This window comes from Xiphophorus maculatus, chromosome 20, assembly GCF_002775205.1.
Source record: "Xiphophorus maculatus strain JP 163 A chromosome 20, X_maculatus-5.0-male, whole genome shotgun sequence".
NCBI lineage: Eukaryota > Metazoa > Chordata > Actinopteri > Cyprinodontiformes > Poeciliidae > Xiphophorus > Xiphophorus maculatus.
Window position 1 is genome coordinate 27,816,114 of NC_036462.1, and position 257,740 is coordinate 28,073,853.

At 40.7% G+C, this 257,740-nt stretch overlaps 9 protein-coding genes and 7 non-coding genes across 26 annotated transcripts; 7 read left to right on the forward strand and 9 right to left on the reverse strand.

Moving 5' to 3' along the window:
* Positions 1-244: 244 nt before the first annotated feature.
* Positions 245-13,642, reverse strand: LOC102229331 (inter-alpha-trypsin inhibitor heavy chain H3-like). 2 transcript variants are annotated; one of them, XM_005800651.3, is made up of 22 exons: positions 13,498-13,642; positions 13,282-13,311; positions 12,911-12,934; positions 10,485-10,639; positions 9,904-10,008; positions 9,623-9,785; positions 9,421-9,531; positions 9,188-9,316; positions 8,978-9,094; positions 7,509-7,677; positions 7,287-7,412; positions 6,144-6,325; positions 5,861-6,046; positions 5,629-5,768; positions 4,632-4,792; positions 4,424-4,459; positions 4,259-4,327; positions 2,667-2,780; positions 2,380-2,581; positions 1,812-1,984; positions 1,223-1,334; positions 245-1,152 (listed from the first exon to the last, which is right to left on the reverse strand). In XM_005800651.3, the coding sequence occupies exons 1-22, from the start codon at positions 13,606-13,608 to the stop codon at positions 1,014-1,016; spliced, it is 2,754 nt and encodes a 917-aa protein (XP_005800708.2). In that variant the 5' UTR covers positions 13,609-13,642; the 3' UTR covers positions 245-1,013. The 2 variants fall into 2 exon arrangements, with proteins under 2 accessions (XP_005800708.2, XP_023180683.1); XM_023324915.1 differs by lacking the exon at positions 13,282-13,311.
* Positions 13,643-16,857: 3,215 nt separating this feature from the next.
* LOC102229593 (store-operated calcium entry regulator STIMATE-like) lies at positions 16,858-30,191 on the reverse strand. 2 transcript variants are annotated; one of them, XM_005800652.3, is made up of 11 exons: positions 30,031-30,191; positions 29,278-29,686; positions 26,933-26,981; positions 26,760-26,855; positions 26,523-26,644; positions 26,177-26,289; positions 25,688-25,765; positions 25,458-25,601; positions 21,815-21,922; positions 17,748-17,871; positions 16,858-17,175 (listed from the first exon to the last, which is right to left on the reverse strand). In XM_005800652.3, the coding sequence occupies exons 2-11, from the start codon at positions 29,474-29,476 to the stop codon at positions 17,060-17,062; spliced, it is 1,149 nt and encodes a 382-aa protein (XP_005800709.1). In that variant the 5' UTR covers positions 29,477-29,686; positions 30,031-30,191; the 3' UTR covers positions 16,858-17,059. The 2 variants fall into 2 exon arrangements, with proteins under 2 accessions (XP_005800709.1, XP_023181080.1); XM_023325312.1 differs by lacking the exons at positions 21,815-21,922; positions 25,458-25,601; positions 25,688-25,765; ... (4 more) ...; positions 29,278-29,686; positions 30,031-30,191 and adding an exon at positions 17,955-18,065.
* On the forward strand, positions 17,328-17,399 carry trnae-cuc. Its single transcript has one exon. It is a non-coding gene; the product is annotated as a tRNA-Glu (tRNA).
* On the reverse strand, positions 24,505-24,577 carry trnar-acg. The gene has a single exon. It is a non-coding gene; the product is annotated as a tRNA-Arg (tRNA).
* On the reverse strand, positions 24,919-24,991 carry trnar-acg. Its single transcript has one exon. It is a non-coding gene; the product is annotated as a tRNA-Arg (tRNA).
* A 1,279-nt stretch (positions 30,192-31,470) lies between the features above and the next one.
* On the reverse strand, positions 31,471-56,916 carry sfmbt1 (Scm like with four mbt domains 1). Of its 4 annotated transcripts, XM_014469369.2 has the most exons (21): positions 56,771-56,916; positions 48,832-48,962; positions 48,645-48,739; positions 47,711-47,954; positions 46,455-46,543; positions 45,165-45,417; positions 42,245-42,342; positions 42,010-42,111; positions 41,474-41,633; positions 41,286-41,368; positions 38,986-39,112; positions 37,681-37,794; positions 37,501-37,543; positions 37,354-37,424; positions 37,115-37,254; positions 36,183-36,292; positions 35,613-35,788; positions 34,224-34,402; positions 33,917-34,141; positions 33,040-33,168; positions 31,471-32,901 (listed from the first exon to the last, which is right to left on the reverse strand). In XM_014469369.2, the coding sequence occupies exons 1-21, from the start codon at positions 56,914-56,916 to the stop codon at positions 32,761-32,763; spliced, it is 2,856 nt and encodes a 951-aa protein (XP_014324855.1). In that variant the 3' UTR covers positions 31,471-32,760. The 4 variants fall into 4 exon arrangements, with proteins under 4 accessions (XP_014324855.1, XP_023181371.1, XP_023181369.1 ...); XM_023325603.1 differs by lacking the exon at positions 56,771-56,916 and having other exon boundaries at positions 37,354-37,421; positions 37,501-37,540; positions 48,832-48,944; XM_023325601.1 differs by lacking the exon at positions 56,771-56,916 and having other exon boundaries at positions 37,501-37,540; positions 48,832-48,944.
* A 3,473-nt stretch (positions 56,917-60,389) lies between these two features.
* Positions 60,390-81,276, reverse strand: LOC102229853 (protein kinase C delta type-like). The gene is made up of 17 exons (XM_014469367.2): positions 81,119-81,276; positions 68,671-68,801; positions 68,310-68,582; positions 66,461-66,623; positions 65,723-65,754; positions 65,520-65,605; positions 65,170-65,299; positions 64,964-65,064; positions 64,797-64,872; positions 64,502-64,647; positions 64,224-64,397; positions 63,396-63,487; positions 63,246-63,308; positions 63,027-63,165; positions 62,660-62,848; positions 62,439-62,567; positions 60,390-61,839 (listed from the first exon to the last, which is right to left on the reverse strand). Exons 2-17 carry the CDS (start codon positions 68,777-68,779, stop codon positions 61,681-61,683), a joined length of 2,061 nt encoding a protein of 686 aa, XP_014324853.1. The 5' UTR covers positions 68,780-68,801; positions 81,119-81,276; the 3' UTR covers positions 60,390-61,680.
* trnae-cuc lies at positions 67,989-68,060 on the forward strand. Its single transcript has one exon. It is a non-coding gene; the product is annotated as a tRNA-Glu (tRNA).
* Positions 81,277-87,501: 6,225 nt separating the features above from the next.
* On the reverse strand, positions 87,502-129,360 carry LOC102236149 (FYVE, RhoGEF and PH domain-containing protein 5-like). Of its 2 annotated transcripts, none has more exons than XM_023324791.1 (21): positions 129,102-129,360; positions 122,550-125,292; positions 114,384-114,501; positions 111,888-111,946; positions 111,493-111,523; positions 107,267-107,418; positions 106,404-106,560; positions 100,215-100,305; positions 98,807-98,857; positions 98,614-98,672; positions 97,994-98,065; positions 97,837-97,905; positions 94,285-94,368; positions 94,106-94,185; positions 93,237-93,333; positions 92,857-92,994; positions 91,885-91,987; positions 91,673-91,809; positions 90,883-90,984; positions 90,314-90,468; positions 87,502-88,890 (listed from the first exon to the last, which is right to left on the reverse strand). In XM_023324791.1, exons 1-21 carry the CDS (start codon positions 129,109-129,111, stop codon positions 88,854-88,856), a joined length of 4,545 nt encoding a protein of 1,514 aa, XP_023180559.1. In that variant the 5' UTR covers positions 129,112-129,360; the 3' UTR covers positions 87,502-88,853. The 2 variants fall into 2 exon arrangements, with proteins under 2 accessions (XP_023180559.1, XP_023180558.1); XM_023324790.1 differs by having other exon boundaries at positions 90,856-90,984.
* Positions 129,361-157,418: 28,058 nt separating this feature from the next.
* Positions 157,419-163,976, forward strand: uba3 (ubiquitin like modifier activating enzyme 3). 3 transcript variants are annotated; one of them, XM_005800654.3, is made up of 18 exons: positions 157,432-157,454; positions 157,566-157,604; positions 158,749-158,869; positions 158,962-159,042; positions 159,126-159,208; positions 159,299-159,379; positions 159,578-159,621; positions 161,016-161,080; positions 161,190-161,345; positions 161,441-161,543; positions 161,647-161,760; positions 162,051-162,104; positions 162,717-162,753; positions 162,837-162,918; positions 163,004-163,104; positions 163,208-163,271; positions 163,359-163,413; positions 163,521-163,976. In XM_005800654.3, exons 1-18 carry the CDS (start codon positions 157,435-157,437, stop codon positions 163,607-163,609), a joined length of 1,389 nt encoding a protein of 462 aa, XP_005800711.1. In that variant the 5' UTR covers positions 157,432-157,434; the 3' UTR covers positions 163,610-163,976. The 3 variants fall into 3 exon arrangements, with proteins under 3 accessions (XP_005800712.1, XP_005800711.1, XP_023209256.1); XM_005800655.3 differs by lacking the exon at positions 157,566-157,604 and having other exon boundaries at positions 157,419-157,454; positions 163,521-163,975; XM_023353488.1 differs by lacking the exon at positions 157,432-157,454 and having other exon boundaries at positions 157,470-157,614; positions 163,521-163,975.
* A 770-nt stretch (positions 163,977-164,746) lies between these two features.
* tmf1 (TATA element modulatory factor 1) lies at positions 164,747-176,535 on the forward strand. The gene is made up of 17 exons (XM_005800656.2): positions 164,747-165,334; positions 165,418-166,772; positions 168,140-168,243; positions 168,370-168,496; positions 168,591-168,696; positions 168,916-169,058; positions 170,099-170,265; positions 171,018-171,174; positions 172,725-172,817; positions 172,930-173,086; positions 173,189-173,381; positions 174,650-174,719; positions 174,797-174,889; positions 174,975-175,097; positions 175,205-175,357; positions 175,602-175,727; positions 175,843-176,535. The coding sequence occupies exons 1-17, from the start codon at positions 165,199-165,201 to the stop codon at positions 175,981-175,983; spliced, it is 3,444 nt and encodes a 1,147-aa protein (XP_005800713.1). The 5' UTR covers positions 164,747-165,198; the 3' UTR covers positions 175,984-176,535.
* Positions 174,365-174,437, forward strand: trnar-acg. The gene has a single exon. It is a non-coding gene; the product is annotated as a tRNA-Arg (tRNA).
* A 260-nt stretch (positions 176,536-176,795) lies between the features above and the next one.
* Positions 176,796-194,495, forward strand: eogt (EGF domain specific O-linked N-acetylglucosamine transferase). 2 transcript variants are annotated; one of them, XM_023353512.1, is made up of 16 exons: positions 176,796-176,869; positions 178,368-178,622; positions 179,539-179,639; positions 179,796-179,904; positions 180,155-180,249; positions 180,324-180,428; positions 183,641-183,747; positions 183,994-184,097; positions 184,676-184,768; positions 185,564-185,635; positions 186,659-186,745; positions 189,028-189,096; positions 189,336-189,397; positions 190,658-190,777; positions 191,156-191,258; positions 192,612-194,495. In XM_023353512.1, the coding sequence occupies exons 2-16, from the start codon at positions 178,419-178,421 to the stop codon at positions 192,756-192,758; spliced, it is 1,578 nt and encodes a 525-aa protein (XP_023209280.1). In that variant the 5' UTR covers positions 176,796-176,869; positions 178,368-178,418; the 3' UTR covers positions 192,759-194,495. The 2 variants fall into 2 exon arrangements, with proteins under 2 accessions (XP_023209280.1, XP_005800735.3); XM_005800678.3 differs by lacking the exon at positions 176,796-176,869 and having other exon boundaries at positions 178,304-178,622.
* Positions 182,358-182,429, reverse strand: trnae-cuc. The gene has a single exon. It is a non-coding gene; the product is annotated as a tRNA-Glu (tRNA).
* Positions 182,889-182,961, reverse strand: trnar-acg. The gene has a single exon. It is a non-coding gene; the product is annotated as a tRNA-Arg (tRNA).
* Positions 194,496-214,833: 20,338 nt separating the features above from the next.
* fam19a4 (family with sequence similarity 19 member A4, C-C motif chemokine like) lies at positions 214,834-247,532 on the forward strand. Of its 2 annotated transcripts, none has more exons than XM_023324672.1 (5): positions 214,834-214,914; positions 215,858-215,973; positions 227,708-227,863; positions 243,022-243,146; positions 247,448-247,532. In XM_023324672.1, the coding sequence occupies exons 2-5, from the start codon at positions 215,859-215,861 to the stop codon at positions 247,457-247,459; spliced, it is 408 nt and encodes a 135-aa protein (XP_023180440.1). In that variant the 5' UTR covers positions 214,834-214,914; position 215,858; the 3' UTR covers positions 247,460-247,532. The 2 variants fall into 2 exon arrangements, with proteins under 2 accessions (XP_023180440.1, XP_023180439.1); XM_023324671.1 differs by having other exon boundaries at positions 214,901-214,961.
* The last annotated feature ends 10,208 nt before the right edge of the window (positions 247,533-257,740 follow it).

The window sequence follows — 257,740 nt, forward strand, 5'->3', positions numbered from 1 at the left end:
AGACAAGAATAACAGAGTAAGTGACGATAAGGGACAGTCTAGAAATGTTTACAACTACAAATGAGGTTTTAATTTTATTCATTCATCTTCATACATAAAGTCTCTTTTTGTTTCTAACCTACACAGTTCACTTAGGAACCTACAAGAAGTTTCCATAAAGCAAATCTTTCCCACCATTTTTTATTTTTTTTTTGTGGAACATGCAATCCGCATTACTTGTCTAAATGAACCAAATAACAACAAAACAATTAGAATGTGGTTTATTGCAGTGTAGTGATTTATTTTAAACAAATAACATGTCATCCTTGCATCCCGAACCTCGCCATAATGTGATCAGAGTTATTTCGGTTTAATCGAGGGTCATAATCTTTCCTTAAACGCCAGATGTGAGGATCTAACCACAGTAAATGGAAATGTGGGGCAGATGTATAAATTCTCTAGAAAATGTAAAACAACCCAATGAAATTATATGCGAGATCTGAGAACCTGTGTGAGTATTTATCTCCGTAAGTCATCAGAAATGTCAGAAATAAACCGATACACTATGATTGAAGACATGGGTGTGACATGCTTTGTTTCTGTTTACGAAATGGACTTTGTAGGCGATGATGATATGGCAACATGTAGATGTAAAATGAGGTTAACAAATTGGCAAAGAGGCAAACTGACCCATAATGCACATTATGAAATGTGCTGTTTTCTTAACATTTTTTGTTGTTGTCTGTTTTACTAATCTGATTATTTGAACAGCAGAATAAAAAACAAAGTCTAAAATTCATTCAGTTTAAAGTACTGAATTTGTCCACAACAGGGGAAATAACCCAAACCCTGGGTTCATATTTAACCTAGCAGTGTTTTAAAAAAGTTCTTCTAATCCTAGATATTTGCCACAATATCGGGGGAAAAAAAGACAGTTCTGTTTTCTGCAAGAGTGTTAAGCCGAATTTCCTCATTGATTTAATAAACTTGATTTTGATCGTATTTAGTAGTGCACAAGAAGGCACTACTTGCTTTCAGACCGTAGTGAAAAGGCTCGACACAACGTAGTCTGCCGCCGCGCCGTCGATGAGGCCCGATCCGTTGTTGTGGATGAACCAACAGGGAACGTTTTCACCGTTCTTCACGTCTCTTCTGAAGTCCCTCTGCCAGCCTCTGTGCGGAACCAGGAGAACAGGTCGGGATTCAGACATTTACCACAACCAGCTCCACTCTCTCGACTTACCTGGTCACATTGAGCTGGTGTCCTTTTGCAAACATGGTGGCGTCTGGCTTCTCTGGAGATTCCCCGGGACGTAAATCTGTCACCTCGTACTCAATCCCGTGGTAAAACTGACCTGAAGGACAGTTTACAGCAGGCACATTTATTTTTTCAAACAACACAAGGTAAGGAAATTTAAATCTGGTCAATTTTTCCTGGTTCTAATCTTGTCAGAAACTGAATTTTGGGTTTTCATTATATGTATGCAGTAATCAAACTTAACAAATTAACGTGTAAACTGTGTGAGTATAATAAATTATTAGAATATAGGAGTTTTACTTTTTCAGTTGAATTACTGAAATACATCTACTTGTCATTAACTTTTTAGTTTATGGAAATGTACCTGTGCGCATGCAGGAAGTCATTTATGCTTTGCTGCATTTATATCTGTGCCAGATCCACACAAATATATCTTGCTTCATTGTGCATTCTTGTGTTTAAATGTTTTACTAAACCGGGTTAATATGAAAAACACTGAATTTAAATAGTAGTGCCCTTCAGGAAGTGTAAAAACGCACACATACACACACACAAAAAATACATCATGTTGCACCTAGCAAGCCATGAACAGAAGGGGACAGAAGGTGGGTGTCCAGGGTGTAGAAACCGAGGTAGTCCCGGTGGTAGGGGTGCTTCTTCCACACTTTGTGGAGCAGGATCACAAACTTAACGGAGCGCTTTAGCGTTACAGTCAGGCTGCCATCTTTAGTAACCACAACATCCACGCTGAAACACAACATAACAAAGACTGTCACAATCGACCTAATTTGAAGGACACTTTTAACGTTTTCCTTCAGCACAACGGTTTTCATTTTGATGGGAAACAAAAAAACATAATAAAATGGGGGGTGGGGGTTTACAGCAGAAACAGTAGGTTGCTTAAAGAATTAACATCCCCGTTTTTGCCTGGATTAACCCAACTGGACCTCCTTCAACGCGAGTCTCATGGGAGGAAACAAACAAACTATTAGGTAGACATGGGTGACGAAAAACAGATTTTGGTGGAACTATAGTTTTTGTTTAAAACATGGAACTAAACACGAGTTGCTGTAAAGTCAGCAGTTGAAGGAACTCAGCGTACTCTGAGTTCCAGGTATAAAACGTAAACTGCTCCAACTCACTTGGGTCCTTTGAGAGAGGCTGTATCTGTCCACAGCAGCTTGGCGTCTTTACCGTCCTGCGAAACTGAAATATACTGAGTGGTCACCTGCAGGCTGACGCCCAAAGTCCGGTGGACGATGCCGAAACGCCAAAAATAGGTGTTAATTTTCCCATCAGGAGGAATCTTCTTGTCTCCTATGATCTGACCGTTGACAAAAACACCTGAGGAGAGATGATGGGAATCAGTGCAGAAAGGATGGAAAGGTTGAACTTCAGAGGGCGAACTGTTTGAAACTGGTTTGCCGACCTGCTTCTGGGTCACGGACCAGATTAAAAATGGTTCCTGGTACGTTGTTGATGTTGAAGCACAGAGAGTCGTTTCTCCCAGGAAGCTCTATAATGAAGTGGGGATCTCCATCCACTGCAGCACAGACAGTGGCAGTAACAATTAAAAAACGATGGCTCTCGGAGTGAGAGCTCGGGATTTTTTAAACTTGGTTCTGTCGTTAATATCTCCAGTTACTATAAATCCGGATTCGCTTATCCTAGCAGCTAAAGCTAACAGACGATAGGAGAGAAAGACCGAGATCAAAACAAACTCCTGCTGCTTTTAAACTCCCAACGTTTCCATTGGTTAGCTACGTCCACTGACGCCGATGTCGACAGAAGTGCACCAACGGTGAAAATTAAATGTATAAATTAAACGACTGTAGTATTCTAGTTTGTGACAACATTTTATTTTATAATAGTTGCTCTGGATGGAAACACTTTACTGGTACCGGTCCTAATATGAGTTTCATACGTGAAGATCCTTGGGGGCGCACCATTCCCCACGTGTATTCATAATTTATTTAGTCTGTCATTTTCTGCTCTGAACAATTACTCAAATACTTTTATGCAGTAGGCACCTCTGCTTGGTGGTGTTTACTGTCAATCAACAACAGGTAAGGCAAGAGCTTTTCTGTGGTTTATTTGCCTCTTTTAGCTGGAGAGTCTTTTAGTTCTTCCATTAGTTACTCCCAAATATGAAGAAATATGAAGAAATTTCGCAAAGTAGGACTATTTCTGTCACTCTGACACTCTCTTAGAGTATTTCAGCTGCTGCCCATTACCGCGGTCACTCTTTTATGTACACCAATCCGAACTGAAGCACGTCTTTGTAAAAAAGCTAAAAGTTGTGTTTCTGTTTTTTTTTCTTTTCTTACTATTGAAGCAAATTTTAAACTGTTAAGTTTTGCCTTTGTGGTTGAAATTTTATACTCTTTGCTTAAGAACTAAAATAACATTTTGTAACTCTGGAGAAAACGCACAGTGGTCATTATCGTATGACAACAACAGACCATTAAAGCCACCAGCTTTATTCTGTTTGCTCCGCAACGATTATACAGATAAAATACTTTAAAAAAAAAAAAATTTAAATTAAAGTGTCATGAAAATGAAGGCGTGTCCATGAATGTTTATGACTGTTGTCATGAACCGCCTTTCGGTAAATAGTGACACTTTTAATTCAGGTTTACATTAAAAGTGTCAAGGTGTCAACTTAGCATTAAGTTCCATTCAATCTTACATTAAAAGTCAATTAAAAGAGTCAACTTTGCGTTAAAAGTGTCATTATTTACCAAATGGCACTTCATAACAACAGTCATAAACATTCATAAAGACTCCTTCATGTTCATAACATGTATTATGTCATGTTTATGACAGTGTCATGTCAGTCTTATGCACACCCCCTTAAAATAAAGTGTTACCTTAAATTTCTCTATCAGCAAGAAAACAAATATTTCAAACATGAAATCTAAGAAATTGCGACAAATCAACATTTGGACAAACCTTCTTATAGATTACAAAATAAATAAGCGATATAACCATCTTCATCCTTCTTTAATGAAATGTACTTACCTAAATACACTGGAGAAGACGCATACTGTACTGGGGCAGAGAAGAAATTTGATGCAAATCCTGAGTATGCTGTACATTGAAATACAAGTAAAAAAAACTAATTTAATAAATTATCGAAACCCAGTAGTTTTTTTTTCTTTTTCTTTTAGAAAATGATTGTCTCACCCATTGATTTCAGTCTTTCCGCTTGCTGTCTTTGCTCTGTGAAAAAAGACCAACAAGGGGCAACTTGACACATTTTGTATCAGAAAATCCAGTTAATGATGTTAATGATGCTTATTATCAATGCGTTTGCTCCTTTCAAACATGTAAGCTTAATTCTACGCCAAAAGCTTGACCGGGTAAATCGGAGGGGAGGAAAACTTTGTTTCACCCTCGGTCAGTTTGTCCGCGATGAGAGGGCTGTCTGTGCCGTCTTCTGTTTCAGGCTTGGTCACCACCATGGAGGTGAGAGGAGTGACAAAGCTGTACTGCAGAGACATTTCCAGGGCCTTGGCTGTGGCGTTGGCCTTTTCATCTGCTGCACCAGTCTTACTGTGATGAGGGGGAAAAAAACAAAACAAAACATATGTTGCCATCAACATTGGATTTTTATTTAGCAATGGCTGACAAATACAATTTAATCAGTACTGCTCAAGACACAACCAGCAAGGAAAACGAAGATTAAACACATCAACATCTTTTCTCAGCAAGTATACTTCTCATGAGAGGTGAAAACCGCATCGGGTGTCGGTTACAACTCAAGTAGCAGACACAAAGAAATGAGCCCAGAAATTAAGTTATGTCTATTAAGGTGGAATAGTGCGGTTCATTTGGATATTTAGCACCAAACTATGTTCATCTCTGGGGACACAGAAACCGTCTCCTTCCTGGATGGTGTGCTGGCTGAGAATTTCTGTTTATACTTGTGGGAATTTTTAGCTGAGAACGAGCCAGATGGTGGCGGTCTAAAGTTCTCTTCATGATTTCTTTTGACTTGAAACAACTCAAACACCCCAGTTCTTGGTGGTGCGACATCGTGACACTCAAATGTTGTGATCAAAAGCTTTCAAAAGCCAGACATCATCATCTGGGCGTTCCTCCCTTGCTGAAAGGCAGTTTTAGTAATCTCAATGTTTTGAAGAAAGTTATAATGAATCCCCCTTAATCCGTGTTTCGAAATCAAAGTACGAAACACGGGAAAAATTTACTTGGATAGTGTGGAAAAAAAAGCTCTTTTTAACCAGCACATGGAAATGTCTAGTTTCCCTCGTAATACGCTCAATTTAATTTGAACAGTTCCGACTACTTGGATTTTGACATTCGGAGCAGATTTTATGCCAAAAGGTCTCAAATTGATGCGTTCAGTATTTAATTGAGTCGCAACAGACCTTTTCTCCAGGAGCTGTTGGATGGTGAGGTAAGCCCACAGACGCTCGGTGAAATCCCCAAAGATGTAAGTCTCATCTGGATACATCACGTTCCAGTCCACAACGCCGGCCTGGCCTTGCACTTTGAAGTTATCTTCCAACTACACAGGAAGGAGAAAAGTTATTCTAAATGGGACAGATGAAGACCCGTCGAAACCCTTTGACATTTCTTTTTGTAGAGTTTATTTCTTACGCCCTGGCCAAGGACTTCCACCAGGAAGTTGTCCAGGTCGTTGTCCGTCAGCCGACCCGCCACCACAATCTCTGAGCCGTTGAACAACTGAGGGAAGTGAGAGGTGGTCACGTAGTCGACTGCATTGTCTGGATATACCAGGTCCACCTCTAACAGCAGGGGGCTGGCCACTTCTTCATAGAAATCCTGCAAACGATTGCAGTTGATTCCACTTTTGTATCGCACCCCAAAAACATCACATTCATTTCAGCCGAGCAGAACTCAAAGCGCTCAAACCGTTCACCTGGAGCTGCAGAGTAGCGTCCGAAGCTTCAAAGATCCTGCGAGCCACTCCTTTGTTCTCTTTGCTCATCACATCCAGGAAGTTGTAGTCCACGTCGTTTCCGAATCCGAGACAGAACAGAGACATGTTTCCCCCGATGGCAGAACGCACATTCTCCTGGATCTTTGGGATGTCAGGCTCTCCTTCGGATGCACACGCAAACAATGTTAGGATAAATACAAAGTACGTAAAAATAAAAATGTAAGATCTATCTCTCAATATGATGCCTAGTACAAGTATTCGAAGCCCTTTAAGCCATATTACAACCACAAGCTGTGTTGTGGTTTATTGGGATTTTATATGCTAGAGCAACTCAACAACTTGTATATACACATTGCTTTACAGGCTTAAGCCAACCTAGGTTGCTTCACACGCATATTAAAACACTCCAGATATAAAGATGTATATTCAATGTAAAACATTAGAAGAAAAAAGATAAAAAAATATATAAACAGGACCTACAAAGCAGGGAGAGTGAAGTTGGTCAACATTGATGCTGATATGGACGGAGCTACAGGGCGACCCCGGAAGAATTGATTGGAGAAAAAAAACTTGAGCCAAAGACTCTAAAGAGTTATGATGAAATGGTTTAAAACAAAGCGCATTTGTGTGTTGAAACGGCCCAGTCAAAGTAGATGTGGCATGACGAAAACTGCCACGCACTGACGGACTGGGTTGTTGATATTTTACAAGGAATTGAGAACGTTTTAGTTTCTAGATATGTAAAGGTTATTGAAACACGTCCAAAAAGACTTCCAGCTCTACTGGCACAGTGGCGACCAAAAGAGGGGGCTGAGAGGGGCCCGGGGCTCCCCTGGAAAAATTACTCACCTCTAGAGAATCATGCCCAGTTCATACAAAGGCACACAGAGTCATGTTCTTCAATCAAGACATAAATGTGAAACCCAATAAAGAAATCAATATATATTTGCATTTATTTGTAAAGATACATGCAAAACGGTATATTATTTCCTTCTATTTTATGCGTAAAATCTCAGTCTGTCACTTACAATTTCAAGCCAAATCAGATTATACAATGCAAATTTGTGAAAAACGTTTAAGAGATATAAACACTTCTGGAAGCCGCTGTATGGAAAGACTTACCAAAGTTTGGCATTCCATCAGTCAGTAAGATGATCATGTCGATGCTTCTCTCAGGGAGCCGGTTCGCCTGTCTATCTCTCTTCAGCATATTTATTCCATCCAGCATTGCCTGGTTAATATTAGTAGCTTGGCAAAATAAAACAAAATAAGCAAACTGTCAATTGTTTAACTCTGTAATAAAATTCAGGGAGTGTGACACATTAAACTTTTTGTTGTCTTGACCTCCATTGTCTTGGATTGACCTGGCGTAGTCCTTTGCTTCAGCCACGTTTTGTTTGGTCGCTTTGGTGAGAGACTCCTTCCAAGACAGAACGGCGGAGTCAAACTGGAGGAGAGCGAAGTGGTCCTCTTCATGGAGGTCCTCCAAAATGGCCACCAGTGCATCTCGAGTCTGCAAAAGTTCTGGGATCAAAACGTACCCCTGCCAGCAGCTTTCACAATCACAGTCGTGGTCATAAATATACATACCCTGACAGAATTTTGGATTTGTTTTCTTGGACATTTTTCAGAGACGACGTATGATAAAAACACAAACATTCTTTCTTGAATGGTCAGTAGTTAGGTGAAACAACCGTGTTTAGTCTTGTCAAATCAATAATGACACCAGAAACTACCCAAATGACCCTGATCAAACACCTTGTGATTTCTGGCCTTCAAAACATGCACATAAGTCGACACAAACGTCGCTACTAAAAGTAACCGTCCTCACATGCAATGTGTTTGGTTTAAATCATCATTTTCAGCAACAACTGCAAGAACGATTGTTTGAGATACGAATAAAAGCCCATAGATACCTTCAGCCGAAGCGCGCAACTCTGAGAAACAGTGGTGTGGCTGTGGAGCCGCTGGAAGAAAAATGGACCGCCTGGTTGAATCACCATAAGAAAGCCATTACTATGCAAATGCTACAAAGTATCCTTCTTACAAAGCACCAAGGAGTGATGAGACCAAACTTGAACTGTTTAACCAAGTGATGTATTTGGAGAGGAGTCAACAAGGCCTACGATGAACACCATTCCTACTGTGAAACACGGAGGTGGGTCACTGGTGTTTTGGGGATGTGTGAGCTACTACAGGGAACTTAATCATAACTGATCGCAGGACGAATGCAGTCTGTCATCAGGAAGTACTGGAAGAAGATTTTCACTCATCAGCCCCGGAAGCTGCGCGTGGGACGTGTTTGGACGTTCAAACATGACAACGTCTCAAAACACAAGGCCAAGTCGACCCGTCGTTGGCTACAGCAGAACAAAGTGAAGGTTCTGGAGTAGCTATCTCAGATGCCCTTGGAGAGATCTCAACACATTCACGCAAGACAAACCAAGAATATACATAAACCAGAGGCTTTGTACCATCTTCAAATTGAACCACCTTCACCACGTCATCTCAACATTCTTCCATCAAGCCGCAAACAATGTTTTGAATCGCTGAGAAGTAGTTCCTATATGATGAGCTCCGCAGTTCCACCAGGTGTTTGATAATTGCTGCTGCCGCTAGTCTTTGATAATGATGCAATACAACGTAAAGCTAAAAATAAGTTGACTTCATATAACGCTGCCCCTTTAAAGGGAGCGATGCACAGTAGCAGCAGCTGGTGTATGTGAGTTTCTGTTGTCATTATTATGCAAGAGGAACACAGCTGTTCGACAAATAAAATGGCTGCACCCACTATGTGTCTGAAGAGTTTTCACCTGTGCCATCTTTGTGCCCATCATCGACCCGCTCCTATCGATAATAAACACCACATTCTTAGGCACTCTGGGCAGGTCAGGGGGTGCAAAGAAGTGCACAAAGTAGCCGTTCACAATCTAGACGGAAACAGAGTCACAACTTGCACTTAATGGACGAATGCATGCAAGCCAACAAACAACATGAATCTGTGATTTGAGTTCATAGCGCACCTGAATGTCCCCGACTTTCTCCTGTCTGTTCACGTCATACTTAATGACGAAATCGCCGTCTATCAGCGTCCCATCGCAGCCTGGACACTTTCTCTGCTGCTCCACAGTTGGAGAGAAGGAGATGTGAGCCTGACGAGAAAAAGGACAAGTGAGACATCTGCGTTGAATGTTAAACAGGAAGGAAAAACGAAAGTCATTCAAAGAGTCAAAACGACAAGTGAAGAGTGAGGCACCTTCTTATCCAGGACTGTTTTCTCCACTAGGGGGAGCAGCTCGTTGGAGAGGAAAGTGGCGTGGGCGTCAACGTGAGATAGGCCCTGAGGCTCATAAATGTTGGTCGAAATCTGTTTCCGACACAGAGACACCGCTCATGACCACGTTCATCGAATCATAAGGAGGCAGCAGGAAGTGAAAATGAATCATCTGGCCACTCACCTGGAACTGCTCAACCACACTTTTGGGTTTGACTCGGATCAGAATCTCATACTGGCCCAGTTTTCTCTGAAGGAGCTCCTCGTAGGTCAGGATGAAAGTCACGTTGCTTTCAGCTGCAATGTTGACCGACACAGAAAACTTCTCCATCTTCCTCCCAGAAGCCCTGCAGTAAAAAAAACAACACACACAGGTATCTCGTTCTGCTCCCTACGCCAGGTCAGCAGGGGGCTTTAAAGAACGTCAGTTTTACAAGAAACTAGTTTGTGTCTCGGTCGACTCACTTGACCAATCCCGCCGTCTGTCCGGACGAGACGGCCTTCTCATATTGTTTCTTAGCTTTCTCCTTCTCCTTCACCTCCCCGACGTACACCTTCCCTTCAATCTCCCTGAGTAGCACAAACACAAAAGACAACGCAAAAAAATATGTATTGCTGTGCTTCACTGCAAAAACACAAAACCTTACCAAGTAATATTTATCTTCTTTCTAGTCTAAATATCTTACTGCATTTAAAATACGACAAATTATCTTACAAGTAACTTTTCAGGAAGACGTACGTAGGAGCTTGCTTCAAGTCAATGATTCCTTAATAGTGATGAAAAAGTGCTTGTTCTATTGACAGATTATTTCATTTATAACATGACATTTTCTCCATGTTGTAAGTGAGATAATCTTTCATTGGAACAAGTCCTTTTTCTTGACTATTAAGGAATGACCGGCTTAAAACAAGCTCCCACGTCTTGCCGAAAAATTGTCCGTAAGTGAGCATTGCCCTACTTAAAGTGTGCTAAGATATTTAGAATAGAAACTAACAAAATAAAAAAACTTAGCCTGAGAAAAAATGGAACCTGAAATCTAATTTACATGCTGAAATTTGTGATGAAGGCAGACTTTGGGAGCTCCACGTCGAAAAAGATTTCCTTTGACTCGTTGGCTTTGTTCAGGGCCACCGAGGTCATGACGGTGTGGGCGAAGCGGTTCGTCACGGTGCAGTCCACCGTCACGCTGAGCACTTCTACCTGTGAACGGGAGGCAAGGAACAAGGGAAACCTGTCATCCAAAAATTAAATGTAAGCATTCATATTGTCGACATTGAAATGATAAATTCTTTCTTTTGTTTGTTTGCCTGAGAAAGTATGTGCAAGAGAGTCTTTGAACTCGTTTTGTCACAAACTCCATTGGATTGCATTGGGAGTTGATGTGAAAAACACAAAACAGCACTAAACTAGGAAGTGGAAGGAAAGTAACGTGGCTTTCCACGTTTTCTACCAGAAAATCTGAAAAGTGTGGAGTGCTTATGTCTTCGGGCCGCCTTACACTGATACTTCTAAATTAAATCCAGCGTAATCCGTTATCTCAAGGATTCACACACTTCTTAAAATATTGTCCACTTTTTATATAATTAAAAAAATATTTAAACAAGCCAAGGTTGACAGGAAGTCACAAAAAGTCGCAATTTGGCACAGGTCATGCTCTGGTGATCCTGAACGCACCGTCCCCACAGTGATGCATGGTGGTGGAAGCATCATAATGTCGGACGCTTTTCTTGATGGGAGGATGGATGGAGCTAAGTTCAAGGCCGTCCCAGAAGAAAATCTAATAATGGAATGGTTTAACTCAAAGTGTAATCCATTGTGCTAGATTGGCCTAGTTCAAGTCCAGCCTGAAGCCGGCAGAAAATCTTAGGTAAGACTTAAAAGCACATTTGTAAACAGATGTTTTAGATCCAGTCTAACTCAACTTGGGCTATTTCACAAGGAAGAATGGCAAAAAAAAAATTGTCTTTATATCTGCAAAGCTGTAATGCCATGAAAAGGTTGTTTCAACAAACTCTAGAGGACTGAATGCGCGGACGCGCCACACGTTTCAGATTTTTATGAGTAAAATCACTGACAAATCATATATTCTTTTTGTTTCTCTTCTCTATTGTTGTGCAATAAATAAATAATCACCTGGAAGTCTGTGCGGAACGGTGAAAGAGTGAGGAAAAGTTCAGACAAATGAATGAATGCTTGTACAATGCACCTTGGTATTGACTAAAATGTCAAAGAGTGGCAGCTAGAGCTCGTCTTGTGTGCAAACAAAACTTGGCAAACAGTTTCACTAATCTTAAGTTGAGAAACACAGCAAGCGTTTGAAGGTTTTTACAACAACAAAAAAAAACTCATTTCAAATGACACAGCCGCAGTTTTTATCCTCTATGCGGATTAAGGACAAAGAACAAAAACAAAGTAAGTACCATATGATGCACAGCTTTCGGAAACAGGACTAATTATTACTAACTTGAGCCGACCTCTTACGTCCAGATGTCGTTTTTACACAAAGTGAGGTCAAACCGGCACCTTTCTGACACGCTCTGTTTGTCATGAGCTCATCTTTTAACGTAGTTATTTTGGACAGAAGATTGCTGCAACATTTTATACAATTTCCACGATGCAGATGCCAAACACAGGGCAGCTAGGAAACGGTGTTTAGGAGACATTACGTCACCTCTTACACCCTGGGAGTGTTGTTATGAGTCTGCATCTTCTCACTGAGAATAATGACGACGACTATCTCACTGGGTTTTTCCAAAAAATTAAATTATTTGCATTAGTTTTTGCCTTATCTTACATAAATATCTACTTTTGTTTAAAGTAGATATTTAAAAGGGGCCAAGGCTTTTAGAGAACACGTTCTTTCATACTAAATGTAAAAAATAAATCAATAAATACATTTTTTGTTTGTGGAGAGTATTGAAAAAGGTACCAGCTCTTTCTAAAATATTCATTTCCTTTTAATATTTTCCACATTTCTCATTTAACAGCCTAAAACTTGTAATGGATTTCAAGTGATAAGAAAGAAGCACAGAGTTGTGCAGTGGAGATAAAGTGATGCAGCTTGTTGATATTGTTTGTATGAGGCCTGAGATCTGAATAGTGTGGCATGCATTTGTGAGGTTAGTCACTCCCACTTTTTGGTCCAAAAACAAATCTTCTATTTCTTCACCATTTTTTATTTTATTTTTTATTATTACGCGTCTAAAACACGTTCTCTCCGTTCCTCTTCACAAAACAGCTCAAGCGAAATCGGTTTGGATGAAAAGCGTCTGTAGACTGTAGCGTCTCCAAACCATGCCACACACGTTCTGAATTTTGACTCTGATCTGGACTTTGACTGGGCCATCCCAACGCAAGAGCATCCCTTGATATTTCAAGCCTGGCACACATTGAAGTTTGAGGTTGCGACTTGAATAAATGCGGAAAAGTTAAAGGGTCTCCTTTTGTTGACAGAACACATAGTGAGCTTACCATTGCCTCGTTTGTGCTTCGTTTCTGCAGCAAAGAGAGCAAGCAAAAAAAGACAGGAAATTTATATTTAAACATTGCAAAATTGCAACAACAACCTTCCAGCTGAAATTCTTGTGTTAATTAGAGCAACAAAAAAATCATTTATTTCCCCTCCAAAAGAAACTTTAAATTCTGCATGCGTAAGAATAATTTGGTCATAGCCATGTTGATTAAATTACTGAAGCTTAAAGCTTAATATTATTATACCAACCAACATAAATTAAATTCTGCTCGCTTAAGTATGATTTGCTCAAATGAATTAAACCAATACATTATATTCACCAACATAAAAACTACGTTGTTTTTTTTTTTTAACAGTTTCAGCCAAGCACCTGAAGCATTTTGGTGGCTCCCGTCATTTCCTGTAACACAAATGTGTTGCCAAAACAATCAGAAGTGGAAAAAATGTGGGTGAGTCATACGCTACCACTTCAGCTTGTAAGATTATATATATATACAGCATATATATATGAAGACATAACGCAAACGTTGATGAAACTAATTCATCTACTAGCACCAATCAACTACAACTGGAAGTATACAGTTACCTCCGGAGCCTCATCGTCCTCGAAGATGACCAGCGCTCCAGATGTTGGGCTGGAGAGCCAGAGGCAGACGCAGCCCCACAGCAGCAGCCGGACACCGAACGGACCAGACATGACCGAACTCCCAACCAACACTGACTCGCTTCAGAGCTGAGGGGAGGGAGAAAAAGAAAAAGTCCTCTCTGCTCCGGTAGGAGGGACAGAGGGGGCGGGTGAGCTGGCCTTGACTGTTGACCAGAAGATCAGCTGGCTGAAGGCCTGGAGGTACAAACACGGTACTTATAAAGCTGGAAGAAGAAGAAGAAGAAGAAGAAGAAGAAGAAGAAGAAGAAGAAGAAGAAGAAGAAGAAGAAGAAGAAGAAGAAGAAGAAGAAGAAGAAGAAGAAGAAGAAGAAGAAGAAGAAGAAGAAGAAGAAGAAGAAGAAGAAGAAGAAGAAGAAGAAAAACGTGTGGATATCTGAATGCTTCCACTCAAACCCAACCTGTACCTACACTGACATTTGGCACACACAAAAAATGAAACCAGCTAGCAAGCTGTGGCTGAAAAATACAGAAGAAAAACAAAACGCGCACTAACAATTATGACTTTATTTAGTGTATGATATAAGTGTGTGAGGTAATTAACACATCCATGTCGTGCCACAGTGAGGAGTCTGTGCTGCAGCTCGGTTATCCCTGAAAAAACAAGGTGAGTGTGAGTGCCATGTTGAAATACTGTGTACTTTGCCCCACCGCGCCGTTTTATGTCTGCCACTAGAAATAAACATCAAATATTTAAGTCGAAAATATAATCATCACTCTGTGCAAATGACCACTTAAGACTTTTGATTATCGGTGTGCTTCTTGCACACCTGAAAAACATAACCAAACTGTTTCCTCGCCAATTCTCTCCAAAACAAGCTCTGTGTGACTTTGGAGCTGGAGCTCTGATTTTCTGGGAGCTGTGTGTGTGTGTATTTGACCTGGCAAAGTGCTCTCTGTTTTTCATCTGCTGAGTCAGCTTCAGGCCACGGTGCATCTCTGTTGACACTAGTTTCCCCAAATTCACTGAGCGGTGAATTTGGGGAAACTCACCCAAAAAACACGGCAGAAATAACAACTGCCGTGTTATTTCTGGGGGGTTTACGATTGAAGCAAAAATGAAACTAAAAAGGAAAAAAAAAATGAATACACTCCTGTGTTCCCCCTTCATCACCAGGAATCTCGTCACTGCTGTACATTCAAGTGCTACGGGCTAATTGCGAGGTGGCTTTCGGGAAAATGTTCCCTCCGCATTGGCAGTGTGTTGCGTGGCACACGCTGGAACAAGAAGGGCCTTTCTGCTCCGGAGCAGGCTCAGTTCACCATCCACCCAACACTCCCACTTACAGCAACATTACCTCAGATAGGCCCACTCGAAGCAAAAACAGACATTATCAACTCCTTTGGGTATTGCTACGGAGTCAAAGTGTGCCAGAGAAACTAGTTTGCTATCTAAATCCAACAGTGCTTGTTGCGTTGCTAAGTACGTGGAGTGTTTTTTCACTAGCGGAACAAGTCGGGCCGGGTGGGCGGGGCTAATGACCGGGCTCTTAAAACCCAAATAATGAAGCTCATGATAATTTAACTTTACAACATAGACAGGCCCGCAACAAGTTTCACCACCAGAGAGAGAGACTGTGTCATTCTGAAATCCATCTGACATGAAGTACAACAAACCAAGAGAACAACAGAAACATCAGGCTGCTGCTCACTAACGATGAAACAACACAAATTCAGTCCCTAAGCTCGGCGGCTGGGCTGATACAGTTTACAATCAGTCTACAGTTAACTCACACTTCGTGAATAAGGTCAGAGTTGCTACCTGTAACCAGTCCGGCTCCTTGCTGGCAGTTTTGGCGGGTCTGAATCGCTGGCAACAACAAAAAAAAAAAGTCCGGTTCAACACAAGACGAGGAACAAAATATGCGTCCAGTTTTTGGCTTTTCTTTGCTCTCTTTTTTTCCATCCTTTTCACGTTGCCGCTCCGTGGAGCTCCACTCGTGTTAACCGTAGAAATGCTCCAGCTAGTTTGCCACCTGTTGCCTAGTGACTGATGATGACGCTGGTGGACGGCTGGTAACAAGCTTTACCCAGAATACACTTGGAGACAATATGGAGGATCCGCTTGTAAATTTGTATGTCATAAAGTTAAATGTAAATAAAGCCAGTCATGTAGCACAACATTTTATTTAATATTTCACACCCACTACGTCACTAAAATCAGTCGGTCTTGTAAATTTTTTAGCAACCATGAGTCAACAATGACTGGGGCCCCATATTATATAATCTACTGGGCACCATACTGTATAATACTACTACATACACTGTACTCAACAGGTGAAGGCCTAATTTCTACAGATCTCATTAGACGCGATAAAGGCTTTGGGTGCCTCAAGTCATATTCTGCCCCTCCGGACCCCCCCGAAGCTCCGCCCCTGCTATAATGTAGTTTTTTTTTTTAATATCATCCTTCTTCTGCTTGAGGATGTCTGCGTAGTCTTATCATGAGGTTGGTCAATCTGCTCTAGCACAGACCTGTACGCTGTCATATAAACACCAGGGGAGACTATGAAGGTGTTTCTTCCCCACTCCACAGCTTATCAAATCTGCCCTCTTTGGTATTCAAGAACCACTTCTCTTTCCTTAACAACAGACAAATGGCGCCACAGAATCCTTGGTGCTTAACAACCAAAGATTCACATCTGTAGTCCAATCAAGCCTTTCCTTTCTGACCAGAACCTATGAAAGGAAGCCAGAATCCGCTGTTAGTCAGAGCAGACCTGACAGGATTGGTTTTCATGCTTAGGCGATAAGATAGTATGCAGAGAATATAAAGTTTCTGACAGCATAGTCCGGCAGCTAAATGGACACCTACGTGCAAAAAACCCCCAAAAAGCATTGGTTTTACCCATTTTTTTTTTTTTTTTTTTGCATTTATATTGGTTCAAAAAAACAAACTATGTCTTTAAACAAAACTGTTCAGTTGTGTTGTTCAAGTAACAGTTATTTCAAATTTAGAGAAAATTTTGAAAAATACGGAAGAGGATTAGGGTCACCGAAAAAAAAAAAAAGAATTCTGAGATTAAAGTCAGAATTTAATCTGATTTAAATTAAATTCTGTCTTTAATATTTCTGAAGTCAGACGACTCAGAATTCTGAGATTCTGACTTTAAAGTCAGAATTTAAAGTCAGAATTCTGAGATTAAAGTCAGAGATTAATTCTGACTTTAATCTCAGAATTCTTTTTTTTTTTTTTTTTTTTTTCGGTGGCCCTAATCCTCTTCCGTAGAAAAAGGACATACCAGTAACAAATGTTTTGGAAATGCAAACGTTTTCAAAACGTTTAAACACAGGAAAGAATATTTATTCGAACAGATGGGCAAATACAAAAAAGTACAACATAACAAACATATTAAAATACAATATCAGAGCAAAGCTGGCTTATTCGTCGCCCTTAAGCTTCACAAATATACACTTTACATTTACCACCGTCCAGTTAATGCCTGTGAAAGCGACATTTTTTAAATTTTTTTTACTTCGGTGACTATTTGCCGAACACACTGGCTGAAGGATCCTTGGGAGCAGCAGGCGGGGCAAGAACCGTCTCTGTGCCCGTCCTCATGCCGCTGAACACAGATGGAGCCACCTTCCCCATACGCTCTGAACACAGGAGAACAGACATTATTAAAAACAACCCAGCGACTGCCCACCGCAATTAAACAATATTACTTTCTATATGACTATAGAAAGTGAAAGTGTACGAGATGCTACTGTAACACTCATAATCGATGCAGTCACTCCGCTGCCATGGCTCCCTGGTGGTCTAGTGGTTAGGATTCGGCGCTCTCACCGCCGCGGCCCGGGTTCGATTCCCGGTCAGGGAACTACTTTTTTCATTTTACTTTTATTCCGATAAATGTATGTGGATATTCTTAATTGAACGACAGTAAGGCATACACAAATAATTAATCTATCTACAGTGTTTTATTTCCAGTTTTACACTTTTACAAGTTAATGTTTCATACCGCTAATTTCTCACTGCCTTGTCTTGATCTTTAAGCTCTACAGGCAAAAAAAAAAAAAAAAAACTCAAAACAAAACAAACATCTTACACTTCTTGGACCATTGCTTGTCTAAGAGAGGAATAGCCTTTTTTAGAAGTTTTTTTTTAAAAGACTGCACGTATTTCTTGATGTCAGAGTGAAACTCCGTTACTGAAAGACGGTACTTACCACACTCCACCATGACCTCATAGGTCTTACTTTTGACCTCGCCCTTCAGGCCCAGTTTACTGCGAGCTCCTTTCAAGTCCTCCTCCTTCATCGGTGGCCGCTTCTTCTTTTTCACCTCGCCTGACTAAATAGTGCAACAGCAAGATGTTGAGTTCTGTAGGGAAGCAAGAGCCTGCAAAAAAAATAAAAACATCTGATATAACCTACCTGTGACATGATTACTGCTTCAAGAGTTTGTTCTGATGAGCTGATTGTTGTTTTGCTCTGTGTGTGTGTGTGTGTGTGTGACTTCTTCGCTAGCAAGCCTGACATTATATATAGTCCCGGTCCTCACCCCGTGAGTCAGGCAGACCCTCCAAACATTGTTGTCAGTGTGTATTATTAGGAGTGACGTGACGGATGGTACAGCTGGAGCGGGTCTCCCAAAAGGCTCACAGGACGACAGCTGATTATTCAAGACGCGACTGGAACAGAAAAGAAAAAATCGAAGAGGATTCGCCGCCCAGGATCACCTCCTTGCTTCAGAGGAGGCAGGGATTCCCACAACTTGATCTAATCCACAATTAATTCCATTTTGGGTGTGGGACTTTTCACAAACTCCCACACCCAAGACGGTTAGGACAGGAACCAACAAAACGGGGGCTTAACTATTGAATAGTCTTAAGGAACAATTTCCCAGCTTTGAGATTACACTTACAGGCGGCGAGGATATAGTTCTACTAACGTTATTTCTACGTATGAAACAGGTTTTACTATGTGTAAAGATTGTGTAAGTCAAAGCTTATAAAGGAAAAAGAAAACAGTTAAAATAATATGAGTCATAACTCTGGTCAGTATTTTATGTTATAAAGGTGTCGCCCATACGATGGTGGGCAAACTGACTCACTGCTTGTTTTAAATTGCACACTTGATGGGGCAATGTAGCACAGAACAGAAAATGAGCACACACACATTCACATCGTCACCTTCCTAAAATAATGGCCTAAGTCATTTTTTGCCAAAAGTGATTTTTTTTGTTTTGTTTGGCCTCTATCATTTTTCAGCAATAGAAAGGGGGTGAAATATTTTTTTGTTTTGTTTACAAAAATTACTTTTAGCAAAAAAAAAAAAAAAAACATTTTCTTGAGGAAGGTGGTGATATGTCACATAGTTATGGATTAAATAAAGAATTTGAAATCATTACTTATATTTATATCCATTTGGTTTATGTAGAACGTAAAAGGCGAGGTTTCTCCTTAATTGGGCTTTTGCTTGGATAAAAATGTAAAATATAATAAATACTAAACATCAGCAGATCATACATAATGCCTACATCTCTCAACATGTATGCTGATGACTCACATCTTTATATCTTTTATTATTAGGTGACTTGGACTGGGGGGAAGAGAAAATCCCAAATGGTACAAATCTCATTGAAAACCTGAGAGAATAAATGTTAAAGTAGTAAAATCTAATATGGAGACACCAAATATATTTAGTTTTATAGTTAGTGGAGACTCTAAACCCCTATCAACACTCTATAGTTAGTGGTAACACAACCCTTTAATTCCCATTTACAGTCTCTTTAAGTTACAAATAACCGTGTTCATCTCAGTTGTACATTTAATATTTGGAAAAGGCTGGGGAGAGGCAAGAAGTAAGCTGGTCACATTTTACACCACCAGGAATAGAGATCAAAGTGCTTTTTGGTTATTAAACATAAAAACCTTGTTTATGACAATAATATAACAGACCAATGTCTTAAAGTAGAATAATAACTAAATTCACTGCCTTTATTTTCTCTATGATAAATCACTTGTCCTTTAATTGTCTAATGATTTAAGCTTTTAAAATATCGCGGGAGCTCTTTGTCCCGTATGAGAAGAGCTGCAGAGACACACCGACTGCTGCAAAAAGGCTTTCTGCCTTCAAATGTGCCACATGAAAAATGCTGAAAATCAATGAAAACATGACAAGCAAATCTTCACAGTTGATGTAACTTAGTTTACTGTTAATGAGAACCAGAGGTCATTTCATCGCACGCTTGAAGCTGTAGCTATATTTGGATATACACACCATCATTCACACACACACCCACCCACACAAAACACACCTTTCTCTCAGCTGTCCTGGTCCACAGTCATCATTTACAGTTTAGAGGTCAGAGTAAGTCACATTCTGAACATCAGAGCTCGCCAGGTGTTGCTTCATGCTTGAAGATCTGAAGCTCCGTTTGCAGGCAAAGAATAAATAAATAAAAAAGTACTAAAAAATACCAACAGGTGCAGGTCACTTCGCCTCCTTCGTCGTTTCGTACTTGTGCAGTTTTGTACACACCCACCCAAAAAAAAGAAGAAAGTTGCCATTAATTCGTACACGCAATACGAACACTTTGTATCTGCTTTATATATTTAGTCCAGTATGAGAAAGTATGGTTACACAACTTCAATACCTATGTAATGCCAGAAGGTTGCTCTTAGTTCAAAGTTTCTACACGTTTTTCCAAGAGAAAAATACAGACTCAAATTTCCAGAATTCAATCCATTTAAAAATATCAAGTACAAAAGTTGACTATGGCAGGAACTAGAGAAAGCAGATTGATGAGAAGAAAGATGAACAGAAGGACATGAGGAAAGGGGGGAAAAAGGGATTCAGAATAAAGTTCAAAATTATCTAATGTTTCCCCCATATTCACTCTTTTTCCTCCCCCCCGATACTTATTATCCAGGTCTGGAAAATACAGAAACAAAACGGTGTACTTTCTCAGATTGTGTAAGAGCTATTTTTAACTGTTTGTTGAGAGGGTAATAAGCTGTCAATTTGCCCAAACAAAGATCAGAATGAACAGCAGCAAAAGAAAAGAGGACCTCAAACGCAATCCTGATATAATATAACTCTAACAATAATATGAAACCGTCTTAATAAACTCCACATCTTTAAAAATACCTGACAGCCACGAAGCAAACAAAAAACAAACAAACAAAAATCAAACCCTACTTGATGTGCCAACCGCATAAGTACGTGGGTGTAATACGCTTTGGAAGGGGCAAAGGGGCAAGGCGCGGGTCAGAAACGCGACTACGAATTGGTAAAGGAGGGAACTGACCTGCAGTCCGTACAAACAAACTCCACACACCAAAGGACAAAACAAAGACAAGGGAAAAAAACAAAGAAGAAGTTATGAACATGTGCAAAAGAAGGAGCTCCTCTGTAAAGTCTCTCTGCAGGAATGAAACACACTTTGGAGGCAAGCAGAGTCATCTTTTTGGCCTAAGAAAATGAAAATTGAAAAATCAAACCAACAAACAAAAATTCAAAAACACAAAGGAACAAAACTCGTAACAAATCCAAACAAATGAGAGTGCTTCATTAAATGTCTGACAGACTGAGTTGACACTAGAAAACTCTTCGCAGTCCTCGTTTGTTAAGATTCCATGAATTAACAAACTCCCTTTGACAAAAGCAAGATCACACAGAAGATGTACAGTGATTAAGTTTGTTACTGTGCTGGAAGGGAGAAAGAATGTTCACACCTTCACTCGCATGTATTGTTCATATACCGCAGGCCATGATGGTACTTCTACACAAAAGGACGAAGCTGAAGTGAAGGTCGCATCAGAGCTTCAAATATGTAAGGAACACGTTAAGGAAGGAAATGTAAGTGATATCACAGTTGGGTTAGTTTGCATATCTGTCTCTCGAGGCCACCAACTGAAATGATCCGAGACGCACAAGTCCAGTAAGGAATTTAGTGTCACTCGTCTCCCATTATGCAAATATTAGCACTTTGTTGATCCATCTACAAACACAACAGTTCTCTCAAAGTGCAAAGTCGACATGCAGCAATTATCCAAAGGTAAACCTGCGAAAAGAAAAAAGTGTATTTCGGCGTCCCAAGACAAAAACTTTTCCTTTTCTTTTTTTTGCGTACCAATCCTCTGGGAATGATCAGGGAAGGAAAATCCACGTACAGTGTCGTCTTTGAAGAGGACCAACAGCTGCTGTGGTTTGTGGAGGTAAAGGAATGTAGGTGGACTTGAGGAAAAAAGAAACGTTTTTAGACATAAAGGCGGCAGAGCTCATCAAACGGGAATCCCCATTCGAAGCTTTTTCTTTTTGACCGTCTTCAGACCGGCGAGTCGCCGGACATCGTCTTCATCCGACTCATCCATCTCATCGTCGGCTGAGAATAGGATCTGAGGAACATCAAGAAAAGGTAGGTTGGAAGAGTTTTAAGATAATTCCAAACCTGAATATACCGGACTGGGTTTCTTGTTGCAACCCTTATGGTGCGTTCACACCAAACGCAAACTTACACACGTCAAAAAACGTGTCCGACGCTTAAGGTTCGACGTGTGTGCACACGCACAACAAATGCGTTTTGAGCATCAGTGGCGTCTGGTTTACATTCAAAGTCTATGTGGAGGCGCGTCAGAATCGCTCTAGCTGTTGCTTTCCGTTGCCGACCTTTTTTCCAGCTCAAATTGCTCCAAATGGTTCAAATTGAGCTGGGCCCTCGATGCGCCTCCACGTAGACATTGAATGTAAACCAGACGCGCCTGATGCTCAAAACGCATTTGGTGTGAACGCACCACTAGAAAGTGAAAGATTGTGACCACTCAACCAATGCAGATGAGATTCTAAGCAGTTTTTCACAATGCTAACAGGGATTATTGCAACCTGTGGCTCTGGAGCTGCATTTAGTTCCTTAGAATGTGGCTTTTAATAATTTTGTCCAAAGATTTTAAGGAATCAAATAATATTTAAAAATGTGAAGGTAAATTTAAAAATGTTTAAAAAGACTTAACTTCAGCAGTTTTTCTAGGCATTTCCATGCAATATATGAATAACAGTTTCACAAGGAATGATGCTAGTGGTGTTTTGTTTTTGTCAATGGGTTGCAAACTATATACTTTTTGGTATGGTTTATGCAAAGAATATGCATTAACCTAAAAGACAAAGCTTTATTATAGAATTTGGATTTTTAAAATAAAGAACAAAACTTTTATTTTCGCTCATTTTGACTCATGTAGGTTTTAAAGCTCTAAAAATGTTTTGTTTATCTGGATTCAAGGCAAAAATGTCTCTTAGGTTTGGAGAGGTTGCTGACCCCAGGTCTAGCCTTTGGACATGGGTAAAAAGGTCACTGGTCATAAATTTCACCAAGCTGAGAGGGGCTGACAGCCAATTTTAAATCACAAAAAAAGAACGCAAAGAAAAACTAAGAACCAAAGCAGCAAAGGTAAAATAGATAACACTGCTGCTATCTAGTTGCTTTTGTTATCTGGTTTCAGTCTGATGAATTTGTTCCAACAACAGAAACAAGAGATGTGTAAAAGAGTTGGATTTATTTCTTCAGACAGCCCCCAAGTGGCAGAGTCATGTTATAACGTGTAGAAAGCATTCAGAGAGAACATGGCACCACCTAACCCAAACACATCTGCTAGAGACTATTACTATTATTACTATTAGGACAGAAAAACTACCAGTCTTCAACGTCTACAACAAGGGACAGCATAGGCTGTACTTCTTGAGGAAGTCTGTTGTTGAGATCGTCATCTTTTCTGCAGTCTGATGCTGCTGTTGGGGCAGCAGCATCAGATCCAGGGACCTAAAAAGCCTCGACAACCTGATACAGAAGCGCTGGTTCTGTTCTGGAGACGGCTTTTTTTGATTTTATGTAAAAATCAAGAAAATTATGAACAATCCTGAGCATCCTTTTCTTGAGACTGCCATAGAAAAACAGAGTGTCTTTGGTCAGAGCCCTCTTCAAATTTGCTTTAATACAGACTGCTACAGGAGATCCTCCCTGCCTATAACCATCACCGTCTACATCAACTCTTAAGAGCCTCGAATAATATGAGTCATAAAAACATTTAATTTCCCTTTGAGATCATTAAGTGTGTATAATTTTTGACATAAAACAGTGGTGATGCCAAAAATGTAAAACAATTATTTGAGTTGAGAGATCCCACATTAAACCTCAGTGCTGACTTCCACTACACTCACTGACTCACCGTCCCTGGTAATTCACAGGTTTGGATTTTGAGCCTTCATCCCTGTCCCCTGGGTTTGTTTATTAATCAAGAAAATGTCATTATGTTTTCATCTCATAAGCCTTATAGCAAATAAAAAATGTGCACACCCCAATAACAGTCATAATACTGACTAATCCCGTAATACTTGACTACTAAATCTCTGTAAGAGGCAATAAACTTATAAAATGGCTTGTAAATCAAATAGCCTTTTTTTTTCTTCAAATGCCTAAATATATATTTTGTACAGTTTTTAGAATTATCCTACTCAGTTGCACATTCCTTCAGCTGTATACAGCTGACCCAACATACTGGAGCTCTGCTTGGGTTGCTAGGTAACAGGGTTAGGGTTTCTATGTGAGGGGAAAGGCTTACATGGGGTTGCTAGGTAACAGCGCAGTCCCCACGAATGTGACTAAACAATTAGGAGATTTTTGAAACTACTAATTTTTCCAGACACCAAAAAACATGAACTTATTGCCAAGAAACAGCTGGTTGCTTTATTTTAAACACGTGGGCAGCTTTTAGAAGTAGTTAAGACCCAAATGAAAGCCACTGCCACTGCTGCTGTTAGAACTGAATTTCCCCACATTGGGAAAATAAAGAACATTTCTATTCCTTATACTATAAAGAGTTACTTGAACACAGTCCAACATTAAAGAGCCTTTTTTTTAGATGTTCATATTCAGAAGCACATTTTGCTACAATCCACCTGAATAACATGGTGGAAAAAGGAAAAGAGTCGAGCCAGCCAGGAGTCGAACCTAGAATCTTCTGATCCGTAGTCAGACGCGTTATCCATTGCGCCACTGGCCCATTGAGAGCAACTGAACCCCCACCTAGTCTAAAACAAACCACTAGTGAAGAACAGCTTTCTGGAAGTGAGTAATAAATCCCTTAATCAATCACTGAGTCTATAGCATCTCGCTCTTTCTCTCTATTAGCACATTTGAGGGCAGACTGGACTAAATACAGAAACAAAGGAAAATTTGAATATTCAAGTATTTGAAATTTCCTTTCAAATACCACAGCACAATGATAAAAATTATTTGGCCTTACAACCTCTACATTTCAACAGAATGTTTATAAGGTAAAGATGTTTTACATCTGTACAGATTACGGCTTAAATTACTAAAAATAGCAACAAGGAAAAGAATCGAGCCAGCCAGGAGTCGAACCTGGAATCTTCTGATCCGTAGTCAGACGCGTTATCCATTGCGCCACTGGCCCTCACAATACATACAGAGGAGTGCTTCCTTCACAGCTCAGCTGGGCCAGCCCATGACCCACCCCCCACATTTGCACTCAAAGTCTTGCTCCGACAACAGCAGCAGCACAGAGGCAAGGAAGTGAAAAAACCCAAAGCTGGGTTTTGTTTGTGCTGCTCCAGGCAAGTACTACTTTGTAAACCGAAACTGTTTTACAATAAAGTGAAAAAGGAGAGAACTGAAGAAAACAAATCACATGCAAAATCTGAAGTTTTTACAAGGCATGATCCAAACTCCACATTATGGCACAGTTAGCCACACCAAATCTATAAAGACCTTTCTATAATCTGCAGGGACTAAAAAAAAAAAAGCATAGTCAGGCAACCCTAAAACCTGAACTGTTTGAAGGATTTCTTGTAAATTGAAAAGGAGAGGTACTCTCCTTTTCAATTTAAGAGGTTGGTTATAACTTCCTATTTCAGTCTTACCTCTGATTCTGAGTCATCGTGAGAAAGTGCTCGTCTGTAGCGAACTTTGCTGTTCCCACGCGAGTCCTCTTCCCTCTCCTCAAGCTTTGCTTTTGTCCTGTGCTTCTTCATTAGGAAATTATCAACCACCCAAAACATGAGGGCCTAAACCAAACAATGTACCCAACAACAAAGTGTTACCTGCATGAACCGACTCAGGTTGTGTGACTTACAAGCATTGGCAGACTTACATTGACGAAGAATGGAACGATGAGCATGACAATGGCCAGCTCCAGGTCAGGATTCTCTATGGGATTAAGGAGAGCCAGCTGGGACACAAGCACACAATAAAACACATGGTCATAATGCTGCATAGAACCACCTCGCTGCGTCTCCAACATGGTTTATGTCAAACTGTTAACAGGGCTTTCTTTCTCTTTAAACAGGACAGATTTGCCAGAATTAAAATACTATTAAAGTGATTTCTGAAGACAATTGTTTGTACTGGAAATTATTTAGTGGAATCAAACTAAAAAGGGGGTGATTAAATAGTATGTGTCAAAAAATTTTGAACCCCATGAATTGTTTTCTTATTAATACACAATAATTCACTGCCTTGTGTTGGTTTATCACAAAAATCACAATGAAATAAAATTAAGCTTGTTGTCTCGTAAAAACATGACCCTATCAGGAAGGAAAAGGTGTGGAAAAAATAAAAGGTAATTTTTATTTTTTTTTACCTTCTTCCACTGGGGGATAAGTAGAAGCAACATCATGAGAACTTTCTCGAACATCACGATGAGGATGTACAGGATGCATTGGCCCAACCATGCAGTGCACTGCACTGGCTCTCCTACACAGATAAGAATGCAAACCATAACAAAATTAAAAGATTAAAACAGGAATTTTATTCATATTTAATTTAAAAAAGCGTGCGACAAGTCAGTGTTTACTTTCTGATGCATAAATTCTTTGGAAAGTTAAATTTAGTTTGAGAACGTAAGCGCCTACTGCCCTCTAGTGGACATAAGAGGCATAGAAAGACCCTTCTACTCAGACTGATAAACACATACATGTTGGCCTCACCATATTCTCCAAAACGTAGAGAATCCCACTGCCTCCATTCAACAACAGCACTGACAACCTTCACGCCTGCATATATGAGCAACATGCCCAGAGAGGCATCCAACAAGAAGTTAATGAGGTATCTGGAAAAGAAGACGAAGGAAGGGGAAACCTGTTAGAACCTTCTTGCCGAGTTAGAGGAGTAAAAATCATAAATCTTAAGATTCTTTGGAGATGCGGTGCCAGAAAAATACCCACAGCGAGCAGGGATCCTCCTCCGTAAGGTCTGACAAATACACGTTAGCAAAGTGGATGAAGAGCATCCCAATTGCTTGCTTTGAGGTGTCCAGGAACCTGAATGCAGATGGCTAAGTTAGTTCCAAGGTTCGCCCAAAAAAAAACATTAGCGTTGATCAGCTCACTTGACTTACCAAATCTTCCAGGGTCTCCTTTCATGTTTGGGCTCCCTGAAGCGTTTTACTGTAAAGAACAGAGCGCCACACAGATGGGGGTTATTTTTATTTTTTAAATCAACTATTATCAGCTTTTATGCTTTATGAACAGAAAGGGAGAAATATGTGTCTATCAGGTCACCAAAAAAAGGGAACATGGTTTATAATCATCTAGTTTCTGAAATCTTTAAAAAGGCATAAGCAAACAAAAAAAATATAATGCCTCATTATAGCCTTTGAACCCCATGAATTGTTTTCTTATTAATACACAATAATTCACTGCCTTGTGTTGGTTTATCACAAAAATCACAATGAAATAAAATTAAGCTTGTTGTCTTGTAAAAACATGACCCTAACATGTAGGAAAAGGTGTGGAAATAAACAGCAGCTGATGATGGAGAGACAAAACAAGATTATAATGTTTTAAAACAAATTAGGAGGGGGTTGTGCGAACAGGCTCGCTACCAATGGCAACGAGACATCCAACACAAGTCAAGCTCCTCTCTCTCTTCACAATAGTCACTTGTTTTGCAGAACTGTTTTGTTTGTCTCTGAGGACAAATAGTAAAAAAAAAAAAGTTGTAGATCACAAGCTGAATACAAAGTAGCAATCTCAAAAAAAGGTTTTGAAAATCTATAATCAGGGGTTAACAGTGTCTTTTTAGTGTGAAGAAACTGCAAACAATGACCTCGATTTGTGATGTCAACACTGACTTCAGACCAAACACAACCTGCAATGTGCAGCTGGGTGTGTTGTGAACGCAAGCAGAAGTCTAGACTTCTCCTTCTGCCAAAATCACCTGCCTCATGCACAACTGAAAACACACACAAAAAAACCCAGCTCATTCTTTTTTGTTGGTGAATTTAACAGATTGTATTTCTTCCAGTGTCAAGTTTAAGAATTGTGGAGCGAGAAAAATTAACAAAGTCCAAACCTTGTTAAAGAGAAAGAACAAAACACAGCTTTATTTTACGTCTGCACAGATGATGAGCTCAGAAGAGATCTAACTAGACAAAGGAATCGCCTCTCTACATATACTGTATACCGTCCTTCTCCCACAGACAGAGTGTCATCACCAACATTCCCAAGGAGCTAATCAGATTAATACACACACAGAGAAAAATGCAACCTTCAGTTAAAAATGGGTTTCACACAGAATATTCTGTGCCTAATAATAATCGCTCCGCCGTCGGTCTGGTCTTGTCCCTCCGCAAGGTATGAAAACTATTTACTTATCGCCTGTTGCTAAGCTTCTGACACACTGAGGCAAACTGTGAAGGCTAAAAAGAGAAACAATGACTCTGTAAGACTGAGTGAGACATAATAAACTAATTAAACATTGTAAGATTAATATTAAATAAACTTCTAATAAAAGTAAACACACTGGGAATAATTATTTTATTCCACAGAATTTATGCTAAATCATCAGAATACATAGAGTTGACAACAGCGAAGGGCATCTACGATCTCCAGATTCAACGTCTCTTCAATTCATGAAAAAACAGTTTTTAACGATGAGTTTCTGAAATAACCAATAACACATTTCAGAACAAATTCGGTACAAAAAAATAGCAGAGGAACTGTAATGTATAGTGAGGCGAGTACTGCACTATAAATTATTGTAATTCTACTTGATATAACTCATTATTTAAAGCTTTAAAAAAAAAAGGTAGCACTTCACTGAATCTAAAGAAAATTCTCATTATATTACTTTATGTTTTGTCACAATCTGGTCAGATGAGACTGACATTTAACTTGTTTTGGCCTACATGCAGTGACATGTTTTGCAGAAGTATAACACTGTACACGTCACCTTCACAGGTAATGTTATCTTAATGTTGCATTTTCCTTCTACTTTACAATTATGCACTACTTAGAGTTGGTCAACCACATAACATCCCAGTGAAATGCATAAAAATTCAACGTCAAGTGACAAAATCTAGGAGAAGGGAAGGTGCATATTTTTTCCTCAAGTCATGCTCTTGGTCCTAACAAGAATGTCCTTGAGCAAGGTGCCGAGATTTTGCCAGCTTCAACTTTTCTTGGCTTGCTCAGCATATTTGTAGTAAAATATGCCTCGATAAATGAAGAAAATTAGCGTTTACACAGGAACCATGAGTGAGGTGTAGTGTTATAGTGAAGGGGGGATGCTTTGATTTCGTTCGTGCGTCTCCTTTGGGGAGCCCGTGTTCATGCTGCCTGCCAGCTGAGATCAATACAGCATTGGGTTAATCCAGTGGTGCGACTGGATAAAGGCGGCTTCCTCCAGCAGCAGCCCGGTGTCAGATATCCGACACGCAGCAGCTTTTGGGATCATACTCACACATGAGCGTGCTGAAAGCCATCACGGCCAGGAGGCCCTGCAGGAAGATCCCGAAGGAGTCCATCAGGGCGCCGTTCTCGCAGCCCCGAGTATCCGCACCCGGGCCCGGGCTGGAGGACGCGTTGGCCACAGACACCGCGGGCAGAGCCGCGCCTCCCGGACCGGCTGCCAACGTGTCTCCTCCGCTCACAGCAGCCATTGCAGCAGAGTTATCCGGACCGCTCTACCCAATGAATTGACTCTCCCCACCGAGAGCCAGGTCTCTGCCCGGTAACTGTCAGCTGGCGGGTGTGTCAGGCTGGGCAGTCCTCGCTGAAAGACGGTCGCATCCTCTTCGAAGGCTCGCACTCATTCTCCTGCTCCGTACCGCTCGGCCATAGCTGCTCGGTCATTCGAGAGGTCAAGCTGTCTGAACAAAAAAAAAGTTGCAACATTAGAAAGCCATAACAGATGCTTTCCAAGGTCTGTGCAGGGCACAACATGTTTGTGTTCTCAACCTGCGTCGAAACGGACACTGGTGGCTAAATGTGTGCTATGTAGCTAATAAAACCCGGAGTTATAGCCCCTCTAACCCGAGTCACGTCGTAGGTCAGACAGCATTAAGAGGAAAAATAAATAAATAAATGAAAAATTTCCGCTCGGAGTCAAAAGCGGTTCCGCTACTGCTACTAGCACTTACAGCGTTAGCGTCTATCCACGCTATCCATTTAAGTGGAGCTAATGCTAAGCTAGCGAAGTTGAACTTTCTCTTACGTCAAACGCGGAACTTGTCCCGTCGCTCATGGCACTCAGAGGAGTCCGCGAAAAAGAGACTTTTAAAAATGGGAAATAATGGCTCGGACACGTCCAGCTGCCTCCCTGCCCAGCAGCGTCTGCTCCTGTTGACAGGCGGTGTCACGTGACCTGACCGTAGCCGCACGAACTGCATGCTGGGAAATGTGCCATAGCGCATGGCATGCTGGGTCATTTGTGTTGTGTTGTTTGTAGTAGGGCGTGAAGTGAGACTTACAGTTCAGTAAATAGTGAAATAAATAATTGTATATGTGTGATGACTAAAATAAACACGAACCTCTGGATGACCAAACAAATAAAAGTTAATTTAAAAAAAAAAAAAAAAAAATATATATATATATATATATATATATATATATATATATATATATATATATATATATATATATATATATATATATATATACAAAATCTATAATGAATGAAAAGTGGAAATTAATAAATATTTCATACACGTTCAAAGCATAATATGATGTATGTATATGTATGTATATCATGTGTATGTTTTGATTATTTGAAGCATCTTTACTGTTGTGCGCATCATATATTTTTCTATTTATACACAATATCTATATCTCTTGCTATAATCCCTTATAGTCCATACATACATAGTCTTGTACATCCGTAAATAAATATTTATATCTCGTAGAGCACTTCTGGATAGATGCAAACTACATCTCGTTGCTTGTACTTGTGACAGTGCAATGACAATAAAGTTGAATTCTATTCTATTCTATTCTGCTCTATCAAACATGGGAACACCAAACAGAAGTGATTTTTTTATTGTATAGGAATCAAAATATTCATATTATATTAGCAGGTTTTTTTTGGGAGGGGGGGGAGGTTTTAGGAAACGGTCAAAATATGCAGAAATTTAGTATGATTTATTTTTGTAAATTAAATTGACTGTAGGAGGCGCTGTTGCTTCTGTTGTGGTAACAGATATTTTCCTCTCCCATCACATAAACATGGATGAGTAAGAAAATAAACGCCAATTTTGATAGGTTTTGATTATTACTTTTTTTTTTTTTATCATTGTATGTTTTTAAAAATAGTTTTTGCTACCATAGTGATGTCATGCATTTCAAAAATAATGGCTACAAATACATGTACATATTGTTTTTTAATCTATTCCTTTAAATTTAATGTATTTATACTTTGTCTAATTCCTTTGTTAGCGCATGCAGACTTGATCAATAAAGCTGATTCTGACATATTGTTGGAGAAGCAGGTGTGGGGAGCGTCAGAATGAGAGAAAAATCTGCCAATTTTTCCTGTCTCTTCACAGCTGAGTTTTGACATTTATTATTTTAAATAAGGTTTTATCACTTAACTGCTTCAAAAAAGGTCTTGCCAAAACCGCAAAAGCCCAAACAGCAAAGAAGTGAAATGACCACAGACTACCCGGGCTCATCGATCTTTATTGCAGTATTTCATTTTTTTACACAACACGCAAGTTTGTTCTGCTTTTCTGAGAACAGAGGAACCTACAAGCAAATTAAAGAATGGAGGGCATAAAGTGAAGTGTATACAAATTTAAACTACACAAAATGGCGAATTACAGAAGCATTTTCTGATGACCGTCGTATTGTAGAGCTGCCAATTGTTTGCTAAAAAAAAAAACTCTGATATGACAAGCTGCACCTACTTCCGAAACAAAATTATATTCCCCTCTTGTGAAGGCTGGAGGCCTGTTCTGTGCAAATATTCGGTATACTTTTGGACATTTACACATTGCTTACGCAGAATTCTTTTGTCCAAATCACCCTGTTTACTAAAAGATTGGATTATGTACACTATGTACAAACATGCACTGGGGTTACGTCGCCATTCAGTGCCTTGTTTCGCTTGTGCTTGCACTGCAGGACCCTCGGAGCAAACCGATCTACCGACTGTGTGGGAAGAACAAATTTGTTCTTCGTAGGAACAAAACCACCAACATTTTAACAATTTCATTATAAAAAAATAACTCATTATTTTCACCTTGAATGTCGTGTTTGGCTGTTAATTGGAAAGCCCGCACTTTGAAAGTGTTGCATCTTTTACTTACTTCAAAGGGATTTCAATGCATTTTGTTTTCCTTTGGAGCACCACCTGTAATCTCTCCGTTTAAAAGTGTTTTGAGAAAGAAGTTTTTTTTTTTTTTTTAATGGCTAACTCTTAAGCCTGTTGTATGCACAAAGAATATCGAACATTTTTATCAAAGAAGTCTTTGTAAGAAGAAGCAATCTCACCATAAAAACCAAGGATGGAACCAAAACACTCAGAAAGCAGAAGGTCAAGATAAAAAAATGCAAAATGGCTGCTTGGAGCTTGGCAGCAGGCCCTTGATAACTAATTGTCTAACTCCAACATCATTTTACGCTCCTCCGACTCAAAGCCTCTTTGCGTCATTAATGTGTCTCGCATTCTCTTCTTGAGTGTGTGAAATGTTTTGTTTCCCTCTTCGCTCTTCATGTCTGAAAATATCACTTTCTCACTTCGTAAGATCCAAGCTCATCTGAAAGAATGCGATTTATGCAACAATCCCCCCACTCCCCCCCAAAAAAGTCCAGTGTAAAAAAACAAAATAACAAAACATGACAAAGTGAAATAAAAAAAAATCTATTTTAAATAAAACTTCTTCCACATTTTTACAGGATTAATTCATAGAACAGGAAGCAGCCATGTCCCGTTAACTTTCCCCATGGACTACGTGGCGAACTGCTGATAAAATGCCAGCTTGACTCTCTCGATGTGGTGGCACAGCTTTATGGCCGGTCCCAGCTTCAGGTCCATGCACTCCTGCACCGTCGGGAGGTTCAGCAGCAGGAGGGCCTGACCGTCTATCTCCTGCAAACACACATTTTCCACACGAGATGAAACTTCTGCGTCGTTTCTGATATCGCCTCTCTGAAGCTAAAATCCGACGTGAAGGCAATCGAAATGACTGCTACGGGCAACACGTGTTTCCCCACTTTTGTTTTATACCTGATCCAAGAAAATCCTCGCGAGAGGCGCGCAGTCAGTGGTCCGGATGAAGCGCACCACATCAGACACGCTCCACTCCAGCGGGCTCGTGTCCAGACACAGCTTCTGAGGAAGCTCCACCTTTGATGTCTGGAGAAACACAGGTAAGGCGAGTCAGGTCGAGATCTCGCACGACTGAGAAACGGCATCAGACATACACACTTTCTACATGAAACAGTCAGACTAGTTATCTGGAAACCTTTGAAAACGTGCCTTTCAAGTGGTAACTAGAGGTTGTTTTGTTTTGCTAACTTTAAAGTATGTGGGATACTGAAATAATGTTAATTTTTCTGAAAAAAGGAATGTGGCAAAGTTTGCCAAATATTTTTGCCCAGAAGAAAAACAGAGCAACAACAACTACCGATAACTATGTTCTCTCGAAAAAAACACACCTGCACCACAGGCTTCAGGAGAGAAAGACACTAGAGAGCGGAGTCGGGCCGCGGCGTCAGTCAGAGGAACAGTGAAATACAAGAGTCACAATTTGTCCTACTGTACTTCGTATTGATGATTATTTTACTGTAGTTATTTGTAAGAAAGCCTTCTATTTGTTTAAAAAATGCTTGGGCCTGAAAACAGGTTTTGTTCTTTGGTTCAATGTAGAGTATTTAATTATGCTGTATAATAATTGTAAAAAATTCACGGATTTCGCCCAACCACGGGTTCTCTTTGGAAAGCAACCCCCGCGAAAAACGAGGGTTCACTGTATCTCCTAAAATTCCAGCGTAGACACAGAAATGTCTTGTTTGTAACTTGGTGAGATCGCCACCCGTGTTTTCAACTTTTCAGATAACTTAGTACTGAAAGTAGACACATTTTTTATTTTTATTCTCATCACCTTCGGTGAAGGAGGATGGTTTTCGTCATCGGAGAAGGAAGGCGAGCGGGGTTTCCGCCGTCTCCGTAAGGGCCTGGATGTCGGCGGCGGGGAGGGCGACGGCGTGGCGGGCTGAGATTTCTCGACCGACTGCTCAGAGTCATCTTGGAGGTCATCCTGCATCTCAGAGCCGGTGTCCTCGCTCAGGGAGTCATCTTCATCCAAGTCTTCCTCTTCTCCACTGCCCTGTGGGCCGAGATGAGCACAAGTGCGTCGGGACAAACGTGTAATTATTCCCAGAACTGATGAAAATGCTCGCGTCCTTTACCTGTGGGGAGCCAGCAGGCGTGTTGTCCACCGACGCTGAGGAGCGCCTCTTCTTGTGGACGAAGAGCTGCTTCCTCCTCTTCCTCCTGCGGCCCCTCCTCTTTACTCCACCCTCCAAGTTGGTGTGACCCCCAGGTGGGCGGCCGACACGTTTGCTCTTCTTCTTCCCGCAGTAATATGCTGGTGAGAAGACAACATGGCAGCTCTGAAATGTTGCATTCTACATTGAGCGTGAAATGAATATATTACTGGGAGGGACGCAAATAAACATCATTCTATGACTTCTATTATTCCCCAAGGGAGCCAACAAACATTTGGGAAATCTGAAAGATATGCAAATTGATTGCATCAGCTTGTTCTCGCCAAAGCTGTGAGGCAGCTGCAGTTCATTTTGAGACATGTGACTCCAAACAAAGCTGTTCTGTACAAGCAGTGCAGCACATTACTGAAAACATCTTTCAAGTGTGGATACAAGGATAAGCTGTGCATGCTCGCCATTTTTCAAGATGGCTGCATTTTTTAATCCTTTTAAACCAACTGTTGTCATAAAATGCTAAAAGTTTTCATGGCTTGGATGAAGTCTCACACTAATCGACGACTGGAAGGAGATGGAGATGTGCGACAGACTAAGAGGCAGTCATCTTCATGGTTAGCGTTAGCTTTCACAAATGTTTTAAATGTGTTTAGCGATTTAGCATTAGCAGAGCTAAGATCCTGGCTTAGTGGTGGTTAGAGAACCTAGGGTTTTGGTTAGCTGTGCGGTAACGACCGCTAATGTTAGTGCGAGCATATATGCTCCATTGAAACTAATGTCGGCCATTTAAAAAAATGTCCACCAGAAAAAGAAAACACAAGTTCAAGAGAACATATCTGATTTCTACGGATTATAATGTTTAGGCTACGATTTGACACCAAACACATTCATTGGTGATTCTAGTGCAAAAATAATTTTTTTTGTTGGAAAAAAAAAAGTAAATAAAAAATAGAATTAGTAAATATGATTTACTACTGAGTAGTAAATCATTACAACTGAGTAAATCAGTTGAGTCTGATTTGACACCGAAAGATTCATTTGTGATAAATATTGGCAAATTTTCTTTGACAGCCGTGTCGGCGGCCATCTTGAATTTTTCAGTGGCTAATATTTTTTGGAGTTTTTACAAAAAACGGCAGCTTGTGAGAACATCTGTGCCGAGTTCGGTCCTTGTATCCACATATGGAAGATTTTGCTGAAATATTCAACTATCTGCTGCATAAATGTAAACAAAACTAATTCAGACATTTCTGCCTGATTTTTTCCCAACTTTTTAAATAAGCATCTCCAAAGCTCTGTAAAAGTGTTAAAATGTAAACATTATGAGATAAACCCTTTATGGTTATAAACACGTACTGTATTTGGTCTTGGTGAGGACAGAGCAGTTCTCTGAACAGTGCTCCAGAACCATGCGAGGTCCAAACAGGTTGGGGCAGCACTCCAGCTTGATGCAGGTCTTCCTGCAGAAGTCTGCCACACGATCGGCTGTGCGGACGATTTCCACGGTGGCCCGGTAGCTCTTCCCTTTGTACCTTATACGTAAAGAAAAATACTGGTAAAGAGACAAAACAGTGGTATTTCTTCCACAAATACAAAGATTGTATTGGTAAGGGGAAGGAGACTTCTTACTAAACAACAAATGAAGTGTGTCAGACCCTTTTTCAGACTTCTGCTTCGATTGAACCTGGTCAAAGTAAGCTACCTAGACGGGCAAGGTCACGCTAAAGTCCCCTAGGAGCGATTGGCGCAATAACAACTTCACAGAAGGAGCCTGAGCAGCAGCTCTATTGTGCTGAAAACACTTGTACTTGTGCTTAATCCACCGCAGGCCTTCAAACAGGCCAGCTGCGAACCCTTGTGCAATTTTAGGAAGTTTTCCGAGGAGCCGAATACGTCGAGCTGAGATTAAAGAGCGTTTCTTCTCACTTGGCTTTGAGTGTCTCTCCGTGGCCTTGCCAGCGGCTCTCCTGATCCAGCTGCAGCTCCCTCAGCACACGGCTCGGCTTGTAAGCGGAGTTTATCAGCAGGGTCAGCACCTAGATACAAAAGGAAACGGTTGGAGCACTTCAGATTCGCAGTATCTCAAAAGACCAATGTGTCGACTCATGATTGTTATCAAGAAGTCTTGTTGTTTGTGTGCCACCGACAGCCGCTCGACATTTCATGACAGAAATATTCCTTGACTTTAGTTGTACAAGACGAATGCTAGCTGAAGCATCCCAAATGAAAGGGACAGAACTGGCCTTCTGCTTTCTAGCATTTACAGTGTTAAGCATTTCTGCAAAGCATGCTTAACATCTACTAATCCACCTCCCACACAGACATCATTAGCTGTATCAGAAAACATTTTAGCAGGCGTCGGATGGGTGCTCGGCTCTCGCGTGTCGAGAAGGCGGTTGTGTTTCCCTTTTTCTCTCAAAAAGCGCTACAAAAACGGCAACTCAAGCAGCCGAGAAGTTCATTTCAGAGCACTTTCTTTGTCAAAAGCTGTGTGTCAAGTGGTGAGAGGCAACAGTTTTTTGTTTTTTTTCTTCTTTTCTGAACAAAAATAAAATCTAAATTTCGGAAAAGCAGGTTGTTTTGATGTGGGGTGAACTCTTGGTAGCAACTTTAATTTAATTAGAAATTCTAAATAATACGCTTGGCTGAACTGACCACATCGATCAATGTTGACGGACGCCAACGCAAAGCAGAGTCGTGAAGTGGGATTTTTAAAAAATGCCACATAAAACACTAATAAAAATATGATGAACTTTGTAGGTTTTAGGTGTCAAATTGTGAGAGAAGCTATGAACACTTTTGTGAGGCACTTTGTCTTCTATTTTGTGTGTTACTATAGGCTAGACTGCGTGGCTCACCTCTTTAAGAACAAGGACGCAGTTCCCCGGACCAATAAACTGAGGCAGCTCTGAGATGCGACCTTTGTTGAGGTACGGCCCGGAGAAGCAGCGATGGTTGAAATAGATCTTCGGACAGCAGTATTTACCGTTGCCCTGTCCTGTTCGCCGAGATCGCAGGTTAGTGACAAAACAACCACAGGCCACAGCCAGCCAGTCACTAAACCACAACATAGTTGGAAATCCTAAGACGTACTCACCCCCCGTCTCAGACTGACTGGCGATCTGCTGCTTGATGGCGTCAGGAGATGAAGACTTAGGGGGGGTCCTGCTGCAAAGCAGCAAAAACTCAGCAAGAAGTTGACCGACCAATCAATAATACACTTGTGCTTCACTCTGATACTCACTGCTTCTCTGGCTGCACCACGGCAATTTTTCTTTCTTTCTCTACTAAAAAGAAAATCCAGTAAAAACAAACAAAACGTTATTCAGCGGTCAGGACGAGTAAAAGTGGGCAGCAAGTCAGTGTTTTAACGTCAGTTCTTTAGTGACCAGGAGGATCCACTGTGAAGGCCGATGTTGTTTACCTGAGGGCTTGATGGGGTAGACCAGCGGGTAGCCGTTGGTCTCACACCAGCTGACGGGGAAAATGTCGAGCGAGTCCACGTGAACAATCAGCTCTGGCATCGGCTGCTTCAGACCTACAAGCCAAGAGCAGCGATGTTAGCGCGTCACTTCCTGCGACAAGTTTGCCGTGGTAACAAAACTGAAAGGTCAGGTCTGAGAATCCTAAAACGTTCTCCTTCACCGGGATCAGTCGGAAGTGATTTATTGCACCGAAAACATTTTCACATCGGGATACTTTTTTAAATTTTAGGTAACTAAAATAAAAGTTTGACTGTTGAAACATCAATAAAAGATTTTTTCATTGATTATCAGGAAGGGTATAAAATATTCTCGAGATGCTATTTTTAACAAAAATGTAAATATAATACATGAGGTGGTCTTTTGAGGAAAGCCTGCCTCATTTCATATCACCTTCTTGGTCAAATGAATATAATTTAAAATCTAAATCTGCCAGAGGGGTATGAATAATTCTGGACTTAACCAAAGTTTGATCAAAACTGAAGCTAATTCAGAGTAGTTTTCCAATTAAACAGGTCTATTCTGTGTTCTTTTATGAATTGTTTTTATTTCATTTAGAAACTTGTACCGTTCCTAAAGTACCTTTTATAAGATGTCAGGGAAAGTTCTCCAGTGAACAATAAACTGTTTACAATAAACTGAGTTTATTCAGCGTAGGAAGAGAAATCTGTGTAATCTGGTTGCATCTGGCTGCTACCCAACCATAATGCAGAAATCCATGGACCGTTTTCAGTAAAAAATAAAATAAGACAAAATGTGGGGAGCTCCAAAAAAACAAACAAAAGGCTTTAAAAGGGATTTCTGAATAATGCATAACATTTGGTTTCTTAACTGATTCTTCTTGGTATTTTTGATTTTTTCCTCACTGATTTTTTGAGGTTGTTATTTTTCTTGCTGAAAGAAATATTCACATTTGTGGAACTAACAAGGATTTTCAATATTTAATTAAATCAGATATTCAGTTTTAACTTTTATAGTACAGTGTTTATTAACTTTAACTGGTTGGCTTTTAGTCAAAAGAATAATGTTACATCGAAGTAAAAGTGCCTTTTTTTTCTCTTCTACGTTGAGTTATTTCAGGAGAATTAAATAATTAAAAACATTTAAATTCAAATTTTATTCATTGTTTTGTTTTCTAGTCTAATGTGCAGCATTGTTTACTGCACAGAGGAATAAAAGAAAAAAAACCCAAATCTTTATTTACCTTCCTCGAACAAACTGAACAGTTCCCCCCCCACCCATCTCACCTTCCAGGCTGAGCCAAAGGTATTGCCCTTTGACCCTGGTGACAGTCGCCACGTGAATGTTCTCGGGTGACAGTGGGTTGACGGCCTCTAGTTTCATGGCCTCTTTGAAGCTGTGCTCACCCTGCTCCTGTAAAGACCAGAGTAACAGAACAATTGGGGTTTAGCAGCTGACGCTGTAAAAACAAAACGGCGTTTCTTTACGCTGCCGGTCGCATGGATACGACCTCATTATCTCCGTTTTGTCCTTTCTGAATGTTTGTGAGGGAAGACAAAAGTTTGGGCTGGACAGCAAAACATTTTTACAGCAGATTTGTAAGCAGATTTAAAATAAATTCACATTTACTGAAGCAGCGTCACTGGTGGAAAAATGCTTGGTACGCGCAATCGTTTTGGCTTTATTAGTCGTCTTAATAAACAAAAGTTGAATGCAACAGAGGCTTCCTGTGTAAATATAATGTGCGAAAAGGAAAATTTCTTCTCACCAAGTCTCCATAACAACAATTAGATGCATAACAAGCAGTTGTTATGCAGGGCATCACAAATGTAGAGTTTGGCAACAAACTTTGTGGAAGTGAAATGAAACAGAAAAGCTCCTGTTCACACCATCAAATATGGCGGCTGATCTGTTATGCTGCAGGAAGGTTCCTCTTCCCAAAGCTCTTGGAGTCTTGTAAAATCAGTGAAAACCATTTTAAATACAAATATGGTTCACATTACCAAACTAATGATGTATCGTCATTGGTCGGTTAACAGGAAAATGGTCTGAAACATTTGGGCCAAATAAACACTCAAAGTCCTGCACAAATTTATTTTCTGAAAAGAGCCATTTTACAACAGAATTTATTCAAGATTTCCAACGCGGCTGAGCGATATTATGACTTCAAAATGAAATCTCAGACTGTTTTACCACTAGATCTGATTGTTTATGATTTCCTTCCCCCTCGCCTTCTTTTCTAAAAAGTGTTTTTTATTTCAATAATTCTTTTTGCGAGTTGTGTGACAGAGTATTAGGGCCAGTCTATAAGAATTTGTGTTTAATTAGGAGAATCTATTGATGATATTAGCAGAATAAAGACACAATTTCACCAGAAGAGGATCCTAAAATTGGAAGAAGAAAAAAGTTATTTCATTGACAAAAAAGATTAGACAAATTAATACTTTGCTATTTTTTGTGTAGGAGTTTTTCTAAAATTAGATTAGGACACTATTGCCCTAATCTTGGAAATATTAAGACTTTATTCTCATATTATTACCACTGTCTCCTTCTAACATTGGCTTTATTTTCATTAAAAAAAACAACCTTTGCCTGATCCTTATATATTGTCAGAGTTGACCTGAATTCAAAGTCCAAATAAAAAGAAACTGTAAAACAAGATGGCCGCCCTGGGCATGCAGACTCTCTTTACTACGGAAACCCAAGGATGGAAAAATAAAATCAAAAAATGTCATCTTCAAGAATGTGATTAATCGCTAAACGTTTCCAACAGAACAAGTCTAGACCTTGTTCTGTTGGATTAAACAAGCCATAGAGCCTTGAGCTATCAATCTAATAAACCGTTTACAATTCTCCTCTGTTGTCTTTGCCAAACATTGGGAACATTTTATGTAATATGCAAACAGCTTGTTTTCATTTGAATCTCAATGTTGCATCTCAATATTTCTTTCTTTTTATAGAAAGCTTTTCTTGTTTTCAATGCTGATTGACAGAAGGAGTGCCAGTAAATGTCAAAGCTAAGATTTGATTTTTGTTAGTTTTTAACAGCAAAAAAATTCTACTTAGGAAAAACAACCAGTTCATTATATGGCTTTTTAATTATCTGTATCAGGTTTCTTCACACGTCTGCAGTAGATAAACCAAACTACAACGGTATGTGGAACGGTGTTTCATATGTAATTACCAACAGGCAGCACTGGACTCTGCATCAAACCCATCTTTATGTAAAAGTATTGACACCCCGACTGGTGAAACTGCAGCTGCAAACTTTAAAAAGGCATGCCGTTGGTTTTTTTTTTAAATCTGTGTCCAGTACATACATTTACTTAAATTCAAATACAATAATCTTTTCGCCTCATTTGGTCATAATGATGAACAGCACTCAACTCCAGCTGGGTCTGAAGGATTTCATTTGCACACGCCCACTTAATCTTTTTAGGCCACATTTAGCACAGCCTTAACAAGACAAAAATAAACCCTTCACATACAAAAAAATAATAGATCATCACTCCACTTAATCACCATCTTTAGGTCAGTGGGAAGCACAGTTTTTACACGATGGGTCGCAAGACGGAAAACGACTCACAACGGGGAAGCAATGCTGAGGAGCGGCCTCGGCCTCGCACTGCTTCAGGTAGTCGGCCCAGTCAAAGTCAGAACCCTGGAAACCTGTTTGTGGGCAAGGAGAGACAAAGACAAGGAGGCAGGTGAGTTGAGCTGAGAGACGAAGGGAGGCAGTGGGGAGAATCTAGAGTGAGACGGTTAAGAGCAGACCTGGCGGGGGGCTGAGGGGCAGCCCGTTCTTCAGACTCCACTGTGCTGGGAATATCCCCGGACTGTCTCTGTGACAGAGGAAGGATCGTCCCGCGGCCTCCGACTCCTCTATTCCACAGAGGTCATCCATCGTCACCAGGAAGTACTTCTCATCAAACACCTGGTGAACAAAGAAGGACATGGAAAGTGCGTAAACTTATGAAACTTCAACCCAAAAACTGCCCGTGTGTGTCTGCGTCTGGTTAGTCTTTGGTTAAAACGAGCTTGTTCTTCATTCGGTAAAGTTACTCTTAGTGGGTAGAGTGCCCAGAAATTTTATTCAGGTGAGAGTAGTGATACTTCACAATAAAGTTACTCAAGCAAATGTAACTGAGTAAATGTAACTAGTTACTACTCGCCTCTGGTACCAACCAATGAACATTATGTGGACGACTGGAATTATGAATATAAATATATGTAGGTAATAATAAAGGCAATAAGAAACACAAACATCAGCGAGGACCTTGCTGCACAAGAGAAACGAGAGCTGCTGTTACCTTGGTGACAGTGGCAGGCCTGATGGAAATCGGTGCAGCCGGGTCAACAGCTTCTAGTTTCATCCCGTCTTTAAAACAATGATCTGCGACAGCGGGCTGATCCTGAACGAGACACCCAAAACACGCACTCCGTGTGAGTCCGTTTCAGAAGCTCGCATTCGAAGACGTGATCAAATTATCACTGCTGGACAAACAGATGCGTTTCGGTAAAAGCACACGGCGGCGCTGGCGTTACCTTAGCGAGCTCTGCCGTCAAAGCTTTGTCCGCGGGAAGGTTGCTAATCCTCTGCCTTACCTCCTCCCACTCCTCCTCGGTTCGCAGCGCCAGCAGCTCTGAAGTAAATAAATCCACAACAATCAGCTGCTGAAGTATAAGGTACAGGTATTGTTGCTTAATTATTAAAAAAAAAGGGTATTGTTGTACTGTGGTAATTAAACTTCCAGCGCTGTTTTGGCGGGGAAAAAACACAGTTTAAAAATACCAGTTAGAGGACAGTAAAAGTGTAGTTTGTCATAAGGCACAACTTAAGCTATTGTTTCTTTTTATAGTTTGTTGTAAACATTACAAAGTGAAATGCAGATCTGTTTGGCAGGTGCTGCCAGGACAAGCATAAAGACATGCTTGCATTGTTTTGGTGAGAAAGTGCTGCGTTTCAACTGATAAAGCAGTAAATTATGAATATGTATGAGATTATGAATGCGACTTGAAAGATTAGGTTCAGGAAAACCGACCAAGTGAAATATGTTTTCAAAAAGACTGGTGTAGATGAAACTCTGGAAATTTTTAGTTAGAAACTATTTTTGTTTTACGAGAATTAATAGGAAATGTAAGAGAACTAACTGGAACTAAATTAAAAAACTGGACGTGTTGTTGATATTATATTGACTATCGCACCAGATTAAATGTACTGCATAAAGTGAGGTAAATTTTGACGAGACTTGGGAAAGACATCATGGTGTTATTGCCGACATTCTTTACCGTAAAAATATCACATGGATGTTCGCTTATGACAAAGCAAAATGCTTGGATATGACACAACTTGCTTCAATTTCCAACCATTTCTAATTAATTGAATAAATTCCTGAACATTTCCAGAATTTGCCACAGTTTCTAAAAATGATTGCTGGCTCTTTGCAATCCTAATCTGTGATCAGGATTCCAGCAGTTATTTCATTTCCAGTGGCTAAAACTGAGATCATTCTGAGTGAGCAGCACATGCTGTTTATACTAGCGACAACATGTGCGTACTGTTGGCTCATCTACAGAGATGAAAGGGCTTTTAAATTCACAGAAGAACAACTTCTACTATTTTTGGAAAGGTGATACAAGGCAAAAGCTCTAGCTGGAGCACAGGGATGTTTTACAGCAACATGTATTGTTGTAATCGACAAGGGGTATATACTGGGGAAGTGGTGATTTTTTTTATTTATTTTTTTTACTAATGCAAGCTGTTTGAGAATGGTATTATGCCACTACCAGGACCCAGTCTGATACTTTGTTAAAATCAGTGCTATACTTGAAAACATAGAACTAGTTCAAACTCACTCACTAATGACATTTCTGACGTTGATGTCTCCGTTTGTATGGAAAACCGCAGAGCTGTTGTCAACAAAGTTTTAATCCACAGCAGTTTCTTTAAATGCTAGGCTCATGCTAGCATGTTTCCTCTCTGTTTTGATTGTTACATTCTTAAATACAGTTTTGTGCAGACACAACTTAGAAAACAGTGCGTTCTTTGCCTTCATAAACGTAGCACTTTGCATCCTAGATCACAACATTTAGCTAGCAGTGCTTAAGCTCCCTTTCAAACAGATTTTTCCTCCCACAGTAATAGCCTAGCAGCTAACCTGACACAACCTAGAGGCCAATCAGTCAATACTGGTTTTTGCTGTGATTGTGGTAATGATTGATTTTGGTTGTGAAACTGACATTGGGTAGAAAAAACTAAACTTTGTTAATTCAGCCAAGTCATGTGCCCGGCCATGAATGCACTTCTTTTTGCAAGCCAGAAAACTAAGAAAAACAACAGAAGGGCAAGATGATCACATGGCCACAATTTGAATATGTCTGAGCGGAGCATCAACAAAAGGTGTTAAAAATTCTTTATACTGTACTTTAATATAAAGGAAACTCATTTTAGACCACATTTTCCAGTCATTGACTAGCAAACAGGGTTTTTTTTAACCAAAATAATAGGAAACACTTGAGAATCATAAAGATTCCAGCTTCAGTCTGTCACAATGACTTAACTAATGCCAGCCTGCCTCATCCTTTTAGCTTTATACCTGGAGAATAACATGTTTTAAAGTCAGTAGATCACAGATTGTCTGTTGCTAATGTTTGATATTTCTGGATGAACCACAGCAAAAACAGATCCCAGCAATATTTTGTAAGCATCATCCCACCTCTATTTCTTAATACCCAGATAATAACAACTCTCCATTTTGCTTTGTAAACTGTAAACTTTGTTTGGCTACACAAAGGTTAGCCAAAACCTTGTTTTGTTTTATATATATAAATATATATATATATATATATATATATATATATAAAGAGAAAGAGAGCGAGAGAGAGAGGGAGAGAGAGATATCTATATATATATAGAGAGAGATATCTAGATATATAGCTCTATATAGATATATATATAGAGATAGATAGATATGAGCCTGCTTTTAGAGTTGCCCATTTAACACTGACATCCTTTCGATGAGTTTCACTTCTTCCTACTTTCTGTTTCTTGCTTCTGTAAGCAGTGTCCAAATGTAAAAAAAAAACCCAAACTACATTAGCAAAAAAGAAAAAGTAAGAAAAGGGCCTGGCATTAAAAATCAATAAGCCTTTTGCTGTGGTGGCAGTAGAAGAGAAACCAGCTGTGTCATCACGCACAGTATACAGCCATTAGGGCTCTTTATATTTTGCATACAAACAGGATTGTATTTACAGGCTGCAGACCTGAAAATTGCTCTAATCATGAATGGAAAACTAATTTCAGGCTCCACTGGGTCACTGTCCCTTTATTTTCTTGTTAGTACTGAAGAACAAACATGCTGAATGCAGTTAGTGATCAAACAATTTCTGTTACATTATTTTGTTTATATTTTCATATACATCCATGCCTTTTTCCGTGTAACTACAGAATTTGAGAGCCGCTAACCTGAAGGAGACCTCAGGGTGCAGCCCTGTTCTTTAGCCCAGCCGGGTGGGTGCAGGCGTGGGTGGAGGTAGAAGAGCCAGAGGGTCGCAGGCGTGTCCGGGAGGCCCTCGGTGCCCAGCAGGCGCAGCTTCAGCCTCCCCCCGACGTTCTCCTCCACCTCGGCGGCCCAGGCCGACCGCGGGTCCACGCCGTCCTGGAGCTCCACGTAGCAGCCGGCGGTCAGGAGCTCCACTGGGTCTCTGCCACGCTGAGGCTGAGGAGCGAGAGAGGTCGTGAATGCGGACGCACCCCTCGGCACGGAGAGAGAGAACGCGGCGTGTGTGACTAAGTGGCAGGACCGAAGCTCGGCCGCTGGAAGCTAACTAACAGCGGCGAAGGATTTCGCAGGTTGTTCATACTGCGAATGTGCTTTCAGCGTCTCGGCCTTAGTGGTGTAAACAAAGGCTCAGTTTGGCCTGTGGTTTACCAACTGCATTCGAGTTGCACATGCCGGACTTTATTAGATGCAAAATCTCATTTAGTTCAGGCTGAAGCTTTTGCCACACTGCAAAAACACAAAATATTACAGAGTATTTTTGGTCTAGTTTCTAGTGCAAATGCCTTAGCGCACCAGAAATAAGACAAAACTAATCTACAAGTAACTTTTCAGCAAGATATCGGAGCTTTAAGTCAACAATTCCTTAATATTAATGAAAAAGTACAAGTTATAAGTTAAACAGTCTGCCGGTGGGACAAGACTTTTTAACTTACAATATGAGAAAAATGTCTTGTTGCACTGGAAAATTTATTTCACTTATAACTAGTAGTTTTCCATCAATGTTAAGGAGAAATTGACTTGATAAAAGCTCCCGCTTCTCACTGAAAAGTTACTTGCAAGATAGTACACTAAGATATTTGCACTGGGAACTCTACCAAAAATACTTGGTAAGATTTTGTGTTTTTGCAGTGAGACAGGCATGCTCAGTGTGAAAGTTGCACCACCTATGAGTTTTCATACTGAAAGTAAAACAGAAAGTAAAACATCGTAGTTTTACTCTGAATCGGCTGCTCTGATCACCTGAGGCTATAAACCGTCAGCTTTTCTTCTTCTTCTCTCTAAATCAGTCAGTTATAAACACTGACGTCAACAGAGTGACAGCTTTTGTCTGACTTTATTGTGGGAACCTTGATATGCTTATTTAAATCTTACTGACTGCTAGTATGCTGTTTAAAGGAAACAAAGAGAAGCTTTAGGGATGTTAAAGCTAGGTTCCTTTAGGAGTGAGCAGATGTTGTGAAGCACCGCCTCACCATTTCCAGCAGACTGGCAGGCGCGCTGCACTCCTCAGCCAAGGCCTTCTCCAACAGAGCCTCCCACTCTGGATGTTTCTCACGCACACCTGCAGCAAAAGGTTCAGGTAAGCCACCGCAGGACCAGGAAGTCTTTAGGAACACACACTCTCTTTTTCAGCTTTCATTTTTCACTCATCCAACTCATCTAAAAAGAGTCAAAGCAAATGACTTATTACAATATTTACTGATTTAGGACTTGGCCTTCTTTTTTTTATTCTTCTTTCAAATAAAAATGGTAAAAAAAGATGAAGATACAACCATGTTTTGCAGCTTCTTGACATAAAAATGAACGCGGTGCTTTGCAGGCGTATTCACACCCTTTGGACTTTCCCACATTTTGTGTCATTACAAACAAAATGAGACAAAATGTCTCATAATGTCCAGCATCCTTTTGGGATTTTTAATGCGCTCCACCAACACGAAGAAGCATGTAATTGTGAAGGAGGAAAATGTTACATGGTTTTTATGTTTGTTTTTTGAAAGGACAGAACTAAAAGTATGGCAAAGATAGGAATTCTGCTCCTTTTACTCTGACATCCCTAAATAAAATACCAGGTCAGTTATTGCCCAGGTACTGGGGCTGGAACGATTAATCACGTTCATCGTAATAATATAATAGTCGCCAACTAACTTAGCAGTCGATTAATCGTTAAGTGAAGCATACAGACTCTAAAAAAAGGCCACTTACTGAAAGAGCAACACAGTCAGAGCAGCAATTAAACCCAAACTATACAAAAAAATATGCATTTCGCATTTGAGATAAAAAAGCATCTTTGTAAATATAACAAATGGCATAGTTCAAATTCTGTAAAAAGAAAAAAAAAAAATCTCCTATGTTTGACCAATTATTAATCGGTTAATCCATTTGCAATAATAAAATTGATCACTTATGATCCTTTTTCTTATTAATTATGCTCTACAATCTGTAGGTCTAACTTATAAATTCCAAACAAAGTACGTTGAGTTTGTGGCTGCAATACGTCGCAAAGGGAGAGGAATATTTCTTAAGGCAACTTTATGCTCTGAAAACAATACTAATAAAAATAAGGACTTTTTCTTTCATGCACCCTGGTCAGAAGGAACAGATCTAGCTAAAGACATCATAGTATTATGATGGCATTAATCTCATCTCTAACTACAGATATCGGAGTCTGACGCGCTGAAACTGTTTTTAGAACTTTTCCAGTCCGGATGAGTCAGAACCAACAGCTCACCCTCGGGGGGTCTCATGGTCTTGCCGTGCTGCCGGCACCAGCCCAGCGGGTGGAAGTCCGCTGTCATGATGTCGCACCAGAAGTCGGCGCGCCGGTCGTCCTGGTAGCCTTCGTAGCGCAGCAGCAGCAGCTGGCCGCACGTGGTGATGATGGCGGCCACCCAGTAGGGGCCGTCGGCCTCTGAGCGGACGCACACCTCCAGCTTCATGCCCGGGGTCAGACCCGTCTGGAGTCCCTGGTCCACCTGAGACATGACGAGGAACACTGGGTCAGGATCGTTTGAAATCAGCTGCAGTCTACTGGAGTTCATGCAAATGAAGTCAATAAAGGAACTTGAGGAGAGCTCCAATATAGGGCTGCAACTAATGATTATTTTAGTAATTGATTATTCTGATGATTAATTGATTAATTGCATTTTTAAAAATGGGCACATTCTACAGATTTTTCATTTAACCACTTAAGCCTTTTTTATACAATATTAGAAATGCAAGCAAAAAAAATCTAATAAACAATTCAATTATTTTTTTAAGTAAGAAAATACAGATTTTCTTACATAAACTGGTAGCATTCCTTTAGTGAATTTGAACCGGGTGAAGCTAAAACTATGAAGAGTTTTGGGTCAAATATTTTTACAGAAAAGGGTGTTTTCATATTGTACAGTTTAGGCTTAATAAATGCTCTAAATGTGTTGGGTTTTTTTCAGCACATAGCCTTTTTACTTGAGTACGTAGACCCCAATTACTCCAATTTCATTCAGAGATTCATTGCGATTAATCTGATTAATCATTTCAGCGCAACTTCAAAAAAACATCTGGTGAATTTTGAGTTCATCCCAGATACATTTGGGATCTGACTTATCATTTGAGTGACATTTTCATATTACAACACAGTTTAACTGAGCTAAAAAAGAAAAGACAAAAAACTTTTCACCTACATGTTTGAAGGCGTGATGGGGCACAGCCACGGCCTCCGTCTCCTCCAGGTAGTCGTCCCAGCTGAAGTCAGCCACATCCTGAGCACAGTCTCCATCTGGAACACACACACACACACACACACATTTATATTCATGCGCTCCTTTCCGGCGACTCACTTTAAGCAGCCGTTCATAGAGAAGGTCCTACCAGAGTCGGGTGTCTCCTGGCTCATCGTGGTGGCCCCCTCGAGGCTGAGGCTCGGAGCGCTGAGAGGGAGCAGATGAGAAGGATTGTTCTCCAGCGAGAGCGAGAGAATCAGACAAAACCGCTCCAAAGACCTAGCAAGAAAAGAGAGTGATAGATTTTCAGCCTGTTCGGTGTTCTCTTTTCTGCATTCTCCCTCTGCTTTCGCTGAACCAAATGATGACTGAAATTATTTTCCACAATAAGATCCGCGAGGCACCATTTCTGCACCAGGACAACAGACATGCCAAAACAATTTTGTAAGATGCAAAAGAAGTCCCACAAATCTCTTTCAGTAGTGAACGAGCTTCTTCTAGCTGGCTGCAATGACGGGGTGCTGTGGTGGCGCAGAGGTTGAGCACCACCCACAGGAGGAGGCCTTAGTCCTCAACGCGGCTGTCGCAGGTTCGATTCCCAGCCTGGTGATTCCCTCTCTCTCTTTACCCACTTTCCTGTCTTAGCACTTTCAACTAAACTAGAGCAAAAAAAAATGCAATGATGCATGCAATAATAAATCAATAAAAATAAATATCAATGTCAATAGATTAAAAAAAATCTGATAGATTCAATATATTGAATATTCACTGTACTCTGATCCAAAACCGCGCAGCATTCTGGGGGATGTAGGCAGAGGAAGAGCTCAACCTCTCATGGCTAGCTAAGCAAGCTAGGTGGCATCAACTAACTCACTCACTCTTTGTTTACCTAGCAACAACCTTTTGAGTAACTAGCGCAGCAGCGGTTTCAGGTTTCACCAGTGTTCCTCAAAACTCTGGAAGTAATGAGAGAAATGTCGGCATTTTTGGGACGGTCCAGTCAAAGTCCTGGCTTGAATGCAACAGAGAATCTACGGACGGAGCTAAAGAGTAGGGTGCTAGCAAGGAGGCTTTCCAAATAAAAAGATCTGAGCTCATAGGCATGGGCATTTATTGTATCTTTCATAGTGATGCATTTATTTTAAGGATCTTTAAATCCCTCCAAAATTGTCGGTGCTATTGGGATGGTAAGTTTTGCTATTGTATTCCACCATTTGTTCAATGACAGTATGAATAAACATAGACAAATCTCAAAATATCATTAAATGCTGTTACTGTGTGCAGCCTAGTGACACAAATCACATTGTTTCATGCGACTGGTGTCCTGTAGAAGCGCATTGGAAAGGGAGACGTTTCTCAAGAGCAGTGTTTGTGTTTGAATGCTGTGTCAGCCAGAGTTACCCACAAAAGAAGTAATAAATAGTTATTTTTTATCATTGCTGTGATACTGTCACAATAGTATCACAAAGTATTGCGATAAAACTTAAAGCTCATATCGCCCACCCATTGCTCGTCTCCAAAGATAAATCCTCAAAACACAAATGAAAACATGCAAAGAAGCTGCTCAGCAATTATTAGAAGTGTTTGAGAGCTGGATCTTTCCATTGACAATCAAGAATAAGAGTATAAATACTTCTTTGACATTCCAAGCTCTAGTAAAGCAAAACAGCAAGAGGTTAAATTAGTTTTTCGAAATTCTTTTAAAAGATGCGGGTCTCATTTCATATCAGAAACAAACTTCTGGATTGGATTAAAATAACGTTGGATACGGATGCCGAATGTTTTCCACCAAACCTCTGAGGCCTTCACAGAGCAACTGCTTTTAAACAGATTCAACTACACACAAACGGACTCTTATTCTATAAGAATGTCTAATAATAATGTGACTTCTGAAGCCTGTTTGTGGAACTGAATGTTATCGGAGTAAACATGCACATGCACGCCACACTTTTCAGGTTTACTTCCACTTTATAAGCAAGCAAAACAGAACAAAATACTCTATAGTTCGTGGTTTTAACATGACAAAATGTGAGAAAAAGTGGCATAAATACTAAGTACTTCACGGAGCCTGAGTTCTCCAAAATGGATTCCTACCGACAGTCAGCCAGAGCGACGTGCAGCGGCTGCTGGAGTTTCAGGCTCAAAACAAAGAGAATTTCTGCTGCCTTAATTTGCATCGGGGCACTTGTTTCAGAAAGTACAAAAACGAAGGAGTGCTGACTTTTGCTGAACAATGCTGCCAAATCTTAAGTCAGAACATTAATATTCCAAAAGCTTCTCTTCTTGCCCTGCACTTAGCACCTAAGTAGCATCCCAGATGGCTGGAAAATTTAATCTCGCAAAGGAGTCGCTTCCACTGGCGAATCTGATTTCTTTTCTTCTTTTTTTTTTCCAAAAATCTTAATTGGGAGCATCTTTTCAGACCGCCGTGGACGATTCAAACGGCGGCTTGACGTGAATGCGGATAGTTTTGACACACGGAGCTGACCCCAGGCCTGACTGTGAAAGGCAGATGAAATAAGTTAAAGCAACAAGAGGCGGCGGCGGTGGCGGCGTGAATGCGAAAGGAGGGACGGGGTGAGCGCTGGTTTCGGCCTCGGCTCCATTCAGCCGCGCTGTCAGCCTCGTCTTTGTCACATCTGACGTCTCTATTAAAACAGGGGCCGCCGCCGAGGGCCGACCCCCTCCCCGACCGCCGGACTGCCGCGGCGACCCCGGTGCTCCGCTGGGACCAGCGCCGCCTTTCACCCGCGACCCCGCACCAGACTTTCTCTGTCTCTTCACCCCCCCACACCCTCTAACTCTGACAAAAGACACACAGACCAGAGGTCCTCATTGTACTGGGAGGGGAGAGGTGTGTGGAGGGGTAAAAGAAGAGGGTAAAAAAAGAGCAGTTGAGAAAAAAAGTATAATTGCTTGCTTTATGATAAAAAAAAAGCCAAAATCTGCAACTGAAAAATTAAACAACAACAAAATCAACCCATTTCTAACATCCTGGGTCGTTTTAACTTTCCTATACAAGCAGGCCCATCTGCTAAAACACAAAATTGTACTAAGTATTTTTGGTCTAGTTTCTATATCTTATAGTTTTCTACATCTTAGTATAATTGAAATAACACAAAACAAACTTAAAAGAGACTTTTCAGGAAGAAATAGGAGCTTGTTTTTAGTCAATAATTCCTTAATATTGACGGAAAAGTACTAGTTATAAGTAGATCATAACATTAGAAAGAGATATGTCTTGTTTCACTTGCAAATTATTTCACTTATAACTAGCACTTTTCCATCAATTATTGTCTTTAAACAAACTGCAAAAATACAAACTCTTACCAAGTACTTCTTGGTCTAGGTTCTAGTGAAAAATATCTTAGTACACTTCAAATAAAATAAAAAACTAACTTACAAATAACTTTTCAGCAACACATAGGAGCTAGTTCTAAGTTAATAACCTGTTATTATTAATGAAGAAGTACCACTCATTTATAACAAGACATTTTTCACATGATATAAGTAAAATAACCTCCAAATGGATAAAGTACTTTTTAAAAACCATATTAAGGAACTATCGACTTAAATCAAGCTCCTACAAAGTTACTTGTAAGTTAGCACACGCGAAATAAGACAAAGCGAAGATATTCACACAAGAGACCATACCAAAAACAGTCGGTAAGGTTTTGTGTCATTAAGCCGAGGCTTTCTGCAGATGTTCGGCTGGTACAGGCAGACAGGAAGAAAAGCAACTTCCCCGTTTCTGCACGCAGCAGAGAGTGGTCTGCGTGGACCACAGCGAGCAAAGGTCCGCCTCGATCTCGCGCCAACCGGCACTCTGACTGAACCCGAAAGACGAGGGCTTCCAAATGTGCACACACACACTGACACGCGCCCAAAGCAGACAGGCACGAGGAGGCAACAGGAGATCCACGCCGCACATCCCCTTTACAAGCACTTTTACCGAATCACATCCTCATCAGCACTTAACAGTTCTAAAACAAATAAATAAATGCCTTTTTGAGCCTCCGACGTCCCCGACAGTATGAACGTGCTAAAACACAGAGGGACGAACTCCGCTTGGTGGCATCTGCAGCTCACCGGCGCTTGCTCTCCAACGTAAGTGGCGATCAGGCAGGGGAGAAACAAAAAGGGATTTTCTCCTGCAATCAGTGAAGCTGAAAAGTATTTCTTCAGTCTGTGTGAGACTCTGACAATATGAAAACGATCACAGAATTTATCGTTAAAAGCAAAATCAACTGTGTGTGTAGGAGTAACGTCACCTGATTGAATTTATTTAAAGAAAACTACCAATTGTTTCAACCTTTGCAAAGATGATATGTTGATTATTGACTGTAAAAGTTAATTATATCTAATTTATCAGTTGTGTTTTTTTATTTAAATTCACAAACTTGAGCCAAAAAATGCTTAGATTTTCTGGTTGTTTTTTTTTTTTTTTAAAAGTAACCATAAAGTATACATAATGGATATTAGCTGGTTTATTAGTAATTATTAGTAAAAACAGGAATAAAATTGTGTTCTTTTCGGATTCGATGCGGCAGAGCATCCTTTTGGAGAAATTGTAAGTTTTACTCATCGTTTATGCGACGCTCTGACTGCATGCAGAGTTTAAAAAGACTGCCGGGAACCTTCAAAACGTGCTTCTTGTCATCACTTTAATCACGATATTCAGAAAGAAAAAAAAAAAGCTAAAGAGTTATAGGTGCTTAGCTCTATGCATGCTCGTCTCCTACTCCTTGGTGCCCTCGTAAAACGTACTTTCGCGAAGTTTAACTCTTAAAAACTGAGCTCATCTACACATTTGCTTCTGCTGGCGGACAGAACGCGACGCTGACTGAGACCCGGCCTGTTCTGTGGAGATTAGACAAGATGCTAACAACGGGGAGGGAAGATCATTCAGATGGAGAGATTTGGAGGCTGCTCTGTAGCCGACTGAATCGCCACTGATAAAACAGCGCGCTTTAGTTCCAGAGCTCTTTATAAAAACTTAAAACACTCACCCAGATAAATCACTTCTTTCTTAAACAAACTGCTCTCTGCACTGCGGTCGACTGAAATGTAACGCAGCCTCGGACTGAGCGGGAGGGGAGACGGTAAGGTGTTGAATAAGTGAAGGCGAGTCCCTGCACTGCCGGAGAGGTTTTGGCATCAGTCCACTACAGGGCGAAGGCCTGGTTCGGCCAAAACAGGATAATAGCAGGACTCATCAACAGCGAGGATATGAAGAACGCAAGTCTGCTTCACCTGAAGTTTCTCTGTTTTTGTCCCAAATAATAATTTAGAAAGCATCGCGTTCACCCGAAATCAAAAACGTTAAATGGAAAAACGTAAGCTACTAACGGTGAATTTCCGGAGAGAAAGATGTTCTCTCTGGAAGGAAAAGGAAGAAAAACAGAGAGCAGGTTTAGTCCATGAAGCCTTGTAATTACCACCACAAAATGATCCGGCACTCAGAGACCTTCCTGTGACACGACAAAAATAAAAAGAGAGAGAAGAAAAGAAAGTTTGACTGGAACTAAATAGCAAAGTATTGGACACAAAAGAGCAGAAGTGAACGAACCAGTGCAGAAAAATCCCTTCAGCAGAGACTCACAGCCCTCATCTGCTTTTGTGTTTGTTGCATAGAAACAAGCCGCACGCTGCTATGATTTCAGAAAGGACGGAGCTCCAAGATTAAAAAAAGATTAAAAAAAACATCCTCAGAGTAGAATAGAAGGAAAAATGATTTTTCAATTTTTCAAAAAAACCCCAGTAGTCTTAAATCATCCTAATTGTTGATGTTGCGCAACATATTACAAACGATACACTTATAAATCTTTTTTTACGTCTTTGATATCATTTCATTCCATTCTGGACATGCAGTTATTGCGACAACAGAACAAACTAAATAAAAGTAAACAGATACTTGGTGTATTTGCTGTGTTCGCTGTAAAAAAACAAAATGTCTTAAAAATCTTACAATTTCAATGTTTTTTCCATCAAACCACTCTTGGAAATACCAGTTGTTGTTATTTTTCAGTTATACAGAGCATATCACCTGTGGATGAGCACTGCCAGTCAGCTGGCCTATAAAAAAAAACAACTTTAACATTGCTTAAAAGAAAGACAAATGTCATTTTTTGGAGAGAAAAAAAATAACAGAATATATGTGCGCTATTTTTACGCACTAACTCCACATCATAGAGTCAAAGTAGCAAATATAGTATTTTTATAGTATAGTTATTTTGGGCTAGTAATGTTATAATCTTTTAGCAGAACAATGAATGATTGTTGTTTCTCTTTTTTAATAGAAGAACATAATGCTATATATTTTTTTAAATGTCTCTTTGTCATGGTGATGACATACTGAAGATGTTCATATCGTGAGAATCTAACAGATACCTGTAGCTACTAGTTCACAGCATGGAAATGCTTTATATTCCAATGAACGTAGTAAATAATGTGATATTGAATATCATTTCTGGAAAGATGAGCTTCAAGTTTTAATTAGAGGAGCCATGATCAGGCTTTTTTTTTTTTTGGCCAATCCGGGTTTCCCTTTTCTTCCAGCTGTGACATGCAGAGTCCACGTTTCCCCCCCACTAACCCACTAGAAAAGATAAAAGAGAAGGGAACATGCAGCGGGTTCTTTGATGTGAGGTAGTAATTTGGAAACCCAACATAAAATGAAGGAACTACAACATTATGTCTACTTATGCATCAAAGCACGTCTTTTTCTGAAAAATTATATGACTTTTTATGAAGCTAAACAAAGCAGAGTAGCCAGGTAAACAACGGTGGTCGATGTGCTCAGATAGGCAACAATAGTGCGAGTTTTGATCCATTTAATCGATATGACAACAAAAAAAATATCGGATATTTTTTCAGTGTTCAGGTCCGATATTGATATCTGGCTAGTCGATTGGTGTTTTTCTAGTCGGAATGCGTTTGGTTTACTTTTTCTACAATATTTATTTTTCCAAAATCTAACTACACTAAACTTAAAAAAAACAAAACAAAAAAACCCCAAACCTGATCAATTATGGCTGACGTAGTTTTGGGATATTAGCAGCATATGGAGCTCACACTTTATACGGAAATTTTAATAACTTCAACTTCCCCCATTAACATGGACAACATGTAACGCAGCCTCTAAAAGTCACGAGCTGGCCCTGCTTACACCCACCATATCCATCCATCCTGCTACAACTTCAGATAAAAAAAAAAAAACACGATGGAGATGAATAAATTAAGAAGCATTTTTTTGTTGTTGCTGTTTTTGCTTCTCGTGCGTTCGCAGAGAAGCTGCTGCGGCACGTCAGTCGGAGCAGCGCGCTGCCAGCGGATCGCTCAAGTTGCACAATAGGGAAGTTAAGAGGCCACATGAATAATCGGTCGCTTTGAGTCAACGTGGAAAACGTCAACAGTTTTTGCTCGTGCAACGCATCCCCGCCGTTCACCAGCTCCCCAGAACAGTTCAGTTCATTTTGGCGATCGCCTCAGAGAAACGGATCGGATGAGGTCGTGCAACCTTCATTATGTAAGGCTTCGACGTTAGAAATACACGGAGTTCTTCAAGGCCAAACAAGTGGAAATTTCCACAGAATCTTTTAAGTGCTTTTAGCCTGACGATTGCAACGCTTGTTCGGACTAACCGCTGCATTTAGAAACACACACAGAGAGAGAGAGACAGAGAGGGAGAGAGATGGGGCCAAGAATGGCTTTTGCAGAGAGAGACTAACACACTGCGCTGACGCTCCAACTTTCACACTGGGCAAAACATGACACGTACTGGATTAAAATGCGAACCCGGTGAATTAGAAACCCCGACCCGAAGCGTGTCAGGGCCGTGCGGGACTCTTTGGACACATGGTGGGACCGACCGTGTCCGAGTCAAGTTACTGAACGTCACGGCTGGGGAGCATTATAGGAGCGAGCTCGGTGAGCAATAAGGGCGCTTACACTCGACCGAAGCCGACTCATCTTTTTGAGAGACGGGAAAAAAGGCGAACGCGCGCCCACTGCACCAAACACCGTTGGGGAAACGTGAAAAACAACACAGAGTACGTGAATATTTAGTCGCCAAATTCCCCGCTTACCGATAAGTAGTTTTTCCAAGTCGGTTTTTTAGATGCCGTTCCTCTCCGCCTGCTCGCTCTCGCAGCAGTGTTAATCCAGCGTGAGTGAAAAAGCCGGAGTACCGGGGGACCCTTTCAAAATAAGACGGCCGGCTCGCCACCGCCATAGACGTACAGCCCGTCGGCGCAGGTTTGACTTTGTCGCTCCGTGGAAACGATGAGTCAGTGCGGCGCCATGTTGTGAGTGGCACGTCGCCTTGGAAACCAACGCCGAGGCATGCGGAGAGCTGCTTGAAAGTGGAGGGGAAAAAAGCACAAACGTTGAATATCAGCAAACAATGATGAGCCATACGGTGAAAAATAATGTATTTTAGAGCTAATAATGGCGATATTTCAGACAAATCAATGCGTAGGTCTTCAAGTCAACGTGTACAATGCCCACTTTTTTTAAATTTACCTCTGAAAATACAACAAAATAAAAATATATAAAAATTAATAAATAAAATAATAGTAATTGTTCTAATTATTATTATTATTATTATTATTATTATTATTATTATTATTATTATTATTATTATTATTATTATTATTATTATTATTATTATGTCTATGCTGATGAAATTATCTTTTTGTCCCTGAACTATGTCATTTAATTTCCCTATTTAATTTTCCTCTGGGATGAAAATTATTAATATTTATAATTAAATTGCAGAAGTTATTTAAACACATTTGTGTGCTATTATTATTTTTGTTGTTCATCTACTACAACTATTCCCTCCTTTTTATTAGTGTCATCAGTAATACTAGTGCCTTCACAGGCTATCTCACACTTTTCAGAGTGTAAGAACATGAGACCTTTGGATGTTATTGGTCTCTAACTACAGATCAGAGTGACTCCAATTCAAATGTGTTAGAACTTATTTTTCAAACTACAACTACTTCTAGATGAAAATATTCTTGTAGATTAAATTATTCACAATGTCTGTGACAGACGTGCAATATGAACGTCATGTCTTATTTAACAGATGTGGTGTTTTATTGAGTAGCTAATGATGATTTTTAAAGAGTTATCAGTGACTCTCAGGTTTCAGCAAAAACGTTTTTCCCCATTTCTAGTTGGAAACATTAACATCAACCGAAACACAAAAGACGAAATGATGTATTTTACGTCACATTTTGCATTTTGTGTGTCCAAAGAAAATGCCTGTCTTCAACATGGCGGCGACGTTGACGCTCACGCGGCTTCTACTTCGTCCAAATCTGTGGCGCCAACCGTCGCCCAGGCAACAAGCGGGACCTTTACTGTGGAGGGTCGAGTCGCCGAACTTCCCTTAGCGTGACGCGCTTTTCCTTCACGACCTCGTTCCAATATGGCACAAGTGTCCACTGCGCATGTTCTGCCGCCTATATGCCTCTGAGCCTGGCTTCATCATCATCATCCCGACTTCCATCTTCACACACACACACACACACACGCACACACACACACACACACACACACACACACACACACACACACACACACACACACACACACACACACACACACACACACACAATAAAACATCTGACGAGCAGAGTGGAGACGAAAAATTATAACAAGCACACAAAATGAAAGAAAGATCCCGACATTTCCCGCTGACATTCATTTACAGTAACAGAAATGGTCGTCAGGGCAGGGTGTGCTTCTTTTCTTTTCTTTTTTTTTTTTTTTTTTTTAAATCCCCAGCGGAATTTGGACTTATAGTTGATGGTTCAGCTGAAATGAACTGCTCGCATTCAGGCTAATCGGCCCCACTTTCGATAAGTGTCGCATTGTTCCCGTCAAAAGCAACACACTTCGAGATAAAGAAGTCGGCAGAATGTTGTTAAAGATGAACGAGTTGCTTTGTTTTCCTTCCTTGGGGTTTGGGGGGGAAGCATGTGATATAAAGATGAGGGTGAGTTAGTACTTTTAATTAAATCACATCACAGCACATTGTGATCCCGCACAACACGCTGCTCACGGATGGAAAGTCGTATTTTTTTTTTTTTTTTTTTTTTTCGGAATAGAGGGCGGGAGAAACTGCTGGAAATATGCGCTGACAGTGTGAGTGCAGCGCTCAAAGTCCGTCCATTTATCACTGCAAACGCGCTTCCTCGACCAAATAAGTGCATTTTCTCCTCTGTGGAACCCGCTCCTATAGAACCTGAAACACATTTTGCAGCTCACTCGAACGATTAGTAAAGAAAGAAAGAAAGAAAGAAAGAAAAAAAAAGGCTTCTGCTGAAAAATAATCCTCCACAATAGACCAACCCTTCGCCTGTTATGACAAAAGGAGGAGAGAGAGAGAGAGAGAAAAAAGAAGAGAACCCAGCCGATAGGAATACACTCTGGTGGAATCAACCATGAAAATAAAACAAAGTGTCTCGTTTTAACTGCGAAGGTAGTGGAGGAGCAATGAATTCATCAAAGGGGAAGGAATTTATTTCCTAATTCATTTATTTGTTCAACAAAAGTAAAGGTGCTGCTGCTGCTGCGAAGCATTTTGGGAAAAAGGCGACACCAAATGAGAAGCTGCGGTTTTGTTTTTTTTTTTTTTTTGTTTTTTTGAGAGTAAACACATCATGCGTCTTTGTTTTTGACCGTGCCATTTCCTAATGAGGACAATCCATCACAATTGTACTTCCATTTTAATGCTACGGAAGGTTTTAAACCACATGTTTGCAGGGAGAAATGTCTTTTAAAAACGAACACCGCGGTTTGTGGATGCGCACACTTCTGGTTTTGTTGGACATCCCGCGGGAAACGGTGAGACACCGCCGGGGTCCAGACTGAGAGGACGAGGACGGGTCACACACGAGGCGTGCGCGACGCGAGCACGTTTCTCCCTCGTCTCCTTTGTGGCCGCTAGATGGCAGCCTCGGTTTTTTTTGTGTGTGTGTGTTTTCTTCAGTTGAGCTCTCAGGTTACAAATCATTAAAATTAGTTTAGTATGGAGTGAAAATAGTGTCAAAATAGTCTCGCGCTATGGAAAACATTTGAGCTGTGTTTTGTCGAACTGTTTTTTTGTTTGAATTTTTGTGAGGGAGAACAAAGACCTGAATCAGAAATGGATCAACAGAGTGAGAAATTACAGAGAATTGTTTTTTTTTATTACATTTTATCACATTGTAAAAGGGTAAACGTGATCACGTTCGCTTTATAGCATTTTCTCTATAACTTCCTTTCAGCATGTAAAATCACATAGATGTTTGTCACATATTTCTAAACCTCAACAGGGGGTGAGTCCCATTTAATTTCTCTATGTACAAATAACAAGACTAAATACAATGGCTATCAAAGGTTTACAAGATAAATCATGCCAGTGTTTATTCTTCATGTAATATGACATGTGCCCTGTTCAATTCAGTTGAAAAACAAACAAAACTGCTTCTAAAATACGTAAGTACACAATAACCTGTTTGTCTAAGTTTGCTCACCATCAAACTAAACTTTCCGTCATCAGGTGAGCCCACAGATTCATTCCCAGACATTCCAAAGCTAATTTTTCTTTCATAAAGTTGTGGATTTGGAGGACTGCTTGGACTCGCTGGGATCATGGATGACAAAACCCCTTTTCATCTTCCAACTTTTCAGCAAGCAATACACTGTTTTGAGTCAAAGCCGACTGGTGTGTGGAACTGTTCATGACTTGCATCAACCTCGGTTCATAGGTTCATAAGAACGCTGAATTTTACAAACTGGTTCCTCAAATACAAAATGTTTTCAGTTAAACAGATTTCAGTGTCGCGTTGAAGACGCCTCAAATCCAAAGCTAATCAAGTGCAACGTGGACAGTAGATGAGAAGGAATGTTCAATTTACAAGTATATTTATTCAGAATCATTTGTAAAAGATGGACATTTCAAAAGGACTCCATTGAAATCAAGCAGTAAACAGCCGAACACATGATTTGTTTAGACAGAGTTGCATCATTTCCCTGTTAAATCCCAGTATTTAAATATTGTAACATACATATGACATATTAAAGATCTGCTCTCACACAGAAATGCCACTTCTCTTATAAAACAACATTCTTTATTGCATAAGAACGTACAGGTGTGATATTAAACGCATGCCGCGCATTCTTCCACCGAGTTTCACGAGGACCCAGAGAACTTCACTTGTACTCTCCTTTATTTTGATATACAGCGTGATATTTTATGTCATACTCGTTTTACATAAAGACAGAATAAAATATTAAAAACAGAACAAAACATAAAGGGATAAGAGAGGAAAGCAATGACAGTAAAATGTTCATGGCATAAAGGCTTCAGTTCAGATCAAATTTAAACCGTCGACACAGTTACAGTACATTTCATCCCAAATGGGCTAAACCGGCTGCATCAACAAAACAGCAGTGGCAACAACCTGTAGCACCATTTTGCATCTAAAAACAACCAAGAAAAGCATCTCAAAAGTCCTTATAATCTCTAACCGGGTGCAAAAAGTGCTGCAACGAATGTGCTCTCCGCGTACATTCAACTCCCATAGTTTGCATGTGCAATGTCAGGTTTATACAGTGTCACTGTTTCATAAAATCAAAGTGTGAATCTTGTGCCTGCGTATTAAAGAGTTGTGATACGGTACACGGTGAATGAAGAAAACACGACTAACAAATGAAGACTAAACTGGCAACTGATTTGTACCCCTTAGCAGAAACAAAACTGGTCCACGAATCCTGAAGCTTCGCGCTCCGTTGGAAACCTGCGCCGTCTGACGGAGGAGACGAGACAACGCACACTTCCAGCAAACGTCGTTTTATCTCCTGATGTATCAGAGGAACCATAAAGCTTACAATCAGGCTCAAAAGTCACTTGACCCCTACACCACATGAAGATAAACAGAATAACATAAGAGCCTACTTCCGTGTACTGAGCTAACACTTTAGTTTCTGTGAGTTTTTTCTTCTATTTTCTTATCAGTTGTTCCATTTTGGGGTTGACGAAGGAAAAGTCTCTAAATGCAGTCTGGTCCATGGTTGCAAGGAGCTTCTTGTCGCAGTTGGTGAGGCGGGGTTTCTCGCTGAGGAAGTCCCGATCAAAGTTGCTGTAGTCGTTGGGAGATTTCTGTGGGCACAAAGGAACAAAAACAAAAGGAGCTCAATGAGTTTCACAACAGCCACTAATCGGGACAGATGCAGACGCAGCTGCAACGCCATTAATGAAGTTCAGTAAGTCAATTCAATAAGTGGAACCCATTATGTAGATCCACTCCTAAGTGGTATATTTCCATTAAGTTTCTCAAAAATCTAAAGTAACTTGAGACATTAAAAAATTATATTATAATTAATTTTAATTCCAGAAATGTCTTGGTCAGTGTTCCTTAGCAATTGGCCTGTAGCACTGCTGAGGTGTCAGGAAGCCTATGCTGCTTTAAATAACCCATGAACAATTGATACTTTTCCTTTTTTGTTGTTGTTTTGTCTGCACAATTGTTTCCTTCCACTCAACTTTTCATTAACATGCTTGCAGAATTATAGACTTCTTTAGTCATGGCCTTTTGTGGCCAGTGACTGTCTGCTGGACAACAGTGACAATGAACAGTTTATTCAGCAACTATTTTGTATTGAAAATACTTCTTTATTACTACGATATTCCAATTTCCAAGGAGCACATTTTGTTTCCTGTCTCCTGCTTTACTGTGCACTTCTAATATATTCCCATACCACTTTGGGCTTGTACGGCGGCTCCACTTGTCTGTTCTCCAGCGCCGACCAGTTGATTAACTGAAAGAAGCTGTGGGCTCTGATGTCGCCGACCACACCCAACCTGCGACTTGGCTCTCGCACAAACAACTGAAAAGAAGGACAGGAGGAAATACAACTGAATCCCAACCGACAGAAACGTAGAGTGTGCGATCCTACTCTTGACACTACTGATTATTCACCTGCTCAAGTAGGCTCCTTGACTCGTCGGTGATCCACTTGGGGTAGTTGGGGGCATCCAACCGGATGGATTCAAACAGCTCGTCCTCATTGTCACCGTGGAATGGCGACTGACCAATCAGCATCTCGTAGACGAGCACACCGAATGACCACCAGTCTACTGAGAAGGTGTACTTCTGTCCAACCAGGATCTATGAAAGAAGAGACAAGTGGAGTTGCGTCGCGTGCAGGTGCAATATTCATAAAGGCCACCAGGAGGCACACAAACATTTATTTATATAATAATACAAGTAAAAGAAGAGTAAGGTTTGGCATTTAAATGAAGTAACAGAATATATGAGGATATTTGTTGAGGAGACTCGGACTAACCTCGGGTGCGATGTAGTCCGGCGTCCCACAGAACGTTCCGGTTTTGTTCTCTGCGGAGATGTTCTCTTTGCACATGCCAAAATCTGCTATTTTGATGTGTCCAGAACTGTCCAGCATAACATTATCCAGCTTCAAATCTCTGTAGACAAACAGACACATGCACGTCAAATGAGACAGTTTTCTCAGGTTGATCGGAATGCCCCGGAACCAGAGTCCTACCTGTAGATGATTCCTTGTGCGTGAAGGAACTGAAGCCCTACGACGATCTCAGCAGCATAGAACCTACGGGGAAAATTCAAACCGTGTCACGTCGATCGAGACGGCTTTGCACCTGCAAACCTTTGCGTCACAGGTTGGGTGCGTACTCACGTAGCTCTGGTGAGATCGAAGCGGCCTTTCTCCTGAATGTGAAACATCAAGTCGCCTCCGTTGAGGAACTCCATCACGAAGAAGAGGTGCTCCTGTGAAAACGAGATATAACTGTCAGCTCACAAATGGGATGTGAAGAGCACAAGTGGAGGGCGTGTGGGGGGAGGGGAGGCGTTCAGATAACACAGGCTGGGTTTGTGTGGCGTTATCTAACGAACAGCTGGGAATTGTCATTCTCAGCAATAAAGCCTCAGTTTTGGGTTGGGCTTGGTTTTCTCATGCAGAGGAAACCAAACAAGAACGGATTATATAAAATTATGTTAATCTACTCATTATCATGTAAATAGAGGAATAGATATCTTAACCTGTTGAGGAAATAAAGTAAGTAGTAACTGCAACAAGTGCAGAGGGGTGCGTACGCATGTGGAAAGGATCGTTTTAATCGCACATCCCAGATGATTTGCACTTGACTCACCCTGGTGCTACAACAAGCGCCAAGACGGAGCGGGAAGACGTTAAGCATAAGCTAAAAAAATGGGAGACGTTTCACTGCTTACTTAGCTGGTTGTCTAAAAACGAAACGAAAGCTAAAATAATATGCTGCTTGTGGCTTTAATTAAAGTAAACTTTTAGGCCCCATCTACACTCTAATTTATTCCTCCTTAGTTTACCATGATGCAAGTAGAGAAACCTGTTTTACTAACAGAGATGTGCAATACCCTGCTACAGCATCGGCCCACAAGCACAAACTTTTAGAGAATTGTGCGTGTTGGACCAGCAGAAGGTAGTGCAAAATTGTGAAGTGGAAGGCAGCAGGAGTGTTCTTACTTTAGTCTGGAACGTGGAGTAGAGGTGAGTGAGGAAAGGATTGTTCCACGCAAGGCTCAGGACTCTTTTCTCCACCATGGTGCACTCAACGTCGTCGTCCATGAGCACCACATCCTTCTTCAGGGCTTTCACGGCAAAGTAGAGACCAGACCCCTTCAGCTCTGCCAGCATCACCTGTAGGTGTGGGACGTTCGGAGAAGCACGTAGCTTTAATAACCACCGGGCCGTCATGTTATCCCAGGATGAGGTTGTTTAAGGACGGACACAGCAGGGCATACCTTGCCAAAGCTACCTTTCCCCAGAACTTTATGGAGTATAAAGTTGTCCAATTTGAGATGGAGGAGCTGGGAGGTCGGGGCTGGGGTTGGGTCTTGGGCCGGGGTCGTGGCAGGCGGCGGCCTCACGCTCTTGGGTTTTTGGCCAGCTAAAAATACACATTTGGACACTTTGAGTACATGACTAAGTATGTAGATACCCACGCAAATTCCGATCAAAGCGTTGCAGTTCAAGAATATATTTCAAAGAATAAAACAAACGATACAAGGAAGATGAAAGTGGATGTTTAGCTCTTACCTTTAGGATCTGTAATTAAGCTCCTGTCTTCATAAATCCCAATATCTGGATCCTCTTCCTCCTGGGTGTCGTTTTTCTGCAGTGAACATTTTTTATTTGTCATTTTGGGTGAGCATCAACATGGATTTTTAAAAACAATCGAGTACAAAGCTCAACTCTCCACCCACCGTGGCAAACTGGGCCAGAACTTCTGCGAACAACTTCTGGTCGACTCCACACATATTGGCCACTTTCACCTGGCAGTAACTATGGACGTTCATGTTACACGCTGGACGGAGGACGAAGCGTGAGGTAGAAGTGAGGATGTTAGCACCACAGCAGAGTTAGAAGACAGATGTATACAAATGACAAAAAGGCGTTTTGTGGGATTCACCGTCGCATTTCAGGCCCTGTCTCACGAGACCCCACAGGAGGCTGCCGCAGTGCTCACAGAACGTGGGGCTCTTGTAGTTGTAGTACTTGAAGCGATGCGGCACGTTGACGTTGAAACGTTCGCTCTGGAACTGCGTGAACAGAGATTAGAACGCGTCAGCTGGCTGTAGGTAAACAGTCAAAATCAAACACACGTATTTTTATTGGTGTGACGAGTAGTGCAGATGAAGAATAATTTTCAAATCATTGCTGAAACCACAGCATGAAAAAAAAAGGAAAATATTGATGAGTCTCGCTGCCGTTGCCAGATCTGACGTTGACGCTTTGCTGCAAATCATTGACTCCGCTCACCATGGTATCAACGCTGTTTGCTGCTGTTCCAGTGCAGTTGTAGATGATTTTCTCAAAGCACTTCTTGTGGATGGCTGCATTGCATTCTGGGACAAACGACATGTAATGTTAAAGTTAGGAAGTGAGAAAAAAACGCCTGGCTTACAAATGTCCAGAGGGTAAAAACATGCAAACATGAGAGCATCAGCTTAGAAGCCACTTACGTTTGCACTTGTACCCCTGCTTGTTGAGACCCCTGTATGAAAGAGAAAAAAATAGATATAAATATTTTAATATTTCTGGACTGAAGTGCCTGAAATGACTGTCGCACTAGGATTTGTTTGTAGATCTCTACCTTATTGACACATTGAAAAATGTCTGTATGGAACGGTCTCCAAATGCGACAAACCCAATAAAGTGTGTGTTCGGTGGTTTTGCATTTATTACAGGCAAAACTGAAGATAAGGGATAATAAAACTGTGTTAAAACACAGGCTAGAAAAAACAACAGATTTCCTGTTGCTCTTTTCTAAGCAGATAAAAAATGTCTGTAGATGGATAGATAGAGGAGGAGCTTGACTCACATATTGGTGAAGCTCCATAAATGGAGGCCTAAAGCAGGGTTAAATTAAAAAATATACAGAGAGACATATACAAATCCCTAGTAATGAACCTGGTCTCCAGCTGTGCAGAGGGGAAAAAACCCCGCATGCTGCAGTTTCTCATAAATCTTTTCCCAAAAATATTAGGAAAGCATTTCGAATTTTCCCTCCTCTTAATAATTATGTGCGACTTTGTGCTGGTCGATCAAATTAAATCCCAATAAACTACACCGAGGTTTGTGGGCATGATATGATGAAATAAATATAAGAAGGTCACACAATCATGAGAAGTCCGCAAAGGAGCAGTCAGATGTTGCTGAAGTTACAACTGGTCTGCAACAGAGACTGGAAATGGTCTCACCAGAGGAACTCTCTGCAGACGGAGCAGAAGGTGGGCTGGCGGAAGAACGTGGCAATAAACTCGTGGTTTTTGATGCCGTGAATCTTTTGTTGCTTAACGGCTCCTCTCCTTCTGTTGAGAGTCATAACGCCTTCTGGAGGAGGAGCCTTCGTTGACGGCTTGCCTGCCACAGAGGGGGAAACGTAAATATATGCATTAAATCCCAAGATTAACACGTTCATTTTGTCAACCAGAACTGCTATCAATCCTTCCTTGTCCAACGTACAGAGCAGTGGTCAAGTTATTTCACCTTTCTTTAAGCTTTCACCATCTCACAGTTGTTACATCTTTCTAATGTGGGCATGACCTTGTAAATACTGAGCTGGGTTTGGAGGCTCAATGCTGACAAATGCTCTTCTAAATGAGCTGCTCAGTCAGTACAGCGGGGTCTTTCAGAGGAGACCGCGTAGAAGGTGTGGGAGAAGCAAACAAAGCAGACAAAAGCTGTGGAAGAGAAGAAGGGAAGGAGGGAGGATGGGAGGGGGGCTGACATAGGAACAATCTGAAAGAGAAGCAGTCTTACAAATGTCCTCTGGAAGAACAGAGTGACAAACTGAGAGATATAATCTAACTTTCTCTCTGTTGGAAGAGAAAGTTAGACTGGAAAATCAGGAAAAGAAATCCACTGAGCTGTTTAAGCATACGTAAATGAGCACTGGGATGATTTTTGGGGCACCCAGTGGAGTGGGTGGGTGGACACTGGTGGAGTGTGGGGCTTGTTCCTAAAAGAGGTCCAAACACTCAAATTGTACTCCCACAATACAAAACCAATTTAAAGGCATCTAGTTCTCACCATTTTGCATCTTTAATGTATAATTTTTTTTATTTTGGCACTGTCATCTTTTCAACTTGATGATTTTGATTTCTATGGGAAGTTTGTACACCACTATCTACAGCGTCAAGTGCTTTTCTGCCTTTAGTAAACCGTAAAATAAAGGTTACGGAAGGGAGATTTGATGTAGGAATAGAAATAGACTCAATTTTTTAACTTGATGTTCTATTTAAAACGGATCAAAGAACCTGCAACCCATTTTTTCTGGTATGTGTTATGCTCAGAATGACAAAAAAATAATAATTTGCGTTGGGAACGCAGGCCTAAAACACAGGCAATTAAAGGTAATGTAGCATAGAAAAATTACACATCATCCACTAACTTTAAAAGGATTAATATAAGAATGTGGAAAATCAAGAGTAATTTGATTTTTATTTAACCCAACAAGAATCTAACTCATTGAAAAAAATCTCTTTCTTGTACATATAGCTTTGCATAGCAATATGTATATGGATTTAATGGATTTAAGTATTATATATTCCTGAATACCTCGTGTTTCAAGAAAATAAGACAGCCTATTTGGTAGCACTTCCTCCAGTAGAGGTCAACATACAACACTAGAGTGAGAGGCAGTGGATCCACATGACCACAGGGTTTATGGGTGAGTGTAAGGTTACTGCAGCCCTCACACACACACACACACCCACACACATATCATCCCTGGTGGTCTAGTGGTTAGGATTCGGCGCTCTCACCGCCGCGGCCCGGGTTCGATTCCCGGTCAGGGAACATATTTTTTTTTAATGTTGTTTTTAGACCCTGTAGCCTAAAATGAATGTCATTCTAAAATCTCTTGTATTCTCTCCTGTTTAAAATGTATTGTGACAAACTAAGGAACTTGCATGATCTGAGTGTCTTGGGACTTTATAAGAAGTCCATGAAAACAAGCATGTAAAACACAGGAAACGTTATAGACAAATCAAGTTACTACAAATGCCAAATCAGACCAATTCAGAAGTTATGTTTTTTTTTTTTTACCTATATCTGTGTCCTCCAGGAAATGCTGTAAGGAGATCTGAATTCTCCCCGAAGGATGAAGCTCCACCCAGAATTCAGTTTGGTTTTTGTTTTTCAAGGCCTTGCAGCGCTCCGTCAGAGTAGACATTCCCAAAGTGACCTTAGCCAGAGGCTCGTCAGAGCTCTTCAAGAGGATCACTTCGATGACACGACCCTCATAGATATGAGCGTCAAAACTGGACTTCCACTGAAGATACATGGTGGGCTTCTTTTGTACCAAGGTCTTTCCTCGCTCTGTGGAAAAACAGGAAAATTACAGGAAAGTCACGCACGGGTGCAAATACTCAAAACTATAATTGCATGCACGTATATCTGGCCATACCTGTACTGACAGATTCTTTAATCCTGACGGCACAAGTCGGTGTGCCATCCACGGGGCCCAGAGCGCCCATGTCGTAACCCTGCAGGGTAAATCGTAGGAAGGGTGCCATGGTGACCGCTCACCCCGGACTCCTAGAGAAACAACAAACCGTCAATCAGGGCATGTCTTTATCTAACAGTTAAGCTCAAAATCATTGATACTCCAGGTAGATTTAACATTAATATCACAGTGGACCCTCAGTAAGTAGCTGAAAACACTAATAGTGCCCTATTTTAATAGTTAAAACACCAAGCACAGCTTAATATGCATTAATACACAAACTGGAAACCATCTTGGCATTTTCGCAGAAGCTAACATCCATGGTGCTCCTTATTTCTGCTCTTGTTGTCCAGCCAATAAGCGGCAAGAAAAATGAATGGCTACTTCGTAAACACCAGCCAATGACGTGTCAAGTGGCTTTCCGCCCAGGCAGCTTCTCAAGCTGCATTTTCTCTCATTTAAATGGGCTCTTAAAAAAAAAGTCATAAAAAATATATATTTCTTGGGCGCTCCTGGGCTACTGGTCCCGAATACTCTTTCTAAAGTCTGGCCATAAAAATGTGACAAAAGCTCGCAGGTTTCGTCTGAGAAAAATATATTAAATCAACGTTGTAGAACCAGTTACTGTATGAGACATGAGAAATATACTGAGACACTCTGTCTGTAAGGTAGCATTATTCTTTCTAATTAAGCCACCATTCATCCTTCATAAGATGATAATGTTCCCTTGTTCTCATGCTACATTTAACACCAATTGACTGATCAAGTACATGCTGTCATGAATGTGCACACCTCCCTCTTAGTAGACTAAAAAGTAATCCAGGTGCTATTTTAAGCCCTTGGCTGGACAGAGATCTTGTTTTGCTCCACTGAGGTGAACAAAATAATTAGTTGAACATTTTCTTTATTGCCTTTAAACAGCTTTGAGAGGTGATGGAAATTCCCACTTTGGCAGCTTCTACTGTTAACCACAATTGTCAGTGAAAAGAAAAACTCAAATCCAGTCACAAAGTACACATCTCAAGCAGCAGTGTGTCTTTTTATAATGTCCGGTGAATGAATAATAATAATAATAATAATAATAATAATAATAATAATAATAATAATAATAATAATAATAATAATAATAATAATAAAGACTCTGTAAAATCTAGAGCAGGTTTCTTACAGAAGCTGGCTTATGATCTGCAAGTTCAGCGAAACAACCGTGATGTATCAACAGCGGTCTCCAAGGTGTTCATTAAGTCTTAACCTCCTTTAAAAAAAGGTCCAGCATTACTCAGCAGCCAAACTATGCAGTACTGCTGCATGCAGGTTTTAAGCACCTGAAATATTCAGTTTATTGTTCATAGTTGGATCAGTAAGATGCTGATATAAAGTGGTTAAGAACTTGTTTTTCAGCCCCAGAGATGCCTTACTTAATACTTAAATACTTTCAAATTCTGCACAAACGGAAATGTGCTTTAGTAGCAATTAGTCTCTTTAACACAAAAAACGTGTTGTCAAAAATCATCCCCAGCCTCAGACCACTTACATCTGCATTTGTGCCTTGATTCCCCAGAGGGTGTGGAAAAACTGAGCAAATGTAATTGCACAAAGGAGTGTGGAGAGGAAAGGCCAAACGAGAAGCAAGAAAATCAACAAATCACTGGAGGGTAGACTAGGGCACATAAAAAAATCTGTTAAGCCAGCAAAAAAGACCCCAAAGACACACTGAAAATATGCAGCGATACTTCATAAAATTAGGTCGCAGCGTGTTGGAGAAATAAAACACTTGATATCATAGACAGAAAATGCTGGTAAGAGTATTGAGATTAGAAAAACATCTTGTCACGTGAGCTTTTGAGAGGTTTCCTTAAAATAATTTGCTGTGAGCAAAAGTTGTCAAAAAGAAAACAGTGGTTTTAGGCTAACAAAGAATGCTAATTGGCATTGCTATTAGCACTGTCTAAAGAAGTATCCACATTTTCTAGATTGTTCATCTGGCAACATTTTTGTTGCCCTACAGAGAGAAAAAAAAAAACACTGTCAGAGAGTCAAATGTTTTTGCCCACGGTGGGAAAACCATGATGGACTAACCATTAGCTGCCACCAACTACAAGCTACTTCACTGTTTTGCAGGCAATCTGAAATCTTTTGCTGTAAATTTACAATATACTTTGATCAAACCTGAACCGGATAATACAGAAAGATCCCTTAAAATTGTGTTAATTTATGACACCTTCATTTCATATATGTAGACATTTTGTAAACGTTTTACAAACGCCCTTAAAAAACATTTTTTATATGGACTCACTGAAGCTGTTCTGAATCGTACTACACTAATTATAGATTGTCATTTATTGAGGTTAAAACTCAACAATGTTTATCATCTTTGTTAACTTGATGCATCATTATACCTCTGGAATAAAGATTACATGAAATTATATTTATAGAATAACTATAGAAATATTATTATAGAATAATTTATATATAAATTTCAAGAACTGATATTGTTTTTGCTTTTTTTTTTTTTTTTAAAAATGGGCAAAGCTCATAATTTTCTTCTTATTGGCACAGAAATCAATTAGAAACAAGGCTGTACTCTTCCATGACAGGGACCGCATTAAAAACAACACAACTGTGGAGCCAAAAGTACATAGCTGTGTACAATAGGTAGATTAAAATCAAAGTCATGCACAGAAGATGCATCATAAACAAGTCCCGTAATTCACAGAGCTTGAGTTGTTGAAAAATGGCCCGTAGGAGGAAGAGGAGATCAAGCAGGTCTAACAGGCTTGGGAGCACAGCGCCAGCAGAGCAGCGGGCTTATCTTCGTTTTAGAAATCAAAATAAATAAATAGGCTGTTAAAAGACCACTAGACATGCTGATGTTTGTAAGATGAATCGTTTCGTTATAATGCGTCAATCTGGCAGAATAGAGTCTCCAGTGTGAATACATGGCATAATAACTTGTAATTTTCCCAGGCTGTTGCATAATTGATCACCGGTATGAAAATATGCTCCAGGTAAGAGCTGTGAGCCAGACAATTGTTGTCTAATCATGCTTGTCATCGCTCAGTTACTGGAACATACTTTTTTAAAAAAAAAATCTCTGAAGCGTGAACTGCACCTTTAATGTTTTGACAGGATGCTCACAGGTTTCAGTGAGTCAGCGCGAACCGTGTCAGGTCAGTGAAACTGACCCACTTCAACACAGTCATTTACAATATTGTCAATATCACCTGAACGTTTTCCTCCAATTACATGTGGAAAAACAAGATCACTTACTGCAGTGATTAAAGCCTGTTGACTCAACGCAAAGGTATCTCGGCACCAAGGGAAAAAAAACAATCTACATCTTACATGTTTTCCTTGTAGAGGTCTGACAAAGTGCATTCCCGGTTTATTGTGACGGATTAATGAGCAACTAAACAGCAACAGAGCGTTGATAAACACAAATGTCGAAACATGCGTCTGAAAACTGGCTGTGGTTAAAGGCATGCGTTATAGTTCATATTTGATCAGTTGATTTTTTTTTTTTGGCTATATGTGGGGGAGCCACACTACGCGACTGAGTTGGGGGGGAAAATCTGCAGCAGTTGGGGCCCAAAAATATGTCGGTGTGAGAGGAAGTGGAGAGGGGAACAAACTCTACACAAGTAGAGACAAACATGTTTGAATCTATTTTAGCCAGAACTGGACCCGGTCGGGTAGTGTGAACTAAAGTGCAAATGTGCAACGCTGACGACCAATGAAAAAGAGAGGCTGAAGTGTGCCTCAGGGTCGAGCTAACTTTTTGTTTTGAATTATTTGCAACCATAAGTGCAGGAAAGCAGTGGATATAAACCCAACAAGCAGAAAGAACAGAAGTTCTCAGCTGTTCAAGATAAAACCAGTAAGAAATGAACGGCACTATTGAAATAAATCAAACAGTTCACACATTGTAAAGATAACGGGACTTAAAATAACACATTTAGATTTCTAAATGAAATATTTCCCATACAGGATATTTATAATAAATCCACTATGTTTTGAGTGACTCACCCAAAACATGACATTGTTGTTTGTTCAGGTAAAACACTGGGTTTCCCACACCTGTGTATTATAGGCCTGGTGGGCCACCAGGCTTTACTTGCCTCCCCACCAGGCTGAGCGTTGTTTGTTTATTTTGAATAAGGTTTTTTGGATTGTTTTAATCTGGGTTTATAGATGACTCATTGAACTGGGTGTGCACCAGTTGGGCTGTCTCTGCGCCTGCATGTTGGCCTCACACAGTATTATCTCCAAATTATGATGCCTCCTCGTGTACCTCCAAATTATTGTTAAATAAAATTATTTATTGGTTCTAGTAGCCTTTATTTGATAGTGAATTGACAGAAATGTGGGTAATGAGAAAAGGGGGAAGAGATGCGGCAAAGGTCAACAGACCGGGAATCAAACCGGCAACGGCTGCGTCGAGGACTAAGGCCTCCTTATGTGGGCTGTGCTTAACCCATGCGCCACCACAGTACCCCAAATGTTAGCAAATTTTGACATTTTTAACACAAAAACACGGTGGGCTGCTAGTGGACTGCCATAGCGCTGCTACCACTCAGCAGGTCTTCTGGGGGAAAACCCTGGAACATTTAAAGTCCAAACTCAAGCCACCTCGCACCCACCAATAAATGCTCCAGGCTTTCACATTGTTAAATGCATTATATTTTATTCTGCATCTCTTTCATTTTAGAGGGAACAAGAATAACACGTTCGAAGTCTAAGAATACCTTCTGTAATTGCCAAGCAGTGGCACGTTTGTTCCTGTAAACTCTCACCATCTTGAGATAAGCGTATTTTTAAGTGTGCAATCCCAAGTACTTTAGTCGTGAACCTGAAACCAGTCTGTCAGTGTGAACACCTAGTTAGATCTGTGATGACTAAAACTGTCGATTTTATTCTCCTCCTGATACAGATCGATTACTAAAGAAGTTTCATTTCTCGATAACGTTAACATGACATTTATTTCCGTGCCATAAATACATTTAAATCTCACTGTGTTTAAAAAAAGCGTATTAAAACCTCACTACATTTAAAAAGAAATGTCACTCACTCCTGCTGCAAACCACTACTTTACCCTAACTGGTTTTTCTGCAGGACAGCTGTGAAATGCAACTTCACTATATTAAGAAAACTACAACAATATTCAAATGGCACAAACCCTAAACTGAACATCGCCGCATCAGTTATTGTTAAAACTATATCTGACAACACGTACAGCCAGAACTTTCAATAAAATGACATTTTGCTCAAACAGTGAGCTAATTACTGCTCTGTTTTATACCAACTTGTTTTAATCAACTTGCTGTATATTTGATCGTGTCTCCAGGTAATTGTGTTTTGACAAAAAATTTCTTCTTGCGTGAATTCTCCTTCGTCTGTTTTTCCTATTAAACGTGTTTTGACATGAACATATTGAAAATGTAATGAGAAATGTCTCGGCTGTGTTGTGTGCATCCTTCTTTCCAACACCAAGAGATGTTCGCCAGGGGAAAGCAGGTCACATGACAAACCTGAAGGAACCGTCTCTTTCCCTTTCAACGTCATTTGCAATAGTGAAACACGGCTATTATTGTGAGAGAAAACACCGTTTTGTTAGATTTTTTAAATGTGCACATAAGAGTTTTACAAGCGTTGAACACCAAAATAGGCTGTGATTGTTAAAAATTCACTCACTGATGCACGTCTGATAAAAATCCCAGTCGACAGCCGACATCAGGACTGGAGTTTTGCCAGGGACACGGATCAGATTAAAATGTCCTGATTGGGACATCTCTTAACTGTAACATCTGCCGCGTGTCCAGGACAAACAACTTTGCTTTTCTCCTTGTCTAACAAAGGATAAAGTACGTCAGGATGTTGCAAAGATTGGACAACATTGAGAAATTAAAACTCAGAAAAAAACAATCCTTTGAAGCCAATAAAAGTAAGTTATAAAGCATAAGATGTGCTTTATAAAAATTGCAACTCATCAAATGTTTTGTTTTTCTTAAATAGTACTTGAAACTCACTGAAAGAGGACAGCTATAAATGCAATTGAAAACATTTTTTGTTCTCTTTTGTCACAGGTTTCAGATGTTGAAGATGCCAGGAAGGTTCGGCTTGTTCCCACACGTACAGCAGGAAATATCTGAGATTCTAGGTAAAACCAAACGCTTTCTCTGATTGCACCTTCCCGGACAAGCAAACCCGTCTTTCCACATTGTGTTCCTTCTCCAGGGCCTTTAACAAAGCTGCCAAAAATAAACTAAAGACAGAAGCAGACCAGCCTGTTTGAAGGTTGATGGTGTAGAAGCTGAACGCATTAACCCAACGCCTCACCTGAGTCAGCACAAACACCGATCATTTAGTGCTTCCAGTAGTTTTGTTACTTCATCACTCAAATGAACAAGTTTTTATGCTGTATATTGGCCGTATTTCCAGACAAGCTTTAAGCAGGGCATTGCCATTCATGTGAAGGGGGAACGTTACAGATCACAGACGGAAAGCAGGAAGAGATTAGAAAAACCCACACAAACAAAATTTTACTTGTTAGATTATTATCTGACAATTTGGTGCGTAGTAGTTACTCATTTTACTTGCAGAAAACATCAAGAGTTTTTACAATTAAATGACTTTATATGTTCAAACAATGCGTTAAGTTGAACACGTCGCAAACAAATTGGAGCAAGATGTTTGAGGCGGAATAAAAAGTGGCATAATTAGGTTGACTGCTGAGATGCAGGTTTAACTTTATGTACCAATTTCTTTAACTAAGAAAAAATTGCAAAGAGTCCAAATGTTTTTCCAAAAGTCACAAACTTGTTATTAATCTAGTCTTTGGTTTTAAGACGTCATTCCTGGGGATGAAAGAAAAAGATTGTAATGTCTTCTGAGCCTACCAGATCTGAAACTAGAGATAAACACTGAAAGTGTCATTTCTTGTCCCTAAGCTAAAACAGATTTATTTTTTTTTTAGTTCAGTACAACAGGACAAGTGTGGACGCATGGACAGAGGCTGGACAGCAGAGACATTAATTAGCCAAGCAGAGCTTAGCATAAAATAAAAAATAAACACACCATCGCTTTGTCACTAACAGCTGGAAGTAAACAAGCGCCTGCTTTGTTTTTGTTTTGTTGTTGACCGTCGCCTTGACAACATGCCCAAAGTTTACCTGGACGTACTTGCTATACAAGCAGGTAACCTTCTTCCGCTTATGAAACAAACCCACTTGTCAGCTGTGAAACCTGAAGGCCGAGCTTCTGATGAGCGTCTGAGCACAAACTTCATGCTGTCATGAACGTATTGGAGACTACCGCCAACCGGCAGGGCAAGACAAGATCACGTTGCCATGACGAACTGGCGGATGGACATTAAGTTGAATTCAAATTCATTTTCACGATAATAAATATCTAAATATGCAAATAAGACCCATGGCAATGAAAATAAGAGGATTTCTTGACCAAAGCCTTAACCAGACCAAACTCAGTACAGTATGTGGTCACAACCTGCCAAATTAATACATTTGGTCTTTATGAAGAGAAACAGGGTGAATATTTTGTTAATTTTTGAAAATTCAAGGATTTTGAAGTGAGGATCAATGAAGCAGTTAATATCCTACCTGCTGTCAGTCACTAAGTTAGATGAATTGTTCAGTCGTCTGCATGTTTTTAGTGGGTGGTTAGCTACACAGAGGCAGACACTTATTTAAAGAGACAGTATCAGCAGAAGGTGCTGATATTTACTTTAAATCACTTTAGCCAGTGTGCCATTTTTGATTTACCCAACTTTCAAATCAAACAGCAACTATTTATGTGTTTTGTTCTCAGTATTTGTTTCACACAGGAAGACCGTGGTAGGGCTACGGCCTCCTACTCCATTTCCAATCATCAGCTTCTGTCTAAATGACCACCAATAGCAAACATGACAATGTTTTAACGTTTCATGAGACAGTTTTCACCTTAACCACCACAATGTCTTTGAGATCAGAGTTGGCTTTGTTTTAGTCGTGTTTCCTCTCAGCCTAAAGAATCAACTTACAGAGGATTCATAATAAATGAAGATGCCAAGCTAGGTTTATACTACAAATCATAATTAATTAATTTAACAAAATCTCACTTAAAAAATTCAGAACAGTCGCTAGAAGGGGCTTTCTATGCTTCTCCAGTGACATGATTTTTCTTTTTTTCATTCCTGGTCAAGTAAGTAAGGCCTTTTTACAAACATTTACCTCATTCTCAAATCTTTCTGAGATATTGTGCCGTATTAATGTCTGTCTTAACAGTTTGCCAGTCTACTTATGTGCACAAACAGGAACCAAACAAAGAAGTATTTAGTTAAAATTAGTAGTGACTGGCAAGAAGGTTGTTGTTTTTCCCCTAACAAAATGCTAATATCCAAACTGCACCAGATCACACATAGATAAACAGTGATCAGGTTATATTGGGATGCAAAACGACAGAGATAAGGAGATGCGTCTCTTGACAAACAGGGTCAAGAGGTTGCATCTCCTCCCCATTGCTCCCCTGCTTCTCCCACCGACTTCTGAAATCACGTCAGACCCGCTGCACCAACGAGGGAAGGATCCTGCCTCCGTGTCAGAGACGGAACATCCGCATTTGCTCTGCGTGCATTAAACAGGGGGTATCCATTTCTGCCTCGCTCACAGTTCACAAAGGCTTAGTTAAGCCTGACAAAACAGCCTCCGAGCCAGAGGAGTCAAACAGGATGCCAGGTCGTGAGGAGGAGCGGCTGCTTGGGACAAAGAGACGAGCAGCGACAAAAGCACAAAGGCATGTGATGAGCAAAGCCCTCAGCGCCCAGAACTGATTCTGCGAATAACTGAAACACAAGTGTGTGTGTTTGCTTGTACGTGCAATTAAGAGCAGATGTCTTATTAACAAGGTTTAGTAGAATATCGGGGCATTGCTTAGTTCTTGTTTTTAGTTATGCCTTGAAATGCTGAATATGATTTTTCTCAGGTAATACAGAAGTGCTAGCTTTAAATCCAAAAGTGAATGAGTGTTACACCATTGTCTATGTTTAGCCGTCAAAACATGCCTGTAATCTGAACTTTGTGATGATTACCGATCAGATTTGATAGTTTGAAAAACTAGTCGATTCTGACCTCTGGCTGACTGCCTGACGCGTAAACTGGAGATATCGGAGTAATCCCAGAATAAAAAATGTAAAACATATGCGACCTCTATAAATGAACATGTTTTCTGTTGCGGTTCTTTGAAAAGAACACAAAATTAATAAAAAATGGAAAGAAATCAGAGAAAACCTCATTTGTGCATACTTGAACAAGACTACCAGCTACATATGATGTCTCATTTCTCTCAAATGTAGCAGAACATGAGAGAAAAAAAGATAATTTGTAACAGTAACAAGCAACAGAAGCAGGGTAGTGTGGCTCAGGAGTAACACCAGTTACAGTTTAGGAGCTTGATCCCGGCCTGCATGTTGAAATGACCTTAGGCAAAATACTAAACCCCAATCTGCCTCTAGACCAGGGCTGCTCAATACATCGATCGCGATCAACCGGTCGATCGCGGGAAGGTTTTGAGTCGATCTCAGCAGTAGGTGACAAACTGAACGCTGCCAGGATGCTGAGACCAGAACTTCCTCTTCTGACAGGCTAATCAAAATATTCACTAAGATCCTAAACGTTTGTAGCTTCATTAAAGAATAATGAAATCAACAAAACGTGTTCAAATTAATATTCTCAGTAATTATTGTTTCAACAAGGTGTTGCGCAATTCAGTGCGTTTCGGTTCCATTAACAAAAAAAAAAATAAAGGCGACTCAAAGACAGACTGACTAGCAGAGCAGGAGTTTAAATTAGTCAATCAACCATTGCTGTGTTCAGGGAAGCGCTGATTAATAATCGAGAAATAAATATCAAGCCTGGAAACTTGATATCGTAACGGACTGAATGTTATGTTTTTAACGTAATCTCTGCTGGGCTTGTGGGGCGCAGGCGGTTGCCACGGCAACAGCTGTGCTTTAACTACAGAGAGAGAGTAAAAAGGTAGGAGTGGTTTTGAGTTGATCACCTGTTCGGGTTATTTTACCTTTGTTTACCTTTGCTGTGGCGCATTACAAACTTTGGACTAATTACCTCGTTCCTTTGTGAGTTTACGTCATTCACAACAAACATCAATTAGAACAAATATATTTCATTAAATTTTAACAAACAAATGGCTTCTACCGCTATAATTATGTGAAATTAAATTAATTATATCCCAACTTCAGAAGATTTGCCTTTACCTTTACAGAGCTCTTTGGTTCCTCCTATCAGTCTGTAGCTTCTCATATTGACGTTATCAAACCAAATGTCAGATCTACCATAACTGACTGACACCTGCTGGCCTCAGGTTTGCAACCAGCTTGTGACTGAGAAACCAGTAACCTCCTCCCAGTGTCAGAATCTCACCGAGGAAGAAACTGTGTTACAATTTTTATGTCTTTGTGTCATGAGGTAGATCTCAGCCGGCTGGTGAGAGAAAAAGTAAAACTTGATCTCAAAAGGTTTGGGCTCCCCTGGTCTAAGACATTCAGAGGCACTGCGCTTATTCTCACTGCCCATTATCAGAAAGCAATGTACGAATAGGTGTAATGCAGTCCGATCTCTAACTGAGGTGATTTCATTGCACTTGTACAAATACAAAACTCAGCTTTATTATTTCAAGGACATGACTACGTTCAGTGTTTCTTGTTAAATAGTTCACCATCCCTGCAACCACAGCCTGTCCTGTTTGCATGTGCTACCATCATGTGATCGGCACAGAAAAAGGCAGCTCCTCTCTGAGCAGGTGTCTCCGCTGTATCCTCCAAGCAAACCACAATGCCCCCAAGCCTGTATTGACACAGCAGTAACTGTGGGCGGATAATGTTACCTGTGCTCTAAAGCTGCGCTGCCTCGACAAAAAAAACCAAACAAAACAAAAACACAACTGCAGACTGGGTGACTCAAGACTTTTGCAACCAGTGGAGGGAACATTTCAAAACACGGTCATGCGCTCAGAGTCAGCGTGGGTCCGGTGCATCGGAAGATGTTGCGGTTTCAGAAGGTCGAACGAAGGCAGTTCCTTTAAAGCCTGTCACATTTTCTGAACGTGGCTTTTATTGACGGGATGTGTGCGCGTGCCGTTAAGGCAGGCACCTTTGATATCTCATAATTATAGACTTTAGTCTCAGCTGTGCACAACATAAACAGACCCATTGCCAGGTTGAAGCCACGGTAACCAGAGGCGGCCGGTTGTTGTTTTTCAGGTCAAGGACAAGGTAGGATAAAAATCAACAGGATCGGGAGAAGAAGAAAAAAACATAATACTAATAGACATAATAGTCCCTGAAATGAGGCTTTATGTCCAAACTTAACCAAATTACAGTCCTCTTGCTCTTCATTTTAGAAATAAAGAGTCGACATTTTAAAAGTTATTGAACAAAGGCATGGGCCGACTATCAGAGTCAAGTTTGAACTTTTAGGCTTTAAAGATTTAAAATCATCTAAGTGAGAAAGTATGAGGATGAGGTACAAGCACTAACTCTCACCCACCTGTTCCTGCACACTGCCCATCAGCTGACTGAATGAAAAAAAAAGGACTGCCACTCGTTTCATTCCCTCGCAAGCAGAAAATAACTAAACTCAATTATTTGGACATAAAACACATGCTGATCATCCTGGTTAAATAAAAACAACAATATTATTGTTATTATTATTATTATTAAGAAATGCTGTGCTTGTTTTTATAGAGAAGAAAATGTATACCTGGTTTTATGTGTCGTAATAATAATACAGCACAGCAATATATATGTAATAATAAATTATATGTGGTAATGCTACTGTTCTGTTTTGCATAAAAGTCTTTAGTCCGTGTTATGTTTGTTTTGTGTAAATACTGATGTTTTTTACCCAAATGAACGAGGTCGAGTCTATATACTGCTCAATCTAAAGAGGTTTATTTTATTTTTTTTAACCAAAATACAGTAATTTTTTTAAGGGGACTTTGTTTTATGAATTTTTTGTTTCAGCTCGAGTTCTTCATGTGAAACAACAGACAGCGCTACCAGGGAACACGACATCTCACCACAGAAACGTTTCACTTGGATGTCACATGATTTATCACAGTCTCTACTCGAAAGTTAACAAACCAGCACAGCGAGAAGAACCGAGATTGGAATAGTGCTCTCTCTCTCTCTCTCTCTCTTTGCCACGTTTTGTTTCGCTGTGAAGCAGAGAAATAACAATCTCTCAACAAAAAAAAAACTGTCCTACATAAACACGGGCATGTTGAAACCCGCTTTACAACGAGGAAGCACGCACAGGTGGATACTGGACTGTTGTCCCAATAATAAAAACACCGACTTTTAAGTCCCACTAAAGACGGAAAAAGTTCAATAACTCACCTCTCTCTTCTCAAACCGTGGACCGACTTTCTTGGTCTTGAATTTCTACCAAATTCAGACTTTTCCCGAAATCCCCCGCCTTATTTAGCCTGCTTGTGAGGAAGTGCCTCAAGTCGCTGCTGTCCTTTCAGGATCCTTTGCGGCTCTGACTGCCAGCTCGCGCCGCGGCTCATTAGGAAGGAGCGCGCGGCAGCGGCGCGTGACGTCAGCCAGGTGAATTCCCGAGACTCGAGACGCGCCGGCGGCGAGCACACGCAGTGCGCGGAAGGTCCGAGGCGGCGACACAAGTTCCCAGTTCGCTTGTCTTTGACGTGTGCCGGTCATTTCATTTCACGCCTCGGTGGGTTTCAGGTACTGTATGGAGTCACCTGCCACGAGATGTTTAACACCATTCCTGTACAACGTTTAGATAACCGATAAGTTATTAATAATCTATTTATGTTCTAAAGTAAGCAAATTAAGTTGTACAACGGAAATAAATTATATTTACCTTGGTGGATTTTGTATTATTTGGGTCTGATCAGTGGTAGCCAATTCAACTGGCTCAAGTCGTGGTCAGAGCCACAGGAAGTCCCACCACAAATAATATTTTTAGAAAAAGTTTTTCTTTTTACCATCTCCAAAATTAAAGCACGGTGGACCTCTAAAATTTATTATTCAGCATATCACTTATTTGCTTATTTTCTTCATTCGGTAATCAAAACAAAAATAAAGCTTTGAAAGCTGAAATACCTCAGCACAATACCACGTGACACACCATGACCTGGTTACATTGCAAACCAGCCACCAGGGGGCGACAAGGAAGACTGTAGTGCGCATTAATGCATATTATGGCACCTTTGATGTTTGAGCTATTAAAATAGGCAGCTATAAGGTTTTTCGAAGCGTTCTCGTGTATTTCCTGATTTTGTCTATTTGCGGATGGTTGTGGTCCCCCAGCTCCCACAAACACCAGGGGTCCCCTGTTACCCTTCTAACCAAAACAATCTACCAGACAGAGCTTCAGGTAAATGGGTCCAAAATCATTTATGAGAACAAAAAGTATTTATGAGTCTATTCCTTAAAACCTTGCTCATTTTTCATGTTCTTCACACTAGGACTCTATTGGCTACAAAGGAAACAAAATGTTTTTATTCTCAGAATTGGATCCATTTATAACATCCTGGTTTTAAGATACTTTATTGTGTCAAAGCTTGAGTTTGATTCAACACGAGAACTTTAAACCCACAACCAGATTGAGAATTTATGTTTTTATTGTTTTTAATCTTTCCATTTAAACAAAAAATAACAATAATAATTGGAGTGTGACTGGCAGACAAAAGAAAATCCACCAATGTCTCTTAATGAATGACTTCAGCGGCCACATGCTTCCTGATTAGTCCGTTGCACCTTGACACAAAGTGGCTTGACCACGTGCTGCTAAATGATCCGGGGCACAAAACAGAACGGTCATCCTAAGCTCCAAAAGACCTATTTAAGGTTTCAAAGGAAGAAAAAAAACAAAACAAATGACGTACCCGGTGTAGAAATGAGGGCCTAGAGATTAACGCAACAAAACCCTGGCATTACTCATCAGGTTACTGCCGTCACAAACCGTTGGAAAAAAGGGAGCTTAAAATAGCAACTCGTCAAATCTTTTTCAGTCAAATTTGACCTCTTGTGACTGTCTGTTTGTTTCTTCTTCTTCTTCTTCTCTAATTCGTCACAGTCCCTGTGTCTGCCGAAATCCTTAGCATCCTTCGCAACTGGAAGAAGAAACCTGAAAGTCATTCAAAAGGAAGTACTTCTGCTTTCACTTCTTTGAAATGTTTCTATCTTTTACCAGTGACTTCATGTTTCTGCACCGGGAGCCATAAAAAGAATATTCCATTGTGTAAAGATTATCCTGCAGAGTTAATTAGTCACTTCTGCCACCACTCCCACCAGGAAAACCTGCTTCTTGCCGTCCAACATCTAGTGGATACGTCACACGCCTCCCTGTGTTCAGTCAAACCTTTCTTGCTCTTGCTCAATGTGAACTATGCTGCTTTAGCAGAAACCCCCCCCAATAAACGTCTCACGATTTCCTCCTGAATGAAGAAATACAGGTTATGCATTGCTTATATAACACCTGAGCATTGCTGTAAGTGGAAAAAAAAGAAAAAGAAACTATCTCTTGCATCTTGAGGGCTTAAAATAGAAACCCATTGTTGGCGGTGGGAATTCCACCTTGAGGTCGTACCTGCTGGTACACTTCAAGAGGAAAAAAAACTCTTGAATCGCTTGCAAAAGTATCCGTAGCCCTTCGTCCGCTTCGCTTTTACTCAAGTTTACTCCACAAACTTCAGGATTTTAGACAGTGCACCGTCAGAAAATACTGGATGGGTGAGTGAGAGATAAAAATCAATCCCTTCACAAATAATCAGAAAGCAAGCTGGCACGCATTTCCATTCAGTCTGCTCTGAGCAGAAGGCAGTGCAATCAGCTGGCTTCAGAAATCACTTAATCAGTCCGTTTTATCCACTTGGGTGTAATTAAATACGACGGAAGTGTTTACAAATGCTAAATCCATTCATCCTAATTGAGGTTGAGCCAATTTGTAAAGAAGGAGATATGAATATTTTAATCTCTTATCTGTTGGCACAGACGCACCTAAAAGGAGCTGTAATTGCAACTGAAGGTGGCTTTATGAAGAATTGACACAGGGGGGTAAAATAGTTCTAATTTTTCCGTAATAAATCTAGAAAAATCATGTCTAATTTCCTTGTACTTCCCTAGTGAGCACTGCTTTGTGTTTGTCTGTGCTTGTAACATGAAAAAAAAAAATGAGAAAAACTTCTCAGGGTATAAAAAGGTCCATCCGGTGACAATCATGATGTAGTTTTAGAGCAAACAACAGTGAACGAGGGACAAACAGAGAGGAAGGAAGGATGAAAAACAAACCATGAAAGAGGAGAGAAATGGTCGTCTTCATCTAGACATGTACCACTGATTAAATTTGTTTTTTTCTGTCATGTGACGGCACTAAGTCGGTGAAACACTCAGACGGCTGATTTTTTTGCCAATCGAGAAAATTGCTGCACTGTCACAACATCCCACATCTGGCCCATCCAAGGTGTTCGTGTCGTCCTCTGGAACTGGAGCGGGACTTTTTGGCCGCTCGTGAGATGCTGTCACTCATATTTACAGTAACCTGCCTCGTGCAACAAGCTCTGAAAGTCATCCTCTGCAAATGATGTCAGACATTAGCAGGAATCATTTCCCCTTCAGAAAGTCTCCAAAGCTTTTCAGATTGTGGTGTAGCATCCTGTTGGGGCGTTGCTAATTCTCTGGTGATATCACTCAGAAAGGAGAGTAGAACAGGGATTTTCCACGTGAAGCACACTTAAATAGTTATCATGCTTTCGCCATTATGATAAGCGGTGAGCTCTTATAGTTCAGCCTGATGCTACTGTCAGGTTTATTGTGTGAGCTTTTGCCTCTGTGAGAGAAATGCAGAGAGACACCCGTGTTAAATTTCCGACTCACTATTAGCCTCTTGGATATGGATTAGTTTGCTTCCATTGGCACACAAGGAGACGCCGTCCTTCTGCTATCTTTAGAGGTCCTTTGCTCACAATATGCTGAGGCTATGAAACCGAAAGCTGCGGGTCTCCTGGCTACTAATGGAAAAGTTTTGTGTGTGTGTGTGTGGGTGTGTGTGCATGTGTTTGTTTGTAGTACCTTGCGGGGACCATTTTCCTGACACATACTGCGTTGTGGGGACCTGCTGCTCATTGCTGAGCCCGAAGCCTGGACCCCACAAGGGGAAATGCTGTTTTTGGGTCAGGGGTCAGATTTAGGACTAAGGTGTGAACTGAGTTTGGTTAGGGTTAGGGTAAAGTTTAGGCTGTAGAAATGAAGGAAGTCAATGGAAGGTCCCCACAAAGATAGGCACACAAACGTGTGTGTGTGTGGGTGTGTGTGTGTGTGTGTGTGCGGGCGTGTGTGTGAGAGAGAGAAAAAGAGAGAGAGAGAGAAACTGTGGTCCCACTATCTAGCAGGTCCTAGAGCTTAAAGCAGATGAAAACCTTTGCCTGCTGCCCCTGCCATCCCCCCTACTTTCTTTCTTTTGTTCCCTTAAGTATCGGGTCATTGACCCTCCTGGGATCATGGAGCCGAATCTTTTCTGTTCTGCCCTCTGTCTCGCTATCATGCGTATTCATCCTCTCGTCTTGGCTAAATTAAAATCTGTATGCGATGGCAGTGACCTCAGCTGCTGCTCTGCTGCCTCGCTCTCTTATTTTCAGTCTGAGGAATGTCTCAGATGTATCGATTAGACGCTCCGAATGCTGCTTTTATTCAGTCTTCCTTCAGTAAACTTGCAGATCACAGGTCTTTGAGGCCTTCGGAGAAAATGTGATGTTTGTGATGTTTCCTTGTCTTTAAATATTCGTGCAACGACTACACGCTGCTGTAGAAACGACCGATTAGCACAACTGAAGTAGCTTTCTTCTTTGCAATTGTGTTTTTTTGGCAACATTACATCTGCATCAAAGTGAACAGTCGTCGTCTGTTCGCTTGTAAGACACATCGGTTTTATTTCCATAAAATGTACATGTCTTCAAGACTTAAGTAAGGCTGGTGAAAGCGAAAGTATTTCCAGCCCTGGCAGCCAAGGACCTGTAGATTTTCTAACTGAATTCATATCTGGGAAACATTTTGTTTTTCTTCTGTCGGATAGAATTACTTGAAGCTAGTTTACGTTACGTTTGCATTCAACTTTAAGATCACTTAAGGACAAACAAAATCAGTCGGAATATAAACTAAATGTTTTTTTGTGTCTTAAGTAGTTTTTTAGGGGCCCAAAAACAAGTGGCTCCTGGTGAAACATTTTGCTTTCAAACACAGTAACTTGCAAAAGTCTTCACACCTCACAGACTTTTCCACATTGCGTCACATTACAACCAGGAACCTCAATATGTTTCACTGAAAGGTTAAGTGACAAACATAGAGCAAGCTAATGAAGTAGAGGGGAAATAATACCTAAGAAGAAAAATAGTGTAGCTCAGGTGTTCAGGCTCGTTTCATCTGATACATGCAGTTTAATCAATTGCCTACATGCAAAACACCAAGAGTGGAGGGAAAACGAAGCTGCGCTTCACCCTGACTGTAATGGGGCGTGTTTGTGTGAGCACTGGTTGAAACTAAATACAGAAACGTCCCGGAAGAAAACCAGGAAGATGCTGCAGAAGTCTTGAGACTGGGACGGAGAGTCACCGTTCAGCAGGACAGCAGCACTCCACATTCAGAGCAAAACTACAACGGTTTGGTTCAGATCAAAGCGTACAAACATGCAACATTCAGCCTGAGTCAAAGGCCAGACGTTAGATGTGCAACAGTGGCAATGAAAGGATTTCCATGGCAACAGCCAGTGATGGTTCTACAAAGTACTGACTTGAATCCATTCCGAATTTTTCAGTTTCATTAGCAAACATTTTGGAAACAACACATAATTTTTGTTTAGCTTCATAGTAATAAAACACTTTGCACTGGTCTCTTAGATAAAATGTCGCTAAAATACATCACCATTTGCAGCTGATGTATTGTTTTGGCAATATGTAAAAAAAAGCCATGAGGTATGATCACATCACCGAGGAACCGCAGTAGAAAAGCGATGGCTTTGAATCTGTTGTGTAAAGAAAACATCGCTGAAACAAATACATCCTAATATAACCTTACTAAGTTGCCCAGCCGACATTCAAACCCGTTTCTTTGTGGGGTAACGGCTCTAACTACGGCAACCCAGAGGGCTTAACACGCGTGAAAGAGGTCTGCGTTGCCTCAGTTTGGCGGAGCAACAAATGTTAAATATTTCCTCCCCATGCCATTCAAAACGTATTCGGTTTATTGGCTACTCAAAGGTGCCCTTCTGTGTATTTCCATTTCCTGTGTAAAACAATAACCACTTCCTGTGCAAAGACTATGATGGTTTATACGTTTACAAAGCACTGTTTGCGTCAAGTGCTGATATCCTTCAGATTGTGTTTAGCCCCTCAGATTAGCTGTTAGCTTCAGGACCAACCGATCTGAATTCATCCCTCATGAAGATGCTACAGAGTGACATGCCGCAGGTGATGACCGCCTATGACCTGAACAGGAAAACGATTCAGATATCCATGAACGGATGATGCAAACCTGCCCCCTGCTGGTGAAAGACAAACTTACCTCACCTGTGTTTGCCTATTCAAGACACAGTGGTGCTTATCAGCCTCACACCGGCATTTATTTATCATCGGCGGGGTAAATACCGCTTCTTTGAGTGTGCATTCTGTTAGACTGAGAGATGTGACGCTATTATCCACAACTGCATCATATTTCACCAAAGCAGCAAATCTCTTCACGCTGCAAAAAAACGACGTACATCTTTAAAAGTTGTTTATTTCATAATGCTTCTATGTACACAAACATTTACAATGGCCTATATGACTGAAATACAATCCATTATCCTAACTGATGTAAGGAAACAGGTAGAAAAACTGGGAAAAAGAAAAAATGTTTTAAAGATAAAGCTGTGAGACGGCTTGAAGTGTCACAGATAACTGCTTATAAATCCATTAATGATGAAAGATGCGAACGTCTGTGTTAGTTACAGCAGAAATAAATCCAGGGTTCTTTCTTCTGATGAAGGCAGATCACTTTGCTCCTGCCGATAATACTTTACAAAGAAAAATGCTTCAATAAAAAAAAAAAAAAAAAGAAAATGCCACAATACTATATTCTTGTGTGTTTGAGTTTCAGTAACTGATAAAAAAAACAACAACAAAAAACAAAACATGTTTTCATACAGTACTGTGATAATATAAAGGATAAGGAGTACATTTGATTTCAGGCACATTCAATAATAATTATAATTATAGCAAATGTAACTGCATTCAACTGAGTTGGCACTTCAGAACAATTAAGATTTTGTTATGTAGGAACTTACACAATGAAGTTCAAAGCATAGTTCATAACGTTTGTCGACATACTTTTGATATGGAGGCATGCTGAGGGTCATGTTTTTGTTTTGTTTTTTTTACAATGAGTTCAGTAAAACTTCACATGAAACACAATGTTTTTATACAGCGAGGAACAACCCTTACTCAGAGTATCATATGACGCCAACTTTATACAAATAAATCCGATATTTCACCGTAATATTCGGTATATTTATATTCATCACCGGAAGTAAAATGGCGGTAAATAGTTTCTCGTTTACACCGTATGGATGTTGCTGTGCAGCTGCTTTTTACTTTCTGCTGGTCCAGTCTGATGCTTTTTCAAAAATTTTATTTCATTTAAACTCTGAAATAAGCTAAGTCGTCTCCTGCAGAGAGGTAAAAACCTTTGGATGCTTTTAGAGATTAAAATACAAAGTAATAATCTAAAAAAAAAAGTTGGTAGATCTCTCCAGTGAGCTCTGTCGTAAAAAGTTGAAACGTAGAAGAAAATAGCTTCTGTCTCTGGCTTCTTCTTTATTCTGAAAAGAAAAAGGCTCCTATGGGGTTCTTTTCTACCTTTTTTTGCCTGAAGAGTTTATAATTCATCGTGCAAAAACTCATCTTCTTCACAGACTGACACTTTCAGTTCCTTGCCGCCGGGGGGCAGCCTTCTCAGGAATCCAGTGATTTTGTTTTTCTTCCATTTGACATCAGACCATTTCTTGGTCAGTAGGTAGTTTTGTTGTGCTAGCAGCTGCACACAGCAGGGTGTGTTAGCCCAAGGCAAGCAGGTGCTATAAAACTGTGGCCTCCTCGATGGCGTTGACCCATCTGAAACACAGAAATGAAACATTTAGCATTTTTTAAAGACAAGTCTCCCTGTTAGTTTGGATTTAGTTTTAACTATGTGATGTAGTCAGTTTTGGTTCTGCAGCTGTGAGGTTGGGAACAGGAAGGGTGCAAGTAATATTAACATGTTAAAACTGCCCAGTCAGACTTGAATCTGATAGAGAACATATGTGGAGGGAGCTAAAAGATTAGGGTGATGGCAAAGAGGACTTCCCACCTCGAAGACTTTGACCTCTTTATCGAAGATCGGTCATAAAATACCAAACGGTAAACGTGCTAAAAAGCTGGTGGGTGATTATGAAGAGCTTGCTTGTCGGAGAGCAAATAAAAGATTTTCCATTGGTTGCTGAGTGGGGGTGTGAGTAATTATTCATTTTAAAGTTGACATTTTTAAAGAGAATGTAATTAAAATTTACAAATAGCTTTTTCTTCAAACTGATTTACATGGTCTTGTTATCTTTTGAAAGATGTCCGCCTCATTTCCAACCAGAACCTGAGCCTTGATTCTAAACAAAACAAATGTCCATATGTAAATCTGCCAGGATTATGATTTTTGTCTCATTCTTTATCATATGTTTGAGTTTTTGGAGAAATTTAATTGGATATTTCTTCCCCACAAATTTGAACATTTTGGTTTCAGTTTTCATTTATTAAATGATGAGACCTAACCCCATCTCTTAACCCTAAAACAACGGTATGTCAAAAATGACTTATGCCCTATTAAAAACACATGTAAAATAAAAAATGTTCACCAGTTTATTTATTTTTTTGTTCATCTTTATGCTTTGAATATTTAACAATTTTATGAAATGCAAAGAACTTCTTTGCCAACACCCTAATTTTTACATCTCTCCACAGATTCCACATCAGATTTAAGTGAAGACTCAGAATGGGCCACTTCAAAATGCCATTAGTACTTCCTGTTAGTAGAAGTATGAAGGTAAAATAAAAAAATAAAAAAAACTGCTTTAAACCAAAACCTGCTGGCAGTATGAATGAAATTTAACTTTACTGCATGACCACTGTTGAAAAGTGACGGCGATTAAAAACATGCACCAATCCTGAGGCTTATTGAAACACATAAAACAAGTTTTATCATCATTTGTGAATAAAGGTTGAAACAAAGAAACAAGTTGTTTCATTTAGACATTTCCAGAAATAAACTTAGGAACATTTTCAAGAACAATACTATTCTATGTCTTCACTGTTCCTTCATATTTCCTCTTACTGCTTTCATTTTCTATCACTGAAAAACGTAACTTTTAGAGTATGACAAGCTTTTTTTCATCTAAATATTTATTTGAACAAAAACGCGACGTGGCTGCAGAGTTACATACTCGAAATGACTACATATAAATGTATCTACAGAAACAAGCCCCTCCACGCCTCGGACGGCGGCGCCGACCTGCGAGCGGTGTGCTGGTCGTCGGCTCTGAATGTGTAGTAGAGAGTTTTCTTGTGGTACAGCTGGAACACGTTGCTGCTTTCTTCTCCGTCTGGCTTCTCCGTCAGCTTGACGGTGAAGCCCCGCAGAGGTAGACTTTCCGAAGCCACTTTATCCTGAGGAAAAGGCACAGTTGACAACCGTCAGACATTGGAGAAAAAATCACAAGGAGCGGTGAGCGGCGCTGCTGGCGAGAGCGGGAAGAAAGCGGCTGGTGTTTTACTTTTTCCAAGAAGAGCAAAGCGGTATAAACAAAAACAGCCTGGGCATTTGTGAGGAGAAAGAGCGAGAGAAGAGAGAGAGCACAGAGAATCCCCTCCATTAGTGAGACCGGCGAGACCGAAAGAGTTTGAAGAAAGGTTAGAGAAATGGCCCCGACATCAAGAGCAGATGTTGCAAAGAAAGAGCATGCCTTTCTGACTGAGCCAGAATGGATTTAGATAATGATAATGGGATCGTGGGAGTGTTCTGGGGCTGGTGCGGGAGACTCTGTGCCCCCTCACCTCACGGGTTGTGAAGGTGTAGAGCACCTTATCTTTGAGGAGGAACCACAGCCTCTTCCACTTCCTTTTGCTCTTCTTCCGGCGCTGCAGGCTGCCGCTCATGGTGGAGCCATCCACACCGAGTGACGCCTGGCGACGTTGACGCGGCAGCGACAGAGAAATGACACAAACATTAAAGTGAAACACTAGAATTGGGTGTTTTATGCAGGATGACTTTACATTAGAGGTGTCCAAAGTGCGGCCTAGGGTATTATTTGTACTGACTCTATATAAAGAAACTGATGAACATCGAGACTTTTCTGTATGAAACTTTCAATGACAAAATTATATCTTAAATAGACAATTTTAGCTGTTAAACAAGTGTTTTTTTTATGTAAGTAGAGCCACAAATCTTCAGCGACTTACTTAGTCACACCTAGTAATTAAAACGCACCAGTTAAGGGTTTTCAAAGATCTCATTTTTGTTGCTAGGTCTAAACTAAAAATTATATTGTGACCAACAAGTTAGGAAACTGTACAACTTTGAAAGCTTTTGTCAAACATTTCATTAAAATATCATGTTGAATGAGACAGAATGGCAGGGAGCTAACAGGAACCCGGCTGCTCAGCTCAGCTGTCAAGAGAGCCAGACATTCCAGGTGTCAAGGGAGCAACTCAACTCAACTCAACTCCAGAGCTCCCTGGTGGTCTAGTGGTTAGGATTCGGCGCTCTCACCGCCGCGTTCGATTCCCGGTCAGGGAACATTCTCTATTTTCTGATATCTAACAGGCTGCATATAGTGGCAAACAATGAAGTGGACAAACAACAGTTGGCCACCTGGCTGAGGTTGGAGCTGCTCTTCCTGGACTTCCACAGACTGGGAGGCTGCAGACTTTGGAACACAGCGGAGAGCGGCCGACTGGCCCGATGAGTCCGAGGGCTTGAGTTACCACACGCTCCCGATATGCTGCCGCCTGCAGACGGTGCAAAACATTTAACGTCCCGCCGGCTCCGTTCTCAGCTAAGATCCTTAAAAAGCAAGGGGTCACCTCTTTTCCTGAGCTCAGCGTAGCAGTGGTCACACACTTTGGCCATTCTGTCCTTCAGGTACTTCAGAGGGTATCTGTTCCTGGAACAAGCGCGACACACCACCTGCTCAAACACATACAACGGGTCAGTGTGCTTTATGTTGAGATCCTCAGGACAAAATGGAAATAACTGCAAACCTGCACAGCTCATTATCAAAACATTAATAATCTCCTACATAGGCTGAGCTCAAACAGTAGCATCGATAGAAATGAACCGTCAATGTTGTGGTTCATTTCCATGGCACTGATGAAACTCTTGAAATAAACTGTAAGCAGATTCGCACACCAACAAAGCGCTATGATAGAAAGTATGTCTCATTAGAATACACACTTCAATGCTCTTAATTTCTCAGCAGTTTATTAAAGCCTGGATCTCTACTGTGAACTTCTATCAATGATTTTTGAGCTAGAATATGATACTGAAACTCTATAAAAAGTTAATTCCTGCCAGTTTTGAGGAGAAATTAGGGCCAAAATGTCGGCTCGGTATGTTGTCACATGTTGTAATTTTAGCTATTATATCCCTATTGTGTTTAGAAGGAGAATTGACTTTCTATGGTATCTTTTTATCATGTTTTATTGACGCATGCTAATGTTAGCATAGAGCAGCTACTCCGCTGCAGCAATGGTGGTTCATCATCTATTATAAAAGAACTGAGCGCAGCATTTGTAAGTGATAAGAGAGCTTTTAGCCAATAGAGAATGAAATGCTAATGTGGCTCCAAGCCACTTTAATGTTAACATATGCTAACATGAACAAGGCTGTTTGTTTTCAAGAGACTGTGGATCGTGGAAGCTCAGCTGAGAAGTAGTGTGGATGATGTCATCAACCTTAGCAGAGAAAAAGCAGTATTTGACATCTGTCTTTCATATAACTAGCATAAAAAAACCTTATCCTTTCTTTCTTTTTTATGAAGATGCGGCGAACCGTACCTTCCCACAAGCATTGCAGTGGTGTCGTCTGAGCGTGAGGCTGAAATCTGTGGTGCAGTTCATGCACATCATCACCTGGGAAACTGGCAGAAGCACAGGCGCTGCCTCACCAAGAGCCATCCACAGTTTCTCACGTGCCTGTGGGAACAGCGTTGGAATGATCCCCACATGTTACAGCTAAAAACGCTCCAATTAATAGAACTCATTTAGCTAATTCCAGCAGACAGATAACCCAGAGACGAATTGCAGGGTTGTTGTTGTTTTTTTTTTTTTGCCACTATCTTTAGGGTCTTTCATCTGTAATAGTTAACTGAACATTTAGAGGTCAATGCATGTTTGTAATAAAGAAAACGATTTTATTTCATAATTTCCTACTTTACCTCACTGCATGGACCACCAAAGGTGCAGAGTCCTGCAGCGTGGTCTGCGATGGCTCGACTCAGAGTGTGAAACCAATCCTCTCGCTCTCCAACAGAACTGAGAAAAAAAAAATTATATATATATATATATACATATATATATATTTTAAACATAAAAATCATGTTTTTGACTCATTTAGGTTTCTAATAAGGCTGCTACAACACAACAAATATTATTCTTAGGGGATTTTCTGCTATGAAGGGCATTAAAAAGTCAGCTGGTGACTTTTAAGTTGCCCCAAGCCAGATAATGATGCCTGGAAATTGAATGAATGTAACATTTTCTGATCTTGGACTATAACAAGATAATAACAATAATGTGGAAATTGTTATTGATGGGGGAAAAAGGCAATAAAAATGACATTGTATTTTCTAAGACAAGGCTCCTGTTCATGTCGATAAGAGAAAGTGAGAGACTTTCAGCGGAAGGCTAAACATTTTACAGCACAGCGTCTCTGTTTGTGAAACGTTTGTCTTTTATGGAGAACGCTGAACTTGGAAATGCTGGCAACCTTTTGAAAATCTCCGTTGTAAAGAAAGGCCCTATCCTCAGAGACTCCCGTTTAGAGATGCTAGCCAAGCTAACTTTACTTGTTGCTAAAATAAGATCTGAATAAAATAAGATCTGAAAACTATTTAGTTTTTGCCTTGAAGCACAAGTACAGGGTGACTGCTTCCTCACACACGGCTCTCTGCACTTAATATAAATAATCGATGACCGCTCGCAGTAGGAATACTAGAAAAAAAAAATAAATTGGAATGCCATGTCCTTACATCGCTCAAAGAGAAATAAAAATAAACCAAAACCTGCAGTTGCTGGCGTCGCTCACCTGGCAGAGAGAGTGATAGTGACGTCGGACACCTCGATCCGAAGACAGTTGAGCACGTTGTCCACTACGGGTTTGCTCACCTGTGTGCGCACAGCAGAGAAACAAAACAGGGAAAACAGTGGGCAAGTGTGTGTGAGGAAAGCATAAATGAAAATAAGTCATCAGAAAAATGTGCTCACCTTCATCCCTGACAGGGACAGTGTGTTTTTAAGTCTGTATTTTCCGTCTTGTTGTGGGTAAGTATACAGCATAATATCATTCATCTGTTTGGGAGAGAGAAAAAGAGACCATTGGAGGAATGAGATTGAGATACTTCTAATCGGACAAACGGGAAGACTAAGATTTATCAATCATAACCTATGTAATGCATGTAATACCTCCCTCCAACACAAGGTGGCGGTGCAGCTCCGCTTCAAGAGAGTCTCTATTTAAAGAGGTTGTTCCGTTTTTTTGGTTGCGTTGCAGTATTTATGAGCAGTCAGTGTCTTACCTGCAGTGGTCAGCAATCCGAAAAGCAGGAATCCCCTCATGACACGCGGCTTTCTACTGACTTCTCAAGTTTTAAATGTTATAACAATACAAGCAAATTAAAAAAACTATTTTTCAATTTAGCTTTTTTGGGGTGTTTTCTTTTCAGTGGTACTTTAAATTTCCCATTCCCATGGCCGCGCCCGGCAGAACTTTAAAGCAAATGTTTGTTTGGATACGGGAATAAAGAGTTCTAATAAGCCCTGCACGCCATTGTTTTATGAGAGGTATTTCATAACACAGACAAAAGAAATGACATCATTGGTCACACCTAATGTGTGCTCTAAGCATCTGCTGGGGCCCTACGGGCAGCATCCAGAGTTCTCCACCCTGCTCCGGACCCCCCACCACCCTCACCCTTCAGAGGCTTCTCAGGCTACAGAGGAGCAGGACTGGGTGAAGCCTGCCACCTTCACCACAACAACAACACAAACAGTCCCACTAATTTTTGTTTGTTTGTTTTGCTTCTCTTTTAGCTAGGTGGCCGGAGACAAAACAGTGCATGGCAGCCAAGCCGGAGCGACCTTTGGGCTGCGGCCACCGGGATTTTTTGGGAGCTCCACCCTGCGCTGCTCGTTTACTGAAAGATTCCTTCCACAGGGACGCGGACGGGAGCTGAGCAAACAGACTGACCCATGAGTACGCCACCCTCTTTGCGCTTCATATTTCATTTTTCAGCTGTCCACTTGCCTTCTTCCTTCCTGCTGTTAAATCCTTGCTCAATCTAAGGGCGTTTTCACACCTGATAGTCCAGTAGTCTTGACTCGACTGGGGACCAAAAATGCAATGTTTGTTACATTTTCAGCCGGACTGGTTAGCTTTCCTACTGTGTTGAACAATATAAACTAATTGTTTCCTGTTTCCTCCCTCACCTGTGGTGGCGCTGCTCCAAGAACTTACTGAGGACGACGACATAAAAACCTCTAAAGAACAAAAGTGGACCAACGTCAGATTTTTAGTGGTTGTAGTTTCTCCTTGTTGTCACAAGCCATTTCTTACACGTTTGTTTTGGTAGTATTTACCCAGAATGCACTGCGCTACGGTCTGCATCCTGTTTCTGGAGGAATCTCGGGTCCGCTTCCATCCACGTTTGCAATCGAACTGCACCATCCTTTACTTGAACCGAACTAAGACATAGGTTCACACCTCCGCAAACGGAACCGGACTTCCTCGGCAAACACACTAGAATTCGATTAAAGTGGACTAAGTAGGGCTGGTGTGAACACACCCTAAGCTGGTTTTATTTCTTCTTTTGGCCAAGGATTGGTTTCACCTTTTGTCTATCTCTGAGCAGACTGATAGCTTTCCATCTTCACAGTTTGGAATCTCCATTGCTAAAAGCCCCCAAAATGCCAACTAAGCTTCTGGTGACGGCAGACGTCAGGGGGTGGATGTTGCTTTACAGTAAACGTGTTTAGCTGCAGGTGGAAAAAGACAATGGAGGACGTGTCAGGACAGAACAAGAAAAGACAAATTAATCCACGGAGCATCTTTATGTTTTAGTTGGATTAACCAAGAGAAGCCCAAACCCTAAACGCTGCTCCTGCGGATGTCTCGCCAAAGCATATTTCATAACATGAGACAGCGCTGATTGCACATGGAACAATAGAGTGGGCTTCTCCATTTCACATTATGTGTTTGTGTAACACCCACGTCCCTCCTCTGCCGCCTCCTCCCCACATTCTACAGGGTGTCTGGCCTTCACTTCGCTGTCAGTCCCCCTCCCAATACACAGGAAGCCGGCATCCAGTGACCCACACCAAACATCCTGTAAGGAAGCGGGGCCCTTGAAAACAAGTCCTGAGAGGGGTGGAGAGGAGACAAGTGGAGAGGGAGGCCCTTGCTGGATGGGTGTGGTGCTTAGTGGAGGTCCAGCAGCCTTGGCCTCGCGCCCCTCCACCCTCACAAGCTCACCTACCTCCACCCAACATTCCTTGACACGGATAAAGCCAGCAACCGATTTCACTCGCGACTCAATGATTCAGCAGGTGCCTTAAACAAAGGGTCCCTAATCAGACTCATTAGGTCCTGAGATTCTCTACAGAAGTGCGTCCTAAGCATAAAAATGATTATTGTAAGGTCTTTTTATGTAAAAACTCTGAGTTATCTTTTGGTGGGTTGGAAGGTTGTACAAACCACTTATGTGAGGACTAACTGTGGTTAATGTGCCAGGAGTATGTGGTGATAACTTGAATGGGTGTACATCTATGGAAAGTGAAGAGTGTCAAATTACAGTGAACCAATAACTTATGAAATAATTATTCAAATATTTAATGAAGTTATTAAAACTGGAAATAAATTCAGAAATTATTTATTAAATATAGAATTAATTGTATGTGCCTCAATCATATATTGATTTCTTAAAAAAAAAAATACAATAAAATATTGACCTCAGAGTCACAGCAAACTTGGAAGAAGTTGCTTGACTTGCTTTGTGCAGCAACCAATCAGACGTCAGAGTCTCTATAGAAGAAGCTTTGATCTCGACCGTTTAACTAAATTTACGATCGGCATGGGAACCTGAAATAAGTGAGTCACTACATAGATATGTCGTCTTTACAAGGAAATTGATACATTTAAATAATCCACATATAATTAATTCTATATTTAATAAATAATTTCTGCATTTATTTACAGTTTTAATAACTCAATGACCCATTTAAATACTTTTTTTCTTTCAACCAATTTTTCATTTCTTGTATTTTGGCACTCTTCACTCTCCATAATATAATCTGGTCTTTTTTTCATGGAAGATATTGAGTTTACAGATGACATCATGATGCCTCTTTCAGATGTGAAGAGAGTGTGTGTGAACATCAGTTTGCAAGCCTTTTACCAGATTCCTCTGGTCTGGGCTTTGATTGGACCATTCTCACACACGAATACTCTTCAATCCAAGCCATTTCACTGGCGCTCTGACTGCATATTTAGGGTTGTTGTCCTGCTAGAAAGTGGAAAACTCTGGTCAATTCCTCACATCTTCCCCCCCTCTGGAAAAACTATGAGCTAATGTGTGTTGATCTGTAAAATCTCAACTAGACTCACTGACAACTGAGGCTGCAATGAGACAGAAAGTGAAACAGTCGAAGAGGTACGAATACTCTTTAAATACAGAGATCAGTACGTCTGAATCAGTAAAAGTGTCTTAATACGCCTATTTTCATGATGTGGGGGTAAAAGTTAAGCGGACGGAGCTGTATTACCAGAAACAGATGCCGCGGCTGCCTACTCTTCCTCGAGACCTTCATGAGTGTCCCCTCTTTGACGAATATCTGCCAAGGACAAGAACCGTTAAAAGCTTTTATTCAGATCAAAACAGCCGCGTTCTGGTTTGCTGCCATGCCACTTGGTGATTCTCACCCTTCCGGGCTTCAGAAGGTCCCTCTTCCCCTTCACGCTGTACTCTATGTGGACCAGACGCAGCAGGTTCTCCTGCCGGAGACCGAAGGATGAAACACAGATGAAAATCACCCGACGACACACGGACAGTTTATTTCTGAATGAAAGTGCGGGAGGCGGAAAGGGAGGCGATAACTTTGGGTCCTCCCTATAGCCCCCGTCTCTCAGACTGTGTGTGTCCGTATCAGTGGGTGTGCGAGGAGGAGGAGGAGGAGGAGGAAGAGCAGTGTGATAAACAGAGGAGGGAACCTAAAGAGACACGGGGGAGTCTGACAGTGAAAGACCTGAATGGCATTGAGGAAGTGTTGGTCAATTATCTCCACCAAGTCTTGAAGTTTAAGAAGAACCGTAAGTCATGTCCAGCATTACACTGCCTTCTTTGTTGTGTCACATAAACTTTCCTCAGTTAATCGCCAAGTAGGGATCGACCTCTTTTTCTCTCTGGCATGCCATCATTCAGGAGACAGATTCACACGGAGGAACCGCTCTTTGAGGCAGGACTTAAAGACCTTTGGAGACTAAAGCTAGAGCGTTACCAGTGAATGGGAGCGCACACTATTAACCCAGGTTTAGAAACTCACCCCTTGTTTCAGGTCGTCGTTGGCCTGGTCCGCCACCTCAGACACAATCACCAGCACAGCTGCAACAGAAACAGAAAACAGAAAACGAGTTAAAAGCATTCGATGGGGCGACACGGTGCGTCGGCGCTAACGCATGCTGATCAGCTGCTTGTGAGCTTTAAGATGGAAACATGTCAGGAGACGGTTGAATTACCCTGAGTGCCCTCGTATTCTTTGGAGTCAGGAGAGAGGTTGTTCAGATAATCTGGAGAAAGCAGATTCAGAACAAAAGACGTGAGCATCAAATCAAACGAAACGCATTTACTGATAAATTACGCCAACTTCTGAAGCACTTTTTCCAAGTTTAAAGTATTAACTCCTGTTATTGTAATTATAGATGTTAATTTGCAGCATTACAAATTACAAAGTTACTGATGAAAACTTTTCTGACTTTGTTTTTTGGAGATGACTTTTTCACTGCGGTGCAGTGAGAAATTACTAATTTGTTCTGTTTCTTAATCTTACATCAGAACAGATTTTAACACCAAACAATAACAACCTGAGCAAGAGATTCATGGTTTTCCAATACTAATTCCACTCATTAATGAAATAAGAAGGGATTTAAACCAGATTAGCTCTTTTATGTAAAGAAATGATATAAAAGTTATTCAAATTTTAAATAAAAACTGAGAGATGATACATTCGTATAAACTTAAAGTGTAGGCCAGACTAATGATTGGTTTGCTTTTGAGAACATTCAGACTCTCGGGTTTATGGGAAAGGCTTCCCGAAAGCTGAGGGTCACAACAAGGAAAAGCTGCCTCACCATATAGTTTTATTCTCATTCTAGATATTAAAAAAATATATTTTTCCATAAGACCCGACGGGTTTGGAAGGAATGCAGGACAGACATAAATCTAGGTAATAAAGTGGGCTAAGACTACTAACAGTAAGGTTTTTCTCACATCACGACATTTTAGCAGCAACGCGCTTATTTGCAGGCACTGGCATCCTCGGACAATGCACAGTTGGCTCCACCAGAGATCGCACAGTTCATCAATAGTCAAGTTTGTCATTCGAAAGTGCTGGATCTATGGTTCTTCTGCAAAATCTTCCATTACACTTTCACCAAAAGTGAAATGGCCGCACATGTAGCCGCTCCCAACTACAAGGAGTTTGTCGCTCCAACGCCTCGATGAGTCACCGACGTCTATTCTGATGGCCGATGACGATCGCGACTGATACGGCTGAAATATATATATATCGCATGTGAGTGTTTACATCATAATTTATAATGATTTATGGCACAAACTTATTCATGTGCGATTTTAATGGGATTTATTATTTAACGGAAACGCCGCAATTGCAAAATTAAGTTTTTTACGACATCAGCGTCATATTGAAAACATTTTGCTTACGTTTGTAATAAAAGCGCAGATAGTGACCATTTCTAAATTTGGACTCTTTACAAACCGGACTGTAAAAAGCAACGCAAGTGTGTGTAACCTTTCTTCCTATGTTTTCGCATTGCAAAGTTGACTTCCTCAAGTGCTGACGACGACTTTATTTTCTGTGACATCTTCCTATTAGTTTTTCAAATCTGAGCGTCTCTGTGTCATTACCTGTGAGTAGCATTCGATACTGAAGAACTCTCACTATGACCTGGAGCAGCTGGTGTTTCATTGGGACCTCCAGTTCTTCTGGACTTTTAGTCTGCATACACACACAAACACACCTATTACATTTTCAACACATTAAAGAGCACATTCCAGCATATTCTGTTTCTCAAATTTGAAGAAAAAAAGCACCAATCGTGCCGTATCCAATCCGCAAAAGAAACCCTGCAATAATTTCAATATCTTCTTGTCCAACCAAAGCTACACGTGTGTTACTGTACCAACGGAAAAAGCCACGTCTCCGTGTCTTCCAAACGTGGGTCGCCGCTTTAACTCAAATGTCGTGAGACAAGGTCGTCGTCGATGGAAAGGGAAATTTTTGTCAGGGTGACCTTGAGGCACGCAAAAAAACCCGGAGAGAAGCTCTATTCTTCTGCTCGATGGAGTCGTTTGCAGGTGAGAAAGGACAGAGAAAGGGGGGAACTATCAAAGAGAGCATTGGAAAATCAATCAGGATCTAATTGTCTGTGACAGGTATTTATGCCCTGAGAGGTTGAGGAGCGGAACACACACACACACACACACACACACACACACACACACACACACACACACACACCATCTTTTTTAATCCAATGAAGTCCTATCCTTCATTAGACAGGCACAGATAGCGCCCTGCGGGAAAACAGCATGTTCGTCTTTATTTACACTGCACACACACACAAATATAAAACGTGTCAATGAGACGTTCACACTTTGGCGCATACAGTGCCTCACACAGAGCTTGAGCTGGTGATGAGATGATGTGAAAGGAACGAAGGTGTTAAAAAACAGTTTTTTTTTTCCTTAAAGAAACCAGGAGTTGGAGCCCTGATCCACCCAGCAGATCAGCTCCCCGTTATCAAGCCTGCTTGTTTTCAGAACATCCGCTCACTTCCAGTGTCGCTTGCAAATTGTCATCCAATTGACACTTGTTCAGAGGAAGTGTCGTTCCAGAGATGGTAATTAGCTTGTGGTTTGTTTGGGTGAGCAAACCAAAAGGAGGGGAGAAGAAGGAGCAGGACGCTTCGCGATAAACACACGCACTTGTGTACACACACGCGCAGCTGATCTAATTGGGGAGTTGTAAAGGAGGCTGCTTCTCTAATTAGCTTCTGTCTGCCTCATTGCCCAGCTGCCTTTACAAGGAATTCGCTCCATCCCTCTCTCCTTCCTTCCATCGCTCTGTGTCCACCTGCTGCACAGCCTCATCGGACACACACACACCCCCACGCGCACACACACACACAGAAAGCAAGGGACGCTTCGGCGTGAACGAAAATCCAGGCGGAGGAGTCTGGGAAAAGGGATTTCATGAACCCAGTTTGAGAGGATCAACACAGTCTGCGTGTGGCTACAGCCAGGCAGAAACAACACAAGGGCACAAACACGCTTCGCACGTAGGAGACACACATGGATCGAACGCAGCTACGCGGGTAAACAAGCAACTGGCTGTTAAAGGGGGATGGGGGCGAGGGGTGGGAGTGGTGGGCTGTAATCCGGTAAGGGTTGAGCTCTGATCCAATCGGGGGACTGCGGCTACTTCATCACTGTCATCACCACATCCACAATGAAATTACTACCACTTACACCGCGGGGCTTTAGCTTGCAGCGGGAAAAGGTGAGTGCACAAATGAGGTGTTGAAAGAAAGAGAAGGATTGGAGGACTAAAACGCAGCCAGAGGAGAAAACAACGTTTATCAGAAATAACACGTACATGTGGGTACATGAAATAAGCACGTAAATGAAAATACATACGGTATTATGTATTTTCCAATCACATAGTGCCATTTTATAGCACAATCAAGTAACTATGACACCTTCAGTTGTTCTAAGGTACGACTTAAAAGAAGTTTGTAATGACGCCTTGAAATTGGGCTTCTGTCTCTTTAAGAAGCTCCTCCTCTTTCTGACAACATCGCTCCTCTATTAAGCCTTTAACAACGTTTCAACCAGCTTTTCACAGAGAACTAGCTTGCATGATAACCTCAGCAGACGAACAGTTCCACCAAGTGTTTGCTAATTGCTGCTGCTCGTCTGAAGGAGCTGAGTGGTGAAGTCGCAGGGGAGTGACGCTCTGCGAGGCGGAATAGCTGCAATTTGAGATTAAAGGATTTCTCAAGCATGCATGAAAGGAATCAGAGCAAAACGTTTAGAAAATGTAGATTGACGACAAAAACTGGGTAATAGAGATGATTTTATCCAGAAGCAGCTAGTGACGCAGCACTTCTACAGAAAACATTGTTGGAACATGACGACGAGACCAAACAGTATTTATCACAATTTCCCTTGTGTGAAGTTATTCGATAACAAAATCTGTAATGCAGTCTAGTCCAGTCCTCTTTTTATCTTGAGCATACTGAAATCTATGCAGAGTTCTCATATTTGGCTTGAAAGTTTCACCGTAGACAGTTTTTTTTTTGTTGCAATTTAAATAGAAAACATGCAAACAAAACTACAAGAGAATGCACTTCAAAGAACATGCAGAGGTAATCATGTGTAACAAAAAAAAAATCAAAACATACAAATACAGACCATCACATGGAGTTTGTTTATGTGAGACATATTATATTTAAATCTGAGTTTAGGTTGGTTTTACAGAACATTCTGGCTGTTTGACTTCCATGAACACATATTTTCTGAGCTATTTCACTGTCTTTACTCCTCCAATTATAGCCGGGTCAGAAAAACAAACCAACTTCCAAAGCAATGCTTCGACATTCGAGGACGTCCATCACATTAACACATCACCGTACCAGTGGGAACTGGGACGATCACAGCCAAGACTGTGATTCCTTTAAGCAATTGGAGGAACCTAAGGAGCAGCAACGGAGTCTCATTAATGCTTGATATGAAGTTTCTCGAGGCGAGAAGTGGAGTGACGTCGAGCTGAAGGTTTTCAAACGAGGAAAACGAGCTGCAGGGTACCGAGGGGCCAGCGCTCGTTGCTAACGTGTGACTGAGCTAAGTTTTTCTGAGGAGACACAGCTGCCGATGAATATTTATGAGCCGAGACAGTTGGCGTCTTGTCTGTTTGCTTTTCTCAATGAACTAGAAACGCCTGAAAGCATTATGTCAGACACTCACGGCGAATCAACACACAGCAAGGAATTTGCATGCATTTTGGCAGAGAGGCTCGGTCGCTTCAGCGCTAAACGCAGACATAGACGTAAACCGCACAGATTGGATGCGGTTTGTTGGATGTGTGTTTTATAAATGAGATGACCCGAAATAATGTCTTTGTTTTTTGGGGGCGGGGGGTTGCACATTTGACTTGCTTTGCTTTACTTTCCTATAATTTCATAATGTTTTAATTAAACACCTGCAACACAAAAAGTTGAGTTTGTTAGAGGGATATCTAAAGTGTTTTTAAAAATGCCTTTTGGGGTCTTCTAAGGTTATGTGCAGTATCATCTTTATGCCACACATGGTGGGATTTAGGCCAAAATTCTAAACCTTCTCCTAGTCTGGTCGAAGTATTTGCTTGTGACAAAAGCAAACAGAATTTCTTAAGGCTTTTTTCTCATTAATTTATGTTTTTTGTGACTCTTCCGTCAAGGCCAGATTTGTGGAGTGCAATGACTACTAGCTGTAGGTCTGAAACAATTAATCTGATTAATCGTGATGAATCGGTCATCGAAATAATCAAGAACTAATTTATGTATTGATGTTAAGTCAATTATATAAAGAGCTGAGCTCTTCACATTGTGAAGTTAGAAGTATTTTTTTTTAGCTGCAACAAATGGTCTACGATTCACTAATGTTGCATTTTTGACGATACAATGTTTATTTTCTTATTTGAAAAATCATTTGTTGATCGTTTAATATATTTCTAATAATGTACAGTTGTGTTCGAAATAATAGCAGTGCCTTTAGAAAAATGAGTAAATGTCAAAATTCTTCAAAGAAATTGTACTTTAATGAACACAGATACATTGGGGACACAGTACATTCTATTCCAAAGCAAAACAATTGCGCAAAGTCATCAAAACTTAAATGATAATAATAATATTTCAAATAAAGTAAGAAATGGCATGTTCAAAAGAATAGCAGTGTTGCCATCTTTCCTTGGAAACTCAAAAATGTACTGTACAAACAAAGAAATTCTTGATAAGTGAACCTAGCTGAGTATCCTAAACTAATATTTTGTTGCAAAACCACGGTTTCCGATGACTGCTACACATCTGTGGTGCATGGAGTCAACCAACTTCTGGCATCGTTCCACAGGTATTGCAGCCCAGGATAATTGCACTGTATTCCACAATTCCTCAGCGTTTCTTGGTTTTGCCTCATGCACTGCACTTTTTATGTCAGCCCACAAGTTTTCGATGGGATTAAGGTCCGGGGATTGTGCTGGCCACTCCATCAGTTGAATCTTGTTCATCTGGAACCATGCTTTTGCTCGCTTGCTGGTGTGTTTGGGGTCATTATCCTGTTGAAAGGTCCACCTCAAAGGCATTTCCTCCTCAGCATATGGCAGCATGACCTCTTCCAGGATCCTGATGTACTGGAACTGATCCATGATCCCTTGTATGCGGTGAATCGGACCAACACCATAGTATGAAAAACATCCCCATATCATGACGCTTGCACCACCATGCTTAATGGTCTTCAGTGAGTACTGTGGCTTGAATTCTGTGTTTGCACGGCGTCTGACATACTGCCTGTGACCCTTAGACCCAAAAAGAACAATCTTGCTTTCATCTGTCCACAAGATATTATGCCATTTCTTTTCAGGCCAGTCAATGTGCTCTTTGGCAAATTGTAAACGCTTCTGCACATGTCTTTTTCTCAGCAGTGGGACTTTGCGGGGGCTTCTTGCTGGAAGGTTAACCTCAGTAAGACGTCTTCTGATTGTCACAGTACTCACTGTCAACTGAAGGTCTTGCTTGATCCTCTTGGATCCCATCATTGGCTGAGTCTTCGCCAGTTTGGCTATTCTTCTGTCCATTCGAGGGGTTGGCTTTCTTTTTCTTCCTCATTTTTCAGTTTTTTGCTCCCATTTCAGGGCATTTGAGATCATTTTAGCTGAACAGCCAATGATTTTCTGCACCTCTTTGTATGTTTTCCCTTCTTTAATCAATTTTTTTATTAGGAAACGCTCATCTTCAGAACAGTGTCTGGAACGACCCATTTTCATTGTTTTTTCAGGAGAAATGCACAGCCAGCATGCCAGTTGTCTTGATCCTTAAATACGGATCACCTGTTAACACCCTTTTTTCCCAGAATACCCTCCCTAATTGATGCCCTCTCTAATTGGACTCACCACTGCTATTTTTTTGAACACACCCTTTTCAGTTAATCATTCAATTTCACAGAATCCACAGTATGCATGGCTGTCCTGTTGGGTTTGTTGGTTTTCTATACCTTTATTTTACCCCCCAGAAACTTATCTGGGGTATAGAGTTTGAAATGTTAATAAAACCAGTGATTTTCTTGCTGCTGTTGAGGCACTGCTATTATTTCGAACACAACTGTATAATAAAAAGATGAAAAATATGCGGAATGTGGCCGTTTAAAAAAAAAAAATCCAATCAATTGATAAATCATCAAAAATAATCCAATTAAAATCATCATTACAGCCTAAATCTTACCACCTGAGCAATATATCGCTGCAGCCCCTCCAGAGTTAGGCTTTTGACTCTTTCTCTTGTTTTCACAGTGAACATTCAGTATTGATTAAATGACAAAATACGTACTTGCTTCAGGATGTAATGATATTCGGTTTAGCTCTAGCTAACCCCTCACTCGTATCCCACATTCCTGGTGTCAATTACGAAAGAGGATATTAAAGTCAGACAAAGAATGAGGATCCATTGCCGAGCGAATATAAAATATGTGAGCATGACGGCAGAAAGGTCAGCTCCACGAGCCGCAGCGGGTCACAGAGGCTGTAGAAATACCGCTATGATCCCAGGGGCTGCCGGGGGACAAAAAAAAAAAAAAAAAGTGATTCAATGGCTGCTGAAAGGTTTCCAGTACAGCATCATTGCACTGGAAACACACCCACAATGCTTCATGATCCTTCCCGAGAATGGGAATGTAAGCCTGATGTCTAAAAATCCTTTAAGAAGACAATTTAAATCCTCAAGTGAAGTAATAAAGGCACCACAACAACCTGGGAATTAAAAAGTCTCTCTGCCTCGAGAGTCTCACCTCAAATTTCCTGACGATGCTGGCGAAAGCTGGGCAGCTTCTGCAGCTCTGCTCCAGTAAGGACATGCTGCGGTCGAACTCAGAGATGTATGTGTCAAACACTCTGAATTCGTCCCGCCGAGACAGGATCACGTCCACCATCTTCTGGTTATCCTCCCTTTGAGGTGAAAATTAAAAAGTACATCAAGTGGATTTGGGATTCAATACAGAGCATCGTTTCACAGAGCGGGTAGATTCTAGAAAGTGCAAGACTGAATGTTTCTTTTTACTGCCAGACAAGCTTCCTGCAAAACTAAATAATGTTTAAACTTGTAAACAAGTGTCTGTAAAGGTGTCTAAAGACACTGTTTTAACTCAGTGGGAGCCCAATGAAAGCCAATATGTTGTCACTTAGATCAGAAGTTGATTTTTATATTCAAAAACTGATAAATTATGTTCTAAGGAGTGTGTTCTTGCAAGGCTTTTATCTAAACAACATGGTACTCATAGAAGTACTGCTTCAGTCAAAGTAGCATTTAAAATATATTAACACCTGCTGCTAATACCCACTTATTAGTCCTTTAGTGATTGAGTCAGTGAATGAATAAACTACTAGGTTAACCTTTTGTTAAAGAAATAAAAGCCCTGTTTGGTCCGCTTCAATTGAACTCTAGTTCATTTGTCTAGAAAGTCCCGTTTATTTGGGGAGGTGTGAATGCGCAATCGAATTCGACACTGTGCAGTGTAAAAACTAACTGCAGCAGCTGAAAATGTAACAGATGTGGCCATTTTAGTCCCCAATGGATCTGAGTCTAGGGGACTGTCAGCTGTGAAAACGGCCTAAATCTCAAACCGTGGGGATCACGGAACATCCCGCTCCTTACCAATTGCTAATGCGCTCCTCCAGCTCCTCCAAGATGCTGCTGTGGAGGGTGTAAACCTGTGGGAGCACCCCTAGTATCTCCCCCAGCCGCTGCTCGTCCAGCACTGGCTGCCCCTTCTCGTCCACTGCCTCGCTCACCGCTGACCTAAAGTCCTGTGTGAGCCAGGGAGAGAGATAGAGACAGAGAGAGAGAGAGAAAAACAGGATTTGTGAGGAGAGATTTTTCAAGAAGACAATGCGGTGGGACTCGTAACGCAAAAACAAGAAATAAAGGAAGTGCTTGTGAGGAGGATGGAAGGAGGAAGGGAGGGCAGGAGAAATGAAAGGTGCAGAGGAGCGGGGGAATGAAGAGAGAAAAAAATATGGAAGGAAGGTCAGATCCTCCTAAACATCCTTCCTGACACCCTCCCTTCATATCATCCCCTCACTTTGGGCTCCGTCCAGGCATTCAGGAAAGGTGGCCCCCGCCTGCACGGCACACCAGGTGTTGCTGCATAATGACCTAACTCCATGATATAATGCAGGTTTGTACTAAACCCGCCGCCGCTTTTCATATCTCTGCAGACAAGAGCCCAAGAATTTGCTGATATGCGACTATTTTGGCTCTATTGAAGAGTATTCAGTGCACATAAAGAACGCACAAGTGGCATTAATAGCAGCGGCGTGAGCAACTAAAGGGGCTCGTTTGATGAGTTATGGCAGGAGGGAGAGGGAAAAAAAACAGGAGAGAAGATATTTATCTTCTCAGCAAATTAGCTCAAAAAGAAACAGAAAGCAGGTAATTTATTAAGAGGCGTTGGCGTGATGTGAGAAGTATTAGCTGCCTCTTCGACCAACACTGCTGTGCAGCAAAGAGCTACATGTTGTGTCTCTAATAAGGCACGCGTGTCAAACTCGGGGCCCGCGGGCCACGTCCGGCCGCGCCGTAGCTGTTTATTGGACCTCTAGACCAGAGGTCTGCAACCTTTATAATAAAAAAAAAAAAACATACATTTTTATCCTCAATCTGGCTAAATAAAATGTATTGCCTGACCTTTTGAAAAAAGACATTTTGATGAAGATCCACTACAGAAAATGCATTGTATTTTTAATATAGTAGTTATTTTACTCCTATTTTTAGGTTTTAATAGAAAGAGAAACATAAAATATTTTCAAAAAGCTTATATCTACAGTTTTTGTTACGGGATGTTGATATTTGCACATCATTTCCAGTCTAACAAACAAAATAGATTTAGATCAAAATAATATTTTTAGAAATTTAAATGCAATTGTTTCATAAAAAAAAAAAACTAAACTAAAAAATAGTTAAAAGTTGCAATTGTTGTTATATCTTTTAAAACAGTTGTTTTGTTATCGTTTTTAGTCAAAGCTCGACTGAAGAGGAACACAAAAATATAACTGTAACAGTTGTGTGCTTGGATATTATTTTATCAGTCAAATCATACATGTTTTGATTTGCATAGTGCCACATTGTTTGCGTCATTGTGAAAAGATGTTAAATATTTAACAAGTACAAATCAAAGGCAGAGAAAGATGCAAGATCTTCATAGTCTCATAGCATATTCTGCCACAACGTGAGGACATTCAGGATCTTGAAAATGAGTTTGACCCCCCTGCTCTAGGGGACGAGTGTATGGGGCTCCTCAATTTCAGTTTTGTGTAAAAATAAGACACAGAACAATCGTCGATGTCCCGATCCGCGTGCGAGATACTGTCAAGAAGGCGGCCCACTTCAGAACAAGAGACTCGAGACCCAAGTTCCCCTTAACCACGTCGGCTGGTTGAAAGAGCGGCCATGTTTCTGCCTGACTCCGTCTTCCACGTCGCACGGCTTCGACTCTGTTGTGGTAACTGAAGCTTTCGGTTGGGCAGTCAGTCACAGCGGGCTGCTTGATGCCTCTTTTGGGCCAAAGGGGTCGCGGATTAGCACAGAAACGGCCCGAGCTTCATGTGCTGAAGCCGTTACGGGGGAGAAGTCGTTTAGAAGAGGAGCGCAGCCTCCCTTCCTATGTGGAGACAGGCTCTGGAAATTCTTTGTATTCTTGTTATTCCTTATCAAACAATGGAACAATAGCTCATGTGCGCTTCTCACTTAACGCTGCACCTTGTTTTTTTCCCAGACGGTGTGTTTGTACATGCCGTGCCGCCTCTGTGTGTACCGCCACCTCACCCCCGACCCCCGCCGCCTCGGCTGAATTACTCACTTTCAGTTTAACGATGACCATCGAACAGCCGCCAATAACTTAAAAGATCACAGTCTGAAGATTGACAAGCAATAATAACCTAATGCATAATCATATCTCTGAATCACCAAAAGAGTGAACGTCACCTTTAGCATATCTGGAGATACCCTTACCTCTTTATTCCTGTCTTTTTAAAATATGTTTTAAGGGTTTTTGATTCGTTGGTTCTTCAGGCTTTCTGGGAGTTTTTATTGAATACTTGCTGTTTTTTTCCCAGACGCTATCATTCACATTAAAAAGTATATTTATACATCTGGATAGGTCATACAAATAAACAATATCCCAAACGTTTGAACCCCCATTAAATCGCTTTAATCCATCACCTAAAATTGGAGAGGACAACAGCTGCAGCTAATACAAGCATACCAAGACACGACCGACCAGCTGAACTAAAGATTGGGCAAGACGAATAATAATAGTAAAACAAAAAACACTTGTGTATTGTGGAGGAGCTGCAGATATCAATAACTCAGGAGGGGCAATCAGTTAATTTATGATGAACAACAATGAAAATGGTGGCAACATGCTGTGGGGACAGGGAAACTGGTGAGAATATAGCCGTAACTACAAATGAAAGGGTTTAAATCAGAGCGTATTTCAGTATTAGAATGGCCTAGTCAAAGTCCAGGGCCAAACCCAGCTGGAAATCTGAATTTAGAATTGCTGTACACGAAGCCTGACCTGTTTAGAAAAAAGAAGAGTGGAAAATTTTTTTATCCGAATAACCCAAAGTACAGGGGACTGAAAACAAAGGCAAGCCACACTTTTCAGAATCTAATTAGCTAAAACATTTTAAAACCGTGCTTTCACTTAAAAGTTATGATCAACAACTGATTAACAGACTCCTGCTTTAAATGTGAACAGATTCAAAGGGTATGAGTATCTTTGTAAGCCACTTTAAACTTATTTACACCTGTTGCTTGTTTTCCAGGCAACACAAAAAAAATCAACTGTGCTCCAGACATTTGAACAATATTATTACAATTTGTACAATAAATGCTCGAATGTAAACTTTATCCATCATTGTTCACATGAAGATGTAGCCTCTGGTTCTGTCTGTGCTTTAGCAGCAGCTAGTTTGAAAGTTCGGCTATTAGGTTGAAGCTCCAGGTTTTTGGTCTTCAGATGGGCCTGTTATTGTTGTTGTAAATATTTATATTAGTTCATGTTTAAAGGTACTAGAGCTAATAAATCACTGCAGTGAAGTCACAGGAAGTGTCATGAAACATAAATGTCATTCTTTACTTATAAATCTGCAGTTATTTGATGTTGTTTTGACAGGAAGTGAATGAGAGGATGGAAAAAAAGAAATATGGTGTGTGTGTGTGTGTGTGTGTGTGTGTGGTCTACGCAGTAAAATCCCCCTCCCGTCTCAAAAACAATAACAAAAAAACCCCCAAAGTTCTCTATTTGACTGGCCACATGGTCACCAGAAAGATCAACTTTCTTTTAGTGACATTTTTACAGGGATTTTTACCCTATTCACAAAACAAACATACAAAACAGATTTGTGGTGTGGGGACGTTGCGTCATCCGACAACTGACCACAACATGACAACTTTGTCAAGACCAGGAAGTAAACCTGGCTGCAACAACACTGATAAACTCAAAACCGAACATTACCAAAGGGAGAAGGGAGGAGGAGGAGACAGAGACTGGATGTGACACACACACACACACGCACACACACACACACACGCACACACACACGCACACACACACGCACACACGCACACACACACACACACACACACACACACACACACACACACACGCACACACACACGCACACACGCACACACACACACACACACACACGCACACACGCACACACACACACACACACACACACACACACACACACACACACACACACACACACACAGGATAAGATACAATGAGCAGATCTTTAAGAAATCTTTAAGCAGGAGAGAGTTGAGGTCCATTTGACCCACTTTTGATCAGGCAGAGAAGATTTCCTTACCTCCTGAATGTGCTTGAGGGAGCTAACATGTCTGCAAAAACAAGAACGTAACAAGATTATGTAAAAACTGTAAAAAGAAACCCTTAAATAAATAGCTTTTTTTATTTTTACTACAAATTTAGCAAATTATTTAAAAGGTTCTTAAAGAGGAAGAAAAATACAAAGCCTCGCAGAAGAGTTCATACTAAATTAATCTCTTTACAGTTTTTGACATTATTGGATCAGTATGGAATAATGACATTTGTAGGCTGTGATGTAAAAAAACAGGTATGATTTTGGGAAGTTACTCCAGAACTTCTGATGAATTAACACTGAAGCGCCAAACAAACAAAAAAAGAAAAACAACCAAGACGAACTGATTTTATTGGGCTTACCCACAAAACCTAGCCACTTACATTCTCTCTGAGTCGACAAGCTCTTTGGCAACGTAGAACGCTCTTGAACGCCCATCAATCTGCGTGACAGGAAGGGAAAATGGTGGGAGATTAATGAAAACAGTTCATGTTTAAAGGCCTTTTGTGGAGCCCTCTCGAACATTCATAGTGCCAGCTACAGCACTGCTAAGCAGGCTGACGAAACACTGAATTGACTTTTTTTTTTTTTTTTAAAGATTCACACTGTCAACATAAGACTGATTATTTCATTACTCTGCAGCACCGACTCGAAAGCCTTCTCAAATTGAACATGTTTAAATTCAGATGCATTATTTATGAGAGGCTGTATGAAAAACCGCCCCATTGATTTAGAGGCTAATTGCTGCGTCTCAGAAACATGAGAGCAAAAGCAAAACATTGGAGTTTTTATGGTTTTTACCAAGGTGACCAATGTGTGTGTGTGTGTGTGTTCAGAGTTACATTTGCTCGTTTAAAGGGACACTGATCTTTTTGTAGTAAAATCAAGGGCGCCCTTCCTTCTGAACTTTTTCTTTTTTTTGTTCGATTTATTGTAACTTTGCTTTGAAGAGTAAGAAAACAAGGAAATGCGCGTCACATGATCAGTACCGGGGGTTGTTATTGTTGTGACAGCAGCAGGATGGGTGGGGTCCGTCTTTGAGCTACTGTAAAAGGTCTGCTCTTCGGTGCACAAACACAGAGGGGGAATTTCAAGGCCCATCAAATCTGTTAAAGCAATACAGGCTGGAGAATAAGCTCCGACACGAGGCTGAAGAGAAGAGAAGGGTTCGGACACTAGGTGCTCATCTAATGGTGTCAAAATGAAAATCCCACCTACGGGTCTATTAAACATGATTATGAATGCAGGCTGTAATGATTCAGGTGGCTTCACCCGGCCTGCAGTGAACGTACAGGGCTCCATTACCCACTCTGCAGGGGCTGGTATGAGATTCTCAAAGAGTGAGGACCTTGGATGAAAATGACCGCGGTTTCACAGTATCGAGACAAAGCTTTAAAACAAAAATGTGTGGAGTTTGAACGTGCTGAAATGACTTAATTTAAAACTAATACTGCAAAAGTATTACAGTGAGAGCGTCTACTTCTGCTACTTAGGCGACAATATAGAGTAGCAGCTAAATTTAGGAGTAGTTTACAAGTAAACCTGAAAACTATATCTTTGTTGTTCTGTCTTTAAGGCAGTGTTGTGAAAATGTATTTGACCCCTTGCAAGGTTTTCCTTTTTAGTTACTTTTAAGCTTTTCGGATCACCAAATTATTGTTAAAATCCGACAAAAGATAACCAGGTTAAACACAAGATGCCGTTTTCAAATGACGATTTTATTTACTAAGTGAAAAAGCTACCAAAACAAAACAAGCCTTTTATGAAAAATTATTTGCTGCTGCTTGTCAAACCATAACGTTTCTGTTCTTTCTTACAAAAGCTGAGCTTTCTTTAATTACAGGGCTGATTACTGCCAGAACAGCAGAGTCAAAAATCACATAAATATAACTTTTCCAGGAACGCAATGTAGATAAAAAGCAGAATCTTGTGCTCCAATCTTAAGAAATCCTAACAGATGAGAATCAACGTCGTTGGCGTGTGTCAATCTGGAAAACCTTACAAAGGGTTGGGAAAATATTCTGTGGACCGAGGAGACGAAAATGAAACTTTCTGAGAAGATGAGCATCGTGTAATATCCGCTCTACAATTAAAAACATTTTATGGTGGATATGACCCTCTGTACGTGACATCACTGTCTTCAGGGGGCAGTAACAGAAACACGTAATTGGTAAGTCAGGTTATTGCTTGGATTTTAATCGGTGCGTTTGGCATCCAGTGAAAACAAACATGTTAACAAATAAACTGCACAGTATGCTGTAAGTTTAGTGATATTTCCACAGTTGCGGTCTCGAATGATCTCGAAATAAAATCCCGAGTCCTCAGCGCCCGAGTCCGAGGCGAGACCATCAGAAAATGGTCTCGCTGGGACTTAAATCTGATTGACATGTCTTCGTATGCCCACAAATGCTGTTTATGCTAGAAAACTCTCCAACTTGGGAGAATTTAAACAATTTTTATATAGTGGGTCAAAATTCATCCCCATTGAGAAAATCTTTATGCCACATATCACTAAGTTTTGAAGGAAGTCTTTTCACACTTAAGGAGCCAAAAACAATCAGAGGTTCTCAAGAAATGTTTTATTTTGTTAAGGAATTAGTTGCACACACACTAATTAAAACACTGCCTGTATCTGAGCTGGCAACATCAGGGAAGTACCTTTTAGTAAATAAAGTTGATTAAAGATATTAAATTGAAAGTTTTATTTTATGTTTGGCTGTTAACATATTTATCGGTGCAGTCCTTCCTCCTTGAATACACATGAGTAATACATATTTTTCAACATATATAGAAATCGTGCGTTCCTTTGTTGAAGTAAAATAACTTGTAACTGACCCCATGTCTATTATACACCTGTTTTTCTGGATCTTACCACTCACCTGTCGGTCATAACTTTGCTCCAAAGCGCCGTCTTCCTCTTCTGAGGTACGACCGTGGTCTTCATCAGCTGACAGCCCGGCAGAGACCGGGTTCATGGGAAAAGGTTCCGTGTAGGCACTGCACAAGACATAAAGCGACACATTTAATATAGCAAAACCTATTATCACAACAGCTTCTATAGAATACAGGATCACTGTATTGGCAATATGGGACGATGCTTTTTTTTTTGTCTGTTGGGAATGCAAAGTAGCATAAAGCACACTCAATCTCAGACTCAGATTTACAATGAAAGGCCACTCACCGCATTCCCAAAGGGCACATTCAGACGCGGTGCTAAACTCCCAGTCCCTTATAAATGTATGTTTTTCGGCTTCCTTTGAGTGTCCCTAAGCATTTCAGTTTTCATAAAGAGTCCCTGGGTGCTTAGAGTGTAATAATCCCTTTCCTGATTAGGTCCTGAGGAAATGGCAAAGTTGCTAGAAATCCTTTTGTGCGCTGCAGGAGCAGAGGGGATATGCTGCAGACGATTTCTTGTGTAATCCCTTCTAAATGCAACCTGCACTAATTAGCGATGCCCTCTGGCCCATTATGACCCTTTAAGTATGTCTGACAGCATCACGTCATCACAAAACTGTAAATACGACAGGCGTAGGTCGATAGCTCTAACGTCGATACAGAGCTGTGGCAAAATTAGAAGTCCAGTGCAGTGCCTCATTGAAAAAAGAATTTGTTATTGACTAGTGAGGAGTAGGCTATACCTCCAGGAGACTAAAGGTTATAGGAGTTATCTTTTGGACTCAGTTTCCATTCAGACATACTCATACTTCTTGAGGATCTCTCTCTCTCTCTCTCTCTCTCTCTCACATCCAAGCAGCCACCTATAACAGTCTTATTGGGCGGGCCAGTGGAAGCACCTACGGCCCATTACTCACGGTTGACCTCAGAGTAGTCGGGTCGGCGTAGCCGGGGCTCCCGGGTTTGGCTCAGAAGGGAAAAAAAGAACTGCGGGGAATTGCTCTTCTTTAAAGTCATTCTGCCGCTCTGATTTATTGCGCTATCTATAAAACGACAGAGCAACTCCACTGAGGACTTTCACCTTCACCTTTTCGTCTTCAACCTACAATAGCACTCCAGTCTTCAATTATTCAGAGGAACGTTTCACACAAAAGAAGAAATGTAATCAAACAAAAGGAAAGAAATGATTGGGTTTGCAATATCTGTTAAGTTTAGCAAATGAAACCAAACAAACCAAAACCTTGGACAACTATGAGAAACATTAGATATGGGCCTGGAGAATGGCAAAATAAGACTTTTGAAAAAGTCTATTAAAGCAAAGTTATTATCCCAGCTGACTGTGTCGGTAACACGACAAAATTAAATCTAGTGTGTCAAATTTAAAGGCGGGCCCAGTAACGGTGGGAAAAGAGAGACGCGTCTCACCAGCCTCCGCTAAATTTGATGGTGCTTGTAATGCACGATTCAATAAAGTAAACACTCCGTATCAAAATATATATTAGAAGAAGCTTTTTTCTACTTATAATGGCACCATTATGAGAAAAAAAGTCTAATGGTGCAGGTTCATTAGCTTGCTAACTATAGAAGAATGGGATACTAATGGGGGATTTGGAACATGTGTTGGGAGTGATCGCTGTCTTTAGTGAGGAAGGTTATTTGTTTACTGATGTGGAGCTGGCGTCTGTACAAAATAATAATACATTTTCTTTATGATTGCTATGATGATACATGTGGTCTGTTTGGGATAGATTAAGGATAATTTTTCAACTGCATAATGAGTTGGGAATTTGGGGTCACAGATCCAAATTCTAAGTTTTGAGTGCTGCAAGTGTCTGTGACTTCTTTTTTTTTATAATTCAAACTGAAAATTGACTTACTTTTAGCAAAGATACTGAAGTTTTCTCTATTGATTATTTTTAAATGCCAGATGTTATTTTCAGTCACAGGACTAAACATAAATTGATCAAATCAAACAGAAAACTGTTCTTGACATAAAAAAAAACATATGATGACTGAGCATATAGCTAAAACTTGCGTGAAAACAGAGTGACCATTAAGAAAGTAAAGTTAATTTCAGCCTCAGTGAAAGTACCAACCCAAGACTGATGGACACAAAACAACACAAGGCCGTTCATGTCTTGAAAAAATATCTCCAAGAGAATAAGCAGTCAGACCACTGAGGCGACAGCTAGTGTTGTCAGCATAACGTTTTTCAGATACAGAGGTTTTTATTTTCAGATATATTCATGTGTGTTAATGTGAGCAAATCGCACTATCAAATTAATCAACTGCTCTCTCCAAACACTGCTCCTGCATGCCTCACTCATGGTAATTAGCTGCAACAGTTACTTGCTTTTTCTCGGTGTCTGAACCAAATGAGTGATAGGTTGAATAACAATATTTTGCTTATTTTTCCTTTCACCATTAGTTCTAAGTCACTTTTTTTTTTATCAAACCAAACGGCATATAGTGAGAAAACCTAACAGTAGAGAGTCTTACAGAGTCTAAGTGATGTGACAGATGGTGTCCTTAAAGTAAAACTTTCACAGCCATTGCTGTGGTGCAGCTGTACCAGGACTGATTATGAGCAGAAAAGCACTGCTTCCATTCACTGCCACAACATTTTAAACAAGCACTGCATGGAGTGCCGGTGCTTTAGATGCTGGCCAGAACCAGAACAGAAATTACATCTACCTGGGTTATGCATGAATTTGAGATATAATATATTTTTATAAACAGAAAATGTAGCAAATTAATGGTAAGCTGGACTCCTCACAATTTCAACCACTGATAAAAGAAACAACAACAACAAATAACAGCCAGTAATTTAAAGAAACTGGCTTGAGAAATTTCTGCTGCACAGCTCGATGGTGAAGGCAGGCTTACAGTAACACCTGACAGTACTATAATTAAAGGTCTAATCACAGGAATGGCATTTTGTCAGCGACTCCCAATACTGATTATTTTAAAACCGGCTTGATCGTGACCCCATTAGTTACTTGAATCGAATCCCATCACAAACTCAGAAATTTCAAGGCAGAGACTTTTGATTAAAGTTTTGAATAAAATCAGCTTACAGATGGAACGTGGTGAAACTGGGTGTAATGTCATCCCCAAGTTGTGATTACCAAGGCAGAGAGAACCGAACTGCTCTTTAAATATTCAGCTACTGTAAAACCGCTTTCACTGACGGAGGCTGTATAGCACAATCAGTGTGATTGATATAATGACACCAAAGCTGTCAGAGGTACACTTAAACACTTTTTATTGAGTCTCTGATGCGGTTTAAACATGATACAACATAACGGATGACACCTTTGACGATTGCAAAAAACCAAAAATCCAGCTTTCCCTCTTGGAATTTCAGTTTCAGGAGGGACATTACAGTCGATGCTTTTAAGTACAAATAGAATGTAGTAATGGTCTCTAGGGTTCCTTATGTTTAAGTGTATTTTTAAAGAATATAGGTTAGCTCTTTAAGCAAATTAAAAAAGCTAACCATATGTGTTTTCAACCAGAAGTATACCTTACAAAGATTGTTTGTGACATAAAGCTTAAACTAAATAGACACAAGCCACAATTGAGCTATCCGTTGTTATAGACAATTAATAGCAAGCACAAAAGGATGCAAATAGTTGCATTGCTATATTACATTCTGACGAACATGAGGGTACATTTAAACTAGTTCGTAGAGTCAGGTGCTCGTCTGGCACATCCAGACCAGAGGATTGTTTGCTGTAGCTTCAGTCCTGCACTGTATGGTTTGGCAAATCATGGCAGACATGAACTCACTTTTTAGCTACAATACATCTCGCACCCATAAATCTGTTAGCTTGTTCCTGAAGAGAGACTGCAGCAGTTATTGGTAATCTCAAGTAACAGCGACAGCAGACTTGACATTCCTGACTGAACCACACCTCATTCTGTTGTTCCAAGGGAAAGCAAAACCTTCACCCCACCACAGGGGTAAGCCCATTCCTCCCATTTCATCCTACCTGTCATGCCGTTTCTGCGCCTCTCTACCTCCCACCAGCACCTCACCCTTATCCCGCATTTCCTGTAAACAGGCTGGTGGGAAGCTCCTGGGCTGGATACTTCCTCCCTTGGGATGACCTGTTAACGACCTCAGAGCAACTGGCACCGGTCCTGGCGAACCAGGGACACGCCTTGCCCACCGCCTCGCTGCACAGCGCACCACCCAGAACAACAATGTACTTAAGATGGCTCCCTCATCACTACTAATGCTAAAAAAACAGTGGGTGGAGGTGCCGTTTTAAAGGCCATGCCAGGGCTTTGTCATCATTCTGAAGAGGTTTTTTGCTGAACTGGAAGAGTGATGTACAACTCTGCTACACATTAGCAGGACCCCATTATACGTGCTAAAATAAAACAGTGTCTCAGCTGCACAAAATCCTGAACTTTCTTTGCTAAAATTAGCTGGTTTCCTGAGCCCATTTGTAGCCATCTGGATTTTTCAATGGGCCTGGTTTGCTGAGACAGCATCCTCAGCTGGACCATCATCTAGTTGATAAAACAGCACAGAGATGCAACTCTGGCCGCTCGCACGTTTGCGCATATAATACGCAACCCACACACCTACAAAAATAACACACCTTGATTGGGATTGGGTTAAATCGCAGCGCCTGTTCTGCATTCATCTTAGACTGCAGTGCGCCGCTAATGAACATGTTTCTTTGCTTAGTCTGAATGTGTGTGCTAATGTGGCGTCTTAATGCTGGCGTACATTAATCACACCACAAGAAACAGGGCAGCCGTGGTGGAGAGCAGCTTTGTAAGCTCGCCTTAAAATGCACGTCTGTGGCTGCAGGCGTTTGTTGAGAAACTCCCTGAGGCTATCCGCTTGTTTCCCCTCACAAAAATCAACTTGTTTCTCCGAGGAGCTTTGACCGTGCTGGGTTGAATATGTTCTTAATAAATCACTGTCATCGTCATCTCCGTGGTCTGGGACTGCGGTAGTGTCAAGATTTCGAAGGCTTTCACGCAATATGTGCTCACAAAGGCAGAGAAATGCCTCTCTGTGAGTAAACTCTCGCACAAATACATATTCTATCGACCTAAATAAAAAATCCGCCCTGAGACAACTCAGAGTGACCCTGGTAACAGGAACCTCGGTGATGGGAATGCGGCTAAAGGAAAAGCAGAAAGACTGATATGTTTTTGGCATCCTTGTGGCTGGTGTGAGATCTGAAGCACAAAGCGATGCGCACTGATACCATCACTAGGACACAAAGCATCTGCAGTGGTCAGGTATAGAGCTCTTTAGAAATGCTCAGACACATAAGAGTGCCTTGAAAACATATTAACACCCTGTAGGGCAGAGGTGCCAAACTCATTTTGGGGTACATCAAGATCATGAATGTTCTCTAGAGCCATTTGTTCAAGAAAGTCTTGATGAAACCAATTAATACACTGTTAAAATATTAGTACATAGCTGCCTATGTATCCAAACATTTGAAATATTGAACATTTGTTCAAATTAATCAGTCTCAGGATTTCACGGTTATTGTAAAAGTAAGAAAGTTAGCAGTCACTTAAGCCAAATGTTTTTGACCATTTTTGCAATAGCACATATACATTAGTGCAGAAAAAAAAAGTGTGTACCGCCAATGTCTAAAACGACAGTGGCGGTAAGTTAGGAACGGAGACGGTTAACATTACGAAGGTGGACGAAAGCAGAGTGGGTGATGTCAGTATGAGCTGTGAAAGGGAGGATGCTGGGATGACACAAAGACAGTGGATAAAGAAAATTTGCTAGATTTACGGATTGTGGACTTTGTGCCAATAAGAGGTATTTCAGTTTTATATGGATTAAGTTTAAGAAGATTATGAGTGGGAAGAGCAGAGATAAAGACGTGGTAGGTCTGGAGGACAGGTAGAGTTGGATGTAACCTTCATAGCAGTAAAAATTGATACATTTTCTGAATTTACTGCCAAGAGTGAGAAGGTAAATACTGAAAAAGAGTGATACCAGGACACAGCCCTGGGGCGTGCTACTCACTCACTGTAGATACTTGGGATTGGAAAGGCTTTAGCTGGTCAAGAAGAGAGCCATGAGAGAGATATGATGATGAGAACCAGGATAAAGCTGTGTTGTTTATTCCAAGAGAAGCTGGACAGCTAAGCAGAAGTCCAATGCCGTCAAGAGACCTTTTGTGATTTTGACCAGGGTGGTCTCTGTGCTGTGACAGGGCTGAAAACCAGACTGAAATTGTTCAAACAAGTTATTGTCACAGAGCTAATTATACATTTGGTGAGCTACAATTTTCTAAAGCTTTGGACAGAAATGGGAGATTGGAAATTGGTCTGACTCAATTCTGGAGTATTCTGGAGTGACTGTAGTACAGTTGGGATGTTTCTGTACCATCTCAATATGGTGATTCCACACTTCATCACACACATAAACCCTGCAGACCCACAAGAGGACAGTGACAGAGAAGCGACCAGGAGAGAGCCATTTTAATAATAGTAATAAAAAAACTCTTAAACACAAGTGTCTGGCATAGTAAAGGAATTACGCCAGAACTGTTTCTTTTGTCTTTCCTTTGTTCATGCAAGACAATCCATTTTTCCACTTTATCATTACAAACCTTGTTTTCATATTGATCTGCCTTTTCCTATTAACACTTTTCCCTCCTCTGATGCTCTCACGTTTTCGCTTATCCTCCACCACTTCGACGTGTGAAAGAACCCCCCTCGCCAATTTCATCACTTTTAATTGCATCCATAATGACTTTCCCTAATGTGCAGAAGCTGCACTCGCTGAGCTTCCTCATTGCCAGTACCTGTTCTACTACATCAGTCTTGCATGGAAAAAGCACCAGCAGATGTGACCTCGAAAAAAAACAACAACAAAAAAAACAGGGATAAGTTTTCTCAGAAGAGCTGTTGGTCTTTTTGAAGCCAGTGATGCCTGACCGGGCAGGCTGCTTGTTTCTCAGATACGTCAACAAATATCACCTGGTTGCGTAAAGTGGGATCCCTCTTACTGGCAAGTATCCTAAAATAAAGTGTGAGGATGTTAGCTGTTCAAGAATTTTGACTGTATAGTGTGCATTGAAATAGGATTGTATCTGCATTGTTTTGGCCATAGTTTATGCTTTAGATCATCAGACAAAACTTTATATTATGTAATGATAACTTGAGTGAATACAAAAGCCAGCTTTTAAGTTACAAATTCATTTGAAAAGGGGAAAAATAAATAAATAAATAAATTAAAATTGGCTTAGGTGAGAAAGCAATCATCAGGCTGGTAGAACCATGAATTAACTATGATTAAACACAGCCTCTATTGTAATACACTAGACTGTTTACTGCCAAAACGATATAATCAAGAAATCACCTAAATAGCTGTTATCTACTCTATGCCAGATAACCGAGTAGGCCGAAAGAGCAATACATCATTTCCCAGTATAAAAAAAAAGGTGAAAGAAAAAATGAGATGAAAACAAATCTCCAGCATCTATCTGGAAACGGTTACAATCCCACTTTTAATCTCCTAAGACTTCAGCAAAACTTAGAGAGAGCCATTTTGGGAATTTTTTCTGTTTTCTCCACAAACAGAAAAACGGTTTATGTTCCCACGAGTCAGAGCCAAAATTATTCTGATTTATTATGCACATTCTAGAGAAGCATTATACAAGAACCCAGAACAATGACTAGAGCAGGGTAGAGGCCTTCTTGCCTCATGTCAGGCGTGCTTTCATGAATTAACAAGAAAGATACTATAGCAAAAGTGCACCCGTAGGAAAGTTTAAAGCCCAAAACCCTCGCTGACCAAAGAGAGTACATATCCCGACACTTTTGAGAAAATATTCTGTCAACTAATGAAACTGGTAACATGATGGTGGACGTTTAGTAGTCTAGGGCTGCTTTGCTAACTGAGAGCCTGGAAATTTGGCTGATTTAGAAGGCTTGCCAACAATTCTGTGAAAGATCTGTGAGATCAAGCTGTGATTTTGTTCATTAATTAGGGTACCTGATACTAGAAGCATCTAGAGTCAAAATTATTTGAGCTTTCTGAAAATTATGGCTAAGACAATAATATTATACCAGACATTGCTATAAATAAGGTTGAAATAAACATTTTGGATTTATTGAGGCAAAAATCAAAGAAAATACTTTGTTCCTACCTTTCAGAGTCTACTTTCAATGTCTGAGGCTTGCTGTCAATCCCAGGAAAACTGTTCATATCCACATAACCATCATTTTCATTGGACATCACTGTGGTGCGGTTTGGATTTTCAAAAAATTCTGTGACCGTGTGGGATCTTGTGGGTCTTCCTGGGATCTGGATGTTCTCATAGTCAGAGCTCATGGCTGGAATATTTTCATAGTCTGAGGTGTCCGCACTGGGGAATGAGATGGAGCGAGGTTTGGTCATTGGAAGCGGCATGATGGGGCGGCGAGAGCGCTCCTCAAAGGATTCCACTCTGGACACGCCCTTGCCATCAACTTTGAGGTCTCCTTTCCTCCTGTGGGGATCTTTGCAGAGAATAAGAGAGGATGGCAGGTTTGAAGGATGTTGCTGGGGGCTCACCATGGCAGATTGAAGCTGAGGTGAGCTGCCATTGCTTCGACGATCAAGCTCTATGAGTCTCACGCCATGATGGCTGGACTCGGAGGAGGATCGCGAAGAGCGGACACTTCCGTCACTGAAACCCTTTGGGTCAGTCTTCCTCTTGAACTTGAACGCCAGAAAACGCTTAAATGAGGACTTCTTCTTCTTGGGCGTTTCACTCAGTTCATGCTGGATCAGGAGGGATGGTGAGCTCTTAGTGACAGGTCTCTTGGTGATTGGAACCAGCTCAAAGGGTGGAGGTATGTCCGCTAAAGAAGTTGGCGTGGAAACACCACTTGATGACTGATGGCTACGCTGAGAGAAGCTCCCAGAGGAAGTTATGACGCATGGCAGGGACAAAGTGTCATCCTTTCTCCTTATCCTGATCTCATTCTGAAGTGATTGGTCATTCTCCGCTGAAGTGAGAAAGGATAATCCTGGGCCATCGGCAGACCGAGAAGAGAGCAAGAAGCGACGAGACTTTGTAGATGGAGTTATGCAATTAACTGCTGGCTGTTCCAAGGGGCTGTGAGGTTCACTGCTCTTATCCTCCGGTACGGTGCAGTAGTCATGAGTCTCTGTCCCCGTTTCCTCTGGTACAGTTTCTGGCACGTAATTTGAGACTTTTCCAGAGTAAGACCTTGATCGTGTGACAATGGTTTTTCGATCAAGAGGCATGACGTTCTCCCCTTCTGATTCAAACCCAACCTCTACATATATGTGCTCATCGCTGTCTGAGTCTGTGTCTTCATAGTAAGGCACAATATGGCAGTCTAGTTCTTCAATGTCTTCTTCAAAGGCTTCAGTGGTGTGAGCAAACACCACCCTATTGGTGAGCTCTGGGGTGCAGCCAAAGTCTAGGTCTGCTGGCACTGTGATGTTGCACAACCTGAGCCGAGGCTGGCAGCTTTTTCTCTGGCCGCGCAAAGCCTGTTCTCGCTGAGCAGTCCTCTTGTTTGCACTCTTAACTCGGATATGCTTCTTTTCCACCTCCTCTTCCTCATCCTCTTCACCTATCTCGACATAATCTTCTGATGACACGCAATCGGAATGCTCAGCGTTATCTTTTAGGCAGATTGAATCATCAATGTCCGCATATTCATCAGCTGACTCAATGTCTTCTTCTTTGTCTTTATGTTGAAAAGATTGCTCCGTGGTGTCCTCATTGTGAAGCTCTTCTGAGTTGGCTTGCTCATCTTCGAGCTTGTCTACGTCATCTGATGACACGTAGTAAGGTTCCTGGTTACAGGCATCCTGGGTTTGAGATTCATTTGCTGATGAAGATTTATCTTCCTCTCCAGGGTTCCACTCAGGATCAGCAGTGCTACTCGTATCTTCTGGGACCGCTTCTATGACGGAATAAGGCCCGAATACGTCTTCTGTGCTGGACGTGAATCGAAAACAACCAGAGGGGTCCTTTGTGGCTCGCTCTGGCTGCCAGACTTCTGTGTCCCCTGTTTCAGCCGTGTCACACGACTCACACGTATCGCTAGCATCATCAGTGGGGCCGATCAAATCATACGGATACTCCTCAGTAACAGTGGGAAGCATGCTGAATCCGTATGCAAATCTGCCATTTTCCAACTCTGCCTCATTTGGGAAAAAGCCACCAGGCAGCTCAGTGCTTGTTTTGTGAAGTCCAGCGTCGTTGTTCTCACCACCAACACTGGACGATTGTGTTTGCTCAACATGTGACTCCACCTCTGGTTCATATAAGTGCTCTGTAGAGTCACAAGCTGTTTCCGTCTTCTCTACCTCTTCATACTCTTGCTCCGCTGGAGGATGCAATGACATTACTGTACTCTCATCATCAGTGTGGTCACCATCTTCAGGCTGAACGGAATCACTGTCAGTGGTTTCTTCCTCTGCAATGTCAATCAAATCGTCTGCCTTGATGGTGTCATCGGAGGCTATGCTGTCCACATCACCATCTTTATCAAACACTTCTGCTCCTCCATCTGTTCCTGCCACGGTTTCTCCCTCTGCCGTGTCCTCTTTGTCGCTCCCTCCTGCGCTGTTGTTACTAACCCCACCCTCTACTTCTTGTCTCTCCTCTTTATTGTGGTTCCCCTCAGTCACTTCAAGGAAATCTCCCGTCTCCCCGTCAGCGTGAGGCAGCTCTCCGTTGCTGAGCCTGTGCTGATGGTGGGTGGCTCCCTGTAGGTGAGACTGAGAGAGAGGCCTGGGTTTGGGGGCCACAGGAGGTTTCAAGCCATGGACAGGGGGCCATGACTTTGATGTCAACTTTGACTGCACCTTGATAGTGAGGTGACTGCGGACCCTTGGTCGAGGGACTTGCAGTGGATTTTGAAACTCTGTGTGAAGAGAATGAGAGAAAATTAAAGTTAGCATGACACAAATCATATTTTTACAATTTTTTGTGCTTTTATATGGTTTATTGTTCTTTTACAAGAATAATTATGTGCCTCATATTTTTATATCTAATGGCATCAATTTTACAGACATTCATGAGCAGTTTATGTCTTCCCTGCAGCAACAAATATCACAGCAGTTAATACCAATATTATTTTACTAATGCTTAACCTTTCTCACATCTGAATTGGGTGGTTAATTTTACAGAGGCTAATAATATTTTTAAAACTGTAAATAAATTTATGCAGTGTGTCACCAACGATCTTTCTGTGTTGAACACATGCTGAGAACAAAACATGTATTGTTTGCAGTCATAGTAATTGATATAAAAACAACTGGCAAAAAAAAATAAATCAATAAAACACCCTTCACTGAAACTGCTGAACGATTTGTGATATTTAAGCAACTTTACTAATTTTCCATGTGAACAGTCACCAGCTTCTGTATAATACCCACTGAAATTTAAAATCAATTTAATGGTTGAACAACTTCACCAAAACCACTACCACGCTTTTTTAAGATTAGAGTTGTTTTAAGATGTCGCTTGTCTCCATCACCCAACAATAACCACCCTGCACCCTACCACAGCCCCTCCTCGGACCGGTCATTAGTCTCAGCACTCCGGACCAATGAACAGAACCTCATTTCATAAATCTTGAACTGACCCTTTAAAGAAAGCCGCATCCAGTGCAGATGTCAGCGACCAACAGAAAGCTCCAAGGGACGTTATCAGCAGCAAAAACAAAAGAGCTGCGGGGTACTTAGAGGAGTGACAATATCACTGCCGTATGGGAAGTGGCACAAGTGGATTGGGGATTTGTGGTAAGACAGCACACAAAACAAACTAGGATCCAAACTTTTCTAACGACTACATCAACAAAAGTACTTATGTCTTCGGAAAAAGCCTCATAAGCTACAATTACAAGAGGCTTAAGGATATAATCCAGATTTTACGATGCTCTGTTAAGTCACCATCAGTAACAGTTCCCTTGCTTGCAGCACGTCATGTCAATTTGAGTTCTCAGAATGGTGGGAGGCTAACAACTAGTGGGAGTGGGCCGCTTTAATCATTTTCAAAATAGTCAAACAAAAGGATGTTCATATCCTTGGGATGTTTGTAAATGTTGGCACTTAATTAATCATTTACAGCATTACTAGAGACTGCTGTTATGTTTGTTGTCGTTTTCTTCACTGAACAACATTAGTGTCGCTATATAAAGTGGTTGACTCTAGGTCTGCTAGATTAAGTTCCCAAAAACTAAGATAGGAGGAAAAACAAGTACAATTTTTAACAGTAACATTTTTTTTCTACAAAAGAGTGGTATGGCTCACTGCCCTGGGGGCCATTTTGTCAGGGGGCGGTACAGACACCCAACAAATATTTTTTTAACTAAATTGCTCTTTTATTACTTTCTAACGAAATGTGGACTGAATTTGATCATTTCTAGTTCAAAATATAAAACTTGAACATGCATAATTTACAATGAACAGGCCAAACTTAGATTGAGAGTACTTATATATATATATATATATATATATATGTCCAGGATGGCATTCATTCAACCACTGTCACTGATCACAATGACAGCAAGTCTTACTTCTCTACAGATAAACTAACATGACAAGGTCAGTCGAAAAAACTCAACCAACAAAATTTTAGGGAGTAACACTGACCTTGTTAAAACATCTCGCAAACCTGTAGATTATTTCAGTTAACATAAACTTGCTCAGTTTCAGTTACTAGTAATTTTCTATAGTCCCAAATAAATCCAAAATCAGCTAAAATGGCAAAGCCTGTCTGGCTAGCTGTTAACCTAACACCACTCAGAGAGTTAAATCAGTTTTCACTGTGATATGATGTTCGCAAACTACAAGGTAAGGGAGCTATTTCTTATCATTTCGCATTGACTCACCTCAACAAGTCTGGCAATAAGCTCATCCTGACTTTCTCTTTAAAATTTACATTGTCGGTACTGAACATTGTCGATAAAAAATTTAGACTCGTCATGAAACACACCCATTCTTAAAGTGTGTACACCCCTGGTCTCTTCCTGTTATTTAGTACCTGTCCTGACGCACATCCTATTAAACCCTGCGTGCCCTCTGCTTATTCCTTAGTATTTTCTTGCTCCTTCTCTCTGCAAGGAACAAGGTTTCTCTTTATTCTTTTTCTGCTTCTATAAAAAATCTCAAGAAAGAAAATCCCTAGAACGTTGCTATTTTGTTTTTCTTTACTTAAGGCACATTGCTTTTGATTTCAAATGTTAAATCAGGGCCAGTTGAACTTTTGTGAAAAAATACAGACAGGATATCTCTGGGTGGGAAGGACATTAACAGTGAAGCCCCCCAATCACTCCACCACAAAACCTCTCGAGGAGTTCACATTTTCACAGCACAAATGGACTTCCTTCTCCCCATTCTTCAACGATTCTCACGCACAACCACATGCTTTTTTTTTCTCCATTTTTCCCCCCTCTGGAAAGGACTCTTTGAGTGCGCCAAAGAACAATAAAACAGGGAGAGAGAAAAAAACAAAAAAACACGGGTCCCAGTCTGACAAAGCACCCAACTGCGAACAACAGGATATGAATTATGCAACAAGAATTCAATTAAAATAAACGTTTTGCAAAACAAAAGGAAGAGACTGACACTGGAACCTTGACTCTGTCAGACGTCCAGGATGTGATTTCACACCGTGCTTCGATTCTGAGTGTCAAACCATAACCACCTGCCTAAAATCTGATTTTACAAGGTTTTGGATTCTTCAGTGTTATAAGAAAAGCAAAGCCGGTCCAAGGCATAGGCGATATTACCAGCTGATTGAGGCTTTCACACCAGCAGGGGGCTCTCCAGAATGAACTGCTACAGCATAAAGTTTTGCAAATCATTTCCAAAAGCAGAACATATAGTTTGATTATTTTTAATTGCCCTGCTTAGAATCAGAATTTTTGAGCCACAACATTTCCTTAAAAACTGCCAAAATCTTTTTTACATTTAAGAAAACAAAAACAAAAACAACAAAAGAAACAGATTAACCATGTACTCTCAGAACCTAAACAATTTAGTATATTATTTACAGTTGATCAATTACATTTATAATAATGTAAAATGCACTAATGTTCACATTTGGACAATGTAAAAGAGATAAACTGTCCCAAGTCAGCTTCAGGTCGGCTACGTCATTCCAATTCTGTTTGAGAAATAATCTACAGCTTCTCGGACTTGAAAGCAGAACCAGCACTTCCAAACACACACTCTTCCAAACACACACTCCCATTCATATCCGCCACGGTTTTATTTCTCAGACAGAATTAATAAATCCAATCTAAACATAAATCCTCGTACATCCCTTCCATTTCTTATAACTTTCAAAGAGATGGACACTACTGAGTCCTCTTCCAAGGATTTCAGTGTTATTCCAGGATATGAAAACACACAAACACACACACACAAACTGCATGCAGCGTACACGCCATTCACCATCATCCTACTACAATGTTTACCACGAGGAAACGCATATATCCCGTAGATAAAAATGTAATAAAATTAGGAAATTAATTTATGTTTCTATTAGACGCAATGTCTCCGTTAACGCACCTCAACATCGTTTAATATTGACGCTCACTGGGAAAAACATAGAAAACAGTAACTTTCATAACTTGACATCAAACCTTCTCGTGTGTCGTCGGTGCCAAACTCAGACACGAAGCACTAAAAGTTTATTCTCCGGTGCTTTAGATTTACGACCAACCTGCGTTCATTGTGGGACATCATCATCCACGGAAACCGACGGCTGTCCTCATTTTTCTCCGCACAGATAACGGAGCCCTCCCGCAAAAAGCGCCGACTTAATCCAGATGCATAGCGAGCATTGAGAGGAATTCAAGTTTTGAGGGTAGAGGCATCCTTCTCGGCGGCGAAAGATCTTGTATAAGGTGTTTTCTCGTCTCACAGTTGGTGGCGGATCTCTCTCTCTCTCCCTCTCTCTCCACGCGTGATGTTCCAGCGCACTGGTGCGCTCCTGTGTGGAAACGGGAGGTGCTGCTGGGCGCTTCCTGTGGCTGGATCTCAGCGCGACGCGGAGAGATGGAGCGCGATCCACTCACTTCAGGCCACCCGTTTCAGCTCACCTACTCTTGAAGCAAATAATAATAATAATAATTATATATATATATATATATATATAATAGTTGAACTATTATATATAATAAATTATATATATATATATATATATATATATATATATATATATATATATATATATATATATATATATATATATATATATATATATATATATAAAATTTAAAAGAGGGAAATGCATTGGAAACATATTCCAATGCAAATCAAAACCTGAAAAAGAAAGAGCTTATTTGTTCCCACACCAGAGAAAGAGAGGGGCATTCACGTTTCTACAAAACCTAAAACACGTCCAGATTCTTAGATTTAGCTTCCAGGAGAATCACCGACTAATCATTTACTTGTATAACCTCTGCTTCCGAAAACTGCTACAGCTCAAGTAGCCGTGCACCTTTAATTCCCCTGATTAAAGATTTTGAGGTTTTGACTATTCTCTGACTTTTATGCACTTAGCTGTTTGATTGTTTGTTTTATTTTCTTGCTGTTCTTCTGAGCGATTTATGGTGCGACTCATTTGAATCTGATTTTCAGACAGGAATGCGCTGTACCTAGCATGGACAAAATTCCCAAACAGGTGGCACCTGTTTGGCACTTTCCAAATTCTAAACACAGAATCAAAATTAGACAGAATCAGCAATATGACTGTTGTTACCATGACATTTACTGTTGATTTATTTGCTTACAGTGGCTACTGGTGTGGGACTGCTATCATTTTTAACTCAACCTTAAATGTGTTAAATTACATTAACTTTTTAAAATACACAACTCAACAAAAACAAGTAATGTATTTCTTAATTCAACTTCTACTCTAATTTAGCTTATTTTTTGACTAACTGTAATTAGATACGACAGTAAATATTTGTCAGCTCATATCTCATTAAGCAAACACACCTTGAAAACATCTGCCCGACTGGATGAAACGGTTCACAAACAGCTGGATCATCGGAGGTGCTTTCTGTTGATCAGTCCGTCATCGTCCTAAAACCAAATGTTAGAACAAATCATGTGTGACGCACAGAATCGCTAATCAATCATCTGCAGGCGCTAGTGTGCACAAACAAGTTTTATGGATGTGAAGGATTCTTATGAATCCTGCCCAACATGCATCCTCACTGTTTTGTTCTCCGTGTTAAAAAGAAATGAACAACTCTTTAAAAGCCTCGCCTCAGTTGTATGGAAGCCCCTTTCCGCCACTCTGTAAAAATAAATAAATAAATAAATAATCTCATTATAATGAGATACTATCTCAAAATAATGAGAAAGTATTTCAAAAATAATGAGATAATATCTCAAAATAATGAGATAGTAACTCAAAATAATGAGATAATATCTCAAAATAATGAGATAGTAACTCAAAATAATGAGATAGTATCTCATTATAATCAGATAGTATCTCAAAATAATGAGATACTATCTCATTATACATAGACACTATGCTTTTTACCTGATAACTATCTCATTATAATGAGATACTATCTCAAAATAATGAGATAGTAACTCAAAATAATGAGATAGTAACTCAAAATAATGAGATACTATCTCATTATAATGAGATAATATCTCAAAATAATGAGATACTATCTCATTATACATAGACACTATGCTTTTTACCTGATAACTATCTCATTATAATGAGATACTATCTCAAAATAATGAGATAGTAACTCAAAATAATGAGATAGTAACTCAAAATAATGAGATACTATCTCATTATAATGAGATACTATCTCATTATACATAGACACTATGCTTTTTACCTGATAACTATCTCATTATAATGAGATACTATCTCAAAATAATGAGATAGTAACTCAAAATAATGAGATACTATCTCATTATAATGAGATTTTTTTTTTTTACAGAGTGGCGGAAAGGGGCTTCCAATGACCGCGCCAGCTTCAGGAAGCTAACCTGGCTAGCATGCTAGCATTGCTGTCACTAAACTAGCTAACTTTGGACACAAAATACTTGAATAGAAAGAAGGAATTCAGCCAGCACTGAGTACTTTATCTACCAACTAACTGGAAGTTTGTTTTATAGCTATGGTTTTTAATACCAAACAAAATTTAATTCTCAGTTTCCAGTTGGGTTTTATTTTGTCGCGTGACACACGTCTTCAAATGGCGCGACGTAATTTAGCAACGACACAGTGAGCTCGAGGGCAACAAATCCACAAAATACGAAGGATTTGGGCGGTAAGTATTAACCTTTAAGCCACAATTTACGTGCAGCTCGTTGTTTCATGGCCAGCTTTAGGTCTGCTTTTGCACGGAAACAGAATCTTATTTTCTTAAGTGACAGCTGTCCCACGTCTGAGTTTGTGGAGCATGTCTGACATCCTGAAACCCAAAGGATAACCGTATGAGACCCGTGCAGTTGCATAAGCTGCTCAGCTGACCTTGATCCCTATAATGACTGGACATCGACGTATTTTGGATGCTGCTTTCTTAGAGGGTTAGAAATCAGGCAGATGGGGTTTTTTTTTTCTCACAGCCGTCCTCACACGGTTTTGCTCGTGGACTATTTCCTGAACAGAAACGGCGCATTGAAAGGCTTTCTAAAAGGAGTTTCCAAAAACAGTTTCTCCAGGACAGCAGAAAGCATTTGCTGCTGGCCCGGCTTCCTGACCAAGCATCTGTTGTAAGGCTGAATGAATGCAACTGTTGGGGGAAAAAAAAGAAAGAAAAAAAAACCCTCTCTCCATAACAGGAAACTGCTCTCCCTGTTTCCTGCACAACAGGCAGCACTTCCTTAGCAACAAATGAGAAATGCCGGTATCAGAGCCGGACGAAGATTGTTTGGGGCCCTAAACAAAATCTGATTGGTGGGGCCAACCAACTACCATGATTCACCACAGCAACACTACCTTTATATCATCTATGTTTAAATGGTCATTCATTGTGCTATTAACCATTATAAGAATCTACAATTCTCAACCTCCATTTTTATCTTTCAGATCATTTATCAAGATAATTATTGGGAGGGCCAAATCTTCTGTTCTTATGTTAATGTCACTTAATGTAATTTGTCCTTCTGAATTCTATGTAATCATTCAATGTTTGACGAGTGAAGCTTAAAAAAGCATATTAAATAAGATGATGTTTTACTAAAACATCAAACAAGATTTACCAGCTGCTGAAGCTGACCAACATTCACCAATTTCCTATTAATACAGATAGTCAACCGAGCATCAGATTGGAGGAAAAACTGTGATTTATTGGACTTTGAAGGGCTAAACAGTTTTTGTTTTTCAAAAAAAAAAAAAAAAAAAAACGGGCAGATGGTCACAGTTTGATGAGAAGACTCTAAAAATGACAAATTAATTAATGAGTGTCAGTTGTGTGGATGAAAATATTTTGTTGATGTCAGAAGGGAAAAAAAACGTACTCACTGGGTCGAGGTGATAGAAATAGCTCAAACAACCTTCTAGAACCGACGTTTGCGAAACCTTGAAGCACACAACAGGGTTTGCAATAGCAGAAGACTAGACCAGGTGTCAGCTAAGAACTGCCAACTGAGACTGAAAGTCAAATAGGTTTACCAATATTAGAATACTGGTAAATACGTTGCCTGGTCAGATGAGTCACAATTTCAGCTCATGGTTGGGTCAGAATGTGGATGAAACAACATAAAATTTTGCATCCATCTTGCATTGTGTCGACAGTAAAGGCTGATGACGGTGATGCCATGGTGGGAGGAATATTTTCCTGACACACTTTGGTCCCCTTAGTCTCAACTGAGCATTGAGAGCCTATTGAGAGACGATTGCACTCCAGTGGTCTGTGGAGTGACCAGGTCTCATATCAATAGGCACCAATTAGGAACGTGTAAGATTTGCATCATTGACATTCAGCTGACAAAATCTGCAACAACAACAAGTGAATAGAGGACAACATTTGTGGGGGACGAGCCTCAGTAACCACTGTAAGCAAATAAATCAATAGTAAATGTCATAGTAACAACAGTCATATTGCTGATTCTCTCTAATGAAGTGAGGCGTGTTGAAAATTTGGAAAGTGCCAAACAGGTGCCACCTGTTTCAGAATTTTGTACATGATAGATATAGCGCATTCCTCTCTGAAAATCAGAATAAAATGAGTCACACCACAAATTGTTCAGAAGGACAGCAAGAAAAAAAACAAACAGCTAAATGCAGAATAATCAGAGAATAGTCAATGACTTGTTAACATTTTAAACTTCTTTGGTGTTTAACCACCGACTGACTGATGCTGCTTAGTTTTTGAGTGCTTGACGAACCTCTTGGTTTGGAAAAATCTTGCGGTCTCAAGGATGAAGTGACCTTACTCAATAAAAGCCCCAGTTGTATAGTCCTATTGGGGTGCTTAATTTGACAGCCTTCAGCACTGCTTAAACGCCCACTTGTCGGGCAGAGACCGTCTCACCTCCCTTCTCCTTCTCCTCTGCACACTTGAAGGTCAAACAATGCAGGAGAGACGTAGTGGAGATGAGGCAGATAGTGATAGAGCACGGAAACACATTAAAGAGAATCCGAATCGCCACGGGGCTCCGGGCCTGACTGCTGCAGCGGCATATAGACCCATTTATTACACGCAGCAAAATTCCCATTCCAGATGGTTTGGTGCAGGAAGGACTTGGCTTTGAGGCACCTATAAAGTGCAGACAGACTCCAAGAGGTGATTAGAGAGAGCTCATGTCCTCTCATTAAAGACTAAATGTTTTGGTGCTTGTAATTATAGTCCTTGTCAATTATTTAAAGAGGGCATTAAATGTGAAGTTGCTTCTGTTAAAGATGTGACTGCTACATTTAAACGGTTTCTATAGGGCGCTGACTAATGCGTGCGTCGTCATACACGAAAGCAGCTTTATTGCTATTTGTGTGATTGTTCTTTCTACTTTTTAAATGTAAAGGCTTTAACAGCTATAAAGTGTTGAGACTGTAATATTTTTGTATGGCAGTAGCAGCACATTTATAGCTGCCATAAAGTAACCCTTTGTTTTTGTATCGAATGACTAAAGATAGCTCAGTTTCGGTCGTTTGGCAGTTCCAAATCTACCGCTCTCAGGAGTATATCACGCACAATTGATACACATGACCTTTTTTTTTGCTTTCATTTAAACAAAATATGTTTTGCTTGTGCTGGGTGTGCAAACAGAACCTGTCAAGAGTATTGTGCGATGTAGCCGGAGAACAGAATAGCTGTAGGAGTAAATATCCCTCCAGATGTGGTACAGGCGGTCAAAACATGTTTTTTTGGACAGAGGACAAGAGTTTCCTGGACAGCCTGTAGCTGTGAGCTGTGCTCTGTCACCCCACCTGGAACGCAGCTTGACTGGAAGGGAAAGGGGGCCTGGAGATATTAGGAAAAACATGCGGTAGTAGCAGGGAACAAACCGGCGTTATCTCCCCTCCGCTCTGCTCCGCACACACACGCCCACACACACACACACAACACCAAACAGGAAAGGGATCGGGAAAGCGGTCAGCAACTTGTTCCCAGAGCTGGTAAAATCCACAACACCTGCTTTAGCTGTGGAAGTCGAAGTGGATCTGCTGGGTGGATTTAATATGGTTTGAGATCAATTTTTGTGTGTGGTGAACCTAGGATGAATCTGATTACTAGAAAGCTCTTGTTGACATATGCGATGGGTCATGGAGCGCTAAAACTTCTAGCTGTTCTTCTGAGGAATATGTGACAATGCGTGCGCCTCTGGTGGTGATTTTGGGGGAGTGTTGGGATTGTTGCCTTCCGGTTGTTCCTGGACTGGTGGGTGAGCTGGCAGTCAAGGTGGTGGGGCCTTACTGGATGGTGTACAGTCAGTCAGCGCATTAGGGTGGACAACTGGGGATCGGCTGAGGGACTGGTGCATTTGCTAGTTCCTGTGGTTCTTGCTGGTCGTGAGGTCCCTGTGTCCTGGGCGACTAGCTGGATGCTGACTGTGCATAGCTCGTATGCGTTCTCCTGGATTGCATCAACCTTTCGGTGACTTTTGCGGAAGCCTTTCCAGCGTTGTCGGGGAACTCTGGCATGGTCCCTTGCTGTGGTCTCTGCTGTACTTGTGTGAGTGGGGTTGGGATGGGCCAGGGAACAATTGGGGAGCTCATTCCTAGGAGAGGCTTCAAGTTGCTGCCTCAGCACCCATACTTCCCCCCTTAACATACGCAACACTGTACAATAATATGCTTTTTGGAGCCTGGGCTATAACACCTTGGTTGCATGGGAGGAGTATATGGCAAGGCTATCTGGCCCCTGCTATTCTTGGATGCTGAGTGTGTTGTTCAAGCCCTTCTTAACATTCTAACTTCCTCTCAATTTCAGATGACAAATTAGCATACACATCTACAGCACACACACTTGCATAATCGAGAAGGCCAGAGGTCATACTGGCACTGATTCACATTTCATCGTGCAATCTGTCAACCTTGATGGCAGAGGCCACCATGATTTAATTAAGTCAAACATACACATAACATTAGGTTTCCTTTGTGAGCAAAAAATGCCCTGGCGTACATGTAGGTATCTAGCTTCTTCATATGGTATGTCTGGAAGGTTAAGGAAGGACATTTGGAAATAAATAAATAAAATGAACTTGTTTTGGTGGTCTTACTTGGTTGGTTGGATGTGCTCTTTGAGCAGCGATTACCCTATCTACCTGGACCTAGACACGGGGTGCAAGATTGTAGCAAGATGTGGCATTTGTTTTCTAGTTTCTGAAATCATTGGAAAGCCAGGTAAGGAGAAACTTAGGAGGATCGTAGTTGACAAGGATTTATGATTGTCAGAGTAGAAGTATTCCTTGACCAAAAATCTCAATTTAGGCATAGAAACAAGGCATTTCAAACATGAAAGAATACTAGCAACAAATGAGCAACATTACCAGATGTAGTTTGGAAGCAGTCTGCGGATCGTCCTCCTGCTCCTCCCCTGGTGATGCACAGCTTGTAAGATTAGCTTGACGTGTCCCGAAACTCTTAGATATATTTCTTGTCCAACACACTTGAATCAAATGACTAAATTGCCACCTCAGCATAAAACCCTGTCCTACACTGTCCCCAAGGACGAAAGTTTAACACCCCTGATAGCGATCTGAGCCTATTCACGCATAATAATGACCCAATTAAACATAAGACCTAAATCCAATAAAAAACCGGTTGTTTCCGATGCTATCCCTACGATCTGACTGAGCTGGAAGGTGGTTCTATAAAATATCCGTGGGGTTGAATATAAATGCAGGCAGCATTTTTATTTTTTAATTGCATTTTGATGCAAAAAGTAAAACCAAACCTCCCGTTGCTTTCGCGTTACAATTCCTCTCTACTGTGCGCCATATTGCAGTTGTAATGTAACGAAATGAGAACAAATTCAGTGACTATTTTTGTCAGACACAATCCACCATTTGATCACGTCTATCTATGCCTGCACATTAGTGTTAGACACAAATTACATACATTTTCATAATGTTCAGTTTTTGAAGCTTGACAATGTGACACAAACAAAAACACTGAGATATTGTGTAACTGTGGCAGCTCAATCGATTCATCCACAGCTGTAAAACAATCAGGCAAGGGTCTTCTCCCTTTTATGGTGACCTTAAACACCTTTGTGATTGGACGGCAAAGCATTTGACCGTTGCAATAGATCGAAGCATCATTGACATGTCGCATTGATCCCCAGCTGTGCTCAGGCCTGTAGGGACACCCATGTTACTCCTCAAGAAATGTATGTCGTCACTCCAAGCTTTAGGTTCTCATTTAGAACCTTTGCAGGCGACGAGGTAGCGTGACAGCAAAACTGTATTAAAATGTCAGCGAAGTGAAGGGTGTGGAGATCATTTTAGGACTAATAGAGTTTGGTTGTTTCCAACATAAAATCCCGCTGTCAGCAGCGTATACCAAATCCCCCATCTAGCGCTTCTGTATGTTCCAGAGCTTCACGCTGAAAACGTCGACCACAGAAATCAGCACTTTAAAAACATTTCCCCCCTCCCAACCCTGAGGGGTTTGTGCAAATCAAACTATCATATGTCTTTGTTGTCACATGAATAATAAATGTGTAATATATCAAATAATTAAAAAAAAGAAAAGGACAGTATTGTTGCAGTGTAGCTCTCACCACGGTGTGAGTTTTATACGTGTGAACACGCTTTAAACGTTTTGAATAAAGAGGAAAATGTGTGTGAGTCGTACATGTGGAACATCTCACCTACTATAGATGGCGGCACTTGTTTGTTTTCAATAGTGTTATTGCTCTGTGGTAAAATTTACTGGCTATGGCACAAAAACTGTCAAGAATATGGTTAATTAGCCCCGAACTCAGAAAGTAGGCCAGACGCTGTTAGCAGATTAATATGTTATTCTTTTTGTTCTAATAAAGCAGAGACAACTAACCAATGCATAAGGTACAAATAGTAACCTGCTAAAAAAATAACACAAGTAGTTATGTCAAGAAGAATCATAATTTGCCCTTGTGATCCTTTTAATTGTAGGAGAATAATGAGTTTTTGCAGCATTTTTACTTCATTTCTTTTTTTTTAATTCCTAAAAAGTACACAGGCTAGCTTTTTTAAAATAATTTTTAATAAACCTAAACACCCATTCTGGGAATTCCCAGCCCGGAAACTCTCGTTTTGTGCATATGCAGATGCAAGCTGAACGTATATCTGCGAATGAGTGGACCCAGAAAGTGTGTGCGTGTTTGAACATGTTTGGAAAGAAAACAATGGGGTCTTGGAAGAAAAAAATTCCCTCAAGCTAAAATTTACTCTTCCTGTGAGTGTTTTCACATTTCCTAGCTGAAGGAGCCTGGAAGGTTGCAGATACTCTTGTAAGTGGAACGCATGTCGTCAGGGATCTTGTGCAAGTCTAATTAAAAATGTGCACATGATTTGATGCATGCAAGCAAGAGTCATTTGGGAAAATATGGGCAATTTAAACCAAAAGAATTTAGATTTGTCTGAATGTGTGTCTTTTGTTGCACAACATAGACAGCGAGGGCACTAAGGGGGAGAAATAGCCACCCTTATCAATGTGTTGGATCCCCAATGACCGCTCGTGGCCAGACAGAGAACATTATATGATATTCAATAGGACATCCTTTCATCTCCTGCACGATGTATTTATTTATGTCACTCTCAACTTCCCCCCACCCTTTTTAAATATGACAAAATCATTCTAACCTAAACTCCTAATTTCTTTTGTTTTATTGTGCAACCACAAGTAGACTCCATCTGGAAATCCTTTTTTTTTTTAAATAAAACTTTCTGGAAGCACCCTGAACATATATGAAACGGTTATGTTGTTTTTCAAAATGTCAGGTTTGCAAAATAAAACATACTCCCCGGAGGACTATTGCGCAAACTGTTTAATGGGAACGCGACGCTCGACCCAATAATAACAACCAAACATAACTCAGACCTCTGATAATTTTAATAGCAAGCAATGACAAGTACATGAATAGTATGTTTTATAAGAACAATGATGCTTGGCACACGTATTACAAATGAGATAACGTATCGGGGTGGGGGTTTCCAATTTCTTCTACAATGCATTCTTCATGATATTACCAACGTTTCCAGATATGCGTGACTGACACGATATCGACCTGCATCCATGCGAGCGTTCGCTCCGTGCCCTAGATAGCAGGGACGGCAAGCGTGGATAACACAGATGGCTGTTCCTTTTTGCTTCTTCCGCCAGACCTGTGTGACCTTTTCACACAGAGATAAAAGGGCGGACTCTTATCCCCGGCACCCCCTACCCACTCACGCCTCCCTCTTCCTAAGAACAGCCAGGCCTGGCAGCTCAGACGGAGGACTTCCTCTGTTCGAGCTGTCTGATGGAACAATATCAACAGCGAGTGCCACAGCCTTCCTCCTGTGTCTCCAGTGGGCTTTTGTTTTGGAATTATTAGCTTCTTTCTAATCATGACGGATCCCTGACAGACAGGAAATGAGAGATCTATATTAACGCAAGGTCTCTGAGAGGGTGTAAGACGAATTTAAAAATCTACTTTCATCCAGCTATTTCCCACTTAGATGTTATCGCTGATTCTTTTTTTTTTTTTTTACATATTAAAAATGAATAACAATTGCAGAAATTTGTCAGATGTTGATTAAAGTGATGGTTTAGGATCTCTGAAATTAGTTTCTATTGCTGCTCATAAAAGGTTATGAGCAGTTCATAGCTCATCATCAGTAGATAACTCCCACTGTGTCTTGATTTAGTATAAATCCACATTAGTTCGTTCTATTGGCTCAAGCTAGCGCGATCTAGCTTGAGCCAATAGAACGAATAGACCGTTTACGGTCCAATAGAAAACGTGAATAAATGGCCTCCTCCTTCGAAGGATGCAGCCACTGAATTTGAAGGCAGTGCGCCACCATAAGTCTTCCTGTGTGAAACAAATTCTGACAACAAAAAAAATTTAAAGACATTCCGGTCATGACATCTGCATGATGCACAAGGAAAGTTGTGTAAAACACAAACCTGTGAAATAATGTTCACTGAAACTTCAATCAATTAGCATTTTAAATAAAGTAGAAGACGGTGCACCAGCAGTGATCTTCCTCCCTGAAACATGTGCTAAGAATTTCTAATATAAAGTTCTTACAGGCAGGCTAATTATACGAAGAAAGCAAATGAAAAAACAAAAATTATGTTGACTCTAAGCAAACTATTATATATATATATTTTTACTAAAGCTCTCTTTTCTCTCTTACTGGGAAGGCTTTAAATGTTTTTTGTCAGGATGTGTTTCAAGCAGGAAGATCACTGGTGTTGGATCGCCTCCAGGCTCCATTGTCTCTCAATACAAACTTCAATACAAACGGTGTACAGTTCATATAATAGCGCTTCCATAATCCACTGAGACTGAATATGTTTTTAAAAATACCATCAAGTGTTTCTTAAGTTTATTGTATTCTTCAGGTGATCTGTCCCAAACATTTCAGGTGACTTTTTTTTTTTTTTGTGAATTCAGTGTTTGTTATTGTGTCATCTCTTCCTCTGCGTTATCTTCTCCTCAAGTCATCGACTGCTTGTGTGATTTTTTTTCTGCAGCAGGACAATCATTTCCCCGGAGAGCATTGATGAACCGTTCTGTCAACCGTCCTGTGTTTTTTTTTTATCTCTTTCTCATGAGGCACACCCAGGGGACACAGGTGGCCAAGCTGGTCTGTCCCTCTGCTCACAGATTCTGCTGAGCTGTTTGCAGTCGAGGACTCCTGTGGATTCTTGTGCGCTCTGTGCCTCGGGGCTCAGTTGTGAGATTGGGAGGTGGCAATGTGCTACACATGCAAACTGGTGGGATTTTTTTTACTACATCAGCGGGGGCAAAGTCCGGTCAATTATCATTTGCGGAGACTGTGGAAGCACTACACTGTGGAAATATGCTTCAGCATGTAAACCTGATCATGTGGAAAATGAAAGACAAAATCCTCCCATACTTAGATTAATGGCTCTAATGGAAGAGGCTTTGACCCAGATATCCTAAAAACAATTTAGTTTTATGTTTTTTGAATCAAGAGCTTGAAAACATTAAATATTACCCATTAAATTATAGTTATTTGTGATTCAACCTTAACAACAAATTATGTGGTGGGGTAAATTCTGTTGTACCTATTAAATAAAGTGAAATCAAACTCTAGATCTTGGTTTACTACTAATTATATTTTCAGTCTTTGTGTGTTGGCCAACAGAAAATACTGAGACTAACATTGTTTTGTAAATACATACAGACGTTTAAAAAAAAAAAAAGACACCCCATTTAATATTCAGTTCTTTAAAAATGAGGTAAAAGAGAAGATGATCTTGTTGGCTCAGCCCAGTTCTTTGTGGATTTACTAAAGGAACTTCTTTTCTTTAGTTTTTCAGACCCTTTTGCTCTGGAATCACCTTCCACCTTTGGTATGGATCAATTGGACACACTTCAAGATTTTAAAACATGACTTAAAATGTATCTCTGTGATCTGCCCTTTAATTTGTTGTAAAATGGGTTTTAAGTCTCAGTCTACTGAGTGTTTTATTTTGAAGGTCAACTTGGGCATGTGACAGGAAGTCAGCCATTTTCTTTAGTTTTCACTCAGGCACATGTGGGATGTTCATCTATTGTAATCTGCTTCCTGTTTATGTCATCTACCCCACCGTCTGTAAGTCTTAATATTTAGGAGTAGATTTTATTTAATGACTTATTGCTGAAGAATGTTTAAAGTAAATCTAAAATTTGATTTCTACGTGATGCATGTCATTCTAATGTTCTGTGTTTTAACTTTTTCTATTGATGCCAAAATAAAATAGCTATTTTATTTCCGTCCTACAGTTTTACCCCATGTTAAAAAATGTTGTTCACCAAAATAAAGTAGAGCTAAGGAAGATGCATCCTGACTCACGTATTTGTTCAACTGGGGTTAGGCTTACTGCTAAATTGTGTTAGAAACACACAACTAAAGCAGAATACTTTGACAGAGCTTTTATTATTCGCATTGCAAATTTTATCTAACTGTTTGCGTAGTACATCTTTTGTTTTGCGGATCTTACCCTTTGACATATAACATTTTTTATATCATATTTTTATGTATTTGTTGTGCAAGTCTTATTCCTTATGAACTTTTTATCCTTTCTGAACATGTTTCATTGTCTTAATTCAAAAGCTGTGTTTTATATTGCGCGTTTGTTCGATCAGCACTTTGAGTTTCGCTTGTGTCTGAACGGTTCTTTCTGAAAAACGCTGAATTGACCTGGATTGAATTACATAGTGGCTTAAGACAAAATAAGCGCGCATTTGTAATAATAAAAAGCCTTTAAATCCATCCAGGAAATCATGTTTGTGACCTTGAATATGATTACTGAAGCCTTTCGCGGCTCATGAGAAAAACAAGGGTAGGAGATGAAATATGCCAGTGAGACAGGGTCGCTCTCCGGGGTGCATAAACGAATCTGGGAACACTCGAAAATAACGTTATCTATAAAGAACATCAGCCCCAGGTGACGGATGTAATTCTTTACATTGCATCAGCTGATGTCAGTCAACGACTATCACTCAGGGACTTGATGTGTATCCATGGCAACATGCCAGTCAAAAGGGTCATCCTTGATAAAGCCCCACCTCAATCAATCGCTACTGTCATCGCAACACATTGACGGCGTGATGTTGGTGGAGGGTTATTGTTCTGTCATTATTCGGAGCGGTGAGAATCCGTCTCGCTCCCTCTCCTGGGACGCTCTCCGCCGCTCACCCCTCATTGACCCAGTGACCAGGGTGTGTTATGCCCACAGTTGTTTTCTTTTCTCTTCTGTGTTGCAAGGCTTTTGAGTTCAGCTCTCCGGCAGCAGTGCAATAACCACGTTTTAACAGTCAGGTGATGGAGCCCATTTAGGTGTAAGTAGGCAATAAAGATATATTAGTTTGGCAAAGGTGGCCTTTTTAGCATCAAGTGTACAGAGGTTGAAGCATTTCGTCATATATTGGGTGTCTATGTGTGTATTTGGTCAGACGAGGTTAAATAGCTCCTGGTGCTGATGAGGTCACAGCCACAATAACAGGTCAAATATTATGGGGTATTTATGATTTTCCCTTTGAGACCCAGTAACACAATCAAAATACTATTAAGCTGCAAAACACGTCAGTTTATAACCAAGAAAAATCAAATCATCTAGTTCATGAAATGTTTGGGGGTTCCAGTGAGAATTTTACATGCACCTATTATGGGCATGAATTTCACATGAATTTTGAAATTTCCAAGATACATCAATCAGTTAGTCAACTTTGTTTGTATAGCATATTTCAGCAGCAAGGCGGTTCAAGGTGCTTTACATAATAAAAGCACAAAATTGCAAAGCTATAAAGAAAACGGCATATAGTCAACAATTGAACAAACATTACGTTTTGCCATCACCAAAATCATAAACATCAAATATGTTGGTCAATGTTTCATTTATTGTGGTTCAAAACAGAAAAAAACAGAAAGTTTCAAAAACAGTTTACATTCATGGTTTTTTTACAATCCTTACAAAGTCATAGTAACACGTACAAATCCTAAAAATACACATACAACCCTGAGAAATGCCCCCTGGAGAGTTTTGGCAAATGCTGGTGTAACATCTTGAACCACACACTGGAGGTTTTACCCCAGTTGAGATAATCTGTAAATGAATTTAAATTGGTTGACTACCTAACATGATTCCAGATTTTAAGCATAGTTCAAAAACTTTCAATACAGTTGAGGTTGGGGCTTTGGGAAGATTATTCCAGAGGCTTGATTTGTCCATCCCAAAACAATTTTCAAAGTGATGCATTGAGTATGTAAAACGAAAATCAATCTCTTTGACCAATAAATCTGATTCTAAGAAATCTCTAAATGGAAGTGCAGTCAAAGCGAGAAACCATGAAGCCGAACGCACCCTGTATACCACAATGATTTAACATCTCAACTATTTGTGTGGTACGTCTGATGCATGAATCTATACCCATCAAAACTGTTTGTTGTTTCCATGGCCGTGGCAGCACAAAGAGTAAAGTGATAAAAACAATATTCAGACAGCACAAGGTTCAGTACTCGTTTTCATAGTATTAGACGCAAGTCCCTGCTGTGAGAAACTCTTCACCTTCAAGCAGTATGCACATTTTATGAGCTCCATTACAAAGTTTGTGCTAACACAGACATAAAATGGCTATAAGATATCTTCCTTTGGGCAAATCTCACGATTGGATTCCCAATCTCCCTACAATAATTTGCCACACAAACGGCAAATTGCCAGGACATAGAGCTACGTCCCATGTTATAAGACAGGCCATTTACGCCATTTAAGGCATATATGGCGTAAACAGTGAGCCATTTACACCTTAACTGGCTCACTGGATTCAATTTATTAATGACTTGAAGGCAGCCAAACTGTGATGGCAAGCTGTTGCGATTAAAAGCAAAAGTATTAGACATGAAGGACTGCATTTGGAGGTCAAAGTTTAACTGGGATGTGTTGCTGTCCAGCTGTGTCACAAGGAAAGGCAGAGTGTTTTTTTTCCCTTTCTGAACTCTCTGAATCTATTTCCAAATGCAGCCTGGACAGGTAATCCTGCATCGTTGGTGGTGAAGGTATATGAATCTGTCCATGCAGAATTAAACTCTGTATTTTCTTCTGAGACTTTTCTCTTTTGGGATTTCTTTCATTGTTAGCTTACTGCGGGGGTCAAACCGCATGTAGGTAGGCTAACGGCGAGGGCTATAGACGTAATTATGACGCATATTGTAGTTGACAAATTATGAAAACGTTTTTAAAAGTTCAATGTTAAAGTTTCACCTTGAACTCCAAGATAACTGTGCAGCATAATAAGAAAACCCAAAAAATTTATATAAACAAACAATTAACTGTTATTTATGTTCCTTTTTCTCAAGACTAAAGAGAGCTGGTACAAGAAGGCTGAAGAGCGGCATGTGGCTCCAGAGTTGCGGGTTGCCGACCCCCGAACTAGGAACAACTGAAAACCTTTGCACTCACTTTCGGTTAAGACGATCAAAAACCAGGCAGTGGCCACACGAAGCAGCATTTTCATTCGAAAGGAGACAGAGTTTGATTTAAGTTCTCTTTGCCTGTGTCTCGACCTGCGGAGGACGAAGACTGTCTCACTCTCATCTCAGATGTGCATCTATTACTTTCCACGAAGGAGCAACAAGAGTCGCTGCAAGGGCAGAGCCGAGCACTAACATCATTATGGTAATGATTGCCAGCAGCAGCACCGTGCGCGTGGCTCTGAAAAGGTGATTCCCGACGATTAATCAAAATACACATGCAGGCTTTGTGCCATCGACTTCCACTCCTGGCAGACAAGTGGCTGGTGGATATGGTTGACACCTTTAAAACTATTTAATCACCGTGATTCATGGGTTGGCGTGTCATTAAAATCGGCGCGCCGCAGCTCGCAAACATGCGGTTTACATTGTGTCAGCAGATGTAATTAGTCACAATCACAATTTTTCATGTCTCTTACGCCTTAAATGGCTCGCCGCAATCAATTTATTAACGACATCGGAGGCAACCAAACTGTGATGACAAACTGTTGTGATTAAAAGTAAAAGTATTAGAAATGAAGGACTGTATTTGCAGATCAAATTTTCCCTGCAGGCAGATACTGATGACGCATCGGTAGTAACGAAAACTTCCTGTGGAGGGTGGCTCTTTTCAGAACCTGAAAAAGTTGATCGAAAACACACAGCAGTGTCGTGATAAAAAATTGCCTAAATTCAACTTTGAATTAAGGAAGCCATTATTCACGGATAAACTCATTTTGTTTGAAATATTTCATAAACAAGCTCTGTGTTGGAACTGTACAGTGTACATGGGCCTACGTGGGATTTTATGGCATTTCTTCTTACTTTGGAGGGTTTGTGAGCTCAGTGGGAAAATGTGGGCTAAGTTTTCACTCAAAACAAAGGCGAAGCAATAAATATGTGTAAGTTACGAAGTAAAGAATGCGGTGAATGAAGTTAGAACGCAGAGAAGGAGTCCATGTTGATTTCTGGCCCTGTTTCTGCCTGTGTTTGAATACATGTTTTAAAAATCTTAAATCTGCTCAGCAGCATTTTGAACCCAGGAGACGACGAGCTGTCAACACCTTAAAGTCAGCAGGAAACTTCGACACCAGCAAATAAACTTAACATTGCTGCAAATCCGATCAGTACAGATACCACCTCTGTTTGTTTTTTTAAAAGATATGTGACTTTTATTATTTCTTGTTTTATTAGCAGCTTTCTCTTTTGTTTGTCTTTCCACTACAGTTTTTTTCCACAGAAAAGGACGTTTGAGCAAACGATATCTAATAGTGTTGGCGATACACAACCATGTGGAAAAAAAAATTTGAACACACAATTAAATATTCAATATTTGAATGAAAACAGGTATAACTGCACTCAAACAAGAAAAAAATAACTTAAAACAACAGGGAACAAAAACATGACTTCTAAATCAGGCTACAGGACTGATTTCAGTTGAAAAGTCTGGTTTGTCAACAGAAGTTGGATATTTCTCACATCTAGAAAATGTTATAAAATGTTTTTTTTTTTTGTTGCTGTTGATTATTTATGTTATCTTAAGTTTTTAGTATAGCTAAAATGGATATTAAATATGCATGTTTTCAAATATATTGACATATTTCCTCGTTTTTGTACACAACTTTTTACATTCGCAATCACCCCGGTGTTGGAAAAACAAGCGGCTTGTTTCGTCAAAATGCGTTTCATTTAAAAATGAAATTGTGAACCGGAAGCCTCCCATATATGACTACGTCTTAAGAGTTGGGAAATAAAATTTTAAGTTGAGTATTTGAGCAGGCAGAGCTGCCTTCCCCTTGAAAAATAACTCGTTTGTCTCGATGTAAGCATGGAAACTTTCCAGAGATAGGCCTATCTGTGTCAATATAGCTGATTTCTTCTGAATGAGTCTTAAACCCACAGTAGCCTTGCAAACACCCTCAAGTAATGTTTTTATTGCTTTCCCTGATAACACATGGTAGGATTTTTTTTTAGTCAGTAACAGTGCTACCATGGAAACAATATATGGCTTTTATGAAACAGTAGGTTGCAGATAACCCTGTAGCCACGGCTCAGATAAAGACCTGCGTTATCATGCAGAAATCAAGTCAACCGCGAGACTCGTTCTTCGTTATGCCATCATTTGTGTACAATGAAGCTATTTTCAGTGTTGATGCTGGCTTCAAAGTGATAAAACACAAAATAAATCAAATTTATGGAGATTTTCTTCGTAAGGATGGTTTTCGAGACGAGATGTGTGTGCGCGCTCGCCAAGAACGCAGCATCCGTTTTTTTTTATTAGCGCGATGAATTTTGGTCAAGTCATGACAAGAATAAAGTGGAATCTGTTTGCTCTCATTAGGAAGTGAGACGATTCTTTAGTCCTGATTGACTTGAATTGATTTCTTATCGAACATCCTGCAAACTAAATCCTCGTGTTGACATCAGTGATTGAACACTTACATATACGGTGCATTTGGCTTATGTTACAGCTTATAGTGCACACTGATGGCTTTTCTTTCTGTTGGAGGGGAAAAAGATGGAGCTACTCTGTTTCTCCTTGTGGACTTAATTTTTTTTTATGATTAATGTTGTATGCTGTACATTTGATACATCAGCTTGTTAAGTTCATGTTCAGTTCCAGTGTACACGCTGTCATCGTGGCCAGGAAGTGATTGAAGGCTTTCAATAAATCATGAGAAACTTTCTCTTCGTGCGGCTGAGCAATAATTTAACATACAACTTCAATGGTCGGCAGATGGATGGGCAAGTTTTTTTTCTAATCCACACAGGGTGTAAAATGTTAATTCAATCAGTTCACAATTCTTCTAATCAGAATGGGCATAGCTCATTTAAGCTGTTTAGGTTTGGTCCTCAAAGATGCGCATTAAGGGAGAAATTTATGTTAAACCAATTGGAACTTCAACTAATCTCAACCGATTAGTTGAGAACACAGTAATGCTACCAAGTCATCTTCAAGGCAACTTTTAAGTTGTCCCCTTGCACTGTGAAGTTGCGAAACATTTATGTACTCTACAACTGAAATATAAATGATTCCCTATCAAACACAATTCTTATAATCGCAAAGAAAGAAATTCACAATCCTGTTCTTTTCTATGTTCGTTCTGAAAGAACTACCCATTACCTGCTTCCAAACACCACTGACTTCATCTTGTGCTCATCCTGGTTGTTTGATTGCACATCCAATGTCAAATGACAGACACAGACCCAGGCCAGAAAAAGCCCCGTCCGTGTGGATAAAAGAATTTGTGTGAACAATCAACCTGGAAGGATGCTGCTGTGGGTGAACAAACAAATCCGTGTGTCGGAGGAAATGTTGGTATCTGGTGTATAAACATAATATGTTGAATAATGGGACAGATCCAAAACTTCATTTGCGTTGGTGCTTGTTGGATAAGTGAGACCTTGGTAACTGTTGTACCATTTGTGAACGGGACAGTGGCTAACATCTACTTGTTGCTGTTGTGACAACACTGAAAAACTAATTATTATTATTATTACAGCTTAATAAATAAAGCTGCTGTGAAAACAGGCAAACATTTTTAATTGGGTTACATTTTAAGCAAAAAATTAGCTAATGTAACTTAACTGAATGTTTTGTAGTTTTTCCTTGCATTAAAAAAAACTACGTTATTAACCGTTAAGCATTCCTGATATAATAATAATTTTTTAAAAACCTAGTCTAAACATATAATATACACTTTTTCTCTGAAAACCATGGCTAAAATGTTTGTCACTAATTGCCTCAGAGTTTCGAATTCTACCTTCCTTAGTGTTAGCACGGTAGCTAAGCTACACATCCACACAGCTACACATTTTAGCTGTGTAAAGCTTAAAAAGCTTTACACAGCTTTAAAACAGTGGAGTATTCATGTGGGTCAGGGTCCACAACTGCCTGCAAATTTTATTTTAATAAATTAAACACCAAATATACTTTAATATGCATTAATACAACTGAAACCTTCTTGGCACTACACCAAAAACTAACAGACCTTCCTTCTCTCTGCTCTTAGTTGCACAGACAAGGAAAATGAATGGTGCTCCTGGATTGGCTGCTTTGCAAACGTCAGCCAATGAGGTGTCATGTAGCATCGCCCGGAGTGTTTCAAATTCCCAAGCTGCGTTTTCTTTTAAAGATTTCAGATATGTCCTACACAAGAAAATGAGTGAATATTCGACAAATAAATTGGAATTTTGTTACACAGAAAAAAACGCAAATAGGTGAATTATTGAACACTGAGCTGCGAATGGACCCGATTCCTTAAACAAACAAACGTTCTCAAGCACAAGTATGACGCTTCCTGAACTTTACTAATGTAATATATTCCGAAATAATATAATTAATGTAAACATATCAGCCTTACTGTTACTCTACACACCATATAACTAACATAATCATTTAGTTAAATTATAATCAAATCAAAAGGCTTAGGGGGTATTCGCTACCCAAATGTCATTAGATAGAATCTAATTACGTTTGAACCTTGAATTTACAAACAAATTAATCCAATTTTTTAAATTATAAAGCTGAAACCCCCCTAAAGTCTCTTTGTCACAGTGTAAAAAGGACAGCTAACGGGAACCAGTTCTGCCGTGCCTGCATGTTTGTACAATTGTTTAATGGTTGTTAAGAGCAAAAAATGTCTTGAACAGAACTTTGGTCTTTAAAATACAGTGTGGCACTAATGGCAGTCGTTTCTCCCCCGCTGGGCCTAAAAATAGCCTAATTTTAGGAGCAGCCATGTTAAGGTCGCTTGTCGGAACGCTGTCATAAAATGCAAATAACATCACCGACTATCCAGCTGAGGCCCCGCCTCAGGCTGTTTGCTAAGTGTCTGCAATGACATTTAACTCAGTATGTATGGGGAAAACGGAATAATTTCATTCTATACACCTGTGTGCACCAGAGCTACGTCTTGAAAGTGGAGTGGGAACTAGCGAGAAGACATGGATGTTCCAACGAGCTTAAGGGTGTTGGTAGTTTGTTGCCAGCTTCTTTTGCAAGAATTAAACACATATTTACCACCTGAACTCTTTATATGTTTTAAAAGTATTACTCACTTATTCCTGCGTATTCCTGTCTTGTGTTTACTTGTGATGCTTACTTTTCGTAAGCTCCAAACAAGACGGTAGCTGTTTGAACGAGTGAGCGGTCTCAAGTCCCCGCTGCAGGAATGGTTCCGAAACTTAATTTTAAGTCGAGCATTATGGTAATTTTGTGCCAACATTTACGATCACTAGTAGAACAATTATCCCATTCCACAGAGAGATATGAACTTTATGGCTCAGTGTAATCTAATTTTCTACTTCATTATTAATCAGCTCCTTGGCAGCTGTTACCGCGAAAGGAAATGGATTCAAAATGAACAGCTTTATTTGTTGTGTTCTCACAAATCCTGAGCACAGAAAAGATTTATGACACTTAAAACACTTGCTTTGCGGAAACAATAAAACACCGACGGGCGAAAATGGAGCTACGTGTCTTACAATATCTGTCAGCAGAATATATCAGGTAGCAGGGAAACTATTTCTTCTTCTTTGTTTGGGTGACTCCGGGTTAAGGGTCACGAACCGAAGTGGACAAAAACTCCCCTCCGTCGCTGTTATTTGGAGACGTTTCTTAATGAAGTGACCAATCAATCGACTGACTGCTAACAAGTCACTGCATTGTCACAGCTGACATGTGAGAACTTTGGTTGAGAACGTCTGCATTAAGTTTTGCTATAAAATGAGCGCGCAGTTAGCTTAGACGCTAACAAATGCTGCCTTCAGGCGCGTATTGTAACAGGAGGAATTTATCAGGAGAAGATTTAATGGAATTGATGCAGACGAGACAAATAACCAGGCACACTTAACCGGGGGTGAAATGTTTCAGCTTTCAGAAACACTGGTGAATGTAAGAGTTTTCCCCTTTAACTTAACTCCTGAATTTTCATGCCACGACTACAAAATAAATGTATTTTATTTAGATTTTATGGGACAAAGCAATTCAAAGCACAACTGTGAAGAAGAAAATGTCTACAAATAGAAGTCCTAAAAGTGTGACGTTTGTATTTTATCCCCTGATTCAATGCTTTGTACACCCATCTTTCACTGCGATGAGTCTTTTGAAGTAACTTTGCTTAACCCACTTAAAAAAAATCAACATTTTCCCCCCATTTTGCTTTATGAAACAATTGGAAATTTGTCAGGTTGTGTAGAGGAATGTTAATCCGCACAAATTCTCAAATAGATTTAAGCCTCAACTTTGACCGGGCTATTCTAACGTATGGATGTGTTTTTGATCTAGATTATTCCGTTGCAGCTCTGATTGTACAATCAGGGTCGTTGTCCTGCTGGAAGGTGAGATTCTGCCTCGGTCTCAAGTCTTCTGCTGCCTCTAACAAGTTCTTCTGTAATTTCCCAGAATTCAGCTGTGTCCAAGTTCCCCTCACTCTGACCAGCTCCTGCTGAAGGAAAGCATCACCATGGCACGTTGCTGCTGCTGCCGCTATGTGTAATTACACTTACATTTTCATCCAACATACAGAGTGCCTTCTTCCACATTTTTGCCCCCCCACATAACTTACAGCAAACTGCAGACAGAACATGTTATGGCTTTTTTTTCGTGACTGACTGTCGTCACATTTTCATACCTGAGCTGTCGACCTCTACAGGTCCTCCAGGGTTACCGCCAACCCAGGTTGAAAGCCTTGCCCTTTGAGCTAAACTCCATGCTCAGATGACGGATTAAACACCTGCTCTAGTGTACATCCAAAGCTTGAGGAACATCATTTGGCTTAAAACCCGTTCACCAGCTTCCTGAGTGACTGGCAGCAGCTGGTGAAACCGGGATCTGGACAATTCCTGAAGAAAATATTTAATAAAAATAAACAGATCAAACAAACAGGCTTAGGAAGAGCACGCCACATGGAAATACTCCCGACAAGATTTAAACTGGGAACCGTTCTTCTTTGAGAAAACCTCATTCTCTTCTGTACAGCCTGTAGACGATCTAGCTAATTCTTAGCAATGAGACCTGAAAGCCTTTGGATTTTAAGTATACACTTTATGTTTCCCGCATCTCACAGGCACACAAAGACAAAGAGAGCTGCTGTTGTAAAAGGAAAAAAAAACAAAAAACAAAACTGTGAATCCTCACAAGAGGAGGTGTAATGAGAGAGAGCTTGGGTGCAATCTCATCTGCTGGAGCTCGTCGTGGCAACGCTTCCTCCTGCAACAGCACAACAGCGTCCTCAGAGAGCACAACCAGGAGCTGCTCTCTTTGTTTCAGAGTGTTTCATTTCCCGGGTTAGAGTCTCAAGCAGGCAGATGTTTTAAAGTCGGTTTTAACCCTGTTCTTGGTGCGCTAAAGCATCCGCTAGCCTGAAGTATAGAAATGTAATGCAGCACACACTTCCAACCATTCTTCAGCATGGGTCTGTGCGTTACATTACGCAGTACTTTAAAGTCTGCCACAAGTAAGCTATACTTTTTAACGAGTAGCAGACTATAAGAACTGATCAACATGAAACAACACACTACACTCATAAACAAGTTAGTAGTCAGAAATTTTAATTAGGATTTTATTTTAGTTTTGCTGCTACACAGTATATTATGGCGAGCTGGGGAAAACATTGAGCTCAACAGCAGCTGGCAAGTGCCTTGTATCTCTGAGAAGCTGTCTCATGCAGCTGTCTTAACATATATATATATATATATATATAAATACAGTACTGCAATGCAAGAACCTTACAAGTCGTAGCCTGTACCGTTTATAAATTGCTTCATCTTCTCCTCACACTTGCACAGGGAAAAGATGTAAGACAAAAATACAGCAAACCTGCAGGACCTTCTTCTTCCTGGAAGGCAACAGTGCTTATGACTGCCCCACTATGCAGCCCCCCCTCCCACTTTATGTGTAATGTAATAAAGAAAACAAAAGTTTTTTAGTACAACTCCAAACCAGCACACGCATACGTTGGTTTGAAGGCCAGAGGAAAAAGGTCATTACCCTGTTTTCCTCTGTGTTCGCCTTACAAACACAAACTGCTGCATGGCTGTGGAGTGAAAGAAAAACAAACAAACAAAATGCATACTTTCCAACCACTTTTTTTTTTTCAAATTTGAAAACTCTGCCATGCATTTGTTTTAATCCCCTCCGAGTCAGTGCTTTTACAGAAGTTTTCGCTGCACTTACAGGTGCAGATCTTGTCGGGTAAATGCGTCTACAGGCGTTGCACATCTACATCACAAGCTGAAATATTTGTCTTTGCAAAATTTTTTTGGGCTTAGTCAGACTGGATAAAAAGTGTCTGTGAACATGAAATTGTGCTCATCTTTACTTGGTTTTGCACCAAATCGTCAACAATTTTATGATAATTGTGACATGCCTAATGAAAAACAAAACACCAGAACCTGCAGAAAACAAATGCAACAAACAGGCGAGCAGCAGGAGGCACTAACACTTAACCTAAAGTTCTGAAACTTCATTAGTTGAATCTTTTTTTTTGTCAGAATCTTCGTTCAATGGAAGAAATGATCATAGGCAAACAGACAGTTGACCCTGCATGCCTAATGTCGGCTAATTAAACCTCCAGATTTACTCCTCGGTAATGTTCTTGGTGGACAGGAAGGATACAACCCACTTCCTAAATAAAGCTCCACCGCGAACCAGGCTGCGAAGAGGAAATAAGGTGAACAGAAAATAAAAAGCTAAGGAGCTGTTAGCTGTTGAACCACAGGATAGGATCTGAACATGGTAGTCTAATAGTAAATCAATCGTTCGTATAAAATGCATGATATTTGGTTAATAAAAATGCAATTTGCGGATGGATTTTGTGCCTTTTGCCAAGCATTTTGATGTAGACCATTGGATAGTGGTTAAAAAATCTAGCTATATATTTTATTTTTATGTCAAAAATGATCAGAAATGCTCCTGAAGACACCTTGGACCTGCAGGGTCGAGCTTGGGACCCATTGGCACCTGCTTACAGTTCTACAATTCTTACAATTCTAATTACTTTGTGAGCAGTGGCGATAAATCACAAGAGTCTTAATCAAAACACCACAACAGAGAGAGAGTCATCAGTGACTTAGAACAGCACAACATTGGATCCGTAGCTTCTCCTCGTCTTCCAGTCGCCAAGCGCCAAACACAAGCTGCTTCGCCGTGACACATTATTATTAGTCCAATCAGCTCCACTTTAAAATCCAGACAAAAAGCCATCAAAAGGCAAATGGATTGGCAAGACACATGAGGCCGTGAAGCTGGCGAAAGCTCCTGATTCTGCATGTCAATGATGTAAAAGACTTTCCATTTCTCTGTTTTCTTGCAAAAAATAGAAAAAAGAAGCAAAAGCAGTTCTTCTTCTCTGAGGTCCCGCTTCCACTGACAAAGGTGCCTTTCTTTTGATGGCATGCCATGATCCAGTAATGGTCACTTCAAGTCAGGTCTCTTCAATCTCAGCATGCGGGTTAACAGGAATTGGCGGTGATGGATGGGGGAGAGGTGGGTCATCTCAAAGGCACAGTGGTGACATTCACAATGTCTCAGTTTAAGATCGGGAGAATGACAGATGGTATTTAAACTGAATCTATATATATATATATATAATAAAAGAAAACATGTCAACACAGGAAAAATATTGTCCTGCTTTACAAGCAGGGCGTCTTCAACAACTGCTAAAAGGCTCGAAATATGTTTTAAGACAACAAATTCATATGTTTTGTAAAATCTGACCCTTCTATTCATCCATTATCATACACACTCACTCAGTTTAGAGTGACCTATTAACTTTACACTTATTGTATTTGGACTGGAGGAGGAAAGCGGAGTACCTGGAGAAAAACCACGAATGCACAGGGAACAACGTGCAAATTCGATCCCAGGCAGGAATTGCTGCAGCCACTTCATTATTATTCCTTATTATAATCTGATTGCTTTGATCAAATTCCATCACTTTGTCGCGTTTTAACATGAGAGCGCAGCTGAGGGGGAGATAGAAGAAGAGCGAGGCCCAGTCAGAGAGCTGTTAGACGGGCAGTCATCTATGAAGGACGTGGACACAGCAGTTATTTTTAGTGATCAAGTTTCAGACGCTGTCACTTGGAACGTCTCATTAATAATCAGCAGGGTGGGGGGGAAAAAAAATCAAATCATAGAATCCATGAAGAAAAAGAAGAAAAAACTCTTTTGGTTCTGCTGCTGTTTTCCAGGGTAAATGACGCCCATCAGCTATCAGCGCATATATTAGCACATTCCCAGTGACCTCTAGTGAAAGGTACCAACTCCACATTTCCGTTAATAATAGAGGAGGTGTGGTACGACGGATTAATTACGTTCGTGCGCTCACAAGCGCCTCCTTTAAACGTGCAGAGCCCCGCGTCTGGGCTTTTTATTAATCATTCCGTAATGAGAGATTAAACACACAGATTCATTAACAAACTGTGGACACATTAAATCAGGCAGCTACTTGAGGGAGACGTCCTCGCCGTTAAGTCTGTGAACATTGGAACGGGTTCCTGACACGAGCAGTGAGTCAGAGAGAAGGTTGGAATGATAATAATAATAATAATAATTTAATAACAGGTGGATGATCGCTCTGAAAGAGTCTAAGCCAATGAGAACTGGTTAAATAATTCTTGACACTAGTCTATGAAATTCTAGTTATAAAGTCTAATCCACGTGTTAACCCTTTTTTGTTCTCGATTTAAAATGAACTACAACGAGATTGAAGGATAATATTTTTACAATTGGAAAAATATTGTGTGTAAGAAAAGCAATTCTGAACTAGATGTTTGTGTGAACCGACATCAAGACAAGAGGCAAGGAATGTTCTTGTTCTATAAACAAAAAAAACAACAACATCATTTTTTAATGAAATAGACCTAAGCTGTGAGTTATATAACGTGTCTACTATTAGCTCAGTTTGAAGCATGTGAGTGGTGGAATTATGCTGTGGGGAAGTTTTTTTGTTTTTTTTTTTGTGGAAGAGAAAACGAAACTGATCAGACTTAATTGGAAAATTGATACAGTGCAATCCTGGTTAAAAAACCCCAAAAACTGTTAGTGACCCTAAACATGCAGCCAAAACATGTGTGGGTCCATTAAAGTGCTAATAAAATACATTGAATTTTCTTGTTACAAAGTGACAGAAGTGAAAAACGGCACCAACATTAGGCTGCATCTTGTTTTGTTTTGTTTTGTTTTTGTTTGCTATTCTTCTAATGACCAATATTAATTGCAACCATCATGTGCAAATGAGTGAAAACTCCTAAGAGGCTTCAGTAATTAATTTAACTTTTTTCAGATGTCCTGGGCTAATTGTTTCCCAGCTAATCGCTTGCTCCAGAATGCTTTGATGTTTTGGATTTCCTTCACATGCTCTTTGATCAGAATTGTATTTCGTCGCCATGGAGCTGCCTGTAAACGTTGTGATACTTATCAACAAGCGCTCAGAGTCTGTGTGGGAGGACACACTGCCAGACACGTGGCTCCAGAAACAGCTGCCATATTAAATCAGGAATGTCTAATAAAAAGTGCTGCATGTGTTTACAGAACCACACCAAATTGGTTAATAGTATTCCGTAAAATGTTCAGAGCACACCAGATGTGTCTAGAGCCAATGCTCAACTGCTTTCTGTAGAGGGTTAAGGTTATTGTTAATTTTGTACAAAAATAATTAAACAGGCGAAGATAAAGGAGCAAGTTTAAAATGCTTGATTACTATTTTGTCTATACTTGCGGATTTGCAAAGCACCCACGGGTCTCTGGAGTTTTCCTCAGAATCAAATATTTAGTTTGTCACCATTTCACAGTCCACAATCTAAAACATTTGCATGAATGATAACTAGATTAATAAAGGGTGCAAAGAAATCAAGAAAAAAAAATTAAGAACTGTGTTCTCCCCTACTTTAAAAAAACCCCTTCACCTTTACAAAAAATAAATAAATAAAATAAACAAAAAAAACATTTTTGGCTCTCTCTTACTGCTATTCTGTCATTTGTTTTAGGAAATCTTGACGTAGACATCTACCTACCATGAGATAAGAGCTCTTAATTCCAGGTAAATATGAGATTAATTGAGTTCTGCCAAGAGTGCTGGTTTTTTTTTCTTTCAACATTTCTTTATCATCTTATCCACAGCTGCTGCCTTACAGTGAACATTGCCACCTGTCGGACAGTATTTGCAGTTGCGTTTTTGTATTGGACTTGTGATGCTTTCAAGGTATTGGGAATTTTTATATCAACTCACCCAATGCAGATGCAGCCACATTGTCTTTCCTATATCGACATGCTATAATTGCCTAACACTACATCTTAGCTTACAAATAATTTCAAAAGCACTTAAAATATACGTTTATTGTAATATATATGTATTATTCCGTATTTGGATGCGTGTTCACTACTACCGGCTTTTACACCTGAAGTCACCAAAAATATGGCGGAGATGGACGAGCCGTAAGTAGCCGCCGAGGAAGCAAGACAGAAACCCCGAGAAAGATGCTATCTGATCACATTAAGCTACGGAAGAACAGTGTGAATCAACCTTCTTTTATTCTCTCTTTTTAGGGAGAAGAAAAGAAGGAGAGTAGTGGAGCTGACTGAGAAGTTAGTGAAGGTTTGAGGTTTCCAAGGCTCCGGGTTTAGACAGGAAGAAGGCGAACGTTAGCTAGATGAGGAAGCTAACCTGGGCTGTAAACAAAATACACAAGTAGCTTCTTCAGGGACATTTACCGTGGCTAGTCGGCCGTAAATAACTAGCTTGTCTGAACAGTGATTTGTTTTTTCTTCTTCCACTTTTTTGACTTATTTTGAGAAATATGTTCACTGTTGACATAATAGCTATTTATGCAAGACTAATCACCGATTTTATCTACCCAGGAGCTGTTGAGGGAGGAAACATGAGTCGAAGTGTCAGAAACGCCTGTCTCAAAAAGTAATAAAATAATAAGAGCCAAGACAGGACAAACGCAGAAAAAAAGGTTATATGCAGTGCCTTGCATAGTTGTCAACCTTTTCACATTTGTCATGTTACAACCACTAATTTCAAAGTATTTTTGTTGGAGTGTTGCAGGCTAACACGAAGCCGTGCATTTATTGAGAAGTTGAACTAATAGTGGTCACCGTGACAGATTATTCTGTCTTATTATTATTTTGATTATTATTATTATGACTTTTTTTGTCCTTGCCCAGCCTTCAGTCAGTTCAGAGTCTTACTTTGCAGTAATCTTTTTATTTTTCGCATTATGAGCTGACCAGTGCTCTGTGAAATATCTAAATCTTTTTTAAAAAAAAGTTTTATAACCTAATTCTGCTTTAACGTTTCCACTGTGTCATCCCCTAAAGTCTGTGATGTGTCCTTTGTTCTTTATTTTGGCGTAGTAACGTATAAGGGGTTGAATAGAGATGCATACCTCACCCTTTAGATTTTATTTGTTCATAAATTAGAAAACTTTGCATGCCGTTCCTCTTCAGATGTATGCACTACTTCAGGTTGGTCTATCTCATCAAATACTTAGAAGTATGTGGTTGCTATCTGACAAAATGTAAGCAAAAAACTAAGAGTTTGAAAACCTTTTCAAGGCACTACATATACACAGCAGGCCTAATAAGTCTTCTTAGGTACAGCCCACTTCACCTAATGTAGATAGTCTGAGTCTTTGTTTTTGTGCGATTTCTTTTACAACATTACATTGTAAGTCATTTTGATGTACGCCGCAAGGTGATTTATAAATGTGCCTGTCCTCTCCAGCATGATTGTTGACGGAGTCTGTGGAGGCAGCTGTGAATGGGAAGGTCGATGGAATCACGTCAAAAAGTTCCTTGAGCGGTCAGGGCCGTTCACGCATCCCGACTTTGAGCCCAGCGCAGAGGTAGCGATCCCAACGCAGCACTTGTGTTTCAACCGACCTAACATGTTCCATCCTTCTTCAGCGGTTTAACCTCTGTGTGTTCTTTACCACAGTGCTTGCAGTTTCTGATAGACACCTGTAAAATCCTGGTCATCGGTGCTGGTGGGCTGGGATGTGAGCTGCTGAAAGACCTGGTAAACTCACCGCTTTTTGAAAATTTACTCAGCATTACTTTCTGCTTCACTAAAGTCAATTCTCACCAACTCTTACCATTCAGGCTTTATCAGGTTTCCGAAACATTGATGTAGTTGACATGGACACGATAGATGTTTCCAACCTGAATCGCCAGTTCCTTTTCAGGTCAGTGTAATTATCGCATCGTTGACATTTTAGTGCTTTGAAAGAAAAGTGCCGAAATGTTACTTTAATCTGTGGACATTTTTTCACCAGATCAAAAGACGTAGGCCGGCCCAAGGCGGATGTTGCAGCAGATTTTATCAACAGCCGAATACCAGGGTGCCGCGTAGTACCGTATCCTTTTCATTGGAACGGGATGCAAGATTTTAGATTGCTAACCCACAATATTTTTGGAAATTTTCTTTGTAGGAAGGAAGAAGCGAGTCTAATTTTAGAAAGCACAATTTGAGCTGCCGACCACAACAGTAATTCTAAGGAAGTGAAAGCAAATTAACGTTTTAAAAATGGTCTTCTCCTTAACAGCTTCTTCAGGCATTTTAAGAAAATTCAAGACTTGGATGAAACGTTCTACAGACGTAAGCATCTTTAATGTACTCCCCGGTCATCTCTTCAGATCCACTCAACTAATAACTTTCCCGATGAGGAGCGCGGTCGATGAGTAGCATAATACAGCACTTTGTAGTGAAGTGAGCTACCATAATAACACTCTCACAATGAGTTGTATAATATCCGCTTTTGTAGAAAGCTGCTCATTAGTGAGAAACAACATTCAAGGTTCAGTACAGAAAATTTTTTTTACGAAATGTATCATAGCACCAAAAAAAAAACAGGCTCGTGGAAAATCAGGAAGTAATCATAATTTCCTCCTGAGACCCAGCAATACATTTTTGTCCTCTGTGGAGGACATAGGTTTTTTTGTTCATAACTCTGAAACCATACATGCCACTGTGTTAAATCCTGTTGGTCCTTAGAGAGGACATCCTGGGCCTCGAAATGTGTTCATATTTGCCACAAGTCCCGATGTCCTCTCCAAAGGACATACTCTAAAAAATAAATAAAAACATGTTTTGAAACTTTTTCAATTGTAGTGATGTTTTTTCACTCCAAAGAGTCATGTAGTGTAAAAACAAAGAAATTCAAAAACTTTTTTTTCTCTGGGTCTCAGGAGGATATTGCCATATTTCATTACCTCGTGAAGTAGAGAATTGAGACGAAGAAAAGGTAATTTGCTGAAACAATAAAGTACTGAGGGCAGTAATTAAACCAAAACTGTAAATATGTTCTAACCAGAACTCAAGTGGTATAGTTTAACGTCACCTGGTTCAAATTCTGCAAAAAAACAAACAACCCCCCACCCCAAATATTCTATTCAGCACCGTCTGCTATCCAATTATTAATTAGTTAGTCCAAAAAATAGTAAATGAGCAGTGAAGATCAGAAAGGTCTGAACTTTTAACATGTAGATGATGGTTGTATGTTTTTAGCATGTTTTGCCACAATCACTAAAGAAAGCCTCTGTTTTTGGCAATGAAATTTTTGTTACTTAAAAAAAGGAATTGAATACTTTGTTTGTATCTTTTTAAAATGCTTAAGTATTTAAATGAAAAATCTGCAGAATGTGCCTCTTTTTTTTTTTTAATCCAAATAATCGCCCGAATAATCGATAGGCTAATCAGTCACTAAAATAATCGTTAGTTGCAGCTTTCAGCAGGATAATGAGAAGCAGCCGATAGGAATTTACATTTGACTCCTACAGAAATCAGTCAGCAGTTGAAGGTCAATGAGAAGTACAGAGACATTTTTCCATTTAGGTTGATCAAAACTAAATGGTAAATAAGCCATGGATAGGATTTATTTACTGTTGTGTATGATCCTACTTTTGGATCCTTTATGTTTGTCTCACAGTTGTTATTTTCACCGTTTCCTAATTGAAGTTGTATCTAATTTATTGACACCTGTCTTCTTGTAGAATTCCACATTATCGTCTGTGGGCTTGACTCCATCGTTGCCAGGAGGTGGATGAATGGTATGCTGGTAAGTATGTTTCTTTATGTGCATTTAAATATGAAAACCGTGATTTTTAGTTGACATGAGCGTGTTTTAGCATTTCTGTTTATTGTTTTTTATATTTTTTTATGCGCAGCTATCTTTGCTCGTGTATGAGGATGGCGAAGTGGATCAAACCTCGGTTGTCCCACTTGTTGATGGCGGGACCGAAGGCTTTAAAGGCAACGCCAGGGTCATTCTCCCAGGCTTGACAGCCTGCGTTGACTGTACACTTGAACTTTATCCTCCCCAGGTAATTAAGCACACCTTTTTGGAAGAGCTATATTGACCGGACCGACTCGGGCGCCGCACCGAATCTAATAAATGAATGTCCACTTGTTCTTGTAGATCAACTTCCCCATGTGCACAATAGCGACAATGCCTCGTTTGCCGGAACATTGCGTCGAATATGTACGGATACTGCAGTGGCCAAAGGAGATGCCTTTTGGAGGTAAACGACGGAGTCGGATTACTTGTACCTTTTTTTGTTTTTAAAAAAAAATAAATATTGTCTTTGTAACGCTTAGCTCAGTTCCTCGGCTGTTCTGTTTTAGACGGTGTAGCCTTGGACGGAGATGACCCAGAGCACATCCAGTGGGTGTTCCAGAGATCTCTGGAGAGGTCTGCAGAGTTCAACATAACAGGAGTCACTTACAGACTTACACAGGGTGAGCATAAAACCGCACGTCTGCTGCCAGCTGACCGCTGCTCCTCTGGGAAATAAGTCGAGATGTATAAAACTGAAATGTTGCTAACCCGCTTTGTAAACGTTTGTTGCCGTCTCTGCCCGGAATATTTAGAGAGTAAAAAAACTAAATGTAACGGAGACATGTTTATATGATGTTTTATATTTTTGTTGGCTGGTATTTCATTGACCTGAACCTTTGTCTGGTTTTGATTTCTTTTGATTAAGTAATGACGGGTTAAGCAAAGAAGATTTTCCCTTTGAATTTTGCAGGTGTTGTCAAACGAATAATTCCAGCTGTTGCTTCTACAAATGCTGTCATTGCTGGTAAGTAGCTTATATTATAGACGCATTCATCGGCATTTTCTTGGTGGATTCAGACGTGTGTTTTGCAAAGACTTTGAGATTTCTAAAGGTCTTCCAGCATCTGGAAGACGTTGTTCCATGTCATGTTCCATGACTGTTTCACCCTCAAAAGAGTGAAACAGAGAAACTTTGCTGTACTTCCTGTTATCTGATATTCTCTCTCTCTCTCTCTCCAAACCAGACATTTATTGTTGCTACTTAGGAAACAGTTTCCTTCAAAATAGTCTCTTACACCTCTGTTGTTTATCCGTCTTCAGTTTGGAAAATGGCTAACTGAGTCGGCTTCGCTTCAACATCCACACTGAAAAGTGTTCTTGTCAGGGCGCCCGTTTGTAGGGTGCACTCACTGATCAAAAAAAGATCTAATTTTAAATCTGCTTGTCACTGGTGGTGTGGACAGTCAAGTTGAAAATTTAAAATTTTCTGTCACAACCTGATTAATCGAAGTCTCTAGTTAAGACTTGACAGTTATCCAGTAAAGACTTACTGTGTTATTCTACGTGTTTTATAAAAAAAAAAACTAGTTAAACACATGTGCCTGTACTTATTTGTTGTTCTCCTTTGGTGATGCAGCTGCTTGTGCAACAGAGGTTTTCAAACTAGCAACAAGGTAAGGCAAAAATCTTTTTTGCAGACATGTCTACAAATGTGTTCACCAACTCTCATTGTTCCTCATACGTTCCATTTTTGCAGCGCCTACGTACCTCTTAGCAATTACATGGTGTTCAATGATGTGGACGGCTTATACACTTACACTTTTGAGGCAGAACGGAAGGTTTGTCCCCTCTTGTTTCATATTTATCTCTAGATTTCAGATGGTTTGATTGGTCGAAGTGAATATGTGACTCTTCCTGATGTAGGAAAACTGCTCAGCCTGCAGTCAGATACCTCAGGATCTACGCTTTACTCCTTCTTCTACCCTTCAGGAGGTTCTGAACTACCTCACTGAGAGCGCCTCCCTGTAGGTTTCCTTGACTCTCCATGTTTTCTTATTAATTGTTTTGCTTTTTTTTCCCCTACCTAATATATGTGTTGGATTCTTAACAATTCGGCATTTGTTTAAGGCAAATGAAATCACCTGCTGTAACAGCAACTGTTGAAGGAAAGAGCAAAACTTTATATTTGCAGGTAATTCCGTTAAGTTTTTAGTTCTTTTTTTGTTTTGTTCAGAAATTATACAAGTACAAGCTTAACGCAAGGTATTTTCTTTCACAGTCGGTTGCTTCAATCGAACAAAGGACGCGGCCAAACCTTTCCAAAAGCTTGAGAGGTGAGGTGCTTTATCGTACGGGTCAGCATAGACTCGTACCTTGTCAAAGGGAAACGTTTTGAATGTTTTACTTCACTTTCGTTACCAACATGATTTTTCTTTTTCAGAGCTGGGCCTGACGGACGGACAAGAACTGGCCGTGGCCGATGTCACCACACCCCAAACCATGTTGTTCCGACTCTGCTTTACCTCATAAAACTTCTTCAAGCACTTTGACTACCAGAACTGTTTACTGCATTTCCAATCAGGTTCTACTCAGTTGTGACCAGTTCCACTGGTAAAGTGTACGTGTTGACAAACGTGAACGTTTTGCACTGAAAAGCCAAATTGTAGTCCGCATCTTGTCATGTTTTAGTGATGATTTACAAATCTTAAGGTTTTTGCGTTAATACTTTACGCTCAGTACCTTTGTAGTTTGTACAAACTGTACTCTTTATAAGAATATTTTCTGCTCATTCTGATTGTACTTATTTATTGAAACAGTTTTTTAGTCGGCGCTGCCACTGAAGCTGTGTGGAGGGTGTTTGAACTGGAATTAAAATGTTTTTCTTATTGACTGTGCTGCTTCCTGTGCATACACATTAACATTTATTTTCACAGTGAACACTATAAAAACTACATAGTATAAAAAAAGATCCAGGTGGAGTACTTTAAAAGTCATTTGTCATATACAGATCTTGGAGAAGCTTTTATATGTCTTTGAATTTTTCATTTTTTTAAAGTCAAAAATTCTCAGAATTGTACTGTATGTGTTGGACCAACACAAAGCAGTACATAATAATGAAGTAAAAAGAAACTATTGCAATTTCTTTCTTTTATCTTTTCAAATAAAAATCTGAAATCTATTGACAATTTTATTTAGGGGCCGAATAGAAATGCACGAATTGCTTGTAAAGGAAAACTACGTATCCTTCTTATATTTCACCATTATGTGCCACTTTGCGTTGTCTATTGCTTAAATTCCTTTTAAATACATTGCAGTTTGTGGGTTTAAAGTCAAAATGTCTCAACGCAGTGGCATTTTTAGATCGTATTGCCAACAATGTGCATTTGCTTTTGTTTTTGGCCGAGTGACAAGGTAAGTGGCTGTCCTGGTGCCTTCGCGTACCTCGGATATTACGAAATTACTCTCCTGGAGCAATAATTGATCGTATTTGACTCATGCTGCAAAATAAGGTGGGTTCGTATTTACAACAGTTCACACGCGACATTTGAAAGAGTGGAAAACACCTTTTGATTCCCCCCTGCCTTTATTCTTTCTCACAATTACGATTTGGACACTTGGAGCGGCTCGCGAATGCAACATGAGAACCATACCGGATCGTGACGTCATTGGGCTACGTGGAAAGGAAGTAGCGAGCATGCTAGCGTTAGCCGAGCTACAAGTCAAGTGCGACCAAAACAAACGATGACGCCCGTGAAAAAGAGCCGAAAAAGGCGTAAATTAACCACCGGGGTTGATTTCGCTTGACAGCTGGCGTTGACTATTGGGTTATTTATCAGCTAAAGATCTTCACTCGTAGGGAACCCCGCACTTTAGGTGCGAATTTAGCAGTTTTTCTAGCTGAAACTACCTGACCACAGTGTACAGCGGCAATGTTATGTTTTTTTTCGATAACGTAAACCTCTAATTTCATCAAGTTCCTCGATGTTATCTGCCTGCGAAGCTTTACAGAACAGAGGTAAACTTGACGTTTGTAACGAGGCTGACAATAAATAAGGAAAATGCTGCGAGTTACTGTCAGTACAAAACGAGTTAACTAACAAGCTAGCTGGGTTATCAGAATGAGTTGGTTCAACGCGTCTCACCTGTCCAGCTTCGCTAAACAAGCTTTGACGACAGCGCAGAAATCGATTGACCGAGTTCTGGACATCAAAGAAGAGGACCAATGGGGTGACACGGTTGTAATGCCTTATGACGGTAAGCAAGTGATATCAGAAACCGTATGTATTTATCGTGCAAGTCCCTAAAAGCTCAAAGGGTCATTGTAATATCTGTTTTAGACACAACAACCCCTGGGAAGGTTTCAGTGAGTGGAGGATGGGGTATGACTCAGTGGGAAGCCCCCGCTGAAGAAAAGGCCACCACGCCTCCTCTCAACTCCGACGCCATTACTACGCCCGTCACTCGCACAGTTGTGGATGAATCCGAAAACTTTTTCAGTGCCTTCCTGTCACCAGGAGATGTCCCAGTGACCAAAGCGAAAGTTGTGTCTGTACCCCCTGCAAAGTCTCAAAGACGAACTCAAGAGACGGAGAAGAAAAGCCAAGGAGGTTTGCTGCAGATCCAAAATGAGGATGGGATTGCAGAGCCAACAGAACCTACAGAGCAGAGCGTTGAGGGTCAGACAGTGGCCGACGGCCAGCCGGATGAGGCCGAGTCCTCACCAGCAGCGCCTTACACTGATGCCATCCTCCTCCAGCCAGTCTCTCCAGTTACCTCCCCTGGTGACCACCCTTTCAGTCCTGACTGTGTGAAAACGGATGCTGAGTCGGTTCCATCAGAATCCAAAACGGAGCCGGAACCAGAAGATCCACCCGAGCAACAGGTAGAGACGGATGCCCCAAACTCCTCTGAGTCTCCTCCTTCTGAAGCTAAAAGCTCTACCCCGGCGGATCCCTCAACCCCCACGTCCACCAAGGAAGTTCTCCCGGGTCAAAAAGACTCCAAACCAGAGGACCGTCAGACCGACACGCCCTCTCCTCCGGTCAGCGCTTTCTCCTCAGGAACTTCCACCACAAGTGACATTGAAGTGCTCGACCACGAGAGCGTGCAGAGCGAAAGCTCGGCCAGCTCCAGGCAAGAAACCGGCGAGAGCAAAACCGGGCTTCACCTGATGCAGGGCTCCTTTCAGCTCCTCACTGCCTCCACCTGCGGGGATTTCGCTCGACTGGAAGACTATCACAAACTCACGGAGAGCTGCGGCTCCTCCTCGGACGCGTTCGAGCGCATCGATTCGTTCAGCATGCAGTCGCTGGACAGCCGGAGTGTCAGCGAGGTGAACTCGGACGACGAGATCCCCGGCAGCCGGACTCTGGCCTCCGTCACGGCGGGACCCGCTCCCCCGACGGAGACGTGTCCGAAGCAGGAGGACGGAGCGGAGGAGAACGCTGCCGAGGAGAACGACGGCAAGGAGGAGGGATACGCCGAGACGGGGAAGGAGCAGTCGCTGGACGAGATGGAGGAGAGCGGAAGGAGCGCGACTCCTGTAAACAGCGAGCAGCCAGATGAGTTGTGCGCTGGTGTTGATGATGATGCGATGTTTGGTTCTACCTGCAATGAAGAAGAAAAGAGCACTCCACCAATCACAGAAGAGATGAAAAGTGTCTCACCTGCCCAGATACTGGAGCTGCAAAAGGTACCTGAGTTTTAAAGATATGTACAAAGCACGAACATTCAAATGAGACTGAGTTGCCATCCCACAATTAATTATTATCAATCATTATCGCAATAGTAGTGTATGCAATAATTCATTAAGCCAAAATCTGCATTTGTTGGCTTAGAATGTTAGCTGTGAATGTTCATAGCTAACATTTATTTGCTATGAACATTCATACATAGCAAATCAATGTTAGATGTTATGCTCTGCATGACAGTAAGCGGTGAATTTGTCTAACTTGTTGCCGTGGGAACGGACAGATTCATCCAGCAACTATTTTTGCTGACCGATAAATTGTCCCAGAAATCATTGCCATAAATTATATTGTTGTTTTGAGACCGTTTTCAAGTGATATAATGGTAATGGCATAATAGTGCAAGAACACTCTCTCAAAGATCAATAAACTTTAATTTCTAATGAACTATCTACAATATCCAAATCAACAACTGAAAGAACAAATAAAATGGCTGCTGAAGCCTCTGTAAATAACACTGCCCTTCAGAAAAGGGGCTAGTTGAGACCAATGTACCAAACTGAAACATTTTGTCATCCACAGAATTAAAGAGACACGAGAGAAACAATATTGCAAATGGAAATAATTGAGCTTGTTCTAATTTATCATGTGATTTATTGACTTATTGCGACAGACTTAACTGTTAAACATCAAGACACGCAAAGTATATATGCAACTTATAGCGGTCTCAAATATGTGATTCTCTACGCCCAAGAAAATAACTCCCAGAGACGATAAAGATGATGTAAATATATGAATAAAAGTCATCTTTGTACTTTGCAAGGTTAATGTTTACGATTTTTGCCAATTGCACTTGGTAAAACGGCTGTACCCGTCCTACCAAATTCAGGTATTTTCAGTTACTTTGTCTTTCAGATTGATCTTTATTTTCTTTTTAATCCGTCATGTGGATTGCTCTTCAAATCCACAGGCTGCATGATATTAGGAAAACATACGATATGCAATAATGTTGGTGGACCAAACAATGGTAACATTCTTTTAGTTTGGATTTATATATTCTAGATAATGACTACTTTATCAATCTTAATATTACTTCAAATCAGAAGAAACCTGTTGGTATAATTAAAATCTAATTCTAAACCTAAATCTGGAAGGGATATGAATAATTTGGGGCTTAATCGTACCATTCGACTCACAGAATGTGTTATTCTTCATTGAGAGTCTCAATACTTTGGGAGCCAAACCATTTCACGGCCCGGTCTTTGTTGCGTTTTATGCTTCAATGGCCTGTACTTGTGTCCAGTCCAGAGGACTCCAAAGTGTCGTTCACACGCTGGCGTTTCACAAAATATTTATTATGAATATATTTCAGGTTATTGATGATCTGTCAAGCCGCCTTGAGAAGAGAGAGTCTCAGCTGCTGGCTGTTAGCAAAGACAAGGCCAGGCTGGAGGAGGAGTGCGACAATTTAAAAGAGTGAGTTTGTCTCCCTTATGTACACAACCAAGACATACATAATCCTTTTTAAGTTCAATGTTATTGTAGAATTACACTTTATATTGATGCTAAAGTAAGCTTATACGCCATCCGTTCGTCTGTCAGTGAAGTGATAAGCCTGAAGGAAGAGAGCTCCACTGTGCAGTCCCTGAAAGACGAGTTCACTCAGCGCATAGCAGACGCAGAAAGAAAGGCTCAGCTGGCCTGCAAGGAGAGAGACATCGCCAAAAAGGTGATTATAATTTGAGGGTTTGTTGAGACGGACATCAACGTCACTCTGGCAAAGATTGTAATTATTTTCTTTTTGCTGCTTGTGTGTTTTGCAGGAGATCAAAGGCTTGCGAGAAGATCTTAGTACAAGACTGAACTCGAGTGATACGATGGAGCTCATCAGAGAGAAGGAGGAGCAGATCAGAGGTCTGCTGGAAGAGGGTGAGAGTCATTATTGTTCAAGCACCAGTTCACCTTCTTGAGCTAACCAAACGCCTGCTTAGCAACCAGCAAAGGAAAGATGCGCGTTTTGGTCACAACCAAAAAAATACAACAAAATTAAACTAAATTAAACTATCAGGTCAAATATAATCACTATCAGAATTTAAATTTTCTGGTAGTGATTTCTCTTTTTCAATGGTTTATTTCTCTCACTGTTAGGTGAAAAACTGTCGAAACAGCAGCTGCAACACAGTAACATCATCAAGAAACTGCGTGTGAAGGAAAAAGAGTGTGACAGCAGGATTACCAAGCAGCAAAAGAAAATCAAGGAGCAAGAGGAGGAGCTTAGGCATCTGCAGCAGGTGAGTGTCAAGTACAAATCAGAACGATTTGCTCTTATGTGATTATGTTGAGCACTCTCCTATTTTTAAAGATAAGCACCATTCTTGTGATGGTACTGATTAGAAACGCCTAATGTCTCAGGTTAAATAATCGATCATAATAATGTTCTGTGGTAAATTATGGCACGGTGAGCTTCAGGTGTTTAAAAGATTGTGAAAGTGATTAATTTCTGGACAAAGTCCTTGAGAGTGCTTGATATTCAAACTGCACAGTTTATTAATAAAGTGCGATTAATAAAATGAGAAGCCTAAATTTGTAATCCATAATTTACAATTGAAACCAGATATTTTCATACACCTAATAAAAATACTTCCTTTTTTTTCCACTGTCTGAAGTTAAATTGGACTTAACTTTTCTTATTTTAGCTTTGTTAGAATTACCAAAATTATTTCTATTTGCTAAAAGCCAGAAAACGTATTGTGGACAATTTTAGATATTTTTGCTGATTTTCCTTTTATATTGTGTTTTTAGCAGTTCATTTGAGGATGAAGATTATTTACCTTAACATCCAAACAAACAACCACTTTGTTTGCATTGTTTCAATGTAATGAATATTTACTATTCTAACTGCTCAATTACTTATTGATCATCTTATATTGTAGATAACAACATTTTTGAAATTGGTGTTTTGTTCTCAGACCAATCAAGTGAGAGATGTGTCAAAACAGAACATTTTGCTATATTTTAGCTTACTTCATCCCTGCTAAATAAACTAGAATTCCAAAACAAAAAAAAAATATCAACAGTTGTAAATCATGTAATAATGAATTGAAGCTTTCTGGTTTTCGCTCCATTTGTAATGTTTCTATCTCTTAAGCATGGTGGTGAAAAAGCTTAAAAATTGACCTCAAATGCTCAGAAAGTGCTTAAATTCTACACAGGTTTCGGGAAAAATGTTATAATCCCGGAACCTGTTAGCAGAATCACAGTTTTCCTTTTTAATTTGTTACTCAGGCCTTTGTTCTGAGTGTCAGCACGATTCCTGATTCTCTGGTTGCAGGTTCTAGACGGGAAGGAGGAGGTGGAGAAGCAGCACAGAGAGAACATCAGGAAGCTGAACGGTGTGGTGGAGCAGCAGGAGAAGGAGCTGAGCAGGCTGCAGACGGATGACGAGGAACTGCAGGAGAAAAACAGGAGCCTCCAAGCTGCCCTAGACAGCTCGTATAAGTAAATATTTAACTTTTCATTATTGACACTGAATATTTGGAACGCCAGCTCATAAGACGATTTCATCATGTCCACATACAAACTGGTGTGGAGTTTGACCATCATTCAGTTTGATCCTGAATGACTTTTTTTTTTTGTTTTTTTTTGTTCTCCGGGTAGTTCAGTTATTAATCCTATCTGATAAAGATTAGTTCTTTACTCACATGATGGCAGCCATAAGCTCCAAGTATTAAAATTAATTTTGGTTTTGTATTTTTTAATTCTTGAAAAGTAATTACAGATGACGCTGCTAAGAGCTTAAAAAATTGCAGGAGATCTCTGTGAGTCCTCCTCCTAGCAGTTGCAGGTTTTTATGATTATTGAATGTATTTGGAAAATCATAGAACCAGTACTCCAGAAATATTAGAATTAGGATGCAGTGAAAGTAAAAAGAATGCATGAGAAAAACAGAAACACTTGACAACTACTCCTAAAAAGCAGTTTTGAAGTGAGTCTACTAGTTAGCCGAAGTTAGCTTAGCCTTTTATGTACTTTATATTTATTCAGTGTCCATAGTTTATCTGAACAGGTTTTTTTTTTTCTATTTTTTTTGTGCAACATGTTGGGAAAAAAATTACTTATTGAGCAACAAGAGCATGGTGAAAGGAATTTTTGAATTAGAAAAAAGAAAGCTAATGTTTACTTTCAAATGCTGCAGTCCACCAGCATGGCAGCGATATGTTGATACGCTTCCTGTTCCTCTTTGTTTCCAGAGAGCTGGCAGAGCTTCACAAGGCTCAGGCTAGCAGAGCGAGCGAGGCCGAAGAGGTGGCTCTAAGCAGGGAAATCCAGGCCAAGGAGCAGCTGAGTTTAGCTCTTGAAAAGGCTCAAGAGGAGGCCAGGATCCAGCAGGAGGCGCTTGCCAACCAGGTACCACAACCCAGCACGGCAAATCCTTCTCAGCCGAACATGCAGCTTTAGTTTGCAGTCAGTTTTGGGATGTTTTTGGCTCATTGTGGTATTTAGCAAGCGTCACGATTAAGCATAAAATCACGTCTTCAAGGAGCTTTTAAGAACATTTAACAGACATTTTCTTAGTGAACTTTGCTACCTACAGTGCTGTAAGCTGCAGATTGTCCATCCATCCATCCATTTTCTGTTCACCCTTTGTCCCTAATGGGGTCGGGAGGGTTGCTGGTGTCTATCTCCAGCTACGTTCCGGGCGAGAGGCGGGGTACACCCTGGACATGTCGCCAGTCCGTCGCAGGGCAACACAGAGACATACAGGACAAACAACCATGCACACGCACACTCACACCTAGGGAGAATTGAAAGAGACCAATTAACCTGACAGTCATGTTTTTGGACTGTGGGAGGAAGCCGGAATACCCGGAGAGAACCCACGCATGCACGGGGAGAACATGCAAACTCCATGCAGAAAGACCCCAGCCGGGAATCGAACCCAGGACCTTCTTGCTGCAAGGCAACAGTGCTACCAACTGTGCAGCCTAGCTGCAGATTGTGTTAGCATAAATATGCAGTTGCTATTTAATTATACAGCTACAGCGTCATGTAGCAGAAACAGAAAAGCCGATCGGAGAAAATGGGAATATTTGTTGTTGTTCTACCCCATAAAATCCCAATAACTTTGTAGTTGTCATGTGACAGGATGCGAAAACTTAAGCAGTGTGAATACTTCTGCAAGAAACTATACGTAGCAATTTGTTTTTTGTCGTTTTTCCACTTTGATTGAAGGCGTGTCCAAAGTTGGGGCCCTTGGACTTTTTGTGTCCCCCAACTTGCAGTTCAAGAGTGATACAAATTTGATTATTAAACTTATAATTTTAAATCATGGTAAAATTCTTACAACAGAAAATGTTAAGTGCAACACAAAATATTTGTCTTTCACAATAAGTAGAATCATGTCTGTCCAGAGACTTTTGCTGAAAAGCCGACCCATAACAACTCTCATTTAATTTATTAAACTCGGCTAAAAAAAATAGCAAAACGTTTGACAGAAAGTGACCCAAGTCGTGTTTTTATAACTGGGAATAAATTTTGTTGAATCGAGTCTAAAAGAATTTGGACACTAGATCCCTTTCATTTAATACGGCAAATGTGAAAAATCATTTTTAAGTTTTGGATCTACAGTGAATAAGGCTACTTTAGTTGATTAATTTAAATTTTTGTTTTGTTTTCGTCTCGGCACGCAAGTACTGTTAACACAACAAGAGGTTTGCTTTAGTCCATAAGCTATGTTGACTCAAACATGCAGTTTTTGTTGAAACGCACTTAATGGCGTTTGATGTCACGTTCATTCTCACGGATCAGCAGCTTAAAGACAATAATAGTTTCTCTGTCTTTTGCTACCCTGTTTTTGTAAAAGGTCGAAATAAGAAAATTAACAGTCACCCATGCAAATAGTGGCGATCCTGTTCCAGAGCAGAGTGACTGAACGGTTTGTCATCTCCTGTTTTCAGGTGGCTGACCTGAGGATAGCTCTGCAGAGGACAGAGCAACAGCAGGCCAGGAAAGAAGATTATTTGAGGGAGGAGATCAGTGAGCTTCAGCAGGTAAGAAAATGTTGCTAATAATAATATTTTTTTTTCCTATAGAGCAAGAAATTTCATCGTGACTGGAACAGGTTTTATCTAATCCACTCCACGTGATCTTAATGTGTTTCAGAGACTGCAGGAGGCAGAGACCAGGAACCAGGAGCTCAGCCAGAGCGTCACCTCAGCAACGCGGCCTCTGCTGCGACAAATCGAGAACCTACAAGCCTCGCTGGGCGGCCAAACCGCGTCCTGGGAGAAACTGGAGAAGAACATTTCCGATAGGCTAGGTGAGACTCGAGAGCGCGTCACATCGCAGATTTGTAAAACGGTCGGCCAAACGCAGACGTGTCCATGAAGCTTGAGCCGTCTCTTTCTGGCCGTCTGAACAGCGGACGCCCAGACTCAGCTGGCTGTCGCCGTGGAGAAGGAGCGATCGGCAGCAGAGGAACTGTTGTCCATCAAGTCCCAGCTGGCTTCTTTGGAATCCCAGAATTCCTCGGTCCGGCAGGAAAAAGCCAGAGTCTTGGCTCAGCTGGAGGCGGAGAAAAGCAAAAGGGAGAAACTGGAGGATGAGAGCAGCAGGTAATGTCAATTATCAGTGAATAGCAAGGTTTGAACACACACATGTTTTCCAGCGTATTGGTCATATAATGTAAAGTTCTTAGATCAGAGCTGACAGATTTTTTTTGATTTTCCTAAGTTTTCTCAAGGTGTGTGGAGCTGGCAAAAATATAGACCACAAAAACCACAGTTCTGTCTTCCATTTGTCAAAATCATATGAACAATAAAGAAATTATCATATTTTTATAAAAGTAGAAGAACTAGCCTCTTTACTGCTTTGAATTAAAGCATCTAGATAATGTTATGTGTTTTAGTTTGAATTTATTTTATAAATACCATTCAGCCATGGTATTTTTACACAAAGGTTAGTACAACAGAATCCCACACCAGCTCATCCCTACTTTTAATTTAGCAGTAACTTTCCTTCTGGAATCCGCTTTTAGTGATGTTCCAAGTCTATTAAAACAAAATTATTCATGGAAATAACTTTTAGTTTTTAATTCAATTGAGTTTACATATCCAGCATTATTTTTTTTTTTTTTACATTGCAAATACATGTTCTGCTGTGGCCATTGTCTGGCATTCCACTGAGGTCTACTACTCACAGCTTAATGGCTGTTTAAGGACTTGATTATAGTTAAATTATAAAAACATACCTAAATAAAACTACAAACTTGTTCCCTACCAACACATAACAGACAGATTTTCAAACAACTAATGTGTTTTCAAACGTTTTATCCTTAACCACAGGGAAAGATGAAGACATGCGGTTATGAAAGAAGAATGAATAAAAAATTGTAAACATGCAAACTGCTAGAAGTTTGAAAAATACACAGAGCTTCCTGGATTTCCCATGATGTTTTAGAGGGTTTCAGGAAACTGCAGGTCTTTTGTTATGCGTGCTGTGAGTTGGTCCCGTTGGAAGCTCCTCCCCCTCCGGTAGGAGGACCATGTGCTCGGCCTCGTGGCTTTTATCTTCCGTGTGGAGGTGGGACTGTTCAACCGGGCCAGTGGCGCAATGGATAACGCGTCTGACTACGGATCAGAAGATTCTAGGTTCGACTCCTGGCTGGCTCGTTCCTTTTTTGATTTTGTCCGACATTTTCGACTTTGTTTGGGCCTCCATGAAATAAAATGAACAGAATGTTATGAAGCGGGTAATAAAGACGTGAAAAACTGCGTGTCTTGCGAAGAAGGATTGTTGTGTGCCACTGTATTGTGCTGAAGTAGTTTGTATCTCAAAAGAGCATTTGAAATGGCTTATAATAATTTTAAATATCTTTATCTAGGGAGCATGCGGAACTAACAAACCTGAAAGGAGAACACAGTCGGATGCTAGAAGAGGCCAAGAAAGAAAAGGTAAGGCAGGAAGTTCTCCTACTTGTTCTCCGTTACGAAACAGCTCCTCTCATGTGTCCTTTTGCTTCTTTAACTAGCTACTCCTGACCAACCAGCTAGAGATGGAAAAGATGAAGGTGGAGCAAGAGAAGAAGAAATGCTATCTCGCACAAGAAGCACTAAAGGAAAAGGTCCATAAGAATTATTCTTATTTGATATAAAGCATTTAAATTTTATTTCAGTTCATCCAAATGTACTTATTTCTTCCTCAACCAGGAGCGTAAAGCTGTAACACACTCTGTCGGAGATCCGCCAGCGGCTTCCACGCCGTCCTTGTCCCGCTCCAGCTCCGTTAGCGGGATGGAAAACGCTGGACTGCACACCTCTGTTCTGTCGCAGGTGCATCCTGTTTTTGATCAAATTTATTTCCAAAAATCGAGCTTTTTTTTAGCATTATTTGAGAATGGATTCTAAATGTTTTTATGCTTCGTTTTAATCGTCCTCAGGATGACTGTTTGGACCACTCAATGGGAACAATCACCATGTCGATGAGTGGAACCAACCTGTACGAGGCAGCCAGGTTGTCTGGAGGCTCCAGCATCATGGAGAACCTCCAGTCCCAGCTTAAACTGAGAGAAGGAGAGATAGCTCAGTTGCAGGTAATACAGAAAATAATTTAAAAAACAACATAAGTCATTTTTGACCAGGTGTGAAAAAAAAAGAGTCTTCAGTAAGAAGTTTCTTGAAATTAGTTGCAATACAGACTGCTACTGGAGATCTTTCCTGCCCACAGCCATCACTGTCTACAATAACTCTTTAGCTAAATGAGCTGCAACAGCACTTAATTTCCCTTTGGCGTCGATAACGTATTCTTGAATTGAAGCTAGCTTCATTTTGTTGTAGCTCGAGATCGCCAGTTTGGAGAGAAGTCGCTCAGTGATGGCAGAAGAGCTGGTTCGGCTCACGAATCAAAACGATGAGATGGAGGAGAAAGTGAAGGACATCCCAAAGTTGAAAATTCAACTCAAGGTGCGGACAACAAATGATTAGTTCAGTGTCGAGTATGCATTCCCTACCATGGCTTCAAACAGCAAACGATGCACTCTTGAGTATTTGTTCATGCATCTGTGTCTGTGGATTTCAGGATCTGGAGCAGAGGCACAACACCATCCTGCAGATGTATGGAGAAAAGGCTGAGGAAGCAGAGGAACTGAGGCTGGACCTTGAAGATGTCAAAAATATGTATAAAACTCAGATTGATGAATTACTAAAGAATCAGAAATAAAGTAGTTTCACCTGCTTTCCCCTCCTTGTTTGAGCGTAACTCAGTTGTTCTTGTTTGCCACAGATGCATTCAAATAACAGCAAAGAGTAAAACGTCTAACTTAATAACTGATTATTATCATTTTTTAATCTTATCCACCATTTTCTTTCCGTTGCGAGCTTTCTCGAAGTGAGGGCAGATGTGTGGAGTATTGTTGCTGAATAACTATGAAGGATGCTCACGGTAGTTGATTAACTCGTCGATTTGAAATCTTTTGGAACATCGCTCACAATAAAATCTTAGGTGTAGTGTTGTAGAGTTTTTCGCTGTGTGACGGGGTAAAGGATTTATTTGCACTGTACAAATTTTGTCATAATTTGTCCATGCACATTCAGGAAGGTTTAAGAAGTTTATTTTATTGTATAGAGAAATGTTGGTATACTTAATGTTATATAAGTCACAACACACGGTTTAGGGGAGGTAATCTCCGAAGGTAATCTCAGAGGTGCTGATGGTTTAATTTTAAGTTGTATAATTATGTAAATAAATAAACATTTATTTGGGTGGTGGAAAGAATGTCCCTGTTCATTTTAATATTGACTTCTATGTGAAATCTCAAAATTTCCCTTGAGATTGTAACTAAAAACATGATCACTGTTTAAGACATTTTAAATTATGCTTAAAATGTCTTAATAGAACAAAATCAATTAATTTCGCTGTATCCATGCTGATGCTTCACTTGTTATTTAGCCGTTTCCTGTTAAAAGGACTTCCAAACGTAAAAGTGTGGCGCCATCTGGTGGCCACTTGGTCACAGTACACCCTGCTAACGTGGAAGGTTTCCGGTGTTATGGCGACCACCGGCATCATCGCTGCTTCAGTCAGAGACGGCAGGCTGTGTATTTAGGTAAAGCGGTTCCTACCCAACGCATTAATAGATTTATTTAGATAACCAATGGTGGTTATTACTTGTGGTTGTAGTTGTGACTGTGTCATAGAAATATATCTTATATTTTCTGTCTTCTTTGCGTTGCATTCACGGCCCGGCAAAACTTCACATTAACGGGGTCTTCTCGCTTTGTTATGAACCAGAGCTAGATGTTAGCTATTTCGACATTTTTATTTGAGGTTGTTAGACATATCTGCTGCTTCCCGACGAAAAAAAAATCACTTAAGTTATGCCTTATTATCACTACATCTCTGTGTTGTGAATATTTATTGACATTTACAATGTTTAACTGAATGCTCTATGCGGTTCGCAAAGTTTTAAGTTAATTTTATTCAATATTACCAGTCAAAGTAAAGCTAGCTACAAGTAACATGAAAGGTAGGCGTTAAATAAAGTCGTGTTTCTCTCTGCCATTCACTGCAGAAGAAAATTAACAGTAAGACGAAACATTTTTCACTTCTGGAAGATGGGCGCAGTGCCTGGCAATAAATAGACCAATTTCGTCCGTGTTATGGACGGATACTTCAATGTGTTTTATTTTAGTTTCATAAAACATATGCAAAACCGCTAGAAAGAAGCAGGTGAGAACTGAACAGAAAATTTGGCGTGGTTTTCAAATGTGCCTCCAGCGCCCTGACGCAGAAGTTTGCCTTTTGCTCCAATTGCAGCATCAAGTCCTTTGGGCTTATGTCTTTACCAGTTTACTACAATTACATAGTCAAAATTCACATTTATTTTGTTTGCGAAATCAGCACAGGCATATTAGTAAATCAGAAGCATGTAATCTTGGTGTGTAAAGGTGGCACTATTAAAAAAAAGAAGTAATATTTTACAATACTGGAGTAAATGTACTGGATTATCTTTCACTACTGGCTTCCTTAGTGTTACTGAACCATGTAAGCTTTTTCCACCCATTGTTTTAAAATATGCAGCATAAACAGTTTCTTACTTTCCCCTTCCTTCAGATATGAAACAGATTCATAGCTATTGTGGGGAAATACAATGAGCTTGGCTGCTTTATCAAAGGTTGCACTATAATTTCTAAGTCATCAGTCATTGACTTTTTAAGGGAAACGTTTCATTGGCTCAAGGCTGTAAAAGCACCAGCAAAGTCTGGACTTTTAACCAACTAGATTGGATTGTAAAAAAATGACTTTTGTGTCACTATGGCTTCTGACTTCCCCCCCTTCTGCATATTGTTGCGCGCTTCAGCACCAGGAATCGTAGCTCCTTTCCACTTTTAAGTCTTTGTTATGGTTGCTCAGACAAGTGTCGGAAACAGGTCAGTGTTATTTCCTGCAACAACAGGACTTGTCCTTGCGCGGAGATCAGATCCGCTTGGAGCCACGTTCCCACACGCTTGCCTGTTCCCACATGCTCCCGTTCTGTGATGTGTTACTCTCCCTAACCGAGATCACAAGGTGCAAGTCTGAGTGTGTCTTTCCTATTCTCTCAGAGTGCTGTGAAGACAGGCAGCTGTTTCATATGTCTGCCTGTCCTTCTGACTATGCTGCTCTTGGTAGCGCTGGGCATAGTTTTCCCCCCCGCTGCGGTCAGCGTTGTGACGGCTGAGGTCACCGACCACAACCTGGCTTCACCCCTGCTGAACTACAGCGGGATCTCCTTGCCGCCGGAGCACATACCCTATTTTCTCAGCAACAATAAGAAGGTTGCCAAGTTATGCCGCCAGGACCCACGCTGCCCTTTTAAAGTAAGATATGGTTTTCTATTTTTCAGGCTCTGGCACATCAAGAAGTTTTTTTATTTGTGTTATAGGGTATTCTAAGTTTTGCCACTTTAATGTCGGTGCTCGCGTTTTTCTCAGCAACAGTTTTAAATGATGTAATTTACTAATCTACTGCAATGTCCTTGCCAAGGAATGTTTCAATGAACTTTGTGATTTTTGATTTACTTATCTTTTGACAAAAACGATACAATGCTGCGAGAAAATATGTTCTTCATTAACACATTTCTTCTATTTTTGGCTTGTTGGTCTCACCTAGATGCTTCAGGTTACCAGTCAGGCTTTAATTCATTTAAGTTATATCAGGAGGAGAACTCCTGATATAACTTGCACCATATTTTTTTTTAGCTATCTACTTATACAGATTTTATGTTCAGTTAAGTTTACCCACAATTTTATTTTCTGTCAAAATATATATTTTGGCGATTTATTTTACAGTACACAAGAATTTATTTTGTATGATGAATAAAATAAAATTTTTCCACAGTGTTTCAATTATAACTTTTTTCCAGATTTTAAATTGAGTAACACTGTGCATTTATCCCATTTTTTGTGTATTGGTACAATTAAGATGCACTTTGTATATATTATTTATCATCATGGTTAGTTTTATGTTTGCTGCGCTGGGTAACTCGTTTCCTATTCTATTCTATTATGTTTGCACTTTGGGACTGTTTCCTTGGTCTATCATATAGATTAGCTAATTACCAACCTTCATGTTTTCGCCTCATATTTTTCTTGTTACTACATGTTCTGTAGTTTAAAATGAATTCACAGGATGATCTGCTGTATTTCACCAGCAAACGTCCTGTAACTTCTTTTCACTGGAGTGATGTACAGATATAGCCTCTGTAGAGTAAACGCTTTGTTTCCTTTGTAACAGGATGCTTCGCAGAATCCGTCGCTCTGTTGGGGCTACGAGAAAAACTGCGATGCAGAGAAACGCTTCAGCTATCCTGTCTGCACCAAGGTTAACTCCGGATGGTAACTGTTCCCAAGACCTCATTCACTGCACCATTCACACATTTGGCCAAATCGCATTTGATTCCTCAATACAATTGTTATTTTAAGCGCAACATGTTCCTCACGCACATCGCTGGCTGCGCTTCCCCTGATCTGCCTAAATCTTGAATGTGTCAGGGCCCGTTCGCTGGACGCAGCCCAGGAGCTTTTCTGGAAGCAGGCTGATTTTGGTTACGTCAAGGAGCGACTCTCTGAACTCAAAACACTCTGCAAGGCCGGCGAGCCGGTACGTCCGCTCATTTCCTTAGTTCTCACGGGCTTTCTGAGTCAACAGGAAAAAAACAGCGAGTCCAAAAAAAACAGACTCACTGTTCAACTAAAATATAAAGACAATCGGCCAGGAGTATTTTTTTTGCTGTCGCTAAATAAGTCAGATGGAACGGGTTACCTTGAGAGACGATCCTCCCAAACTCTGAAAGATGCTTCGTGAAAGTCAATTAAACGTGATTTATTTTCATCGTGCTTTATTTCCCCAGGGAGACTCATCATTAAAATGCAGCAGCTACGCAAGATTCTGCAGGGCAACAAATCTTTACCTGGACTTGCGAAATCCACGCAGAAGTCACGAGAGGTCAGTGGCGTTTAGAAGCCGCTTCCCTTCCCCTAATAAAAGTGACCCGAATCTTGACCGACTTCACTGTCCAGGTATGATGAGGACTTTATCCGTACGGGGGAGATTGGTGGACGCTGCAAACTGAACAAGCAAGCGCTGGCAGCTGAAGGAGATCACAAGAGTCCTCTGCAGTCCTGGTGAGCGCCAGTCCGTTCACACACACAAAGCAAACACTTTCTGTCGCGCTTTGGTCTGTAGAAATGAGCTTGCAGTGATTTTTTTTAAGTGATAAATGTGCAGATCCCGAAGTCTTGGAATTAAAACATTTAGACATTATTCTGTAATTAAAGAAAAATGTACACTTAACAAATTAATATAGAAGGAATCATAATGGAAAATACAACAATTTCTTTAACAGCACAGAGATAACATACCCGCTTTTTTCAGTCATGCATACGTCCATCACAAACAAACGGTCTTTGCGAGAACGGAGTCGATTTCACTACGTCTTAAAAAGTTAGAATCATATTTTATTGGTGCAAAACGTCAAAGTTTTATACAAATGAAAACCTGAAAAATACAATTTACCTTTTTATTAATTTCCTTTTACTTTGGTGCCCTTAATAAAATCGATGGCTTTCATTAAACACCTAATTATTCAACGGAGACCACCGGTGTGTAAAATAATCTCAGTTTAAATCCAGATGTTCCATAAATACATGATGGAACAGTTTGACACTACTGCAGACATACCAAGACGGGGCGGCCAGTGAGGGCTTTAATCAGAGAAGCGGCTAAGAGGCTCACGCCGAGATCAACGACTCAGGTAGCAATTGGACCAATAGGAGGTCAGTCGGGCACTACACAAATCGTGTCTTCATCCGGTCTGAGCTTCATCTGTGCTTTTAGATGCCCGTTTTTACGTCCTACGTCTTGTGATTTTCCACGTACAGCTCTTTGCGACTTTGTCCGTGAAAACCGCTTTGTAAATAAATTACATTCATTAATTCGGTTACACAAACACAATCCAGATGGTTGCAGTAATGTTGACTTGCGCCCAGCTGTCCACTGAGGGAAATGGAGAATCCCCCTGAACTAGAATAGATAGATGTCAAAATTTACGACCTGCAGGCTTCAAGGTTGAGCATTTGGTCCAACAGATGTGGAACCATGACTAGTCTGGCTCTGTGGTTTAACAGTGTGCATGTAGGAAGTTCATGTACATTTTAACCCTCCTGTTTTGTTAGTTTCTGGAGTACAGCAATAATGTTTGTGGGTCAATTTGACCCGGGGAGTGTTTAATCATGCAATAGTGTCAGAAACCAAAAGATTCCTCCAAAACATTTTTGTATCTGATTATGAAGTCCAATTCTAACCATTTCAATCAATATCTGTGCAATGACGTTTTTTTTTAATTTCTCACAAATAAAGGATCAATGACGACAGCCTACTCATTTACTCATTTGGACATAAAAAGTGGAATTTGATCTTTGGTAAACAATATATTACACTTTATTTGATTTTTTTTCAATGGGTGATCTTTATAATTGAATTTGAGACACACATACTGTTCTGGATCAAATTGACCCGCTGATTACAATCAAGATAAATGAGGCATGCAGAGAATATTTATGTTTTCCTCCACTTCTGCTGAGTGTCACTCAGAGTGGATGGAGTTTGTCCACGGGAACAGAAAAGATTCCCGTCAAAAGTTGTATGAACACCTGCTTTCTCGCAGTTTCCTAGTGAAGTAAAGAGAGTAGTGAGAAAGTGGGCTTGTGTGTGTCTTGGTGTGTGTTTGTGTGTGTGTGGTGAAATATGATTCATAGCTGCAAGGAAACATATAGAAATGGACATTTTTTAATCTTTCTTCAACTTGACTGCCGGGTCAAATTGACAAGGGGGTAGGGGGGGGTGCAAATGTGTAAAATGAATAAATTTTCAGTTTATTTGTAGAGTGCACCTATTAAGACAAATAGAAAAAGTTTCATGCAAAAAAAATACTTCCAACTATTTTCAACAGTTTCGCTATGTTGATCTATTGTGATGATCGCTGTGGCCTAAGGAAAGTGTCGTAATGTAACTCCTTTTTTAATGTTGTAACACATCCACACAAAAAATAACTGTTCCCTGACCGGGAATCGAACCCGGGCCGCGGCGGTGAGAGCGCCGAATCCTAACCACTAGACCACCAGGGACCTGAGAGGTTTTGTGTGGTGGCCCCTCACGTGCTCAGTGCTACTCTAAGGCTTTCATTGATTTCTATTGGTAAAGTGCCCTGAGACATTTGTGGTTGACACTATGTATAAATAAACTGAATCGAAGTAAACACAGTGGGAATTCTCAGTGTAATAGAGGCAGTTCTGGATTAAAATAGTTTAGACAGAACTTACGACTACAGTCACCACATCCATTATCATGAATTATGAAATAAATTTTCAGAATTTCCACAGCATGTAGTTTTCAAATTGTATTTTCTTTTTCATTTAAAGCTGAAAGGGGAGCAATCCTCTTTCCCAACATTGACTCTGAATAGACACACAGTTTCACATATCCTATTTATTAGTGTATCCGTAATAAAACTCTTTATTCATTTATGATGTATGAAGCAGGAAGCCAGTAGGAAATCTACACACAAATTAAAAGAAGAAAAGAGTCGAGCCAGCCAGGAGTCGAACCTAGAATCTTCTGATCCGTAGTCAGACGCGTTATCCATTGCGCCACTGGCCCTCATGTGTAAGCTCTGCCTCCACAGAGAATTTAAAGGCCACGTGGCCGAGTACGTGATTCTCACAGGAGGGGGAGGGGATCTCAGGCGGACTGACTCACAGCTCACATAACAAAGGACCTGTGGTTTCCTGAAACCCTTAACACGTGTTAGTTTCTATAAGACTGACTTTAGCTCATGAAATGCCATGTAAAAGTCATTTTATTCTATCTTTTATGCTTCCAGCCTGCAAGTCTGTCCTCATATTTTAGATGGTTTAGATAAGATGACTATGAAATTATTTTTCAAGGCGGTAAATTAGGAAGTAAAATTTATTTTATGTCATATCCGATATATATAGCATTTTTAAAACAACTGGAGTTAACATATTATTAGGCTATAAAATGGTACTATGTGCCTGGAAAATACATATACATGATTCTTCCCCTTTAAATTAAACCATTTCATTGTAGCTCTGGCTCTATTAGTATTGTCCTGGATGGCAAGCCTCTGCACAGTCTCAAGTTTTTTTGCGGCAGGTTTTCTTTTCTGTTTAACTTCCATTTAGATTTACATCATATGTGGCCAATATTCCCACAGTGTAATTCTTTTACATATTTGCCTTTTTTTCTTTTCACGAATACAATATGATACCTTTTTGAAAGAGCAGAATGATGATCAAAGTTCATCGTATTTTTGTAGGTACGCTGAACTACAGACGTACTCTGAACTGAACTTCCGTCCCGTGGAAGATGCCCACTGCGACATCATTATAGAAAAACCAACAGTTTTCATGAAACTTGACGCAGGTGAGTCACTAACTGACTCACATTCAGCTCTAGTTATTTAAACAAGCCAAGTAAAGATGTTTCAGATGCCCGTTTACATTGTGTTGGCAATAATTTGAACTAAATTGACATGCTTGTTGCCTTCCTTTTTGGCGAGTTCAGAGCATTGTTTATTCGTCGGTTCTTGCCCAAAAAAAAAAGTTACATCTTGTCAGTCATTATAAAAACCCTAATAGTGTTTTTTTGTTGTTGTTGTCGTCCTAACAGGGGTGAACATGTACCACCATTTCTGTGACTTTGTGAACCTCTACATCTCTCAGCACATTAACAACTCCTTTAGCTCAGATATCAACATTGTCATGTGGGACACGGTGAGTACCAGTGGCCTCTCATTACCATTTCATGAGGAATGAAAGTTTGGTGGTTTATTTTATTTTTTTTAAATGTACACCATTATTTTTAGGGTTAAAAAGTAAGTAGTGACTTTAGTTGGCATAAATGAAGACAATTAAGTCCAGGAATATTTAGGTGGCAATTTGTTCTAAGAAAATCTAAATGGTTTTCATCGTCCATAGCATGTTAAAGTTAAGCAAAGTGTTTTTTCTCTGGTGAATGCGCGTCTCTTTTAAGGGAAGAATAAAAAGAAGAAGAATAGTTTTTGACAATACAAGGTATACAAGAGTTATCAAAAGTCTGAAAATATTTGGAAAAAGTAGGGAAGACTGAACCTGGAGAGTGAGTTAATCCCAGCTCAGTACAGGTATGTAAAAATGTGGATTATGGTAAAAATCTTTGTAATTTAAGAACTGAAAACTCACTTTGGAAAATAATTAGATTTTGACCTGTGAAATACAGTATGTTTGAATCTTATAGTTTATAATTTTTTCCCGTTTGTTTTAATCATTTATGCTTCTGTTTCTCCTTTTGTATGTTGTTTTTTTTATTCCAGAGTTATTATGGTTATGGTGATCTGTTCAGTGAAACATGGCAGGCCTTCACAGACTATGACATCATCCACCTGAAGACTTATGACTCTAAAAGAGTGAGTCTAGCCTCAAGTTTTGGTGCAAAATTTGTTCTTCTATTTCAAAAGAAAATATTAAATATTTACTAATTGTGACTGAAAGCTTGTTGTAATAGAGTAGAATTAAAATTTGCATTTGAATACATACAATATTCTTTGTATTCCAAAATGTAATCACGCACCATAAAGTAAATGTGTAATAACTACAGATTTTATGCAAAAACATACTCCACCTTAATCTAAATACAGCAAAACTTTCCAGAATTTTGTAATTATTTTTATGATTTTTTTTTGCAATCAAAATCCCAGATTTTGTGGCGGTGCTTGATAAATATTTGCATGGAAGTTTGCAATATATTTTCCTCATTAAACCTCTTCCAAAGTCTACTTATTGAAGAAAAAAAACCGATTGGACACACAAACATTTTGTTCTTTAAATAATTTAAATAGCTCAGTTTTTGTTGCTCACCATATCAGTCAAGGACCAATTTTATTTTCTTTTTACTATTTACGCTGAAAATTTTTCAATAATCTCAAAGTTACACTTTGGCGTGAAAAATGCAGATATTTGTTGATTTTTTGTGAATTTCCACGATTTCAGAATCACAACAAACTGGAGGGACTAAAAACTGTTTTTTCTTAGCAAATCAGTAATCTCCAAAAGTACAACTAGGAATCGGTAATTAACATTTACATAAATAAGTCACCCAAAAAGAAAGCATTAAAAAACTCAAGTTTGCATTATATGTTTTCTAATAATAGTATTAATATTTCTCTGCCATGCCTTATTGATGGATTTCCATACCCGTATAGGTGTGCTTTAAAGATTCCTTCTTCTCCCTTCTTCCAAGAATGAGATACGGTCTCTTCTACAACACGCCTCTAGTAAGTTACCCTTCATGTACATGCAGCTGAAAACAGATATTGACATACACTACGAAAAGACATTGGTTTTTCCTCTCACTCTCTCTCTCTCACATTCATTTTTTTAGGATCACCAGAATTTTCTTTACTTTATTCACAGAGTTGCATCCTTGACTGAACTGAGGCCTACGTTTGTTTTATTTCTATTTTTGTTTGATATTCTGAAAATTCAGGGTTTTTTTTTACTTGCAAATACATCAATAAAAATAATGATTTTTGATATTTGCTGTGATTGCAGTAGAACTTCACATTTTAAATGTAAGGCTTCCAATAATTAACATTGCTGGCCAGTTGGCGATGTTGTTTGAACAGCCTAGTGCCATTTTACCTCACATTTGCTTTAAATGTGCCTTACACAGTTTGACTATTCTGTGCATTGGCTAGGATCCCACCCCACCCCACTTTTATGATTATCATCATTACTAATATTATTATTCATTGGTCTGTCTCCAGCACAAGCACGACAATATTAGGTTCAGTCAGAAACTTGCGATTTGTGTCAAATATTTATGTAATATATTCAAACCATCAGCAGGTTCCATGTGCTTGGGTTATTTAAATGATAATTCCAAGGAGATCACTATAAAGATGATAGCATATAAATATGTGTTGTCCTGCGGTTCCAGCCTTGAGGTGTGAAATATTGCTAGGTCAGCCTCAAGCTGAAGCTGATTGCCCCTGCAGCATATGTCATGTTTTTATTCATGTGTTCACATTTAGAAATACTCTGCAGGAGCGTGTTCATGAAATTCTAAGACTTGTGTCAAGTGGATGGTGTCATGTGAAATTCATTTCACAGAGACAGGAATATACGTTGCTAAAAGCATTTGTGTGGTTAGATGTAAAAGAGCCTTATTTCTAAAGCAGAAAAACTTTTTTTATTTTTTTTTTTACAATCTGCTTGTGTGATTCAAATGATTGATTTTGAGGATATCAAAAGTGAATTTTATGCGAGTGAACAGATTTGTCTTCTGCCGATTGCAGGTCACAGATTGCCACACTGAAGGGATGTTTAGGGCGTTTTCTCAGCACGTCCTGCATCGACTTAACATCCCGCAAAACGGACCAAAGGTAGGCGGGGGCTTTATGTGAAAAAACGCATTTCTTTTTGAAATATGCGTAGGCCCTTTTTCATTAGATCCTACAATTAAAACAAACAAAATCTAAAGCAAAGCATGTAATCTCACCAGTGAGCAGGAACTCCTGTATTGGTGCCCTGGGTTATGTTGCTCTATCATTCTTTCTATACCTTCTAATCACCTAATTCTTAATCATTTTGTGAGAGCCTGTTGTTGCAGGGAACCTAAATGGATGCTTTTTAAAATATTTGCATACCTTCATAGAGGATAAAAAAAGGTAGACAACTTATTGAAATATTTTAATCCCTCTGCCCAACTCAGTATGTGGCAAAACAATATCTGGCTTTATGGGGTATAAAGTCTGTCCATCGAGTTTGGGATCCTTGCTACAAAAGGAAGCATCCAAATCAGATACCCGAACCACCTCAACTGACCTCTTTGGATGCGGAGGACAAGAAGCTCGACTAAGTGATTTAACTCCTTTAAATGAAGGCTTATTCTAGCCGCCTTACAGATGAAGCTCACTTGAATTCTCCAGAGTCGTAGACTTCGTCCTTTTGGTCCTGCGATCCCAGCCGCACGCTCTGAAACACACACTTTGTGTCGAATCCTTTGTTCAGCTTGTTCGATGTGACTGACAGATCATCATTCTGCACTTTATGGACCATAAAGTGGAATTTCTTTTCTTGTTGCAGGACGACGATCTGAAAGGGACTAATGATGAGTTCACTGACTCTAATCAGCCGTACTGCCAGGAAGGATTAGTACATATGTATCTATGGCCCTATTCGCTTCTAAAACCCAGCATGCATATTGAACAGCTCTGAGTTCCCAAGTTTTAAGAAATGATTTCATGAGGATTTCTAATGGAAAATATCTCTATCGCTTGCAGTTGAAACCTGACATGTCTTTTGTAATCATGTGGGGTCCTGGATTCTGTTGACCTTGTCATTGCTGTGATTAACACATCACTTCTGCAGTGTTAAAAGAGCAAAGGGTACACAGCTATAGTTACACAGTTGGGGCACAATCCTCTCTTCATCCTCTAATCTGTAACTCTGCAGAACTCAAAAGATCTTTATGGTGTCCAATTTAAAGCGATCATATCTTTGTGACCAGAAAATCGTGTTAACCTCCTCCGTTCTTTGTAGCAGCTCATGGGTTATTCATAGCCGTCACCGAAAATATGATAAAAGTCTGTTAAGGGAGACATCGGTCTGTTGCTGATACCAGACCAAGAACTGAAATAAATGACCTCTCTGGTCCAAACCCTTTCTGGACTTTTCTTCTTTCATCGCCAGATTAACGGCGTCAAGAAGTTACTCAAACTGTTGGTCGTCTCTTTTACGCTGTCTTCGTTCTCCTCAACCATCCTCTCTTCTTATCTCCCCTTATCGTAATTGCTGTACTCTGTTTTCACTTTCCCCTCAGTCAAAGGTGAGATTAAGAATTTCTGAAAAAGTCCATCCATCCATAGGCTGGTGCCTGTCAGTCATTGGGCGAGAGGCCACCTCAACTGACTTCTTTGGATGCGGAGGAAAAGAAGCTCAACTAAGTGATGTAACTCCCTGCTCTAACTAAGGCAGAGTCTGTCCACCTTAGAGATGAAACTCACTTGAGTCGTAGACTTCGTTCTTTTGCTCCTGTGATCCCAGCCGCACGCTCTGAAAGCGCACACATTGTGTCGAATCCTTTGATCAGCTTGTACAATGTGACTGCCAGATCATCATTCTGCTCTTGAATAAAGTTGGATTTTTTTTTCTTGTTGCAGGACCCTGAAACAAGAACACTGAAATTAAATCAAAGTGTTCTTTCACAAAGTGGTAGATCAAAGGTGTCCACATTTTGCAACCAGATTTTTTTTAAATGTGTTTTCTTCCTTTTTTACCTTAAACAGATTTTTGATTTTAGCTGTACATAAAATCATATTATATGTGGAAAAGTTATGAAATTATTTTTCCTGAGCTCAGAAAAACTTGGAATTTCACCACCTTTGAGATTCACATAATGTCAGTGTACTGTAGAAGGTCTACCTATTCATCATGAACAAAAGGTGGCAGTATAGACTAAAGAAACAAAAGGACTCACGGTTTTTCCCGTTAAGGAGATTGCTTTCAGCATTTAGAAAAAACTCCTAGAGCGCTTCCAGAAAACAGACCCTGCTCACTCTGTTGAAAATCAGACATGAGAACTTTGAATTAGCAGCTGTTTTCCCATCAGCCCATCTTTTCTGGCCTTAGCTGATGGGTTATTGGTTTTTGTCTCTGCTTTCAGGAGGGGCGAGTTCGTGTCACCCTGCTGGCGCGCAGCACAGAATACAGACGGATCCGAAACCAAGTGGAAGTGAGTTCACCACCACCTTCCGTCTTTCTTTCTTTTTATCTTTGTCGCTCCTATTTTTCTTCATTGTCTTTCTGCTTCTTTCTCTGCCCTTTACTTAAACAACTCTTCCACTCTGTCATTGATTTGCTGCCTACCTCCATTAAATGGCTGTTTAAAATCTTATTTGTGATAAAACAGTACAAGAAGGCTCGTGATTTATGTTGTGGCCATTTGCTCACATCCTTCTGTTGCTCTCACAGCTGGTCAATGCCCTCAAGACTGTGCCTCTGCTGGAGGTCAGTGTGGTGGACTACAAGTACAAGTGAGTTTCTGAGCTCTGCTTGGCATCGCTTTGTTTGACCACAGCTCAGGGGTCTCAAACTCCAGTCCTCGAGGGCCGCTGTCCTGCAGTTTTTAGATGTGCCACAGGTACAAAACACTGGAATGAAATGGCTTAATTACCTCCTTCTTGTGTAGATCAGTTCTCCAGAGCTTTGCTAATGACCTACTTATTCTATTCAGGCGTGGTGCAGCAGAGGCACATCTAAACGTTGCATGGTAGTGGCCCTCCAGGACGGGAGTTGGACACCTGTGCTGTAGCTGAAAGTTTCCTGCTCTAGACCAGCGGCCCTCAAACAGCGGCTCGCGGTCAACATCCAGAATCCGAAATTCAGTTTTGGTGACAGACACAACATGCCATGTTTGTCATTTGAGAGTATTTACAAACATTATTATATGGAGGGGCTGAGTTTTTCTTAAAATAAGATATACATTTAGTTTTGTTCTAGTAAGCATTTTAATGATTAAATCCCTGAGTTTTTCGAGTCACCTTAAAATTGCACTTTTCCCCCCTTTTTAGGCTTTTATATTCATATTTAAAACATTTTTTAAACCCCCGCCTCATATTTGTTGTCAATTTTTGCAGACGTTTCTTGTCTAGGTATGTAAATTTGGATATTTAACGTCTTGATAATGGGGCTCTGTCTCTTTAAGAAACTCTTGATCTTTCTGAAACTCCGCCTTCATGAAGTCATTAAAAACGGCACTTCTCTATTAACCCTGAGAATGAGCTCAGCTGATGTGCAGTTCCACCAACTGTTTGCTAATTGTTGCTGGCTAGTCTGAAGGAGCTGAGTGGGCGAGTTATAGGGGAGGGGTGCTCTGTAATGCAGAAGCTTCAAAGCTTGGAAACTGCAGCTCTGAAGTGGAGCTGCGTCTCGAAGGCGGAGCTAGGTCCACCCAGACGTTTTGCACGGCTGAATGGTCTCTGCGGGAGATGAAAAGATTCCTCAAATATGCATGAAAGTATGTTTCTGATGAGGAAATTACATTCTAACATAATGTCAAGTTTAAAAAAAACTAAATTTCACACAATACCACCCTTTTAAAATGACATTTTGTTTCCATATGTTTATTGTTTTGAGTGAAAAGAAACTCATGAATATGAGAGTGTGGGTTGATTGTTTACAATAAATGAACCTTGAGCTATTTGAAAAATCTTTGTGAACGCTCTAGATGGGAGTAGACGTTGTTTCTGAAGTTGAGGTGGACTGATGTGGAAATTACCCTGTGCATCTTTCAGGGACGTTCCCTTCCTGGAGCAGCTGAGACTCACCCACAACTCAGACATCTTCATAGGGGTGCACGGCGCCGGACTCACACACCTCCTCTTCCTCCCTGACTGGGCCGTCATCTTCGAGCTGTGAGCGACATTTCTGTTTCGTTTTTACCATCTGTGTGAGTGAATGTCAGTCAGGCTTCCGGTTCGGCAGCGTCCTCTTAATAAAGCACCTTTCAACCGCTCGGTGTTTGACTGTGAAATAGCGCCTAATTAATCAGCCGCTCATCACACCTGGCAAGCCTTGGCAGACAAAACGCCCAAAGGCTGTGTGTGTTTTAATGTGTGTGGTAGCGTAAGTGGCCTTTTTTGTTTATGTGTGTGTGTGTGTGTATATTTATGCATGGCACGAGGGAGTGAAGCATGGTGGGCACACGTGCGATGAAGAATAGATGACTGAGGGAAAGAGAGAGGCGTGGCGGAGAGAACAAGAGCTGAGTGTCGGCGTCTGTCCTTTTTTAGATATAACTGTCAGGATGAGAGCTGCTATCGAGATTTGGCTCGCCTGCGGGGGATTCGATATGTGACTTGGCAGAAAATGGACAAGGTTCTCCCCCAGGACAAGGTAGGGAAACTCCGGCACGAGCTGCTGCACTTCGACTTCATTTCCCCCTACATCACACGTCGATGCGAGTTTACAGTGTCTCTTAAAAGTGCGCCTCTTGGAACAACTGCAAACTTCAATCTGTTTTATTGGGATTCTGTGAAGAAGACCAACACAAAGTAGTGCATAATTGGTGAAGTTGTGAATGATGCATTGTTTTTTAAGTCATCTGAAAAGAGAGGTGTGTGTATTTGATTGAACTGCTGAGTCAAAGTTTTTTCCAACCAAATTTAGCTGTAATTAAAGCTGCGGATGTTTTTTGGTAGAAAGTGGAACTTTACACACCTAAACACTGTGTTTGGCAATCTCTAGCAGTTTTCTTTAGGGTTACCCCCTACTCAGCTCCATCCATCTTTCCATCAGTTTCCGCCTGAAAAGAATTCCCTATTGCATGATGCTGCCACCACCATGTTTTGGCATGGGGATGAATTGTTCAGGGTAGTAATGTGCAGTGTTAGTTTTGTTCAACTTTAGAGCCCCTATTTATACATTATTGCTGTGTCCCCTTCGTGGCTAGTGGAAAACTGAAAACTAGACAACTGAACATTTCTTGTAACTCTTTCACTAAGACTAGATTTTGTAGGTAAGCCCAACCTTATTCATGCCCCTGGCAAGTTTAGATTTAAGGTTGTATTAGTTTAACATGTCGGTTTCTAACAGGAAATAAAAAAGGCTCTCTTAAAAGATGGTAAAACTATTTTAACAGAGTATATATTTAAAGAAATGCTGTTTCAATTTACATTTCAATAAAAAAATGTGAAAATAATTTATATTCTTCTCAATAACCAGTGGAACAATCGAACCTTTATTATAAGTGATGAGCAGCTTTTTCTTGTTTCCACTGGTATTTTTTTAAAGTCAGAAAACCTCTATGCCAGGACCCTAATCCTTAGCTCCCTCTAAGATTTAAGTTGGGTTTCTGGCTGGGCCTTTGAAATAAGTTAATGTTAAAATTCAAAGATTATTTTAAAATTAAATCTTACAATGAATATGAATTCATGCCACACTTTTCAGATTTTTCCTAGTCAAAGATCTTGAGAAAGGTGACCTATTCCTCCCGACTCAGTTATTCACTACAGTTCTTTGTGTCGGTAAAATCCCAGGAAAGTACATTGAATTTTGTGGTTGTAGCATTAAAAATGTAAAAAACCCCATAAAATCTAAGAACACGTTTGCAAATGATTATAGTTGAAATGTGAATTTACAGTTCCAGCACACGAAACCTTTTTGGCAGATTGAAAACACAGACCCGCCCTGCTGCACTCCTCTATTAAACTTTTCTTTCGCTACACATCTTCTCTCATGCTCTTCTAGGGCCATCATCCGACACTTGGGGACCATCCTAAGTTTACCAACTACTCCTTTGATGTGGGGGAGTTTATGCGCATCGTGCTGGAGGCAGCTGATTATGTCACTCGGCATCCCAAATGGCGGCGCGGCATCCGTCACGATGAACTCTGAAGCGTCTGCAGCGGAGGTCTATACTTGAATTTTAAACAGAGCGTGTTTTAAGGGCGTTGCTAAAAGTTACCTCACCGACCGGCAAAATCTCAGTCGTGCAGTGTTACGTTCGCCACCTCCGGTCTGCCGCTCCGACAGATCCGGATGAAAGACAGAAGGACGCCAGCAGCTCCCGTTTGGGTAGCTTTCACTAGCCTTTTTAGTGTCAGATCAGTTAAAGGCTGCGCGGAGCTGAAGCAGCTGGAGAGCGATCAGACGTCCCCCCATGTTTCTTCATTACCTCCGCAGCAGCCACTTCATTCCACGTCGTCAAAGTTGGTAAATGAGCAGCTGTTTCGGCACGCCTTCACGTGCGACATCCCGTCCGCTTCGATCAGCGTCACGTTGACGGGAGGCTCGCGAGGGCCGCTGACAATCACGGTACAGTTTTTGCAAGCGCAGCCGGCAGAAACCAGCCAAATGCCAAGGATAGTCGCACACATGGAGTAAAACACGTCCCCGTGCTGTTACTTTAAGTTTTCACTGCGCTACTAAGGCGTAAAAATACATCCATTGAAATCTCAGATCAGTGTTGCATAACTCTATAGGTGTGTTTTTACACGCGGACCCTTGTGAAAGTGTTCAACACCCCGAAATATTTCCACATTTTGTCACATTACAGCCACTTTTCACTGTATTTGATTTGCTTTTGTACTTGATAGAACTCAAAGTAGCGTGTAGTTGTGAAGTGGAATAAACTGATTCTAAATGTTGTCTAAATTTTGTTAGAGATGAAAATCTGATGCCCCTAAATACAACCCAGTGCACCCAATTTTCCTGCAGAGGTCCACGGCTCATGTGGAAGAATTTGTTGAATGGTGCATCCCGCACTTCTGGTTCTACAAAGTATGAATTTGGGGGCCCATATACAAATGCAGACCACACTTCTCAGATTTTATTTGTAACAAAAAAACCCATAAAGGCAGTTCTTCATTTTTGTTCCACTTTACAGTAATGAGCTACTTTATGCCAGTTTGTGACATAAACTCCCAGGAACGTGAATGTGTAAATATTTAAAAGGTTTGTTTTCATTTGAAAAGCGCAACATGTGTATGTCATCCCAGTCTTCATTCATATTTTACTCTCGTTGTTTGGGTCCGGTTTCATGCAGCAACTGCGTCTTACTAAGTACACGTGATTCAAATATTCTCATCGCTATGGTAACTCTAAGAGCTAAAGACAGACCAGGCAGTCGGGAGGGTATTTCTTTTTGAGCATCAGTGTTAATGTTTGAGTTTTGTAGTTAATATTGTAAAAGCAAATTCAATTATGTGTCACTAAAGACAGATTTGTGAGATTTTGTTTGTTTAACTTTGATTGTTACACATTTGTTTACATTTTTGTTTTAACTTTTGTCACAATCATGGTTGAAACTTTAGCTGTACACTTGATGATGGTTGTTTTATGTTTTTAAACGCCTTTGAGTCTCCAGATAGTGACATTATGAAGAGGCTGCTATGATCTGTAATTGTTTCAAAGCCCCTAGAGCGCTAATTGACATCATATATGATGATAATTAAGTTGAAGAAGAAAAAAAAAAAAGAAGTACAACACATGTGCAGTCTAATGCAAGACAGAGTACTTTCATCTGTGGGCACAGTTTTGTTTTTTATTTATCAAAGGTTTTCCTGAACTTGTAAACATTTTCGAATTCAAAAGCAGTGTGCTATTTTTTAAATAAATAATTCTTTTAAATATGCTGATGCGTGTGTGTGTGTGTGTTTTTTTTTTGTTTGTTTTTGCGCACATTATGTGCAACATCACAGATTTAATTCATCTCAATTTAATCAATCATCTTCTGAAGCCTGACCTTGCTGGGGAGGAACTGGATCTTCCGTCTGTTCGGTTCCTGCTGATGCCATGCGGCTCTTCGCTGCTGATTCCTTTAGTTTAGAGAGTCGGGTTGTAAAAAGATTGAAAGCTCTTCCTTTGTTTTGATTGTCACCATAATATATATATATTCGAATAACCTCAAAAATCTGCTTGATTTAGAAGTGACATGTCAACGCCACATGGGGGCAGTCTAACACCACGCATGAGGCGAGATGCGACCGAGGCGCCGGGAAATAAATAATTTGCAGATACAACTGAGCAGGTAATGTTTGTTGAGTTGCATTTGCTTACTGTATCACAACTTTTAACTTTTTTTTTTGTTTCCTGTTTTGCAGCGGACAGTGGAGTGCCTGTGGACCTTTTTTTTTTCCTTCTGGATATTGACAAGACACCGAGCCCGTCTGGTTTGGACACTATTTCTGGCTCTGCTCGGGTTGCGGCCATTGACCTGGCATAGCAAAATACAGGTTTTTGAAGAAAAACACAAGAACCCAAGTATGTGCACGCTCAGGGGGCCTCTGAGTGGATGATGTAACGCAAAAACCAACTACGGTCATATCTACTCACAAAGGTGTGAGGGGGTTTGACTTTTCTGCTCCTGAGAGCGTTAGTGATGTTGCTCCAACACTTTTTCATCTGAGCAAACAGGAGTCACATTCTCTGCCTGAAGCCTCGGCTCGACGTTCTATAGATATTTACTTTTAATGATTGTTATATTTAGTCATGTTGTAGATAAGGTCTTAAGCAGATAAGCAGTGCATTTTCCTGCACCTCAAAACCAGTTTGGTTTTCAAAACTCGTGCCTTATTTTCCCACTGACATAGCTTCGATAGCCCAAAAGTGACCTTAGAGTTGTTTGTTTTTGCAGTTTTCCAACATGACGGTATAACGTCTCGTTGTTAAACTCTGTGGTTGAACATTTCCTCCGGCATCTCTAACTTTTGTAGGCGTCAGGCTGTTCTTTTCATTTCAGTGAAGTTAAGAGAATGGCTTCCTTAAAAATGGTCTTAAAAAAATGAGACCTTTCATTGACACATTGCAGTGCACTTTAATGTAAATATTACTAAAAACATGTTTAACGGCTAAAACAAGGCATTATAATAATGCCACAACTACTTTTCAGTTTAAAATATTCCACAAATATTAGAATCGGTTTGACTTAAAGCACAAAACTACCAACACAAGACTCGAAGATGTGTAGACTGATGAATATTGATGCGTTTTGTTTGGTGACGTTTTTCAGTTCTCTAAAGGAAAACTCTCAGTTTAACAAACTTCCAAGTATGTTAAACTGAGCTTTACGAGGGCACATTAGGTGTCATGTTTTTGTTTTTCCCTTGAGTAGCACAAAACTAATATCTGATCAAGTGCTGATAAACGTTTACAGAACACAAACAGGCATGATAAGTCATATGTTTATTTACAGGGAATTAGCGGCGACACCAGATCCTTAAAGTGGTGCGGGACGTTTTAACTTGATTTAAGAGCGAAGGGATAAAGACTCTGCTTATGGGTAACCCTAGGAAATGGGATTCAGCCTAAATCTATTACAATCCACTCATCTTACTGTGCCCACTTTCCCATTCATCCACGGAGCAGATCAACAGGGAGGTTAATGCGGGAATATTGATCTTAGAGGGGAAGGTACTCTTGAAGTTAAAAGCCGATTTTTATTTATTTATTTATTTCTTTGTCCGATGATTTCCTCCCACGGGGTGAGAGAGGATTATTCAAGAAGAGGTACCATAACTCCATATGACTCGATGAGAAAAACGTCTGCGTAACGCCAGCTTTTATGACAACACCTAAGCACAGCTCCGTCCAGAGCTGGAAACGCATGAAAGGACTGATCTTCATTTCGGTGAAACCGGTAAAAAAAATGAAAAGAAAAAGAAAAAAGAACTACATATCTAAACAGGGAAGTGTAAAAAGAGTGGGCTAAATTTTGCATCGCTCATCTGCGTCCAGAAAAGAGTGTTTGATGCGGTTTTTCACTGATGCTATCTGGGCCATTTGATGAAGAGGAGATGAGATAAGTGCTGTGGGCTGTTGCCTCCATTAGCTGCCCGGCTTTAAGATAAAAGCAACCCCTGATCCCCACTGGGACGTACATGCTCTGTTCTGCAGATTCAGATTCAGCAGGAACTTTATTTCCTTCCTCCTTCTTTTCTTCTACAGTTGTTTGCTTGTTTGGGAATCTTTGCAAAAGAGAGAAAGTTAGAGGGAAATAAAACGAGCAGAAAAGCCCCGGGACAGTTAGCAGCCATCCGTAGTGTTGAAACTGGGCCACCCTTTCGGTTAAAAGCTCGCTACCTGAATTTCGCAACTAGGTCTTACAAAGTACCTCACTTCTAGCAAACCTACATCAGTGCCTCATCTACTCTCAGTTCAAAGCCAGACGGATCGATTCGCTATAGATCCGAGCAAAGATTAATCTGCTGAAAACAACACTGCTGCACTTTTTCTTTCTGTTTGCAGGTGGCACACTTGGTCCAAAAGGCGTTCTTAGGAGCTAAAACAGCGTCGTTACACCCTACGTCTCATCCGGGCGTATGTTGCATCCCTCTGATTGCGTTGATTAGCTGCGGACGCTTCTCGTTTGCTCCCCTCCCCCCCCCCAAAAAAAATCCCCCAAAAGTACCTTTGACAGAAGCAGTACTGGCAGCAGGAGCGCAAGGGAGACATCCGAATGTATCGGATACCCCTCACCTCGGGTCGTTAGTGGACATCGATCTCTTCTAAGCCTTAATGACTGCAAATACAGCGCAGAACAATCAATCGCCATCAACACGCAGGAATATTCTGGGATGGGAGAATTGATAGGCTGTCTCCCGGCGCGCAATGGAGAGGCTGCGGTGATTAAATTCTGTTTAACGTCTCGGTGGTGGTCCGTGTGCGCGCCTCTTTGTTTATGCGTGTGCGGTTCAGGCTCAGAGATGGGGTCTGTGGTGGAAGGGAGTAGGCTTACATCATCGCGCATCTCCAAGTGTTGAAACCGGCGTGCGGTCTGGAACATGACCGCGGCGAAGATTCTGGGCCGGCTATTGTTGGACGAGCGATGAGGCACCTGAGCAGCTCAGCTGTCCATCTGTCAGGAACGCACTCCCCCTTCCTCGGCTCATACACGCGCACCTTCACACACATATAATGTGGTGCTGACGGGTGAAGGGTCACACACACATGGTCTCCTTGTGTTTGTGTAACAAATAAATAAAAATAAATTGGTTAAGGTGGAATGGTTAATTTATGCCATTTCCAGTTGGTACTATGTCACCTTTTTTAGGTATAAATAGAGAGCAAAGAATGTAATAAATGTATACATTAATGTCTTCATTAAGTTAAAAGTGAGTAGAAATTATTCGTAGCAATATAAGTAGGTCAATTATTTATCAATAAACACTTAATTTATTAAACTGGAAGTGATTAGATGTTCCCGGTGCACCATGACGTAATCTGTGATTCAACAAGTATAGATTAGATTAGTTAGCCTTCTCTGTCACACCGAACTCAGTTTGGGTCAAAAGTCAGAACTCGGATCTAGGAATGATGTCACACTCAAATAAAGCGTGTTGTGGTTGGAGTTTGGTAAACCATAAGGATTTACCGAAGCGGTGGCTGCTAGGCAACCTTCCCAGTCTGCTCTCCCACAGTTCAGAGGGCTTCCTTGTTGAACTTCAGTCTGGAAACTCTTCCGACTACAAATAGAATGTATTGAAAGCTTTTCCCCTCCTACCATCACAGACGTAACCATGTGAAATCACTGGGATTTAAACTGAAACTTTGTGCTTTAGTCATGTAGGACTGATCTTGAGTTTTTCAGCAACAAATGCTCCTGCGTGGTTTGGTGTGAAACGCTGGATGAACGTGTGGAAAAGGCCCTCATGCCTCCATGCTAAGTACGGTTGAGGATCTGTCATGCTGTGGGCTTGTTGCTCTTCCATATACATTGGGACATGGCATAATGGACTACTGGAAATACAGTACAAGAAAATTTTAAATTAAAAACTTGTGCTCTATACCAGAATACTAACAGTGGGTCATCAATAGATGTTTTTCATACACATTTTCTATCCACAGAAATGAAAGACAAATGAATCTCAAGCCACTTATCTTGACTGCAGTAGTGCCAGCTGGCTTTGACTTTCATGGGTAAGGCTTTGTGATTTATGAATTTTATTTATATTTAATTTATTTTACAACAGTTCACTTATTTGCATACGTATTTACCAATGTTGTTGTGGCTTGTAATTTTGTAGTTGTTCCGAACTTTACTGAGACGTTTCATTAAATGAATTTCGGCACATCTGGACTTCCATAGATTTGTAGGAACCCCGGGATAAAACAAACAATATTCAGCAAAGATTGGCTCTTTAACATCTAAAACGCTTTGATCTGCTCCGTCTCTACTCGGACCTGCTGGAGTCCAGGCTGCTGTGTGAACTACGTGACATCAGTGAGGGAGCAGAAGAAGAAGCGGGGTGCGGAGCGGAGCCCGGTGAACTGGGCGGGCGCTGTTGCACGTGTTCTGAATCGGGGAGGTCGGGCTCGCATCGCGTTCCTCATGTCCAATCGATCCCCGCTCGGGAGGAGTGACGGGAGAGCATCAGGAGTATCACTCCTGCATCCCTGAATCCCTTCACTCTCATCAGCGTCTCTCTCGGGCGACCCGCGGCGCATCTCCGTGTCAGACTCGGGCAGCGGCTTGGAGGGAGGAAGAGGAACTTGTTTGGAGCCGGAGCTCGCCTTCCGGAGGGACGGAATTAACGCACTTCTTGGAGACTTTTCCCTCCACACTCCCTCGGCTCCAGTCTGATCTTGAGATGGGACTCGGCGAGATCATGGCAGCCCGGAGCCGGTCGCTGTTGCTCACCTGTGCCGTTTCTCCGGCGCAGCAGTAAAGCGCTCCCTTCGCACTATTTTGTGCGGGATCTGGACAAAGAGGCTGGGAAGGATTGACAGTTTGAAGTCTGGAAGTTGAAGCAGAAAAGTGACAAAAGTGCTCCACTTCTCTCGCTCACTTGGATCCTGTACAGTTGGCACTGATCATGTCTTCGAGATTGTAGATCCGGGTAAGATGGCATTCCTCCCCCCACCCCCCAACTACTCTCACCCCCTAACCACCCATCTCTTTTCACAGCGCCCTGTCAGTAGGACCATGACACAAGGATGGAGTCACTAAGCCTCCAAGCCATGATAAGAAATGACTTTATGATGTCACTTTAGAGTTATTCGCTCTTGAATCGTGATCTTACACGCGTAGATCATGAGTTGAGTGAAACACCGACCCGGCTTCCTCCCGGTGTCTGTGGCGCAAACTACGGCAGATGGGAGGTGAGATTGATGCAGCGTTTCATGACTGGGAGCGGGTTAAAGGAGCGGCCGGAGAGCGATCTCAGCTGACCGGGCGATTTTCTTTTTTCTTTTTTCTCCTTTTAAAAAGAGATAAAGAGAGGGGGGGGGGGGGGGGATTTGCGTGGATTGTGACGTACTGTTGGTTAGTGGGGGCGGGAAATCCATGGAGCTCAGACAAATTTTAAGATATGAAAATGACACTTATGAACAAAATAAAAATAAATCAGGAGTTGCCGGTTTCTCCGAGCAGATCGTGCGCACTGAGGCGGTGTGAGATGAGAGGTGTGGTGCAGAAACTATTGGGCGCAAACAGAAGCAACTCTCTCTCTCTCTCTCTCTCTCTCTCTCTCTCTCTCTCTCTCTCTCTCTCTCTCTCTCTCTTACCCTGTCTCTCATCCTCTGTCGCTCCCCCTTCACTCACACACTCCTACACGCTTAAGCGAGAAGCGAAAATTACTTGCTGCATGTTAATGGACGCAGTAATGAGACCCAACCCCTATCGTGTTGTAATTGTTAGTCGTCCTTGTTTCCCCTTCTCCCCCCCTCCCTCATATCTCTTCGGCTCTGCAATTTGTACTGTATTCGAGACGCCGTAATTATTTGCCCATTGTTTTGTTTTGAACGCGGCTCTGGCTCTCCACCGAAAGCGCTGTTATTAGGGCGGAGAGGAGAGGAGAGGAGAGGAGAGGAGAGGAGAGGAGAGGAGAGGAGAGGAGAGGAGAGGAGAGGAGAGGAGAGGAGAGGAGAGGAGAGGAGAGGAGAGGAGAGGAGAGGAGAGGAGAGGAGAGGAGAGGAGAGGAGAGGAGAGGAGAGGAGAGGAGAGGAGAGGAGAGGAGAGGAGAGGAGAGGAGAGGAGAGGAGAGGAGAGGGCGGCTGAAGAGGATCCGTCCTGGGACTTAATTCTCATTGACAGTCACATTAACACGGGAGCAGCGCTCTTAATCCTGGGGAGATTACTCTCTCCAACCTGTCACCCAGTCTCTCTCACACACACACGCATACACACGCAGAGTAACAAACACCTGCGTAAAGGTGCAGTGGCGTCCTTTGTGTGACTGTTGACCTGGGCTGCCATCTCTTACTGCCCCCCTCTAACAAAAACACCCACCCACTGCGCTGAGGAACACATTAAGCAAAAACAAAACAGTAGGAAAACATAAAGCTTTTAAGTATGTAACATAAGTGAAAAATAAATGTAAAATATTGATCTAATATTAGATCTAAAGGGATCTATACTGAGATTTATTTTAGCTTTTTTTTTTTATATTTCTAAAACTTGTTTTGCTTTTTTGTTTGTTTCCTCTACCAGGATTTCACATTTGCGTTATATTTATAAAGCTGAGACAACTTAGAGTATGGTGGGTCTGGTTTCAAAACAATGTGAGGATAGCTCTGCTCTACAAAATAGAGATGAATGTTATGTTACCTGGGCACCACAGTTGATTTCCTGACAAGGTAAAATAAATGGAAAACTGTGTTTTAAAAACTTCTATAATCGCCGTAGAACAATTTGTCCCAAGAACGACTTGTCAAAAAAACGTCACCTCTCTCAATTATTGTGGTCATAAAATACCGAGAAAGCTTTACGTAATTGTCTCTTTTTTTATGTGTTTTTACAAAAAGCATAAAGGGTTATCATAAATCAAATCGGCATGTTGTGATGTCGTTGTGGCCGCCCCCCAGGTGTTTCCACCCCGGAGTGAGAGCCGCATCACCCGTATAAATGTGGCTAATCTTCTCACAGAGGGTTCAGGGTGATTGGCTGCGAACGAGGAAGGAGAATGGATTGTGCGCGCGTTTGTGAGCAGTTGAGAATGGACAGCGGCGTGGAGGGGGAAAAAAACAAGAAAAAACGGAGTAAAGTTCAGGGGGGAGAAGATGAGCCGGAGAGCGAGGGAGAGATCGGACGGTGGGAGGGAAACGAGGTAAAGATGACATGTGCACGATTGTGAAACGACGAGGCTTCGCCTGCATAATAACACAAGCGGTAGATAACGTGGGAAAATCAAGCACGTGTGATTGACGAAGTGACATCAGGGCGGAGCAGATTGGGTATCACCTACTCACCTACTGGTGCTAACAGATTGACTGTAATCAGTGCAAGGAGGAAGAGGAGGGGAGCAATAAAACCCCCCCAAACCTCCCTCTGCCTGTGATGTCGTGGAAACGGATGCGGAACAAAAGCCACGATGCAGAAGAATGACTGTGTCAGGCCATCTTCTGTGCACATTGATTCAGAGAGCGTGAACGTGATGTCACCGAAATGCAAAAGAAACAGAAGACAAACAGCACTGGCTTGTCTTCTTAAAACAGGAGATCCATTACTCTAATGGAGGCAGGAGGGGAGAGTAGATCAATGAGTGTGTGTGTGTGTGTGCGTTTGTTTCTAATACCTTGTGGGGACCATTTTCCTGACATATACTACGTTGTGGGGACACACTGCTCCTTGTGGGGACCGAAGCCTGGTACCCACAAGGGGAAACACTGTTTTTGGGTCCGGGGTCAGATTTAAGACTAAGGTGTGAATGGAAGTCAATGGAAAGTCCCCACAAAGATAGCCACACAAACGTGTGTGTGTGTGTGTGGATTCGTTTCATGTCACGGGGGTGAAACCACAACTTGGACAGAGGTTGTGACCGGTGGTGGAGAAAGACTGTGTGGGTGTGTGTGTGTGTGGTGGTTTGGAGTGGATCCACTGTTCTGTAATAGGCCTCTGTGATCAGAATGGATCCTTCTGAATGGATCAGCACCGCCCGGGATCAGGACGCAAGAACAAGCAGTGCGATGATGTTCACACACATCACTACACATATCCATAATTAAAAAAAAGAAAAATCGCTACTGATCAAACTGTGAAACAAAGTAAAAGTTCCCGTCAGCAGATTTGTGTGCGATCTGGTAAAGTTTCCCCCCAGTCCGTCTGTCACTGCGGGCTCCGGCGGGTCCAGACAGAGCAGTTTTCATCACTCCTCTTCACAGTGTTAACTTCTCCTCCATCCACTCACAGTCTGTGAGTCAGCCACTGCAAGGCCTTGTCTTCCTCCCCCCCACCTCATTCCCTCGCCTCCATGTAGCAGCGGACAGACTCACTCATACACACTTCCACATGGCCTCTGCTTGAGAAGACAGTGACAGGCATCTAGAGGTTTTTGTAGAGTGAAGAGAGGTGAATCGTATGCTAGAGAGGGATTTTCTTTCACCAAACATCTGGAAACGTTCTGCCCAAAGCGGGTTTCGAGGATCTAATGCTCCTTTGGGAAAGGTGACGCCACCTCGCGTGACTCAAGGTGATTTTCCCCCGCAGCTTTACCTCACTTTGACCATGACAAATCTCCCTAAGTGATAGTAATGATTGTACTAACAGGCACAGTTCCTTCCCACCATGATCCATCTATCACCTTGGATGCAATCTGCTGCCTCCCAATTTGTGATTTTGCGCGCACGTGTGCTTGCGTGTCAGTCTCTGTCCCCCCCACCCCCCCCCCCCTTCCCCCCCATTTTGGCAGCCGTAGGTAGGTGTGTGCTGGGTTATGAGACGCTCCCATCACGTTGCGTAGCCGGCGTGGATCCGTTGTAAAGATGGGAGGAAAAATCAGAGCCCGGGGCGTCCGAAAACAAACTAACAAAAAAAAACGAGGACGAAAAATAGCTGGAACACCGTGGGATGCGGGGATGTAAAAGAGGGGAAACGAATAAGAAAGGCAGAGATTATGTAAACAGAAAAAAAAAAACGACAAGAAAGATAGCCAGGGTATGTTCTGAATGGAGAGCAGGAGTAAGTGAGTGTGGGAGAGTGATGCCTCGACAAGGAGGAGAGTGGTTAGTCAGGGCTGAACTGAAATCTGTCAGGTTGTGTAAATGTGTGTGTGTGTGGGGTGTGTGTTTGCGCTGGAGGTGATGGCTTTGTAATGAAAACACCGGCTGAGGGTCCCTCTTCATGGCTGACTGATGTCAGTCACGTCTCAAAGGATGGCCGCTCCGATGGATGCTTGTGGTCTGTGGAATCAAATACCGAAAACCGTAAAAAGAAAAGTAGCCTAAATACAGTGTAACTTTTTAATTAAGCAACTAGTTTTAGTTGACTATATAAAGGGCTTAAAATGTGAATTCATCGTCGTGGAGGAAAGCATTTTTGATGTGTCTGAGGCACTTGATTTGCAAGGCTTCTCCATGTTGTTGTGCATATACATTGTAAAAAACAAAAATCATTGAATGTGAAGCGTTCCCTTACGTTTACTGTTTTGTTTCTTCCCCGGGTTCGACATTTCCCCCTCATTGGTAGGATGCTCACTGCTGTCACTCAGGAAGATCAAGCCTGGTTGGCTATTGATGCAATTTGTTTTACATTTCCCTGTGACTACATGAGATCTGATTTCAGCTCCAATCCCAAACATGTTTTTTATTAGCTGACATTAAGAATATTCTGCATCTTTTTAAAAAAATTTTTTTAATTAAAGTTATTTCATTTTCAACAAAATTAAAAATGCACCAATCAGGCTTTTGCTGGCTGATACCGATTTCTGTTTTTCTTTTAGGTCTGAGATGCTGATACTGACTTTGGAGTGACTGAGAAATGTTTTATTCTAAAAACTATAATACACAAAAAAAGAATTTTAAAAAATTGCTGCAGATTCTTTGACAGATTTTTTGACAGTAGGTAGCAGTCGTCATATTGAACGGTAATCGTACTGTATCAGCGTCACACACATACTTAGGATACAATAACTAAGCCTGTTACAATAAACAATAAATCAATTAATCGCTTGATAAATTAAAGCAAGCTCAATCATTTCTATTTGCATAATTTATTGTTTTTCTCTTTCTTCTAAAAACTGGAGGATAAAAGTCTTCAGTCTGGTGTTTTGGTCTCAACTTGACCTTTTTTTGAAGGACAATATTATTTGTACTGTACATAGATTTCACAATTCATTCTATTTGTTGCTCCTGTTTTGTTTATTTTGGATATTTTGAATATCCAAATATCCAGTTTTAAATGTTTGTTAAAATTTAGCGTTTATTGACCTTTAAAAATTCGTTCTTGCATTTTTATGCCATTACCACTATATTAATTGAAAATGGTCTCGTATCGTTTATCGCGATAACTTCTGGGACAGTTTATCATTGTCATCCTGACAGGCCTTTCAATAAACTCAAAGCAAAACGCACCAACCTCAACGTCATTAGCTTAATTGTTTATTGACTGAAATCGGCTGGATTCTTAACTTTTCAGTATTTGGATCGGAGCCGACAAAAGAAAAATCGTCTGTTTCTGTTCTCCGGTCGGTAGATTGGTGCAATTTGACAAAGGTTGCAAACTTTTTTTAACAAAATGCTAAAAAAAAAAAAAAAATCTGTGACATTTTCTACACATACTGTACAAGACCACATTTCAGTCATTATTATTCAACATAAATAATCTATTTCCACCTACCCACTTTCCATCCACTTTCATATTATAACATTTGAACCCCCTCTCTACCTCGCCAAATAAAGAAAATCATGACATTTTGGATTAGAACCTGCACAGCCGGTATAATTGTGTGAAACCCATTAAGTGTCAACAGATCTGTTTGGGATATTTGTGCATAATCCCTGTTTGGAATTGCTTTTGTGAGCGCGTGACAGAGGGTTAGAGGCCCTGCTTGTCTGAGGGGAGCAGAGTGATGGTGTCATGCTCCGCAGACTCACAGACAAATTAATTCACTTATTGACACTGCTGACACGTCTCAGTGACTTTGTAAAATGAACAATTGATCAAGCTTCCTCTCTCTTCTTGGCTCTCTCTCTCTCTGTATTCTCCTGACTTCTGTCTTTTTTTTGCTAGTCTACCTCCTGGTTCTCGTTGCCCTGCTTGCTGTCGCCATCACTTTTATTTATGAGTTTTTGGTTTTCTCTTTAATTTTCGCCTTTTGATTTACCCAAACTCGGTTTTATTTGACTCACCATGTACAGTAATTGCCCCGTTGGAAAGATATGCGGAATAAATCTAGCTGGTTTATTAAGGAAGAAAATTTGCCAAAAAAAAGAAAAGCACCTTTGATTGGACAGACACTGAAATGGGCCCATTTTCTCTTATGTTTCATTCTAATCAGAGTTTGACGACTCATTAAATGCTTAAAATTTTTTTAAAGCTGCCACTGTTTCTATTAAAAAAAACAACAACAAACAAATAAAGGCAAATAAAGGTTGGAGGATTCACATTTTGATGCCTAAATGGGGATAACTTTGTCAATTTGTTTCAGGTAGATCTTCTTGGTCAAAGCACCTGAAACGTTTTCATCTCTTCGTTATGATTTAATCCTTTATAAAAAAAAGGGGGTTATATATATATATATATATATATATATATATATACATCGTCTAGGAAAAACCTGATTGGTGCAAAAACACAAAATCTTATAAAGGATTTCTGGTCTAGTTTCTAGTTTCAAACATCTTAGTGCACTTGAATTTTTCAGCAAGCTATAGGAGCTTGTAATAAGTCAATAATTCATTAGTATTAATGATAAAGTGCTAGTTTAACTGGCAGATTATTTAAATTAGAACAAGACATTTTTCCCATGTTAAAAGTGAAATAATCTGCCAGTGGAAATAGAACTTAAAGGAATTGGTGACTTAAAACAAGCTCCTATATCATGCTGTAAAGACACTTGTTAGATTTTGTTTTGTATTTCAAGTGTGTTTGCTTTAGAAACTAGACCGGACTACTTGGTAAGATTGGGTGTTTTTGTGGCGTGCATGTCTACAAATGAACATAAACTTGCATCGTAAGAGAGGAGAAGCAGCTGTTTTATTTTATCTGCACTTAGATATAATCGAATGCAAAGCTAGCGCTTCACCTGCTGGACCGACTCAGCCTCAGAGTTCAGGTCTGAACTTTTTTTTTCATCTGGGTCAAAGGAACTGCTCTGCACACAGTGTTTGCAGGCTTCAAGTCAAGGTGCCTCACTTTTCATTCATCTTGATTTGAGAACAGAATGAAATAAATGGCCGATGCTCTTCGCCGTCTCTCTGTCTGTCAGGCACCCGGCCCGTTACATTGACTTCACGGCAGAGGAGCTTTGCACAAAGTGCTGCTCACACATCCTCGTTCACACTTTCACCAATAATCATTAAAAGAGAGCCACAAATGATCTGGACGTTCTGCGATGGAGGCTTTGAATCCTCCAGAAAGCGAAGAAATTGCAAGAGTAGCCCAGTTTGTGTGCCAACACATTCAGTTATTTGATATTTAGTCATTTTAAGATGTGTGCCATGCTGCTGGTTGAGTCATTTATAAGCTGATATAAGTTTTTACCGCATTAAAGGAGATTTTAATGCAGATTCTCAGTGCTCAACCAGCTCACCCTAAATCTGGGGGGAAGAAATTGGTCGATTGATCGGTGCGTTTCTGTGGGGAAACATTTGCTGGCTCCGCTGAAGCATCCTTCATTACCGTGCCAGGTTATTCTATCTCCCCTTGTGCTCATACATTCATCTCTACTAGCGCTTGTTTTCATCCTCATCACAGTCCGGATGGTAATTTGAAAATTGCAGATATCGTAGGAAACGGTCACAGGAACAGGTTCGCAGAGGAAAAAGGCTGAGAAGGGGAAGATAATTACCTAAAATATTCCTCTTTTTTAAAAAAAACTTCTCATCCAAGAAAGAACCAAGTGAATCTGCGAGTTTTACTCACTCCGGGTCAAAATGTTTTGCCTTTTCTTTTTTTAAGACGTAAAAAGTGAGTTCCAGCCTGCAAAGACTAGCAGCAAATGAAAGAAAGACAGAAAGGAATAAACACGGCAGATTGTTTTGGAGGAGAAGGGATGGGGAACGCCAGTGAATTGTGAGCAGGTGTGCGCTGTCATCTAAAAGTGTCTCGTTTCCATTTCACCTTTCCATCCATCTTCCGGCGCTCGGGGACACTGACTTTTAATGGCCTTTTAATGCTTTATTAGAATGCAGCAGATTTACGGGCTTGGACTGCGCCGGTGTCTGTCAGCGGCGCCGAGGAGGGCTTCGCTGTTAAATGTCGACCCGATCTGGACGAGGGGTTTCAGATGACAGAAAGCAGAAACCGGGCCTTCTAATGCATATTTCTAGATAATCTTTATTAGCCTAATAAATTTCCACACTTGCTTTTGGTTTTGCAAAAGAAGAAATTTCCTCCCCACCTTTTAACCCTAACAGTAGAAGAAACTAAAAACAATACGGCGGGCTTATTTGCAAAATGATGATGTTGTAGATAGTCATAAAGCGAAATTGGGGGGATTTGGTTCTATTCCCAGGGTGGCATGACCTGGCCGAGAGAACGGGGAGGGGGGCACAAAGCAGAAAATGAAACAGCATTTGTTTTTATGGCTTACTGACACACCGCCCCCACCCAGTGGTGTGGTGCTCATCACAAATGGCTGATGAAGGTGGTGCTGGTGTCTGATTAGCACCAAATTTAAAGGCTGCCAGTCAGACTTTAGTCAGATAATTCTGTACTGAACAGAAAGTCTTCGAGATTCATGACGGTTTTATCATATTTAAAAGCTTTCTTGGCAAAGCTTAGAGTGACACAAGCATGAAAAGCACATTAGACTGATTCTGTGGTGATTAGAGATGTTATAGTACACAGTCTCTGGGTCCAGTCACCTTTTTCTTTTTGCTTTTCTTGTGCCATCCTTATCAGATCAGTGTTTGCAGTTCTTGAATTATTTCTGTTTGAGTTGCATGATACATATCATCTCCCCCAACAGTTTCTTTGCAGAATTTGTTTTTTTCTGAGTGTGGGGTAACAAAACGAGGAACCTGCCCCGGGCGCTGTGTTGCTGCTTGTTTAAAAAGTGAGTCCGGCTCCCAGAAGTGGCGTTCACCTGCTTTAAATCATAAAACATGCATCAAACGTCATGGTCTTTCACCTCGACAAACCGAAATAAGCTGAAGGAAAATGAAGAGAAAAAGATGCAGCGCTGAGAAAAGAAGAAGGATGGGAGTTAGTTTATGAAAATAAGTTGAGAATTGGATAGAAACTTTGAAAAAACTCCAAAGAATTTATGATTTACCCCGCACCCCTGTTATTTAAAGTGTTTCTCTCTGTCTAAACACACACAGCATGTCTTACTATCTTCACAAGGACTTTACATTGTCTACCATTCATTTCCAATTCATTTTTACAGCCTAACACTAAACCAGTAAGTGGCTAGCCATAAAACCTAGCATAAAGTCAATGAGCACCTTGGCCCTAAACCTAACTCCTAACCCCAAAACGTCACTGCTTCTTACGGAGCCCAGACTTTGGGCTTCACCATAACATAGATTTTTTGAAAAAATGGGACTTACAAGGTGAGAAATGCTAAAACACCCCCCCCCCACACACACACACACGCACATATGTCTTGGTCACTGGATCCTGAAACGATGGCTTGTGCAACAAGGTGGGATTTAGACTTAAGTGCAGGCAGATCAATTGAGCTGTAATGGTACCTTAGAGCCAAGGCCATTCTCTGAACTCTGCAGTCGATACCACGGTCAGGTAATGGTCCCGCATCCAAACATTCACTGACAACTCTTTCCTTCCAAGCTTTTTTTTTTTTTCCCCTGCCAGGCCATTTCAGCAAACCCTTATTCATTTATTAGCTGGTGATTTTATTGGAATATACACAGCAGCAGAGAGAGAGGCCCAATGGCATTGTGGGATTTCACACCTTTGCCTCTGTAATCAAAGGAATTAACTGATGTAAGATATCCTGCTTTCAATCTTCCAACTTGCTCTCTCAGAGAAAACTGCTACTTATCTTCGCATCCGTAAAGCGCAGAGGAAGGTCTGGAGGAACGGAAAGAGTGAACACCAACGAGAAGTTGAGTTGAGAGAGGCTGGGTGAACGCGAGGAACCGTTCCTCGTGAACACCGTGGCGTCCAAGTTTGTGCAATCTATATTTGCACGCGGCCGCTCCGCGAGCGCAGCGGCCCAAAAGAAACAGCAGAGGAGCAACATGGCTGCCTCGTTCGCTCGGGAGGGAAGGAGGGAGGGAGCGAGGGAGTGAGCGGGCATTACACCCCCCGACTGAATGTTAATACCGCGCATATCGGTGGAAATCTGCAACGCTTCACATGAGATCCCACTGAGCGTTGTGCTTCTTGCCCATTTCATTTTCAATGTCTTTCCGCCTTAGGGAGATGCACTTTGTTTTACACTGATAGGATTTCTTTCTTTTTTTTTTTACCCTCTTCTTTGGCTGCTTGGTTTGTGTTTGGGCAAAGAAAAATCAGTACGGGGGAAGATACTGTTGTGAAGCGCGTGTGTGGCCTTCAGACATATACATTTTCACTTCTATTTTGCGCCGTAATTGAACCGGAGATTCTTTTTTTATATCTGGAGTTTGTCCTCCTGCTTTATTTCGCCGAGACAGATTTAAATTCTATTTTAATACGCAGACTACATTTGTTGTACAATGGCTCTACCATAAGGAGGACTACATGTGAACAAACAAAAACAACATAGTTCTGAGATAGCGATACGGGAGATTTACACTTGAAGACTTGCAGCAGGGTTTATGTTGCACACTTTTTCCTCTTCTCACCATCGATTTTGTTATTTTCTTTGGCTTTCTTCACTTTTTTTCTATTTTTCTTTAATAATCAAACTCAAAAGACATGAAACATTTTTAGGTGTTTTACTTAAAGCATGTAAATACAGTAGAACTCATACTTCAGGTCTAGCTTAAAAATCTCTTGAACGTTCTCAGGACTCTTAAGTTCTTGTCTGCAATTTCACTTTTTTAGGTGAAAATGATCAGCTAAAGTTGATCCATGATTTTAAAATGTTGTGTGTTTCCCAATTTTGTGTCATTTTGAAGACTAAGAAAGAATATGAAATAAAGAAATCAATCAGCAACATGGGTCAGGACTATGAAAAAATTTATCTGACTAACTAGAGGCTTACCTCACCCACACTAGCAGGCTGGAGTGTGTGCACCAGTGTTACCAATGAGTTGGAAATAAGTGACTGAGAAAGGTGAAATGTTTTGTCCACCTGCAATTAAAGATTAGAAAAGAACGCTTTAAAGTGAAAAGTTTCAGTATTTCTCTCTCACACAAATATTCTGCGTCTCAGTCTGTGAGGTCAGGAGGTCGATCAGCTTTACAGTGTTGTGTGGGCAAAAAAAAACAACTTTAGATTCAAAGCTAAATGAAAACATTAGCAACAGCCATGTGCCACATAGGTCATCCAGTAACGATGCGCTTCCTGTCTCCAACAGCTCTGCTGATATGAAACTTCCTGTCCTGTCCTAGCAGATGATATCATCTCTCTGACTGACAAACAGGGCAGGACCCGGGCGACAGCCGCATCAGACAAAAAAACTGTTTAGCAAACCTGTTTCTTGATGCGCCAGATGAGGTCAGAGTCTGCATCCGCAGGAGTAATTTAGCAAATTCGTAAGCGGGTGCTTGCGTGCGTCTGTTTTGCGACGGTGCGGCGGGAGTCGCGCGGCGCACGCGGATGTGTATTTGTGGAGGAGGTAGATCTGCCTGGTTGCATGCCAATGAGCCGGCGTGTCAGTCCTGCGTGATTACTGGGAGAAATGACACGGCTCAACCTCTCGGCCCTCTGAGACGCGCGGCGAGAAGAGATGGAGAGGGTGATGTAGCAGGAGGGATAATTTTAGATGGGGTGAGACTTGATGTGTTCAGATAATCTTGAGCATGTTTGTGCTCAGTTTGCTGTAGTGTGTGAGGGTTTGTGTATGTCTGTGTGTTTTTGTCCTACTAGAATAAGCGAGAACCCCCCCCCCCACCCTTTAACATAAAGACATTCCAACTTGTGTTTTAGGTTCAAAGCTTTACAACTACCATCAGACACGACAGCTCAGTTAACCCTACATTTTCTGGTTGATTAGAGGATCTAATAAAACTCACCTTGATGTCCTTTTAACGGTAAATTCAGATTATTTCAGAGAAAAAGAACACATTTTCATGACGTTTATATGCGGCGGTGCAGAAGCATCTATAAGCAAAGCCGATTGCTCATGCAGCAGCACAGCTGCACAATAAAAAATCAAAATGTTGGGACACTTTTCCAATCTGATGCGAACGCAGTATAAACTACTGTCTGTCCATTGATTTCTGATTACAAGCCTGGAGAAAAGTGACATGATTGCTGCCAGAGTGTTTTTATAGACAGTGATGTATGGGATGCCAGTGATGTCAAATTTTGCGGGCATGGCGTTGTGTTGAGGTCCAGTTGAAAAATGTCCTGATATGGAGAGCGGTCCATTAGTCAGGGCGGGGGGGGGGGGGGGGGGGGGGGGGGGGGCAGCATTTAATAACTTTGGTTAAAGAATATGTAGAATTAAGCAGCCTGTAGTTTTTGTCTGTTTTCTGTGTTAAGAGGTCAATTTATGAAGGATACAAATGATACAAGGTGTGCTGGTTATGGTTCCAACAACATGGTTTTCTTTGTCACATCAAATGATATCAGTTTATTTTCAGACTACTAATAGCATACAATGAAACAAATGATGCTGGGTTGAAAACTGATGGGTTTGCTTGTTGTAAAGATTTTTTATGCTTCTAAAACCCCCCAAAGTACTTTTAACAAAACATATGAATTTCCAACTGTAGGTATTTATTAGAGTTGATCAGTTAGCTTTTTAGAGGGTTCCTTTAAGTTTTAAAGCTCTAGGTAGCATTTATTTACTAACAGTGGCAGGATAATGGCTCTTTGCACTGAAAAAAAAAGCTAAGTGATAAGATAAATTTTTTCCTTTAAAAAAAGTTTATGTTTGTGTTTATGTCTGACAGGTATTTGGCCCAGAGAAACTATAGTCACAGTCTTAATTTTTTCATTAATATTTCACCTCACAAAGCTACTAGCAATTTCACTACAAGGAATACATTTCTCCATAATGCTGAAAATAATTTCACTGCAGAGTCTCTACTGGATTGTGGGTAAGAGATGTGAGTAAATTATATGTTCAAATGTGTTAAATTAATACGTTAGTTACACCTTTCAGCAGCTTATTTGTCCTTCTGCATATAGAGTGAGTGTACTATGTATAATCATTCAACTACTTCTAAAGCGTTGCCCTCCACAGACATCACTAATTTACGTTTTATATTTTAACTATCAAGCATCAAAAGGTTGTTTATTTAATGTAATATGTTGCTGTTATATTTGCATATCTAACCAATCCCTGCAGGTTTGGAGGTCCAAACCGACAGCTATACTCCACTTATTTTTATTTTCGTGTATTATCTCCGTGATACAAGCCCTGATTGTTCTCTACGTTTACTTTTTACAAAATAATAATAATTCAAAAAAAAAAAGTCTAAAACCATTCCCTGAGTTTTGTTGAAGACTTTGCAAAGGTTACAATTTTGTTTCCGATGACGGGACATTTTCTCTCTCCTGTTCCCAACGAGCAGCGCACACACTCCCACACACACACACACACACACACATGCACATACACCCCCACACACATGCATGGCTGTGCTCCTTTAATGAGTGTATCACAGAACAAAGCTGATAAAAATGCATGCCCTGACTCAGCCTTTCAAAAGGGAATAAGAAATAGGCCTCTGTGCAGCCATGCAGCATGCCTAATCACTTCTCAGAGCGCATGCACCTTGCATACTTTCACATACTGTACCGGATTCAAACTGCTTCACACAAATATACAAGTTTAAACTCTGATCGCAAACGTCAGACGCTGCGAATGTGTGGCTGTTGTGTGCTCTATAAGAATATTTTTTAATCATACCTAAATAATGAACATTTTCTCCTTTTTGATCCAACTTCACTGAAGCTCTTTCAGATTATTATTTCATTGCCCTTGTTAGTTTGCATCTTTATTTCTGGTTCCTTTGCAGACCTGTGCTTCTCGCTGTTGCACTCTCCCCTCACTAGGGGGCAGTGGCACTACACCGATATTTGAAAACGAATCGTGGTCCTTTCGGAAAAGTCTCCCAGCATATTAGTGGACTGAGTTGCATATCAATGAAATATGATGAATAATGAAGGTTTGAGGAGTGGAGAAGACTTTGTTATTAATGTGACTGTTGTCTTTTCTTGAAGCCTGCAGAGTCTTTCCCCTTTGCAAAGAGAGGCGTGTTGACACACTACTATTGCAGGATGGCAATTTACCTTGTGTGCGTGTGTGTGTGTGATAGCACACTTGCATCACAGGCTGTCACTCAGTTGTAATTAGGAAGAGTCTCCCCTGCTGTCCTCTGACAGGCTTTGAATTTACCTTGCAAATACTGTGCAAATTTAGCATGTTCGTGCGCGCGCGTGTGGGTGTGTGTGTGTGTGTGTGTGTCATCACTGGTTTCTATGGCATATTTGATCAGCTGTTAAATGTTTCAGCTAATAGGCCCCTCTGCTGCTTCCCTTTTATGTACACATATTTTGGAAATCAGTTGGACTTTTAGTTTATTATGCATGTTGTTTTATGTGTCCATCTGCGTATGTATGTGTGCGTGTATCTTTGGGAGTAGGTGTGTGTATTTCTGCAGGGGTGTGCGTGGGTGTGTGCGTGTGCGTGCGCGCATGACAGACAGTGAGTGTTTGAACGGGACAAGGGTGGTGGGGGGGAGCTGTGTGTGATGTTTAGAGTGGGGATCACATTTAGCCCGGGGGTAGGTGAACCCATTGTAAACAATGGATCTGACACAATGTAGGCCTTCACATCTTCAGCCCCGTGTGTGTGGCGTGCCTGTGTGTGTGGGTGTGTGTGTGTGTGAATATATATTTGCGGGCTGTACGTGTGGGTAGACCTCCATGCAAGGCCATGGACCAACCCCAGGGCAGACTGTGCTCTCTGACAGGGTGTCTTTGTGCTTTCCTTCCTCCAGAGGCGTCTTGTGTTTAAGGTGAGGAAGAGGAGGAGATCCGAGGTGCGAGTGAACGCCGCCATGAGCTTCACGCCGTGAGGACCTGGCCAGACAGACGACAGACAGGTGAGGCGACATCATGCGAAGCTCCGACCCGTGTTCATGTTGATCAGGTTTGTCTCTGTTTAGTGACTCGTCTGCAAAAAAAGATATTAAAAATAAACTTGAGCTGAGTTAAAAAAAAATTATAAAAATTCATGTTTGACAGGTTGGTTTAACCCAAACTTCCACACCTGTGCTTTTGGAATGACATTTGATTTGTACATGCAGCGAACTTCAATCATTTTAACATCCCTCACAATCTGTTGCATCATGTCTACAAACGTAACTTTTACTTAAAAAAAAGAAATGTGTTTTTTCTTTTTTACCTATTTGTTAAACTGTCACAATGTCGTGACAATTTAATGAGAAATACAAAGTTTGGTCATAAACAACCAGACAGAGTCAGGAGGACGGTCTTACCGCTGTCAATCATCTTTGTGAAAGCGCTACTCACACCCTCCCGCATGTGTTTTATTAGGATTTTATGTGATAAACAAAATTTATCATCCTAAACAAAATTTAGGATGACCTTAAATGCAAACCTACCTCTTTGAATTTGTGTTTGTTCAAGTCAAGTCAAAGTTTATTTATGAAGCACATTTCCAACAACCTCAGGTAGATAAATGATGAAATAGAAAATAAAATTAAGTTTAGTAAAAATAATAAAACGAATAATTTTTCACAAAGATACCAAAAGCTAGTAGCATGAATAATAAAAAAATGCTGCCACTGATGCTTCAGGTGTACACAGAACTACGACTGTACTTATGTGAGCTAGAGAAACCAGTTTCCTCGGGTCACGTCTGTTTTTTGAGGTTGTGTTTTTCTTCCTTTGACCTTTAGCAGCTCACCTCTTCCACTGTTTGTTCAGAAAGCTGCAGTTGTTGGTTGTTTTCCAGCCTCTCCCTGAATGTCTCCTCCTCTGCTTTCTCCCTCTTTGCCCCCCTGTCCCTCCTCTCTCTCTCAGGATGAAGCTGAGGGGAAGGTCAGCTTGGCCTTGGCAGGTGGCCTTCCTTGTTGCCTTGGTGATGCTCTGGGTTGACCCCGTGTCCGCCGGCAGCCGTAATCATCGGGGACCAACAGGTACACGGGGTCTTGCTCTGAATCCCGCCTTGCCACCACCGTGAGAGGTTAATTACACTGTCATTTCAGAGGTGTAGCACATGTTCGCTCTGCCTGACGCGGACCAGGCCGCCGGCGTCATGGCGGAGGCCGTGTGTGTGTGTGTGGGGGGTGGGTGGGGGGAGTCTGAGATGTTTTTGCTTTTTATTTCGCTCTGACAACAACAACATAACCCAGACAAGGACTTGTGCTTGGCGTGGTTGCAAAGAAAATACTTCTGTTTGAGTGATACAGCCTTCACAGATACTACATAGCACTTAAGCTGTCAGAAACTGTCAACACAAACACATCCGTTTGGGTGCGATCTCATCTATTTACAGTGCAGACGTGCAGCATTTCAGAGGCGACGCTGTTCTCGAGGACTCGCTGCTGCAGCGCTGCCGTAAACTTTAATGTCTCTCACAAGTAGCTGAGGCCCTGCGGTGTTTATTATGCAATTATCGTAAGTTCTAAATATTAAAGTTTACGTTAGCCTGCTTATGTGGCGCCTTTGAAAGAGTATGAATGTTGAACGTTTTTCACGTTGCGTCTCAGTGGAACAACAAACTTCAATATGTTTTACTAGGATTTGTTGTGACTGAGCCACACACAGGAGTAGAGAAAAAGGAAAGTGGGAAAAGCTTAAAGGGAAAGAAGGAGTTAAGCGGAGAGAAAGAAGCATGGAGAGGAAGTGAACAGCAATAAAGTCTGCTCCTACACCTGCAGAAAGAGAGAAAATAAAACTGAGAAACCACAACAACAAACAACATCGATATGTAACAACAACACTGGCACACTGTTTTCCACATCTAAAAAGAATTACATACATGCGGATTTACCCCTTTCTCTGGTAGCCTTAATAGATCAAATAATCAAATAATCTTTCAAAGTCATTTCAAATGTTTTCCCAAAGGGAAATTCAATGTTTACCTCATATTAATTTGAAATTATTCAAATAGTTATTGTAGATTGTGACGGCTGTTGGCAGGAAAGACCTCCTGTAGCAGTCTGTATTACAGTGAATTTGAAGATACCTCTGACCAAAGACACTTTGTTTTCCCAAGACAGTCTCTTGAAAATGTCGGTCAGGGTTTTCCACTAATAATGAAGATAAAAGAAGATTTAACATCATGATAAATGCAGATAATCAGTCAGAGAAACGATAAACACAGCAGACAGGTCGGAGAGAACGCTGAGGAAGTTTAAAGCAGGCTTAGGTTATAAAACAATACCCCAAGTTTCCAACATGGGGCCTGTTCTATGTGCCGTCTAGAAATTAAGAGTTTTTGGCACATCTGCAGACCTACGGCGACATGGCAGCCCAGCACATACACTGACAGTGACTCTGGAGGAGATGCAGAGATTCAGGTGGGAGAATCTGTCGGCAGAGCAACTCCTGGACTCCACATTGCTGCTGTTTAAAGAGTATAAAGTGGCGTAGAAGTTCATCGTGTGACAAATGTGAAAAGGTTACGCATTTGTTTGAGACTCTTCAGTCTAAAACAATCAGAACTTGACTGAATTAATAATACAGGTCATAAAGGCCAAACCTAATTTTCCCCCATTCTTTCTGCGAGGATGACTACGGGGACGGTTTCTCGCTGAGTCACACCAACCAAGTTTGCTGAAACCCCCCCAAGTCTCCTCTTCCTGGCTCTTAATTACGACAGTTTCCTTAATTATCCCTCGATTTCTCCGCTCTCGCTGTTTGTGTTGTGCAGGGTGACCTTTATGCGCACTAGAAATGCTACCAGAATCCAGTCTTTTCGGCGAGTGATTGTATTAGTTTCCTTTTAAGTGAAGAGAGAAGGCAGCCTGCTTACGGCAGGGACACGACTAATTACAGGCTCTGTGGATTGTGAAGGTCAGCATCATCGCCTGGTCCTCTTCTCATTTCACACTCGCCGAGAAACAAGATATCTTGCACACAAACGGACTGCTGCGTTTTTATTATTATTATTATTATTATTATTTGACGGTTAACTCTAATTGGTGGCGGCTTGAGGCCTGTCGGCTGTGAATATCAATAATCCACACATAATGCAGTTTGAGGTCGAAAAATAATTGGGTGAAAGTTATAGCTGCCAGGATACATTTTCAGGGGATTTAACCACTTTGTCGGTGTTTTGTCGGCTGATCAGTAGGACATGCGTGATCAATGTGGGTGTCATACCTTTGTCTGCCACATGGTGGCTCTGTAGGTAAAAAAATGCTCCAAATGATGCATGCACATCACATTTCTTTCATCTGAACTTCATCTACTTATTGTAGTGCCAATCTATTTGATAAATAAATTCAACCAATAAAACAAATCAACACTGAGAATATAATTATATATATATATATATAATTTTTTACATTTTTTCATTGTAAAGTGTTCCTGCTTCTCATTTAACATCGAAGAACGTGGCAGGTGGTGAACAAAGTGAGTGCAACCTGCCTTCTTTCGCTTGCTTTTCTCTTTTGCTTCAAATTAAAGTGAAATGTTTTGCACACACACACACACAAAATAAATTATGTTCATTAGCGTTAGCGTGGCTTTAAAGGCACCGAAACACAAAGTGCTTCAGTTCAGGAAATGAACTGAAGCACTTTGTGTTGCCTTCGCTGTGTATGAAAACTCCTCCATAAATAAAGACTGATGAATGAAATATGAAGCAACAACCATCTTAGAGAAGCAAGGGAGAAATCCAGAGCAAACAGCGACCTTGACACTTTTTGGCACTGCTATAGGGTCGATTTTAATAAACAGGGTCTATATTTATTAGCATAAGCTAACCCCATACAACTTCCTATACAATAAATGTTTCTGAAGCATTTCTTTTTACTATTTATTTATTTATGAAGATATTTTATTAGTAATAAATGTATTTCTGGGTAGACGGGGGATGAAACTGTTGCCTTGCAGTAAAACCATCCTGGGTTTGCTCTCTAAACTACATGTGTTGGCACTTTGCTGCACAGTCCAAAAACATGACAGTGAGCTTAATCGATTTCTCTAAATTATCAGTATTCATGATAGTTTGTGCGCATGCGTGGTGGTGTGAACTTTTAGATCGGCGCTACGCGAGAAATGAAAGGAGAAAAAAAACGCCTTCGCTGTCAACCCGTCGGTGAAGTTTTATAAACTCTACTGGTACTTTAACTGGTACTTTGAAAAGATTTGAGTTTTTCTTCAATAAACACTCCAGGTGGATCCGATGCGAGTCAAAGTAGGAACATTTAAAGAAGCACTGTTACGTACGGTAGGGGCTCTGTGAAGCTGTGGGCTTGTTTCTCATCCAAACTCCTTGAGGACCTGTCAAAGCTCATGACTTGATGCGTTCTTCACAATTTGATTTTTAAAAAAAAAACTGGTTCCTTTACCAGAAAAGTGAAAGTGGGTCATCTGCAGGATATCAGCCCAGAAATGACTCACTTGACGAATACTCAACCGTCTTTTATGGTCCTTTATCCAACTTGGTTTCCTGGAAAAGTTGCTCCTTCAGCTTCTAGACGAGTTATGATTTCACATTATATTCTAGCTAGCTTTGGAGTAAAGCTTTCATTTATTTGTCGCATTTCGCTTGCGAGTTCGGAAAGCCACAAGACGTTTTGTGAAGAATAAAAACACAAATAGCCCGGTCAAGTGATCCCGTTTCACCGGCACGTTTCTCTTGTATACAGCAACCCTTGATGCTACCTGCAGCCTGTAATGATAATGAACGGAAACGCGAGGGAGGCCTAATGCAGGCCTGTAAAACACCGATAGCGTCAGGAGGATTGATGGGCCGTGCGGAGTGAGGAGTAAACGGAGCAGGCAAGTGAAAGGCCTGAGGGCTCAAAGACGCTGAGTGAAAACAAAAAGGATGACAAGTCGAGGAAAGCTGATTTGTAGCAACAGCGGGTTGACTTAGCAGCGAGTTTGACGTGTTTTCACGCCGTTCGGCACAAGCGATTCCTGAAATCTCGCTCTTTTGAAACCGCTCCGAGTGTTCCGGCTGAGACGTAGACCGCATCGCCTCCCAGATCCTGATTTCATGACCTCAAACGGCGTTACTTGATACCTGCCCTTTCTCAGCCGCATACATGCCTGTCAGGTACTGACAGAGGGAGAGACATAGCCTTTTTGATAAATTGTACAATTCTCCTGCCTGTCTGTGTCTGTCAGAATACATCAGTCGCCTGACTAACCCATCAGTTCGAGGCAGTCTGAACGCCCGGCTATTGTTACACCCCCACTGCCTCTGCAGGAATAGAAACATTTAGCCATGCTTGAGAAGTCTTTTCATCTCGCCGTGTAGGGCTCTATTACACCGATATGGCCATAACAGAATGCTTTAAAGGCAACACCGAGGCATTCGACACACAGTTTGTGTACAGAGCTGGGAGCTGAATGTTTAACACATTAATCTTTTTGTAGGTGAGGGGTGAGAATCAGCAGGACGTTGATATGGAAGGTGAAGCTGTGGAGGCTCATCATGAAGCCTGAGCATTTTGTTTCTTGGTTCTTCTTGGTTCCTAAACCACCAACGTCGTTTTTTCCTGGCTGGAAGATTTCTCCCGTTCCCCGAGGGATTACCTTCAACACACACACGGCCAAATGTAATGCAAAAACGATAACGGTAACCTGAATAAATCCAAAATGTACTTTTCAAATTGTTTTTCAGAAGAAAAACTCAAGGCTTTCAAGGAAAAATTAAATGGTACTTTGTAAAAAAAAGAAAAAAAAGAAAGTAATTTCCCCCTGAACATAACACCTGCTGCTTGCGCCATCCTTGGTGGCAACAAGTCCCCAATGGATTAAGGTATTTACAAATGAACAGGAACACAAATATATATATGTTCACTTTTCTTTTGAGAAAGAAGAGTGAAAAAACAAGTTGTGTGAGTGCAAATATGCTCATTTTGTTTCCCAGTAGAGTATCTAACTTTAAGATTTTCATTGTGTTTAGCCTGGAGGGGAAGACGCTGTCTCTCTCTGCCAATTATTTTTATTACAAATTGCAGTCTGCATTGTTGACCTGGAGGTAAAAGTCTAAACAGTGTGTGTCCAGGACGCGTGGGACATCCTGAGATGCTAGCTTCCCCTTTTCCTGACCCTAGACCTGCCCGCACAAGTCCTGGGTGGAGGGAAGGTCAGCACTGATGACCCTTGCTCCAAACCTGATTGATTGTTGAAGTATGGACCTGTCTGTTTTTTGGGGGGTTTTTTGTAGATGGGCCAAACCTCACAGTGATGGATGAGCGCAGGACAGAGTCTGAGCTCTGTGTGTGCGACTTAGATCCTGAGAAAGGATGGTTTCTAGGAACTGGAAATGATCCACGGTATATTGAGAGGCGGGAGAGCGTGGAGGGAGTTGTTCGGTGGCACACCGCCATCTCCACTATCTTGAGTGAGTTAAGCTCCAGATGGTGCCGATTCGCTTCCTGTCCGTATTCAGACTCCTCATCATCCTGGTTCAGACCAATGACAATGACTTCTTCAAATTTCAGTTGTTTCACAGGTGGGTCTCCTGAGGTGCAGGCGTTTATTTTACAGAGAGGAGAGGTGTGGGGAGAGAACATGGCCCTGGGGGACGCCACTGCTGACAGTTCTTGTGTGGGAGAAGATGGTGCCCAGTTTAGGCAGAAGGGGGGAAAATACCACCAGGTCTTGGAGCTTTTCTGGCATTCTGGAGCTGAAGGAGCGTGTTTACATGTTCATCAGTCATCTTTAGTGGATTCAGAGGGTCAAAGGCCAGACTAGTTGGAGGAGGAAGAGATGCAGGTAATCCTTTTTATTGTAAACAAGATAGTTGTGCTCATTGTCTTTCTCATGAGCACAGAAGTGAAAAGTTGTAGCTGTATTTGTTCAGTTTACTGTAAATCACCCCAAGCAATACATTTGCAATGTTCTCAGAGTATAAGAAAACAACAGGAGGAAGACAATTATTATCATTATCATTTACTGTAGGCGTTATTAATATCCTCATCAAATAGATTTTAAATTTCTTTCTGGCCCCTGACATTTGCTTATTGATTAAACATCCTGGATGTTTAGAGGTATAAATCACGGCAATAGGCAAAAGCTACAGGCTGCAAATACATCTGCACAAAACTCCTTGGATTTGTTGGCCAATTCGCCTGATGTTATTTAATATTTCCAAAACTGACTCTGTGTGTCGACCTTTTCCTGGCCTTTTCTTTTCTTTCTTTCTTTCTTTTTGTGCAATGAAACCTTTAAATTTTATTCTGACAAAACACCAGCTGCCAAATATTGTAATGAGGATTCTTCAGTAAGTATTGTATTGAAGAGAAAGCAACATGCTTTCATCTACATGAGTTTATCTCAAGTTAAGACCGCTCTAGCTGTTGAGCTTTCTCACCTATGTACAGATCTTTTTCTGATCATGAATGTTGGCCAGTACTTTCATATAAAGCTCAAAATAATTTTGACCACTGCTAACCTAAACACACTGTGTCTTTGCTACAGTTATGCCTTCTGCACGAGTTAGAGGTTAAATGCTTGCAACAGTTTTTTCACTGGAGGGAGCAAAAAAAAAAAAAACAGCAGCAGCGCTTTCTTTTATAAATACATATATTTCAAGTTTCATTTTATCACTAGTTATTTTACAAAGCAGTAAATTTGTTTCAATAGATAAATAAATAGGATAAGCATTCTTCATGATTGCTGCTGCTCCACGATGTTGGCAACATGTGAAACAAAGTGTTCTTGTTTTTTAAAAACTGGCCAGGAAACACAGCTTTGTTAATTATTTGCTTGAAGAGCACCTTGGAGTGTTTTTTTTTTTATTTTATTTTCATTAAACTACATCTATACACACACACACACCCACACACACTTTCTCTCCTCTCTCTGTTGTCCTCTAAGTAACGGAAATCCTTTTTTCTATAAAGAGGTATGTGGATAGTTTTTATATCTTACACCTGTCTGCATTTACCTCATTTGCATTAATGCATACTTTGTTGTGATTTTAATTAGGGTGCAGACTGTGGGCAGACTTTATATATACAAAAAAGATGCATGAATAGAAAAAAGGTCACGGTTTTATCCATGTGCTCTGAAGTTTGAAAGAAGCAGCTTGTTTTAGCAGGAAACTGGGTTCTGTTTAAAGGTTGTGAGCAGTAAATATCTTACCCAATCGACAACCGTCTTAAGTGACTCCATGTAGTATTAATCTTCATTAGTTCGTCCTGCAGGATGAGACTGATGTTTAGTCGAGGAATGGCCAAGACCAAAGTGACTTTGGCCATCTTTAAATTCCTCCAAAGAAAATGATAGCGTTTTGTAAGAAATTACTGACAGCACACCACTTCTCAACTCTACTTCAAGTGGAAATAATCATCAGCTCTTATCCTCTCTGAGTATTTATTGACGCGTCCAACTGTCCCACAGCAGTTCTCGATGTTTTTCTTCATCGGTGGAGACATGCGCAGTAAGTGCACATAGAGACCAGCGGGTTTTTAGCGAGTTGCTGATTTCTTTTATGGAAGAATTGTACTTGCTGATTCTTTGTGAGTGGTCACAAATTAGGTTTTAGCTTCATAAGTGACACAACCAGCGGGTCTTGGTCATATCGCCTGAGTTTGTTAAGGACATATACGTAGATTTTAAAAGTTCTCAAGTGTTTGCTTGACCGTCCTAAGAGCGAGAACCAAGATGGTGAAGTATAATAATAAGCAGCCAGTACAGGTGGATGAGTGGCGATTTGATGTGGGAAACAAACTGTGAAGATTTGGTAAGAGGTCTGGCAGCAGCGTTCTACACAACATGTAGAATACCCTGTAATGGTTTGCTTAGGAATGATGAGGTACAGTGGTCAATACATTTTGAAGAAATAAATGCATGAATGACAACTTCCTGTTCTGTTTTTAAGATAATATTACTGAATGCTAAAGTCTGCTTACATACAGTTGCACTGACAGGGGGCAGGGTTAGTTTCCAAATACTGACCGTTTTCTACCATTTCTGTTTTAGGAACTAAGACTTATTCCTTGTAGCATACAATTTTTTATCACATATAACTTCATTTAAGGACATTTTTGTCTCAGATTCCATATTAACAGCACCATTGTAGATACAGTTCTGGAAACAATTGAGAGAGCATTTAAAACGGCCCGTTTCTCTGATTTGACTTTTTATAGGTTTGTGTTTGATTAAAACAACCGTTGTTCTTTTCTTCTACATTTCTCCCAAATTGCAAGCAGAAATTTAATATTTATTTGGAGAAAATGAGAAATGGTAAAAAATAACGACAAAGATGCAGCACTTCCAGACGTCAACTAATGCAAGGAAAACAAGTTCATATGGATTTAGAAACAACAATACTAATGTTTTAACTCAGGAAGAGTTTGGAAATCAATATTTTCTGGAATAACCATGAGGCTTTCAGTAGGGTTCAGTGCATTGGACTCTTCATATTTTCCAGAGCTGTACATTGATGTATTTAACACTTATTTATCCTGCTGCATTAGCTCAATAAACCTTTCAACAGAGCCTAACTTTAAAGATTCATTACTATCCCTTCCAAAAACAGCTCCATCCCAGGTCTGACGCAGGCAGTCATTAGAGGAGACCAGAGCGCCTTCTGACCTCATTATTGCAGCCAAAGATGAGCTTCTCTTTGTTCCCTCTGCTGGCCGTGGCACCTCCTTCCTCCACCTGCTTGCCTCTGTCTCTGCTCTTCTTTGTTCCTCACTAACAAAGTGAGGAAAGCGTTTCTCTCTCAGATGTGGGGGCACCGTCAGACTGAGCAGCTTTAGCCGGCTGAAGTTCTGCGAAAGCAAGGAAATGAAATTCTAATTCTGGGAGTAATTACGACGATAGATTAAACAAGGGGAGCTGATTGTGCTGGTTTAGGCTCGAACTTTTACATTGTTACTCTGAGCTTTTTTTTGACTGCGCCTACTACTAATGCAATTACAGCTGCAGTCATAGTTGTTGTCTTCTGAAGTTGTGTTCATTGTTTTTGATTTTCTTTTTGTTTTTAATCATCGGACGGAGGCTTTATGTTTGCACGAGTGTGTGTGGGGTAATCTGGCAGCTGCTCCAGCCTCAGGAGAGTCTGAGACAGAGAAGTGAGGGAAATGAAAGTGGAGAGATGATGGTAGAGCGGGGTTGGGGGGGGCGCCCTCGGTGAGCCAGGGATCATTGATGGGGCTCTCTGGAGAGAAGAACAAACAAACTTTAAATCAGAAAGGATGAGAGGGGCCACGGCCTGCAGAAATAGAACCCTCGACGGTGTGTGTGTGTATGTGTGTGTGTGTTCGAAGGCACGTTTTGTGCACAGCGCACTCAGTCGGGCGTGAAAAGTTTCAGAGTCTGTGTAAAGTCACGTACATAAATGGAATCTGGGCTTACGGTACAGTATAAGCAAGGCTTTTCCAGCGGTGTAAAGAGGCTTATAGGTAGCTGGTAATGTCACCAGAAGGGTTTGCTGTTCTCGCGGAAAGGCGCCCGAAACTCTTAGGAGAGCACGACAAGCTTTGCGAGGGAAGATAAGGCGGCCGCGAACCATTCTGGAGCCTTAAGCAAAGATTAGATACTAAATATTTTACCCAACAGTAACCGCAAACACCTGGCATAAAAGTCTTTCCCCTCGGGGAAGTCGACTGCTTAATTCGCTGAATAAGACATAACTTTAACACCTACACTATCTAGTTCCAAACATTAACTTTGAACAAAAGTCTATATGCACACCCTTTTTGAAGGATTTTCAGGTTCACGCTGCTGCTGCCTTCCCCGTTCCCGTTTTGTTTGCTTAAAGACTTCTCAATGATAGATAGAAACAATATTTGTTGACCAACCTTTTTCAGCGTTTTTGGCAGTTTCTCTGTCAGGTTCAAGTCGGGATTTTTGATTGAACGCTTGCGTGAACTTTAGAGTAGGGTGAGTTTGGTAATATCTGTTGTCCTTATGATTTTTCTTTTTACTTTTATTTAATAACAACGTAGAAAATACATGGTCTGATACGTTACATTAGTGAAAGGAAGACAAAATCACAAAACTAACAAAGAAAAGAAAACAGATGATATTGTGCTGCAAAGAATGAGTATTATTAACCGTGTGTGTGTATGAGTGTGTGAGCAAAAATGGTGATGTGAACGATATTATCAGTATGTAGAGCAGTTAAAAAAACAAAAAAAATATTAACACTGGCAATAATAATAATACATCAATAAATTATGAAAGACAGATAGATATAGATAAATTAATTCTACTGAGTGGAATTTGTTATATTGCTTACAGGAACTACATGAAATGAGAAGGGAAAATTATGCAGAAAAAAGGAAAAAGACGAAGAGCAAAGCAGGGCAGAAACAATGATCAAAATACATAAATTATGTTATTCATAGTACAAAGGAGACTCATATAAAATCTGTTATTTTCCGTTGAAATTTGTTCAATGAGTAAATTTTTCCAATGTGTCACACTGATGGCGGTCCTTGTTTTCCAGTTCACAAGAATTGTTTTCTTAGCAATGATTAAAGCTATAAGTAGCTGTTTAGTATTTGGAGCATCACTAATAATGTTGGTGTCTCCCAGTAGACAAAGAGAAGGTGATAATTGGATGAGACACCCAAACCTACTGGAGAGGGACGTAGTTACTTTTGTCCAGAATTGTTGAACAGGTTTTCATAACCATAAAGCATGAAAGTATGCATCAGGAGTATTCATTTCTGCACAATTCAGACTGAGCCAAAACACATCTTATGCAGTCCTTGAGTTATATTGAATGAGCTGAAGATTTGAGTTTTTTGCCACATATGAGATATTATTGCAAATGTTAATCCAGAAGTCACAATCTGGGTTTATATTCAGACCTCTTTACCATTTTGAAATAGGTATGGATATTGTTGAATCAATCCTGTTTAACATTCTGAATATCGACTGAGTTTTCTTTCTAGATGCGAGTTTAATTTGTGCATTAGGTTCTATAATGAGGGTCATATTTACTTTGCATAAGAGATTAATTGAAGATATTCCAAGAATATCATCAAGTTTATGTTGTTTAGTTGTCAGTATAATTTAAAAAAGAGAAAACACAACTATCTGAAAGCAAATGGTTCTGCCAAACCACTGACAATTGTCAGACAAATCATTTAGTTCTATACATTTTATATGTTTTAGATGATTGTCGTGGTATGTAAACTTATGAGCCCAACTGCAACCGATCACAAAAACTACAACAATATTTGTGTTGCGTCTTGTGAAAACGTAATAATCGCAGCATAAAATATTCAGAAATCATACTCACACAATTGGAACAAAACAAACACAAAAGCATAAAAAATAAAAAAAAGTTGTGGTTCTTTTATCATGTGTGGGCCTTTTTGTTGCAGTACTCCCTTTGCTTCCATTAGTTGGTTCACTTTGTCTAAAAAGGACTCAAAAGAAAACGAGTGTTTTTTTTCCCATCATCTACTGCTGTTGTGTTTTCTTTCTGCACGCAATGACAAAACCAGAGGTGCCTTTGTGGCGAAGTTAACGAGGCCACGCTGCGGCGGATAAGAGCGTCGCTAAAGAATGTTTATTTATTAATCAAAGACAGCCTGGAATAAACCAAGGAGTTTAAACGTTCGTAAATACTTCAGCAGATTTATTTCATCCTCAGAAGAACTGCTCAGCATCTCACGATTCGAATTTGAACCTGGCAATCTGCTGCAGCAGGCCACCGACGTGCCTCTGAAAGTTGACTTATCTGTGTCTCCTCCTCATGTCTGTCGTTCGCAGTGTCCTATCAGGTGAAGCAGGGCACCTGTGAGGTGGTGGCCATCCATCGCTGCTGCAACAAGAACAAGATTGAGGAGCGATCTCAAACCGTCAAGTGCTCCTGCTTCCCGGGGCAGGTTGCTGGGACGACCAGAGCCAGACCCTCCTGCGTGGAAGGTAAAAAGTGTGCGACGATAGCTCATGAGAACAGTTCCACCACTGGTTTTATCTTCCTTAAACTCCCAAAGGCCTTCAACTCTTACCCACACAACCGTTTGTTGTAATTGGAAACCAAAGGCAACATTCTTGACGGCTTTTCTGTTGCTTATTTGCATGTTTGGTCAAAGGGAATTGAGTCATATGAGAAACACGGCTGTCATCTGTCAGTTGGAGTCGACAACTAAATTTGGTGTTAAACTTAAAGGCCACTTCAGTGTTTGTCAGGAAATCTGGAATATTTCTAAATATCCTGCACTCGTCGACCAGTTCATTACATACTTGACGGTATATTTTACTGTCATGATGGTTTTTGACCATCTACATGGTAGACTAATAACATTAAGTGATAACTCCAGAGCTGCAAACTTTACATGGGTTTCATATTTTCTCATGTAGTGTCGTTAATGGAGACGCGTGAATACAATACAGGAGGGAGGGAATCATGCTTGAATCTACCATGTGTATGCAACTGGTCCCCATCATCACGTTTTATTTCTCCTTTACCGTTGCTTTATGTCACTTTGTGAACCTTAAAAACTTTGTCTGAATTCTAAATTGTAGTTTGTTTGTTTGTTTGTTTGTTGAACTCTGGTTTTTGCTGATTAATCTCACTGAGGTCCTAAATGTGTCTAATCAACTAGGTTGACTGAAGTTGCTGTAATGATGTTTGGGTTTCACGTTCTGTTGTTTGCTTCAGTATTTTTGCCTTAGCATCTACTTAGTTTCTTCTCCAGTTTTTTTTAAAACTGGTTTTGATGGTTTCTTATCTTCCTGTACACCAGGTTGTAGTTTGTAATCACCACACAGTGACTCAGTCACACACTTGCTATTGCTTAAGCTAAAGTTGCATCTTGTCTTTTATTCTGTGCATCATATTTCACACTTTCTTTTCCACTTTCACTTTTTTGTTCTTTCTCACGTTTTGGGGTTAAGCTTGGGATGTGCTTACATTTCATTTTTAATTTGTTATTTTGCTTTATTTGCATTTATGCAAGACTTCTGTCCTCCCAGACCGCTTGCCTGACATTTGGACAATAAATCTGTTGATGAAAACAATATTTATCAATTATAATGACAATAAATAAGTTCTGCTTTAAGCACGTCAAAAATACTCAAGACTCACCTTTTAATCATGTTTAAGAACATCGGAAGCCGACTGAAAACAGCTTTTACTAACTCCAGGATTCCTTCAAAGGACGTTTGAGGTTTTGTTTATCAGTTTACGGTAAGGATTTTAAAAAATGTTGTTTTTTTAACGTGGTACAGATTAATTGTACCCCTGGGAGACTTTGATGGGGGACCAACATGAAATAGAAAGTAATTCTGAGGCAGGTAATGGGAGCGCTGTGTTTTAGGTTCTCTACCTTTTGATGAGACAGATGTTGGATGTTTAAGCCGCAGTTAAAAAAAGTTATATTACCCAGGATGCCAGAGTATGTAACAGATACGTTTTCCCTTTATTTTTACAACTTTTTTTATGATATAAGAGAACAGTTTTATCCTAAATGAGGCAATATAATACAATCAAATTCCTGTCTGACTGGATTTTGACACTATAGTTGCTGACTTCCTATTACAGTCTTAGAAACATAAAGGTTGAGATGCAAAATCAACCTTGGCTGCGTGAATGGCTCTGTTTTTCTGTGGTTGACTGGTGAGCTCTCTAGGACACTTCCTGCCTTTTTCTCATCGGTCATTACAACTGGTCACCAGCAACCCCCCTAGCATTGAATGAACGTAGAAAATTAGAGAGAAATACGTTGTGAACAGCTTACAATGCCAAGAGTAGTTAGTCTGAATACTGATCGGAACAATTAGCGAACCCCAATGTTTGTGCAACACGCTCCGCTCAGCTGTGACTTCATTTCCAGACCAAAGCTCTGACGTCCGTGACGAACTGAATCCAGCATGCAGTACTAAAGATGGACTGAAACCAAGCAGCGCACGTGTTTGTGGAGTATGGTTTATGTTTTGCTTCTTATCTCTGCGTCTTTATTCTATTTATGGTCTTTTGAGGGTTTTTTTTGCATTTTATTCCTGAATATTGTGCTCTGCTGGCTGCATGCTATCGAATAAGAGCACCAATACCCATCTGCAGTGCGGCCAGAACGACCACTAATGCATTCAGAGAACTATTGTGGACAGATGAGACCAAAGCTGCATAAATCACTAAAGTTTAAATGTAACTGACATATTCAGTTTGCAAGAAAGAAATTCACTGTGTTTGTTCTTAGCTGGCTTTTCTATTGAACTTCGGTTGTTTTACTGAAATTCCCATGCTTTGGATTGCATTTAGGCTAATCTACTAATACACTACTAAGTTCACGCAAAACACATACTTGTGTAAACCCGTTTTTGTCTCCTGGTGTGAGGTCTTAAAGCTTGGCTGTGGAAATGACAGACAGACAGATGGAGGATCTTGGTGGCGTCCATAGACTGCTGTTAAACCTGTTTGTCCACTCCATGAGCTTTTCCCCGGCAGGAAACAAGCAGTGTTACTGACCTCTATCATCCGCAGACGCTCCACAGAGATCAAACACACACACACAGACACACACACGCACAGAGTCAGCCATCCTGATCGAATCACGCTGCGTTAGCCGCTCTGCCAGAGGAAGATACATGGCTGCCTCAGACTGGAGTGGAGCCGGTGACCCTCCAAAGCGCAGGGGGTTATTCAAACTGTTAAGGTCAGCTGGAGAGAATTGAAACTATTCAGAGCTCCCACTAGAGTTACTCTATCAGATTGTCAGCTGCCTGCTGTTGTGATTTCTTGTGAGAACGGAGAATCAGCACATTTGTTGACCTATGTAAACAAAACCTGGTTAAAGTGAGCCACACAGTTTTAATGGAATAAAACAAACAAACGGATATTTGAATGTCTTTGTTCATTTTTATGATAAGTGACACGTTCATTATTTCATAAAGTTTTTATTTCTATTTGATAAAATGTGTTGACCTAATTATATGTAAGTTTGAGTAGCATCTTGTCTTTTTACATGCAAATTAACAAACAGATCTATCTATCTATCTATCTATCTATCTATCTATCTATCTATCTATCTATCTATCTATCTATCTATCTATCTATCTATCTATCTATCTATCTATCTATCTATCTATCTATCTATCTATCTATCTATCTATCTATCTATCTATCTATCTATCTATCTATCTATCTATCTATCTATCTATCTATCTATCTATCTATCTATCTATCTATCTATCTATCTACTTGTTCAGTCACTATGTTGCTGTTGCGCCATGTGGCCAGTAGGAGGAGCTTTCCCCTCTGAAATGGCTTCTCCACAGTCGTACCTGCTGCTTCATTCCAGCACTGTTTTCAGGCTGTAAAAAAGTAGATTTGTTTTTTAACCTCTTTGATGAGTTCCTAGATGGGAACTGTTGCTTGATAATGATAAAATCAGGCAACCATGGCAAAGATGATTGGCTGGGTAATGAAAGTCAGGAGGAATAAGGAATTGCGTGAAACTCCGCTAACCTCTCGGAATAGTCATTGCCCCGGCGCCTTGCTTTTGTTTGTTCAAACCCAGGGCTTTGCTAAAAGGAAGAAGCGCCACTGATGAAAGGCTAATAGGTTTACCATTTGACTGAGCCTCAGTCAGAGATAAATTTGTTTTGATGGTTTTAATGACTTTTTTCCCTCTGACTCACAAGTCTTTTGCACAGAATCAGCACACTTCCTCCTGTTCTCTCGTTGGCATCTCATCTCTGGCACTCACTGCCTCTCACTTGCAGATTGAGGGCTCAGCGGGACTTATGCTGTGAGTCACGCTTGACCTCTGAGTCTGGGGTAACAAGATCTCGCCTCATCCTTTTATTCCAAAGCACACAAAGGCATGTTGATGCACACTCTTCCATGCTTGTTAGACTCGTTTCCTTGTGTTTTATTTTAAAGTCTCGATCACTGATAGAACAAGGCAGTCCGCTCTCAGTAGGAACCTTTTGTAGAAAAAGCCACAGTGTAACTGGAGCTACATTATTGATGATGTCTGAAAAATGAGCGATCCCTTCTAATGGCCGCTGTCTTCTATGGTACGTCTTTCATCGTAAAACTCTTAAAACCAGCTTCCTGAAACTTTTTCCCCAGCTCAAATTAAAGGGGTGCTGAAGTCTGAGAACAATAACATTCTGCTGGAAGTACAACACCAAATTTACATGAAGTTACCTACAGTAAGTGTTTACTTTACAACATTGAGAAAAGTCCTCCCTTACCACACCTCCATTCAGCTCCTTCAGACTAGCCAGCAGCAATTAGCAAACACCTGGTGGAGCTGCACATCTGCTGAGCTCATTATACAAGATACTTCTCAGTATAAAAACATTGTTAGAGGGTTAATAGAGGAGCCATGTTGTGATGACTTCCTGAAGGAGGCTTTTTAGAAAGAGTAGGAGTTTTTAAAAGTCAAATTTCTTTTAAGTCACATTACATTTTTTCCTGAAGCTAACAGCATGTGATTGTGCTATAAATGACACTATGTGCCTGGAAATGCCTCCTTTAAAAAATAGAACATCATAAAAAAGTGGAAATATGAAATATTTCACTATACGATTGTGTAATATTTGAGTTTCTCTTTCTGAAATGAGTGAGAAAAAAGATGTTTTGGGATCACCAAAGCTCCATGGCAACCATTTGATGCCAAAGTCTTTTTAACCTCTTTGATAAGTTCCTAGATGGGAACTGTTGCTTGATAATGATAATGATAAAATCAGGCAACCATGGCCTGACCATGGTCAAAGTCTACATGCCAACTGGTTGTTTACCAAAAAGCAAAATCCATGTCCTGAGTGGAGTTTGCTAGAATTTACTGGGAACATAATAGTTTGGTCAGATGAGGTTACGAGGTTTTTACAACAGAACAGTAACCTGTTTCGGTTGGTTGGGGAAAATGTCATTCTTTCATTTGGTTTGGTTTATTTTCACTTCACATTTGAAAGTTGACAAAGCTGCCTGTCAAACAGCCACAGCAGCTACTTGTTTGTGGTGCCGTCACAATAAACTGCCCAATATGAAATCAATCAATCAATCAATCAAATTTTATTTGTATAGCACATTTCAGCAGCAAGGCATTTCAAAGTGCTTAAAAAAAGCAGTCAGGGGAGAAAACTTTCCATCATTTTTCTTTGGAAGAGTCGAACGGAGCGCTACATAAAAAGACAGCAGTGAGGGAAAAACTTTCGAAATGCTGCTGTGGCTACACAGACGGCAATGAGCTTTCACACCTGTCCGGATAGTAAACCTTTTAACTTGGACCAAACAGCTCCAATGTGAAAGTGCCCAAAGGTTAAGCTTCTCTACAACAAAGGGTGAACTTGTGGAAACACATCTAAGGCGCAGTATTATTGGTTACAGTGGAAGATGTTTGGCCTGGACAGTTTCCACCGAGCAGAGCAGTATGGGTCGGTGATGTTTGGTACCCTATTTTAGCGTGTCTTCACCAACAGTTGGACTCTCACTGGACAGGCGGGGTCATGCTGTGTCCAACAACAAACGTTATGCACCATTGTGTCTCTTGCTTGTCGCCAGCAGTGACGGTTTTTGGTCTCCCAGTCAATAAACTGTGTTGAGAAATGTCAATAGCTTCACCCCAACCGTAGAACTGTCCGGTGGAAGTGTTATGGTATGAAGGGGGCCAAGGACATGTGGAAACAAGACATTTGCCACCCTGTTGCAAATACCTTTTTTTAAAGTGAGCGTAATCACAATGTATTTAAAATGCCAGGTGATTTTTAAATAAAAATTCAGGAGGGTCTACCAGTACGCTGAAATTGGGTCATCGTTGGACCTTTCAGCAGCATAATCGTCCAAAACGTTTGGTAAATGAACACAAAAGGGGGTTTCCCAGACATGAAATCCCCAATCTCAGTCCCCAGACCTAAATCCTGTTGAAAACCTGTGGGGTGAACTGAAGTGGAAAGAGCATAAGAGGGGCAGGTCCCCCCTCTCTGCCTGCACCAGCCTTGTGTAATATGACAGGATGAGACTCCTATCTCCCCTAAAAGCTGTGGTACAACTTAGTTACAGTGGAGATACTGGCCGGCACTGTATCAGAATGATTTTATTTTGTAACTCTGAACTTTCACAACACAACCCAATAAACAACAATTGGTCGCATTATTTTCCCACGATAGCTATGAGCTGAAGTCATACAGGCGTAGCCGTATGTCAGTCTTCCACAGACAACATCATTACGGAGGACGGAGACCCGATAAAACCGGAAACTAGTGGGCTTTGTTCCGTCCGTGACAGGCGTCGTATTTCATCGCTTGTTGCACAAAATTTTGTTGAACATTTCATCAGGTATCAACCAGCTGTTGTTTATCACCTTTCCCTTATTGTGGAGCTTTTGTAATTTTTTTTCCCTTTCTCCTGTCCGTTCCCGCGAAGGTGTGCCGCTGTCCAATCTATTCCTGACAGTTTTCACAATGCTCTTCCCACCTGGGTTTTCTCGTCATGCGTACCTGGGCTGGCATGAATATGTGAGCTCGGGCTACGGCGATGCAGTGCCTTATTAAATCACCGCCGGGAAAAAGATGGATGCCACTCTCCACCTGCTTCTGTACTATAGAATCACTCAGTGGAACAGTTGCAAAGCCGTGGGGTGTTCATACCTCTGGGTCCATCCTCAGCCCAGATAGTGTGTGTGTGTTTGAAATAAACCATTTGCCTTTAAATAATAATGACCTCAGAGTAAAGGCACGGGGATATTTAATAGTGCCTTCTATTCGATGCACAGCCTTTGCGGTATTTACCTACATGTATAAACCACAAAGCAGCCACACAAAGGTGCAGAGGTGACCTGCCTGTTGCAGTTTATGGTCCATGCTGGAGCGGCGAACGACTTCAGCGAGGGACTTTGTTAAGTATTAATGGGAAAACTCCAGAAGATGCATACCAGACTGTAGAGATTGTACGCTGCTTCAAGTCAAGGCAGTTGATCAAGCATTCGCATTTCATTGGTTCATCTTTTGACTTTAGATGAAAGGGTTAGAGGTTGAAGACAGATTTTCTTCATAGTCTTTTTTAGTTTGGAAAGTAACTTTCTGATGGCTTAGAAACGAGCTTCAGTGATATTAACTTTGCCACATTTTGCCACACTACTGTACAACAGCAAAGTTCATGTTTCAACCAGATTTCCACATTTAGAGGATGACATGTTTGCTTGTTTTGTAAAGTATCGTAGGGTGGGATGCATCTCTGAGAATCAGTTTTCATATCTTGCCAAACTCTCAAATGGTTTTGGGCTTTGATTAGGCACTGAATTTGCAGCGACGTAACCCGATCCAGCGACTCCATGTATTAGTGGCTGAGACGGATACTTTTGGCTTGCTAAGCATAAATTTAGTGATTCTTTCCATTTTTAGATGATCGACTATAAACTGAGCGGTCAGATGCTCAAAGCTTGTAACGTTCTCTGACTCTGCTTTAATTTTGTTTAGAGCTTAATCCCTGACATATTTACTGTGTCCCTTGATCTTCATGATGCTGTTGGTTCACTAATGATCTCTAATAAAACTCAGAGGCCTTCGCCACACTGTTGATTCTATACTCAGGAGGGATTATGTAAACATGCTCTCCATTTAGTGGCGGCAAATTGTCTTTTTTAGGGGTATCAGAATAAAGGTGGCAGGATTCCAAAAACACATTTACACATTTCAGAAAAAAAAAAGTTTTGAAAACTGTTCATCCTTTTACACTTTAAAGTTGTGAATCCCTCTTTGTTTTGTTTTCCACATAAAACCATAATAAAACGCAACAACATTTGTGAGGTGTTAAAATGTGAATCGGTTCAGGTGTCATAAATGGCTTTGATATCTCATAACTAGCTAGAAGTTATGTAGCTCTGATGATACATTTTCTTACGTTTTTGCTCCTTGTGTGTGTGTGTGTGTGTGTGTGTGCACTTTACATTTTGTAATCGCCAATATCCAATTAACAAACACAAACAGCACCTGTGAGGCAGACTTGTGGCACTCCCAATGTGTTGATTGGCGTTGTATTCAAAGCTGTAGATCTGTTGTTTCCCGAGCTGCGGCTGCAGTTTCTACTTTCTCCACTTGATGTCACAAACATTACAACGACAGCGGACGCCGAGACGGCGAGGAGCGATCAGCATCTTTCAAGGCTGAACGCTCTCTCAGAACAGAAGCTCGTTCTCCAAGAAGCCACATTCAAGGACGGGAGCGGTGAGTGACAGCGTGCCAGCTCGTACCAGACTGACGTGCTGTCATCAGCTGGAGACGAGGCAGAGCTGCGGGCGGCCTCGTGGCGTTCCCTGTCGCTGACCCTATTTAGGGAAAACCCCAGAGACTAGGCAGGGACCTGGGGAATAGCATAGCCCCAGTCCCTTGTCTCGCCTAATCACCTGCACCCTGAGCAAGGCGCCGTCTAGACGTTTACACCCGGAGCTGATCCCGCGCTGAAAAGTTTGTGGGAGTACTAAAAAAAGAGTGCCAATTCGAGAGCGGCCTCTGTTGTAATGAGCTGAAAGTAGGTGTGATGCCAGAGCTGTGAATTTCTTTCATTTGCATTAGGCAACTTTGGTGAATATCAATGCAGGCTCTTAATGAGAATGATGCAATTATTGTCAAAAGGAGTGAGAGGTGCTCCGTGTGCTGTCCTCATTTTTCTGCTATTTTAGGAATGTTGCTCATTTTCACTTTGACTTGTTTACTGACGTGGTGCGAATCCACCAGGATAGATTAATCAAACCAAGTGTGACGCTGCATGTCGCATTAGATCAGTTATTATCGGTAGATAAGCTAATAAGACTTTTTTATGAATGTTATTATTTACTTAGTTACCTTTGAAAGGTTATGTTAGGCAGTGATGAACTACACTGCCCCACTAAAATTTTATTTAACAAACCTTTATCAAAAGTCTTATTTAGACTGCTTTTCTCCAATAGAAATAAATAAAATACAGTCAAGCCAATTGTTTATGTTTTGCAGAAGCCACATAATTAGTAAGTATAATCCATCTGAGAGTCATTTGAATTTGAATGCAGCTGTACTTTGAAGAATCATTAAGGCCAAATAAAGCACCAGACATGTTAGAGAAAATGTTTTGGAGACGTTTGCAGTTCAGTCAAAGCACGCAGCAATATTCGACATTTTGAACAACTCCCAAGAGAATCTGTTGACCCGACAACTAGTCACGCACTCCGCAAATCTTACCATTATGGTAGATTTGCATGACTACAGCCACTGGTGGGAGAAAACCAGTGTGGTGCTCTGGCCCGATTCTGACCAACTTGGAAAACATGCAGAGGGAAAAAGATCTCCATAAAAACACATCCGCTCTGTGCAGCATGGTGGCGGCAGCGTCGAGCTGTGAGAACGCTGCCCTTGTGCAGGCGGAGAGAGGGAAGCTGGTCAGAGTTGATAGGAAGATGAAAGGAGCTGAAAACAGGACAATCCTGGAGGAAAACCTGTTTGAGCCCAAATGCAAAAAGCTTTTTTTATTATTATTATTTTTGTTTTGTGTAACGTTATGAAAATCATGCATCCTTTTCCTTCTACTCCACACTTATTTGTTGTGATTTACAACATAAAATCTCTGCAAAATTACACTCATTTTGGTTTTATTTTTGACAAAATTAGGCAAAGGCTTAAGAGGTGTGAACGTGTGAACCACCTGTCGTGTGACTTGCAGAACATGTTTTAAAACAGAAACTCCTCTCCTGCGTTTTAGGTAATCAAAGGCAGAGCCAGAATGTGCACTTCTTAGCTTACAGATGTAAGAGTGAAAACAACAGCAAACAACTTCCACTGCTACATATTGTAGCCGCGTTGGCTTTTGCAAAAGTGCCTTGATTAAGGCTAAAGCTTGATACTTGTTTGACTTGTTTTTTAAAGGAAAAAGAAAAAGAAAAACAAATACTTTCTGGTTCTGAATGGGGCTATGTGCTGGCTCTGTTGTCAAACAGCCTCAAGAGAGGATTGTGAAGCTGGCAGCCAAACAGACTCCGCTTTGCTTGGCAAACACTAAGTCTGGTACTGTCTTTCAGAAGATCATTCTGTGTTGTTTGTGGGCATTGGCTTTCATACAGATGAAACAAAACTTTAAGTAAATACACCAAGAGCTGATTAGAGAGTTTCATTTTGGAAGGAGTCTGCTGGCGTTTTCTGCCTTTGCGTTCGCCGAGGCTTGTTGGGGAGGATGAGTTGCATGTGAACAATCCTAACTCAACACTTGGGGAATATTTTAAAGACATCCAATGGTGTGTTTTTCTTTTCTTTTTTTTAATGAACTGATGTGTATGCCAATACAAACGCAGCTGTGGAGTGAAGACGGAATTTTGTCTGCATGCAATACACAGATTTGAAAGCTCCACCGATTGAAAAAGATCCAAAAGTTCTGCTTTTCTTTAAATATTTGGGGTGATGACATCACAAGAGGCACAAAAAAAAGCCCAACCTGATCAGCTGGCATTAGTAAGTATTATAGTGAACTGCCAAAATATTACATATTTCGACAGAAATAGATGCAAGATGGAAGGACGTATGCCTTTTGTGATGTCATCAGAGACATTTCTGATTAAATAAGGATTTACAATAAAATAGCAAAATATGGAAAACTTTGTAGACAAACTATATTTAATGTGAGTTAGACAGATTTTGCAAAAGTCTAGCAAGTCGCTTTAAAAAAACAACAACTACGTTTTATAAAACCGTAAGCTGCTCCTTCAACGTGGTGAAGAAAAAATACACATAAAAAGAGATTGCCTTGACAGCCTTTCAGTTCTGCTGTGACCCAAATCACTAATAATTATCCAGCAATAATTAGACAAATGGGGCCATAGCTGATTATACCTGCACTGTTTTTATATGCCTGACCTGCTGGTGCATGTCTCTGAATGGCGTAGCAGCTGTTTTATCTGTGAGACGGCGCATCATGCAGCCATTCTCCATTCTCAGGCAATAGGTTGCAGGAAATTAACTTAACCAACCTCTTCGCCTGCTCTCATATCTGAGAGCAGGCGAAGAAAAACTACCACTGCTGCTGCTGAGCAGCGCTATCATCACCTGTGTAATTGCATTACCATTGACCTGTTTGTACCTGCCCCCGAATGCTGTCCGACATCTGAATTATGGGTGACATCACAGGTCCGTTACCCAGCCCGGTCTTTGTCAGCCTGCTTTGTGTGTGTGTGTGTGTGTGTGTGTGCGTGTGCGTGTGTGTGTGTGTGTGTCACTTTCCCATTCTCACTGTCTGTCCCATTCTCTTGGTAACACAATGAGATAAGGTACAGCGAACACCAACTCTGTAATAACTCTCAAAGGCCATGCCTGTTAGCGCCGCACACCGAGGCTACTGTTTTTGATACTGCCACATTAACAAGCATTACACAGTCATTGGGTTTCAGAAGCTCTCACCACCCCTGAGCCCACATATCATAACAGTGGCTTAACATTATGCCCTAAGAAAGCTGTGGGAGTTTTCTTCTCTTTTTTAGTTGTTTTTGTTGAAATTGACCAACTTCAGGCTAGCTTTCTTTTTCTTGTTTTTTTTTTTTAATCTGCTTACATTTGCTTCTCTCCTCTTCTCCTTTTTTTTAAAGAAGAAAATTGCCTCCTTCTGTTCCTGAACTCCCTGGTAGTCATCCTCAACCGGCCTTTTTCCTTCCCACCCTCCTCTCTGCCTCTCGCAGCTCATTTCCACACTACAAAGATGCTTTACTGGTGAAAACCTATTATTTTTGCCTTGCCTTCCGCCGTCCCAACTTTTTATTTTAGTCACAGTGTTTCTTCTTCTTCTTCTTACATGGTGCTTGAGAGGATTTCAGCGTGTTCCTATGCATGAAAGCCATTTTGTTCTTCCTAACAATGTCAGCTTTTCTGCCTCCTTAGCCGCAAACAATAGACACGGGGGTATCAAACATTTCTATCTAAACAGTATCAAAGTGGCAGCCCAGTGTAGGAACAGGTACGTTGTTTTAACCGACTCTAAAGTCGCCTTTGAGACGGGAGAATGGATGGAGGATGAGTTTGGTGAGAATAAATGGAGTTTTCCTCAGTTGTCAAGCTGAAGATTTTAACGTCGGTTTGTAAGACGGTGAAAATGTTTGGGTTTTACGTCCAGGTTAAATATGGATCTAAGAAGGTTTTAATTTTCTGTGCGCTCTTGGAGGTTCATTCGACATGTTGACAGGAGCTGAAAGGTTTCATTTAGGAAACAAAGGCATCTGGCAACACATGACTCATTTATACAAAGACAAGACTTAAGGAATAGAGATAAGGGGTAGGATTAGATAATTGTTCACTTTTTACTACTCTTTTCTTTTCAAACATTAATGTAGTGGTAAAGTTATTATTTTGTTCCTAGTTATATATGGACATGTTTTCTCTGTTCAACTGATTGCTTGCTTTCCTGATTTTTAAAAAAAGAAAAATTGAAATAAATAGAAAAGATTTAATAAAAATCAACGTACTCAGTTTAGTAAATGTACCTTCAGTGCAGGCAGATCTCACAGGATGAAATGTAAACAAATTCAGGGGATGAAAGAAAGTTACATTTCTTATGAAAGGGTTCGTATGTTTGAACGTTTTCAAATTTTGCTAATGTCGCAACCACAAACTTTACCGCATTTTATTAGGATTTTTTGTGGAATTTACTAAAGGAATACTTGAAATGTGATTGTTTTCTACAGTTTTTCCTAAAAATATCTAAAAACTGCGGTGTCCATTTATTTTTCAGCCCTCCTGAGTTTTACCGACACACTTGTGCCACAAAAAAACTATTTTTTTAACAAGACACCTTTGAGATAAACATGCCCCGCCCTCATGTTTACATTTTAGATAAAGATGGAGGCAAGAAACAGCAAGGGGTGACATTTTCCACTTTGCACTCACTGAATGACAACGAACGCTCTGCAGATTTGTTTGCACTGCCTGGTCGATTTAGGGTAAGACGGCTCGTCGGGTTTGGCACAAACCAGTTGAGCTCAGCGGCTTTCGGGCAATCGACCAAAAATGAAGCATTCTTTTTTCTTTTCATTTTCAAATAGTCAATACAAAACGCAAAAATAAAACAGATACGTTTGACTCTTGTAAATTTTAATAAAAGTTTGCTCTCATTAACGAACCGCCCCCCTGCCCCCTTTTTTAATTTAGTCCATCACTACTCGGCACGCAAAAGAATTGTTCCAGAGAGTTATTTTTTGCCGTCGATGACACAGATTAGATCCTAATCATCATTAGCGGTTATTTTCTTTTAATTTGGAGGAAGCGCCGCGCTCTGATAGCGTATCTTTATGATAATCTAGTTTCTTTGCTCTCTGTTTTACACAATGGGAATAACAATCACTGTTTTCTCTTTTTGCGCCCTGCGATTTTTTAAAATTTTCCACCCAACAGAATCGAAGGCCGAGCAGAGAGACAGACTTTCATTACCGCACACTGAAAAAAATAACTCTTTGGATGAACATAAGAAAAATCATGGAAAGGATTTTCACCTGATTTCTTTGCTTTATTTCAGCACCATGTGATTCTGTTACTCCTATTTAAAGCAAATGTGTTAGGTCAACTTAATTTATTAAGGTTATTCCAATGTAAAGCAATTGTGTTGGCTCAATTTGATTAATTAAGGTTGATTCAACTAATTTACTATAGTTGGACCCAATGTAATTTAAAAGAGCCAGCCCAACTAATTTGCAATGTTTTGGACCAAATAATTTACTTTACTTGATTAATGCAAATTCAGAAAATCGCATTAGTTGAAACCAACTTTTTTTTTTCCAATTTTTTTCTCCTTAGAGTTTTTGCAGCGCTAGTGGCTCGTATTTTTTTGCGACAGTAGGCAGACAGGAAAGAGGGCTGAGGAGGTCATGCGGCAAAGGTCGCCGGGAACGGGACTCGAACCAGCGACGGCTGCGTCGAGGACTAAGGGGCGTGCTAACAAGGGGCGTGCTAACCCCCTGCGCCACCACAGCACGCCCGAGAAACCAACTTACAGAATGTTACAGTGGTACCTTCACACTACTTAATTAAGTCGATCCAACTCATGAAAGTTAAGTTAGCTCAACAAACATGCTTCATGCTGAAAGAAAGCTATTTAATCGTGTGGAAATCCTTTCCATGATTTAATTACGTTAATTCAAAGACATGTTTTTAAGTTACATTACATTAAGTGTTTTAAGCCAGGACTGGGTGAAAGGGTAGAAAGAACAATTAGAAAAGGTACAACAGAACTGTATTTTCAAAACCCAGCCACCTCACTGTATTTTCATGCTGTAGTTTTTACAGCCATTTGTTACAGTGCAGTTCTTAAATGCCAATAGTGCCCTGCAGAGAAAAACAAATATCTATAGTTTAATGTGTAACTAAAACCGCTTTGAAGTTTTCCCAGGCGCAAAACAGTTACGTCGCGTGATCTTCCATAATCTCTCGTGATCCCCTGATCTCGCTAGACCCTCTTCGCTGGGAGATCAATCTGACTATAATGAATCATGTTATCTCAACATGATTCAATTTCATAAACGTTAAGTTGTTGAATTTCTTGTTTATCCAACATGATTTTATCACGTTTTTGGTTGAAACATGAAATTATTTAGTTAAAAGTACATGATATTCTTTTGTTAATGTGATAACCCCCTAAGTTCATTTTTTTCAGTGTAGGGCTCAGAAACATATTCATGCAAAAAGTCATTCACTCTGTTGAGGTTTAGCAGTTAAATATTTTGTCAGATCTTTGCAAATCTTGGCGCGATCACATTAACGCTGTTTTACACGCTGGGCCGGATGATTCCAGACAAGATGTCCTGCTGATCTTCTGGACAGAAAAAGAGAAAAGAATATGACTCTCCCCAACCTGACAGAAATAATAAGGATTGCACATAACTGCTGTTGACCACAAATGCTGTCTCTGTTGCAGGAGGATCTTGACAGCAAACTCTGCATTGTACATTGCTGGTATCTGCACTAAAAATATCACCGTGCCATCACTCCTGATACTACTAATTCAACCATTTTTAGCGTATTTCTTTCCTCCTCTGTTAAATATGCTAAATATTCAGTTTTCCCCCCCTCTGTGTATGATCTGTTCAATTTCTTCCTCTCTTCACTTGCCTTGAAATGTCATCTCTGTGCTCCAGCCTCTATTGTCGCCCAGAAGTGGTGGTGCCACATGCAGCCCTGCATGGACGGAGAGGAGTGCAAAGTCCTGCCCGACCTGACAGGCTGGTCATGCAGCACCGGCAACAAAGTCAAAACCACCAAGGTAGGAAGAAAACCTGAAAACCTACAGGCAATATGATGACTTTCTCAGTTTATTTGATCCTAGGTTGCTGTAACGAGGGATGATATTAAATGCATGCAGTTGCAGAATGATAAAATGAAACCCCATCTGGTCAAATTAGAAGATTGTTTTAAAAAGGGGGGATTTAAATCATTCTTCAATCGTTGGTCATTTCAAACCATCATCATCATCAAGCTGCAGCGCAGCTTCCCAGAAAAATGGCCGCTGCTTGCATCACTTCACCCAAATCAGCCATTTATTAAATAATCTTTAACGGCAGAAGTTCAACTGCTGTGTTGAAATCTTTGCATCCAGTTCAGCAAGTTCAACTGCTGTCTATTAAAATTTAACTAAGAGGACGTACGGCAGATCAAGCCTTTTTAGTACCTGGGTGTTAGTCAGACCAGCCTTCGCTCCCTAGACTTAGACTTAGACTTAGACTGACTTTATTGTCATTTTCAATGCACAGGGTGTATACAGAACGAAATTTCGTTGCATACGGCTCAGGACAGTGTTTTGAGCTTCCAATGTTGTGAGGTTACTCCAGAATAAAATAAAATACAGTATAAAATATGAATATAAATCTAAATATAAAATATAAAGTGCAGGAATGACAGTAAAATATAAGTTATTTAGCTCTGTACATGTGCAAGGTATAAAGTGGAGACCAGTTTTTGAGTGCAGTCCAGTTAAGAGTTCAGCAGTCTGATGGCAAGTGGGAAAAAGCTGTTTCAGAACCAGGTGGACCTGCACCGGACACTGCGGAACCTCTTTCCAGAGGGCAGCAGGGAGAACAGTCCATGGTGGGGGTGTGAGGGGTCACTGACGATGTTTCGGCCTCGGGACACGTAGCGCTTTTCTGTTTGATTGTCTTGGCAACAGCAACTGTAGCAGTGCAACAGAGTGTCTTTTCATATGTGGCAGCAACTAAGGATGCAACTTCATCAGTGTCCAGTGGGGAATGGATGGCTTGTCTGCTCCTGCCTTGACCAAGATTTAAAGCAGATCAACCCGACCTTGAGCTTTAATTCGGTGCATTTCTTTTCTTTAAGTTTTCTGTTCTTATCGGCTGCAGGTGAATAAGTTCCCAGCTTTATGTCTCCTTCACTTTTTTCCGTTAAGACGGCCGCTAACGAAACGGGTCTCACAGGGCGAGCAACAGCATTAGGGACAATGCAAGCAAATGTTTGGCTTGTCACAAGCATGAATAAATAAGCCTCGAAAAAGTTGGCAAAAATTGCAGAGAAAATACGCGGTACCTCAACAACAAATGGGCCCCTCAGTGCGCATCATGTTTTATTACAACTCTAAGTGTAATTCATACAGCCGCTATATGATGCAGAGTAAATGAATGTCATTCAGATGGGATAAATTGATTTAAATGAGGGTCCTTCATGGCCCTTTGTAAGTAGTTGAAGTGTGAAAGTTAATTTGAAGCTGTAGACTGCTCTGTAGCTGTGTATGTGTACGCGTAAGCCGGGGTGTGTGTGTGTGTGTGGGGTGGGGGTGGGGGTGTGTGGGGGTGTGGGGGTGTGTATCGTGGGACTGACTGAGCAGGTGCTTTTTATTTACAGGTGAAATATAAAAAGAGAAACAGTTGGAGGGGGTAGGGGGAAGCGGCGCAGGCGCCGTGAGAGTAATTGCTCGAGAGATGGCACAGCAGCCCAACATCTGTCGTATTCATTAGAATGCATTATGGCGGGAGCCTTCCGCAGAGGCTGTACAATTAAGAGTCATAATTAAATTGGTGAGCGGAGTAGACTGAGGAGCCGAGGCTCTTCTGAGCTCCATCACAGGCAGCACAATTAATGACCCCGAGTCTAACACCAACTCTTGGAGTGATAGGTGCAATTATCCTCGTCCTGTTGCCTTTTCATTTCATCCCTCTCTTTTTTTTTTTCTGATTTGTCCCACGTAGCCTGACTAGCTGGTCAGCTGACTGCTTTAATTGTGCATCTGCAAGCAGGGAACTTGGAAGCAGGGTTACTCGGAGACGTGGTGGCAGATGTCACGGCAAGCAGCCGCAAAGAGACACCGATCCCCCCGGCAACCGCTCACGCGGCCGCGCTCTGCGGCTTTCGTCTTCATCCGGCTTCTCATTTTCCATTCGTGACCTCCTTCCATCACCTCGGCATCTTATTTGCCACGATGATCTGTATCTGTCCGTCTCCCTTTTTCCCCTCCCCCACACAGCGTTGGCGTGCTGCAGAAACACGCAGGGCAATACCGCAACGGTTCAACAAGAAAGAGCAGAGACGGGCTTCACATATAATGTTTTCTACGTCTAATATTACGGTCCAACTTTCACAGCGTTCTCGGGATTGGACCACGAGAACCGGAGTTTTCTAATTCATCAGCATGTCGGTTCATTTAAAATGCACACAGGATTAGGTTTGGAGACGGAAAGGTCTTTACATCTACAATTATATTCGCTCAGCCCACTGCCAGACTGTAAACAAGCTACTGCAGCTGCAAAACATGCGGAATTTAGCCCGAGCTACCGAGCCGCTACTGTTTCTCTCTGCTGTCATTCGACAAAACGAGCAGAAGGACGGCGAGGCAGAAACAGAAAGGAAGGAGATTGATTTAAAAATTCCTTCTGCGATCTCTGATTCCGGCTTTCAAAGGCAACATTTATCCAGTGTTTGTGAAGTGAGTGGAGACATGTCTCCACTCAGTGGCTAACAAAAGCGTTCATACCTCTTGAACCTTTTTGATTTATTTTTTTTGTCAAATTACAAACGCTTTCAATTGGATTTTATGTAAGATAGTAGAGCAAGACAAAATGGTGCATAATTGGGAAGTTTAAGAAAAAAAACGATATATGGTTTATATATAAAGGGTCTTTTTTACATTTAAAAAAAGAATGACAGTCAGGCATTTATGTATTCAGCCTCATTTGAGTTCAGTCCAGTTCAATTGAAAAAAAACTTTATTTATCCCAAAGGGAAATTAAACGTCGTAACTCATAACGTCCAAGCATCTTCAAAAGAGTTGCTGTGTTGGAGGAAAGAATATCCGGTAGCAGTCAGTTTTGCAGCTAATCTGAAGAGGCCTCTGACTGAAGTTGGTCTTATGTGAGTCGGGACAAGCTAAAAACTCGATTTATAGGCAGCAGAGGCGATATTCCAGAGTAATATGTCCTGGATGACACCAGCAGTTGAATACAAACACTGCTAATCTGCTGACTAAATGGGTAGAAATCCAGGAAGAGAAACGTTGGAGTGATATCCTTAAATTAACTTTAATCGATTATCTTTATAAGTTGCAGAATTGATGAAAACAACCTGATTTTGTGTGAGTTAACATCAAAATAAGGTAACCGCAGCTGTTTTGTGAAGGAAATTAGTGAACATTAGTGGTCAAGGAACTCAGCAGATGGGTGAGAGATAAAATGGTGGGAAAATTTCACAGTAGGCTTGGATTATTCAAACAACATGCCAGCTTCGGATATTTCAGAAAGCAAGTATCGAGCAACTGAAAATGTACTCAACAAATTTAGCCTTCATGAAAAGAGGCTGGCTTGGAGGAAGGTTAAAAGAAAACCATCAAAAGTCCAGTTTGCAACGAGCCAGAGAGAATATTAGAGACACAACTAATGTGTGATAATACTGTAGCAAGATGGAGACCAAAACTCAACATGCAAAAGCCACGTTGCATGTTGTGCGGTGATAATAACACCTCAAATGCATCGCTCACACTACGAAGCACGGTGGAAGCAGCATCATGACATGGGAATACTTTTCTTCCGTTGGGACAGGAAGCTGGAAGGAGCTAAATACAACGAAGACAACCTGTTTGACTCTTGGGACTGGTGCTGGAGGTTTACCTTCCAGGACCATGAAAGCAAAGCGGACCCGTGTGTTGCAATGGTTCACAGTCAAAGTCCTGAACTTAACAAACTACAAAGAAAATAGATTTTCATAGAAGATCCCTGTGCAGCCGAGCTGAGCTTGATTGTTCAGCAAAAAGGAATGGGGAACTCTTACGTCTCTATGTGCAAACTTGCCACAAGACTTGAAGCTGTACTTGCAGCTTCACACGACTTTACCCAAAATGTTGACTTGAAGGGGTGAATAGAAATGGACGTCCCACTTTTGAGACATCTAGTGAGAAATCACGGAGCCGTCGGCCATCCGCTTCAGACAAAAAAAAAACATCCCATCAAATTCTCCGACATATTTTGAATGGCCTGTGAAAAAGGGGTTCAAGGAGCGTTCATGTTTTTGCGCCGTTTGTTCGTGACACACCAATTCTAACTCTCTCTCTGCTTCTCTTTGCAGGTTACACGATAGCGAGAGAGCCGCCGAGGCAAAAGGAAACCCGAAGCGCTCCATGTGGAGACGGCGGATGACTCACGCATTCACAGCCCGACGGGGGGGGGGGGGGGGGGGGATATGGAGGTGAAGGGACTGCTGTCTGTCACAAAAAAACAAAATGGATAAAATGTTCTCATCAAAACCACATGGAGACCCACATGCAGCAAAAACTGGTCAAAGAAGCTATGAGACTGCAGTCGGGGTCACACACGGACAACGACGTCATTCCTACTCTCCACGCTGGATCTCAAAACACAAAAATGCAGTATTTTTGAAACTGTGCTTGAGCCGAGCGTTTTTGGTGCGAGAGCGTAGCGTGAACTCAAGGATGCGCTGACGGTGTCGTCAAACTCTGGAAGCCTCTGCCGGAGACAGGAGTGAAGAAGGTCTGGGAGCAACGAAAGAGATAAAAGCTCATAACTGGCGAGGTAGCAAATTAGCATCAGAATGCTCTGGTGGGTCATGCCACCAACGCTCACGCTGTTTTTGCAGGAGTCATTTTGCAGCTCTAATTAGGGGGGGGGATTGCAGTAGAATCATAACAGCATTATTAAAAATTCATGTAGGATATTTGCACCCGTCGGAACCGTTTGGGTGACATTTTATTGTTCGGTACACGGCACATCCTTTGTGGCGCATCTGAAATGAAACTGGAGGTGAAGTGTTTTCTAAACTGTCTGACGTTCGAAGTACTGTAGATAAATATGCATATCGTAAACCATTAATTCTGAGTAGTTATTTGGTAAAAAAAAAAAAAAAAAAAAAAAAGTATTCATGGAGCTTTACTTTCTTGCAGCTTGGAACAATATGAACTAGCAAACTACGTCTCATTTATTTCTCTTTCTATTTTCGCCCGGAGACATTTATGAGCTCATCGTTCAGAGTTATGTCTCCTTGATCTGCTGGGTTCAGTCTGTGGCTACGGTTTTTAAGGAAGCCCATAAAGGCTTAACCAAAAAGAATCATTTGTCTTTCTGCTACTCATACAACTGACTGAAACTGATTTTTCTAGCTACAGTGACTTGCAAAAGTATTAATACTTCTTGGCCATTTTAGCATTTTTGTTTCAGAAAGAACTGAAACTGATGTATTTCAGTTTGATTATATAAAATAGTCCAACACAAAATAGTGAAGAAGTGTTTGGTGGAAGATATTTATTCAAAACATTTTGCCAATAAATGTCGGAACATTTGTGCAGCTTTGTACCTGACTTCTCCGTTGTGTTTGGTCTTCATGACATTATTTGTTTTGTTATTTTTCTCTAACAAACCTCCGAGGCCTTCACAAAACCGTTAGATTTACATCTGTGTTAAACCTCACACAGGTACACTGGCTTCCATTAGAAATGTACGCTAAAAAATATTCCGCCATTTTTTTTAAATCGTCGAAAAAACACAACTCGAAGGGTTTCCATTAAATAAGGAACGCAATTAAAATAACACGCAAATATGTTTGTTTACACGGTAAGTCATTACAAAACACGCCGCGTCATCGCCATCCTACCACTTCCTGTCGTCTTCTTCGTCTTTTCCGGCAGCAGTAACAACAGGTTGTTTATCGCGTGGTGCGACGAAAGCGTTTCGAAATAAACCAATTTCGATACAGCTGAAAATCCACTTCAACCACCAACCACTTTATTTATCAAAAAACAGGAGATTTTTCAAAATTGGCATCGTTTCCATTCAGCAAATTTGTTTTGTAGTTTCAATTTGTACAATCAAACGGTCAATGGAAACACAGCTACTGTTATCGTTTGCCAGATGATCATCCACTAACAAATGTAAATCCTATATATCAGCAACTTCACAATCTTACACTACTTTGTGTTTTTCTAATCATAAAGGTCTCGTGTAATAAAAGTAAAAATGCTCCAGGGGTATGAATACTTTTGCAAGGCGCTGTATTTTTTATTTTTAACCCACTGTGGATACTCTGTGGCATTTCTTAGGCTCATACAAGCGTAAATAGCGAGACTGATTTGTCTTTACATTTTGTATGTCAAGAATGCAAACCGGTTCAATTAGCGGAGGTTTTTATCTCTACCTTTATCGGTGGATGGATCTTTTTGTGTTCAACATTTTCCATTGATTGCATCTGATCAATGCTTCTGTGTGGTTTACAGAAATAATTGCTGCAGATAATGTCAGCGTTAGAAACCTCCTTTCTTTCCGCGCCTCATCCTCTACAGAGCCTGATCATTACTGCAGTACAGCAGTGTTGCACAGCAAGCAGCCGTCACACTTTTCTGTCTTCTCTGTCAGACTCTTTTCCCCTCTCTCATGCCCCTCTCCTCTAACACACTGACAAAGTGATGATAGCGCTGTTAAAAGAAAGTTTTGTTCCACACACTGCATCACAGTTTTCTTGCTTGAACTAGAATGGAGCTTTTCTTTCTTTTTTTTTTTTTTTGCTGTCACGCTTATCGAAATGAAGTTTTCTCTCCTGGACATGCATCCAAATCTTTCTCACACGGCATCAAGTCTGCCTCTCTGATACGTGAATGTGTTGGGTCAGCATGCCTGGGGGTTAGCCTTCTGGGGCCAGCTCCTTCTCCTCCTCCTCCTCTGTGGCTGAGAGCCTCTGCTTCTCAGACACGCCGCCTTGTGAGCTATGATAAATCTTTGGGAGCTGAGCCGCTGACTCTCCGGCTGCAGCGCTGCGCTCTGAGCCAGAGGGAGCTCGGGGGACAGCAGGGCTACCAGTGGCAGGCGCCTCCACTCTCTCATTACTGAGAGGCCTGGATAGAGCCGGTCTCCTCCTGGGAACACTGACATGGAATATTTTTAGGCTTACGGTGCAGCGTTGCTGCTAGGCCAGTCACACCACACTGCCCTCTTTCTTTGAGCACCATCTCAGCAACAATAGTCTATTTTGAGAAGAAGAAAAAAAAACATGACGTTCTGCAGCAGCATTCATGCACATTTTATATATACATATATATATATATAAAAAAACCATGCACACGCACGTTAGGGTAAACTTACAGGTGCTTCTTGGTATGTTAGAACATCATGGTATATGTTCACTTATTCACTTCAGAAGGTGAAACCCGTTTCATTACGTACAAAGTCATATATTTCAAGCATTTATTTCTGTTAATTTTGATAGTTGATGAAAATGTACAATTCAGATTAACAGAAAATGTGAATATTATAGAAGACAGATTTAAAATAAAGTGTATTTACAACAGAAATGTCCTCAGTTGGGCCACCTTTTGTACGAGTTACTCCATCAATATAGCATGATAAGGAGGCCGTCCGCCTGCGGCTCTGCTGGGTGTTGAAGAAGCTCGGGTTGCTCCGTCAGTAGCCCTGACCTCGTCTGCATCGTTAGATTTAGTGTCAAAACCCTCTAAAGGCAGCAGTTATTACTGTGTAACTTCCTCAGCCCCACTTTTTCCTTCCACTAAGCTTTCATAAACGCGCTCGGATAAAGCCCTCTGTGAGTATCCTGCTTCTTTAGCGATCTTTGTGTGGCTGACACTCCTTATCGAGGGTCAGGGTTGAATAACTGTCTGCTGCTTTTATTGGTCTAATAAAATATTCAAATTTTCTGTACAACTGAGTTTTGAGGTTTTGTTGTTTATATCGTCATAAGCATTGTCATTAAAAATCTTTACAGAAATAAACCACGGGAACATATCACTGTGTGTAATCTCTAAAGCTGAATTATTGAAATATGTCGTCTTTTAGATTTGTTTTTTGTTTTTTTGCCTTGGTGAGATGAGGAAGGAAGTAACGAACAGACTGTTTCCTGTTGTAGGTTTGAACAATCAGCCCAGATGAGAACTGCAATATTTAACCACCCTCCTTCCTGACAAACATTTTATGCTAAGTAGATGAACCAGGCACCTCACTTTCACTGTTCCACGTCGGTTTCTGCAGCAGAGTCCATATTTGAGGGCTGTTTTTGCACAGCGCTGCTCCCTGGTGGCCGGAGTCTGAGCTGCAGCTCGATCCTCGGTTTCAGCTGCGTTTAAGAGGACGTAACGCCAGCCAGCTGGGGATTCACATCTTCTCAAAGGTGTCAAAGTTGAAGCAGAAAATCTGCAGAGCACACAGTGCATTTGTCTTCTCTGCGTGCGCTGGCCAGCAGACACGCTCCTCTGCTGACGCCAGTTTATAGAAAAAAGGAAGCCAGCTGAGCTCCCAGGGCCTCAAGGTGTTCGTGTTATGTCCACCTCTAATGAGGATGGTACGAAGCATGCAAATTTAGTTGACACCCATGAATATCCAGTCATTTGTACATGACCTCTGCCTTTTATAAAAACGAATTTCTCAAGCACAAACTGCGCACGTTTACAGATTTATCATTTTATATTTAGGTTGCTGCTAAAGAGCATTAGAAAGAAACACAGGATTTCACATATTTTGCATTGCTGCTCCTTGTCACTCTTGAAAAACTATTTGAATGAACAAGAAATACTCATTTTTGGTGACATTTCTTTAATTCGGGGAAATAAAGTCAGAGATTCCGATAGAACGTCCTCATCACTGTGCTAAACAATAATTGTGATTATCATCTAAACCCCATATCGACAAGGTAAGCAACATTTTCAATTCAAAAACCCCTTTTTGCTGCTAAATTATTGACTAAATAAACACATTACCTCAATAATAAAGATATTTATTGTTTTTAAAGCTGTTATTTAGGTTATTCAACCATCAGATTTGTGCAAAATACTATTATATCCATTCAGCTTTCAAGTGTTTCCCCTGATCATTCATGGGACATTTTTGACACTATTCTTAAGAAACGTACACGTCAACGTTGGGGACGTTTGGGCTGCTACAGCATGTTTAGCATTGAGATGCTACTTTAGGCTCGAATGGCTTCACTTACAGGCTAACTCCTTTAATCTTTTTCAGCCTGCCATTATATGTTTTTTTAAGCAAAAATGAACCTCAAGTGGGACAAAGAAAGCAGCTTTGTCAACCATCGCTGTTATTTGCGGATATTGCCTGTGCGTCGGACTTACGGGCGTTCCAGAAACTCATGAATACAGTGGTTCCGGCTGGAACCTTTGTCTGCTACAAAAAAAGAACAGAAAATAATCACTTCGGTTAAAAAATGAATAAAAATTACAATTGTGCTAAAGTCTATGTAATTAATTAATGAAAATTAACACTTTAAAGTCCCGCCTGTACATTTATAATTTTCATTACGCGTAAGAATTAAGACTTTAAGTCACTATAAAGCTTAACAAAACACTTTGAACTTTGTGGCTATAACACGACAAGTTATAAAGAAGTTTGAAGGAGCTGGAATAGTTTTCTGAGGCACTCGCAGAGAAGATCTTGTGTTTACTTGTGTCTGCAGTGTCTCTGTAGGGGATCGACTTCAAACACAGCTTGGAGACTGCATACTTTTACCTCCACTTGTTAGCAGCTGGTGGGATTTAGAGGCTAGGAGTCATAGAGGCAAACAAACAGCATGGACAAACCTAATGAGAGAGCAGCCAGTCAGAGACAGAGAGAGCGCCTGGGAAACAAAGAGCTACCGAGGTGAGCTAAGGGGTTACAGTGTAACGCAGTGCATTATGAAGCAATAATGTTTGAGAGGGCAGGAATGGTGCAGAGTATTTCTAAGCATGTCTCTGTCTATGCCTGTTTGGTTCCCAAGAGGAAATCTCCCTCCCAAAGTCCCATTTAACACAACAACTGTGTGAAATTTGCCCAATCAGCAAAGATCAGCTGGAGAAAGAGGTAAAAATAAAGGGATGAAACTCACTCAGCTTATGCGTAATCTTTTTGTCTTGTCCAATTTGTTTAAGCCCCGCAGTCAAACCCAGCAAATGCAAGTCCTGGATTCGTGTTCTGTGAGAAAAGCAATCTTGAGATGAAGTGAGTATATCAGAGGAAGAAAGGTGTGTGGCAACTGGAGTCAGCTTCAGGGGGGGAAGGAAAAAAAGAGCTCTGTCATGGTAGAAGAAACACTTTCCAGCTCAGGCTGTCAGAAACTGACACTGATTTAATAATAGTCAGGAGGAGATTAGCTGATGAAGAAAATCTGATTGGAGATATCGGAGCTGGGTGGCAGCTACTCGACATATTGCTGCCGCTCATTTCAGTAGGAAGAGATCAACTTCAGCCGAGTCTTTTATTTTTTTCTTCTTTCAATTCAGTTACCGTGTGTGGCGTGTCCTGCTAACGTATTCATGCTATAACCCCAAACTTTAATACATTTTATTGGGATGACTCAACAAAACAAAGTATGGCATAACTGGGGCATGGAAGGAAAATAATACATATACTCCAGATTTCAGAACTGTAGTTGTCAAAATCTAAGTTGGACTTGGGACTTCAAGATGCTTCTTTGTCATTGATGTTAGCTAGCAAACCTCTAAAGTGCTAAACACATCGGACGACGCTCCCTCTATATTCACTTCCTATGGAACATGCGCGAGGAGACGACATTTTCTTTCCCTTTTCTCTTCGCCTTTCGCCGTCGTTCTAAATGTCTCGGGCCCATCAGACATTCGGAGAGCAGCTGGATTTATCCTGAGGTGAATTTGCGCTCAAGCAAATTGTGTTCATAAATTAGATGAGGTTTAAATGCAGCTGGTTGACCCGGGTTTTACGTAACAGTATTGGAGTGAAAAGAGAAAAACGAATGGATGCCACACTTATCTGCAAAAAAACCTTTAAAACCATGTGTCATTTTGCTTTAAGACAAAATTCTTCACTATTTTGATTTGCTCCGTCACACAATGAAACCCATGTTATGTCATTAATACGGAATGACACAACATGAAAAGGTTAAAGGTTAAAGGCAAGACTGTGTTTAGTCAAATGAACGTATTTACAGAAGCCTGTTGAACCAATTTTTCTACCATTGCCACTTCTAACAGCATTCAGGACTTTTATTGCTCTCGTCGGACCACATGTTCACTTTGAATACAGTGCAGCACTTTACAACAGAACAACATGGCCATACAGTTTCACAAACCGCAGCTGGTTCGCTTTATAAAACGATGGTGTGGAAATGAAGTGCAGAAAGCGCCGCCCTATTAACCATGTCAAAAACAGCCCTACACAGCCCATTAAAATTCAATGAAGCCAAGAAACAACAAACACTGGAGAGGGAAAAAACAGACAAACAATCAAAAGTATCTTTAATATTCATTTGGTGGCAGGCCTGCAACGGGCTGATATTGACGGTGGAGTGAACGAAGGATTCATTAACATTTTCTCTGTTGCTGCTTCCTCTCGCCGAGCCGCTCCTTGCTGTGTCGTCAGATTCACTTATCTCTCTAAAGCAATTAGCCACTGGAGGCTCCACTGACCTGAGCCTTTGTCAGACTAACGGTTACATTAGCATGGCAATAGCCTGGCAGAACTTGGCAATGTGTGCAGCTTGTGTGAGTCTGGTTGGATGGGCGGGGTCCGTATACATCCAACTTCAGCTCTTTGCTGTGATGTTCAAGTGGATTAAAGTTGTGTCTTTGGATGAACCAGTCAAGGACTTTCAAAAGCCTCTTCACTGACACATCTAGCTGGGTTTAAGGCACCTTTTGGCATCTCTTCTGCAAAGGGACTGATGCAGCGAGAGTGATTGAGGTTAGCTTACCTCTGTTATTCCCCATTCTCGCCAAGTGAGGAAATCACAGCCGTGCAGGTGATCTCCGTAGTGACCAGCGGGTTTTGCAGTAAAACTGAGTGAAATAAGTGGTGACGTATGGTTTGTGTGAACAGTTATCCACGGGATTTAAATGTCTAAGCATGTTTCAGAAAACATTCCTAACAGGAAGAGCAGAAAGGTGAGCTCCATCACTGAAATTTGAAGTCAACAACAGGTTCCCCTGCTCGACTTCATCCTGCATTATCATTTCCAAAACAATAGTCTGAGGAGATCTCAGAGATGGTTTTTATCCAAAGTGTTGACGTCAATGCACAACCTATCCTCCTCTCATCCCACGTCACTACTTGTGCAGGATATTGCTGTTTCCACCGGTGGTTGGTGGATGGCCAGGAGGTACTGAGAGGCAGCTTGTTTTTAAGGGTTATGAAAAACGTGTTTTATAAGGAGGCTGGAGACTGCTCTCAGTTGTCGTGGCTTTAGGTCATTTTCATTTCATTTTCTAGTCGGAGCTCCAGAGCACACTGGAGCAGGTTTACTTGAAAAACGCTTATATCATTTCACTCTCTATGGGGACTAGTTGCCCAAAAAAAGCCCCTGCAGCATTTCGCTGCCTCCGCCGTGCTTCACAGAAAGGACGCTGTTAGCCAGGTGACCAGTGGTGAGTGTTTTTTATTTTCTTCCTCCAGACAACAGAAGCTTAGAGTTACGACCAGATTTTCATCAGATCTGAAAATGTAGTTTCTCCTGGTTTGACAATCTTCAATGCGCTTTCTTGGGCCATATTCAGTAAGACTACCGAGGCTTTTTAGAGACGAGCGGTTTGAGTCTGATTGCTTCGCCATAAACGCCTAAGTGGTGGAGATCATTAGCAAATGCTTCCCTTCTAGAGACATCTCCAATTGCCAAGTTTAACAAGAGCCTTGCCCACGTGACCATTTGGGTTTTTGGTCACCTCTGATTAAAACCTTCCTGATCACTTACTTTGATCAGGTAGCCAAATTTAGGCTACATGATCTAAACTTCTTCTGTTTTCAAACAACTGAGACAATTGCTATGATTATTTTTTTTGTGTCCTGCAATAGATTGGTGAATAATATGATGAAGGACAATATCCTGGACTTCCTTGTTTGGTTTCTGCTTTGTCGGTTGTGAGAATTTTTATCTAGACAAGTGTGTTCAAGTCCAAGTTCTGTTCATTCAACTGAATAAGGTGTAGGTGAACTCCAGTCAAGTTGGGGAAGCATTCAAACAGTAATCAGTAGTGATGCTTGTACATTTGAGCTCAATTTTGAGTCTCTTAGCAAAATTCAGTGAATTCTAAAGTCTGTTATGTTTAAATATTAACACTTTCATAAAATAGCAAAAATAACAGGAAATATTTTTAGAAATATTGTCATACTTAGACCATCTGTGTAATTTTCCATTTTCAGAGAAAAGTACTCAAAAATAATTTCTGAAAAAGCATACTTTCTGATGGCAATATACAGTATGTGTGTATTTTGTGCCTAACAATCCCGTTTGCTTAAAGACGGCGTAGAAGACTCAATATTAACGTTTTCTACAAACAATCACAGTCACAACCAAATGCAAAGTTGTGCTTCTCCTGTAGTTGGGCTGATAACAGGCACAGCACCACGGCAATATATATCCTCACACTCAATAACTCCGTAGTGCCGTGTGGATTGATATGCAAACATGCTACCAAAGTGACACGTTTAATTTAGGCAAGTGACGCCTCAGGATTACACACACATATTCTGCATGACAGCATGATGAGTCGCAGTGGCAACAGGGGAAAAGCAGACTATAAAAAGCAGAGCGCTTTGTTCGACATGCGAGTGCGAGACAGTGAGGTGGTAAATATCTGGTATTTCAAATACAATTCAAACTTGTGAAAATACTATTATTCTTACTGTCACAATATTTGACTCACAAGCCCAGCTCTCTAACAAGTTGGAGCCCAACTTTCAGCCACTATTTGTCCCCGACAGATAAATAAGCTGCGAGCAAGTGCTGCGGTGTTGAAACCAATGACCGCACAGGCTACATTTATTTGCGTGGTTCATAATTAGTTGTCCAAATGCACTATAGTCTCCCTCCATCCTAAGCCATATTAATGGTTTGTTTTCCTGAGAAATGGGTGTTGTCTGGAACGTTGGGTGGAGAAACGGTATCCTCATAAATTTCCCTGGCAGGTGAGGTGGAAACGGAGGGAGACTGATGCGACTGAGGATGAAACACAGAAACCATTTCTTTTGTTGTTTTCTGTGCCTGCTGCTGCTGGGCCTCACAACTTCATATGTGGAGAACATTTCTCTGCCACAAAATCAAGCTAAACTTCCTTATTTCTTTCCCATTTTTTCTCCTTTTGCTGTTACATCTGCTTTACTAGGAGTCCTTCCACTCATTCTTTCTGCTAGACGGACCTTGTAGTTTGGTTTTGCATACCAATATGTGAGCAAAATGGGTATTTTATGTTTGTTTTTTGGTGACACGTTATTTGAAGGGGTGTGCATAAGCCTGACATTACACTGTCATGAAGGAGTCTTCATGAATGTTTACAGCTGTTGTCATGCAGTGTCATTTGGTAAATAATGACACTTATAATGCAAAGTTGCACTAAAAGATGCATTACAGTCCCATTAAAAGTGTCATTATTGACCCATTGACACTCCA

What these genes read in the sequence shown, in the direction of transcription:
- LOC102229331 (XM_005800651.3), bottom strand. Translation starts at nt 13,608, where the DNA reads ATGTCTGGTCCGTTCGGTGTCCGGCTGCTGCTGTGGGGCTGCGTCTGC. An exon ending in CAGACGGCGGGATTGGTCAA is followed by an intron (nt 9,786 to 9,903) that starts GTGAGTCGACCG and finishes TTTTTACTGCAG; the next exon opens with GGCTTCTGGGAGGAAGATGG. An exon ending in TTCTGTTCATGGCTTGCTAG is followed by an intron (nt 1,335 to 1,811) that starts GTGCAACATGAT and finishes ACTGTCCTTCAG; the next exon opens with GTCAGTTTTACCACGGGATT.
- LOC102229593 (XM_005800652.3), bottom strand. Translation starts at nt 29,476, where the DNA reads ATGGCTGCTGTGAGCGGAGGAGACACGTTGGCAGCCGGTCCGGGAGGC. An exon ending in AGGAGACCCTGGAAGATTTG is followed by an intron (nt 26,856 to 26,932) that starts GTAAGTCAAGTG and finishes ATCTGCATTCAG; the next exon opens with GTTCCTGGACACCTCAAAGC. An exon ending in ACGATGACTCAGAATCAGAG is followed by an intron (nt 21,923 to 25,457) that starts GTAAGACTGAAA and finishes GATGTTCCTCAG; the next exon opens with ATCCTATTCTCAGCCGACGA.
- sfmbt1 (XM_014469369.2), bottom strand. Translation starts at nt 56,916, where the DNA reads ATGGCGGTGGCGAGCCGGCCGTCTTATTTTGAAAGGGTCCCCCGGTAC. An exon ending in CGCCTGCTGGCTCCCCACAG is followed by an intron (nt 34,142 to 34,223) that starts GTAAAGGACGCG and finishes CTCGGCCCACAG; the next exon opens with GGCAGTGGAGAAGAGGAAGA. An exon ending in CGAGGATTTTCTTGGATCAG is followed by an intron (nt 32,902 to 33,039) that starts GTATAAAACAAA and finishes GTGTGTTTGCAG; the next exon opens with GAGATAGACGGTCAGGCCCT.
- LOC102229853 (XM_014469367.2), bottom strand. Translation starts at nt 68,779, where the DNA reads ATGGCACCCTTCCTACGATTTACCCTGCAGGGTTACGACATGGGCGCT. An exon ending in CAAACAGCGTTGATACCATG is followed by an intron (nt 65,300 to 65,519) that starts GTGAGCGGAGTC and finishes CTGTTCACGCAG; the next exon opens with TTCCAGAGCGAACGTTTCAA. An exon ending in TTCGATCTCACCAGAGCTAC is followed by an intron (nt 63,309 to 63,395) that starts GTGAGTACGCAC and finishes TTTTCCCCGTAG; the next exon opens with GTTCTATGCTGCTGAGATCG.
- LOC102236149 (XM_023324790.1), bottom strand. An exon ending in CTTGTCGACTCAGAGAGAAT is followed by an intron (nt 111,524 to 111,887) that starts GTAAGTGGCTAG and finishes TTGTTTTTGCAG; the next exon opens with ACATGTTAGCTCCCTCAAGC. An exon ending in ACTGCAATGCTTGTGGGAAG is followed by an intron (nt 91,988 to 92,856) that starts GTACGGTTCGCC and finishes GTGTTTGAGCAG; the next exon opens with GTGGTGTGTCGCGCTTGTTC.
- uba3 (XM_005800654.3), top strand. Translation starts at nt 157,435, where the DNA reads ATGGCGGAGATGGACGAGCC. An exon ending in GGTGGATGAATGGTATGCTG is followed by an intron (nt 161,081 to 161,189) that starts GTAAGTATGTTT and finishes TTTTATGCGCAG; the next exon opens with CTATCTTTGCTCGTGTATGA. An exon ending in TACAAATGCTGTCATTGCTG is followed by an intron (nt 162,105 to 162,716) that starts GTAAGTAGCTTA and finishes TTGGTGATGCAG; the next exon opens with CTGCTTGTGCAACAGAGGTT.
- tmf1 (XM_005800656.2), top strand. Translation starts at nt 165,199, where the DNA reads ATGAGTTGGTTCAACGCGTCTCACCTGTCCAGCTTCGCTAAACAAGCT. An exon ending in AGAGAGACATCGCCAAAAAG is followed by an intron (nt 168,497 to 168,590) that starts GTGATTATAATT and finishes TGTGTTTTGCAG; the next exon opens with GAGATCAAAGGCTTGCGAGA. An exon ending in CAGAGGTCTGCTGGAAGAGG is followed by an intron (nt 168,697 to 168,915) that starts GTGAGAGTCATT and finishes TCTCACTGTTAG; the next exon opens with GTGAAAAACTGTCGAAACAG.
- eogt (XM_023353512.1), top strand. Translation starts at nt 178,419, where the DNA reads ATGCTGCTCTTGGTAGCGCTGGGCATAGTTTTCCCCCCCGCTGCGGTC. An exon ending in CCACGCAGAAGTCACGAGAG is followed by an intron (nt 180,250 to 180,323) that starts GTCAGTGGCGTT and finishes TTCACTGTCCAG; the next exon opens with GTATGATGAGGACTTTATCC. An exon ending in GGATCCGAAACCAAGTGGAA is followed by an intron (nt 189,097 to 189,335) that starts GTGAGTTCACCA and finishes TTGCTCTCACAG; the next exon opens with CTGGTCAATGCCCTCAAGAC.
- fam19a4 (XM_023324671.1), top strand. An exon ending in TAATCATCGGGGACCAACAG is followed by an intron (nt 215,974 to 227,707) that starts GTACACGGGGTC and finishes TGTCGTTCGCAG; the next exon opens with TGTCCTATCAGGTGAAGCAG. An exon ending in CAGACCCTCCTGCGTGGAAG is followed by an intron (nt 227,864 to 243,021) that starts GTAAAAAGTGTG and finishes TCTGTGCTCCAG; the next exon opens with CCTCTATTGTCGCCCAGAAG.